The sequence below is a fragment of the Halichoeres trimaculatus genome, unplaced genomic scaffold (assembly GCF_033239565.1).
Source record: "Halichoeres trimaculatus isolate MK-OKI-2021-1 unplaced genomic scaffold, fHalTri1.1 fHalTri1_scaffold_5, whole genome shotgun sequence".
Classification (NCBI taxonomy): Eukaryota; Metazoa; Chordata; class Actinopteri; order Labriformes; family Labridae; genus Halichoeres; species Halichoeres trimaculatus.
Genome location: NW_027437183.1, coordinates 8,097,325 through 8,366,481, shown reverse-complemented (window position 1 = coordinate 8,366,481; position 269,157 = coordinate 8,097,325). Strand labels below are relative to the sequence as shown.

The 269,157-nt window shown below is 40.3% G+C and overlaps 10 protein-coding genes across 14 annotated transcripts in view; 4 read left to right on the top strand and 6 right to left on the bottom strand.

Annotated features, from left to right (window-relative positions):
* Positions 1-8,958: 8,958 nt before the first annotated feature.
* phf19 (PHD finger protein 19) lies at positions 8,959-17,149 on the bottom strand. Of its 2 annotated transcripts, none has more exons than XM_074671293.1 (14): positions 16,827-17,149; positions 15,502-15,685; positions 15,335-15,416; positions 15,081-15,179; positions 14,740-14,834; positions 14,387-14,535; positions 14,210-14,305; positions 13,935-14,124; positions 13,711-13,778; positions 12,940-13,080; positions 12,733-12,793; positions 12,532-12,617; positions 12,365-12,454; positions 8,959-12,280 (listed from the first exon to the last, which is right to left on the bottom strand). In XM_074671293.1, the coding sequence occupies exons 2-14, from the start codon at positions 15,682-15,684 to the stop codon at positions 11,935-11,937; spliced, it is 1,686 nt and encodes a 561-aa protein (XP_074527394.1). In that variant the 5' UTR covers position 15,685; positions 16,827-17,149; the 3' UTR covers positions 8,959-11,934. The 2 variants fall into 2 exon arrangements, with proteins under 2 accessions (XP_074527394.1, XP_074527395.1); XM_074671294.1 differs by having other exon boundaries at positions 12,365-12,451.
* A 556-nt stretch (positions 17,150-17,705) lies between these two features.
* On the bottom strand, positions 17,706-29,773 carry LOC141790411 (fibrinogen C domain-containing protein 1-like). The gene is made up of 9 exons (XM_074670253.1): positions 29,641-29,773; positions 25,324-25,402; positions 21,585-21,700; positions 21,034-21,409; positions 20,740-20,872; positions 20,457-20,593; positions 20,254-20,350; positions 19,522-19,701; positions 17,706-19,446 (listed from the first exon to the last, which is right to left on the bottom strand). Exons 2-9 carry the CDS (start codon positions 25,399-25,401, stop codon positions 19,157-19,159), a joined length of 1,407 nt encoding a protein of 468 aa, XP_074526354.1. The 5' UTR covers position 25,402; positions 29,641-29,773; the 3' UTR covers positions 17,706-19,156.
* Positions 29,774-33,738: 3,965 nt separating this feature from the next.
* On the top strand, positions 33,739-67,099 carry LOC141790096 (regulator of G-protein signaling 3-like). 2 transcript variants are annotated; one of them, XM_074669733.1, is made up of 27 exons: positions 33,739-33,974; positions 36,620-36,832; positions 36,908-37,175; positions 37,256-37,481; positions 37,565-37,615; positions 37,962-38,020; positions 38,312-38,406; positions 39,170-39,223; positions 39,611-39,671; positions 41,308-41,431; positions 44,216-44,511; positions 57,587-57,668; positions 57,885-57,990; positions 58,234-58,330; positions 58,568-58,834; positions 59,560-59,599; positions 59,692-59,960; positions 60,056-60,139; positions 60,870-60,981; positions 61,072-61,241; positions 62,601-63,168; positions 63,245-63,468; positions 63,711-63,757; positions 63,918-64,016; positions 65,605-65,666; positions 65,774-65,940; positions 66,033-67,099. In XM_074669733.1, the coding sequence occupies exons 1-27, from the start codon at positions 33,946-33,948 to the stop codon at positions 66,261-66,263; spliced, it is 4,101 nt and encodes a 1,366-aa protein (XP_074525834.1). In that variant the 5' UTR covers positions 33,739-33,945; the 3' UTR covers positions 66,264-67,099. The 2 variants fall into 2 exon arrangements, with proteins under 2 accessions (XP_074525834.1, XP_074525833.1); XM_074669732.1 differs by having other exon boundaries at positions 44,213-44,511.
* A 675-nt stretch (positions 67,100-67,774) lies between these two features.
* LOC141790098 (myosin light polypeptide 6-like) lies at positions 67,775-68,368 on the bottom strand. Its single transcript, XM_074669736.1, has one exon. The coding sequence runs from the start codon at positions 68,366-68,368 to the stop codon at positions 67,775-67,777; it is 594 nt and encodes a 197-aa protein (XP_074525837.1).
* Positions 68,369-70,744: 2,376 nt separating this feature from the next.
* LOC141790046 (uncharacterized) lies at positions 70,745-77,070 on the bottom strand. The gene is made up of 8 exons (XM_074669681.1): positions 76,935-77,070; positions 74,430-75,198; positions 73,752-73,886; positions 73,420-73,592; positions 73,209-73,337; positions 72,541-72,732; positions 70,926-71,010; positions 70,745-70,806 (listed from the first exon to the last, which is right to left on the bottom strand). Exons 1-8 carry the CDS (start codon positions 76,995-76,997, stop codon positions 70,745-70,747), a joined length of 1,608 nt encoding a protein of 535 aa, XP_074525782.1. The 5' UTR covers positions 76,998-77,070.
* A 2,941-nt stretch (positions 77,071-80,011) lies between these two features.
* Positions 80,012-86,201, top strand: LOC141790097 (uncharacterized). Its single transcript, XM_074669734.1, has 4 exons — positions 80,012-80,158; positions 82,859-83,273; positions 83,392-83,589; positions 84,743-86,201. The coding sequence occupies exons 2-4, from the start codon at positions 82,923-82,925 to the stop codon at positions 84,974-84,976; spliced, it is 783 nt and encodes a 260-aa protein (XP_074525835.1). The 5' UTR covers positions 80,012-80,158; positions 82,859-82,922; the 3' UTR covers positions 84,977-86,201.
* Positions 86,202-86,876: 675 nt separating this feature from the next.
* On the top strand, positions 86,877-93,056 carry LOC141791137 (transcription termination factor 1-like). The gene is made up of 11 exons (XM_074671389.1): positions 86,877-87,029; positions 88,718-89,811; positions 89,967-90,091; positions 90,377-90,562; positions 90,656-90,734; positions 90,932-91,056; positions 91,240-91,435; positions 91,721-91,816; positions 91,984-92,049; positions 92,352-92,437; positions 92,612-93,056. Exons 2-11 carry the CDS (start codon positions 88,733-88,735, stop codon positions 92,785-92,787), a joined length of 2,214 nt encoding a protein of 737 aa, XP_074527490.1. The 5' UTR covers positions 86,877-87,029; positions 88,718-88,732; the 3' UTR covers positions 92,788-93,056.
* A 2,394-nt stretch (positions 93,057-95,450) lies between these two features.
* endog (endonuclease G) lies at positions 95,451-97,871 on the bottom strand. The gene is made up of 6 exons (XM_074670682.1): positions 97,644-97,871; positions 96,909-97,102; positions 96,676-96,817; positions 96,408-96,517; positions 96,242-96,323; positions 95,451-96,143 (listed from the first exon to the last, which is right to left on the bottom strand). The coding sequence occupies exons 1-6, from the start codon at positions 97,812-97,814 to the stop codon at positions 95,946-95,948; spliced, it is 897 nt and encodes a 298-aa protein (XP_074526783.1). The 5' UTR covers positions 97,815-97,871; the 3' UTR covers positions 95,451-95,945.
* An 8,668-nt stretch (positions 97,872-106,539) lies between these two features.
* npffr2a (neuropeptide FF receptor 2a) lies at positions 106,540-231,836 on the top strand. Of its 3 annotated transcripts, XM_074670009.1 has the most exons (6): positions 106,540-106,665; positions 107,569-107,680; positions 149,057-149,172; positions 175,753-176,087; positions 203,542-203,641; positions 216,408-231,836. In XM_074670009.1, exons 4-6 carry the CDS (start codon positions 175,760-175,762, stop codon positions 217,258-217,260), a joined length of 1,281 nt encoding a protein of 426 aa, XP_074526110.1. In that variant the 5' UTR covers positions 106,540-106,665; positions 107,569-107,680; positions 149,057-149,172; positions 175,753-175,759; the 3' UTR covers positions 217,261-231,836. The 3 variants fall into 3 exon arrangements, with proteins under 3 accessions (XP_074526110.1, XP_074526112.1, XP_074526111.1); XM_074670011.1 differs by lacking the exon at positions 107,569-107,680; XM_074670010.1 differs by lacking the exons at positions 106,540-106,665; positions 107,569-107,680; positions 149,057-149,172 and adding an exon at positions 158,558-158,770.
* Positions 231,837-266,514: 34,678 nt separating this feature from the next.
* The window catches only part of adamts3 (ADAM metallopeptidase with thrombospondin type 1 motif, 3), a 214,831-nt gene continuing 212,188 nt past the window's right edge, over positions 266,515-269,157 (bottom strand). The window contains exon 22 of the mRNA XM_074671066.1: positions 266,515-269,157. This exon is cut by the window's right edge and continues 1,567 nt beyond it. The gene's annotated coding sequence lies outside the window, so the exon portion shown is untranslated.

The window sequence follows — 269,157 nt, the reverse complement described above, 5'->3', positions numbered from 1 at the left end:
CAGATTGTTGTTTGAATGCATCTATCTGAGTGACGGGGGATTATTTTCAGCCGTCTGTTGCTTAAAACAACTTCCCATCAGAAGAGTAGCTCATGAGGTCAAAATGTTCTTGGCAGGTGTTGCTCTGTTGGGATTGGCTGATTGCCTTGTCAGAGGCGGGGCTTATCATTGAACTGTTGAGGCTGTTTTGCAAAAGACTGCTATAAGCTTTCTTTGCAATTCATTGTGTCACGTCCTTCTGTCACTTTTTTAAACAATGACTTTAGACACACTGTAAATCTTTTTTGTCTCATATTTGCAGCAAACGCTTTTTGTCTTGTGCACACTCAAAGAAGAGCATCTACCAAATTAAATTGCTGCATCGACCTCTACGAAAAGTTCAGCGAGAAGTCTGCGTGGGCGGTTGTGTGAAAACAGGAGGTCAAAGTAAGAGGGCGTGAAGGTGGTTTTATGAAACAGCCACTAGTGTGATCTTCAAGTGCGTAATTGTTTTCTGCTCAGTAGTTTGTTCTGATCCAATCATGTCTTCATACTGTGAGTACCTGCATTTATATCTGGCATTAATTAATACCGAGGCATAAAAACATATTATGAGAGCATCAAACTCTGTTTATCATTCATAATATGACATTTAAGCCACATGTTTGACTTCATTCAATTCATCCTGTGAGAGGCATGTGTGAATAACGTCTTTGAAAATACTACGGAGCTGTGTGTTTTGCAAATTCTTGAAATTTCCAAGGGTGCAAGAGTTAAAAAAAAAAGCCTTTATGTCCTTTAAGACTTTGGTTTATACATATTATGAGAGCATCAAACTCTGTTTATTTATCATAATGTGGTAATTAAGCCTCATGTTTGACTTAATTCAACGTATCCAGTGAAAGGCATGTGTGAATAATGTCTTTGAAAATTTTCAGGAGCAGTCTGTTTTGCAATTTCTTGAAATTGTCAGGAGTGCAAGAGTTAAAACAGGTTTTTGAGTCTTTAAAGACTTTGATTCAGACACATTATGTTTATCCATCATAACACAATATTTAAGCCGAATGTTTGACTTCATTCAATTCATCCTTTGAGAGGTATGTGTGAATAATGTCTATCAAAAATATCAGGAGCTGTCTGTTTTGCAATTTCTTGAAATTTCGAGGGATGCAAGAGTTAAAAAAAGGCTTTCGAGTCTTTAAAGACTTTGATTTAGACATATTAAAACAGCATCAAACTATGTTTATCCATCATAATGTTGCATTCATGCCTCGTGTTTGACCACATTCAACTCATCCAGTGAGAGGCATGTGTGAATAAAGTCTTTGAAAATTTTAAGGAGCTGTCTGTTTTGCAATTTCTTGAAATTTTCAGGGGTGCAAGAGTTAAAACTGGATTTTGAGTCTTCAAAGACTGTAATTTAGACATATTATGACAGCATCTGGTTTTTAGAAGTTAAAGTTAAAGCAGGTTTGATCAGCTGATACAGAAAGAATAAATGATAAATGCTTGTCATTGGTGCCTTAATGCAGACGTATTTCATGCCATTTCTGCACAAATCAGTGCCCACACAGGGAAACCCCAGACATAAAAGCATGCACACGCTCCTGGTCCCTTGGCTGGACACTGAGCCTGAAATTTCTCCAGCTGAAGAGCCAGTCAGAGCCAGTGGAGTCACATTTTAAAGCCTTCTCCCTGAGGCTCCATTCTGAAAGGACATGACCCATAAATGCTCCACAACAAGGGTTTGAGCAGAGAGACAGAGGATGGGACTGGGTCTAAGTCTAACAGTGAGTGAAGGAATTCTGGGTAATTGTAGTCGTAATGACTCTTTGAGTAGTTACCTGGTGTCAGTGTTGTGTAAGATGTCGGACCTCATGCTGGTTGGGCGAGGCAGTTTAGGATGAGATCTAGTCCGTCGGAGAGACTGTTTTAACCTCCGCGAGAGGAATCCCTGAAAAGATGAAGAAGGAAAGAAAAAACTGTCATTTTTGAATCACATCACACTCTGATTTTAAAGTTTCTGTGAAGGTTTTATGGAAGGGAACATTCAAGAGTGAAACTATTGATCATCCATCCATTATCCTCAGCACTTATCCTGTTCAGCTGTCACTGGGTGAGAGGTGAGCTTCACTCTGAACAGGAAGACAGTCAATCACAGGGACAGACAGCCATTTAAACAGACGCCTACGAGCAATTTAGAGGCATCAAGTGACCTAACGAACATGTCTTTGGACTGTGGGGAGAGACAGAGGGAGAGCAGGGAGGAAGAAGTCCACACAGAGAAGCTCCAGCTGGTGTTTTAGGCACTCTGGGGCCTCAGTGTGAGCCACAGCACCACTACGCTGCCTCCAGCTCATCATTACTGATTAACTGCTTGATGGTGAAGTCAAATAAAATGTCCCGTAACAATATACCATGTCATTTTTGACAAAATCATAAAAGATACCCACATATATTTTGTAAATGCTGATGGATGCATAAACCAGTGTGGAGGGAACATTTTGTTTTGTAATTTTCAGATATTATCATTGTTTATGTGTCAGACTGCTGCAGGTTTATCAGATCCACATTAACCTCCTCCTGCTGATGCTCCTCCTGCCTCCTCTCTGTCTCCTCTCTTCCAGAGGTGGTGTAGGAGGACATGGTGGAGATAAAACCTGTAAATCATCTCTGTTCGCCACCTGCAGGTGGAGCCGGTCAGCTGATTCACAGCTGACAGCAGCTGGTCTCCTGTTACCATGGAAACAGCAGGCTGATCCCAGCTGAGAGGAGATATGTCTATGTGTGTGTGAGTGTGTGCGTGGGTGTGTGTGTGGGTGTATGCTCACCGTCACTCTGGCAGTGGGTGTGTCCACCGCCGAGCTGCTGGGCATGCTCTGTCGGCGGAGTCCTCTCTCTGGAACATCTGGAAGAGACAAAGAGCATCATGGGAGTGTTTGTAGTTGATTCAGCAGCAGTCAGCGATGTTAACGCCACAGCTGTTGCCAAGGTAACTGCTGGTGACAGAGTTGCCAGGGAAACCAGCAGCTGTTGGTAGATTTGTTTTAATGATTGCTGAGTTTCAGACTAATGACAGGAAATGTCTCTGTTCCCACATCTTTCCACCAGGGATCAGCTCAATAAATTACAGCAGCGCTGTGACTAACATTAGAATTTGACCACCATTTGTGATTTTTTTTTTTTTTTCTTAAAATTTAAATGAATATCTGAACATTTTGAACATGTATTCATCCACCTGATAGCTGAGTTGTATCACAAAGTGTTTCAATGATTGTTTTACTTAATTTAACCTCAGGACAGAGAAGAACAGAGCAGGACAATAGAATGGAAAAGAATGAAGAAGAAGAGAACATAATGGAACAGAACAGTGTGTAAACAAATAAAACACATCAAACAGAACAGAACAGATTTGAAACATAAAAAATAGAATAGAATAGAAAATAATGAGTCTCTTTTTTCCAAGTCGGAAATTTACGGTGCTTGGGATAAAGGATTTCTTAAACAGACAGTTTTTGGACTCTGTAGCACCACCCTGAGCCCACTCACATTAGCAAAAAGAGGATGGGAGTTATCAGCCATAAGTCTCTGCACTTTCTTCCTGGTCCTATCAGTAAATAGCTGAGACAGACGTCTTTGTGGTTTATTTTATTTTGTCTTCTACTGATACAATCTCAAGAGTTGAAACAGTCAAAACCTCTCATCAGCAATCTCTGAAGTCCTCCTGTGTTTTGAATTTTGCTCAGTAGTGATATTTTTAGCTAATGGACCACACAAGCATTCAACGCATAACTCTTTTGTTTTATTCCTACAGCTTGTATTCCTTTGTATCTGCACATGCAACAATTCACTGAAAAAATGTAAAATGATTTTTATGCTTTATAACAAACAGTGTCTACAAAAAGAGACCAACAGATACAGCTGATGTCCCAGGAAATCCAGTTTATGTCAAGGGGAAAACAAGCCGCTAGCCTACATCCTTAAGGGCTGCAGTGAGTATTTCTGTGTGCCCAATCAGAAACTGAAAACCCTCTTCAAGTTATGACGCAACGCTGGAAGTATCCACACTAAAAAATGAGCCTGTTCATTTCTGATCAGAATTTTTTACTTTATGACTTTATGAATAAATAGAAGATGTTCCATGCAGATGTTGGTTTAAATGGGTAGCCTATTAAAATTCATAAAGTTCAGCTCTGTGCTGACAGTTGAGACAGGCATTGAGCTCTAATGAGTAGCTTTTTTCTTCTTCTGTGCAGTCCAATAATTTCATCATGTACAGTGGTGAAGTTTTATGTTACTATAGTATTTGAGACAGTTGCTTTGTTGAAATGGCCATAAATTACTTATAAAATGAATGAAAGCCCATCTATAAATTTACAGAGTCATTATGATGCTATATATACCAGAGACCTGTGCTGCTGTATCTGCTGCAAAAGGGGACAACAAACCAAATATTAAAATAAAAAGTAGATACAAAACAACAGGACTCACTCCATCTGATATTTATTTGTAATATTTAACATCTGCATGGTTCATGATCATGCTTTGGAGGCAAAAAGCCTCAATTCTTTCAGATAATTTTGGCCACTGCTGTGTTGTTGTTTTTTTACCATTACAGATTTATTAAAAAAAAAAAAAAAAGATTCCCTTGCAGGACTGAAGCAGAGGCATTTGTACCATACAGGGTTTTTACATCATGCTGTATGAATTCAAATGTAATGTGCTTATAGCAGCTAAGCGTAGAGGGCTTTTGGTCGATTTAAAAATTTAAAAATTAAGGGGGATGACACCCCTCTTATAGGGATATAAGCAGTAAAAATCATGAAGAGGAAAGCTCCAGTTATTGGTTACAGGCTAAGAGATTTTTTTTAACAAATCAAATGTTTATAACTAACTTTTAGAGAAGTTTATTGTTGAATCAGCTTGAAAACAGGCATGAAATCAGCTCTAAGAATGTCAAGAGTTAAATTTAAATATCAATAAATGTTATACTATGTCATGATTTAAAATAAATACCTGCTAAACTTTTCTAACTCATGGGATTTATTTCCTCTGTGACCGCTGACCCTCAGCTGGCTCAGCAGGTGATGCTAACCTGTCCTTGGTTAAGTAACTTCATGAGCAGAGGAGCTGTCAATCATGTTTCCATGGCAGCTGACCTCAGATGTCAGATTATGAGATTATTATCATCATTACATCAAGATTAAGCAGAGCAGCTTATCCAGTTGCAGTAGCAAACACACAAACATGACATGAAAACAAAAAAATGTGTTTTCTCCTTACCGTTCAAGTCTTCAAACTCTGCGTCAAAGTCCATGTCCATCACCTGTCCGTCAGTCTGTCTCTACCTGCCTGGGGCTGTCTGTCTATCTGAAGTCGTCTGCTGCTGTCCGTCTGTGTTTCTGTCTGTTTGCAGCTGTCTGTCTTCCTCTTCTGCAGCTGTTAAACCCCTCACGCCCTCCTTACCTTTGAGGGTGGAGCAAGGAAGTCCCGGGGTCACATGTAGAGTGTATCTGAGCAACCAGACCGTACAAGTCTCCGCCTTCTCTGCCAGTAGCAGAGGATGAACCTGCAGAGATGCAGAGGGAGAAAAGAAGAGAAAGATCAAGGAAAGATACCTTAATTGTTTTTAACAAAGTTTTTTATTATTTTGCTTCTCCTTATTTATTTTCTATTTAATGTTTTATCTTTATGTATATTGGTTTAGAGGGGTGACGGAGTGTCAGGGCAACGTGCATGCAATCTTTTTTGCACAGGACTGATAAATTCAAAGGAATTAAGTTGAAAGAAGCTGAAAAAGACAGCATAAAATGCAAAAAAAAGACACAAGAGGAAGGAGGAAAAGAAGAAAAGATACAGCAGAAGAGAAGAGAAGAGAAGAGAAGAGAAGAGAAGAGAAGAGAAGAGAAGAGAAGAGAAGAGAAGAGAAGAGAAGAGAAGAAAAGAGGAGAGAAGAGAAGACCAGAGGAACTCAAAAAAAGAAGCAGAATCACCAAAAGAAGAAGCACCAGACACACACACACACACACACACACACAGGCAGTAAAGGAAGAAGCAAAAACAGAGACAGCACAAAAAATTTGGTAAGGGGTTAAGCATGGATGAACACCAAGGACTTAATATCACAACAGGATACAAACGCAAAAAGACTGAAGAGTGGGCAAAAGAAGAAAAAGAAGCAACAAATAAGCGAAGAGGCAGAAGAAGGATCACCAGAAGGAGAAAATAATGAGCAGAAAGCAGCTGAAGAGGAGGCATAAGTAGCTGGAGAACTGAGACAGCAGAAGAAGAGGCAGAACAAAAACTAAAGCAAAGGAGTAGACACAAGAGGCAGAAGGAGCAAAAGTGAGCTAAATTTAAGCAGAGGAACAAAATCAGAAGAAGATGAGCAAGAAGACAAGTAGGAGCAACAGAAGAAATAAGTAGCCAAACAAGTTAGGAGAAGACAGTTTAATGTGAGAACCCATAGATACAGGCAGACAGCGGAGAAACAGCAGGAGAGGCAGAAAGAAAGTAGAAAAATATAACTATGGCGTGTGTGTGTGTGTGTGTGTGTGTTTTACCTCCAGATTGTTGAGCATCAGTAACTGAGAGTCTGACAGGATGCAGAACATTTTACTCCACACATCAGTCTCCGCCTTCTGACCACACGACAGCCAATGGATGGAGGCGCTCTTCAGCTCTGTGACATCATCACATCATTATATTCCAGCAGCTGCAGCACTTCAAACAAGTAAAATTATTTTGAAAAGTGCTTAATAAATACTATTAAATTTATATTTTTTAAAGGCTGAAATTGATGTATGGACCCTTTATATGATAGTAGTTGATCCCCTGTGATGACTTCCTGCTTCCTGCTGCCCTGAAGGAAACTAACAACACCACTGTGCCTCTGAATGGTTCATGTTACACTTGATGAATCAAAAGTCATTTACACTTTCTGTTTAATGCAATTACATCCCTGCATGGTCTAATCTGAATAACACTTTTGATGGGTGTAAACAAGGCCTCAGTGCTCAAACAGGACAAACAGAAGGAGCACTGGAGGTCTGGTGTCCTGCGTGAGGACACCTGGACAGTGCCCAGGTGTCTCAGTTTCTCAAACCGTGCTAACAGACTGAGCTACTGCCGCCCCCTGCAGAGACACAACTCAAGTCAAACAGGGATGCTTAATTGGTGGATCATGCACCAACTGTAGAAGCTGAGTCCTCTCTGCAGCAGCTCGCTGTTCAAATCTGGACCTCTCACACCCTCTCTCTGTCCTGTGGTTTCAGTCTCTCTTTGGCTGTCTTTTCAGGTAACTGGCCCAAATTAGATCTCCAAAAAAACAGTGGGACACACATTTGAGAGTTTGAAACCCTGAATCATTTTACAGAAACAGCTTGTTTAAAGACTCTGTGAGGGCTTTCTGTTTGGCGTTAAGTGTAGTGACACCTTTGGCCAAACCTGTTTTTTTTTTTTTAGAATAAAGACACCATTTCCCATGAGCATCATCCCCTACTGTTGTAAAGAATCGGCTCTTCATTTTATTGATAGACTCTCAAGTTTGAACAGACCACTGCAGAATAACTGCTGGCTGTGGGTTGGAATGAACATTATCAAAAAAAGCTTAAGGTTATAGTTTAGGATTTACACATTTTGGCGCTGATATTCTCATTTCAAATTGTGGATTATGATCATAAAAGTACATAAAAGTGAGACGATTTCATGATGATTGAGGGAAATATGCCGGACAAAAAGTGACTCTCTGGTCATCCTAATAAGCAGATCTTCACTATCTCTGTTTGTCAAAGGCTGTTTACCTCGTTTGCTCTCTAATGAGACATGTGATAAATGTTCACTACAGTTTAACACAGTTACAAACACTCTCATCGAGGAAGAAGAGAAGACGGAGAAGTTTTGAACTTTTGACATGTGAAGGGTCAGCCCGCTTAAGACTCGGCATGCTAACCCACAAACTAGCTGGCAGGTCCTGCAATCCGGACAGAGATTAATGGATTAACAGTCGGAGTGGATCCTAGAAAAAGACTTTTTCTGCCAGATGCCTGCATCTAACTTTAACTCTAAATGCAAGATGTGTGATTAAAAAGGAAAACCATAAGCATCTATTTAAGTTAAAGCACAACTTTTAAGTATGTCTTACTCTAATTAACTCTGTCAGAGGTTATTGTACAAGGCACAAACCTGAGAAATAGCATCAACTCACCGATCACTTGCAACCAGCCCATGTGTTGACACCTGGACAGGTGTTTCACCAGCTCGTCCATGGCAGCACGATGCTCTGTGTCAGGGAAACCAGACTGGGCTCTGAAGCAGGATTCAGGGTCAACAAGGCAACTGCAGAGTTAATCTTAGGTTTTTAGGGCTATAAAGTTCAATTCTAACCCTGGGTACATCACTCAGACATCTCAATCTGAACACAACACCTCTTTTAAAGAAACAGGTGTTCATGTTACTGTACATCTAGGATAACATGCACAGGTATGAAAGCATTGCTCACTGACCTATCGACCGTCCTGGTCCCAGAGCGGAAGGAAGAACCCAAAGACATTTTGGTGAATGTAGAGCTCGGAGCGAGCTTCTTCAGCTGTAGGTTTCTCCTTCTGCTCTACATTTACTTTGCATGTCTGTCTGACTACCTGTCTGTCTGCCTGCAGGAACCCTAAGGATGACAAGACACACCAACACTCACACCTGAACTGTCTGTTCATGTGCACCTTGTTTCTCACGTGTCGTTAATGCCTTAACGGTATTAACAGATTATCAGCTGTGGCACTCTCACTGCTTCACTCACACACATACACACGCACACTGAAATGTAAACACTTTTTTTTTACATGTTGCACACAAACACAAATACACATTAGAAACAGACAGTGGAGGTCAAAGATCAGACAACAGTTATTTTTTATTACAGAGAAAGCTGACAGCTGATTGGTCAGCTGAACAGGAAATAAGGTAAACTTACAGTCATGTGATCAAAACAACTGTCCAACAAGCCAATGGGAGGGGAGCATGGTTACCGTGACATGGATGAAGAGCTCCAGGTTTAAAGTGACAGAGTGACTGTTTAACGTCTCAGAGACTGTTAGCGCTATTAGCATTCCTCATTCAAACTAAAGGACCAGTTAGCTTTGAGCTAACCAAACAGAAGTGAAAATTTGAAACATCAACATATTAATTTTTTTTTTAGATGTTACATATTTGAATCGCAAAAGACTCCCGATCATTTATCAATTTTCTGATTGATCAGTTGGGTCAGTGAGGTTGATGTTTGCATAGATACCGAGTGTGAGCACAGAACAGAAAAACAGCTGCTCACAGGAAACACATGATTGAATTAACACAAGAAAACCCTGGACTTTGTGAAGCTCCGGCGGAATTTATGTTCTTTTTTTAAAGTTGTCTCTTAACAGCATCAATTTTAAAACTGACCACACTGTAAAACACAGAGAGCCAAATCCACAGTCATCAGCATAAAACTTTTTAGTGATGTCTAACTAGGCTTTGTTGCTTTGATTCTTTTTAAGTGCTTCCAATGTTTGACATCAACATCTTTGTCTGTTATTTGGAATCATGTAAATAGTCTCTGATTGTCAAAGAATGGTGTGTTGTTCCTTTACAAGAGACTTTTTTTTAAAGATATCATCTTGGCCAAGTGTGACTTCTAAAAGCTTTTGAACTTGAATTTCTCATGTCCTTTTTTAAACTTTTTGTTACCCATGTTTTTTTAATTTGGCTTTTGTTGCATTTTTGTTTGAATGGATTAATGAGTGATTTTAAATAATTATTTTTCTTGTTTTTGTTTTGTTGTGTAGAACCCAGGAAGACTAGCAACCACTATGTGGAAACTAATTGGGATCCAAACAGAATAAATGGAAACATTTGTTTATTATTTTTAGCCTTCATCTTTTACATTATATCTGATATGTTTTTATAACTAGGCAAATTCTACTACCATATTTATTTTCAGGTATTTTATCTTGGTTATTTTATGGTTGCTGTGTTTGTGAGTTTTGTTTATCTCAAGGATAATAAAGACAAAGTTTGTCTAATCTTTTACATTTGTGTATTGGTCATACAAAAGAACATGTTACAGTAATTTAAAAAAAAGTTTTCATCTTATTAATCAATAGGTGCAAAGACTTTAGACTCAAGATGTGAGCATCTGTAAAAATCTAGTTCAACTTTTCAAAGTGTGTGTGGATTTGTCTTGTTTTACAGAGTGATGTTTCATGGCCTCATATTGGCCCTCAGCCCAGGGACTGGGCACCTCACAGGTCCGTCTGATTGTCTGAGTTTGTTTTCAGTTTTTTTTTTTTCTGTTAAGGAGACAAGGTTGAGTTAAAACCAAATCACACCGGAGCATCAAGGGTAACCAACACTGACTCACTGATCTTGTCACCAACTGTGAGGTCAGGACAGGTATTAATGCTGTTAGGGAACACCTGTAGCAGAGTCACTGACTGGGAGAAGAACCTGTTGAACTGTTGGAGATCAGAGCATTTGTTTCCTAACATGCGGCTGAAGGTCTCAGCCTGCTTTACATGAAGTGCTTTAGATTTAGTTGGTTGATTCATTGAAATCTGCTGGTGAAAAACCCAGCGGTGAAGAAGAGCGCTGTTTGACAGCTAGTGGGGGCTACAGGGAACTACAGGAGCCTCTGACTGTTTAACATTCAGAGAGGAAATGTGTTTGGTTTTACATTTATCAGAAACAAACTCCAACTAATGTCAGTATGATAATAAACGGAGCTCAATACTATCGTAACATTCATATAACACTACTAAATGAGAGCATGTATGGCAATGTTTGTTTGCGTGTGTGCGTGTGTGTGCGTGTGTGTGCGTGTGTGTGTGCTGGTCTTTGGCTGTATTAAAACATTTGCTCTCACTAAACACTGATTTTGAAGGTTTGTGAACAGCTTGATCCTCAAACTCCACCTCATCTGTCCAGCTATCTCTTGGACAAATGTTGTGGGACTTTTGTGGGGCAGGTTACAGGTGTAATTTGTCGATACAAATACTTTTGGTAAAACTTCAGAGTGAATTTTAGGGGGTAATTTACAATATGTCTGACTAAATACTGACAGGTCAACTCCTGGACGACAAGAGTAACAGTTGTTGTGAGGGATATGAAAATAAGGGGACAGGCTAAACAGAGAGAACATATCTTCCAAAAATTTTGGAGACACATGAGGAAATTGTTTCTGGGAATGTTCTGCCAGGGGCTTAAGGTTCTTGGGTATTCCGGATGAAAAACACCTACTGTGAGACAATTTTTGTAGGGTAAATGGAAATACATTTTAGTTATTTAATTATTTTGTGGGGACACACAAAAGGTAAGGGTTTGTGGTAACAAATATAATACGTTCTTTGGAGGGGACAAAATTAGGACAGGAATTTGGTGTGACAAAGGAATTAAGGTACCTCTGGAAAATACTTAATACACTTTTTGTGGGTTTAATGCCAGATAATGTGGGGAATTAAAAAGGACAGAGTGCCAAGGGGAAATTTAGAAGAGGCAAGATATCAGTGGGGCATATTTAGATATGTTGCTACAGTATATTAAAAATATATAGGGGAATTAATCTGTGGACAAAGTACTGGGATAAACAGTACAAATACTCAATATAGAAAGAACTAGATTGCTTTAGGGACACTTGTAAAGTAAAATATTCTGATGGGAACATGCTAAGAAGATATAAGGATATGTGGAAAAGGTGTGAGGGGGCAATAAGAGAAGATAATTTTTAAAAATGTGATCTTTTTGGCTTCTAAAACTGTAAAATCATAAACTTGCATTAAAACTTGGATTTTTCAGGAAATGGAATGCCTGACTAGTTGCTCGGTCAGAAGGGTCTGAGTATCAATGATTACTTCAGAGTGACCAGGTTCTAATTGAAATGGGAGTGGAGGAAGAGGAGTCAAAGCTTCACAGCATCTTGTTCACGTTTCAATAAGGTGTAGTCCCCTCCCACTCCAGCAGATACTGCACCGTCCCCTGTGGAGTAACACGCCGAGCCAACACCTGGTACCTTTCCCCGTTAGTCAGTCTGCCTGCTACTCCAAAATATGAGGAGATAGATGAGTGGAGGTGGGAGGAGTCAGATGGAATCTGGGAGGGATCAGATAAGAAGTGGGAGGAGTCTGTTGCCAGGTGAGAATGGTTTGTAACTTCTTGGTCCTCCAGCATTGCAGATTGCTCCTCCTCGACCAGTTCCTCCCCTGCCTCGCTGCGGTTGGCCCAATGGCTGTAACTGTTGCTAGGCAATTTCCGCTTCCTGCTCCCGACCCTCCTCCTAAAGAAAAGGAGGTTGAAGGTCAGAGAAACAAACACACGCTACCCAGATTGTTTACAAGATATCGAAGGGTTAGTTACTAACCTGAAGTGATAAGAGGCGCTGGTGGTGGCAGAGCCTGAGGTGGAGGCATCAGTGGAGTCCTGATCAATACTGACGGTCCTACTGGAACTACTGGGAAGAACACGATGAGGACTGTCACATGATGATCGTTTGAAAATAGATGATACGTCAACTGATCCCTGCCTCACCTTTTGAGGCTCTGCAGTTCGTCCAGAGTGAAGTCAAAGATGTTTGCCATGTGGTGGTTGGATGTCCAGGTGCAGGACAGCTCATTCTAAAAACACAAACAAATATTAACACATACCAACAATGAAAATTAATGAGACGCTACATGACTGGATTGCAAAGCTCCATGGGTTAAAAGATGAGAAAGATGAGGCCCTTCTTACATTTGGAATAGCATCTTCTAGTAGCCACTTGGACTTCCTCTTCTTCCTCTCAGCTGAGGTGCTGAACACACAAAAACACACATTTTCGTTTTAATCTCAGGTGCTCAAGCTGTAGTTTAAAGGTGAAACTGACCTCCTACCTGGGTTAAGCACTGGAAACAGACTTAAAATTCAAGCCCAGTTTAGAAATGCTGAGAAATGCAATACCTGACCACGCCTTTCTTACGTCCCCGTCCTCCATCGTTCTGAGCACGCTCAGGAAAGAGCTTAGAAGGGGGGTTAGGAGGGACTCTAGTCCTCAGACGAAAGATACATTTCCTCTTTTTGATCTCCTTTCCACACAAAAACCTGGACACACACAAAAAAAGGTTTTCAACATGATCCAAAGTGATGACTGGCTGCTTCGCTGTGGTAATTCTTATTGAAATAACTTACGGTACTGATGTAAATTATACAAAAGCAGACTCCTGAACACTCTCTAGCTTCTTAACAGTTGCGTCTCAGCTAAGAGACATTTTAGTAAGATGCTGTGTGTCAGTTTGTTCCATCAACAAAGTGTACTTCCTTTTTTCCAACTGAAAAGTGAGTCATGTCCTGTACAAAGGTCTAATCAATAGTTTTAGGAGCTTGCTTTACAGTGATTTAACAAGATGAGCTATGCCAGCGAAAGCTTTTGTCACAGACTTACACCATCATGGCGTCATGAATTAGTACCTGTTCAAGCTTCATCGCAAGGCGAGCAATCAGGATTGTATTTTTACAGATGGGAGACTTAAATAAAAAAACCTTCCTTTTTATCAATTTTATACAAAAGAATCTCACCGTGCTAAACTATTCTACCTGGGGTTTACTTTTGAGTTACAAAGAGCGTAAATAAAGCTGATAATACTAAAAGCAACACAAAGTAGTCATATAGCTTCTGTTAGGTTCCAAACTGATCCTGTGTGGAGATGCTTCAAGTGAAAACAAGTGTCTTACTTGCTCTTGTATTTGTTTAGAGAGTCCAGCAGGTACTGCCCCCTCTCTGATGGGGGCGTATTAGCAAGCTTAAAGAAGAACAAACAAAAACAAACAAATTATAAATAAACACATTTCAAAATCAGAGTCAGCGTTCATTACAAGAAACTAGTCCACTGAAATCTGGCAAAGATGTCATTTTAATTCAATCTGGGTTTGGTTCAGCCAGGTTAGTCTTGGCGTACCTTCCCGAGCTGTAAGTGGTCCCAGTTTGTTGACACAAAAGCCATGATCTCATCCAGCTCAAAGTATTTCTTCTTGCTGCTGACTGACAGATTGTAGAGGACCAGATGAACCAGATCCACCCATCGCAGAGGCAGACGTTTAACATACTCTGATCCTTTATTGCACACTGCACACAGGAAGAGGTAAAACCTGGGGAGAAGAAGAAAGATCATTATGACACAAAAAAACAAGGAAAAAAAGAAGTATAAAAAGAGGGGAAGTGGTGCTTTGGTACCTGTCCCCAAACAACATGGACTCCTGCAGACACTGTGCGCAGGCTTCATGGAACCACTGCTGACACCTAAAACACTGCAGCATCTTCAGGTACCATCTAAACACACATTAAATGCTTCACATTAGAGACGAACTGACAGTAAATATCATAGAGTTTTTAATAATCAGTCATTCTTACTCTCCAGGCCCTCCACAGTAACAGTAACATTGCTGCTGGTTTGTGCGATGTTGGGAGTCCCAGTCCAGAGAGTCCAGGTCGTACTGTAACACCTGCTTCATTGCTGAGAGAGCTTTGGCTATCGGGCCTTTTTTAAGAGCGCCACCTTTCTGCAAGAGGGAGGACAGATAGTCAAGGAGAGCGCTGGTGCTTTAGTGAATGAACCAAAACTCTCTAGTCTGTTTCCAGAAATAAAGTGTGCACCAGTCTCTGTGCTGAGAACAAAAAGCATCAGCTCTGATGTCAAAGACAACCATCACACAACCTGCAACTTTCTGAGGTTTGAGTGAGAATGTGTAGGTGTGTTCTTATACCCTGACAGCCAGAGCGAAGACACAGCGTCTACAGAACCAGGGACTGAGGCTGCTGCTTCCATCTACTGGAGGAACATGACACTGCTGATGGAAACCTGGCAGAGAGGGACAGATGGGTATAGATGCATTTAGTGATACACACAGCCAAGCTAAAGCTTTAAGTAGTTCTTATGAAGTTTTTTTTTAAATCAAAGACCGAAGCTTTTTTATTTAATATTTAAAACCCCTGAAGTCGCAGATAAAGGATCAGATCATTGCATAACACAATAAGTGTACTGTCACAAAGAAAACTAAGTGCAACAGGTATGAAGTAGAATCAACAAGACATCTGTCTCACTCACCGATCCCACACTTCCCACATATAAGAATCTGGTTGTTTTCAGAGTTTAGCTCCGCCTCCCGACACACAGAGCAACGAGGCTCTTCACCTGGCACTCCAGCTGCCAAAGGATTTGGTAAAAGATTGTGACTGATAGTGAGTGTTACATAAGACAATGACAGATGTATTAATGTTAATAAACATAAATATCCACCTGTCTCCTTCTCTAAGTTTCATTACTATTTGTCAGCTTCTGTCCACTTTTCTGTCTCTTACCGTGTTGGATGTCCTTCCAAAGGACCCAGAACTTTGAGTTGTCTTCAAATGTGACAAAGCAGCTCTGCCTTGGGGGACTCACCTGTTCACAAATCACAACACGGACATTTGGATTAACCAATCAAAAGACATAATAGGTTGTGTCTTTGTATCTGTGTGCACTTTACCCTTTGGATCTTGCCGAGGTAGTAGAGTCCATCTGACCAATGGCAGAGGACAAACTGTCCAACACTCAAACTTGACTCCACACACTCCCCATCATCCAGTACCCTTCCCTTCCGACAGGCCCCGCCTCCTGGGGACACCTGAGGCTCCAGATCACAGAAGGGCTCATACAGGTCCTCATACATCCTGCAGGAAGACAGAAACATGGTATCAGACCAAAAGAAGAGCAAACTATTTCCATGGTGTTATCTCATACACAGTCAAAAATGCTAATTTAAGTGCTTGCATGAAAAGTTGGAAGAACTCCTTGAAGTCAAAGTTTTAATGTGATTTTGGGTTGTGAAGCTGATGAGCATTGCAATTTTGATCATTTCCTGACATTGCGTCAGAAATGGTCACTTTAGCAGAGTGCAAGTAGCTGCTGTTCACTTAAAAAATCCTGTCTCCTGATGTAGCATGCTGGTCCTGAAGCTGGTCATGGCAAATGGACAGGAGGGACAGTTACGTAAATCTGGAAAGAGTTTCTTGTGCAGACTTCAATCTGAAGCAAACTGATGTAACTTTTTTTCTGAATGGATTATATGATGTGCTGGTTAGCAGAATCTAGGCCAACAATTCAGCGGATGTAGATCAGATCTGCATTCAATCCGTTACATGACTCGCATCATAGATTCAGCTTCAAATTACATACATATTAATACAAATACACTCTGAGTAGCAGCTCACAGATGGGTATATGGTTTTATCCCCACAAAGCATTCTTGAAGAATGTCCCCTTGTAGTGTCCAGCAAGTATATGTACCTTCATATTACTGTTTAAAGCCTGAAACCAGATAGACGCACCCTCCCTCTGTCACACTCAGGTTGTGGCCGTGGCTGTGATTCATTCCTGTACTGTCAGGGGCTTTTTTTGACATGAGAGCATGCGCAGTGCATCCTATCAGCAGAACCGAGACAAGCGTACCGTTAACTGATTAACCACTAACTAACCACTGTTAAGCTTCCCTCAATGACCTGACCCAGGTCATAATCATACGGCACAAAAAGTTACGTTAACTACAATTAAAAATAAAAGGATAAACCACTTCACAAGCAAGCAACCTGTCCCGCCCACATCAACACCGTGTTACCACTAAGTGCTGCGTAACGGCTCCGGTAACTTAACTGTTATAACGGTTTATAACGGAAAGCATCAAAGTGTGACATGGCACGGGTCGGTATTCGCTGTACAATGATATCACTGAATGAACCGCATATGGTCTGGCTTCCTTTAGTTAAAACTGCGGATTAGAGGCTGGTGATGTTGCAGAAAAAGGAGTTGTCTTACCTCTCTATTCCGGCCTGTGTCCACCTGTCCTCCGAACCACAGACACAGTCGGGCGGTTGCTCTTCTAACACAAGCTGGACTCAAACGGGACAGACACACACACAGTCTGCGTTTCTGTTACTTCAGTTTATACCTGCCGTTGTCCTGTCTTACTGTCTTCGTCCTGTAACCCTGTCTCTGTCCTGTCAGTTTCTACCGTATCCTTTCTCCCTGTCTCGGGTTTCGTGGCGCTAAACTTCAAACTTCATCCGTCGCCATTTTTTCAGTTTTCCCGCGAATCAGAAGAGGAGGCATTCCGTTATTTGCATAAGCCCAACGTCACTTGCGTCTACAACAGCGTCATGACGTCAAGAAAACCATGCTGAACTGCATTGATTTGAATCAAACTCCGATCACTGTTTTCTTGAATGATTCTGAATGTATTTTATACAGTTTATATTTTGTCATACATTTTTGCTGATTATCTTTTAAATATATTTTTTAAAAGCATGGATTCTACGCTGTATGAACAGAGTACTATTATACCTGAAGTGAGACATGAATACAATCAAATTAAATATCTTTACATGAGAAACATACATGCCTGTTGCATCAGACCTTCTTATTTGACATGGAAACTTTTACATACACAGATACAAATTAAGTAAAGGTAATCACCAATTCAACATCAGAATGTAAGCTAATACACCTACAATTATATTCTTACTATGATAAGACATTTACTGTAACAGGTGGAGAATAAAAAAGGGCAGAACTGAAGTTCAAAAAGTCTTTAATGAAACATCAGCTCTACATTCACATCAACTTTGAGATCAGTATGAAAAGTTATTGATCCAAACACACAAACATCCAAAATAGAATAAAATAATACATGACCCTGCTCTCTAAAATTGAGATAAAATGACAGTTCAGTAAACCCAGTTTCTGCATCGAAACAGATCATACATGACTGGTGAGATTAAATGCTTGGAGGATGTTAAAATTTGTCATTGGATTATTTATTGTTATTCTTCCACTTAATTTGTAGGTTGCTTCCCAGAATGTGTGGGTTTCCTCAATCCAAAATGTGAAGGTTTAGTCTTGGCCACGTGTCTTTGTATTTAAAAAAGGAAAAGAAAAAGGGAAAGGCTTTACTCTGTGACCTCTTTTTCTAACTTTGATTAATGACTTAAAGTACAAAGTAGACTAAACAGTGTTTTTTAATGTTTCATTACTAATCCTGCTGGATTGGTAAAGCAGCACTGTGGGGGCAGTGCAGCAGTGGTTAGTACTGGTGCCTTACAGCCAAAAGGTTCCTGATTTGATTCCAGGCTAATGTACCCTAGTGTTTGCACGCAAGTCTCTGTGTGGGATAGAATGGTCCTTATTTCTGTAACATGAGTTTACTTGGGCTCAAGCACTGATGACTCAGAATTTGACTCCAGCACTGACTACATTTGGACAGTCCTGAGGAGGATCTGTATCAATTTTGGTTAAATTTTTTTTAAAGCTAACTGTAGCCTTTTAGGTGACTCAACCACTGCCTCTAAGATGTTTGGTTTGTTGAACATCTGATCAAAAATGAGCAGGTTGTAAGTATTTTTTAGGTTAGCAAAATCAAAAAGTTTGATAAAAATAATTCAGAATGTTATGTTCACAAATAAAGTTTGTTTTCTTCACAACCAAGTCCCACACAGCCAGAAAAAGTTTATACAGTCAACAGTTTGGATTGAGACTGCGGTTCTTCCAAGAAATCCATTCATAATGGATTCTGTGATGGGAGTGACTCAGACTCGGGATTTGGTGACTCAGATAAAACTCTGCTTGTTGAGTCAGTAAATTTTGAATTGAGTTTATTCTTAACTCTGTGTAGCAATGGGCAAAAAAATGTATTAATTGGTTAATGCCATAGTCCAATGGGTTGATAGGTTCAAGTTTTCTGATTTTGTTTTACAAAATGCAGAGACTGGTCAATAAATAGTTTTAAAAAACAAATGTAATTAAATAACAATAAATAACTCTCAAATAAACACACAGTTTGACTGGGCATATTGTCTAAGAAGGCATTTTTCATTACATCTCAACTTTAAGATACAAAGAACCAATCACTTTTTAACAGAACACACACAAAAAATGTTTCATTTCCTGAAGTTGCTGCTGAGATATGTACAGGAGACAAAGGTCAAGGGTCAACCAAGTAAGGGCAGGGGAAAACAAAGGGCTGAAAAGTGGGTCAGGGTTTAAGGGCTGAGGTAAGGGCAAGGGGTCAGGTTTAGGTCATGGTTTATGGGCATCAGTACATTTCAAGGGTTGTTTTATGGTAGGGCAGGGTTTAAAGAGAGGGGATCAGGTCAGGCTTCAAGTTTAGGACCAGATGGTAAAGAGTCTGATTTAGTGTTTGGTCGAATCTTCATCTCAGTGAACCTGAGTGAGTACTGCCAGCCCGTCCAGCTGGACCACTCCACACCATCAGCGTACGAGGCGTGGCCTCCACTCAGATACTGCCCGTTCAGGTTGGATGTGTGGCAGTTACGGTACCACCATGCCCCCTGGTAGTATGCCGCACAGTTGTTCTCTGACTGGTCCTGGTCACGGTCTTTGGTGGTGAAGCGCATACCAGAGTGCTTCAAGAGTGAGTCACCTGAAGGACAGAAGAGTAATTACTGTGAAGTTCTGAGCAGTGCTGCAGTGATACACCATGTTGTGTTATTCTCACCTGCAGTCCCTGAGTACTCGTCTACAATCAGTGGATATCCATCCTCTTCGGGGTTCACTGAGTCTCGACCAACAGAGAAATCCCCATATTGTGCAAATGCAGTAGCGTTATCAAAGTCAGCCATGTCGATTCGCAACTCGTAACCCCCTGACCTGGTGAGGGAGTAGATCCTCTGAAGACCTGGGTACAGATGGACATGGAGAGACAGACAGGGAGCAACAGGTAGCTGTCATTCAGAGATTCTCTTGAGTTAAGTTGAGGAACAATTCAGTCTTGGTCTCAAGAGAACTGATCATTTTAGCTGTAGAAATGCAAGATTGAACTCACATAGAAACTTGCCCGCAGTATAAGGAATAGTTAGTAGTTTGTAAAGTCTGATTTTTTTCCTTTTTGTTTGTGGCTAAGGTAGCATCAAAGTTCAAAGTCTTTGAACCTAGTCTAATTGGTCTGCAACTAAAGAAGACCCCAAACTCTGATATTAAACTCCTACTTGGCTCATTAACTCAAAAACTTTTTTTCTTTTTTTTCTTTTAGAAAACATTGTTTTGCAACCAGTCAACCTCTTTTGGCTATTAGAAATAATGCAGGTATATGTCACTCCAGCATTTAACCACAATTGTTTTAAATTGTACAGTTATTTATAGCCTGTGTTTAACTGGCATGCGAGTAGCACCGTATATACAGTGTAATAGTGTGTGCATTAGTTTATGTGTGTGAATTTGTATGACAGACCTAGCCAGTGTTCTCCTGTAGTCTTGCCAAAACCATCTCTATAGGCATCCCAGCCTCTGAAAAAGTTCACTGAGCCGTCCTCCCTCCTCTGGATCACCTGCACACACACCAACCACAGATACACAGATACATAAGATGTGTTTTATAAAATAAATGAGGTTATATAAGGAAGTTTGTGTCTGATGATTTCATGTGTCACATACCGTCCAGCCTCCTCCATCAGTCGTCATGTCACAGAAAACCATAAAGCCATCTGGGTCATGAGTTGGAAACACAGAGTAAACTCCGTCCTGGGTGCTGCCGGATGCCAGGACATCGCTGCAGTCCCTGGGTCTGACAGCTGAGAGACAAACATATCAATACAGATGAGCACAGTGTGCTGTCTGTGTGGCTGTCACTGTCTAATAAACCATGGTAGTGTCTTTGATAGTGTTACTAGAGTAAATCATGTGTTACTCTTGTGTGTTACGGTGTAGAGTGAGTTACCTTTGTATTTACTGTCCCTCTGCATGTCACTGTTGAGTCTCCGTAGACTCTCTGTCTCCCTCTGGAGGTTGAGCAGGGAATCACTGAATCCTGCAGCCAGTTTCAGGACACCTGAGTGGCTGTCAGACAACACCTGTGTAGGTAAGAGAGGAAGACATGAGGCTTATAACTCATACAGCTGTGATGTTTCATTAAACCATATTACAAGTTATCCATTTTTCTGAAATCAACAAATCCTTAAAGACATTACATGCTGCAGATATTTTTTTGTACTGTTCAAATACTGGACTGAACCTGTATGATGCGGCTTTGCTCGCTCTGCAGTCCATCCAGCCTTTGGTCTAGAACACCTTGACCCCTCTTCAGCGAATCAGTTTCAAGTCTCAGATTGTGGGCGTGGCCTGATAGCACTTTCAGGTCCTCTGAAAGCTTCTGGAACAATCCTGTACTGGGCCATTCCTCTGTTTTGTGACTGGACAGCGCCCGCAGCAGAGAGCCCTGGAGGGCCTCCCAGCGCAAGAAGTTGGCGCTGTAGTCTGGACAGTTAGGGTCCAGGAAGATGCTGATTGGTTCGCCGTCTGTGACACGGGAGACGGTCACCAGTGCCCCAGAGTCTTTGGAATTGGTTGAGATCACAGGTGAGGAGGAGGAGGAGGCCCCACCTCTGTTACTGTGATAATAGTGAGAGGACGACAGGTTAGGGTATACATGAGACAGAAGATAAAGACAGATTGCTGGACAAACTAGCAGTCAGGTAGACAGGTCAGCCAGGCTAACAAAATACCGACACAGATACAGAGAGACAGGTGACTGAAATAGTCAGATAGGCTGACAGGTGTGTTTACCTGTTGACAAAGGGCAGAGGATACTGGTTCACATACAGGATGGTTACTGTTGCTGTGACAAGAGCTGCCACGATGAGCAACACGCCGATGGACCACGACAGGAGGTTGCAGCATTTCTAAACCCACACACAAACATTTTGATTAACATATATTTGTTTCAGTTTTCACATTGTACAAGTGTTTTTATGAGTACAGTACTAATCTGTTAAAGTGTGTTTTTTCGATAACAGAGCAGGAAAAGCCACATTCATATTCCCTAAAAATCAAGAAAGTATTCAAAAACTCCACTCCAAGAACTGCTTTGAAATGTATTCTGAAATGTATGCAGACCACTAAAGTATCAAAAATAATAATAATAATTCACTATTACACGTTCAAAAAAAACAAAAACAAAACAGTGCTGTACTAAAAAGTGAATAAACCCTTTGAGTGCTGTTTGATTGATAAGACTATTCTGTTCAGGCACATGACCAGCAGAGGGGGCCAGTACAAGGAGAAAAAGATGGCACTGGTGGGGGCTACACGGCTGCACACAAACTGCACATTTCTGATGTCTTGTGTCCCAAAACACATTGTGTCCTATCAGACAGTGACTTTAGGGGGACATTACTGTGAACATGACCCGGTTCACTGGTTTTGAAGGGAGGCAGAATGTGACCTAGTTTAAAGCAGAATTTAATGTTAAAATTGAAATCCTGTTGATTTATACTATTATACACTTACATTTATTGGCTTATTGTAACCAGTTTGTATGCTCAGTACATTTTTTTAATCTATTACAAAGCAGCATATCGACTCAGTCTTTGTTCTAATCTTAATCTGTTTAGTGATGGCATCTGTTGGATAAACATAGAAAAAGAATAGGTAGAAAATTTGAAATATTAAACTACAGTACAATTATGCTGATACTACTTAACCTATTTCCAACAGGTAATTATTTTCAAAGATTTAACAGAAGTTATTTTTTATTGTATGTATCAACATGCACTTCACTGCAGACCCTCTGAAACCTGACTGTATGGTGGGGTTAAGGGTGAGGCTTGTGGGGTAACAGCCCCCTGCAGAGAAAATCACATCTCTGTGTGTTTAATCTGTAGATCCTCAGTGATGTCAGTGAAGGCGACAGCTGCTGCAGATTAGAGACACTTTGATCTGACAGTTTAACTCCAGATTAACACGAATTAACTCTCTGTGGGTCTGTCAGTCTGTAGGTCTATCAGCCTATCTGTCTGCATCCAAGGGGTCAGATCCAGGCACGAACTTGATCGGAGACCGTGGAAAAATTGGTGATAAAGCATTTAAAATGCAGCAGAAGATAAAGTGAAGCGTTAAGGGGTCAGGTAGGAGCACATATAATAACAAAAACTTAAGGAAAACCAAATTTTCAGATAACAAAAGTGCTGTTTTCATGTATTAATTTGTTAAAGGTTAAAGTCTACTCATCCCAGATTTAGTGGTAGGGGGTGACGGTAAGGCGTGGTGGGCCTCTTCATCCCCATGTCATTTAGCTGATCACTCAGCAGGGTGTCTCACAGCTCAGAGGCCAGGTGGCTCATGAGAGTTGGACCACCTTTCTCAACCGTTTGTAATGAGATGTGTCCCTCAATAGTGTTGTCTCGAGGAAGCAAAAGAAAGAAGGGAATGAAAAAAAATGGATGTTTGTTTCGTCAGACTAAGCCTTTGAATGAGAGACACCTTCGCAAAAATCTCCATCCAACCAGCTAGATCTTTTCTAATCTTAACTCTTTGGGACAAAAATGCAATAAGCAAAAACAACCAAAAACAGCACTATTCATACTCCAGCTCAAGTTGTACAGCTTTCACACAGGCAGTGTGGTATGCTTCAGGTGAGCGCCACGTGTTGAAGACTAAAGCTACTGTCACTACAGAGAAGGCTTGAAGACCGTCTTTAGACAAAGCCAAGGATAAAGTAAAAGCCCTTCACACATGAAGACACACACACGAAGGCTTTTTCCTTCATCCCTGGCCCTGACGAGATTCCCTGAGTGTAGCTCTCATGGATACCCTTTACAGGCTAAAACCTGGAGTATCTGGACTGACCATCTTTACACTTGACTTTGGAAGAGAAACAAGTTTAAACTGTGATTGAAAACCATTTTTGCTAGAGTCTAATTGTAGTGCTGGAGACTACTTTGACTATCTGGGAACAGGAAAGAAATGGACCCCTTTGTGAGCTTGTCCCAACCAAAAAGCTGAATTCAAAGTTGATGTTAGTTTAAAATCAACTTCTCGCATTGCTTTGATTTGTAGTTTGTCCTTTTACTTTTAGAAGTGCTCTTACATGCCACCGTGTCCAATTTTCTATTCCCCATGAAAAAAAAAGAAATGAATGAAGCAGATTCAGACCCTTTGACCAAGGTGGGTCACCAAGGTCAAAGGGTCTGACGACGCAAGGCTGCTATTTTTTTGAAATGGTTTATGTTTCATTCAATATGATTCTGTTGAATGAAATTTTCTTTTGACCCATGAAAATGTTCAGCTAATAAAATCATTTTGTGTTCTGTGAAATGTTTTAATCAGTGACCTTCTGGGCCATTCTACCAATGGGGCATTTGCCCCCTCTGCACAAAGGATCCTCTAAAGAGCTGAAAAGAGGATTATTATTCACAATTTTAAGAACATGTGAAATTTCTATGACCATAAAGACTTAAATGAGCTCCTTTCCATTTATGAGATTGTGTTGACCCTTGAAGCCCAACCAAGCTTTCAATATCAGAATGGTATCAGAGTTTGGTAAGTTGTAATACGCACTGCATCATTTTTTAAGCTGTGCTATTTAGTTTATCTTCCATTTAGAAAATGCTTTTACACGTTAAAATGACTGTGCCCTAGACCAAGAACAAAGATTTGGATCTGCTTTCATCCAGTATTGGCACATCCTTTGTGAGCGACAGCCTAATTCTTCAAGCTTTTGGTGTGACCAGGTGATCAGATTGGATAACAAGTAGAGGTTTCCAACAAAGACCTCCTGTTTAGAAAGCTTCTCGTATTAACTGCCAGACTGAAATCTTGAGAAGGAGGCTAAGAGTTTATTAAAAAATAATGACAATGAAATTCTTATCAAACATCCTCCAGTTGGTTCTAAGATTACGTTACAACCTCAAAACCTTTCGTTTCCACGTGGCACAGGAAAGTACATCAAACCAAGACACGTCAAACAACAAAGGTTATGATACAAAATCTCTTGATTGTTGGAGATGATGTTGATAAGATGATGGTAGGAGATGGTATGATGGGGTGAAGTGTGAAAGGTTAATGTTTGGGGATTCTGCAATGGTTTTATGGGGGAACTGATGAGCAGGGTTGTATGGTTATTGCTTGATGATAATGGTGTAGCTGTTGTTGGAGTTGGAGTTGTTGGGGGGATGATTGGGAGGTGCATGGAGGAATAAAGATGGCTGATGTTGGATTGGTGGTATGAGATGTTGAGATGATATTGAGGAGGTGATATCTGGAACATATGGGTTGTGATAAGGAAGGATAGAAGAGAGAAGGTTGGGGAGATGGAGTTTGTTGATAGGATGTCATTTGGAAGATGGTGGAGAAGTGTATGTGAAGCAATGGCAGGTGTTGGTGCAGTGTTAGTGGGTGATTACTGGGCTGGTTTAGTGGCAGTGAGGGTTGGGAAATGGTGGAGGGTTAGTGGTGAAGCCAAGAACTCAGACTAGGATTGACCTAGCGTGCAAACTAACAGATTAACAGCAAACATGCCATGTACCTTGTGCTTGCCCGGTCTTTTGCCATCCAGCTCTGAGCTGCTGTTGTTCATAATGGTCCATCTGTCGTTCATCATCATCCTGAAATGAAAACACACTCAGGTCATTGCTTCTTCCAGACTGTGACAATTTCATACCTGTAGAAACACAGAGAGGTGTAGGTCATTTGTTCAAATGTCAGATGGGATATTAGGATGTTAGGTCCACATGTTACTGGTATTCAGCCACCTGCTGAGTCCCAATTCAGGAGCTGCATCCTTCAAAGGCTGCATGTCAAGACTGATTGGATTCATGGCTGGCCCATTTTAATGGCTTCATTATGGGTTAAACAAACTGCACCCTACATTTCCCAGGTGACTAAAGGAGCATTTAGAACATTCACCATGTTGCAGCTTATCTGGAGTCCATTTTGCACCAAGCCAAATGGTAAACTCTGCACCTCTAGAAACCTTTGGAGGAACCCCACAACCTTTCAGAGACCTCTGTGATTCAACTCTGGACCAATGACCAATGACTGTAACTCCAGAACCTACTAACCTACTTTGACTTCCAGTGACTTTTCAAAGACCTAAATTAATTACAACCATCTGGATGAGCTGGAGCTTTTTCAACCTCCTAAAGAGACTCTAAAATTTTGGTGGCATCCTACAGCTCTTAATGGGACCCCTTTTTGATATCAGAGACTCAGTAAGATCAGCCTATTAGACTGTTGCTATGAAAACTTGTTGCTGAATTGTTTGTTAAAGGCTTGTTGGCAAGGCCTGTCATTAAAGACTTGCTAAGGACATATTAAAGACTGTGTTTTGGCACAGTCCTGTTTCAATGCTTATTTGTGAAAGCCTGTTGGAAATGACCTCATGTTAACTTTGAGCTTAAAAGCTTCTTGGTAAATATTGAATGAGACGCCTTCAAAATCCTTGGTGAGGAATTTCTGAGAAAGCATCATTATTATGGTCCTCTAGACAAAGACTTGTTGCGTAAGACCTCCTTGTTAAAGTTACAGAATGAAGTATTTAGCAGAAATTAAACATTGCATGCTTTCATATGTTGTAATCAACTGAAAATAAAAGATTTTTTGTTTTTGTTAACTCAAGGCTGGCTTGTATGTCAGTGCTGAATCAATGGTGTACCCTTTGCTGTAGGCCTGTGTAGCCCTTTGTGGATGCAGAACCGATACATGTGGCCTGACATGCTATGAACTACTTCTACACATCCATACTGTCCAAACAGTCCAAAACACAGAATAGACAAACTAGAAAGCAATTTTTTTTTTTTTTTTTTAGTATTTAGTGAATGGCCCCCAAAAATCCACCTGTTTGACATTGAAGAAAGAGACGTCAGAGGCGGTTGCAATTGGGAAAATTTGTACTGAAGAAGATTCTTAGGTAATGAGCTCTCTGGTGTCACAGATAACAACATATCAGATCATAGACTGTAAAAAAGTGGACGTCCACTTGCTCGACTCAAAGTGAGGTCTCCACAAAAACTGCTCCCCCTGGTGGCTGGCTGCAGCATAGGTTAAAAATCTGTCTTTCCAGCCATTCCAGATGGGCTGTGGTCAAGCTTTAAAAAATCAATACTTCTCATAGAAATGCTTCTCCGATTGTTGTGGTGATTTGAAGATATCATTTGAAGATCATTCAAGTCCTTTTTTTCTGAAAAGTTTTGTTTTCATCAGTTGTATGAGTTTAAAAACTAGGTTTTACGTCAAGTTTAACAATGATTGACAGCTGCCATTCTCGTGTATTTTTTGGGGGGATTGTAAAATATGTCTGGAGGTAGAGTCAAGAAGTGATTAGACTCTTGAAAGAAAAAAATATATATATTTTTGTCACCCAGCTCCACGCAGATTCTCACAGAATCCCTCACAGTCTACTGCGCAAACTCTGGCTACACAACTGCTACAATGGCGACGCCTGTGATGGGGGTTTTTTGGCTTCAAACCAGTACAATGATAAATGGTGGAGCCACACTCTCCACTCTATATACAGTCTATGTATCAGATCTATACTGACCACTTCCATCTAAGTCACAGTGTTTAGGGATCCCAAACAATACAGTTATCATGTCAGAAGTACAAACGCATGGTTTAAGCACAACAATGTCTGACTAGTTACCAGAACAGAATATAAGAGTGGAGGGCAAAACTTAGCATGAATTAGCAAGGTATGTTAAAACATGTTGTCTCGCTCTGTCATGTTTCACATAACCACGTGCTCTCTGCTTTACCCGTCACTGAAAAACACCACAGTATGGGAGTGTGGCTTACTACAAAGCAGGATTTATACCTGGCTGTAAGGTCACGTCAGGGTAAACTCTGGAACACCTGAGGTTTGTTTACATTTACCCAGGATGTGTAGTTGCTAACACTGGACATCCAATTTGCTCCAAATCATGGTGTATTCCATATAAAAGCTTGACACAAATATAAGCACTCTGAACAATTAACTGTCTTGATCCCACAGTCCATGAGCAGCTTGTGGAAATTGCGGAGACTTAACACCATGTAGAATAATTAACATGTTGGCTTGAATATAGGACAATCCAGATTATAAGACGACGGTATCTTTACAAGATCGCAACTGAGTGAAGAGGAAATATTGCTCTAATGAAAACTGTTTTAGATGTTTAAGCAAACACATTAAATGTCGGATCTGATTTGGCAATTGTATTCACCATTTTTTTCTGTCTTTTCTCCCCTGGTGCAGTAAGTATTCAGCAACATTTGACCTCAAACATGAGGGTTATGACTATTTTAAATAATACTTATAAGTTACAAATCCCTGACTATAAAACAATCCCAGTTTTAACAGATGTTTGTAGGAATAAAAACCTTCTCATCTTTGACAACACAGCATTTAATACAAGTGGCACTTGCTGTGATTTTACTGGCACGTTACTTCTACAGAAATAAAGTTTGCTTTCTGGTCATATTTATATCTAACCAAGTCTGAAACAGAAGAAGAGGCAGCTTAGCCTCACTATAACACCATAAGACATAGAATAAACCCAAGCAGCTCATTTCCATGTAAATATTCAGCTACGTGTACCCGTGCCCTGATGAAGGGTCAGCGATATCATAAGCCTCAACTTACACAATTTCATTTTTTTTGCCAGCTGTCCTGCTCACATTTGGCAGCTGCAGCTATGTTGCTTTTAGCCTGGATTTGTCAAAATATGCCACCCCGAGGCCAATCTCCATGTCTGGGATGCTGTTACTCAGATTTTCTTATACATCTGTGCTCATGGCTGGAGGAAGAAAACCCTGAATGTTTCTGTGGAGGTGATAGAAAAGTCACTGGATGTGATTTTTTTTTTTTTTTAGAGAAGTAAGTGGAAGAGAAACAGGATAAACAGGCTAAACATGTTCAAGACTTGGCAGGACCTGTTGTTAAAGACTTGCTAATGACTTGTTAATTCTTTGTGTCGACTTGTAAGGTAAAGCTGAGCAGCTGTTCAGAGGGTGTTTAATGTCCATTTCTGTCACAACCACTTAAGAGTGACTGGTTGTCACTCAGTGTGTCTTTAAACCCCCTGATGTCACAGAAAACAGAGTCAAAACATGAAAAGCAGCTTTATCTTATTATGAAGCACTGACAACAAGGTGCACTCTTGCCACGTTTAACTCTAACCCTTTAACCCAGGCATCAGCCTTTGACCTCAGGTTAGGAGTTCAAAACATCAGAGCAAACACAGAGAAGAGACAAGGAGATGAATCACTGATTATATCTCCTGAAACATCCTTAACATTTAAGTTTTTCCTCTACTCTGTTGGAGGAAGTTGGGGCAAGAAAAAGTCAACAAAACAACATGGCAACATAAACAATCATATCCGAGAAATATAATGCAAATTGATAAGCTTTTGCTTTTATATTCCACCTTAAGAATTGTACTTGAAGCTGGAAATCTCTCCAGAGATGAGATTTAGTTCATAAAGCTGCAAAAATGTTTGGACAAATTTAGAGGCAGCAGGTTTATTATGTCGCTGTTCTGGAGCTTGAATAATATAAAAGATGTCTGGACACTTGAACTATTTCAAGAACAAAGTCTCACTTTCAATAAGAAGTCAGGAACAGGCTTTGAAGTGCATTGAAATATCATCTAAATTCCATTTAAAGCAATGAAGTCCCAAACAAGAAGTTTTGGTTTGTGACTAAGCTTGCAGTTTGAAGTTTAAAGTTTTAGTTTGTGGATTTTTTTAGGTTAAGACAGAAACAAAATCATGAAAATGGAGTCTTTACTTAAGCCTCTCATGTTTAACTGAGAACTAACTGGTATAAAGCTCACAGATTTCGCATATCAACGACAGACCCTCTTACCTTTCTATCCTCAGGCTCCAGTTAGTGATGAAAAAGTCCAAAATTCAAGTGTTTGTACGTCTACACATGCATCCTGTGATCAGATGGTCACCAAAACAGAAACAGATTCTCAGAGAGACGGAGACCATCTGCTGGGTCGCCGGGAGAGATAGAGAGAGACAGAGAGACAGAGAGAGACGCGTGATGCTGTGATAATCTGATCAGTTTACTGCAGATTTACTGCAGTCTGTCACACTCACAAACAAGATTTCTGACAACACACTCTAACATCACATTTAAACAAATAAACAGAGCACTAACAATATGTTTGATACACATCAACAGCATTCAAAACCCTTTTTAATGAAACATGGACACTGCACTGTTAAAAGTTATTCACACACAGGAGCACCATGAAAAAATTATGTTTCTCCAACATCTCATTTCCAGGCGTTCCTCAGCACCCTGATCCTACTAAAATTAGCTTACACTGCAAAATCTTAATCCAGAGAATTTGGGAAAGAGAATACCAGTTTCTGGATTTTGAAAGAGGACTAGAAGCTCATTTTTTATCTGAGCTACGATTTCAGCAGCTCAACAGTTGAGGGTCTCCTTTTTTCTTCTTCTTTTTTTGGTTGAAATGTCTGGACTGTTTTCCACCTGGTCTCTTCTACTACTGAGCTGACTGAATGTGGTTTACTGCTGAACTAAGGTCTACGCTTCAAAAGGTTTTAGTCTGGATGGCAGCGTATGTTGCCCCCTAAACCAGTAATTATGTATGTGAAGAATCAGTGGTTCCTTCCAAGATTTGTAAGGTATCAATGCCAGAGGTACCCTGTATCATCATACCATCACGGATGCTTTCTACTTTTTTTATTTATTTATTTATTAAAAAAAAATTTTTTTAATGAAAACTAAATACATACTAAAATTAATACTAAAAATAAATATAGATAAGAAAATTAACAAGACAATAAATAAAAAAATAAAAAATAAATGAATAATAAAAAAATATATATAAATAAAGTGAATGGGTCTGCTTTTCTATCTTTTTTTGTTTTTGAAATATATTATTATTGATTTTTTTTTTCAAACATTGCCCAACTTTTTCAGTGTTTTGTTGACCCTGTCCCAACACATTAGAAACATTTTGCTGGCATCAAATTTATCTATATGGCACAATTCATTCATAAGGTAACACACAGTACTTTACAAAAATAAGACAGTTGATTACATTTTAAAAAATGAAATAGAATATACATAAATATATAAATCAGTACAGAAACAGTAAAAAGCAAAGAAAACTACTACTACTAAGATAGAGTGAAAATTTTAACAAATGATAGAAATGAAAGATAAGCATATATTTCACACGCAACTATGAGACATTTTATTATTTCACACAGTGCCCTAGCTACTTTAAAATTAGGGTTTTGTAAATGTCTTATTTCAAGGTCTCTGTTAGCCATCCGCCATCAGAATCACCCCAGTTTTCCCGCCCCATAAGTAAAACGAAGGTTTACTGGCTTTACTTTTATGATGATGTCACATTAATAATCTGGGGAAATACTCCTGGATTTCCTGCTCTGACTGGGCTAAACCTTCAACTCTGCTGCCAAATGAGAGAAAATGTGCCTCAAATCCTGTTGCACAAGGTTTGGTGGTGATATAACATTCAGCATGGAAACCAGAGATGTACACAGTTTCCAGATTAAACTTGTCCCAGATGTGATCAGAGGAGCCCTGCTTTTCTCCAGGACATGTAGGACAATTTTAGAGCTGCAGCTTTAGACTTCAAGTGGATAGGTTTTTTGTTAGTTTTGTTTAAATTTAGCATAAATAAAAAGAAAAAGCACTTGAAGTAAATGCTAGATGAAGTACTCTATATGTGCTTGAGTGGACTCTCAGGGTGGTGGTTTCTCTTTGATCACTCTGAGCACTTAACATCCCCGGTTTGAACTGGACTGTTGGCGAATCTCTCATGCAGCACAGCCCATTTCACCATGCTTTCCTTCCCCTAGAGGAATGAACATTTCTGCTGGGTTAATTGGTCTCTCTGCTTCAATCTTTGCTGACCCCTCCAAGCCACTTCAACAAACACCCCTCCCCTCCTCCTCCTCACTCCCTCTGTCTGCTGATTTTCAAGAGAGCATGGTTAGAAGAGCTTTGGACCGTCCACTATCGCTAAACCTAACTGCCTGTATGTTCAGCTTTAACGACTCGTGTGTTGTTGCAGCTTTTCTAGCATGACTGAAAACAAATTGGACGATAAACCTAGATATATTCTGCTGTCCCCTCTTACATGTGTCGCTCTGTAAATGTCACTGTCCTGTTTGATTTTCTCTAAACTGGCAGGAACCCTGAACCTTAAATTCTCCCTTATTGGACAGCAGTTTGGGTTGTTGCTGTAGAAACAGCCCCCCTCCTTTCTCTCTGTTAATGACAAACACATGTGGACCTCAAGTAACGTCAACAACACAGGAAACTCAGCCTGGATTTTCAAAGTAAAGTCAAGAAAAGGGTTGATCGTTAAATTCCAGTCATGCACTTCAGGTTAGGACTGACTTCTGCTTTCAAAATGAAAATCTGACAAGCATTTGAAGAGGCTGTGATGTCTCCTTGAGTCTAAATGATAAATGGACTCTCTGTGGTTTTCTTACCACTCAAAGCACTTTCACATTACATGTCACATACACACATCCACACATCCACACACAGACGTCACAGCCACTCAGGAGCAAATTTCAGTGATGTGTCTCGCCTGACCCCAACCTCCTGACTCATGAGAAATTCAGAAATGAGCGTCTGTGATTCTGAGCCACAGCTGCTCTTAAGTCATCTCGAAGATTATGTTTAGCTTTTTTTCTTGTGAAGAACACTCAAAGTGCTGGCTTAAGTTTGTCCATTTTAACATCAAGAAAGAGTGAAAAAACTAAATTATTCAGCTTCAAACAATGAGTTCTTCGGGTCGTGAACAAGCATCAACAGCACTTCATAACTTTTGTTGAGAGAGCTGTACCATTAACTTTTATTCCTCAGCTGTAGGCAACTGTATAAAAACCAAGTCAATTCTATTCTTCTCCTCTCTCCGAAGCTTTTTTAATTCAGTCTCTGAAATATGTATCTAAAACTAGTGTGAGGAGGTTTTGCTGGTTTTGGCTGACAGACTGATGCCCCTTAATGACCCATAATAGTTGAAAAAATTCTCAGAAACAACCATGACAATGTCTATATTTTACTTTTTAAAGCTCGCAACAGCTGAATGTGAAAGTGTCGGATCAGACTAGAACAGGGGTGGTCAACCTGCGGCTAGCGAGCCACATGCGGCTCTTTGCCTTTCGGTGTGTGGCTCTTTGATCCAGTTATTATTATTATTATGAGCAGTGGTGTACCAATCAATCAAAATTATCTGTATATTGATGTTGTGATCAGTATTGATCAATACTTGGGTGATGAGATTGATACTTAAGTTTCAGTTTCTTTTCCCTACATTGCACATGTGCTTATAGCTATCTAGATAGATAGATGGATGGATGAAACTTTGTCTCTTCTGCAGTAAAAACAAAAATTTGGCTTTGACATTGCTCTTGGTACGAATTGAAACACGCTTAAAAACGCAATATATGTCACTTCAAAATTCGGAAATCTTTTGATTTTCACCTTATGTCCTTTCGTTTATGTGTGAGAGGAAGTTTGTGTGTGATGTGGCTCTTTGTAGTACCACAGTAATTTTTTGGCTCTTGCTCTCTGACTGGTTTGCCACCCCTGGACTAGAGGATCAACAGCATGCTAAAGAAAAAACCTTTCCATCATTTATTGGCACTGTTTGTAAAATTGAAGACACAATTCTTAAATTTGATCCCAAAGGAATACAAATTATCCACAAAGTTGATGATTGGCAAAGTGAACTGTTAAGACATGACCCACCCATGCGAGGAGACAGAGGGCACAGATGTGATGTGTCTTTACAAAGTTTGGAAAAATGACATTTCTCTCTTGTATTACCTTATTCTACTGAGAATTATTTATCTTCACATTTAAGAGAAAACTTTCGTTTCAGATATACTGGGCTTTTATGTTGAAAGAGCCAACAGGAAGCAGCCTGGCTTATGTGTTTGAACTGGACCAGGTGAAAATGTGCTCCAGGTTTGAATTTTTTCCTCCAGAGGGAAAGTTTGAAGAAACACAAACTGAGTTTGAGGAAGAGAGGTAAAGGAGAAGCCGTTAGTCAGACTTAGTTAGTTTGTTAGTTAGTAAGTTAGATGTCTCTTTGAGTTAGTTAGTAAGTGGGTTAGTTGGTTAGCTTTTTACTCAGGTGGGATTTCAATGGATGTGCCTCCATACAGCAGGAAAAGGTGAGATTGAACTTTCATTCAATTAAACTTTCGGAATCAAAGTGAACTTTATTGTACTTTAGGTGTAATTAAATCTCATACAACTGTTTTAAAAAACAACACTTAGCAAACAGTACAAAGAAATCAGATAAAAACACCCAAAGTGACACCAACAGTGACAAAAACGTAATTTGAATGGCAGCTAAAGAGGTTTCACTGAAGGGAGTTTGTATGAAAAACTGACTCCAAAAGAAACTGTTTCATTACAAGTTGTTTGTTTGTTTGTTTTTTTTTTTACCAGTTTTGGGGCGCAAGAAACTGGATTTAGAACAGACTTTAAAAGGAAAAGTGCTGATAGAAACTTGTTTTTTTATGTGAAGGAACCAAATTTGCTGAGCAAGCTTCCTCCAGAATTTTTACCTGGGTTTTAACTTTGTGTCATGATGAAGAGTTGGAGTATTTTATGAATATGGAGACACAATGAAGAGAAATATAAAGAGTTTTTATTGTTCTAGCACAACAGTGAGCCGGCATGTCTACTGCTGTCAGCTCAAATCAAGGAGCTCACGCTGATGTTTCCTGCTTTTGCTGGTTCATTAAGATTTTAGAGACCTGCAGAGCTGAATGTTTTCACAGTTTTGTGAAGACTATAATGAGATTTATCTGTAAAAATCAATTAAGTACAAGACTCTATCATCTAGAAGTCAAACAGACTGCTTAATATGCTGATAACATCAGAATATGAATGTACAGCTGCTTGTTTAGTTTTAATGTTTAAACACATCTGATGGGTTTTGATTAAATGCTGATGAAACCATCAGAAATGTGAGAAGTGTCCCCTGGGATACAGGTTGGCGTGTGTGCTCAGGGGCGATGTGTGTGTATATGTGTGTATGCATGAGTGTGTTAATCTGTTAATCCCCCTCATTAACTTCAATCAGGGTGATGGGCTGCAGCTTCACTTCCTGTTTCGGCTCATTTCTCCATCACATTTCATTCACAGTCTGAATTCTGATGCTGTTTCTTCTCAGAAGCTTTAAACTGTGAAGTAGATCATTCATTATTTCTATTTTTCTTTCATTCTTCCTGTTTTGAGTAAGCGAACTGAATATTAGATTGAGCAGGCTAGCATACACTTCCCAGCCTGCTTTGCATTTAGACGCTATGGTGTGTCTCTGAACTGTCCTCCCGACAGAAAAAAAAAATCACAGAAAGATAAGAAACAAAATAAAGAAACAAGTAGATTATTAGATATTTAAAAAATAAAATCTTAATATTTTAATAGAAAACAAACACTTACACTGCTGCCAATATTTTTCTTGTTTGTCTTGCTTGATTTTTACAGATCATAAAACAGACTAGAGGCACAATCTCTTCCTCTTTTTGACCAACTATGGCCAACAGTCAATCGTCAGAGGTCAAACAAACTGTAAATAGAAAGCAAGGCACAGTCACCAAAGAGATGGAAGATACCACATTTAACCACAAGGGGGTGCAAATTTATGTAACAACAACAACAACAACAACAACAACAACAACAACAACAACAACAACAACAACAACAACAACAACAACAACAACAACAATAATAATAATAATAATAATAATAATAATAATAATAATAATTCAGATTTGTTTAGCCCTTTTTTAAAAGATACTTAAAGACGCTTCACAAAAAAGATAAAAAAATATGAAAAAACATGGAGAAGAGAGACTATCTTGATGGTATGTAAACATAAACTTCCTCACAGAAGCTTTTAATTAGGAGTCTCTCAGAAAACAGGAGGAAAATAAAAACAAAAGACATAAAAAGTCATTATTATGGGATAAAAGTTTAATATATACATTTAGAAAATAAGGATATAAATAGTTACATACATTCAATTAAATCATAAATAGTAAAAAAAATAATATTTCACATATTTTGGAGGTAAAGAAGACCAATATTGTCTTTTTTTAGTTAAGGAAAGGCAAAGTAATTTTTTTTAGTGTAGTTAAAAACAAGCATTGTTAACCAAAGTGCTGTAAAAGTTAAAAACAATGTCATTAAAAATGTAAAATGAAGGTTAAAAAGAAAACCCCTAACACATAATATGAAACCTAAAATATGACACGGCAGCACAGGCACAATAAAAAGAGGCAAATAAAAGCTTTTTATTCCATAGTTTTGTCTTTTTCTTCATTTTTTCAATTATTAGTATTTTTTTTTAAACTGACCTGATTTTTTCCAGTTTAATTTACTCTTTTAAAAATTTACTCAGCTAAGTCTTCAAATCTTTCTGGTAGAGACTTTCTTACTGTGACTTAATGTGGGACATTGTTCATTTTAAAATGTCACAAATTCTACGCTAAAGAAACACTTCAGAATGAAAACAAATGTGGTGAATTAAAACATTATTGTTATCTGATGAAAAGACCTCATATAAAGTTTTAGCTCTTTTGTCTTTAAATGGTGTAAACAACTCAGCACAATAAAAGCTACTCCACCTTCTTCAAGTCAATCTAGAAATTTGACGGAGGATGAAAATGGTTTGCTCTTAATCATTGTAACATACTGATAATTTTAACACTCCCCAACACAGTAACAGAATTGTCTTGTCAGTTTATGGCGCCCCCTTATGGTCTCATCAGTGGTTTTAACCTGCTGTCCTATGATTTTTTGATAGGCCCTCTGGTGGAGTTGTCCTCCAGCTGCACCAGGAGGCCCAGTGTCAGCCTCCAGCCTGTAAGAGGAGATGCAAGAAGGAAGAGGAGGAAGAGGAGATGAAGAGAAGGAGGAGGAAGAGGAGGACAGGAGGAGGCTGTGACGAGAACACAGACCCAGCAGAACTTCTGCCGAGGAACATGAGGACACAGAACCTCACAAGAGATCACAGACGGTAACTCTTCATCTTCATCATCATTATGGGTGTGATTACTGATCAGTTTCTGATGGTAGATTTTGTGTTTCTCAGGTTATCACAGTCTGGAATCAGAACCAGGACCAAGATCAGGACTGGATCTGGATTCAGGTCTGGAGTAGTGATCCAGTCATGCAGACCTGAAGTCAAAGTGGCTCACATTAGGAAGACCAGGATCAAGACTACAGTGCAGGCTGCAGACCTTAGAGGAGGGTCGGGCCTGGATAAAGGTTTTATATACAAGGACCAGGATGATCCAGGATCCACTGAGACCCATTTAAAGCTGAGGAGACCAACTCATGTCCCAGATTGTGACTCTGAGGTCAGTAAGAGAAACTGGATGGATACGACTTAACACACAGAGCACACACTGTTTGAGTTCATTCTTTCTCCCTGTCTCAGGCCAAGTCCAGGTCTACATCAGGTTCAATCAAAACCGCAAGTCTAGGCTCGGATCAATCCTCAAAGACCAAGACCACCAGCAGCAGGAGGTTTGAGGGAGTCCCAGGTCCAAAACCCTGCAGAGGAGAGGGGGTACAGGAAAAGATTAGGACCAAGTCTGAGGGAGGGGCCGAGGCCAGGATCAGAAAGAGGAGGAAGATCCACCCGTCTGTTTTTCGAGGAAGAGGTGAGATTTCAGTAAAAAGAGAAAGATGTGGATGTTGAATATATAAATAATTATTATTCATCCTCTTTTCTCTGTGTGTACAGGTCAGCTGCAGCTGTCAATTACCCAGGAGGCGGGACAGCTCATCATTCATAGTAAGTGACGAAGCAGCCAATCAGAACAGAGCTTTCATATTTCACATTAAGAATGCTGACAGCAAGTTTTCAAATTCAGGGATTTATTGATTTTTTTCATACAGAACAGTAAACAGAACTCTGGGCATGGGCACTCAACAGACTGCATATTAAACACAGTATTAGGTTGTAGTTCCGCAGGCAGCCAGCAGGGCGCACTAGAGTCCCATCATGTTTCCAGAATTCAATTCAGAGTCGTTCAAGCCTTCTTATGGACAGTCATCACCTGAGCAGAGTTTGTTAGCGGTCTGTAACGACAGGTTGAGTGGCAGCTGAATGTTTTTGTTTTTGTTTTGTGTCCCTGCAGTTCATGGAGCCAGGGGGCTGATGGGAAAATCTCAGAGATCATGTGACTCCTATGTCAAGGTAAACAAAGGGTGGTGTCGTAAAAATGATAAGAATGAGTTTGATTACTTTATTAAAGGTAATTCATTTTAGGTTAGTTTTACTCTACACTATTCTTATTTATTGTTTTTATGCTAATCTGAGCTAACAGTCTATGGCTAATTCACATTTGTAGACCCTTCTTGTTATGTGGAAACCTGTGCAGCCTGAAGAATAGCCCAATCACCTTACAAGAAATGATGATGGTCAAGTACTTTTCAGTAGTGTCAGTTCTGTAATGCATAAAAAGTGTTTCTATGTTTGTGTTTGTAGCTGGTGGTGAACTCTGACCTCAACTGCAGAATTAGGATGAAAACGCCAACAGTCCTCGGCAACAAGAACCCGGCATACAACCATCGCTTTAAACTGTAAGATAGACAGACAGACAGATGTTTCTGTAACTAAACCACCAAAAAAAAGTAAATTGATGCTTCAGCTACTTGTAAGGAAACACTAAATTCAAGTAAATTCAATTTCTCTCACACAAAGAAATCAACCTAATCATTATGCAGAGTAAAACTGATATGCAACAATCCCTCCAAAACTCACCTATTACCATGAAATTAACAGAAGAAATCAGTTGATAGAGCTACAGACTCACACTTAATAAATCTAACATGGTTGGAATGAGATCATGTCTCTTTAAGACAAATTAATTTCAGCCCCAAACATTTCTGTGCCTAATTACACCTAATTAAGAATGCCTTTTTGCATATTAAGGTCAAATACCATTTTGGGTATGCAGCAGAACTCAGCAACAGCTCAAATGCCCTTTCTGTGTTCCCTTAAAATTAAAACATACATACAAGAAATAAACATAACAGATAAAAAGTAAGCCCAAACATGGGTTTTAATTGTAAAATTTGGACTTTGTAAAAGGCATGTATGATAAGCAGCTGGTTTTAGGCAGTTCATTATTCTCCACCCAATTAGTAGATTCAGAATTTAAGCAGAAGCCAACATTTTGGTCACAGGATCAACAGGAAGTGATTAGAGCTGTCTGACCTCCTCTGTGGGTCTGTCTGTATTTTGCTGTTGAGAAAAAATAACTGTTGTTAAAGTTTTGATCAGTCAGAATCAAGTATTTTGCATTTCTGTGTTAAAAGTTTTCTGCGTCTGCATGTGTTTCAGGTGTATTAGTGATGACCTCATCAGGAGCAGGTTGTTGATTTCAGTGTGCGGCAGGTAAGTGATGATATGAGAATCCTGTGTTAATTTAAAGCTCAGATTCATATCCTCACAGGATTAACCCAAGCTGAGTTAGCTGTTGAGGCATGTTCTCTGACTCATAGGTTGTGGAGGGGGTGGGGTTTATAGCTGTGGGGAAGAGTTTTTGGCTTCTTTTTTGGGGAATTGTTATTTTTTTTTAGCTTATACCAAACTTTTTTGTTGACATATTGTCAGAGTCCAACCACCTTACAGGAATCACTCCTCCAAGTTAAACATGAGTTAACTATTTGACTCTAGAGGCTGAAAATGATGGGATTTGTAGTTGAGCATACCTAATAAACCTGTCAACCTGTTGGTCTTTAATTACCCTTTGCATTGATTTTTCTCTGTCCATCTCTTCAGGTCCAGTCAGCTGATTGGCTGTATGAGTTTTGGGATTGGCTCCCTGGTCTCCTCTTCAGAGGTCAGTTTAAACCGTAGACTGTATTAAACAGTGTGTGGCATTACCCATTGGTTTCTTACGGTGGCTGGGAGGTGTCAGCTGATTTGCAAAAGCAACATCATGGATGCCATATCCACAACACAACAGGAGTACAGCCACAACAAAAGTTAAGAGGACAGATGTCCTAATGGACACAAAAAAGTTGTGAAAGTAAATGAATGATTTCTTAAACTTTTCTTTATTTTTCTTTTTTTTTATGTACCTTCAGCTGTGATAAATATAGCTCTGCTATATTGATGCTAACGTTATGACATGAATTATTTATACAGCTAAATCTAAGATGTTGTAAATAAAGAAATATAAGTACTATGAACAATACCATGAAGTGACACTCCTATGAAGCTATAATTATCATAGCTGAAGTTAATCATTTACTTACTTTCACAACTTTTCTGTGTCCGTTAAGATAACTAATCTCTTATTTGCACTTACATTATGCTGAGGCTTCTGCAAATTGTCTGACACCCACTGGCCACCGTAGTTCCTGAAGAAGTGCTAGACAACTCATTGATGGTGTCTCCATGTTGGAAATGCTGGCGTAATATGATTTTCTGTAAACCCAGGTAATGGGGTGGGCTTTTACTTTCCTTGCAAACAGCTACAACAGCACACCTGTCAGTCATCTCAGTCATACCCCTGATTGTTTAAGTTTATGCTAACTTCAGTCTTTATATTATCTTAATGCACAGAGATCAGTTCGTCTCTACTGTAAAAAAAGGAGTTATAATTTCAAAGCGAAGAGGTTTTCTTTTGGAAGAAGCCTCAAGTGGACGTTTGAAGAACTGCACTTTTTTTTTTTTCTCCTTTTAGCTCAGAGATTCCAGCTTGGTTTAAACATATCAACAGCTGATGATTCCTCATTTTCTGACTGGTTAACGGGAGGATGTTATATTTGGGTCAACTGAACAGTTACTGTGTCCCTACCTTAATAATCACCAAGAGATCAATTACTTGCAAGCCAGTCAATTAATAGTACACAAAGCTGGACTAAGCAGAGTTGTTTGTGTCTTGTGCAAAAGGAATAACATGGAAAAATAAAAAAGCAAACAAACAAGAAAGATACACATATTTATTTAATTTCTGTTTATCAAGAATGATCATCACCAATATTGTGGATGAACAAGGTGCTCAGCTCCTACTTGAAGGATCAATAATGTTGATCTGGATCGTCTGTCCACAGCATCTCTTTGAAATGTGAACACGGCGAGTGCAGGAGCTGCTCATTAATGATTTATAAAAAGAAACAGACAAAAAGGAGGCCAGATAGAGTAAGGATGCTTCAGGGATGGAGCGTTGGTATATTCCAGGAAAGATTTTCTATAAGGCTTAATATGCAGTGGGCTTCAAAGAGCTATGCTGTGCAGTTGGAAATTAATTAAATGAAGGTAATGGATGCTCTGTATAGTAGTATTGCAAGCTTTGCTTGGCTGATAATTTCATGAAAAGCTGATGCAACTCTCCCTTTGGAGGTTTTTTTTGTATACAACATAGAAACTGACAGCTGCTGGACAAGGTCTTGTTTTTCTGCTATATAATGAAAAAGATGTAAAAGCTCATAAACACTTTAATAAGAATATTGCATCTTTTATTCCAACAGTCTGTCAGTGGTTGGTTCTACCTGCTGGGGGAAGAGTTTGGGCGGAGCAAACACCTGAGAGTGACATCACAACGAAGCAAACCAATGAGGGGCCAAGAGAATGAGAACGTGCCAACATACTGCAGTAAGTTACAGTTATTAGGTCACGCTACTCTGTTAGAGGCTGGAATTTTCAAATTTGGAGTCATTACATTACTGACCGCTGTGTTAGGAATACCTGACAGCAAACATGGAAGGTTTCTTCAGTCCAGCAAAAAAACAGCATGGTTGCTGTTTACAGATGGAGGAGTTATTCTCTGATGTTTGTGACTTTCCGTGTCGTTATCTGACTGTTTAATCAATGAGAGATGCTAGTAAATACTAGAATAGTGGCTTAGGTAATGTATCTGATGTGTTTGATAGTTTAAGGACATACTCATTAAATGCAGACTTTTTCAGTAAGACTAGGTTGTTATGTGTGGACAGCAAACAGTGATGAGTTCATATTACAAATTCTATCTGAGCATTAAGTTGATGAGTAAAATTTAAGACATAGTGTTTCTAGCATCAAAAAACATTATTTACTCATGTAGGGGTGGGAGGAAAAAATGGAAAATCATTACATTGGGACAATATCAAAATCGGAATTCTTTGGCTAAAAGCTTTTTTTTTTTCAAATTTAAATTCTTCATGTCACTCTTTGTCTATAAACTGGATTGGAAAAAAAGTTACCACTTTTCTCCAGCAGAGGGTGAAATGTTTCTCTCTGACTCACATGATGTGCATTTTATGTGAAAATGTGGCTCCTGATATAGTCTGTAGACATTGTAATCATCATTTAACTTTTTCACATGGTCTGGTTTTAAAAAGCAAACTCAAAATTGTAAATATCGAAGAATCGCAATTTAAATCGAATTGGCACCCCAAAAATCACAATAGAATCAAATCACGAGAATAACATATCGTCCCAGCCCTATAACTTACAATGTTGATTAAGAATGTGATGTTCAGTTGAAAGGTAAAGCACAAAATTCTTGCCTAATTGTCAGATTGGTTTTTGGGCTGGTGTTAACATGCATTTTTAAATCAGAAACTACTCCATTATTGTAGCAAAAAGCATCTGTGAAAATGAAATGTAATAGAATAAAAAAATAGAGGCTATTGACTAGTTTTAACGTGATGAAATTATATCATTAAGTTTGTAGAATAGCTCTTAGAAATGCTAATGCTAACATGATACGTATTTTAATGAGGAATAGTAGCTAGCATTAGTACTTAAAATCATTTAAATGCCAGTACCAAAATGTAAAGACACATTGCTCAAAGCCTGACAGTTAGTTTGTAAATTCCAGCGAGTAACAGCAAAATGTAAAAGTGCTAATGCTAACATGATGTATATTTTATTGAGGAATAGTGGCTACAAGCAGAGCCATCAGTTATATATATTTCAGTACCCCCCCCCCCAAAAAAAAAAAAAAAAAAACCCTAAAAGCTTTGTAAGTGACATCAAATTACAGAAGTGCTAACGCAAACATCATATTCCAACAGGGAGCAGCAGGTGTTAGCACTGATAAAAGCTAACATGACACGTGCTCCAATGGGAAAAAGGAGATAGTAGAGTCGCTTGTGGGTAGTCTAGCGTCTTTCACCAGCAGCCGGTAGCAGAGCTTACGCTCACATGGAGTCATCTATAAATAAACCGCCATTTGCAGGACTAGCAGATACGCGATACATATTAATGTGAGAAGAAACTGTGTCACTCAGGATTAACCTGGGATTATTTGTGAAACTGACTTTATTCCTAATCTTTTATGAAACAATGGCTTCCATTATTTAAAAGTCGGCACATGTCAAACTGATGAGATATTGATCGGCGAGTCAAACTGAGCTGCAGGATTGATCGGTGAGTTAACGTGATCTAATGATGCAGGAAGTTGGGGACATGTTCAGCTACAGACACACATGGGCTAACATGTTTGCTTTATAAGCTTTGACAGAATCCCGGAGGACTCACACACTCTCACACACACACAAACGCACAGGCACACACTGCATCCCATATGTGAAAGTATATGTTTTTTTCTATTTTTAGTGTGATGGGGGAGTGCGGGTCCAGTGAACACTAGTAGATATAGATTTAACCTGACTCCTGCTCTCTTACTCTCTTACTCTCTCCCCGGGGGTCCACAGGGTAACCATGGTGATGAGAAGCTGCCCAGTAACCATGTGACCCTCACAATACCTCTGTCCTTATATCTCTAGACCACCCCCTCCCTCCCTCTCTCCTGACTCCATCTATCTCCATTTACCCCTCCCAGCAGAGCTCTCTCTTTCCCCCCGCGCTCTCGCTGACATCACACTGAGATCTGACACTCGGACGATCATAAAGAGAGAAACAGACGGGACAAAAGACGCACAGAAGATAAAGACCCAGACGACTTCTTTCTTTGATTTTGTTTGTTGGCTGTCTGTGCAGCTGGAGTTCTTGTGGGATCAGAAGTGCTGTCAGGGCTCTCATCAGTGCATCGAGCGTCAGGGCAGCAGTTCGTGTACTTGAGATTTCACTCCATCAGCAGGGACACTTGGGACCAAGGATACAGGCTGTCCTCTGAGGACTCTCCTGCTTTAAATAGAAATGGTTTCTGGTCAGTATAGCATATATAACAGCAGTGTGGAGCATCAGACTCAGAGATAAGATGGACAGACGTCAGGTGTAAGATCTGCAGGTTGTTGGGTCAGATACCTTCTCAGATCAGTCATACTTAAGCTTTTTCCTCAGCTGCAGGTTAACTTGTGATTCAAAACCAGCCTTCTCTGTGATCTGGTTCAGCGTAGTCTCCTCAAGCAGTCAGGATGTTTTGGAAGAACACAGCCTGGTCTTGGGATGACTCTGCAGGTGATGATGACGGTGGTTATTTACTCGCAGCAGACCTCAGGAAGACACCGGACTCAGCTCCAGATGCCGACCTGAACCGCATCACTACCACCACCACCACGACAACCACCGTCACCAGCCTTTCAAACTCCACCATCACCACCACCACCACCACTGCAGCCACTGGACTGAAAGACCTGACGAACTACAGCCTTGACCCTACCAATGCCAACTACAGCTCTGGGCCAGTCAACGCCAACGCAAACTATAGCAGCTACGTGTCCACTGTGTATGGAAACACCAACCAACGGCAAACCATGAGAGACAGCAGCAGCATCCAGAGACTGACGGTAAGTCCACCTTTATCTCAACACAAACTCAAAACAGATCCCTTCATAGGGAGTCTCTGAATAGATCAGTCTTATCTTGGGATTCACCAAACATTATACCTGTTTGAAGTCATAGAGTTATCCATTTTCAATCTGAATCTCACCTGTCTTGTCAAATATCGAGTTTTGACTTGTGAGTTAAGACTGTTACATTTGGCATTGAAGCGAGACATCACCGTCCTTACTTGTGAATTGACCAGAGATGGGACTGTCTTTTTTTTTTTTTTTAAGTCAGACGTGTCGACACCAAATATTATACACAATATTGACATTTCACACAAAATAACAGAATCAAGAGTCATGTTTTGAAAAATGACTGAAAGGCATAGGCAGACTGCTTATTAAGGCCTATCCTATGTTATCAACTTTGTAGGCTACCAACCTCCAGAAAAGCAAAGAAGCAACAACACAGATAATTAATCACACTTCAAAGCTTAAAAAATAGCTTTACTAACCATTTTCCTAAAAAACAAAAAAGAATTAGAATTTTGTACAATAAATTTGCAAACACCTCTGAGATTATACGGTCTGTCTTGAATTGAAAGGAACCTTTGCATTGAGTCAGGGAGCATTTTCGATTTTGCTCTGAACATAAATTGCATTTTTTCATAATAAAACAGACCAGAAAATTCCATAACATGAGAATTTAGAAGCATTGGCTCCATGTGAGCATAGTAGTCAGTCTTATTGCTAATAAGTAAAGCTTGTTTTTGCAGTTTTATTATTGAATTTATGGTGGTTTCAAAGGTGAATCCACACAATTCAGCACAGTAAGACATAAAGGGAACAATCAATTTGTAGTAAATTAAATGCAAGGCCTTGGAATTCAATAATTTTTAGATTTATACAGGATTGCAAGTGATTTTGAGATTTTCCCTTTAATGTATTCAATGTGTTGTTTCCATGTTAGGTTGTGATCAATGACAACCCGAAGGGATTTAGTCCCAAATACTCTTTCAATGTCAACATTGCAGATTTTTAATTTAGCATTACAATCATGACTGTCATTTAGATTCCCCAAAACCATAAATTGTGTTTCCTTAGAGATAATTTATTGACATCAAACCAAGTTTTGAGATTTTTCAGCTCCATTTCTACACAAGACAAATTGGTATTATCTGCAAATGTTACATATCTTAAAAAATCTGTTACATTGCAGATGTCATTGATGTAAAGAATAAACAGAAAGAAAATAAACAGTGGACACTATGATTTTGGCTTGATTCACTTAGCTACATGTCTTGACTTGTGAATTTCTGTACTAAACACAATTGTGATAGGAAAACATTAATGTAAGAACACAATTAATATCCATCGAGTTTCTAGGCAAAACTTGTCCCAAAGAAGAAAAAAAAGTTCCCTTAAGTGTGAGAAGTTTATTAACTCTAACTAAAGGCTATTTGCTTTACCTCATTTCCTAACTCTGTGGTCCCACACTCAGGGCTTGGTGGACCGGTAATTTGTTGATCTCTTTCTGGGTTGGACCTTAGGTATGAGTTGAAACTCACAGCTCTGCCTTGGGATAGGTCATTTGAAATTTTTTGGTTTTGGTTGATATATAAGACCTAAATCCTACTTATATGAATACAAATGACTAAGAATTATGTTTGAAAGTTGCTTTATAATCCTGGAGGGACACGTTTGGACTTGATTTGAGGCTTGCAATGACCTGCGACTTGGTGAAATGACTTGATTGTACTTCTGGACTTTCAGGACAATATTGCTCTAAAACAGAACATCTCCCCCTGTTTGCATGATTCATGAGAGGAAAAAAGGAAAACAGGAACATAATCTAACTATCCCTTTAACATGCGAGCATCATGAGTAACCATTCAGGGAAGAGACAAGATGATCAGAAACACTCTGTGAGCGTTTTACTCTTTTTCTTTAAAGACTCATCAAACATTCACATGTGATGAATTATAGAGTGAAGCTGCTTTTGCTCTTCACACACTATACATACACGACACACACACTCTGCACTGCTGTGTTTGTGAGGGCTCTTACTGCTGGAACCTTGATGTGACCCTAAAATCTAACCCTACCTCCATCCCTCCATCAGTCCACATAACAAAATACTGTTTATAGGTGAGGTAAATACTGGGCTCCAGTAACGTTAAGAGTTGTGGTTTCTCTATTAGTATCACCTGACATCAGACCTGTCAGTTTCAGGTAAATCACAAAAAATGACTTCTTTCTTTTTGGGTTCACATCATTGAAATAAGTAAAAAAATGAAACCTCTGTGACTTACTATTTACAGTGAAACTGAGACTCATTAAGGCATTTTGAAGTCATTCTTTACAAACCACTAGCTTCACTTCAGCCCTAAACCTTCATCTACATCTCGAACCACTCGACTCTAAGTGCTGAACTTTAACCCTGAACTGATTTTGAACCTGAGCATAAACCTTCAAAGCAAAATAATGTTCATTTCATGAATTATGGCTCCATGTGGAGGAAAAACACTATCCAAGCTTTTATCACACCTCGCCTGGACTCCTGTTAGCGCTCTATATGAGGTCAGTCAGTCCTCACTCACACGTCTACAGAGCATGCAAAAAGCTAGGCTCATGTAAAAAGAAGCACATCACCTTCGTCTCCGCCTCCTTGCATTAGCTCGTTTTGATTTTAAGACACATTTTATACATTATTACCTGTTCTAAGTCATTCTGTGGCTCCTTCTTTTTGTGGAAACTGCTAACTTTCACATCAGATGTGCTGTTTTAATACATTTTTCAAAGCACATTTAAGTACATCATTCTGCTTCAATCGTGAGTTTCTGTCTTTGTGCATTGCTGTATTTAGCCTCTGTCTGTGAAGCTCTTTAGAGTGTTCATACTGATCCTAATGTGCTATACAGATAATTATGCATGACTTTGACAGGAAACGTAATCTGCTCTCAGGCTTGGATACCTGTCTTTAATGAGTGGCTAACTCGACTACCTTCTTTCATTATGATGCAAACCAAGAGCTTGTCCCACTAATCTTGTCACCTCAAAATGCCACTGAGGTACAGGAACCGTATTATTGTTGCACATAATTTTTTCTAGTTAAACTGCTCGTATAAAATTCAAAGCTCTTCTTCTGGCTTATAAAACATTGACAAGTATAGCTCCTGCCTACCTGGAGTCCCTCATCCAGGTATACACTCCTTCGCGCCCACTACGCTCTGCTTGTGAAAGACGCCTGGTGCTCCCAGCCCAGCACGGCTCCAAATCACTAGCCAGACTCTTCTACTTGTTGTGCCCAAACAGTGGAATGAATCACCAAAATCTATACGATCCACAGCGTCCCTTTTTACTTTAAGAGATGTCTGAAGACTCATCTGTTCAAGGAACACTTGAGCACTTAGGCCCCATTTACACAACAACGTTTCCTCTGAAAATGCTAAAACGCAGTGAAAAAAATCGGCGTTTATGCAGAAACGCTGAGGGACTGAAAACGCTGTAGTAAGCATGCCAGGCCTATAGTCGGCGATATAACTGTCTTGTCTAGAAGCCGTAGTAGAAGTAGAGTTAAGCCGGTCGTCTGGTGTATTGGGGAATACTATGTTCAAAAGTGGAGTAACAGATGCACATTTTGTATAAAGACAGTCAGCAGATTCAGCAGATTGAACAGCACAAGCACAACATGGTAGTTTGCAACGATCGTAACAACGGTATTGTCGTCCTGTTGTATACACTCGTGCGAAGCAGAGCTTGACGTCATCATTTCCACTGAAAACACCGGCATATTGTCGTGTTTACACGACAGTGGTGTCGGCAGCTTTACAGTAAAATCCCACTCTGGAGGGCGTTTTCAAAAGTTTAAGTTTTAGGTCGGCGAGGCTGAAACACAACAAAACTTTTGCATTTCACCCGATAACAGTTGTCTTGTAAACTGCCCCTTGACCTGACTCTTCTCTTTGTCCTCGGGGGTAGAATGAGTCAGAAGGTCTCAGACTCGGCTCTTTGTGAATTTTCAGCACTAATCACTGAATTTTGCTAGAGTTTGAAGTATATTGTTGCAGCAATTGATTGTGGTTAGTTGGCTACATTATTCTAATTATTTAAAAATAAGTTGAAACTTAATGGCAGTACCTGCAGCCAAATAACTTGTCGCACTTTGTTGCACTAACCAGGTTTTCCTTCTGTCTAAATTCTTGCTTGTGTTGAATGTCACTTTGCACAAAAGCGTCTGCTAAATGAACTGTAGAACTGTAGAAACTTATATTTTCCTTTCTTTATGTTTTCATCTTACAATTTCATTCGTTCTATACACTGTCTTTTACTTCTGTAATTCTGCAAGTTTCCCTGCTGTTGTTGGATGAAAAGAGGATTATTTTATATTACACAAAAGAGCCTTCAAATCTTTCCATAATCTCTCATCAGGAGGAAATAACTTGCAAGTATTACAAGCCCTTCACTGATCTCTGGATTATGTGACACAGATGAATAGAGAGAGTCATTTTCTGTGTTTTTATGTAACATCAGATGTCAAATTTAAATGCATCAGTGGATATATTGGTCAGGTTTGTTTAATTTTTTTGATATAACCTTTATCTGAACACGAGGAAGTCCCGTTGAGATTACAAATCTGTTTCGCAAGAGAGACCTGGTTGAGGTAGCCGCCGAACTAAGTCACAGACACATGAAAAAGCAACACAATCAGCTGTGCTCACAATTTGGTTTCGAAAATGGAGAAGAATAGTTTGTTTTCTCACGTTCACACTTGTTGTTCAGTCAGAGTCTTAGTGAAAACAGCTTTAGAAATTAGTCACTTTGCAGCTTTCTCAGCATCTCTTTGTGCTTTCTTGTTTCTCCTTCTGGGTCATTCTTCGCTTTGAGCTTTCTGACGACATTACGTAATCTAAGGAAAGCTTGTTGTTCATTCATAAACACAAATACATGTTGGAGGTCACTTTCGAATGTGTTTATTGTCAGAGGTAAAATATAAACATCATTAGGCCGTTGTCAGTGAGCTCTCAAGGGAAACCACAAGCATGACGTCCAGATTAAACCTGCAGCAGTTATTAACCCTTCAGGGTTCCTCTAATCCAGATTTTGACCCTGCTCCTGGGAAGGACTTGTCCCCCTGATTCTGAATGACAGCGTTCACACGGGGGAGGGGGAGTGTGTGTCTGTGTGTGCATGTGTGTTCAGGAAGTGTGTATCTTATCGCAGGGATACATCCAGTGTTTTTGTGAGTCTGAGTGAGTGTGTGTGTTTCCTGCTATTCTTCTACTGCTGGTTCCCACACACACACACACATGTACGATCACACACACTGCTCTCTAGTATCCAGAACATTGCTGATACTCTCACCCAGAGGTTCACCTGGATCTACTTCTGTTTGTCTTGACTGGACTTTGTTTACTCTGATACTGACTCAGATGCTGCTGAGCCCTGAAACTTCTCTTCTCAAGTTCAGTTCAACCTTTCATGTATTTGTAGATCTGGACTTAGAGTAGACCTGGATTTGGCTGTATAATTCTGGATTTGACTGAACCTGGACGTGGGTAGGTCCCTCTCCTGGTTGTGGTTGGGCCCTGTTGGAGGAGCAGATGGAGCAGCTGACCTGCAGGATTTGAGCGAACGAGCAGAGCTGCTGTCATGCACACGATCCACCGTCTGTGTCAAGAGTGCATCGGACAAAACCTGCCTCAGGTCTGGATCTGTTTGTTCATATGAACCAGGAACAGATTGTCTAATGGTGATGTTTGTTCTGAGCTGTAATAGCCGAGATGGTGAGCTTCATCATCCTAAGACTGTGAGTGTGTGTCGGTCTGTTTACCTAAAGTCCCTCTTTATGTATCAGTACTGAGACGTCTTAAAAGCAGTTTGTTTTTCAACCAGTAAAGATGATTTAGTTCTGCGTGGCTCTCTTTATCAGGGGATTTGCTTCAGCTCTGCATTCAATCAATCAGACTGTATTTGTGCAGCGCTTTTCAAACATCAAAAACGTAGCTCAAAGTGTTTTTCATGGACACAAAATCAATAAAAACAATCAGCACCCTCAGTCTGCTGCTCATGCATGGAGATAAAAAGCCTGTTATCAACAAAGACCTTGACAAAGCAAGACCTAACAAGGCAAGAAAACACCATCCAACCAATAGTACTTCTTTTTGTTGCAGATTAAAAAACAAAACAAAAACAAAATTGGGGCACTGATTGAAAAAAAAAAGAAAATAAATAAATCGATTTAAAATAAATAAATAAATAAATAAATAAATAAATAAATAATAATAATAATAATAATAATGATTTATTATTAGTAGCACACTTTTCAATTTTTGTAAAATTTCAAGTGCTACAAAAAATATTTTTTCAAATGCTGAAACAGAAAAGGAAAACAATGTTAAAAACACGTAAGAAATCGTTTAAACATGTAGCAGTCTTTAAGAAATCTAAAAATTAAAAAAAAGAACACAAAGACAGAAACTGCAAATTCTCGTACTCGGTCAAAATCCAAGAGAAAAAAAGGATTAGATGTGGTTTAAAGTTGGGGACATTCTGATATGAGTCTATAAATAAAACAGCAACAGCACAGAATCACAAAGTTAGAACTCGGGTTAGCGAATTGTTTGGCTTCGGCAGAAAAGATCTGGCAATTTTTGAATGGGCACAACCCACATCCTCAGCTCTGCTGCTTATCCCACAAATTCATGTTCCTAAAAAATTTGGTTTTATAGTAAAGACAAACAGTCTAAAATGTGATTAAATGTATTGCTTAGAAGTATTGTTTCAACATAAAAAATGATCTACAAACACAAATTACCTTACTTTTTTTTTTTTGCTAACTTTATAATCACAATGATTACATCCAATCATCCATAAAGATAAAAATATTCAAAGATATTTAAAAGTATTCATGAAATAAAAGCTAATCTGCCAAAAAACATAAAAACAAAACAAATAACAAATAACAAATAAAAAAAAACAAGAAAAAAAAACAAACAAAATACGGAGAAACACTGAACGAAAGTAGACTAGTAGTTGTTAAGGAGCTACCTAATCCCGAAGTTAAAAGAAAACACTTTCTCTAAATGTTTTACCAATCCTTAGCATCCTCTTCATCTCTTTTCTCAAGTGTATTAGACGTGCGACACACCCCCTGGATTTGTTGGTCATTTCATTCAGCCCAAAGGCCTCTGACTGTTGACTAATGTCATGACTGTAGAGATGCTCCTTGTGTAAGAGTGGGCAGAGAAGTGAGCAGGTTTGGAGGTGGATTAGTCACTTTTTATCCTTTTGCCTCTATGTACATCCCTGGGTAAAATTTAAGGTTGAGAAACTTGGGACTGCTTGGTTTTCATGACAGATGTGACTCATAACAAGTGTAGCTGGGAGTTCAGATGTATATTTTCAGTGCCTGCATCTTGAGGAGACACAGCTTAGAATCAAGAAGAAATTATGGATTTAAAACATGTTTATTTCTACTGTAAAGATATTTTGGCATGGTTGATAATGAGGTATCCTGGGTATTTGGAGACAATCTCTTGAACATTTTAAAATCTTATTTTTTTTGTCTTTTTTAGAGGTTTAGTGTGTAGAAATGGGAATATCTTTGGCGGTCAGTTCTTCATTGAAGCACTCTCTTACTAACCGCTCCTAATTGTGTAGTGGTGGCCTTTAAGGCTTCTGTGATGCATGTCAAACATGATCCTCCTTTATCAAGTGTTTACAATGGATGGAAAAAAGGTCTTTCAATACAAATTCTTTTGAAAATAACAAAAATCGGTATATAAGGATTTTTGTTTGGCAATTTCAAAATTAGGATTCTTCTATTTATTTTTGTCAAATTCAAATTCTTCATTACAGTCTTTGTTTATAAACTGGATTAGAAAAAAAAAATACCACTTTTCTCCAGCACAGGGTGAAATGTTTCTCTCTGACTCACGTGATGTGCATTTATGAGAAAATATGGCTCCTGATATAGTCTGTAGACCATCATCATTTAACATTTTCACATGGTCTGGTGTTGAAAAAGCAAACTAAAAATCGCAAAAATTGTAAATATCGAAGACTTGCAATTTAAATTGGATCGGCACCCAAAATTGAATCGGAAGAATAGAAAATTGCCCCAGCCCTGATATTTAGGTGATTACTCATTTAAGTACACTACTGAATACAGTATTCTAAATCTAACACATTTATTGAGATGAATGCTATTGAATGAAATTACACACTGAACCTTCAAAACTCAGTTTCACTGCCTGTGATAGACATGAAATTCTCACAAAAAGTTGCCCCAATTAATGAGAAAGAAATCCCCAAATACATTTTTTAAATCTTTGAACAGATTAAAAGTTTTTATGCTGTTTGGTGTGAAAGTTTTGTGATCTGGAACATCAAACTCACAACCCATGAGGGAACAAAACAGCAGGAAACCAGCGTCTCCTCTGATTGGTCGCACAGTGTGATGTCACTGCGGACTGTTTGTCCATTCCCGGAAAAGTCCCTCCATTTGTGTGTGTGTGTGTAGTAAGTGTGTGTGTGTTTTTCCAGTCCAGCAGGTCAGATAAATGTTTCATGTCTTCATGTTTATTACAGCTGCACTTCACATATGTCGGTGTGTGTTTGTGACAGGTCGCTCAATAATTTACACGCAGATTAAAACTGAATGATTTCACTGAAAAATGCATCTGACAGCTGAGAGAGATAGAGACGGAGAGAGAAAGTGTGTGTGTGTGTACGTGTGTGTGTGTTACAGTGTGTGTATTTGAACAGGCGGAGTTCCCCCGTGTTGTCCATCGCTACACAAACTCTAAGCTGTTCAAACAGAATCTGACTCCTGAAGTTTAACTCTTCAGAATCATGTTGATCCAAAAACTGTCACCTGACTGACTCGACCTGAACGTGGGCAGGAAACTGAACCAGGAACAGTAACAGACCAGGACTGAGTCAGGAACAGGAAGCTTTAAGAGGAGATGGAAGTAGAACAGAGCTGGGAAAACTGAAGCTGGATGATAAATGTGTGAAAGCAGGAAGGTGAATGAAGATGTAAAAAAAATGAAATGAGGCAGGGAAACTTAAGTTAGGGGATCAACCAGAAAGGGATCAGGATTTTTAAGAAGGGCTCGAATAAACCTAGAAACTAGGGCCTGGGGGTTTAAGTGGGAATGGGTTGAACAAGAACAAGTGACTGAACTTGGGGAAACTAAAATTTGACCAAAGACTTTCCCAAGCTTGTGAAACTCATCTGAACACAAAACTAACACAGGAAATGTGAAAGAATTAAAATGAATTAATACTTATAACAAACAAGGATTAGGAAACCACAAGAGGACAGTAAAACTGAATCTACAAGATACTGAACCAGTACTTGGACACCAAAGAGGGTCAAGAATTAGAGGTTTGTAGAATCAATCAGAACCATGAACCAGGTTCAAGTCTTTGGATCAGGACCAGGAAACTGATAGAAAGCAGGGAACAGAGCTAAGGAAGAGGAAGCTAACCAGACCAGGAAAACCAAGCTATGACTCAGAGGCTGCATCAGAACTAGGACATTGCAAAGTGACTTGGAAAGTGAACTTTGATCAAGAAAATGGAAAGTGGAAATCTAAAACAGGACATGGAAACAGAAAAAAAACAGGACAGTGAAAAGGGTCCAGAACCACTCTATCCAAACAACTTAACTAAGGATGGGAACAGGAGTCTGTAGTGGGGCAAGACTCTAAACCTTGGTTGAGAAACCAAATTAGAACAAAGAATATCAGAATATGAGGAGGGCTAGGAACAGAAAACAGAAACCAGAGCTGGAGGAATGAACCAGAACTGGTAACCTGAACTGAAGCAAGAGAACTAACCTTGGAGCAAGAAACCACTCTTAGGCCCTGTTTACACGACAACGTTTCATCTGAAAATGCTGAAATGCAGTGGAAAAAATCTGCTCTTACACGGAAACGCTGTAGTAAGAATGCCAGACCTGCAGGTGGTGCTGTAACTGTCTTGTCCAGAAGCAGCTTTTGGGATATCTCCACTGAAGTAGAGTTGAGCTGATCATCTGGTGTATTGGGGAATACTAAGTCCAGAAGTGGAGCAACAGATGCATATTTTTATGAAGACAGTCAGCAGACTGAGCAGCACAAGCACAGCATGGTAGTTTGCGACGATCGTAAAAACGGTACTGTCGTTCTGTTGTATGCACTCGTGCGAAGCAGAGCGTGACGTCATCGTTTCTACCAAAAACGCCAGCTTACTGTTTACATGGTGTTGGCAGCGTTTCAGAACAATCCCACTCTGGAGGTCATTTTCAAACATTTGTGTTTTAGGTCGTGTAAATGGCCCCATAAAGTTTTCTGGAAGTTTCCTGAGCTCTGACCCCAAAAGCACTCGGCAAAAAGGCAAAGATCACAAAACTGGCAGACAAAACCACAAGGACACTATCCATAACTTGATCTACCAATGGCAACTAAGCTGAATTCTTGAAGGCGTTACACTTTTCCTCCAAAAGGCTACTTCAGCTCCAAACAGACTGGTGAACAGAGCTGGAAAATATATAAGCCTCCAAGGGCATGGTCACACTGGCTGTCCGTACCGTGCCTGAGCACGTTTAAACCCTAAAGACGGGTTTGTTTGGCCAAAGTGGCTGCAAGTCTATCTTACTCAGGGGCGGCACACACTCCCCTCTTGCACGCTGCAGAGAGGTTTGAGCAACAGTTTAGTGTTGGCGGGCCATGTTGGACCAAAATGACTAAGCATAAGCCAAAGTCAGTAAAATTATAGCGTGTTCTCTGTGTCTCATTGGGCTTACTCTGATGAGACCATGCTACTTGTAAACAAATGCTTTGTGGTGATGTAGGTGGGCCATGGGGGGGCCTAAGGTCTGGTTCATATCGGGGTAGTGGGACTTCGGGCTGTACTTGCCAGTGAGGGACGGCACTGTGGGGGGAATTAGTGCTTGAGTACAGCACAGTTGAACCGGCCAGAGTGACTGCACCCTAAGGGTGGTCAGTATGCTAATGCTGTCACATTGGGTTGTTAGCTGAGTCATTGACCTAGTTCCAGGAAGTAGTTGGAGTCTTTAGTTATCTGTGGTTGTTGCAAGCGCAGTTGTTAACCTAGTTCCCGAGACTCATTGGGGTCACATGATCCTCGATGTGATCTTAGCCTTACCTGCTAAGAATTCATAACTGCATCATTCTTAAGAGATAAGTTGTTTCTGGGATCACAACCTCTTTTAAGGAAAGGGACTGTAGTGAAGAAGCCTTTCAGAGGAGAGTTGAAATGTCTCCAAGATTTCTACCAAGTCCATTTGGCTTCATTGGATCAAGCTAGGAATAACCACGACATGGAAGACCTAGAACCTTAAAAGACAACAGGGACTGACAATGCTAGTTTGTCTTTCTGACAGTGCTAAGTGTAAATGGATGGATGAGCTCCTGGCTTTGGTCTGGCCCTGGTGACTTTTCCCGATTATCTGTTCGTATCACTTTGGCAAACTTCTTGCAGAGAGTTTCCCTATGAAGGGCTGGAAAGAAAGTCTGTTAAATAATTGGATTAAAAAAATCTGTATGTACGCATTCACACTAGGGATGCACCGATACGGATCCTGGTATGGGGTATCGGTGTATCGGTGCTCCTCAAAGCTGGATCGGTATCGGTGGGAAAGGGGCCGATCCAGGCAAACAGCTCCATGCCTTTTTTTCACTGGTGCTCTTGGCTACTTGATTTAAAATTTTACCTTTTATGCACTTTTTTTGCTGCATTACCAGTCTACAGGGTATAAAATTTTACATTTGAATAGCATTTCTGTACATTCTGAAGCATTGCTTTTACCAAAATAGTGCTAAACATTTGAATTTTCTATAGTTTAAATAAATGTTTACTTCACTTTTTCCATCTACTCAATTTTTTGCCTTTTACCCAAAACATTACCAGTCTTATCCCACAGTAGGGCATGCAGGTTATTATTTGACACTGTTGGCGGATCAGTATCGGTATGGACTGATACCCAAAGCCAAGGCATCGGTATTGGAACCAGAAAAGTTGGGTTGGTGCAATCCTACTACCATGCCATTACGTATTGCACTCAGGTTGTTGCAAAGCTATTTAATAAATGGCTTGAAATTGAGAATGTTTTGTTTGTTTTACTATGTTGCCTATTGTATCCGTATGGAACAGGTATCGGCAGAATTAAACTTAGATAGATCGGATTGGATCGGAATGTAAAAAAGTGTATCAGCCCATCTCTAATTCACATACACACACAGATGACCTGGGAAGTTTTAGAAGTTTTTTGCACAAGAGAAATTAAGGAATCATGAAACAGAATAAGGGCCAGAAAAGGGATCCAGAAACAGCAGAAGGGAACCTGGACAGGACATCCAAACTGTGATGAGTTCCTGTGACAGGAAGCTACATCAGGGCTAGGAAAGCATAAAAGAAAACCTGGATCTAGAAATGGACACTAGACCAGGATTAAGATTCTGAGCTAAACCTGTAAAACTGAACAGAGACTCAAAGACTGAACCAGTTTCACGTCTGTTTGCGGTCCTCTCTGTCCTGATGAGCGGTGATGTCATTGTGAGCCAGCAGAGGTGTTTTCCGGTTCATCGCTGTGTTGACATGAGAGCCGTACTGATTCACAGTGAAACACAAACACTGGGAGTCTCATACCTCTTCAAACAGACCCCCGCCTCCTCCCCGTACCTCAGGAGTTTAATATCATCCTGTCAGTCTGAACTCAGGGACATTTAACTTCCTTTGTGCAGAGAAAACTCTCAGGGTGAGTCGACCTTTCCTCCGCTCCGTGGCTGTTTACACAGTCATGGAAACAGCTCAGAGACCCAGACCCAGACAGACCTTCATGCTAGACCTGACAGAAACATCCCTGCTCTGTCAACATGACTGAAAAGCAGCAGAGTCCTGACACACTACCCCCTACAGGTTGTGAGCTGCACTACAACACAAAGAGAGATCAGCAGATGAACTTTTTAGATGAAGTTCAACTATCAGGAGTTAAACTAATCTTTTCATAATTTATTTCACAGTGTGTGTACTTTTACAGGTGTGTTTCTCTAGTATGAGCTGATGGTTTGTTTCGCTTCTGCAGGTGAACATCCATCGAGGAAAAGATGGTTTTGGATTCACAATCTGCTCTGACTGTCCAGTCAGAGTCCAAGCCGTCGATCCTGGTGAGAAATATCACACACAAGCACTACAAAAAACAAATTTGGTGCACACACACGCTTTGAAACACAGTCAAACACATTTGAAAAACAGGACGCAGAAAAGCCAATCTGAAACACTCCCATCAGACAGCCGTGCTCACAAAAGATAAATAAAAAGCAGTCATTTGATCTTTACTCTCTCTGATGTCTTGTCTCATTTCATGTGTTGTATGTCTGTAGGAAGTCCAGCTCATCAGTCTGGTCTCCGTCAGGGAGACTCAGTCCTGCAGCTGAACGGACTTCCTGTAGAAACCTGGAAGTGTGCCGACGTGGCCCACGCCATCAGGTATCCTGCCCCTTCAAAGTCAGACTCAGTTCCTGTCCAGACTTTGGTTTACTTTTTGATTTTACTTTGAACACTGCACCAACTTGGCTGAATTGTACTGTGGAAACCCTTAGGAAAAAATATTTTAGTTTATCACATGAACATCAGTTCTGTCTCTTTATGAACCAGTAAACATCTTAAAGCCCAATATTGTGTTAATGTGTCTGTTCATCACTCCATTCTCTACTGTCTGTGTGTGTTCAGGAGTTGTCCGTCTCAAATCTCCATGGTGGTGTGGAGAGGTTTGCCTGAGCTCAGGTCCGGCTGTGACGCACTGCTCCACCAACCAGCACACAACAATGTGAATCTGACTTATGCTTTAAACGAGTTCATTAACGTTAATTCATGTGTTTCATCTTGAGTTAAGCTCTTCATCAGTTTAGATACTTTTTACAAAGTTGATACCATGACTTTCTAATTCACTGAACTGTCAGTGTGTATCTTCACGTTCCTGCTGTGGTGTAACTCAGTTGAATCAGTGCAGCTAGGAGGTTTGACGCTAAGCTAACATTAGCATGTCCTCCTCTCTGTCTTCCAGACATCTGGCAGGAAGCTGCTCTCTCACCCAGCTCACAGTAAACACGGCCGCAGACGAGGACAGGGGTCAGGGGTCAGGTCCAGTTTTGGGGCTCTGGGTTCCTTATGGAGGGATAGGAAGGAGAACCGGGAGGAAGAGGAGGAAGAGGAGGTGGAACAGGAGATGACTGAGTACTCACCTCACACTACCACACTCAAAGGAACCCGCGTGACATCATCAAATGGGGACAACTACATCATTCTATCACCTGTGAATCAAGGAGCACAGGTGAGTCTGAGGAATGAGGATCGGGTTTTCCTTCGACCTGCACATCCTGAACCAGAACCTTTCACTAGAGCCAGAACCTTTCACTGGGATAAGAACCGGAACCATTCACTAGTACAAAGACCTTGCACTACCAACAGAAATTTTCACCAGCCCCAGAACCTTTCACTAGAACCAGAATCTTTATCAGTGCCATAGATTAAAGCCAGACTATTTTATCTGAACCAGAACCTTTTGACTTGAGCCAGGCTCATTCACTACGAAGTGAACCTTTTTCCAAACCAGTACCTTTCATTAGAACCAGAACCTCTGACTAAACCCAGAACTGTTCATCGTAACCAAGCTTGTTCAAAAGAACCCCAACCTTTCAGTAGAACCAGAACAATTCACCAGATCTAGAAACTTCTATTTGAACCCCAACCTTTCAGTAGAACCAGAACTTATAAAAACTCAAAAGCCAACAAGACCATCAAACAGTGTTAACGTTTCTGTATTGTTTTGATTTGTTGAGCCTGATTGGCTCTGTGGAGAAGTCGTCGGATGATGTGATTGACAGGGCCAGGACTATTAGCAGAAAAAAACTTTACACATACAAGATAAGATCAGCCAAAAGGGGGACATGTATAAATTTATCCACAGGGGGCGCCAACATTGTCGTAAAAAAATAAATAAAAGTTTCTTATCAAAGTTTTAACAATGATGACATCATGAAACTTTTTCTGTTCCAGCTGCTGCAGCCCGTTTACCATGACAGGAATGGAACGATTGGTACGTTGTCTCCACTACATGTTGACCCTCTGCCCTCAGTATTATCTGTTTATGGACGACACACTGATGTTTCCTGTGCTATTGTACATTAGGGCGCCTGTACCAGACTCACCCCAGCAGAGGTCACGCTCAGAGCCTCCTCCACGACCCTCGGTCTGGGACGTCGAGGCGACCTTATGCTGGCTGCAACTCCACGCTGCCGCCGCCCCAAACATCCACCACCTCCTCTGTAACTGCCCCTCCCAGTAGCTACGGCAACTACCAGAACTGCACCATCGTCCAATCACATCTGCCCTGCTCCACATACGGAACCTACGTCACCCTGGCACCCAAAACGCTCATATTCCCCATCTTTGTCCAGGTCAGAACATCAAACATAGTCCTTAACACATCTCAGAACACACAGAACCCCAAACCTTAACGTAAGCTTTTATGTGCCGTTGTTTCTGTTCTCAGCCTCTGGATCTGTGCAGCCCTGACAGAACCCTGCTGATGGCAGAGGAGATGGTGCTGCACCAGAACGACCTGCTGCCCACTAAGGTACCTGTACTTAAATTATAGACCACAATTTTACTGACAATGCTACTACAGAAACCAGGGAACCGAACGTGCACCGCAAACTACACTGCAACTTAAAACTGAGACAAATGAAAGGATTAGTTTTACAAATGACTGTGAGTAAAAAATGTTATTTTTAGTGGAAAACATTTTGCTATCAAACTGATACTGCCGCTGAGGTATCCAGTATTGTAAAACACTCTGTAAATACTGATTTTGGAGCAGACATACTTACATTTCTGGTAAGGTCATCAGTCTGTGGGCACTCCTTCCTGCTCTTTATTGATTGTTTCTACAGCAGATTATTGTACACATTTTTCCCTCAAGAGAGGAAAAAGATCCCGATTCTGAAGGACTCGACGACCTCCAAGGGCTGAACCAGGATCAGTTTCACATTAATGGATTTTTACTGCTGACACACACATTTACAAACACACACTAGTGTCTGATTCTTGGAATCTGCGGTGATTCAGTTTCATGTTTTGAAGAAGAAATGAGGCAGGATCTGGAGGGACAAAGAGACATCTATCTGTGGTCAGTTAGGGGTTAACACTAGAAGAGGTCAGAAGTCAAAGTGGCATCATATCCGGACTTAGATGCATCACAGCATTGGACACATTTTTTTTTTTTACATTCTAGACCTGATTAAAAAAATATTTCTAGAAAAAAAACTGATATTTTTTCTCTCAATGTGTGCATTTGTGTGTCTCAGGTGACAGTACTGATCTACAGTGACCTCCTGCTCTTCACAAGAGAGGATGAAGCCGGGCGCTGCAACGTCCTACAGAGTCCAGTGTACCTGAACACACTACAGCTACGGGAGGGTACGCACACAACACACAAAGAGAGAGTTTAAGCGTTCACAATATTTATGAGGTTTAAAACTGTGTGGTGTGTGTGTCGTGTGTCTTCAGTGCCCTCAGAGCCGCTCCAGATCTACTTCCTGCAGAGCTCTCAGGGCTGCTGGCGTTGTCTCTTCAGCCTGGAGGCGTTCAGCATCGAGCAGAAGGTCAGAGTCAGCCTCTGCCTCCACGACAACATTCAGCTCCAGATGATCGCCACGGATGCAGGGCGCCCCCACCAGGTACTGCAAAGACTCCTGTAGACTCTAAACTCTGACAGGAAAGTGCATTGTTGGGCAAATTACTTCAAAAAAGTAACTTTTGAAAAACCTTGAGTTTTGCAAAAGAGGTCAGTTTTTCAGCCAGTTTTGCTCAGGGCATAATTTTCACATGTACGTTCCTGAATTTACATCTAAGGTGTTGAACCGGTGTTTGTTTACTTCCATCCTGAAAATGACATTAATGTAGTGCCTGTAGGCCTACTCCCGTCCTGAAAACACCAGTTTTAACCCCATGGGTCGCTCGACACTTGTACATTATAAATTTGCAGCTCCTGTCCTGCATCTGGCTGATTGGCCAGGTCGGATAGACCTGCCAATAGTCTTGATATAGGAGGGACAATACCTACTCGTAATTTCCACCGATTAACCCCTTATTTTTGAGTATGGTTCTCTTATCTCTAATATTTTTTCAAGTCAAAACAAGTCGGCTACTTGTGCTTAACATTCAAATCTCAAAAGGCATCCACCCCTCTCCCTCAAGTTGGTTTGATCCAAAGACGTTGCAGGAGATCCTCTCTGACTGCAGGTTACACAGACACACACAGGTAGCTGTGTGATATTTGTTGCTGAAAAGTTGACTTTAGCACCAGCTCTTTGTTAAAAGACGTGTCAACATGATTGTTCTCATCATTACTTGTGTGTCTGAGGCTTTTCCCCACATTTTATTTGCTGCTCCTCTCTTGGGCCTGGCTATGCGAGCCAGGTCAGATACATATTAATGCGCCTCATTTCTCTGTCTGTGTTTTAACATTTGAAATAGTGATTTATTAGATTAGCTGTTACTGAAAAAAGTAATGGCGTTACTAAACCAACACTGGAAAAGTGAGATATGAGTGTCAAAGTATGAGTGCCATAGAGCAGGAATTCCCAAAATATGGGTGCTGGGGACTAGTGACCCCCCTCCCCTACCTGCTTTTTGAATACACTAATAGGCCAAATCAAAAACAGATGAAACAAAGAGAGATATTTGATGTCTCCTTCAGAGGCTCCTCTTTTTTGCTTTATATGAAATTTTAGATAAGAACAAAATGAGCACAAATCTAAAACTCAAGGCCTTCATATTCTACATCTTTGTCTGGATTTCAATTGGAGCATCTCCAACAAAAGAAAAAAACAAAACAAAAAATTATTCTTGCATGTGTTGACACCTTCCTCTTGACCATTTTTCTTGATCTGATTTGAAGTTTTTGATCATAATCCAGTTGTTAGGGTTAAAATGCAGATTACAGACCTGAAACAGATTTCCAGCTTTAGTTATTTTTTCTCCAGCAGGTGGCGTCAAAGTGCAGTGATTAATCTTCTTGTCCCTCCTCTCCTCAGCTTTCAGATCTCCCCTCAGACTTTGGCCTCCTCTCCCTCACCCAATCTGATCTCCTCTACCGCCCGTCATCTCCGTACTCCTCTGATCCTCCCCTCCTGAACTTCTCCTCCCCCTCCTACTGTGACCCCCTTAGACCTCCCTCCCCCTCTCCTTACCCCACCAGCCCTGCCTTCACCTCCTCCACTCCTCCTCCTGCTCCCTTCTCCTCCCTCTCCCCGTACGCCACCCTCATGTCACACCCTCCCAGAACCTACACCTCCCCATCTCAGCCCCTCCCACCACCCCCCAAATCCTCCTCCAAGCTGAGGAGTCCAGTCTGGAAGGAGAGAGGAAGAGCAGAGGAGGAGGAGAGGAGAAAGAAGAGGCGAGAGGAGGAGGAGGAAGAGGAGCGACAGCAGGGGGAGGGGGAGAGTGCGTCTGAGACGTCTGAGAATGTGGGAGGAAGGGGGTCCTTACTCAGCCCACTCCACCTCAACCTGAAGGAGAATGAAGAAGTGGAGAGTGATGATGATGAGGAGCAGGGAGGAGGAGGTGCTGAGGAGTTTATCTCCGCCCACAGACCTGCAGGTAAGTCTCTTCTGCAGCTTTCATGAGGACATTTTGAAGTGTCAGCTAAAATCAATCTTTTTGATTTCTCCTCCAGCCCTGCGTCGCTCCCTCTCTGAGGGGTCTCTAATGCAGGAGCCTCGGTCGCCGCGCTTCCTGTCTGACAGCACCATCCATCGACTCACCCGCCCAGGGACCTTAGACCTCGACCTCGCCACAGGCCCCGCCCCAAGGCGCCCCTCCATCCAGATGCTGAGGAAACAGCTGACTAAAGAGGGAGGGTCTCTACACCACATGATGCTGCTGCTCAACGGCCCAAAGGTAAAGAAAGATCCAGACAGAACCAGAACTGACCATTAAGGACCAGACTTGACCAGAAAACAACAGTAGAGACCAGCATAGACGTAGAAAAATTTCCTTACTGCAGGACAGGAGAACATGGGAACGATACAGACCAGTTACAAACATTAGAGTGAAGAACATACATGAACAAACCATAAGAGAGCAGAGTAAAGGAGACTTCTGGAGATGAACAAAGGCTCACAGTTCTTCTATTCTTACAGGATACAGAGCTCAGAAACCTCCAGCTGCGAAAGAAGACAAAGAATCTGTGAGTACACGCAAGCATCCATAGATACTCGACAAATCATGTGCTGTAATGAGAGTTGAAGAAAACTTTAAAGTGTTGAGTGATTTCTTGTGACAGCCTGTAGCCATCAATCACAGGCTTTACCTACTGTAACTCTGACTTATCCTTGGTGTCTCTGTAGAGCTGCTGATGTCCGCAACCGGCTGCCCTTTTTACGGCGAAGGAAAAACAGTGGCAGCTTCCAAGGAAACAGTTTGGAGAAAGCCCTGAGAAACACCAGGTAAGAGCCTATTCAACCCCCAACATCAATGCTGAATCCAGTCCTCGTTCAAACCTGAATTCTTCATCAGAGTCCAAACCAAAAATCAGATGCAGAAAAGGGGAAGTAGGTTATATGGCTGTGTTTGGTTCCTTAAGGTTCCCTTTGGTTCCTGTAGTTCCCAGCAGGTTGTGACTGAGTCTTGCAACTGCCACTTAATTCTGGATGGTGCAAACAGTGTTCTGACTAATTTTGTCTGCTTTTTATACACTTTCAAGTGGCTCGAGGTAGTTGTTTTTGATTTTATATTCTGTTGGGATCATTTCACATAAATGTACCCTGATATTGTGAGGGATACAACAATATGGTCAAAAAAGCATACCACAACCTAACACTTCTTTTTTCCCACCTGAAACCATTTACTGAACAGTCAAAACTATTCAGTAACTTTTCAACTTTTCACTTTTTGTGAAAAAAAGTCACCAATCAACAAGTTGGGTGCTACCTTTTTTTTTTTTTTTTTTTTTTTTTTTGCCATGGCTGCGTTTGTTAAGCTCTCTTGTTTAGTTAGCTTGCTTCCACGTTGGCTACAGTGCAGGGACGGAGCTAGGATTTCAATTTTGGGCGGGCCTTAAATTACAAAAGTTTAAATTACAGAATTGGTTGCTTTTGGATCCTTTGATATTTGATACAATTTTAGTGCATCAGACAGCAATGGCTCTCAGTGGTATTGGTCAAAGAGTAGTGCTCTAATGCACCAATGGGCTGCACCGGCCCAACTTTCCATGTATTACAGGCTGTAGGAGCAGCAGCATTAACAACAGTTAAATAGAAGACAAAAATCTACAGTGTGTCTCAAAATCATTCTCTAGTCTTACTGGTATAACATAAGGGTGAATGAGTCATCACTTTTTCACCAACAAGCTGGAAGATTGACAAACTTGTCCCATTTTATAAAGACAGGGCATCCAGTTATAGCAAAACGAACATAAAGTGAAAAAAATATTATAATGTTCCCCTTTTAATAGATTCTAAAAAACAAAATAAAGACAAAATAGTTTTTTCAAAGTTTGGGGTGGACCTACCAGAAAGTGGGTGGGCCTGGGATCATTGAGCCCACCCATGGTGCCGCCTCTGCTGCAGTCTACAGGTCAATGCTCTGTCATCTTTTGGGCTTCACCCATTTCATGATTTATGAAATCATAAATTTAGAACAATATTCACAATTTCAAGTTCCTCTAATCATTGTCTGCATTGATCAGGGGGAAAGGAAAAGTCACTCTTGACCTGCTCTTAACACACCATATACCACAGGAGAATCTTGCAAGCCAATCCGAAGAGTCATATCATGCTCCGTTTTGTCAGAAATGGGGTAATCAAGGCTCTCTGCTTTAAACCATTTCTCACCAGTCCCTGTTGGTGTTTACTTTCAGTTTTACTCAGTGCATTTCCTTAATTCAAGCTAATGAGAACAAGCTCAAGACATTTTCAATCCATTTCAACCCAAAGTGGCTTTTACCCAAAAGGTTTCAGCGTGATCGAACAGTCTCTACTGGCTTTTTTTGGCCCTCCTGGATCCAGTGTGACTGAGGGTTTGTTTGTTTTTCAGACCGTCTACAAAGGAAGTTCTGAGGTGGGCAGAAAGTCTAGAAGCTCTGCTGAACAACCAGTGTAAGATGTATTATTTATTCTAATTTGTGTTCAATCAATAATTCGTGAGGGGGGAAAAGTCTACAACAATCAGCTGACGATTGCTTCCCTTTCTTCTCATTGGTCAGACGGCCTGGCAGTCTTCCGTCATTTCCTGAGGTCAGAGTTCAGCGAGGAAAACTTGGATTTCTGGTTGGCTGTGGAGAAATTTAAAAGGACGCGACCTCCCAGCAAGATGGCCATCAGAGCTTCAAAAATCTACGATGAGTTCATATCTACGAAAGCAGCAAGACAGGTACCTGTCTGTCTGTTTTTCTGCCCAAGTCTTCTAATTTGTTGAGTGTTTGGACTGCTCTAACGTCTTCACTTTTCTGTGTTCCTCTTGAGGTCAATGTGGACTCGTCTGTGAGAGAGTCCACTGATCAAACGTTGCGCCTGGGAGTTAACCCTGACTGTTTCCAGCTGGCCCAGGATCAGATTTTTGGTCTGATGGAGACCGACAGTTACCCACGATTCCTGAGGTCGCACCTCTACGCCCAGCTGGCCAATCAGGGCGTACATACGACAGAGTCAGTACATCGAGGTGGAGCTGGACCGGTACCTGTCAGCCAACAGTGAATGAAGAAGAGACGTCAGGCTGAGGAGAAACTGAACTAAGGAGACTGAGAGGTTTTATTCAAAGCATCTGTTGGATTACTGTCATTTTTTAAACCTTTTTTATCTTAACATAAAAAGTTGAAGGTGAAATAACATAAAGCAGAAAATTATATCATCACATGCTCTGTTTCTAGTCTAGAAACTTGATAAGTGTGCTATGATGTCAGGGTTTAGCTTCAAGGTTTGTGGTGAAATGCAGCTCCAACATTCACTTTCCCCAGAAGATGACCTCTAATAACCCTGATGACCTCTTACTCTTTGTCATGCACCATCAGGACAACATTTGCTCTGGTTCATGATCAAACATCCACAGGTGATCCAGCCTTTCCTGGGCTGTGAGTTTACAGCTAACTCGCTAATAGTAGCATGCTAACATGCTGTTGGTAAGGAGACCTAGCATTAGCATGATCTTAATGAGCATATCACCATGTTCAGAGCTGCCTGATTAACACTGATTAGATTAGAGAAACATGAGGCAGTAAAACTGCTCCTTTTAATTCACATTTTAAATGTAAACATTAAGACAGAATAACCGCAGAGGAACACATCTTTTGTCTTATATAAAGACATAAAAATATTTGTTTACTGTTTTCAGATTCTTTTTAGACAAAGTATAAAGTGTTAAATTTTAACTGCAGTAACTGAACTAAATGTGTTTTACTAGAAGAGTAGACTGGATGCTGTTAATGAGGGTAAATGAAAAGTGAAAGAAAGATTTATGAGCTCTCCTGTAAGATTAAAAGAATGAAACATTGAAATCTGCTGGAAAGGAAGTTTTACATTAAACAATGATGTTGCTGGAGTTTGTTTGGCTGTGTCTTTTTCTTCTTTACTTCTGTTTTCCACCTCCCTGACACTTTGCTGTCACCTACTGGCCACTTTTTTTTTTTTTTAATCAATGTGTGATTTTTGTGTTCTTGCATCATGTAACCATAACACTCCAAAATTGGATGCTGCATTGTTTTTCAGCTGTTCCTTATCTTTTTTCCTTTCGCATTTTTAATCAACAAACTCACATTTTTTATTAGCACTGACAGTCACTGACAACTAAAACCCTTGTAGGACTCCCAAAACTCTGCTTAGTGGGCTTTGTATTCAAGGTAAACTACAGTGTCTCATCAATCTAAAGTCTAGTAATTAAAAATTTTCACAAACCTTTAATTAATGCAACTTGATACACCATTAATAAAATGCGATAAATGTCTTTCTTTTGGTTTTTGGTCTTTGGTTATTAAATCAATGTAGACATATCACATACACCAGCAACTGATAAACCTACAGATACATCCTGAACCTACATACTTCATGAAGACACTCAGCATCCTGGGAAAGAAAAAGTCATAAAAAGGACTGAAGCTGTTTAATAGTCTGAAAGTGGAAACAGTTACAGTTTGATGGTTTTTATGTTTAAAACAGCAGAATCATTTTAAAGAACCTCAGTCCATCAGAGGAAGATCTAGTGTCCATTGTCTCTACCCCGCCAGGATGTGTTTGACAAACTCGGTGTAGTTGATGTGTCCGTTTGCATCCTCCTGCCCCACCATCAGCTGGTCCACCTGGCTCTCCGTCATCTTCTCTCCCAGTGTGGAGAGGACGTGACGGAGCTCGGCCCCCATCACGGTACCGTTGCCCTCCTTATCAAACACCCTCAGACCCTCCACAAAGTCCTCGAAGGTGCCCTGCTCTTTGGAGCGCGCCACATGCTGCAGCATGGGCAGGAAGCTGTCGAAGTCCAGCAGGCTGCTGTGCATCACCTCCGCCTTCGGCCTCCCCAGCAGCTTCAGCACCTCGTCGTTGGTGGGGTTGTGTCCAAGCGCTCTCATGACGTCCCCACACTGGGCGTAGGTGATCTTCATCTCCCCTGTGGGTGTCTCGTCGAACAGTGTGAAGGCGTCTTTGAATTCCTCGATCTGGTCTGGGGTGAACTCCACCACGATGCTCTTCAGGTCCACCTCAGGAGGCTTGGGCTCAGGCTCTGCAGGTTTGACAGGAGCAGGAGCCTCCTCCTTCTTCGCCTCTGGCTTCTTTGCCTCGGGCTTCTTGGGTTCAACTTTCTTTGGAGCCATGGTGCAGAGAGGACAGAGGGAGATGGAGGTGCTGGGGTTTTATAGCAACCAGAAGGGGAACAATCAAGGGGGGAAAGAATGATAACGAGGACAGGGAGAAAGGAGAAGAGACGACCAAAGATGGAAGAGAACTGGAATAGAAACACTCAGAGAGAAGATAAGAACTAGGACTAGACCGGCTTGAACCAGAGCCAGAGTCTGTTCATCTCCGGTTCAGGGGCCTGAGCTGTTCCTGAGAAAATCTCAATCCTCACTTTGTTGAAATGTTGAGTAAAATGTCAAAATTAAAACTCTGATATGGAAATTCAAATCTTTTTCATAACCAACAAAAATCTCCCAGAGGAGCTTTGAGTAAAGTATAATGTTTGGTTGATGGTTTGTTATGGGATATAGAATCCCGAACAGGGTGTGACAGTAGTATTACCTGGATTTAAAGTTAATAATCATCATGGGTTCATCAGAGGGTTTCATTAGTTTTGACCAATTGAAGATCGGTAAAAAGGGCAGTTGAATAAAATACTGTAGAATAACTAGAGACATCTTATCCTGGATGCCATGACTTTAAAACCAAATATATTTTAAAACCAGCGTGTTTAGACGCCATACAATCCCATTTGCATGATGAAAGCAAAAGAGACAGCAGTCGATTGTAGTTTAGAGCAGGAGTTCTCAAACTTTTATAGACCACAGACCCCTTTCAAGTGTGACATTTTCCCAAGGGCCCCCTCATTATGGTAACATAGATAATTGATACTATTAAAACTACGTAAAAATGAACTATGAAGTACTTTACAAAGAATTAGGCTATAATTTTACTTTCCAAAAAAATTATTTTTTGAACTTTGAGAGAATGTTGGCTCCAAGGTATTTTATTTTATACTATTGTGCACTATGACGTGGTGGACATGTCACCATCATATCAGAATTGATCCCATGGTACAAAACTACACTGGGCGGAGGTTCAGGCAAAACATTGCTGAGTTTATTGGTGCAAGAGATCCCAGTTAGTTGATATGCTTTGCCAGTGATACAGTACACTTTTACAATCAGTTTTGAATTATTCCACAGACCCTCAAGCTATGGTTTGCAGACCCCTGGGCATCCTGGGACCCTACTTTGAGAATCAGTGGTTTAGAGCAGTGGTCCCCAACCCCTGGGCCGCGGACCAATGCCGGTCTGTGCATCAACTGGTACTGGGCCACACATAAAAAATACTCAACGGAAAATGTTTCAGTTTGATGTATCTGAACCATGTTTTATTTTGAAAAATGACCAGAATTTCTCCGTCATACCCGTCTATGACTCATTCTTGACACCAAATCTCCAAGCTAGCAAAATGGACAAACAAACATCTTTAGAAAGATTCTTTAGGCAGGGTAAAAGAGCCAGTGGGTAGACAGAATGGTGCAAAAAAGGTTGGGGACCACTGGTTTAGAGGATTTCAATCAAAAATTCAGTCAGCCCTGGTTTTACTTTAACACTATAGGACAGTTAACTGATGAAATTTCAGCTTTACAACAATGTCTTAGTCATTAAAGCTGAGAATTACTGTCCTGACATTAGGTCAGAATTTAAAATGAGCCATTGCATACTGGTGGAACAAATCTGAGAACATGTACTCTTGAGGTTTTGAATGTAATTATAATCCCTCGAAAAGGTTTTAACTCCTGCCACTGAGAGACTAAGTGTGCTCAAAATTCTGAGACTCTGGTTATTTCTTTTATATAGTTTTGTTACTCAAGTGTCTTCATTTTTTGGTGTTCATGACACACTGTCTCATAACTGTCAGCCTGTCAATCTGCGTGTCTCTTCAGTCTATTTCCATCTCTGTGTCTCCTGCTGTGCTGTCAGATAAGCCTTCATTAACATTCTCCTCTGTGATAAGGGCACTGATGCTCCATGATGCTCGACTCTTTAAATAACAGAGCTGATAGAGAGCAGAGCAGCACACAGAGAGGGGAAGGACTGCTCACACTGAGCTGTGATAACTTATGATATACCTCATGAATGAACGTGTGTGGGTTTAATGCTTTATTATGTACACCTGTTATCACACACAACTGTTTACATCACATTTAATGCATGACACAATCCATCTTTGAGCTTCATCTTTCATCATGACTTTGTAACAGTAACGCTTTGCTCTTATAGTTTCACTTTACCTGAAAATCCTACAACCAGTTTCTGTCTGGACCATGACACAACACAGACAAAAACACACCGTGACGCCACTCCTTACATAAGACAGGGTGTAAAAATTCAAAGACAGAAAACACTGAACATCAGATATAATCATCATCCAATGAAAACACTGCTGGGGGTTAATGCTGATCTCTGATTGGTTCACACAGTTTTGAGATAAAGCTCACGTTATTTTTAGTTGGTGGTAGAGGTGACAGGAGGAACTGCATTGCTGCATTCTGGGATATCAGCAGGATCTGAAAGCACAGAAAAACATCAATCAGTGCCTTTTTATCAGTACAATCAGTAATCAGCTAAATGTGATAAAATTAATCTTTATTTAGGTCTAATTATTATTGATCTAATTACTAAATACCGGATGACTCCTTCTGAGGCATTTTCTTTCTGATGACTGAACTCAGATCAGCAAACACCTGATCCTCATCTCGGTCTCCATCCACCTGAGCACACAAAAATATCACATTATTCATGCTGCACGTTGAATATGTATCAGCAAGTGAGTCACAGAGTCAAAAGGTGAAGGTATGTTGTCAGCAGGTAGGCATACCTGCATCATCAAGCAACATGTTACTGCACCTGTGTCATAGCCTAGGCAGGTGTATCTGGTTCAGAGGGTGTTGCTGTGTGGGTGGGTAGATGTACTATTGGTAAGTGTAGCTGTACAAGCAAACAGGTGATACTGTATCAGAAGGTATAACCCAATTAGGATGTACCTAAATCTTTGGGTACAGGTGTGTTAAATGTTAGTGTAACTGTACCTGTGTCTAACAGGAGCGTGCACTGCAAAAAACTGAAATGTTATCAAGTGTTTTTGTCTTATTGCAGTAGAAAATGTATTTTTAGACTCAATATGAGCCACATTCACCTTACCAGTCCAAAACAAATGTCTTGTTTAAAGGGTTTTTTTTTTAAACAAAAATGAGGTCTGAATTGCTTGGAACAAGTTCGAAAAAATATGCCAATGAAACTAGGGAAAAGTTGCTTGTATCAAGACATTCTAGTTTCAAGCAAATTTTCAAACAAATTTGTCTTGTTCCATTGGCCACTTTTTAATTTTTGTTACAAGGAATTTAGACCTCACTTTTGTATCAAATAACATGAAACACCAAGAATATCTAGAAGCCAGGGGGCAAGCCAAGGGGCAAGCCAGGGGGCAAGCCAGGGGGCAAGCACCCAGAGCCAGGGGGCAAGCACCCAGAGCCAGGGGGCAAGCACCCAGAGCCAAAGGGCAATCCGAGAGCCAAGCATCCAGAGCCAGGGGGCAAGCGGAGGGGTTAAGCAACAAGAGCCATGGGGCAAGCCAGGAGACAAGCACCGAGTGCCAAGCATCAAGAGCCGGGGGGGCAACCACCAAGAGCCAGGGGGAAGACACCAAGAACAAGAGGGCAAACCAAGGGGAAAGCACCAAGAGCCAGTAGGCAAGCCAGTGGGCAAGCACCCAGAGCCAGGCATGTATTGAGAGCGAGGTCTGCACTGAGAGCGAAAGTTTCTGTACCACCGTTCATGGGGTTAAACTTTGGAAAAGACTGTGTGCAGAACCTGAGCAAATTTCAAATTTAGGTTTGTTCAATATTAAGCCTAAAGATATGATTTTCCAGAAGTACATCAGTGGATAAATATCACAAGGTTTTAGCTTGTTTTCAATTATAAGTTGTATATCCATTGTACATGTTTAAAAATTTTTTGTAAACAAAAGACTGTTATAACCTAATATAACACATTTCAAAGGAGTAAGATTAGATAAGTTGATACTTTTTTCTACTCCTTTTCGCTCATGTAGACTGAGAAACTCAATTCGTGATTATCTTGTTCTGTTTTCATTTTTTTCTGATTAACATTTTTTTGTATTACTCACTGTTCAACTTGTCATCTACATGAATGAAATAAAGTCATTCATTCATTATGAGACAATTTTTACTTAAAACAAGACAAAATTACTCAATAAGATTTCATTTTTTTGCAGTGTGTACCTGGCTCAGCAGCTTCAGCTGTTTGTAGTATCTTCTCACAGAGATGATGTCTCTCTGAAATGTGTCCAGGCGTTTCCGGAAGGCGTGGCTACTGTCCCCTAACAGACCCAGCTCTGTGGCTCGGCGTTGCAGGCGACAGCGCAGCGTCTCATTGGAGCAGAGCAGGAGCATCACTGAGTCAGGAGAGCCAATCTGAACACAGAGAGGGCAGGAATTTATATCTAAGTGATTACCAGTAGCTGTTGTTTTAGTCTGCTCTGTGCTCCATGAGCACTCTCTGCTGGGCCCTTGAAGACATGGGAGGTGAAGCCCACACTGTGGTCACAGTCTGCTCTATCCTCTTCCATGTGGGCTCTTCTAAAATGTATTCAATTATTTCTTGTTAATCCTCAATATAAATATTTAACTTTGTCCATATTGATGACATTGCAGACTCTTAGAGCCTTTTAACAAATCTACATTTTTAACCAGCTGATGCCTGAGCTACTCCTTCCTTTGTGGTCTTGAACTTGTTACCACTGAGGCAGTTTACGACACACCTAACAGGATGTCAACATTTGACCAAAAGCTGAAATCATGCGCCACAGAGAAACTCTGTCTCAGTCTTTATTCATCCTTAAACTCCACACTCCAGCTCTGATGAACAGTAGACTCAGATTGGTTAATACCTGTTCTTGGAAGCTAAGAGCCTGGTGAACATCTCGAGGGAACCCATCCACAATAAACCCCTTGGCCTCCTGCTGACCAATCATCTGTCGCCTGAGCTCTGAGATCGTCTCCTCCTGCAGGCAAACAGTCTAGAGTCACAGCAACCTGTTAAAGTAGGATTTCAGCAAGAATGCTTAGTGATGGTTTAGGTTAAGTGTTTTTGACTCTGACCTGTGGTCCCAGCTCTCCATGACACATCATTTGAGAAATAACATCCCACTTCTTGCTTGGAGAGGCTTGGCTGAGCAGCTGCCTCCTGAGGAGGTCGTTTAGTGAGATCACTTTGAGGTTGAAGCCCCGAGCTAGCCGACCTGCTTGAGTGCCTTTTCCACTTCCTGGGCCTCCTAACAGAGCAAAAGAAGTTGAGTAAGTTACCGTGCACAGTCTGGGAAACATGTTGTGCAGCTTAACTGAATTTCTATCTGTATATGATCAAATCGTTTATCATATTGGGAGATCTAGCTCATTCTGGTTGTGATGTTATCTTTGTTGGTTTCACTTACCGATAATAAAAATAATGATTGGGCGGGGCCTCTTATGAGGTTTGATGCTGACTTCCTGCAGAAGTCCAGAGCTTTCTGTCATGTCAGAGTCTGAGTCTATGGAGAGCTGAGATCGGGCTGGGGAAGGGGGAAGACCTGGAAGAGCACAGTGGAGAGATGGATCAAATCTTTGATAATCTGTTTCTCAAAAAACTTTGAAAACCAACTAAATAACAACTGAACTCTTTAGGATGCAATCTTCTTTGATAGTTTGTCCAGTAGGCAATAGTTCCTTTGTCTCGCATTTCAAGGGTTCGCAGATAACCCCCCCAAAATCTGAACAGCCTGAGAAACAAACTCCAATAGACCAAACAACTGGACCTTCACACTTTGTAAACAGAACTCTAAGGGACACTTTGCTCCAATGACAAATTCTCAGAGAACAAACGTTCTTGTAAACATACCAAATGGTATTTGAAATTTCTTTGAAAACTGTAGAGACCTGAAGCTTTTATAGAAAATCTTGTAACCTTTGTGAAAATCACACTTCTGGAGGACGGGAATCCAGCTGGACTAAGCTCTAACTAAAAACATCTTGAAGACAACTTCTAAAGACCTCTAGGTGAACCCCTATTTAAATGAAATGAAACAAAACCTTAAAGAACAACTTGAGTCAAATCTGTGAGTCCTGTACCTTACCTCCTGTGATGACTGTTTCTGGTTCCTCCTTTCTCTCATTGAAGATTGCTGGGGCGATCACTTCTGTTCCAGACTGAGCTTGGTGGAGAACCAAGGGAAGTTGTTGAGAAGTTATTTGTGGAGGTCCTATCACAGTCTGACCATCAATGAGAGAAACCTGGGCTTTCAATGGGGGTAGGACTGTTATTTTGGGCTTCATGGGGGGAGTTTGGGGCCCAGAAGATGAGGGTAAGGCTGCTGTGGTTGTTGTGGTTATTGGAGGTATTATCTGAAGTTTAGGAGCTGATGTTGGTGACCTAGGTGGTGTTGTTTGCAACAGCGGTGATATAGTTTGGCATTTTGGGATTGCTGGTTGGGAGAAAAGAGCTGATGTTTGGGGTAATGGGGTTACTTTGCTGGGTTTTATTGGAGATACTGATGCTGTTCTGGGGATTATCATTAGTGATGGACTAATCCGAGAAGTTGTTTGCGGTATTTGTGGTATTATAGAAGGTAGAGGTGTCGTCCTGGGTGTAACAGATGCTGTCCTGGGAAGTACAGATGTTGTTTTTGGGGGTACAGATGCTCTCCTGGTGGATTTAGTTGTTGCCTTAGTGGGAACATATGTTGTCCTAGAGGGTCCATGACTTAGCTGCTGTCCTCCCAGGTGGATAAAGGTGTCCCAGGTAACAGCCTCAGGACCTCCAAGTTGAGTGGTTGTGATCAGGCAGCTGTGCAGGAAGCTGATTGGGTCTTCAGGATGGTGATACAGAAGACCTGTTAACAAACTCTAAGACACAGATAAGAATAACATGAAATAAGACACTGAAAGGGAAAGAGATAAATCAGTGCCCCTGTAGTTAAGACAATCAACTGTGCTGATTGTCTTAAATCTTGTCTACCAACTAAAGAGCTTCTTGAACTTAAATATTTATACCCATGATTTTATCTTATTTTATTTTATTTCATTGGATTTGAGTTGATATCCTATGGTTTCTACAGTGCAGTACAATACAATCAGTATGATAAGGTGTGATACAATATGATACTAAATGTTTTGGTACCATGGGATATGTGATGGTGTAGAGTAGAAGATACAAAAGGACACATCACAAGGTAGAAAGATACAATACAATACGACACAATACGACACGATATGATACAACACTACACAACATGACAGGACACGACAGGACACGACAGGACACGACAGGACACGACAGGACACGACAGGACACGATAGGACACGACAGGACACGACAGGACACGACATGACAGGACACGGTACGACACGGTACGGTAGGATGATATGACACAGTGTGGTGCAATGTGATGCATTGTATTGTGCATTACAGTAAGATAAGATCATACCATACCATACCAAACGTTGCAAAACAATATGATAAAATACAAAAGGATACAATATGGTGCAATATGATAGTATACAGTCAATGGTGATATGTGGATGCGATGCTGTACAATACTGATGGTAAGATACTTTCTGGTTTAATTTCGTAAGGTATGGAACAATGCAGTACAGTCATAGTCTGTATAATAAATGGACGTAGTCTCCATGACGTCACCCTTCAATGCAATAGAATACTATACGATATGATACACAATAATTTGATGATATACTCAAATAACCTTTGAAGTAACTGATAAATGAAAACGCATGGCAATTCATATGTTAAGAGAGAGGCACAAACCAATAACATTCAAATAGTACTATCCCTGTCTGACTGACCTAAAAAACTCGCATTAAAACTGTAGATTTTCAGTCTGCTGTATTAATCAGAGTTAACAGCTGATGACTTGATGAGATGCTTATCTTTCTCCCTCTCTTTTTGGCTCTGTAGGTCTCTTGTCCCAGCCACTTCTGTGGTCTCAAGCACTGCTACCTTAGAAACCAACCGCTCATTGTGTCCGTGTGTTAGAAGAACTCTTACGATGAACTGTAAGCTTTAATCTGTGCAAATAACAGCCTCACTGAGCTCATCTGTTTCTGTGGACCTGCTGCTGTTTCATTCAAGTCCGTTTCTTTAAGATGATCACTTGAAATATGACATTGAATAACAACAATGTCTAGACTTTAAGTTTAAGAAAATTCACTGTTTTCAAATTTTCATCACTTTCAAAGTTAACGAGTAAGTACTGTGATCACATTTGTTGGTACATGACAAATAAAGACTGATAATTCCACAACCAGAAAAAAAACACAGTCCCAAAAATACAAGCGCCTTGTTGACTGAAGGGACATCTCATCCTATGTTTTTTTTTTAATCTTCTATCTCTTGTAGAAAATGACAAAACCAACAATTCAAGAGGAAAATTTGTCTTAGAAGCTTTGCTAATGCTTTTCCAAGAGATGAAAGTCTGTAAATACCAGATTTACGGCCAAGATTTGGACATTAAATATTAAAATGTCAATAGCAACTAGAAAAAAATCTTTGTACTGATTACTTAAAACATTAATTAATAGAGAGTGAAGTTAGAAACATTAAAGAAAGGAGAAAATAATCTCACCTCGAGCAGCTGAGGGAGGTGATGGTGAGACAGGTAGTCCTTCACTTCTTTGCTGTTCAACATCTTATCATTGATCTGTTTCAGTTCTTTCTTTATTCTGCCCACTTTTCTATCTATCTATCTATCTATCTATCTATCTATCTATCTATCTATCTATCTATCTATCTATCTATCTATCTATCTATCTATCTATCCTTATGTCCTTGGAGCAGCTTTTCTGCGACAGCATCTGAATGATTGACAGCAGCATCAGGTGGCATGAGCCGTTCCCTTAGTAACACCTGTGTTTATTCTTAATGTCTCCGGCTAACTGGGCTAACGAGCTGCTTGGACACATGAGCATCATTGTGACATCATCACAGTGACACACAGTGGGAGAGCCAAAGATTTCAGACATGAGTACAGGCTGAACTAAAGATAGCCAAAGATTACAGTTTTTCTCTGTTGCTCTGGTACATTTCTTGAATCATCAATAGCCATTTGCAAAATAGTAAGTAAAGTCTCGAAAACAGATTGTGCAAATAACAAAACACCATGGATTACCAGCAAAAGCCAGTCTCTTTCTTAAAATTCTTAGTTAATCTCTCCAAAGTAAATTTCTGTGTCAGTGAGCATGTCAGGGCATCAGAATGAGAAATCATTGTGTCATTGTGTATTACATATCACAGCAGTAGTTTAAAGTTTGTGACTGACCTCATCATTGTGATACAGAAAGGAGAAGAAAACAAATATATAACATAAAACAAGAACAAAAAACAAAGTAGAAACAGTCTCTTTAGGGAAAACTGTTTGTGCATTGCTGTTAGGATTACAGTGCTGTGCAGTCTTCCTACACCTCCATATGTTCCTGTATGTTGGGCCACAAATTCTCATCCACATCACAACTAATATCTTCTTGGTCCACAAAAAGTCTGAATGATTAAGGACACAGTTGTTCTCCCAGCCTTTGGCTGCATCCATCAACCAGCCATTGTAAGCCTATGATTGAGAACATGGTCCTTAAGTGTGATAGATCTTTGTTGTCCTTTACAGGAAATTTGTGGCCACTGTCCTGTTCCTGAAATGCACCTCTGAGCTTTTTCAAAAAAATGGTTGATCATTGGTCGATCTGATGCTTTACACGTTTTCCATTTGTTAGAGAAAGTTACGATTGACCTGGTAGCAATTTACCAATCCAGACAGATTTAGAAAAAAAAGTCTAACGGAAAGATGCTTGACATGTTGAGATAACTTATTCACCTTTTATTTTTGCATATGACGACTTTTGAGATGAACTTGTGAACTTATGAATAAATGCTGTGTGTGTGTGTGTGTGTGTGTGTGTGTGTGTGTGTGTGTGTGTGTGTGTGTGTGTGTGTGTGTGTGTGTGTGTGTGTGTGTGTGTGAGTGTGTGTGTGGGGTATTAAACAGAGACCCATGATAATCAATTTTTATCAACATGACATAAGCAATTGATAAAGTGGGATACAGCAGAGCATTGCACATAACCATTTGCATTTATGTCCCAAAGCATTTGCAGCTTGTTTAAAGAAATGAGAAACTGTTTTGATCTGAGAAATGAACCATAGCAACTGAGAAAAACTGTAAAAACCCAACAGCTGATGAAACAAACAACCTTAGGTATCTCATAGATTTCTACCTCCTTACATAAGTGAACCTCTGCCCTCTTGGGGTTGCTGAGGATCTTCCAAGATGGACTTTGTCATTTGAATGTCTCTTGCTCAAGAGACATGGCCAAGGTCATTCAAGTCAATACCAACTATCTTCCTGGATAGTTGAACAACATTTCTTAGCCTGTTTTTGTTAACAATGCTGAGGTAACCAAACCAGCAGATCATCACAAAAGTTGAAATCGTTTCATTAAAAGATGAATAGAACATTTTCAGAAGAGGTTTGTCAACACTTGAAGTCCTTATCTAGCTCAAGAAGATCAGTCTTTAGTTGCGTTTCCACCAAGTGGACTGGTTCGGATCGGCCCGGTGACGAGCCGTCCCCCTTTTTGGGACCCTTTTATATGGGTGCCAGACTGAACTGATCTGCTCTGGGAAGGTGGAGCTACAACACTGCAGACCGTTGATTGGTCAAAAGAATCGTCACTTACCCTGACAGTGGCTGCATTTCTCCTGGCGGCACACAGACTTTTCTGAAACAAAGCTTGATTGCACTTTGTTTCAAAGAGCTACATGCTAATCACAGAGAGGACAAAATGCTGCATGTCTTCCATTCATGCTCTTTGTTTACTGTGTCATGTTTTTCTTCTTCGTTGGATTTAATAGTGGGGTAAACTGTGTAGCGCTGTGGCTTCCGGCATCCGGCTTACAGCTGCCTACCACGATAGGGCACAGTTTTGCTGTGGAAACGCAAACGGGATCAGACTTAACTGTACCAAACCGTGCCCAACTCTACTGAACCAAATTGGACTGCTTTCTCTCATTAGCCCACTTCCCTATGTTTTTCTATGGACTCCTTCCTCTCTACCATAAAATTTGAGAGATTCGGGGGAGGTAGAGTGAACAGGTGGCTTGTTAGACTCACTTTACTTGCATGTGAGTAGAAAGAACTAACAACTTAAAAGAAAAACCCAGACAAAATCAGACTTTTTTGAATATGTACCTATTGGTTATGAACCTGGTAAAAAATAAATATGTTTACTCCTCTGTCTGTTGTAACTTTTTGTCAGACTTTTGTAACTTCCCTAATTACAAGTGTGTGTGTTTTGCTGTAGTTGTTTTTGTGTTTAATGTGTGTGTGTGTGTGTGTGTGTGTGTGTGTGTGTGTGTGTGTGTGTGTGTGTGTGTGTGTGTGTGTGTGTGTGTGTGTGTTTGAGGCCCACAGCACCAGAGCAGCATTCTCTGGGTTCGACTGAATGGATCTTAACAATGCAGGAATGTATGTGTGCGTGTCTCTGTGTGTTGTTGTGTGTGTGTGTATGTGTGTCGTCTGTGTGTGTGTGTCTTTTGGAGGCAGGATTTGGAAGCCTCTCTTTAGTTGTTATAGCAACCGTGATGTAAGCCCAGAGGGGGAGTTTGCCCTCTCTCTCCCTCTTTCATTGTGTCGGTGTGTGTATGTGTGTGTTTGTGTGTTATAGTGCATACGTGTATGCAGCAGCCGATGACCAGATTTCAAACTGTGGGACGAAGGAACCAGAGGAAGGGAAAGCTGAAACAGAAGATAAAAGAAGAGGAAACGTCTACGAGAAGTTGAGGAAACTTTCTGATGTTGAGGTGAAGTAGCTTGGACACAAGATTTATTCAAACATTGGATTTGTCATTGATTAAAAGAGCAACCAGCAAAAAGAGGTTTGAATCGATTTTATTTTGATGTCTATCTTGTTTCTATGCCAGACAGTATCAAAACTTTGAAAATACAGACTTTTCAATGATGGTTTGCTGTAATTTGGTTTGATTTAGACTATCTGGACTTCTGCTGGTGTGGCCACTCTGTAACTTTGCATAATTTCCTCTAACAACCACTAGATGAGGCTGGAGACTCTTAATTTACTGAACAAACCTTTAAAAGACGTGAACGCAGTGACACTGTTTATTAAGGCATTTGTGTGTGTGTGTGTGTGTGTGTGTGTGTGTGTGTGTGTGTGTGTGTGTGTGTGTGTGTGTGTGTGTGTCAGTCAGTGTGTGGCTGTCTTTTGTGTTGTAAATGTGATTAGACACTCTGTGGTTTGTGTTGTTGTTGACCTACTTCTGCTGAAGCTGAATGAAAGCAGACCGGAGCTGGTCTACTTTAAGCTGGACTGTTTAAAACCAGAGAGCTTTGGAAATTATTTGGGGTATTTTCTGCAGTTCTTTTTAATTTGGTTGAGGTATCTTTCTGGAGGATATGATGAATTCTGATGGAAAACAATTTCAACTTGTCAGAGGGCTGAAAATGGAGGTCACAGCAAATATACATTTCCTGATTTGCTGGATAAACTTGCATGACAATATGTAACCCCAATATTGTCTTGACAGATATTTTAGGACAATATTCTGCATCACATTGACAGGATATTGTGCCATTAGGATGTAATGGACATGCTTAGAAAAACAGCTTATTAATATTGAGATGCTGTCATGTCTTTTTTGTGGATAAAATTGAAGCAGATCTTCAAAGCCGGGGCTCCGTCTTAAATGACTGCTAAACTTTGAAATCTCTTTAAGCTTAAGTCCAATATTCCAAATTGCACTAAGTGTAGAATCAAAAAATCAAGAATCATGAGCCAGCAAAGTGGCACCCCCAGAAATCAAAGTATGCGTTTTCAATTATGTAAACGACCTTTAAGACAACCCTCCTCTCTTTAACAGTTTTTCATTGGCTGTTTGTAAAGATATAAATATATTTATATGAATTTATTTTTTAGTAATTAAAGGTCATACCCTACATATGTCTCGGTCCAATAAACGTGAGGTACACACACAAAGGACAGTCCTGGACACCCCCAACCAAGAGCAATACATCTCAAAGCGTGGGTCTCACTTGCTTTAGGGGCACACCTTGCTGCTGTAAGAGCACAGCTGCAGGTGGTTAAAGGCCATTCATATGAGGAATTTCACTGTGCCACTACACACGAAGTACCCCACGAAAAGGCAAAGAGGTTTCCAGAGACCTTTGCAGACACAGAGGCCATGTCCAAATGTAACCAGGTATTTTCAAAAATGAATACCCCCCCCCCTCGTTAGTTTTTAAAAATACTTTTGCCCACACAGCAGTGGGCAAATCCGCCGATAAGTGCGGCTTGAGGCATGCCAAACCCATACTTGAACCTGTGCCAGCCAATCAGAATTAGCCCCTGTCATTCAGCTGTGACGTTTGGGAACTGAGAACTACAGTGGCTGGTGGGTGTCTGACGATTTGCAAAAGCTACAACACAAATACAAATGCCACAACACAATGGGAGTACAGCCACAACAAAAGTTAAAAGAAGTGACTTACCCAAACGTAAGCAGAAAAGTTCTAAAAGTAAGTAAATGATTTACTTCATCTAAGATAAATAAAGCTTCGTAAGGGTAGTCACCTTTTGGTATCCTTTATAGTACCTATATTTCTTCATTTACATTAGTATTTGAGCTATATTTATCAAAGCTTAAGTTGTAGAAGAAAACAATCATTAACTTACTTTCATAACTTTTCTGTGTCCGTTAGGATACCCGTACTTTTAACTTACGTTAAGGCTGTACTTCCATTGTGTTTGGCTTTTGCGTTCGTGTTGTGGTGTTTGCGTTTGTGTAGTGGCTTTTGCATTTACATTGTGGTGTTTATATTCGGGTTGTTGCGTTAGCATTGGTGTTGTTGCTTTTGCAAAGTGGCTGACACCTTTAGGCCACTGTAGAAAACTCTGTTTACAGGGGTCCACACTAAACCACAAAACTGGAGTTTTTAGTGACTCAAAGCTGCGGTTTCGTGTGGATGACAGGTCTAAACGTATGAAAATATATGCCTTTTCCCAAATATCTGACTACGTGTGGACATGGCCAGAGTTTTCTGAAACTTGTGCCGACAAACTACTTCCATTTCTAATCTAAGATACGTATATATAATATATGTGAGTACTAGCAAGCAATAAATATATATATAGTTAAAAAAACATTGTATTTGTGTAATCTGTATAAGAAAACGTGTTCAAGTACTATCAGCAAAAAGTACTTTCAACAAGAGGAAATCATACATAAGCAAAATTTCTTTCATCAATACTGCAGTACTAACAGCTACTAAACAAACCTAATTGTAAAAATTCATACAGTTCTAAAAGCGATTGTTTCACACCACCACGTTTCAGTTCATTGAATTGGCTGAACAAACTCTATGCTTAGTATATCCAACCAGATGGCAGACTTTTCATATGTCCAGAGAATGCAGTTCTTGTAGTTGCCCAGACTCTTTCCGAAAGTAGAATTCTGTCTCACCTGTGGTCACTTGTCTATTTTTTCTAGGTTAAGTGCCTCTCACTGATGAAAACAAGGGGTTTAGCCCTGCCAACACCTCCACAGCTTCATCATGGCTGACAAAAAACTCTCAGGTGTACCCTCTCCCTCCCTGTCTTCACCTTCTCATCAGAATGGGACAATCGTGGTGACATCATCAAAAAGCTCTCCACACCCCCACCATAATGGCAGCTTGGAGACTACAACAGGGTACCCGAGTCCTAGAAACACCAGGGCAGCACCCCAGTCCCAGTCAACACCCAGTGGCAGAACTTCGGCCTCAAGCTCACCCCTTAGGACCCTTGTTGGTCTTATTACTCCTACATCTAGTCCAAATCCTGGAGGCAGCTCTACAAGACCCAGGGGTCAGAGTCTTAGCTCTGCTCTGAGCTCCAGGACAAGAGCTTCATCTTCCAAGAGTAAGGTAACTATAACCTTCTACTGCTAGTGCTAAATGCTTGACTAGATCAAAAGTTTTCCTGTTTCCTAGTGTCCCAGGCATGTTTTATAACCCATGATTGATCCTTACATTGTTGCTGTAGCGTAGGAGCAGTCAACAGGAGGAGCCTGAGGCCTTGTTAGACTTGATCCTGGAGTGCCAGGGTCAGAGACTGGATGACCAGAGAGCCAGTGTCAGCTTGCTGCCTGATCCAGGAGCAGTTGCCCCATGTGGGGCCTGCAGCTCGGATCAGCCTGCACTACCCAGTCTGGACTTCTATTACATGCTCATACATTATCAGGTACCAGCCAGGATGTCATTGTATCTATTTTAGGGAAACTTCCTTGGTTATTTGGCTTTGGTGTCAGGCAAATGAAACTACTTTTGTTTCCATCTTTAAGTTGCCTTTCTGGTGTTTCCCAGTACTGATCAGTTCAACACAGCAAAAAGGAAAGAATGTACGATGTTTTAACGGACCACAAGGAAGGAACAGGCTTTATGCGTTACCCGCTAGCAAAAGCAAGGGATGGGCATGTTTGGTACAAGACAGGGACAGGGTACAAATGCTATTTGAACACAGGAAGGTACAGGGCTAAGTTCGTGTTTGACTCGCTTCAAAATGATCAGGGTAAAGGACCAAATAGGATTCAAGTTTAACTAGGTCCAAATTAGAAGCGAGTTCTTGTTTGAAGTGGGTAAAGGGGCAAGGATCAGTTTTACAAGAAGAGCAGCAGGTCTAGTTTTTTATCAGGCCTACCAAATTCTTGGTCCCTTCAGATATACTTTCCGGACATCTGAAAGGACTAGGTAGGGGTATCAATAGGCATTAAATTTTGGAAGGAAACAAAAATTAATGGTTGTTTTAAAGCGAATATGCAGGTTGCAGGTTTGAACATGTCACAAGAAAGAACAGGAGAAAATTGATTGGTAAGATTGTCTGGGAAGGTGTTAAACAGAAAATTGAATGCAAACCAAAAAAAAAAAAAAGTAGTCTGAACTGGATATTCGAGTGCACACAATATGGGTATGAATAGGCTTTATTGGACTGGATACAAGAAATAAAAGGGGCAAAATTTGGCTAAGGTAGGAATGGGGTAGGTTTACAGTAAGAAACAGAAAAATGGTATGTAAGTACCAAACAAGGTGACTGAGTTAACAGGGTAAATGAAAGAATGGGGTCCAGGTCCAGGGAATATGATACAAGAAAGAACAAAAGCACAGTTTTAAAAATGACAGAGGGAAGAAGAGGGTATGGGTGAGGTAGAGGGTATAGAACTTTAATGCAAGAACTTCTGGGAAAAATAGCAGTCAGGCAAGAGTGCCACAAGGAAACATTTTTCAGAGAAGAGCAGGGTATAAGGTTGTCGGTCTTTAAAAATCTACAAACATTTCAGGGACTTCACTAGCCAGTTTCTCCTCCATTTCTGCATGTCTCACCATCTGTCCCTTTTCAGTCTGACAGGATGGAGGACCAGAGGTGCTCCCTCCCTGATCTGGATGATGTAGTTGGTGGAGTTCCTGAAGGTCAGGATGATTTCTTCAGTTTAATTCAAAGAGTTCAGTCCAGGAGAATGGACGAGCAGAGAGCCTCCATGATGGTAACACAGACAGAGGACGACCTACACACCAGTACTGCTGGCTCCTCTCCCCGTCATCGTCATCATCATCATCATCATCATCCTCAATGATGAACATCAGAACCTTAAGGGTTTTGGGAGACTGGCAGGGACAATGTTTGACTGGGTACAAGGTCCTGCATCATTTCTGTGTTTCGGATGTATGGGGAAGTGTTCACGTCTTGTTTTTTGATGGACATTTCAAATGTTTTGGGCTGTTGTTTTAACCCATCCACCTGCGGGATTCAGACTGGAACCCACTGTTGTTGATGAGGAAACATCAACCACTCGTCTAATGTAAACAGCAATAAAAGACCCAAATCGAAGAAACAGCACAGGGCCAGATCTTGGACTGGCAAAATGGCCCTGAATGACTGTATGATTTGGTGCTTGTTTTGGTGTTCCTGACTTTGGTAGTTAAATGTTCCTCCAGTGTTGTCATGAACTGACAGTTGTTTAATATTGATGTAACAACAAATTTAAAATATTTCATTTATGATCCTTACTAATGTTTTGGGTATAAAGAAAATGTATAGGCCTCACTTTAACAACTTAAGGCTCCTGTGAGGAGGTTTTAGCTGGTCATGTAACACTGTAATTAATACCGCTGCTTTTTTAAATGACAATAAAAGTCATAAAGATGTTCAATGCCCTTGTGCCCCATGTGCAATAAAAGGGGAAGTAGAAATTTATCTATGAAGTTTCTAGATGACCGTGATGCAACCACATCGATCACATAAAAACTGTTTTTCTTGTTCTCGTAACCACTGAATCATAAATACAATGTAAGCCATCATCAAATTTCATTTAAGGCCCAGTCTGATTCGTGTCTGTGACAAACTAGGTTTACAAAGAATTGATGAAATTGGATCCATATTGATACAAGTCCTGTAGTGAGTCCTCACAGTTAAGGATTTTAACATTACTTGATATAAACATGTTTGCATTTGATTTCCCAGAAAACTCAGTCATATTTTAATTTCACTCTCACTAACTGATTAGGAGCAGGAAGAGTTAATGAATGAGACCTTTACTCCAATTAATTCACAGAAAAAACCTCTGGATCACGTCTGGGGTGAATTGACAAATTAATTTGAAATGAAAAGAAACAATGATAAAATACAGCAGTTGAATGAACAGACAATTGAATTAGCAATTGAGAGAAAATACAAAACAGTGATGATGCTATTGACTTAGAAGTCATCAGACTTTCCTCTGTTAAAAATAGTGTGTTGGGGCACAGACGGCCTAGCAGTCTGGGTTGTGCCTAATGAGGTTTGCTGGAGTGGGTGCCTGGGTTGGAATCCAGTATGCGGCCTGTTTTCCGCATGTCACTCCCCATTTCAACCTGTTTCCAACTCGATCAATTGTCCTATTCTCTCCAAATAAAGGCTTGAAAAGAAATCTAAAAAAACGCCCAGAGTCTGAGGTACATTCATGTCTATTTCACTTCTGAAAATAAGCTAGCTTTTCTTCCTCACATTAAACTGAAACAACATAGAAGTGATAGCGATTCACTTTTGCTTTGTCACTGTTAGTCTCAGGCATTTTCTTTTCAATTTGTCCGTCCTTCTGGACCCTCATTTCTCATACAGTGATCTGTTTATCAATCACTTCATGAATTAACTATATTTTCGTATCATATCCAACATTTTAAACTCTCTTACCTGTCTTGTTAGTCTGTTGTAACCATACACTGGTTGTAACTCTTGCCCCGTGGTTTTCCCGCCTAAAACACCATGACATCAAGCCAACCGCTGCTGTGTGATGAAAAATAGCCTATAAAAATACAATATGATGGGTCGAGACTGATTTATACAAAAAAACTCGCAGATATCACAGAACTGATTGGGGAAAAAAATGGTACAAAAGGTGTAGTTTTCAGTTTTACCCGATGGTGGAGCTAACGGGCCTCAATGTCTACATTTCAAGAGGCGCCACCACGCATGCGCATTAAAAAACCCGGAAGAAAACAAACAGCGTTGTAACCGTTTGCACGTGTGACGCTAGCGACCGGAGACTTCGTTCACCAAGTGAATTCAGAACTTTTGACCATATCTAAACGTTAGCATCTAAAATCCGATTTGGTATTCGCTCTCCGTGTTGGAATCGTTCCTTCTCACAGGTATTGGCTTCATTTGACGATATTTTTGGAGCTTGGTCCTGTCTTAAGTAGATGCTCTGTTGCTCAGGATCACGGGTCCCATCAGATCCTTTTTAGTACGTTGTCATGGGTTAGAATGGCGGATAGGGTTAGTTTCGTTTCATGTTAAACGAATTTAACTTCAAAAACAATAGATAGTGGCAGCTTGTGTAATCCTGATTCAGATTTTCCCCTATGAGTAGACAATAATGATGCTTGCAGATGTAGAGATTTAAAACGGGGTCACGATGATCAGATGTTTCATCGGGCGTAGGTTTAAAGCAGTTTCGTTATATTACAAGGGGCAACATAACAGGGGTTACAGAATCGATACCAAGATCGATCCTGCACCTCCGGGGCATTTTTTCGTCATACATTTACGAATTTATGCAACATTTTTGTGGGTTCCTTTTTATATGGAACTGTTTAAAAATGCTCTTGCATTGTAGCAATGAGCTGTGTTCACAGACATTTTTGGAAGTTAGTTTTTAAACAACTGCAGTTTTGAGTGATATGTTCACTGTGTAATATGCTCAACGAAACATGGTCCAAAAATGAGCAAGCACTTGTGTGTGAAAATGAATCCAAAAGCATTTGCTTAAACCTGTCATAACTGTTCTTTCCCATGCAAGGTTAAAATAGTTTTGGATTTGTCATTATAGTTTAGTTTTAGTTAGTTTTGACATTTTATTTTCCATTACAGTTTGGTTTTAATTAGTTTTAGAGCAGGCATTCTAGTTTTTATTTAGTTTTGATTTTTGCAACAAGGCTTAGTTTTAGTTTAGTTTTAGTTTAGATTTTAGTTTTTTCATACCTTATTAACCAGGTGCAGGATTCAAAAAGGTCAGAGTAAATATTTTGTCATTCTGTTTATTTTCAAGTCCAACATAGTGCTCACTGCTCAGTCAATGCTGATACCGAAATGTTGGCTGCTGCCTTAAACACATAAAAATAATATAAACTTAGTATAAAAAATATAAGCATCAATTATATAAAATAATGTTGACTTAAATTACATAAAAGTAATATTAACATAAATTATCAAAAAACAATATAATTTGAGCTTCAATAAATAAAAACTTAGACTCTGCAACAATAAAGGCAGACTCAAATACAATAAAAACTTGGACTCTGTAACAATTAAACTATTACAGATGCTCTAATTCATTGCTCCACTACGTTTCGTCGCAGCACAGCGCACAGCCAGTCAGTGCAGTAAACAAGCTCATCCCTCTACGCCGTTATGATGGTGCTGTACGGCACTGACAACTGCCTAAAACTGTCTAAAATTGGTTGGGAAAATGTGTCGGATTAATTTAAATCCTAAAGGCTATTAATGTTGTCAGAAACTTAAACTAAGGGAATTTTGTCTATCATTTTAGTTAGTTTCAGTTAGTTTTGTGAATACAAGATACACTTTTAGTTTACTTATTGTTTTTGTTTTCTTTTCTAGTTTTTATTAGTATTAGTTAACTGCAATGTATTTTAAATCTTAGTTTTCGTATTTAGTTTCATTTTAGTTAACTATTACAACCTTGGTCCCATGTAGCAGCTCAGCATTAGCTGTAGTCCAGATCACATTAAAACGTTTCAACTAACAGTTTCTTTATCTCTCTTACATCTATGGGAATGAAAAAATTAACTTACATTCTTCACTTTCTCTCTCGTAGCTTCCTTCTGCCATCATGAACTCCCCTGCTTCTGATGCATATATGAGCAGTAAGAAGAAGAAGAAGAAGAAACACAGGGAGCAGGAAGAGGAACAATTGCATGTTCTCCCAGACGATTCTTTGAACGATTCAGAGAAAAAAAAACAAAAGCAAATTTTGTGTGAAGAAAGTAATAACACCGAAACAGCTCACCAGCAAGGTGAAGAAGGTGACTCTGTGCTGATGGAAATTACCACTGGGAAAAAAAAGAAGAAGAAAAAGAAAACACAGGAGCAGGATGAGGAAGAGATTCAAAATGTCCCAGAAGGATCTGTGAAAGAAACAGCAGACCAGCATGCAGGAGAAACTGATTCTGGGCTCTCCTCAGGAGGTAACAGTGTGAAGAAAAAGAAGAAGAAGAGGCATATGCAAGGAGAGGAAGAGACTGATATTGTCCCGGAAGAATCTGGGGCTGAAACAAAGAAGAAAAAAATAAAGCAAACTTTGTGTGAAGAGAGTGTTGACACAGAAACAGCTAACCAGCATGGTGGAGAAGGTGACTCTGTGCTGTTGGGAATGAAGAAGAAGAAGAAGAAGAAAAAGAGAAAAGAAGAGGAAGAATTGCATGCTGAAGAGGAAGACACTGTGAATGAAGACCCTGCAGTGTTGGCTCAAACTGACAACGCAAAAAAGAAGAAAAAGAAGAAGAGAAAACTGGTAGAAGAGGAGGAAGAAATGCATGCTACAGAAGAAGACTCCACAATCAAAAGTATCACTGAAACCAACAGTGCAAAGAAGAAGAAGAGGAGAACTCAGGAACAGGAGGATGAAGAGATTCATGCTGTGGAAGAAAACTCTGTGATTGAAGAACTCATAGAAACAACCGACAACCATGCTGGAGACACAAACCCTGCAGTGTTGGCTAAAACCAACAGTGTACGGAAAAAGAAGAAGGAGAGAAAAGGGGACGTAGAGGTGGAAGAAGTGCATGCTGTAGAACACCAGAACAACACAAACTCCTCGGCTTCAGTTAGAACTCAAGTAGGTTTGAAAAGAAAACAGACTAAAGGGGCACAGAAAAGAACCGGACCGAGAGATTCACCTGCAGATGATGTGTGAGTGTTTTTCTTTTTTAATTTTCATGAGAATAAAAGGTTTTTATCATAAGATAGAAAAAAATGCTTATAAAGAACATTTCACCTTCATCTCATAAGTATTTCTGTAGGTATTTCAGAGCTTAGTTTTAACAGTGAGTGTTTTGTCTTTACAGGTTTGATTCTAAAGTGTTGGATGAGATGGAGGAGTTTCTGCCAGATATAAGAAAATTCAATGATGAAAAAATCAGTAGACTGCTCAGACTGGATCTGCCACGCTTCAGGGAGTTCAAAAAGGAAGGTAGGAATACTGCAGACAGTAAGACTGATTGATTTTTCCTCTTATCAAACATGTAAATAAAAACCCCAACAAATTGTAATATCAAAAATTGAAGTGTATCAATATACATGTGCGAAAAAGAAGTATTAAATCCTGCCTCTTTATTCCGTCATTACTGTCAGTGACTTAAATACATTCTTTAATACTTCAGCAGGTTGTTGGTGACAATAAAAACAATAATATGAAGTACAAGCTATTAAAAGAACGAATCTTCGTAAGACAAACTGCTGTTTTCTTTTTTTGCAGGCATTCCTGTGCGTAAAGGGAAGTTCACTGAAGAAGAGAACCAACAAATCAGGAAGAACATGGCAGATTTCCAGGCTCTGATAGGCATCGACTCGGTCGAAAAGGTTGTGTTTCCAGAAAGGTTCAAAGAAGAAGAGGTGGAGATCAAGAGGCTGCGGAAACACCATCACTACGTGGAGAGAATTGGTACAGACACATTTGCAATCATTGTTATTATGGGAAAAGAGTGAAGAGCAGTGATCCCACGTCGTCTCCTAATGTTTGGCTATCTCTCCCCAGCTGAAGGGATCCCACGGATATGTGATCATGTTAACACCAGAGTGAGGAAGCTATTCGATGAAAGGAACAGGATGGGGAAGTATGTTGTTAAAACCTGTGCTACTTTCACAATCAGTCTGAAGTTAAGTTAGACAAAATACCCGACAACTTGGGTTTAGTTGCGATGCTCCTTTGAAAAAAAAGTCTTCACTGTAGCGGAGATGTTTGAAGATCCTTTTACATCTTATAATCAGAGTTGTCTCATATAACAGTCATGTGGTGTCTGTCCTCTTTTAGGTTCTCAGATGAGGAGGTTCAAACTCTGGTTAAGTTACAGAACCGTCATGGTAACGACTGGAAGAGGATCTCAGAGATTATGGGCCGGAGTATCTACTCTCTAGAGAAACGCTTCTCTACCTGCAGTAAGCCCAACACTGAATTCTGTTTGGTCATGTGTAAAAAAAAAAAAAAAGATGTTGTGATCCAAATCCTTGAAGAATTGGTTTGTAGACAATAAGGACATGTTAGGAGAAAGACTGCTGTGATGTTTTAGAACATAAATTTAAGTCTTTAACCTGAGTCTGTTCCTACATGTGTCTGTCCAGCTCAAGGTCATGGTGCATGGAACGATGATGAGGTGTCCAGGTTAAAGGGGGCTTTGAAGGACCACCTGAAGGATCTGTTGCAGCAGAATCCAGAGAGTTCTGGTCTGACTAGAGACCAGCTGTGTGAAAACCTGCCTTGGACGGTGATCAGTCAGAAGGTCAAGACCAGACAGTGGTCCCAGTGTCGACTCAAGTGGTTAGTACACCTGTGAGGATGCTATTGAAGGGTGAAGTATTTTGCTCAAAGTAAAATTGAAGATGTAACCCACATTGGATCTTTTACAGCTGATACAATCCAAAGGCATAAGAAGAGGGTAAACTCATTCTTGATCAGTCTAGTTTTGAGCTTACACAGATGTGTTGCAGCTCAGTGCAGATGTTCAAATGCGTGGTTGCACAGTTGTGCAGACAGCTGCTTGCTCAAGAGCTCAACTGACAAGGTTACCAGTGTTCAGGTGTCTTAATTTTTTTGGTGTTTCAGGTTCTCCCTCCTGAAGACAAAGCTTAGTACATCTGGAAACAGCACCTTCAAGAGAGGAGCAAAAGCATGTCAGGCTAAGATCCAGCTCATTAACACGTAAGATCCCCTGAACCAGTAAAAACACTGATCCATGCTGGCTGTGGCAAAATATAACTTTGAGAGAAGTTTTGTTTTGCTATGTAAAGCTTGTAAACAAAGTTAAGCAGGGATATGACCGTTTACTTGTCCTATTACCAATAATGGTCACATTTTGTATCTTTTAGGTTGTATAACATGAATGTAGACGATCAAGCAGATGTTGACTGGCACGAGGTCGCAAAGGCTATTGGGTGAGTTCAGGTGGAAACTTTCAGATCTGTTACAAGGTTCAGTCAGCTGATTGGGACTGAATCTGCTATTCAAGAGCTTCTTTGTGGTTTATTTCATTTTTTAGATTGTCTGAGCTCACATGAGCCCTTGATAAATTCTCTGGGGACTTAAAAGGGTCTTTGTCACACTGACAGATTACTTGTTATGTCATAGAAGTAATGAGTCTATGAAGTCTTTTTTCTGTGTGCTAATGGTAATACATTTGGTAATAAATGTGCAGTCTGAGCTGCTGTACTAAAAGTAGTCCTGTGTTGTGTTCCAGTAATTCAACCCCTGTGTGTGTCCAGAAGAGTTTCCTCCGTCTGAAAAAAACAAGAGTTCCTCACTGGCCCTGTTTGTCCTTCGGAGGTTAGTCACAGAAAACTTTGTAGCTCGCAGCTCGACAAAGGTCATAGCTTTTGAAATTTTACAAGGCATCTCATCCTTTTTTGGGATTGTGCTTAGACTTATCATTCTTAATATAACACACTGATTTATCATTGCCATCCTCATTTTGACATTGCTTTTTTCTTGATTGTTCAGAGGTCGTTGACTTCCTTTATGAGGTAGTTGTTCCTGTAATGGAAGAGGAAATGCCCCGTGCAAAAAAAGAAGACGAAGAGCATCAGGGGGAGGAGCTGCAAGAAAGGATGTACCAGTTGTCTGACATCTTTGACTCACAGGATGAGGAAGAATTTGAGGATTTGGACAACAGTTAGCTAACCTCACAGCAAAAAGGATGCTGAAAGGTGTAGAGACATGATATGAGGGGTAGTTTTAAACCTTAAGCACTGCCCCTGCCACGATCTGTTCGTCAGTTACCAGCCAGAAGAAACTGGCTGTTTATAACTTGGATCACTGAATTCCAGCTGAAGGCAGTGTTTTTTTTAAATTGTTCCTTTAAGAGTATGCTTAGAATACCCAGGAAAGATGTTTTATGTTTTCCAAATTTTTATAAAGAACCACTTTTTTTTCCCCTTGTGTGTGCCTTGTTTCCTTTCTTTATACATCCATTGAAACCACCATTGAAAGCTTTACGGATCGTAGGGCTGATCCAGTGTAGTATTCAAGTCACCAATGTCACCAGTGTTTTAAAGGTAATTGAAATACTGAACAACTTATCAAACCAGTGCTCTAAAATCTCAACTCAAATTATAAATTCACAAAGCATCCGTTCACACCTCTCCACCACACCGTGTCTCTACCTCCAAATACCGACTCACCATGTGAGACTATCCAGCCCCTCTGCTTCTTCCTCATCATCACACAGGAAGAGGTGGAGGACATCATCAAGACAATGAAATCTTCCTACTGTTCTTTGAACCCTTTCCCAACAGACCTGCTGGAGGCCAACATCTCTGCCATCTCTCCTCTCATCACCAAAAAATCATAAACCATTCCCTCCTGGCTGGTCTTGTCCCATCTGTATTAAAAGCTGCTGTCATCAGACCACTTCTGAAAAAACCCTCCCTGGATCCAGAGGTTCTTTCCAACTACAGACTTATCTCCAACCTCCCATTTCTGTCAAAGGTCTTGGAAAAAACAGTTGCAGCACAACTTCAGGATCACCTCAAAGACAATAACTTGTTTGAAAATTCCAGTCCGTTTTCCGCCCTGGCCACAGCACCGAGACCGCCTTGGTCAGGGTCGCCAGTGATCTCCTGATGGCAGCAGACACCGGCTCTCCCTACCTACTCATCCTCCTCGACCTAACAGCTGCTTTTGACACGGTTGACCACGATATCCTTCTCCACCGCCTGAACCACACCATTGGACAATCAGATACTGTTCACCATTGGTTCACTTCCTACCTGACTGGCAGAACTTAGCATGTCGCCCTGGGCAAAGCTAGATCTCACACCCACAGCGTCACCTGCGGGGTCCCACAGGGCTCAGTATTGGGCCCCACCCTCTTTTCCATTTAACTGCTCCCCCTTGGAAATGTCATCAGCAAACATGGAATACCTTTCTGTTGTTATGCTGATGACACACAGCTGTACATCAGGACTACCCCAACATCTACACTGACCACCTGCTTGGAGGAGATAGACGCGTGGATGACACTCAACTTCCTACAGTTAAACAGTTCAAAAACAGAAGCCATCCTAATTGGCACACAACATCAGCTCCGCTCCTCCACCATCACCAGCATCACTTTTTCCAGCTAAAACATCCCCCTCTCTCTATCTGTCACCAACTTGGTAGTCAAAACGGACCCTCAACTCACCTTTGATACCCACATCAAACACCTCTGTAAGACATCCTTCTATCATCTCAGGAACATTGCAAAACTCCATCCAACACTCACCCTGGCAGATTCAGAGAAGCTTGTTCACACCTTTGTCTCCTCCAGGCTGGACTACTGCAACACACTCCTCATCGGGATCTCTGGCAGGAGCATCCAGAAGCTTCAGTACATCCAGAACAGCGCTGCCAGGATCCTGATCAGGGTGGGTAAGCATGAGCACATCACCTCCATCCTAAAATCCCTTCACTGGCTCCTGGTTACATACAGAATTCAGTTCAAGGTCTCCCTTCTCACCCACCAGTGCATTTATGGACACGCCCCCCTTTACCTGCAGGAACTCCTCTCCCCCCAGACCTCCTCACGTACCCTTCGCTCTGCTGCCACCAACACTCTCAGGGTCCCCAGAACTAAGCTCCACATCATGGGCGATCGGGCCTTTTCCTCTGCTGCCCCGAGGCTGTGGAACGCCCTCTCTGACCACCTGAGGGCCCCACAGACTACAGAAGATTTCAAAAGAAATCTTAAAACTTATCTCTTTAAAAAAGCATTCAGCTAGTTGTCAGTACTGGGCTCTCCATTATTCTCCTAGAAATTATTCCTTAAAAGGATTTTTAAGGTGTTTTTTTTTATTTTGTACAGTTTTTAATTGTGTCTTACTCTGTAGCACTTTGAGATTGTGAAAATTTAAAGTGCATTACAATTAAAATGTATTATTATTATTAAAGCAACAACAGTAATGACATTGTGTAAATTACTATGAATTAAGCATTTAAACTGACCCTTCTCTTTGTCCTCAGGGGCAGAATGAGTCAGACACAGCTCTTGGTGAATTTTCAGCACTCATTATTAAATGTTGCTGAAGGTTGAAGTATATCGTTGCAGCAATTAATTGTGGTTAGTTGGCTCGATTATTATACACAGGGAGGAAAATCTTCTTGCACTTAATGGCAGCACCTGCAGCTAAATAACTTGTAGCACTTTATCGCACTAGGCTTTCCCTTCTGTCCAAAGTTTTACTTGTGTTGTACATTGCTTTGGACAAAAGTGTCTGCTAAATGAAACTGTAGAATTAAAGGTAAATGACTGCTTTTTAATGTATAAAAAACTGATTACCTATCTCCAGAACAAAAAGACGTTAAGAGTAGGTAGAACATGATGACCTGTTTAATACATTCCCTGATTCTTCTTACATAAAGCTTTACATCAACAGTGATAGCATGATCTGTGTAACACCAGAGAAAACACTGAGAATTGTTCATTCATTTTTACAAACTGTCAGTTCTGCAGGAGGTATAAGTGTATTACATTAGATGTATTTAGATATTATCGTATAGATAAATGCATATATAGCATTTCTGTAATTAAAAATGATAAAATTCCAACATTTCTCCAGCAATAAATTAATATGTTTCTTTAATTCTGCACTAGAACAGGGATTTTGTGTACTCAAAGCCTGCTGTCATACAGGCTTTTCAGTCTACCACACCAAGGGATTATGGATGACTCAGTCCATCCTACGTTCATGCCTGTCATTATTATTATTTTTCTATGAGTCATGATAGTTGGTCTGATACTTGTGCTGACAATACCATTGTTCATGGAGCAACAATGCATGGTAGGTAGTGTAGTTCATCTGCTAGTGATAGCCTGCAGGGTGCTTGTCCTCTTCATGATGTTTGGGACAAACAGAAGTCCTGACGCTCTCTCGATGGTTTCTATTGGAACCAGAAAACGCTCCGGAGGAATCTTCTCATCCACTGGTTCATTTGGGAAAACATAAGACCGAAGCTCCACCCCCCTGCCGTCTGACTGCTCCAGGATCAGCACCTGAAGAGAAGCAACAGGTGAGTTTTCAGAAAGATGTACCTAGGTCACTTGATGAAAACTCATACGTGTTGGACCAGCAGCATCTGAGGTGGACTTACCTTGAAGAAATGTGTTGGTACAGCGACGTGGTTTTTCCCTATGACCTGATATCGCACGTACAATTTCCCATCAGCCTCCGGCCTAAAATACAAGCACAACAGATGTTGTCATACTGTGGCTCTTCCCAAACAACATTTGACCAAAATGAACAGAACCAGATGTTACCTGGGCAGGTAGAGTGGTCCAGTGCAGACGTAAACGTTGAGGTAACTTTTAGTCAGAGAGCGACACATTTTCTCCAGATTGTTCCAGCTTTTCTGGTTCAGGTGAGGGTTCTGAAAACAAACACAGACCATATGTGACTCTTCAGTCTGCTTCTGGGCTCATATAACATCACTGTGAATCAGACCTTGAAATGCTGAAAAATATGCAATTCTAGAGTTATTAGCTGCCAAATTCCAAACTTGGAATGAATTCTTTCTAAGGTGTCTACCTGTGGTGCTATGTTGCTCAGGTAGAAGGTGTCCTCCATGGCTTTCTGACTCCACTTGTGATTGCCTGCAGCAGCCAGGTGACCTCTGTCGAAGCCGCTCCCCCTGTAGTCAGCATTAGTTGCTCTGTGAAACATGTGCACACTGTGGGAAGGAGAAAGAGTTAAAAAGATTGAAGACTTTTCACAAAGCGAGGCCCAAAGTCTCAAGCACTGCCTGTCCTTCAAATATTTACCTGTCATCCTCTTTAAAATCGCAGTACTTTCTGTCAGATGAGCCGTTGACAACTGCAGGGTTTAGCCTCTCTATTACCCATGATGCAGTGCGGGTGCGGGGATCATATGAGGTAACGTAGGACTCTCTGGTCTTGATATTGGCCATAGAGGGAAAGCCATATTTCATCACAATTCCTGGCCCACCTTGGCTTACCTGGACAACAAAACACATCAATGACCTTCAAGTACAGGAAGATGAATGTTTAATATACAGTATCACATAATTTTGTCTTAAAGTGTTTTATTTCATTCAGCAGTAAGTACGTAAGTAAAATAAAAAGTTCACAGTTTTAGACACAACTTTTTAAGTGTTTTTGTTGGCATTTATCATAATCCTATAGTTGTATTCTACAAGTGAAACACACCTAAATGATGTTCTGTTATCAGTTTAATGAATAAATAAAAGGCTCTAAACTTTCTGTTAAGTTTGAGTCTGTGCTGCTATTTGTTCATGAGCACATGATCGTGTTGTTTGTCTTCTGCACAAACACACAAAAGGATGCAAACATGGTGCTCCAAAGTCCTTCACGATAATTATTGTTCTATTTTCTTCATTTAAAAATTAGTATAAACAAGTATAAATCAGTTTGTGTTTAATATTAACTGGAAAAATATTTCAACAGTTTTAGAAACGAAACTGAAATAAAGAATTACACAAACACATTCACGCACGCGCACACACACGCTCTTCTAACCGTTAACTCGGACGCCTGGACACTCGGTACCGGGAGAACCGGGATTCGGCTTAACAGACCGTCGTTCTCGGCTTCTTCCTGCCCGTCTCTGGAACGCACCAGGCAGGTCACCGAAGCACCAAGTCCGGCTCCGATCAGCAAGGTCGCTCCGGTCCTCCACCATCGCTTCATGCTGCCGGTGGATCAGATGTTCCCAGACACACTCTGATGACGTAGAAAAGCGCGACGAAAATCTCTTTCGATGTTACTGGAGGTTGTATGGGCGTGTCCTTTTAAGTGTAAATAAACGAAAAAAAGAGGGATAACATAAAAAAAATATAATAATAAAAAAATGAATAAGATTGAAAAACAAACAAACAGATGAATAAATTAATTTATACAATTTGTATTTACAAATAAGTTTTATAGGAATAAACCCTTAATTATGTATTAGCTTTACTCTTTCAATTTGCCTTATGTAACGAATTAAACATAAAAAGTGAAAAATAAATAAATAAATAAATAAATAAATAAATAAATAAATAAATAAAACACATGTATTTCAACGTTTTGATGACTAAATTATTTTAAACTTTTTTAAAAATATTATTTAAGCACATTCATGTTTTTTATTTAATTAAAATCGTATTCAATATGTTTTATACAGTCTAGGATTCATTACTTCAACTGTTGGAATAATTGTCTTTTGTATATGGTCCCTTCTTTAAAGTATCTGTCCATAGTTTTGTCATTACTCTATTTGAAAGATTTTTATTAATTGATGTATAATCATTCAATCTTTCTCAAACAATATGATTTGGAGAAAATACAGCAATAATGTACTGCCTTTGCAGAATATTCAGGGAAATTCTGAATGCTTTATCGATTCAACAGCTCCATCTAGTGAACAATTAGCTGTATTACAACCTACATAATCCAGGTGTGATGAAACAAACACAAATAACCTCTGGAGAGTCATGTTGAACGTGTTGTATTTGCGTTATCCCGAAACTTTTTCTCATTCTCCATTTTTCTCCGACCAACTTTTTCATACTCAGTTCCAGGAATCATTTCATTCATGCATTCATTCTTTCGTATATTCATTATATTCATTCATTCATTCGTTCGTTGCTTCAGTCCTGACTCATATATATATATATATATATATATATATATATATATATATATATATATAGATATAGAGATAGATAGATAGATAGATAGATAGATAGATAGATAGATAGATAGATAGATAGATAGACTTTATAAGAAATTCTTCTTTGACATAGCTCAGAAGACAGCATGTATAACTTTCGTAAAAACAAAGCACATTCAGACGAAAACAACACATTCAAATAGAAAAAGCAGAACTGTAGGCTTTTTGTTGTTGTTCAGGAGGGTTATGATTAAGGGGAGGAATGCTTTTCCAGGCCAGTGGAACGTGAAACCACCTGCCTAATGGCAGGAACTGGAAAGAGAAGAAACACTGCAGTTAACTGTCAGATTAACACAGATCAGAAAGTGACATAATGACTCTGAAGGCTGGATTTCATGCAAGAATAATTACAAGTAATTTTGTATTGAATCCACTAGAGGGCTCAAAAGAGCTAGCACAGAGATGGTGTGTGAGAGAAAAGGTGTGATTTTTTTTTTAAATTTTTCACACCCATTTGAAGATGTTGTAGACTGGAGTTGAAGTTTAATAAGATGAAGCTTCAAGGAGGATTTCACATTATATATGATGGTCAGAGATGTCATAATGATCAGTTGCAGAATTATCAAGGGGTTTACAGGACTATAAAGTCTGTATTAGGTTTGATGGTGGAAATATAAATCTACATAAGAAGAATTTCAGATATTCTCAGGCATAACAGCAACTTCTGTTACGTCTGACACTATAGTTAAAACACAGACATCAGCGAGTTCCCTGACTTTTTTTCAAGTGCCGTTTGAGGTTGTGAGAGAAATTTCTCAGCAACTTATTAAAGGTGGTGTACTGTGCTAACTAAATCTTCTTCATGCTGACTTGGTAGAAGCTTAGCATGCTCAAAAACATACTGCCAAATATAAGTTAATAGATAAGAGAGAATAAGCTGCAATTGAAACTGGAACATGTGATGAAGCGTCTGTGTCTGCTCAGAGGAAACAGAGTGTGAATGATCACAGAGCTGCAGCAGTGATCTGTAAACTCTGAAAAGTGTGTTTATTTTCTGACGTCATGTGGCATCACTGCTGCAAGAGTCCCGACCTATAGGGACAGACTACAGACTACACACTGTCTCACAACATTTTAGAAAGCTCTCACTCTCTATTGTTGTCATACCTTCCATTTACTTCATGCTGCTGAAGAGGTTTCCTCTCCTTGTACCTCCAAAGTGCTTTTAAATGCTTTATTTTGAGCTCCATCCTGTCTTTTTCCTTACGGTGCTCTAACTGAGGTGGTGAGAAAAATAAGCCAACTATTCTCAGCAGCGGCAGCAGAGCAGAGACTGATGGGTTTTGTTTTTTCCTTTTTAGATCTAAGGTTATACAAACACCTCAACCAAGCTTTCTGCTCCAATAACTCTTGTATTTTCTCTTTGTTTACACCACCTGAAAGGTAATAATTCTGCTCCAGCCTTTTTTTTTTCCAGTCCTTTCAGGAATTCACAATTTTCCTTTCTGAGATTGTCTCGACCTGGACTGCCCAGTGCCTCAAACCATTTTAGAGATGTTGCAAAGTTTTGACATACTTTTAAGTGAAATAGCTGAAGTTCATGAATACACCAACAAAGGTAACACCTAAGGTGAGTGTTCTCAGAAACCGTCCTAAAAATGGCCCACAGAATACAACAGTTCTTATAAAACGAGGTTTACTTGAAGATAAAGAAGTTCACCTGTGAGGTATCTCTCAGAGCAGGCAACGCTTTCAAACTCTGACTCATGCACAAGATAAGAAAAGTTTAACGTGTAGGGAAGCTTAATAAAGTTGCAGATAAACACAAATGTTGTGTTTAAAGCAGGATCCGTGCTTTACTTGTCACATTCATGTCAGACATGCACCGATAGATAGGCTGGCAGATGGATTGGTGCCAATTCCCTTAATTTGGGGGGATTGGTGATCGGCCCATGAAACTGATCTCATATACCTCTAGGAAGGTCTGACAGCCAGCCATTGTTGCTTTTTGCTCTGCGACCTAAAACTCAGGACACTTTATTGGTTGTTTAAGTTAAAACATAAAGATTTTATTGTTTTACAGGTATTGTTCAATGATTTTCAATAAAATAAGATTGGAGCATTGAAGATTTATGCTGTCAGTTATAAAAAATAGAAATCAGTATCGGCAGGTCATGCTTTTTAAAGATCGGTGATCATCCAGAAACTGTGATTGGTGCACCCCTAATTCATGTCGATTCATTGTTCCTCTGTCACATAGTGCAGGTGTAACACAGACAGGACACACATCTTTAACCATTTCAGGCTCAAATGTAGTTTTAGTAACAAAAAAAAAATCAGATATTTGATGAAAAATATCATATGGGGTAGCTATATACAATTCTGACTTTTTTTGAGAGACCTTTAGAAGTAATGCATTCTGGGATGTTGCTCTATGTATGCTGTATGTATGCTGTGTGTATGCTGCATCTCTATATATTCAGGATTCATAGTATGCAGTTTTGGTTTCAAATTAATGGAGGTTGGTAGTGAAACTTGCATGAGATTGGTGCCTTGAAAATCTGTTTCGGAGAAACCAAAGAGGCTGCCATGTTGGAAGTGATACAGCTCTGCCAATTGATGGGATAGTAGAAAACTGTTTGTTGCTAGTACACAACTAAGTTCTGCAGTGGTACTTCTGAAAAAAAAGGCTCATAAAATGTGGATGTGGAGTAATTAGGTAACTGTTGCAAATCTGCAACGTCTGCCTTGGGAGGGTAAACATGGTGCAACAGGTGTTGGGAACACAACTCCTACTGGCCAATGGACTGAACCATGACATCAAAGGAGGATTAGGTGGACAGTCACCATAAAAGCAGGCTTTAGAGGCTGTAAATCAGCTGTGTTTTTCCAGTGCTCTATCACTCTCCTATTCGTCCTTTTTCTGCTCTTCTGTCCTTATTCCTTTTTGACAGTTCAGCCCTAGAGTCCCCCAATACAGAAAAATAAACCCAGGAAATCTGAATCTTCTAGAAAAAGCACAGATCTTGCTTCTCACTGCTCAACTTTGCTGGCAGTTTTTGTTTCATCATTTGGATTATTGTTGGGAATCTTAAAGATGAATAAGGCTGCCTTATTTGAGAGGATATATTTGTACCTGTGAAACAGTTTTCTTTCTGTCTAACCTCTCACAGCACTTTGAAATAACTCACTTTCCCACTGAAAGGGAGAACAGAGTCAACAGAGGACAATCCGTAAAATCATTCATACAGACTGGATTTATCAGCTGTATCCCAAAGTAGCATGTCACTGTGGGAGCTGTGATGGAACCGCCAACCTTGTGAGTAAGAGATGACTATACCCCTGAGCCACAGCTGCACAGATAGTCAAATGATTGAAAAGGGAGATAAACTTTACTTTTCTCCCTTGAAGGAAGTTCAGTTTTTCTCTCTGAAATGAATCATGCTATTTACACACACAGACACACACACACACAGACACACACACAATGCACTGATAGAGAGTGCCTAGTAAAGGAGCTGCACCATCAGCATGCACCCTCAGCAGGTGGAGGCTGGGTGCCTTGCTCAAGGGCACCTCAGCAGTACCCAAGAAACTGTGCTGACATTTCTCCAGCTATCAGCCCAGAACCCAAACTTGATCCATGCTTGGACTTGAACCTACAACCCTCTGCTCGTCAAGCCAAGTCTCCATGGACTGAGCCACTGCCACCCCACTGTGTGAATGAGGTATTCTGTCAAGAAGTTGATGCAGCACAAATCCCTGCTTCAATTAGCTCAAAGGTATTCCTGTATTTATTCAATGACACTTACCAAACACATCCGGACCACAGTCTTTGTCACCATCCCTCTGAGGTTATCGGGTTTTGTTACTGTGAACGTGCAGACAAGAGAGAAAAGAAACATGCAGTGAAACTTGATTTACAACGCGACGAGGTAAGGTATTTATCAGTACAGTTATGTAGCGCTGTTGTTTGAAATGTGACAAGCAAATGTTGCAAGTTCTTACCGTACGTCAGTAGTCGGCTATATGTAGCGGTAGCAGTCCAGGGTTACAACGTAACTGTAGGCTATGACATGACGTAACTGTGACGACAAACAAACTGTCAGTCCGTACAGTAGTTGAGTAGCCGTACATATGTAGTGCTATTGAGAGCCCGATGCTGTGAGCCGTATCTGTAATGTGTAATGTCTAACGTAACCTCACTCTTCATTTTAATGATAGACTCTCAAGTTTGAACAGACCACTGCAGAATAACTGCTGACTGTGGGTTGGATTGAACATTAGCACATACAGTTTACCCCCTTTAGCTCGGGCTGTATCAGTCTCCCGTTTAGCTTTCTTCTGCTCTTCTGTCCTTTTTCTGTCCGACAGTTAGACCCCAGTGTCCACCATCCCTACAAAATTAATCACAGAAATCATTTTTAGCAGAGAAAAACACAAATCTCTCTTCTCACTTCTAAACTTCATCAGTTGGCGTGGTGTCGTCATAGAGACTTGGACTTGGCGGTCCAGTCTTTCTCAACCCAATCAGCAAGCTATGAAGAAGCTACGAATAAGCATTTAGAAATAACCTACATTGGCACTGATAATCTCATTTTAAAGTGTGGATTACGATCAGGCATATATCTAGAAAGGAGAGTTTTTAGAGCTCACTTTCAAACTCCCCACAGCCCCTTCAAAATCAATTTGGTAAAACTTTATATCGGGCTTTCCAGGAGGATGTCAGGTTGTTTTGTGACTCTTCAGTCAAATAAAAAGAGGACATAACTACAAGTGACAGATTTGTCGCTGAAGGGAAGGAAAAGTTGAAATGCTGAAAAGATTAAAGAGACGGATCTGATGGATGTGACAGCAGGATTACTCCCACCGAAGAACACATGAGGAAGTTTGTTTTGACATTCAGCTCACAAAGAAACCAACAGAGGTTTTCCTTTGCCTTCAGACAGAATGCACAGGTACATCTGAGAAATCTACAGAGAGACATCCCATCATATCAGAAACAACAAGAACACGCTGAGATCACACGCTGAGAAGATTCACATATATACACACTGGTTCATACTTCTCTGTCAGCTGCAAAGATTCATCTATATGACACTATCAAAAATGTGTTTTCTTTACTTTGTGACTTCTTCAGGTATTTTATCTTTACTTTAAAAGTGAAATAACTCAACACCTTGTGATCATAAAGGAGGGCTAATATTCCACATTTAACTTATTTTTCAAGTGTTTTAATTATGTTAATCTTTTGAAAGAGGAACATCTTTGAGCTCTCAAACAAACTTCTTTTTCTCTCTGATGACTTCTGAGACTGTTGCCGGGGGCGTCTTGAAGGTAAGCCAGATTGTGCGTGATGGTGTGGAAAGAGTTATAAAAAAAAGAGTGAGACGGAAAGGTGAAAAGGTGAAAGAAGAGAAAGAAAAAGTAATACAAAGCTAAATATGATACGGCTTATCTGCTCCAGTGGATCGGGCAGCAGCTACAAACACTTGGATAATAGGCGGTAGAAATACTTTCCCGATGGTTCAGTCGTAATGATTCTGCGTTTTGAAAGCAGCTTTTCCTCCTTTATCCTCCCTGAGTCTGTCACTGTAAACAACCTGCAACACACAATCCCCTGCTCCTTTTGTAAAGCTTCACCAGCAGTAGCCTACAGAAATATTACCTTATTACAGAGTGAAAGCACCAAGAGCAGCAGGCAGCTAATGAACCTCATTAAAGTCGTCTGTACTATGAACATCAGAACACTTGTGTTGTCTTTCTTTTTCTCCCGTTTACTCTATTAGAAGATACTTTTGTGCTCCTCCACATTATCTTATTTATCTTATTACAATAATTCCGGGAAAATTGGTTTTGCAGGATTCTAATAGCTATTAATTTCATCCTCTTCTGAAGTCTGAGACGTTTCCTCTTTGTTGTTCGTTGAAGAGATACTTGCATGTAATGATGTCAATGTGTTTGGCATGAAACAGACATAATGCACTGCAAAAACTGGAATCTCATTGAGTGATTTTGTCTTATTTTCAGACGAAACTGTTTTTTCAGACTTGATATGAGCCACTTTCATCTGGTCAGTCCAGAAAAATGTCTTAATTTCAAGTAATTTAAAGACAAAATTGAGTTTTTAATTGTTTGTAACAAGTAAAAAATAATCTGCCAGTGGAACAAGAGAAAAGTTAAGACATATTTCTAGTTTTAAGCAAATTTTGGAGCAAATTTTTCTTGTGTCATTGGCAGATTTTTTTTACTGGTTACAAGGAATTAAGACCTTTTTTGTCCTTCAAAGGTCCCATATCATGCTCCTTTTGTGCAGTTTAATACGAATCATTGATTTCATGAAATGGTAGTAACATGTTTTGGTCCAAAAAGCCAATAAATCAAGCACAGCAGCATTGTTTCCAGGCTCTCATAGCCCCTCTGTTCAGAACGGTCTGATTTAGTGGGCGTGACCTTCATATGTAAATGACCCACTCTTCCGCATCACTGAGAGCGGCGCCACGAGCTCTGAGTGCACAATGTTTAGAAAACAGCGAAGCTCATTTACCGTAACATTACAGGCTAAAACAACAGGCTAACCGCAGCTAAAGTTAGCATCCTGAAACTAACACAGAGACAGGGGGGACACTGAGGAAAAGCTCTTACATCTGCTCCACAGCACACAGCATTTAAAATACTCACATTTCCAGGGTCCCAGGTTTGCTGGTGGATGGTTGGTAATGCGCCTGGATTCAGGACCAGTCTATTCACTAGCCCTCTGTTGTACTGTCCAAAGTTGGAAAAGCAGTTGGCCGTGAAGTGACTAGCAGACACATGCACAGTTTTACTGAGTGTAGCTGGCACATTTCCTTGATAAATGAACTCTAGCCACTTAGTCTTGTCTTCCTCTGAGATGGGAAGCTTGAGCATGGAACTATGTGGCTGTTAACAGCCAAAAACAGAACAGCTCTTCAGCTTTGGCATTCTGAACAGCATCGGAGAGGGGAGTGCGTGTGGGGGGTATCTGCTCCAGTGGACCAATCAGGTCAGACTTGCTCCTGATTGGTCAGAAAAGAGAATCACTGATGTCGGCAAACCCCGGAAATTCCAAACAGCTTGTTTTAGGTCAGGATTTTACATTCATAAGCACTACTAAGTACAGGTTTTGTCATGATATATCACATTTTGTGGGCTGGGAGGAAAGCCAAAGACCCACAAATTTCACTAAAATACTCAACAAAGTGATTTTTGCGTAATATGGGACCTTTAAGTTTTTACTTAAAATAAGACAAAAACACTTGATAAGATTTCAGTTTTTTACTGTGTGCCAAAGTAGTGTTGAACGCACATGAAATGTAATGGATGAAACATTTGCTTTTTTGTCCTTATTGAGCAACAGAACCAATTACAGCATTTTATCTCTCATGCAGCTGAACGGTGTAACCTCTGACTGCGGTGACAATAGCTACAGAGATGGATATTGCTTGGCAAGGATGATCTGAGGAAGATAATGAATTTTTCTTGTAATGTATCTGGTTATAATTCCCTGTTTTATTTTGAAGATTTACTTCATATTTTGTGTCACTCATCATTTTCTGATTTATAATTCTGGACAGTTTTTTTTAATCCATCCATTTTTCTTTTTTTGTGTGGTTTATTGTCCTTATTTGCTCTGGGCCTGTTTTATTTTGGAGTTTTCTCCTCCATCTCCCTTCTCTGTGCGCTCCACTCTGATTAGTTTCACCTGTGTCTTGTGTCACACCTGTGTTTGATCACCTTCTGTGTGTTTGGTTCCTCTGCTTCCCTTTAGTCTTTATTGTGCTCCCTGTGATTTTTTTCTGGGTTACTTTTTTTGGATTAATGTCTCTCATGTTCCTGCGGTGGATGTTTGAATTTGGACTCTGTCAGGTAAGAGTTTGTTTAAATATTTTGCCCTTTTTGGTTATCTGTAGAGTCATCTACTTGTGTCAAATTAAATCAGGAAGTCCTCCCTTTTACCTCAAAATAAAGTGGTAGGAAAAAGTTCTTGGACATCACAGTCACAGCCAAAATACTAAAAAAAATCTATAAAAGCCATTAAAAACTTAAATTTATTTTATTTATTTAACCTTTATTTAACCAGGTAAAAGACCCATTGAGGTCAAGACCTCTTTTACAAGGGCGACCTGGCCAAGAGAGGCAGCAACACATGTCACAGTAGACAAAACAGAGTACAGGAATATAGATTAGAATACACACAATAAAATGCAGGAGTTGTCATAAGAAACAATTTAAGAACACAGGCACTGTTGAGTGAATTCACGTTGTCGGTTTCTCAGGGTAGAGCGGAAAACTTCCAAAGAAACAAGTTCAGTCAGTTTCAGTTCAGATTGGAGGGCATTCCAAGAAGAAGGAGCAGAGTAACGAAAAGCTTTTTTTCCTGTTTCAGTTAGTAAACGTGGAACAGAAAGATACAAGATGTCATTTGACCGTAAAGCATAATGGCTTTCATTTCTCCTAAGAAAAGTGCTTAAATAGCATGGACCCAGGCCAAGAAGAGATTTATAAACCAGAGTCATCCAGTGTGTATATCGCCGTTAATCCAAAGAGGGCATGCCAGCTTTAGCATACAGTTCACAGAATAGATTGATTCCATCAAAGTACATCATAAATTTTGAGTACTGGGTCATTTAGGTACTAGTGAACCACTGATAAAGGTCGTGCTTCAATTATAAAATGCAATTTTTGTTGCCGTGCGTCGTGTCTATATAAAGTCAGCACATTCGTATGTTCTTTGGAGATGATATGGCTAAAACAAGAAACCTAATGCAGGAAACTCACCTGAAGATACAGATTCTCAGCCAGGAAGGGTGCAGCTGCTGCCAGATAGACAACATCTTGGAAGACAAACCCAGATCTGGGTTGTATAGCGGCACATGATTGGGTAAGTTGTCTTTATTAGGGCATATTCAGACCTGGACTGTTTGGTCCACTTTAAACGGACCAGGGTTCGTTTCCCACGCTGATACGGATGCCGCTGATGCCTTTTGGGCCTATAAAGCCACCGTAACCTAACCGTCTTTGGTTCATACCTAATCCTCCGTCTTCTGTTTAGTCACGCTGTTGCTAGCACGTTGTGGGTCAGGACATGCAGAGCATAGCGTCTCCTTGCTGCGCACATTCGTCTCCGCTGTTCCAAAATTTGAAACTCTGTTGTTAAGCCTTCTTTGAAGGAGCTGCTCTTGAAACGGAAAATGATTTTGCATCTCTAATAAGAGCACAAACACACGTTTACCTCCATTTCCGGGTCTGTATTCTGTGTGCCGCCCTTTGTCAGTGCTGTCCAATGAGAGCACTGATCGTCACACACGTGGATGTGTTTACAGAATATAGTCCACTTGCAAAAAGTACAATCTGAATACGAACCGCACCAAACAAAAAAAATAAAGTAAGACCAAAATAAAGTGGACCAAAGGACTTTTCTGGTCTGAATACAGCCTTAGTCTCTAAATGCCTCTGCTTCCCCTACTGTGGTCTGTTGAGGGTATTCACTTTACAAACTTCACTTTTAAAGATTCCTCTGCTTTATTCTTAATTGTTTGTGGCTTTGACTGTCCTGCCTTTAAAGGTTGATTTTGCTGAAATTTTACAAAACACAACATTCAAACTAGGCTCCTCCTTCTTGGGTCAGTGCCAGCAGTAGCACACACCCACAGCCTCCAACTGAAGCTACATGACCACACCCACTAGCTCAGCAACCACATATAGCGTTGCATCTCTATGTAGGAGAGACTCAAGAGCCGTGCACCTGACTTGGCATGTTAGCACAAGCTAATCACAGGTATTTGACACATACCTGGTTTGCAGAAAGTCAACTCGCACTGCTCTTCATCTCAAGCTGCTGCGAGTGAAAGTCAAGCCAAGCTTCACGCTCATTTCGTAAAAGTCTTTATCTGCTTGTATTTCACTTTGGTTGTATTTTTCTTGTTCTGTGCTACATCCTCTATCGTAGCCATTTTGGATAGCTTCTTCTACTCGCAATTATCAACATGCAAAGCCACTTGCTTGACAGTTTGATATCTCTTCTTCATCTTATAGTTTTTGTTTTGTGGTGGAACAGATATTTATAAAGGGTGCTAAATCAGGACTGCAGACAGGCCAGTTTAGCACACCAAATTTTACAACATCATAGACTCTTCTACTTCAGAGCCATGATGTTGTATTCTTTTAAATGTTGGCTGCTCTACTGAAGAAGCTGGTGGTATTAAGCTCCTGTAATGGGGGGTGGTGGGCAGCCAAGGATTACGTTCTCAGGAAGTAGAGTCTACTGGACTTTTTTGATTGTGGTGTTTTAGGTCCAGGACAGGTCCTTGGATGTGGTTGCCTTTGGCATTGTCAGGACCATAGATTTGGGGTTCAGAGCAGGGATTAAAATCCCAGAAGACATTTAGTGACCAGCTGTTCCAACCACAACCACTGACCTGTTCACTGACCAAAACAAAGATGGCAGCCTCCTATTAGCACTCTCAGCTAACAGATATGATCATGTTGCATCAGATTTGTTGTTCAATCATGACAGATTGTCTTTTTTTTTGATAGACAGAGTCTGAGTAGTCTCTTCTCTGAGGAACTGAAAATCCTCTGGATGTTATAGAAACAAATTTAATTCCATTTTTAGAAAACATTATATAAACAAAACCCTTTTATATTAGAAGTGAATGCTCCGGCCTCTAAGGGTATATAGGGTTCGAATGGTTTGCAAACCATCAAAATCGTATTTCATAAAATTTTACACAGTGTCTAACCGTTTCTGAGTTGTAGTTTGAGTTATTTGAAGCTTAAGATAGGGATACAATGCCACGATTGACCGCTTGTGACAGATGTGTCTCTTGTGTCGAGCAGGAAAAACAACAGTAGCATCACAAGAGTTATTAAACTTCTCCATGACTTAAAGTAGTGGCTTCAAAGTGACAGAAAAATCAGTTTCGCTCTAGACTCGACTGACCTGAGGGGATTCTTGACATCTAATCCATAAGTTTGTAGTGTTTCATTCAGCACAGGCGCCACTTTGCAGATGGTGGGTCGTGTAGTGAAGACGACATGTCGATATATCATGAGCCCCGTGGATGATATTTTTTGTTTTCTGCATTGTTTACCAGCAAGTTGCAAAAATTGCACATGGCACACACGGCAGCCTTTCTTCACACATGGAATCAGAATCAGGAGTTGTGTTTGGGTGTTTTCTAGACGTCAAACTTTGGTCAATGGATAAGCTGCAGGCAAACAGTGCGTACGCAAAAATTTGTGCTTCAATTGTGCGTACGAATGTTTGATACAAAGTATTTAATCAGTATTTTTGTACTTAACTCTCTCAGAAAATGTAATCACAGACTTTTACCTGAAAGAATGAAATATTAACGCTATTTCCAGCAAAAGAAAAACAGAACAATCACAACAAACTGTGAATTGACAAAATACATTAAATAACCATGGAACAGATGCATATTCAACTTAATGATATATATGTAATATTGAATCTTAAATAAAATTCTTAGTTTTGCAGTACCAAATATCACAATATAAATTTCAAAATGTCACAATTTTGATGTTTACTGTGTTGTTGGGTATCATAAATGCAGCGTCTGAGTGAAACTGAGTAAAACAACCGCACACACACATGACTTCACTGTTGCCTTCTTCTTATTTATTTGCAAATCAATAATCATTTATGTTTTTAATACCCATTGCGATTTACCACACAGCACCCAGGAGAGCCTGCTGGTTACTGATAACCAAAATTGACTGGTGCGCACGTGTCGTGAATCTGACGGTGCCTTCTTTTGCCTAAACACGAAACTTTGCACAGAGTACAGACAGTTCCTGCATTAATCAGTGAATGAGGTCCAATGTGTCATTTTTCTTATGACTGTACAGTGACATATTGAGAAAAAAGCCTTCTGACTAACTGCATCCCAGCCTCAAACATCGTGAGCATCAAGTCAGGGGAAAATTACCGCCCTGGGAGTACCACACTTAATGGAGCCAGAGATGAGAGTTATTTGTTAAATCACATGCACTTACATTCAGTAAGAAGTCTATAGGTATGAATTATAGTTAACAAAGGATCACTTTAAAGGGTTTAAAGGGTTTCAGGTATACATTATGGAAGATTGCATTCTCACTTTGTGTCAAAGCCTGCTGAAGATAGGGATAAACCACTCTGAGTACAAGTTGAAACCACTTCACTTTCAACACAGGAAATCTAGTTTTGCCAGTCTTTACATGACAGATATTTTCATATAAATTCACTAAAAGAAACAGAGATACTTCTTGACGACTGTCTCAAAAAGACCCAAAAGCTCACCTCAAGTTAAAACAATACGACTCTTTCATGAGTTTTGGCTCTCAATGAAAAAAACAAAAAATCTAAGCCACGCTGGAGGAACTACAGAAGATCTACTGGAGTTTTAAAATCAACAAAAAAAGATAAGAACTCAATAAAACAAGAAGAGAGATGTGATCATTTAATCTGTGAAATGTGTCTTTTGTTGGTAAGTAGTAGGAAAGCTGAAAACTTTTAATTTCAATTATTTTAATCTTTTGTGATTTGAAATTTATTTCTATTTGATACATTTTTCTTACCTTTTCATTTTTTTTATGTATTTGCTGTATTTTACTCATATTTATGTTTTCGTAGAGCACTTTGCTAACCTGTTTTCTAAAAGAACAATCTGAATAAAAATTATTTCGTTATCATTCTTATAATTTATTTTGGAATTATGATAACTGGGCTTTAAAGCTATGGTCTATGATTTGGAAGCAGGGTAATTACTAATAACACCGTTTATGAGGTCTTAATGGTCTGATGGTCAGATATACGCAATCTAAAAGGCAAAAAGAACGAAAAAAAAATCCATTCAGTATTTCAACTGCAAAACGGCATAATAATTGACCAATCTGAACTGCTGTTCTCCTTATTTCGGGTTTGTGTGCGAGTCCATCCAATCCCCTGTCTCAGTACCATCCTGCCCATGGTCCCACCTCATCCTTCTCCACTACCCCTCTCACGTCAGCTAGCTGCTCGGCTACTGAAGCGTCATAAAGCCAGAGAAGACCGAAACCAGAAAGCTTTTACTCACCTCTGGATCATCTGTCAGTCAGCTCTAACAGCTGTTTGTGCGTCTGCACATGTGCGCTGTAATAACTCTGATAAAACATAAACACATGGATCACTTTACCGTAAAAATCCGTCATTGTTACATCATTTATGAATTATTTAGCCTTTATCTAGAGTGCATCTGATTGTGAACTCTGAAACTTATTAATATAACCTGGTTTATTGTGTCTCAGGAAGATAGATCCTCTGTGCCTGTCCTCAGCTCCGTCTTTTCTCTCATCAAACTCTGTTGTGTTTGTAAAGTTTCATGTAGAGAAGTCTGAGCCGCTGCAGCGTCCAATCAGAGAGTGATATTCCATATGGGGGTGTGTTTGGCAGTGAAAAGACTTCCGCAAAGCCAGCTCTTGATTTTCCTCGATCATAGCACAATTATCGCTTTGGCACAGCCTTCAAAATGGTGACTGAGAAAGTACTTCCGGTGCCATGGAGGAGGCAGGAAATTATTGCTTTGAGACGCACCCCAGTTGATCTTCTGTAGTTCCTCCAGCGTGGCTTTTGGGTCTTTTTGTGACAATCATTGTCAAAAAGTACCTCTGTTTATTTTAGTGAGTTTATACAAAAATATGTGTTGTGTAAAGACTGGATTTCCTGTGTTGAAAGTGAAGTGGTTTCAACTTTTTCCTTCTAACCTTCTGTAAGCTTTGACAGGAAAACTAAGAGTGAATGCAATTTTCCATAATGTACACCTGAAACCATTTAAGTTGATCTTTTTTAAAATATAAATTCATACCTATAGACTTCTTACTAAATGTAAATGCATATAATTTCACAAAGGTCAACTTTATTTCCAGCTCCATTAAGTGTGGTACTCTCAGAGCAGTAATTTCCCCTGACTTTACGCTCACAATGTTTGAGACTCAGATGCTGTTAGTCAGAAGACTTTTAAAGAAACTTTTCAAGATAGCATCCTGTCTGCTTTTGCTCACTGTACTCCTCTTCCTACAAACACCAAAGCCTGCAGATATGTAATAAATCATGACTTCTAACTCACAAATTACAACACTTCCCTTCCTAAAACCCAGAGCTCAGAGCAGAGGCTTTAATCTGTAAACAGAGATTAACCAGAGCACAGCCTTCCTCACACATCCTCCTGACTCTGCTACAAACTGCCTCCTCTGGCCCTAAACTGCTAATTACCCCAAAGCTGGATTTCGATGAAATCTGACTCGGCTAATCAGATTAGAGCTACTCTTCCCCAGAGACACATTGCATAAGCATCTGGTGTGTTCAGGTGAATGTTAGTGCGGTGGAGGAGGGTTGTGTGATCTGTTTGAGCAGAGAGCAGATGTTTTTACAGTTTGTGTGCTCACCTGTAAAGAAATCTCTTTGTTCTCCTGACACTTAGTCTGCGTCACAGGTCTCAGGCAGCACACGAGCCCTGTTTCCTCCTCCTGTTGTGCTGTTACCGTTCCAACTGTGTGGGAGCACGTCATAAAAGCATGCATGGTTTGATGAGCAAATACAACCACTCATCTTATGCAGCGAACCGAGCTGGAGCTCCAGAGGTGAAGAGAGAAAAATGTCAACACTTTCTTGACTCTGGTGCTGCCTCCTGTGATTACAGGTCAAAGTGCAAACAGGAAGAAGGACAGAAACAACCCCCTGCATATGCACTGTACAGTGTCTTCCTCCTCCCCCTCGTTCTGAAATTATTTTTCATTAAGCTCTTTGTGAGGGAAACGCTACCAACCAATCAGAGCATGATAAATGATGGCTACATACAAAGCAGGCAATTCAAACCTTTATTTAGTCTCGAAAAAGACAGAGGTTACCCTCCTTTTCAGTGTCGTTGAGGCATGTCCAAAGTCAGGCCAGGGGGCCAACTATGGCCCAAGATCCGTTTTTGTAGGATCCCCAGCTTTCATCTGTTTTTATATCATGCCCAGTCCCCAAACAAAAGCAAAGTAGATCTAATAACATCTTACTAATCTAAATTTGGACTGTGCAAAGGCTACTTGTATAAAGCTTAAGCTCTGTATATTCTGCAGAAACTCAAAACATATTTGGGGCTAAAAAAATGTTGTTTGCTGGCCAAAATATTCAGAGTATAAAAACCAATCCTGATAAAACCCAGATCCTGATCCTGCCCTTAAAGCATCCTGACATATTTTCCCCCATATCGCCCCCTGATGGAGAACATGTTCCTTGGTGAGAAGCAGAGTTTGCTGATGTTCACTATTGGCTGTGTAATTAGTGGATGTAGTCTCCCCAATGTCACCTGTCTGTTTCTGAAATGGATTTTTGAAGCAGATCAGCTATCGCTGCCGTAGGAAGTGATGGGGGTCTGGAGTGCAGCTATAGGGCGTCCATCAGTCACATGAGCTGAGCTGTGCCTCCGATTGGGCCAGCTCGCCCGTACAGTGTGCGGATAGTGTAATTAACAATTAAGACAGGAGACGTTTTTTGAACCAGGCTATAGAGACACAGCCTGGGAGAGACACCTGAGGCACAGGTGAAACCAGGCAACAAAGTTTTGAGGGAAAAAATCAAAACTCAGTTTAGAAAATCAAAGTCCAAATTCTGTACTGGCACACAATGTATAGAAGTGATTTCAAAGGATATTAAGATCAGGGCCCACATGCATGACAAGCCATTAGCGGGGAAAATGGACCGTTTGTACTAGTGGTGAAAAAAATGTTGATGAGTGCTATGCATGAGCCAGGTTAACGGGCCAAAAGAGTGTTAAATTTAATGGAGGCTTATCCGACTATTACAGACGCCAACAGCAGGATTACAGTGCCTGTTTGGCTGTTTAAAGGCAGACATCATGCAATGTGTTACCGTTTGAGACGAAACATAGAAAGACAGTGGACAATCCTTTGGAAAGGTGGCAATGTGTAGCCATACAGGAAATTTAGATTTAGGAGACACACGTTTTCAGTGAACAGATGAGATAAGGGAGGCAATCAGGGTCTCAAATTGGCAAAGCTAACTGCCGTCAGTTTAACAAATTTGATTTGGTTCCCCTGAATTATGACATAATCTGCACCTGCGTCTTTTTCACAGTGTAATTAGTTAACTGGCCGATTATTTGAAGGTGCATGCGGCTAACCCTGCAGCTCAACGGGTCGTTCTACAACAGAAAGTTAGGACTAACGGTCCCATTTGTTTAACGACTGAACGTGATTACAGGTCCAGGAGTTTTCTCAACAGGTCAAGTCTTTTTAAACACACACATTTACTGATAGACCCCCATGCTTTGCAAAGTTCATGACGCAAATCCTGGTGACCCTTTTCTTTGCAGTGAGGTGAAATGCTTTCACATTTAAGAGGTGTAGATGTCTCATCATCTACCGGCACTTTAATCCTCTAAGCAGAGATGTGAATGTTTATAACAGCTCCAAAATGCTAAAAAAAAACACGGGTAATGACTCATCAGTGAAAGTTAAATTTTGCCATTAGTTTTGTCAACAGTAATGACTAATTGTTGCACCTTGATAATTAGAGAAGATAATTACTACTGCTGCAAAAACAAACTCTGGGACTCTACACTGCAAACCTTGGGATGTTTAGAAGGTTCATGCAAGTACTGAGCGGCATCATTTTTGACAAGTCTGGATTTACTTAAATCAGATATAATAAGTGAACCATAAAAGTGACTTTCAGTGAGTTTTTCCGATAGTGGGCTGAGCATCTTCAGATCTTTGGGTTTCTGAGTAAAACATCATTACAAACCTGTGAACTCATCCTGTTGGAAAGCTTGATGTACTTTTCCATTACATTTCAGATCACTGGGAGTAAATTAAGTCTGAGCTGCAGGAGACTACAGCCTTGAAAAATCTTGTGTTCAGTAACAACCCCCCTTTTTTTTTTCTTTTACATGTGGGTGGCTGTCTGTCACTGGTCTTTTCAGAGTCAGTCAAAGATCATCTGTGTTTGGAAGACCTTAATTTGTTTTTTGTTTGAGAGGTGCTTTTGAAATAAATTTGCTTCCTCTGAGAAAAAAGGTAGAAATATGTCTTTTCATCTTGTGAAAGAACACATCCATTAGCATCATTCATTTAGTTTCATGAAAAGATGACGCCAAAATAAAAATTTGAGTGATCAGGGGTTGACTCAAAACCCATTAATGTCAAGGCAATCTGGGCAGTTAGCATATGACTGATGTATTTTATTGCTCCTGAACTTTTTTAGTTTCACACCCACAGCTCTAAGTGAAATCAGCAAGATGAAAGTACAATGAGGAAAATAAGTATTGAACGCGTCAACTTTTTTCTCATTACATTTATTTCCAAAGATGCAATTCAAAAGAAATTTCTACCAGACATTGGTATTAACTCAAATAATCCACAGATGAAAAGAAATCACAATGTTTACGTCCATAAATAATGATTATGTGGAATAAAGTATGATAACACAGGAAAAAAGTATTGAACACACCATGGAAAGGCTGTGTACTTTGGCAAGGAAATGCACCATACCACCTGAAATCTGTCAGTAATTATTACTTGAACTTCCAATTAGTGCAAACCAACATCAGCTGGGCTAGAGCAAATTGATGGTCCTATAAAAAAAGGTCATTTTTCCACCAAGCAGTTAAATACGACACACCTCATGATGGGTAAAAGCAAAGAGCTCTCTGATTACATTAGCAACCTGATTGTTGCTCAGCATCAGAATGGAACTGGTTACAGACTTATATCAAAGCACCTGAATATTCCAGTCAGCACCGTTGGGGCCATTATTCGCAAGTGGAAGAAGCACCACCTTACCATCAACAGGCCACGCACAGGAGCTCCTTGCAAGATTTCTGACCAGGGAGTCAGAAAGATAGTCAGAAGAGTACTCAACGAGCCAAGGACCACCCTGAAAGTTGGAGGCAGCAGGTACAATTGTTACAGAGAAAACAATAGGCAATGCACTCAACCGCTATGGTCTCTGTGGACGCTCAGCCCACAAGACTCCATTCCTCAAGAAAAGGCATGTTGAAGCTGGTTTAAAGTTTGTTAAACAGCATTTTGACAAGTCTGTAGAATACTGGAAGAATGTTGTCTGGTCAGATGAGACCAAAATTGAACTTTTCGGCTGTCACACTACATGCCATGTTTGGAGGAGAAATGGCTCTGCACATCACCCAAAGAATACGATACCAACAGTGAAGTTTGGAGGTGAAAGCATCATGGCATGGGGTTGTTTCTCATCTCATGATATTGGCAAACTTCATATAACTGACTGACCAATGAATGGAGACATGTATGGAGAAATTCTTGATATGAATCTGCTGCCATCCACCAGGATGATGAAGATGAGACGTGGCTGGACCTTCCAGCAGGACAACCATCCAAAGCACACTGCAAAGTTGACTCTCACATTGTTTCAAAAAAAGAAAATCAATCTGTTAGAACGGCCTGGTCAATCACCTGAGTTAAATCCGATAAAACATTTGTGGAAAGAACTAAAGAAAAGGGTTCACCAGAAGGCACTAAAGAATATTCAAGATTTAAAGACAATCTGTGCAGAGGAATGGGCCAAAATCACACCTGAGCAGTGTGGGCCATTAGTTAAAACATACAAGAAGCTTCTGGAAGCTGTCATTGCAAACAAAGGCTTCTCCACTAAGTATTAGATGAGTCTCAGCTAGTGTGTTCAATACTTTTTTCCTGTGTTATCGTACTTGAATCCACAAAATCATTATTTATGGACCTGAATGTTGTGATTCCTTTTCATGTGTGAATTATTTGAGTTAATACCAATGTCTGGTAGAAATTTCTTTTGAATTGCATCTTTGGAAATAAATGTGATGAGAAAAAGTTAACGAGTTCAATACTTAATTTTCCCCACTGTGTAATCTGTGTATGCAGTCAAAGACGGAAGATATAAGTTATTTAGCAGCCATTAGAGCAGAGGATTATGAGCATTAAATCCCAAATTACGGGGTGAAAAAAAAAGTTATTTTGGTTTCTGGATACAGCCAAGAACTAAACCGGCTCTGAACTTTGAATACTTACTCCGAATCAGACATTAGCAGCAAAAGCTGACATTTATTTTTCTCAGAATTTCCCTCTGCAGAGTTTTTACTGCTCCTGAGCTGATAAATGTCAATACTTCCAACCGAGTGTTGACTTTTAAGGATGTCTGAAGAGCCGGTCATGGTGTTAGAGGAGCCCAGAGAGGTAATAACGTCCCTGCCTTGGGATAACCTCCATTTTCTCCCATAAGAAATATCAACACCATGAACCAGCACCTTTTTCAATTCCCCTCGGATTAAGTTTTAATTTCAGTGCCATTTACCGGCCAAAAAATCCATTCCATTCAGTTTACCACCACATGCTTTTCTCCTGATACTTTCAAACGTGTGCTGGTACCATTATGGACAATTTCATCAGAGTCCTTTTGGTTTAGGGAGCTGTTCATCCATGCTATGTGTTCATCATCCATTCCAGACTGTTATTGAAATTCTTGCAGGTTGAACACGATTTTTCTCGCTAAAGAAAGAAACCAAATAATTAGCTCAACCTTGAGTGAAACGCTGTGTTTCTATTTGGTAGATGTCTGGCATTGGTTCTCCTTTCACAGTGAATTCATCTGAGGGTTAATGTAGTGTGTAATAAGGACAGTTAATAACTCATCAAGACAAAAACCACAAGCAGAAGTTAATTAGCGAGGGATTCATCACTACAATACAGTGCTTTTAATCATTTAGCAATAATGCAGTGATTTATAATGAAAGTCTGTGCTTTGTTTCTTCCATGTTGGGAAATGAAGTGCATTTTGATCCACTGTGACAAACTGATCTGCTGCTCTTCTCCTGTAATCAGCAGGTCATCATGTCTCCCTTAGTCAAACTCTGAACAGAAATCTGTGCTGTTGATTCACTGCAGCTTACTTTTCTCTGTAGCTGCTACAGCTGTCAATTTCCTTTATGTGGAGTCTTCATTGTTACTCTCCTTCTCTTGTTTCACACCTGTAATCTTTTTTTTAATTATATACTGCGCTTGGTCATTTGGTTTTTACACCAATCAGTCATAACATTATGACCACTGACAGGTGCACTGAATAACGCTGATTTTCTTTTCACTGGCACCTGTCAGTGTGTGGGATGTGTTAGGCATCAAGCAAACATTCAGCACTTTGGTAAACTGGGTTGTTTTCAAGATGTTCTTTAAAAATTAAGTGGATTGGATTTGGTGGGAGGTTGATTTGCCATATACGTGGGGGGAAACTGGGCAAAGCAAAGGATGTGTATGACTTTGATAAGGCCAGACTTCCAAGGCTAGACCAGTGGTTCCCGAAGTGGAGGGCTGCAAAACACTGATAGGGGTGTCCTACAATGCCTTCCATAATCAAAAAACTAGCATATTCAATCCATTATTGTAAAAACACAACAAAGTTGGGGTTTCATTTGACATAACACCATACAAACAGACAATGTTTGAGCTGTTGTTTTAGATTTCTTTGTTGCCACAAGGTTTGACAAGAGACCAAGCCAGGATAACAATAGTGGGGTTAAATTGGGATACACAATTTGAGCATGAGCTTTGTATCATTCAGCTAAATTAAGCATGTTTTATAAGTTCATGTTTTGTTCTGGTGTTGCTTGGGTTGTTTGATGAGTCAATATGTGGCTTGGCTTTCTATTGTGTCTTTGTGTTGTTGTTTGTTACTTTCTAGTTGGGAAATTTATGTTGGTTTCTTATTAGTACAATTTCCTCTAGAGTGTTACAGTGTGTCCACTTTAACACATATGAAGAAATGAGAGGAATATCATGTTGTCTCAAAACAAAATCACAGAGTTCTGCACAACTCAAATTCAGCATATAGAAATTGGGATGCATTTCATATATAGGAATACACACCTGATCAAAATTTATAGACCAGATAAAAAATTGCTCTAATTCACATTTCATATTGTTGGATCTTAAGAGGGTTCTAAGTAGTGTTTCAAAAAAAAAAAAAAAAAAAAGACTCAAATAAAAAACAAACATAAATACTCAAATAAATAAACAAATAAATAAATAAATACTCAAATAAAATTAATAAAATAAATAAATAAATAAACAAACAGAAATGGTAGTGAGACAAAATAAATTTGTGAACAGTAATTAAACTGAAACAGGCTGTTGACCAGCTGATTAAAAGTTTGAGACCACAGCTCTTAAAAAAAACCAAAACTTCCCTAAAATAAAAATAAAAATTTCAAAACAGGACTCAGTAATGAGGAGCTTCACCATTCTTGTTGATCACTTGAAAAATTCTTTCGGCATGTTTGATGTGAGTGTTTCCAGGTGGCTGGTGGGAATGTTGGTGCCCAGACAGGTAATGCTGTGGCATTAAAAAAGACAAGGCCTTGGAGGACTTTTTTTTGTTCTTCAAGTTCTTCTCTCACAGATACTCTGTGATAGTTACTGGGCTGCAGTTGGCACCAGTAACAGCCTTATTTGGTGTTGAGGATCATCCTGTGACAGCCGAATCTTTCAGTTCAGCACCGGTGAAACTTTTTTGGGTCTTGACTTCCACTTGACTTTTTGTAATTTTATTTTTTTATAATCTATATAACTATTTTGGCTTGTATGCACTTAATGGCCATCTGCACTCTTACCACTTGACTTTTTGGTTCCATAGCCCTCAAGATCTTTGAAAAAAATCAAAATGGCTGTGTTACTGCGTCGAACCTCAGCAGCTATCAAGCGTAGGGAAAGGCCTTGTGCTTACGGAGCTCAGTAATCCTGCCACATTCAAAGAGAGAAAGCTTTTTAGCCATTGCAATCAGGAGGTCATGACAGAGGGAAAACCTGACAAAAAATTCAATTGAATCCACATTCTTGCAGAGATTTTGTCTTTTAAAGGCTGAGGTCTGAAACTTTAGATCAGCAAACTCAATTTTTTGCCCCTGTCTCACTCCGGTTTCTTCTTCTTTTTGTATTTTAAATCTCCACTTAAAATATTCCTAATATCCCACAGTGTAAAATGTAAATTTGTGCATTTTTTTAACTGGCCATGAATTTTTGATCAGGTGTGGATGAATGACATCATAAAAAGGATGATGGCTCCAAACGAGTCCAGGAAAAATATCCATCAAATAATTTATTTTTTTAATATTTCTCACTGTTGGGGATGCATCAGATGAGGGAATAAGATGCATTTTACTATTTCCCTCCTGGTCCAGGCTTTTATCTATATTCACTCATCCATTCATATCAAAAGGATGTGAGGGAAGTGAAAGCACTTTGATGGAGCAGCTGAGTTGTTACATTACACATACTGTGCTGCTGAAAAGTACACCACTGATACAGTACTATATACTTGAAGAGATAAGTATAAAGAGAGCAAACCAACCCTGAGGCTTTTAACTGTGAGTGTATCAGTGCAGATGCTTTGTGAAAGCTTTCACACACGCTGCTTTGACAGGATCACGGTGTGTTTATCTGTATGAGAGATCGAATGTTTTGCAGAAACATCAGCCAGGCAACAGATGCTCATGCTGTTTAAATATCTATCTTATAGAAAAACAGCACTGATATTTTTCCATTTTCTTTTCTTTGAGGAACATTTAAATGTGTTCAGGGGCATGTAGGGCAAACAAATCATGTTTAAGAATTGTGGAAATCCAGAAAAAAAAGACTTTGACTGGCTTTCAGAGAGGATCTGTGTCGGAGAAATGGTTCGAACGTGTTACATGTGGGATTGTTTCTTCTTGCCAGTTACCGGGTTGAAACAGATGGTTGTTCTTCAGGGTCATTAATTAATATGGCAGGGTGTCACTTTCTTCAAATACCAGCTATTGTGCCACACATCATGTGTGCTCTAAATGGAGACTCTGCGCCAAGACTACAGACCCAGGTGGAAACACGACAGGTCCATAAACAAAACCCAGATAGTTGCAGAAAGCATCACTCTATCTCAGTGTGGAAAAGTTATTGTTATCAGTGACAGTCTTTCTTTGGATTAAATATGATGCACCAGTAAAAAGCAATAGTAAATCACAGACTGACAGACAAAAAGATGTATGACATAACAGCTGCCCAAAACTTGAGGCCGAAACAATCGAGTCCCTGAGATCGTCTCGTTATTGCAGATTTTTACTATCTATGCTTGCAGCACCATGATATGATTCTTAAAGAGGAGGTATTCTGCTTTTCCATTTATTTTTTTACATGGATAAGATGCAACAATGCTGGATGGTCATACTAAACATTTAAATTTGCAAGCCTCTACATTTTCATATGTTGTAGAAATCCCTGACTCTGTAAACTGATCAGAAAGTTCAGTTCCAAAAATAGCACAAGAGCTTGCTAAATGATGAGGTTTGGATGGGGAGGCCTCAAAACACCAAGGTCTACCTTCAGCTGACAGGCCTGCAGAGGGCTGACCAATCAGAGGGAAGGGGGTTTGTAGAGCAAGGAGCCTTAAAGAGACGGAAGCCAAAATGAAACATTTGGAACAGAGGCAGAAAATGGTTTTTATGAAACATCAGTGTGAGAAAAATTGGGATCTTTAAATTTTCTTTCATTTTCTTTTTTTTTTTTTAAGCTGTAATTATGTTAAGCTATATCAGTATATTGTTTAGAAGAAGTCTCTGAAGGACACTTAAATGTCCCATATTATGCAAAAATCACTTTATTAAGTCTTTTAGTGAAATTTGTGGGTCTTTGGATTTCCTCCCAGCCCACAAAGTGTGATATGTAATGACAAAACCTGTACTTAGTAGTGCTTGTGAATGTAAAATCCTGACCTAAAATGAGCTGTTTGGATTTCGGGTATTTGCCGACGTCAGTGATTCCCTTTTTTGACCAATCAGGAGCAAGTCTGACCTGATTAGTCCACTGGAGCAGATACCACCTCACCCCCTCCCCGCCCACTCCCCTCCCTGCTGCTGGAGAAGTTGAAGAGCCATCACTGCTCTGTTTTTGGCCGTAAACAGCCACATAGTTCCATGCTCAAGCTTCCCATCTTGGAAGAAGACAAGACTAAGTGGCTGGAGTTCAAGGAAGTTTGCCAGCTACACTTGGTAAAACTGTGCATGTGTGTGCTAGTCACTTCACGGTCGGCTGCTTTTCCAACTTTGGACAGTACAACAGAGGGCTAGCGAATAGACTGGTCCTGAATCCGGGTGCATTACCAACCATCCACCAACAAACCTCGGACCCTGGAAATGTGAGTATTTTAAATGTTGTGTGCTGTGGAGCAGATGTAAGAGCTTTTCCTCAGTGTCCCCCCTGTCTCTGTGTTAGCTTCAGGATGCTAACTTTAGCTGCGGTTAGCCTGTTGTTTTAGCCTGTAATGTTACGATAAATGAGCTTCGCTGGTTTCTAAACATTGTGCACTCGGAGCTTGTGGCACTGCTCCCAGTGACATGGAAGAGCGGCGCGGTATCAGCGGTGGCTCATTTACATATGAAGGTCACGCCCACTAAATCAGAGCGTTCTGAACAGAGGGGCTATGAGAGCCTGGAAACAATGCTGCTGTGCTTAATTTATTGGCTTTTGGCTACGTCCATATACCACTTATTAGTTTTTCGGTCAGTTTGCTTTTTCTTCTTCTTTTTTTTTTTTTTTTTATCTTTCGTAGAGTTTCTTAATCTTCTCACAGCATCTCTTTGCTATGCAGTGGATACCATCTGTGGCAAGCTTTCAGGAAAACACTTCATAGATTTTAATATTACCTTTTGCTGAGTCCAAATTGTGTAAAAATGCATAAATGTGAATAAATACGTAAAAATATTACAAATCAAAATTGAATACTGAGAAAATCATGAATCATTGATATAAATGTTGCACAATGTCTTATCAAAACCTGGACTATCTTGTCAGTCCATTTGTTTTTTCTACATTTTTAAGCTCATCACTCACATCTCTCTTGTGCCAGGAGAATTATTAAAGTGTTTCCTTTAGTTTTGTTTCTGGGGAATAAAGCAGTTCTAAGTTTCTGTGATGTTAAAAAAAAAGGCCTGCTGAGCTCACAAGATTAGGTTCCTGGAGGTATGAAAGTTCCTGATGCCTAAAAAACGTCAACCCGAGTTTGGTAACCAACTTAAAAAAAAAACATGTAGGTGTGATTATTGGCATGTCTGGATTTAGACTTTTCTGATGGAGTTGGGCCTCCATGTGAACAACTGTGCTTAACGACATTAATGTTGAGTCCTGGTTAGGTCTTGTCTGTCATTTTACCCTTACAGTCCCAAAATACCCTGGCCGGATTTGAACCCATACCAGATAAAAAAGTGATTGTTCTGTTTCTTTAAAACCAAAGAAGGAATAAATCTTCATCTTCAGAGATGAGACAAAAGAAATGCAGAAGGAGAGGTGTAAACTGAAAAGGCAGGTTTGTACACGGGAGGAAACTGCTCACTGAGATGAGAAAACTAAATGATTGATTCAGGAAGGGAGAGTGAAGAGAGCTGGCAAACACGAGAGAGGGCCTGGGTGAGAAATTCAAGAGAACGGGTGCAAGAAACAGTCAGCAGAAAAAAACAAGCTGTTATCCACTTTCTGCCTGGCAGAGATGAAACAGTCTGTTTTATCTGAGAAAAAGACAGACACCATCACCAAAAATAAGCAGCAAAACCCTGACAACCCTTTCCTCTGAGCTCCACACCGAGTATCAGACAGAGGTGGATCAGATTCTTTGAGTGACTCTCAGTCGGTCGGCTCTTACAGGCTGACTGTTATCCCGTATTTAGCGCAGACTGTGACATCAGAGGTCTAAATCCTCACTGTTTGAAATACGGCACAGAAGTAAACGCATTTGTTTTTCTCTCCATTCCTAAACCAGCACAGACGATGAGATTTAAAGATGAAGGCACTCAATTCCAAACAGGATGTGGCACAGATTATCATGAGCAGAAGGAGGATAATGTGACCTGTTTGATCCGAAGTGATCTGATGGTGCAGGAGATATAAAAGAATTACAAGACTTGAAGCTTTGCAGTGGGGGAAATAAACAAACAGGAACCAAAGTGTTTTGAGTTTTTTCTAAGAGTTGAGTTCAGTTTCTGCACATGAGCTCATGTTTGCACAATCATATGAGACCTGAGCAAAGTGAGTACAGACGACAAGAGAAGAGAGTTTTTCTGCTCGTATGAGACGATGAAGCCAGTGATTAAGCCGTTACAGAGCACCACGTTTAATGACACAAAGTGCTCCGGGTTATTATCTTTGCATGATCTGTCTCTGGGAAAGAAAAGTGCAGATTGTTTTTTAAGAGAAGTCAGCACAAATCTGTAGCATTAATAAAAAAGATCTGTTTCCTTTCTGTTTTTTTTTTTTTTTTGAGAGGGATAGAAAAACCTGAGATCTTATTCCCCTACACAAGTCATACCATTCAAAGCCTTTATTACTTTGAAGTCCTGCTGCCATAAACCAATCCATGAATGGAGACATTTAAGTCATTGACCTTTTAGAGCGATACTTCCTCTTCTCTTTTGAAGTGGATGGTCTTGGTGGAAGCTATAGGTGATGATCCTGGCATTTAGCCTGAGAACAATCATATAGAGCACACGCTGTCCTGTGATTGTTCCAGCTCTTCACAGAGCAGAGTGTGAGGGAATGGCCTCAGTGCCATGGTGAGACCAGGATCCAGCTCTTACCCTCTGATAGTCAAGGATTGAGCAAACCATTGGCTCTTTACCCGGATGTGTTAGAGACCTGACCCTGAAACCCCAAAACAGTAATAGTCATACTAAATCAATACACCTAACCTGTTCCACTCCAAAAAATCCAAAAGAGCAAAAAATAAAATATAAACATCAGTGGATGAATCTTTCTGATAGCAGAGTAACATTCTGTCCTGCAATCCAGGCAACAACAGCCGAGCCACTGTTTTACTTTTACAAGCAAGGATCACTCCATCAACAGGATCAACAGGATGATATCTGACAATGATTTATTAATTTAATCTGAACTGTGACTGAAGTCACCCCATCCACCCACCTGAAAGGAAGCAGGACAGCATGTAAGAAAAAAAACAAAAGTAGAAGGGAGACAAAGGAAGGATGAATAGAAAAGAAAAACATAAGGAAAGAAAGGTGGAAAGAAAAGGGGTAAGAAGAAAAGAATTAAAAAAGAAATGAACTAAAGAAGAACAGAATAGAGACAGAAAGGAAGGAAAGAAGAACAAACAGAAGGTAGGATGCACCAAAGGAGGAGAGGTAGGAAAGAAGAAAGTGAAGAAGGAAGCAAGGAAGAAGGAAAAACAGAAAGGAAGGAAGGAAAAAAGGAAGAGAGGATGGAAAGAAGTGAGTGATGAAGGAAGGAAGGAAGGAAGGAAGGAAGGAAGGAAGGAAGGAAGGAAGGAAGGAAGGAAGGAAGGAAGGAAAAAAAGCAAAGAAGGAAGGAGGGCAAATAACAAAAAAGGAAAGGGAGAAGGAAGAAAGGCAGTAAAGGAAGATGAAAGAGAGAAGGAAGGAAGAAAGGAAAGAGGCAAGAAAGGAAAGAGGGAAGAAAGGAAAAAGAATGGAAAGAACAAAGAGAGGAAGAAAAAGTAGGAAAACAAAAAAGGAAAGAAGGAAGGAAGGAAAGATAGGGGGAAAGGAATAACAGGAGGAAGCAAGGAAAGAAAACAGGTTGAAAAGAAGAAAAGAAAATGAAAGATAAAAAGGCAGGAAGGACAAAAAGAAATGAGGATGGACTAAAAGAAAAAAGAAAGGAAAGAAGGATGGATGGTGGACAGAAAAGAAGGGAGGCAGAAGGAAAGAACAACAAAAGAGGGAAATAAAGATAGCGTGAAAGTGAAGAAATGAAAGAAAGGAGGAGTGACAAAAAAGAACAAAGGAATAAAGAAATGAAGGAAAGAAAGAATAAAGGAAAAGGGATGGAGGAACGTGAGAACTAAGGAGGACGGAGAGAGGTTTGTACTGGTGGTCCTGCTCCTCTTGGTATTCACTGCAGAGAGAGCGCTGCTTAAAACTGACGTCAAGGAGTGTGTTGTAGTTTTCTTTCATAAATCAGTGTCGTTATGTGATGAAGTGTCTAAACAACAGTATTTGATCTGTACTTACACATGACCATGAAAGCAGCCTGCTAAAAACCTGCACGTCTCCACACCAACGCTTTCTGGACTTTACTGATTGAAGATCCAACATCTTTTTCTCACATGCTCATAACTGTGCATTGATTTACTCCGAGGCCATGTGATAAAAACTCTTAAACATTCACTCTAAAGACAAATACACCAGCCTTCAGAAATCAATAGAAAAACATGGCGGGTGTAACAACAAAAGCAGCACATCAAATCAACCCGCTGTGATTTTAAAAATCATCACACCCAGAGAAGCCCAGGACTCTGAGCTGTTTTTCTACAGACAGCTTAAGAAGCTTTGGCCAAACACCATTTCAGCTGAGTCTAACACACAGCAGTTTTTTCATGAGCAACAACAAATCTCACAAAATATGAAGCTGTTCTAAACATTGCATGTTTGGAAAACTAGGCCTGAGAGATGAGCTCAGAAAAACAATGTAATCTTTTTAGAGGCAGCCAGATTTCTCTTTTCTGCACAGTCAACGGCGCCAAAGTCTGTGCGGCGCTGTGAGACGGCCTTGGCCATGATGAGCTGGCAGAGTGGGCGCACCTGGAGCTACTGCTGAAGGAGGTTCAGGAAACCTGCCAGTGATGTTAAACAGCATAGACACAAAGTTTACTTCTCCTCCTTTGTGCTGGAGATCAAACACGCTTCTTTAATGCTTTGGAAAGACCCGAGAAGAGGATGCTTGAATGGCTTTTACGATGTGTAGAGATGTAAATATTTACTACCAACAAAGTGAGCAGTGGGCTGACAGACTCTCTATCATTTCTCAGCCTGGTAATTGATTCGAGTCTGGAGGAAGTGCAGGCTTCACCCTTTAAGATCTTCCAGCCTCAAGCAGCAGTTTCATGATGATACCACCTCGATCGGGCACGCAGCATTGTCGTACATAAAGATGATATTTGGCCTGTGTTGCTCATGCAGGAGTGTGATGACTGCATTAGTGATGTTACTCAGGTAATATCAGCCTGTCACTGTGTTCGGACTGTCACACCATCATATCCAAACACTCATCAGATGACGACAGCAGCTGATGCACAGCCCTCTCCTTGACGTCATGAAGAGCACACATGAACTAATACAGGCATTCTTTAAAAAGCAGACCCTCATCCTCCACAGTCCCATGTTTGAATGTACTCATTTGTCCCTGCTCAGGATGCAAATCAGAAGATCTATAAAGAGATTTTCTGATGAAACATTGCTGACAAGAGCAGTATCTGGGTGATACTCACCCAGCATGTTAATAATCATCCCTGACTTACTTCCAATCTCAAGCAGTCAAATGGGGTTTTGTTCCCAGAGTTTGGAGAGGTGTTAAATGAGTTCACATTAAGGCTGAAACTTGAAGTAATTGTTAATATCACTGACATGAGAGGGTCTTTATGTGTACACTCTAGGATAGTTGTTCCTAAAGTTAGGGTCATGAAACGCTGATGGGTAAAGCCTTTAAAAATCAACAACTGTTTGAAAACTGTCATTGCAGATTTCAAACATTATCTTAAAATACAAATAAAAAAAAGTATTGAAATGTATACAAAACCATGCAAACAGAACAATTTTGAGTTGTTTTTTCACATTTCTTTGTTTGTTGGATTGCAACAAACTCAAGACCCATTGATATCATCAAGGACATGGTTTTTACAAAGTTTTGGCAAAATGACTCTTAAAATGCATTGTACAAGGTTCCATCAAGAAGCACCTATTTTTTTGTTAATATGAATGAATTAATTGTTTGACAGCACTACTTAAAACAAAATTCAAGTCAATTGCAGTATTTAATTAGATAGATTCTATCTATTTAGCCTCTATTAGGCCCAAAGAAAATGTGTGATCAATCATGATTAATCACAGAATAGACATGTGATTAACCCGATTATTTTTATTCATCACTTGACAACACTATTTTTTTGACTCTTTGTTTTTGTCTATTTTCCAATTAGCCCATGTCCATGGCAGGGGTTGCAGGTCTCAACCAACACTATTTTTGGAAGTTTGCAGTATGAAAAGTTTGGGAATCCCTGGTCTTGTCTATAATCAGAGAAATTTGTGATCAAAACCTAAAATCTCTCCTGAGATCTAAAAAGGCCTGTAAATCCTCTTTGGCCCAAACAATATCTTGGTATATATGGAAGAATGGATTGAACTTTTAATTTTTAAACTGTTTTTAACTTTTAAAACTTTTAACCTGTGGAGTGCTTTGAGCTTTTAAAGTTGTAAATGCACCATATAAATAAAGTTGACATTGACATTATTTCTAGTGTGTGAAAATCACTGTGTAATCACATAGATATACAGTTTGTTAAAAACTATTTTGATAGCTTCAAAATCAACATTAGCTCAGGTACCCTTGCACGGAGGCTGCCAGATGTGTCCTTTTATAGCTCACCAACAGCACCTGAAGCCCAGATAAACCTAGCATGGAAAGTAAGTAAGATAAGGTTTAATAGATTGTTTCTTTGTTGTAACAATGCTTCTTGGCAATATTATTTAATCTCATACTGTTGTGAAGTCTGTTATGTCTCTTTTAAACAGAGCCACATTTGTAAGGAACATGCATTTGTGGGATGAGCAGCAGAGCTGAGTGTGTGGGTTGCACCAATGAAAAATTTGTCGATTCCTCTCTGCCAATAGACTCTGGTTTTGAGCTCATGGTACCCCTGGGGATAGCTGACACTTTAAGCTTGTGTTCCACAAAAACAGTTACTGCATGGCTTTGAATGAACCCAAATGCCATCCACAAAGTGAAGACCAAGCTCTGTATAATGAGAGATATCAGTGACTGGATGCAAAGTAGGCGTCCTAAAATGACCCCTGAAGAAGACCGTTTAGTTCACCCTGTCAACTCTCAACTTGCTTGAAGATGGCCCCCCAGCCCACGCAAAATTTCAGGGAAATAGTCTGTTTCATTTGTGCTGGTTTGTGCTGTAAATATTGTCGTTTGTGCTGCTACAGACCTCACACTAAACTTTCCACTGCTCGATCCCCCCTCAATGTTTCTTTGAGCAAAATCTGATCAGCCAGTGATCACACATCACATCAACACACGGAGACAGACTGAGCTGCCTCGTGGCTCTCAAATCCTCAGGCAAGGACTCATCGGTCATTTCAAAAGTCTTTTCTACAAACAGCGTCGACGTGACCGTATCTTCCGGACTCCATCAGGGAACAAACTCTGAAGCGCCTGGCTTCAGAAATTCCTCACTCAAACTGAGAGGGTGTTACATAACATTTTGTTTGCTTGATTTAAGACTGGCAGTTTCATTATTTTAATTCTGATGTTGGTGTTTGTAGCAGCAGTTTCTCCAATGAGGAAAAAAAGACAACCCCCCCCCCGCTGCTTATTATTGTGTTGAATCTGAGCTGCTCTTTGAAGAGGACTGATATATCCTTCTCCTCTGGAGGGGATCAAAGGTGAGGGGAGCTAGAGGAAGTTATGATGTATTCAGGTGCCTCTGCTTTTTATTTATTAATTGGCCTCTTGGGTTCAAAGTTTCCATATCAAAGGTTCCCAGCAGCTCAGGATAAGAGTCACTCCCTGATTCCTGAGCCTGTGTGTTACATTATGAGGGACGCAGCGATAGTATCTCTGCTTCAAACATCCTGTAAGCTGCTCAGCTGAAGCACAGTCCTACCTCTGCTTTCAAAGAGGCTCACTGTGTTATTACACCCACATCAGCATCCAATTATTGTGAGTTTCTTTCTTTTCCATCACACATTCTCCAACCAGGGAAAAGTGACAATCTACCATCATTTCTCTGACTGTAGCAATCTGTGCTGAGTCTAATTCACTGAAGTATTAAAACTAAAATCACATTTCACTAAGTTTTCTTGTCACGATCATCGAGGTTCTTGAAAGCAGTCTTGGCTTTTATAACAGCTCCATCGTCTCTCATCGTGAACCCCCTGCTACTTCACTTTGGGGATGTAATGATCATTGTACACTCAAGGAAAAAAGAAACGCAAAATTTTAATTTTCAAAAATTCCTACGAAATTCGGGTGCATTTGGAAAAATGGCTTAGCACTCTGAATTAGGCTGAAGACAGGTGAACAAATTTCTTGGTTCCGCTTGACTGATTGTGAGGACAATAAAGAGTGCATTTTAGGATAATAAATACACAAACTCATGTTTGAAACTCAGAGTTGAGTTTTACCACTGGTTAACTGTGCTCAAAAGGGCACCAGAATGAAGCCAAAACCACACTTCTTTACGATGCCACAGTTGTCGCAACCAGAGGTGGATCGAGCCACTGGCATGCTCCAAGCTGGACGGGGTTGCCTTTCTGTTGCCAGGGTGTTTGGAGTCCACCGCTTTACAATTAATCGTCTTGCTGAACGATACCACGCCACTGGTTCCTCTAACAACCGCCCTCGTACTGGTCGCCCCCTTGTAACAACCGCTGCACATGACCGCGCCAACCGGCCAACACCATTGGAACACACCACAGGCCAGTGTTGGCCAGAACCATCCGTAATCCCCTCTGTGCTGGTGGTATCCGACCATATCGGCCATATGTTGGATCAGTACTTACCCCCTAACATCGCCGAGCTTGGGTCGAATGGTTCACTGCACATCGTGGTTGGACTTTTCAGAGGTGGTCCCAAGTCGTGTTCAGCGACGAGAAAAGGATTCAGTGCTTCAGAGCAGATGGCTGAGATTGGGTAGAAAAGAAGACGTCGGGAGAGGTATGCTGAACCTTGTGTGCGCCAAGTGAACCGGTGGGGTGGTCCCAGTGTCATGGTTTGGGCAGCCATACCGGCAAATCACCGCACAGACTTGGTTTTCATTGAAGGAAACCTCAGTGGTCTCCGTTATAGGGGTGAGATCCCGAGGCCTGTGGTGCTACCTTTTCTTGACCAAGTTGGGGCGGGAGCTCTGTTCCAGCAGACAATGCACGTCCCCGTGTGGCCTGTGTGCGCACCAACTTCTTGGAGGAGAATGACGCCCATATCCTGCCTTGGTCAGCCATCAGTCCGGACCTAAATCCCGTTGAAAATGTCTTGGATCTGCACAGTTTGTGTGTTCGCAGATGTGAACATCTTCCCGAAACTCAGCAGCAGCTGAGGGTGGCACTGGTGGGAGAATGGGCGGCGATTCCACAGGATCAACTCAGACACTACTGCCGATCCATGAGACAACAAATAACTGCTGACCACGATGCCAACGGGGGTCATGTGAACTATTGACAGTATAATGCAATTCCTGAGTGTTGTGGGGTTTTTTCCTTAAGTGTAGATGCTAATTGGTGCACACTCCTCACAATTTCTGTCTCCATTTCTCTGTTTTCTTTGATTGTTTAACAAGAGGTGGCTGAAGTTGAGGGAAATACATTTATTCTCTTTTAATCATGTCATTTTGCCCCTGTCAACAGCCAGTGTCCTCCTACTCATGGCTGCACTTTGTGTCAAACAAAATTAAATAACCATCAAAGTGCAGCTACTTTGAGCTACCACCTACAGGCTGAGACTGATGTCAGTGGGTAACTACTTTACAAAATCTGTGAGTTGTGCTGACAGGGAAACAGTTTTTGAAGGCTCACTCTAAATAACACTGGAGCTTGGTTTTGAGGAACACCAGCTTGGAGTTTCCCTATCCAGATCAGTCAGACCTGGCTGATTCTTGAAGCAGACAGCTACTGACCACAGAGGAAGGGCCCAGGCTCACAGGAGCTATCAATCAGGCTATTGACTGGCAGCCCTTTGAGGTACCAGAAGCTCAAACAAGAGCCAACAGCAACAGCTCTGCATCCTCAGTTCGACTTCTTATCCCACAAATGCATATTCCTCACAAATGTGGCACCATCATCTCAAATCAAACACTGCCACTTTGAACTCACTGGAAATGACATTTGCATGTGTTTTAACTGCTATTCACTGATTGCAACCATCATTCATCGTTTGACTCATTCCTTCCTTTTTTCCTTTTTCTGTACTCTCAGTGTTAAAGTACTTTTGCACCCAAAATAATAAGTGTAAGTGCAGAAGTAAACAATTTGGGACAGTCTTTGATTTGAATTACCATTCGAGTAGAGACATGGATCACATTTTTATCACTTGAGCCAGGGGTCTGCATCTTTGACTTCAGCTTACTTAGAGTCAAGTCATTCCAGGGCCGCAAAATCCACTTTATCTTCACAATTAACACTTTAAAGTTATAGAATTCTATACATATTTAAAAATCTAGTCCAAACAAGATTTTTTTTTAAATTTATGAATTTGTATATGTGATATCTTAGTTTTTTATTCTTAATAAATTTACAAAAACAGAAACTTCAAAATTTTGCAAAACTTCTTGAATTAAAAAAAATAAAAATAAAAATAAAAACAAAACAGTTTTCAAAAATTCCCATTAAAAAATTGCCAAAAAATTGTAAAAAAAAAAAAATTGTAAAATAAATAATCAAATTAATTAATTAATTAATTGCATAAATTGCAGACATTAGTTTGATTACATAAATTGACAATATCCCTCAATTCATCATATTTAGTTGTTTGCTAATGTCTAATCTGGCACAATGGCAGTAAAATGAATCCATCCCTTTAAAATTAAAATCTGCATTTTCTTCCAGATTTGTCTTTTTGTTGATTTAGTTATCTTACCTGGGGTGTTTCACTTGAGGTTAACCTCAGGTGTACTGGAAGCTGGTGGGCTGTTGATGTTGTAGGAGGTGTAATAGAGCAGTGGCAGGCTTTATTGACAGATGTGATGCATAATCTAAGTTCAACAAAATGTTAAGGAATGATTTTATTTAGTGTAAATATCTCCAACCATCAAGAAAAAAAACAACAACTTTATTCTTTATCTTGTAGCAGTGGCAACAAGGAGCCACTGCTAAGGAGTCAAAGAGCTGCAGGTTGAAGACCCTTGTCCAAACTAAAAACATTTTAAACTTGCAGTGATTGATCACAATCAGGAAAGATCAGCTGTTTGACAGCCCTGCTTTTCACTTCTCTGTTTCCATCATATTCAACATTTATATGATACACCTGTGCTTGCTTCAAACATTAACAGTCAACATGTGTCGTACATTTAAACCGTCACTAACAGAAGATTCATCAACAGCTCTAGCTCTGCTGTGGAAGTCGCCTTGTGTTTGGCCTTTGGCTCGAGCTCATGCTGAAGTTGTTGGTTGCCTAATCCTCGGGCTGTTCTTCTATTTTCTCTGTGGAGGCTTAAACTGTTAAATAATGACAGTGGAGGATTTAAAAGTTTGAAAAAGGACATATGGGGGTGGAAAGTTTTCAGAAAAAGGCTTCTCCTCCTTATCAGCTATTTTCCAGAACCTCTGAACTTTGTAATAATAAAGAGACTCAAAAACCTTATTTATGATGCATTTAGCCTTGAATGACTGGCATATTGAAATGAATGCTCTGATGAACAGACTGTAGTTTGAACTCAGTGCTGTATTTTGCATATTTCTGTTTAGCACAGCAGGCTTAGTCTGGCAGAAAATGTAAATTTTTCTGGCAGATGGCATCGTGACAATATTAGAGGAGTTTCTCTCATGTGGTTGTTTATTTATTCTTTTTAAGCTTCACTCTGACGGCGAGAGCCCAGGAGCAGCTCAAAGTTGCTGTCAGAAGGTAGTCAGACTTCTCTTTTTATAGAGAATGTCTTTTCTCATACTCTTCACTATTCTCAAGAAACACAAGGAAAAGAGAAAACCCCTGAATTCATCCCACTGGAAGCTGATGTATGGTACGCCTTTGTGTTGGCAAACTCTATGTGTGCAATTTTAAAGACTCATCCCTATATTGTGTACTGTAGTGTTGCACTGAATGACGTGCTCTTAAAAACAGCCCATGCATCTTCTTTTGAATACGTCTCGTGCGTACATGGTGCTGCTGTCAGGGGTTGGACTTGAATGAGCTCAGGAGGCTCAGTGCCACGGCTCAGGGAGGGGCGCTGTATTCAAACCTGTTGTTTTTGGTCCTGTCAAAGGATCTGTTGATGAGAAGTATACAATAACACCTGAATCATGCTTTGAACAATAGGATTCTTCATGTCTGTTTGCAGCTTGGCGACACAAAAATACACATAAAGCTGCAGCACAAATCCTCCCCCACAAAAGCAGTTGCTATACCCTCTTACTTAAGGCTCTTTTGATGTTGTTTTGAATTGACTCTACCTTTTTTGAGCTATTTTTTCTAAAAGGAAACTTTGATGGAGACACTTTAGTTTTTATTTTTCCACTGCATATATAATTTAAAGAATACTGTTAACAGCCCCTGCTCAATATTCATGTCTACATGATTATTCTGTGGTGTTTGACACGATGGACTGATTCCACATTATTGCCACCTACTTACCTGACTCGATTCTGTCTCCATTCCTGCTCCTCTCGGGAGCAGAAAGATATTCAAAGGCACCCTTTTTTTTTTTTTTTATCAATGTTGAGATCAAAACTAATTTTGAAACATATTTCAGAGGCTACAGCAAGATAGATGTTGAATAGTATTCTGTTTGTACGCTCAGTTTCATTTTGTTTTGAAAGCCTGTTATGTAGCTCCACATTGTGTTGAGAAATATATCCCATCGCTTTTCCTATACATTAGTGCTCAATGTAAACAAAAGCTGCCCTGGTTTGCTGTTTGTGCTGCTCTGTTCTTTTTCTGGCAGAGACCCTGAACTATGCTTCAACAACAGCTGTATAGAAAAGGTATATCTTTGTGCTGATGGTCTTTTGTTGTTTTCTATTCAAAGCAAATCCATGTTTGCTGTTCAACTTTTAATAACAAATAGCCGTCAACCTCCTGTAGTTACTTATAAAGCTTGTTGTGAAACAGAAACTACCAGAGAGAGGACTGACAACTTCTCACCGCTGATGGAAATTCTTCTAGCCTTCAAACCTCTAAAACCTGTCAGTACACTGGTTTTTCTTTTCACAATTTCAACATTTCCTAAACAGTTCTGTCAAATCTATCAAAAGACTTGGTGTCAGACATCACACCTACACGCTGCATTTCTCTGATGTGGTGCTGGCAGATACACTGGTTGGACCCTCTATGCCTTCAGAACTGCCTTAATCCTTGGTGGCATAGATTCAACAAGGTACTGGAAACATTCCTCAGAGAGTTTGGTCCATATTGACTTGATAGCATCACACAGTTGCTGCAGATTTGTCGGCTGAACATCCATGATGACAATCTCCCGCTCCACCACATCCCAAAGGTGCTCTATTGGATTGAGATCTGGGGACTGTGGAGGCCATTTGAGTACAGGGAACTCATTTTCATGTTGAAGAAACCAGTCTGAGATGATTCCAGCTTTATGACATGGAGCGTTATCCTGCTGGAAGTCTCCATCAGAAGATGGGTACACTGTGCTCATAAAGGGATGGACATGGTCAGCAACAATACTCAGGTAGGCTGTGGACTTTAAACCATGCTCAGTTGGTACTAAGGGGCCCAAAGTGAGCCAAGAAAATATCCCCCACACCATTACACCAGCAGCAGCAGCCTGAACCGTTGATACAAGGCAGGATGGATCCATGCTTTCATGTTGTTGACACCAAATTCTGACCCTACCATCTGAATGTGGAGCAGAAATCCAGACTCATCAGACCAGGCAACGTTTTTCCAATCTTCTATTGTCCAGTTTTGGTGTTGCTGTGTGAATTGTAGCCTCAGTTTCCTGTTCTTAGCTGACAGGAGGGTCACCTGGTGTGGTCTTCTTCTGCTGCTGTAGTCCATCTGCCTCAAGGTTTGATGTGTTGTGCGTTCAGAGATGCTCTTCTGCAGACCTCGGTTGTAACCAGTGGTTACTTAAGTTACTACTGCCTTTTAATCAGCTCCAACCAGTCTGTCCATTCTCCTCTGAAAACAAGGCAATAAGTCCCACAGAACTGCAGCTCACTGGATATTTTCTCTTTTTGGGACCATTCTCTGCAAACCCTTGAGATGGTTGTGCGAGAAAATCTGAGTAGATCAGCAGTTTCTGAAATACTCAGACCAGCAACCATGCCACATTCAAAGTCCCTTAAATCCCCTTTCCCATTCTGATGTTTGGTTTGAACTGCAGCAGATCGTCTTGACCATGTCTACATGCCCAAGTGCACTGAGTTGCTGCCATATGATGTTTGTGTCAACAAACATTTGGACAGGTGTGCCTTAGAAAGTGGCTGGTGAAAACCCCAAATTTTCCAGTTTGTCAATGAAATCCAAGCAGTTATAGTCCAATGAATGGCTTTAAATTGTACAACTGTAAGGGGTGAAATGCCAGAGGTTAGATAAAGGTAAGGCTACCCAAAACTGAAAAATGCTGTGCATTTCGGGGTTATGCAAAAAGGTCCTGTAACAACTGAAAACTGCTGTGCAGCAGTGTCCCATCTTTTCCTGATTACTTCCAACCATCTCTGAAAAGCTTACTACAGCAGAGAGTAGTGTGTGGCAGTGAAAATGGTGAATAAGAGGAAAATAAAGGAGAAAAAGACAGAGCAGCTCATTTGCAAAAAGTGGAGATTTTTCTTTTGACTCTGGAGTATGACTGTGCAAAGTTATGATTCTGAATACAAGCTTTCTCACTAAACAAAATTCTGTGTCCCAAATCACATTCTTTTGCACTTAGATGCTGGAAGAACATAATGCACTTTGAATTCTCAGCTGGCGCTATCACAACAATCAGAGGTTTTTTGAGCGTGGAACGGTGGACACTCCTCATCTAGAGGAAGGGGTGGGAACGGACCCAGCGATTTTGCCGATTCAATCAGTAAAAGCAGAAGAACACTTGTGAACAGTCGTAAAATGCTCTTGTAGTTCCCGGTAAGTGCAAAGTTGCAGTGTTTGATTTGGGACAACACTACCCTGCTCGACTTAGTGCACTGTTCCAGTAAATGCAGAGCGTACACAGTGCATTTCACATAGGTGTGCTTACAGAAGTGCACGATTTGGAGCACAGCAACAGATTTGTCTTGAACGTGTGAATTAAAAGTGGTGAGAAATGGGGTTGAATCGTGTGTGTGCCTTAGCAGAAACAGACAGAGCCCAAAATCTGTGATGCTGATGAACCTGTTGCCTCGAGAGAACAGGCTTCCAGGAGGTGAGAGGCAGATGTGTCAGCTTGTCAGCTGGAATCTGCCGAACTCGACTCTGATGTCTGTGCCAACTAGGATCCAGGTTTTATTCCTGCCATGCTCCCTACTGTGCAGCTACCCAACATCTCCATCTCTGCTCTGCTCTTAGATTAACCTTGCTTCACACTGTCTAAACTGTTCATGAATCAAACTGTTCAGTTGAAAACTTAACTAAAAAGTTGATACAGCTGGTTAAATAGTTAGTAAATTACATCTGCAGATGATTCACTCAGGTATGCATCAGGACAAACACACAATCCCCAGCCCTGAGCTGTTTATTCACACATCCAAGGCAAATTTCATTAAACAAGCAAGCTGGTACCAGAATCCTGAATCCAAAATATTTTGATTTAGCACGATTTCAAAGTCAAATACTTTGTGTACATTCTGACTCAATGTTTGCCGGAGTTCCAGCTGTCGCCAAATCAGAGCAGAAGAAAAGCCCAGACAGCCGGCGTCACTTATGAACTCTGCCAAGAGACTTCAGCGTCTGCTTTCAAACTTTGTTCAGAGAGATTTGATGGTGCAGAAGACCTTAATCATCAAGGATTTGTTTTTAATGCCACAACAAGCGTGGCAGCATATGGTCATTTCTTTATCATCTGTGTCCTCATGATCCGTGCCAAAGATGGCAGACAGCATATTGGAAATGCTGGTTGGGTTTCTTGAGGCTTTGGAAGAAGTCTCAACTGAACATTACAGAAACTTTAAAGATAAAAAAAGTGTTATTGTTTTTAGGAAAGCTTAGCATGTTTTTTTTGGATACCCTAACTAGTAAACAGCAGTGAAGTGCAGTTTTTGAGGTTGTAACAATGACACAATAAACTGTGGGGCATGGGCAGAACACTTTGGGGACTGATGGTGATGTTTATAGACAAGAAGCTGCATTTTTTAGTCATGCATGTCCAACTCCACATTTGACTAGTACCATTTTGAGCTGGGATTACAGAGGATAGAGCCATCGGCTCACAGCAAGCTTGATTCCTTGGATGGGAAGGAGACTTCCAGTGAGTGGTTCGCTGGTTCCCTCTCTGCATGTGTGGTTTCTCTCTCAGGACTCTGGCTGTGACTTTGGAGATGAGTGGTTGACTCCTTTTACATGTGAGCCCTGTGATTGTCTGGCAATCTGCACAGGGTGTACCCCCCACATTGCATCCAAAGGCAGCAGAGACAGGCTCACCTTTGTGCCTAAAAGGATATAGCAGTAAAGGTAATGGATGGATGGTCTTGGATTGGACTGACATTTTGACGTGTAAAAGAAAGGATGGGAAAGGATATTTGAAAGCTCCTGATATTCCAATTACAATAGTAAAAGATACTCATTAGAAATACAATTTTATTGCATTGAAACGGTGTGTTGCATTATTGTGATACATTTTTTTTTATTTTAGTGGTTAATTTGGTGTCAAAATAATACTGTTGATAATACCATTTATCATCAATGACTGTGGGACAATATATTGTCCAACAAAATCTGTTATCGGCCCAGGCCTGTTATCAATACATCATACAGACATTTCATTATAACAAGAAAAAGTTCACTACGGTATTGAAAACTAGTACCATTCATGGTTTTAGAGAAAACAGCAAAACTTTAACTAAAAAATTTTAAAAACAAAACTAAACAAAAACCCAAAAACCTTTGAAATTCTTCCTTAGTGACATGAAAAGTCATTTCAGCGCAAAAGTGCAAAAGTGCAAAAGTGCAAAAGTGTAACTAATAAGTTACCACAACTGGTGCCTCACTCTTTGGCCATTTTATGGATTCAAAAGTGGCAAACATGCACTTTCTCTTTTCACATCCTTTATTTTCAAAACATTTGACATGAGAGGAGAGGAGAGGAGAGGAGAGGAGAGAAGAGAAGAGGAGGGAAGAAGAGGAGAGGAAAGGAGAGGAGTGGAGAGGAGAGGAGAGGAGAGGAGAGGAGAGGAGAGGAGAGGAGAGGAGAGGAGAGGAGAGGAGAGGAGAGGAGAGGAGAGGAGAGGAGAGGTGTGATCCAGTTTGTACTAGCTTCCCTAACACTGAACCAAATTTGCACCCAGTTGGATAAAGAAGGCGCCATTACCTGATATTTTCTATTAGAGAAAGCTCATATGGTGCTCAAAGCACAAATTTGTTTTAATAAAAACTTATTGAAGGCATTTAGAATTAAAACCGATGAGAAAACCGGCGTCTAATGAGTGTGACATGAGTCAACAACACCAGCAGGGAACACCCAGAGCAGCTAGAGGTTTCTCATCTAACTCTTTATAACGATAAAGCAAAATATATTCTCACTTATCCAGCATGTTGTGTACTTTTCGAGTTCCATTTCCACAAAATATGATGAAAACTCTGTTTGCTCTGCCCAGAAACCGTCCTGCTGAGGACATCCACTTCAAACTGTGAGCACAGCCTCTATTTTATTCCCTCCGTCCTTTGGGGAGAAGAAGCTGCTGCAGCTTTTTTTCTTTCACCAGACCCTTTCTTGGTTTCAGCCTGAACCACAAAAAAAGGCTTTGTTTCCTTTTCCAGTTAAAATAAAGTGTTAGGTGAAAGCAAAGTGAGCCCTTCCTGTTGACCACCTGCATGAAACCTGTGATACCATCTGTGTGCAGCCCCCTATGAGACAGCTCACTCTGCTAAGATTAATGTTGCTGAAGAGGAAAAAAAAATCTGTGCATCCCTGGTTGTGTCTCCTCATAGGTGTGGATGCTGTTGTTTGTTGTGAATGTGTTTCATGTGTCACTACACTGCAGATAATTTCCCACAGACGTTAATGTTTTCTCTTCTATTCACCGGCTCGTTTCATAGAAGCAATTTGTATTCCTGCTTACATGCAGGAGACAAATGGCAGCACAGCCAACGTCTCAAATGATTGTTGCTCAAAAATTGATGCAGATTAATTTAAGCCTTACAAGGCTGCTGCATGCCTTTACACAGGCTGCGAACAAGGCATTAGATTTGATTTATGAAACTCCCAAGCAGGAGCAGATGATTATATGTTGCTGTAGCTGCATGCCTGAGTAGAAAATGAGCACCCAGTTGTAATGTCTGGCAAATTTAAATGTCATATCAGTGCTATTTATTCCTTTACAGAAGCAGTGCCCTTATTAAAGCTAGAAACTAAATCCTTCTCCCATAACTGTGAATAACTTGGTGAACTGGAAAGCCTGCCTGTGTTGTTGACTCGCATACCACGCAACACTGAGCAACAAAAACACACACAAAACATCCACCAGCATTTAAAGTTCACAACTCAAAAGAATCCACTTCCCAAGTTTTTCTTTCCTGTGTGTGAACTTTAACGGTTTGGGAAATCCACGAGCATCAGAGTACTAGTGCTGACACCGTGCAGCCACACGCTGGGGGATTTTCAGACTCGATCCACAGACGGTTGGCGCTGCAGGGTGATGCCGCCGCTGCAGTTAGCACATCCTGTGTGCTCCGTCACCAGAGACAAACATCCCGCTGCGTTTACACGACTTCAAAGGGGAAACCGTCTGACAGAGGCTTCCCTTTTCATCCCACCCTGAGGCAACTTGCTTTTAAACTTCCCCATTGTTTATGTGAGATAGAGCTGGATGTCTGTTTCAGATGACAAATTATGATGTTGTGAAATAAAAACCTTTAAATTGGTACTCTGCATCAATTAACAGCATCCTCTGCTTCGCCAGAAGGAATAATTAATCTCAGTGGGACTACAAAAACAGTAAAGAGGGAATAAATAAAACTTTATTAAAGCATTTCAGAGTAATTAGTGGAACAATTTCTCCCACTGCTCCCTTGTAAAAATATAAACCAGTTTGTTGGTTCTTGAACAGTGGTAAAGAAACACATACTGTACAAAAAGTGAGAGTTTAAAGGTGCAGTAAGCAGGAAAGTTTTACAATCTGGAAACTGATGGTGAGAAATCTCTTAGCATTCCCAGTTCTTATGTACTATACCTTTAAGTTTGATAGCCCTTTAAAAGGTGATACTTAGGGTGTAGTTACACCATAGACTGTAAAAAATAAGAAATAAAAAAAAATGGACGTCATCTTGCTCAGCTCGAAGTGAGGTCTCCACAAAAACTGCTCCCCCTGGTGGCTGGCTGCAGTATAGGTCAAAAAAATCCAGCTCTCCAGTCATTCCAGATGAGCTGTGGTCAAACTTTAGAAAAATAATACACCTCGTATAATTGTATCTCACGTCTGATTGTTGTGGTGATTTGAAGATATTTGGCTGTCTTGTATTCAAGTCCTCTTCTTTTCAGAAAAGTTTCATTTCATTAGTTATCCGAGGTTAAAAACAAGGTTTTACGTCACGTTTAATTATGATTTGACAGCTGCTGTTATTGTGTAATTTTTTCAGGGATTGTAAAATATATCAAGAGGGAAGGTCAAAAAGTGATTAGACTTCCGCGAGGAAATATATATATATATATTTTTGTCCCCCGGCTCCTCTCAGATTTTCCCAGGATCCCTCATAGTCCCTACTGTGCAGACTCTGCCTGCAATTGCTGCCAATGGCTGCGCCTGTGACGGGGTATTTTGGCTTCAAAACCGTTGTTTTAAGGCATTTCAATAAGGAACTTTATTTCTTCACAGCTCCACGGGGAGCCCACAACTCATTTTCTTTAATTCTTCTTAGGTCTTCTCTTCTTCTGCCGTCGTTGATTCTTCTACTCCTTCTTCTTCTACTGTTTTGACTGTACAGTTGTCAACCGGGCTCATTACTGCCCCCATCACTACAGTGTGAGCCACAGTTATGAGTCAGTTGTGCCGGTTGCTGGGGCGTTTGTGTTCTCATAATATTTCAATGTCTTATTTTTCTTGAGTATTCTTGACTTTTCTATAACTTTCTTTTTTCTATAACTTTTTACGACTTCCTCTGACAACCCTTTGGTAATAAAAAAAGGTATGGTTTTCCTTTTTTATATAAAGGTGAATCATGTGGTGAATCAAAAATTGTAGACAAATGCCTTAGACCTCTCAAAGCAGATCAGGATTCACCCTTCTCTTTCTTTGAACTATAAAAGTAAGTGCTGCTGTAAAATGAGCTATCATCTCATTCTAGGTCATTGATTTGATCCTTATCCCTGTGCTGCTGTATGAATCACATTTTTCCTGGAAGTTAACTTTGCTTTTACACATTTAAATAAGGAACTCTGGTCAACTCATATTGTTTTAATTGGGCTAAAGAAATTACTCTGATTCACTTTAATCATTTTTTGACTCATCTTTATCAAAACGTTGTTTGAATGGGGTCCTTCAGACTCTCCAGTCAGACATCTGTCTAATCAATGCAGCACAAATTATGTTGAAAACATTTGCTGTAGTTGACAGAAATGTAATTAACAGATTCAAAAGAATATGCATGCACAAAGATAATTAGAGTAGCTCATTAACCCTGGTCTGAGAACAATAACGTAATCAAATAAGCGTTTACATAAATGAGATAGGAACAGCTTCTTTTTCATTTGTGCAACTTTGAAGTCAACTAGTTTTTCTGAAGTGGGTGGTCATCACTCAGTCATCCTGACGCCCAGAAAAGGTCAAACTGACTTCCTGCTCTATATAAAGTCACTTCGAGCCTCCCCTGTTGTTCCTCCTTGGTCGTATTAGTGGCTTTTACCCGCAGCTATAACTGAGTTAATGAGCTGTCCTGCTGACCACTGAGACGTGACCTCCACTCCTATAAAGAAATCATTACCTTCAAAGACATGGGGGAAAAAACACGGACAAAGACCTGTTATTCAAAAGCTAATTGGATTATACAAACCTTATTACAACAACAAACCGCGCTGATTACACAAAAACCACTGGTGGAGCTGTGAGTCTGGAAAAGAAATATTGACAACTGAAGTGGATAATATAAAGTGTGATATACAGTTCAGCCTCACAAGTATTACCATTCGGTCATTTAATGCAGTGTTTCCCAAAGTATCATACATGTTACAACTTGCTAGAGCTGCAACTAATTATCATTTTGATAATTCAATAATCTGCCATTTATTTATTTATTTATTTTTTGATTAAAAACATACATCTTGTTGCTTCAATAACCTTTATTAAGAGCTATTATTTTTCATAATTACAGTGACTACATAGTAAAATCGTGCACTAAGTCCCTCATGGTTTGTTGTTTTCTTTTAGAATGAGGAAGAAAATGGACCTGAAAATCTGTATAACTACATTACTGATATATTATACCATAATTCTTAAAATGCTACTGTTAAACGTATCCTAAAAACTCACTTACTCTGCCTTTTTTTTTTTTTTTAACATTTTTACATTTTTAGCTCAATATTTATTGTCTGATACTTTTTTTTTTATTTTTATTTTAAAGAAATAATATTTTGTATTATTTGCTTATATATTAGGATATAGTTCTTATCTTTATCAATTTAATTATTTTTTGGCTTAATTTAATTCTTATAATATACTTTTACTTGCTTTAAATAGTGTCTTACTCTTTTAGTGTCTTACTTAGATGTCTCTTAATGTTATTGCTGTGCCTTTTCTTGTATCTGTTATAATTTTTTTATTTTAATTGAGCTTCTGTGGTGTGCATCAGTCTCCAAAGCCTCTTGACATCCTACCAATCATTCATTACAATTACAGCGGCATACTACTTAGTAGTATTATTGTCATCATTAATGCACATGTGTGTGTATTTAGGTATGTATATATGGATGTATGTGTGTGTATATATGTATGCTTATATGTGTGTACGTGTATTTATGTATGTATGCAATTTGACTTTGTATGAAATGTGCTATATACATAAATTTTGGTTGATTGGTTGATTGATTGATTGAACTGGCCACTATTTAAATACTTAAGTACTTCCGTTTACTCATCATCCTCTGTGTCTAAATGCATAATTCTGGCTCTCTACTTTATCTAATGTCACTACCAAGCGGCAACCTCTGGTCTAAGAATATGAGACAATGCTGAAGTGCTCAAATCTGCTGTTTCTTGAGTGTTTGCTTGAGGCTGGCTCCGGAAGTAGCGGAAGTCACATACACACCAAGCTAAAAAAAAAAAAGCCATTTTCAAAGCAGGAATTAACCTTCTTACAGCCTGGTTCAAAAAATGTCTCCTGTCTGAGTCGCTAATTTTACTACCGGTACCCACTGTATAGGGGTTGAATTTTTTTCTAACTTGGCCATTCAGAGGATATTAAAGGGCAACTCTGTTTTTTTGACACCTGGACCTTATTAATAGGTGTGTGCATGCTCATATACTCACTGAGACAAACATCGTGCAGCTCGGAGTCCTTCAGAAGTTATTTAGATCCAACCGATTTTAGCCGCACTTAGCGGGGGCCACGGCAAGAGAGCTTCAGCGGGGGACATAATCTCTGCAAAATTGCTCATTTCAGCTATATTTTTTCATCCATCGCCAGTGTTATCACAAACACACTCCTCTTCTATTGCCATAGGCGAACACTGTCCACAAGCGCACCACCAGTTCGCATTGAGTCGTGGACGTGCTCCTGTTTGTTGTTCTCGAGCCAGCTCTTCGTCTCTCTCCCTGCATCCTTCTTTCATGGAGCTCCTTGTCCATGTACTCAGGCTCGAACCGATAAGGACAACCGTCAAACTTGAAGTTTTAGTCTGAAGACGTGGACAAGCTGACTTTATGATAACACTGGCGATGGATGAAAAAATGTAGCTGAAATGAGCGATTTTGCAGACATTATGTCCCGTGCTGAAGCTCCCTTGCCGTGGCCCCCGCTAAGTGCGGCTAAAATCGGTTGGATCTAAATAACTTCTGAAGGACTCTGAGCTGCACGATGTTTGTCTGAGTGAGTATATGAGCATGCACACACCTATAAATAAGGTCCAGGTGTCAAAAAAACAGAGTTGTCCTTTAAGATCGCAAGCTCCCCCAATGAGAGGCACAGCTGAGGGTCACATGACCGATAGGCGCCCTGTGGTGTTCCATAAAGTTGATGCACAGTTTGTTTTAACACACTTTCTAGCTTTACCTTCCACCCTGTTATGCTAATGTTTACATGTTCTACTACTCAGGGAAGAATGTAATAATCACGTGACTCAATGCATTGGTAATGAAATTCACTGTCAACACTTTTATGAATCATTTTTTGTATATTTGATTTATTTGTGTTGCAGCTTTTTTCCTCTTTTGTATTCACTCAAGAGAAAAGTTGAGAACGGACCTTGATGTCAGTTTCTGTTCACAGAAGCTGAGTCTCTTCAGGGGCTGCCGTAAATGCATTCTGGGTTATTGGTTAAGCTTTACGCACAAACACATTTAGTCTCCATCAGCCTAATATTTGTTTTAAGTGTTTAGAGAATCAGCCTTGAAACGCTGATTAGTCTGGAAACAACAAATAGCTTCAAAGAAAACTTTCAAGTAGGTTTCGCAGAAGCACTGTCAAAAGACATCAAGGAGAAATCAGACTGGAGTCTTCAAAATATAAAATGAATGCCAAAAAAAACCTTTAAAGGAGAAAAAAAGAGGAAGGCAATATGAAGAAGTCCCTCCTCAAACTTTCAAACTTTATCAGACTCTATGGAGGAGGGAGCACTTCAGACTTGTCAAAGACAGATTCAGAGGGACTTCATCCTCAACACCTGCTCAAAGCCAGCTGGCTGGCATTCAGCCCCTCTGGCTGTCCCTCTCTGCTCCGTCCACATCAGCTCAGACAGACCATTTCAGACAAAAGAGCAAAAGTCTGAGTCTCATCCTGCAGCTGTTCGGCCGGACTGTTTGATACCCCAGACAGCTGGGGCCTAAATCTTTTACCACTCCTGGCTTAAACAGGTAGAGAGTGTCTCCATGCATCTCTTAAGGGAGAAACTAATTAAAAATCAATGAAGAAACAAGTGGGAGGATGCACGATGAGAGAAATGGAATCCAGCCAATATCACATATCTGCCCTGGCTAACACTGAACCTGCCATTTATGATTCAAAGTTCACAGAAAACTTAAAGAAACAAACAAACTGATCACATGTATAGATCCAGTTTTGAATCGAGCTGTGAACAGTTTGAACGTTGATGCTCTTTACCGTGGGAAAAAACAACAACTCTGCAGCCACCAACACTCCCGTCAGTGGGCAGTTCTTCTGCGTTAGCGTGGGTTTCAATCAAACGTGGAGACCAGGTGCAGTGGAGACCAGTGTTTATAATTCAGTGGGAGGGATGGTTTGTGTGGTGACAGCCTCTCCTGTGTGTTTCCTTCAGCCTGATTCGCTCCAGCAGCCTCTTGATCTCTGAATAACATCAAACCGTTTTTCACCGTCCAGCACCAAAAGCAACTTGTAGCATAAGCATGGATGATGGTGACAGAGTTTGAGCTATCTGTTGCACACCTGGACACAGTGACAGAATTTCTTTCAGAACTGTCTCATGCTTGGTGTCATAGATTTCACAAGCTATTGAAAACATTCCTCAGATAAACTTTATACTGACATAGCATCACAAAATTGCTCTTGTTCCACCAAGGGATGGGTACCTTTTACATTTGAGTACAGATGGGTACCAATGCCCAGTACCTGGTAATCAGTATCTGTACTCAACGGCACCAATTTTCAGTACTTTTGCGTGTGTTTATGTGGTTATAAATATTAGTTTTTTTAATGATAAAATCTCAAAGGTTTTTAATTTAACATTTTATTCTTCAAAGTATAACCTTCCAATGCTGTGTTCATGTCTAGCATGGAAAATCAACTTCTCTTCCATTCCCTCACAGTCACAATGGTGCATTCAGGTACCTAAACATGGTGCTGTTTGATTTTACGTGAATTGGTACTTGGTATTACAGATGGAATTTGGTCAGTACCTCCAAAAGCTAGAGGTGGGAAAACTGGGAATTTTGGTATTGATCGGATACCAAGTAAATACAGGGCAAGTAACGCCAATACTGATACTGATACCGATACTCATACCATTACTGATACTGATGCTTTTTGATATTTAAGGTTGATGTATCATCAAACTGCAGACCTTTTTTGTGATTTTTTCTTTTATTCTGTGAAAACCTAGGACAGAATTTGGGCAATGTTTACAAGTTACTACATAATACTTTAGTGTCATGATACAAAATTATGATGAGAAACAATAGAACAGTAACAAAACAACTTTTACCCAAAACATCATTATGTGTGAAATTCTTTTCTTAAGAAAATAAAGTGCAAAAAAATTATTATCTTAAAGTAAAACACTATAGGTAAAGTAACATTAGATATCAATACCAACATTGGTATCAATATTATCGATATTTGGATATCACCCACCTCTAATAAAAGTTCCTAATTTAGTAACCAACCCTAGTTAAACCACATCCCAAAGGAGCTCTGTTGGATTGAGATCTGGTGATCTTGTTGGTGATCTGGATTGAATCTCTACCAGATCCAAACCCAGTTTGTTTCTCTTCATCGTTCATTTTGGCGTCATTAAACCAGGCACAAGGATCAGTTTTATAACTGTTTGACTTCCCTTCTGCAGTTGAAGATGCTTCTGAAGCTTTTACCCTTTTCTTCACAGAGAACACGCAAGACAAACCTGTTCAGACCGCCCTCCCTTAGGTAACTGCGACACCAGAATTACTTTTTAAACTCTACTCCGGTGTGACACAACCAGAACTTTACAGAGCTTCCAAAGCCAGCCGCAATTTTCTCTGACAGGTCAACATCAGAGAGTAACTCAGAGGAGGGCTGCTGTGACCTAAACCCTGTTACATCATGTGTGGGTGTCCTGAGACATACTCAAACCTTTTGAAAGTTTATTCAGCTTTTACAACTCTAAATTAAACAGAACTTATTACAAAGGTAATGCAAGGTTATCACAGTGTTTGAAACAACCTTCCTTTTGATTGCAGCTTAAAAACTGGAAGCTGTTTCGGCAAGAGCGCTTTGTTTCCCACCCCCAACAAAAAGTAAAGAAGTTAACAGAAAGATAAAACATGAGGAAGGACGAGGCAAAATGAGGATAAATTGTTTTCTCTTCTGCTTTTATTCTTTCATACAAAAGTTTTTGGTCTTAATTTGAATGTGTCAGTTTTAAGTTTTAAAGTTCTAACAATTTTGATTACTCGAAGTGCAAACGAGGAGTGAGGCCTCTTGATGATGAGCAAAGAAAAATGAAAAATTAATGTTCTCTTTCCTTCTTTAACTTTAGTTTCAGTTTGAGGAAGACGCCAGAGCTGGATGTTTGGAGGCTGAAACAGAGCGATGAGGTCACCACATCCATCTCAATGATCAGGTGGCTGAGTGGGACTTCCCAGTTCGTTTCAGGTAAGCTGTCCATGTGAGTTTAGGAATAAGGTAAACAGGATTTACATATAACAGAAGCTTAGACACCAGGGCCCTGTTCTACGAAGCAGGATTACTGCCTAGCGAGGTAGCTTTGAGGATAGGTTCAGGATTCCCTGTTCTACGACACGGGATCACTCCTCAGCGAGGCGAGTCTCCATGGTAACGTACGCTGAACGGCTAACCTGCTCCGGGGCAGGTTAGGTTCCAGATTGAACTCGCGGACTATAAAAACCCCGCCCACTGACCAATGAGCCCTCACGAAAAAATGGCTTGTCCGTTCCTAGAGGATCCCATGGACATCGGAGCCCGACCCACTCTCTTTTTCGGATGACCACCTTTATGAAAGTTACCGGTTTTCCAGGGAGGGGTTGGTAGTAGGCTACATGATACTTTCTACAGGTAGTTAAAGGGAATGAAGAACTCTCAATGCCGTAATAAGATCTTCAATGCCAACACTGCTGTTCCATGACAATATTTTATTGCCCGTATTAAAATTGTGACAGGAATTCATGTTGGGCTCGTGTGGGCTACATGTCTCACAAAAATGTAAACACAATAGGAATGAACAAATGAATACATTCATCTGAGAAATCAATTAGGTATGTTGCATGTTACAGTAAAAGTACATGGTGAATAGTGCAATTTCAGTATGATAATGGCACAATAGATTTTTGTTTTAGCACTACACCACTACACTTACACATTTAGACTGTCAGCAATTTTCTGCCAGCACTCCTTCCGTGCTTTAGCAGCGGCGACGGTGCTACTTTTAAGGTTAATTACATGTTTCACCTCGTCATACTTCCTCAAGATCACCTCCTGCTCCTCCTGAGTGAAGTATGCGCTCCTTCTCTCTCCGGCCTGCTCTGACGCTCCAGACTGCTTCATGTTCGCGATTGGTCAGATGCAGTGGGCTCCGCCTTATATGAGTGCACGCGCTCATTGCCTAGCTGGATCCACTTATGAGGTTGATAACCAGCGTCGTAAAACCGTGTAGCGAAACCGCCAGCTACCACGCTCAGTTCAGCGAGGTAGCTCCAAGGCTATCTCACTAGACCGAACTTGCTTCGTAGAGCAGGGCCCAGCTGACTGACAACACTGTTGTTTCTGGTATCAAAAACAGCTTTTTTTGTAAATGTTAGTTCTCTGCATCTGAGGTAGGGTTATAATTTCCCTGGAAAATATGAATCAATTTCTGGCAAGTAGAGGAAATGTCCCTTTAATGACCCTACGACTGCTGGCAAAGATCAGCAGCAAGAAGCAATATCTGTCATTTTTCTAGAAGAAAATGATATTTTGGAATTATTTTGTAGGAGTAGTCTGCTCACCTTCTGGACACTAAACCATGCTACTAACTGAGTTTACAAACTTTTGCTTATTGTCATGTTTCAAACAATCTCCTTGCGTAGCTACAAATACATACATTACCTCCAATAAAAGTTATCTTGAACAAAGAATAGCAGAGTAAAAAAGATCTGCTCTCCAAAACAAATGCACGCTTTGTCAAGCAGCACATGTTTAAGGGAGCGGTCACACTGGCCTTCCAAACCGCGCTGTGCTCAAGCACAGTTGCCCCCCCGCAGCGCTATTCCCTCACTGGAGAGTACTGCCAGTGGTCACAACTAGGGATGGGTACCAAATTAGGTACTTTTATAGGTAACGGGTACGGATTCATATAAAATGAAAAGGTAAAATGTTTAGGTACCTTGTGACTGTGAGGGACTAGAAGGGTAGGCGATTTTCTATGCTGGACACAAACACAGCATTGCAAGGTTGTGTATTGAAGAATAAATATTTTGAATTAAAGAAAAAATATTTTAAATTGAAGAAAAAAATATGTTAAACTGAAAAAATGAGATTCTTTTATTTAACAAATTGATATTTCTTACCACATAAACACCAAAAATTACTAAAAATTGGTACCGTTGAGAACTGTTACTGATTTCCAGGTACCAGGCATTGGTACCATATCGTTTCAAATGTGAAAGGTACCCATCCCTGGTCATAGTACTCAAATATGAGCTAGACTTTAGGGGGTATCACACTCACGCATGATGAAAAAAAAAAATCTCACGTGACATTTGTTTACAACTTTGGACCTCAAGAGACTTTTGCCTTGTGAACACAAACGAACCAAGTGACAACCACTACATTTGTATAATTTTTGCCCCTGAATTGGAAAAAGGCAACGAGCCACAGGTGTGAATACACCCTTAGAGTTTTTGGCTTATGGTTAGTCGTTTTGGTCAGACACAGCCCTCTAACACCCCTGTTACTGTTTAAAATGATTGGCGAGAGGTGCACTCGTGACAATATGTCTGGGTTCATAAGTGCTGTTTGCGTGCCTATGCTCATGCATGAAGTGACCTGTGCTGAAGACCACCTCTCTGAAGTGTCCAAAAACAGAGAAGTGAATTGTGCTTGAGGACGGTACGGTTGAGGTCACACTGGCCTACCAAGCTGGGCTTCAGGGTTGATGGTGTTCATGGGAAACAGAGTCTTCATCCTTAAAAATCACTACCAATCTAGTCAAAAGTGTCATTATAATCAATGCCAGAAGTATAGTACTCACAGAGCGTTTAAAAGATAATCTGACATGTAAAGAAAAATAAGTAAACAGCACTTCATCCCACCAAATGGTGTGAAAACCTCTTTCCAGCGTTGCTGAAAGAACAGATCCATGAATTGAGGCTCTGCAGCCAGAGCCGCTTTGGCAGCGTGAGAATGAATTCTGGATGAGACAGAAAAGACCATGTTTAAAGATGAAATGAAGCTAACAGACTGCTGGGAGAAGGACAGGTTGGATTACAGGAAAGCTCGGCTAGATTCTTTCACAGTGACAGCTTCACATGGAGATAAGTTTAACCACACCTGTTCACGCCAGTGTTCCCAAAACTCTGCAAACTTTGTCCAAACACTGTATCAGGTACATCTACCAGGAGGACTAGGTTTGGGTTGGGGCTTTAAAAATGTAGGCTGATCTTAGCACAACTCTCTGCTTTGCATTTACTGTACTGGCTCCAGCTTCTTCACTCGCTTTGTTTCCTGATTGGTCGTTGTTCACAAAGTGTGTATGGCTGTCCTCGTGGAGGAAACCTGGTTGTGAATGTTAGATTAGATTGGATGAATATTCATGACTTCAAATCAGCACAAGCACAATCTTTTTCTGAGCAGCAGGAGTCGACGAAAACTCACTCCACACATCTCACATCACAAAATATCAGGTGGGATAAACTTCCAAAAATTGGACATCCGCTTTCTTTTGTTGGACGAAAGAAAGATCTATCTTATACTCACACTTCTGAAAGACAATTCCCTGTTAATACCCTGGTTTTAACGATCAGGCCCATGTTAGTAACATGTGTTTGACAGCTAAGGCAGCAGTGCACATTAACCGGCCTTTTTTTCTGACAGGAGCAGGTGGATCTCCTGCAATTATGTGTGACATGTTACAGCCTGTCAGATGTCTTATTATTTCATGACACATGCACATGTTCTCTAATTACAATGATATTAAGTCCCCTGGTATCTAAAATTGGCGTGACATTTACCGTACTGAAGCACTTCTGTTCTTTCAACACTGAAAAGTACCAAAGTCTGGCGTTTAGCTCCTCATAGGAACTCGCGCTGTACCTAAGGAGTTAGACGTTTTGATTTCAGCTCTCAGACTATTTTTCTTCCTCTTCCAAGAGAAGGTACTGTTTCTTTTTTCTTTTTTAAATCCCTGACAGTTTCCTGGTGATTCTGCTTGCAGTGAGCAGATTTGCTTTTGGCGTGCTGCGAGGAAGCTCCGAGATAAACGCCAAGTCCATGTTCCTGTAATATGTGCCCATTAAAGCACTCCGCAGCAGGAGTTCACTCCAATTTGTTCCCCTCTCAATCAGGAAAACAAACCTCACAACTTCACTCCCAGGATCTAGCTCTGACGCACCGCCAACCTGACAGCAGTGTTCAGGTTGAGTGTAAATGAGGTGGTATGTAAAGATGAAGCTTCAAACACATCAGTCTGTGGGGCCATGAGCTACTTCAAAGTTGCAACTCAGGTAAGAATCTGAAGGCTTGGATGTCGATGCTAAGACGTGGCTTCAATGCAAAATGAGCCCACAGACAGAGAAATGTGAAAGCCCAAGAGCCTGGAGTAATGAGGGACTGAATGGAGATTAAAGTCGATTGAACCTAATGTGAACTATCAATCAGCGTCAACAGCAGGGGGAGCCCAGAGGACTCACTGGGACACTTTTTAATCCTTAAAAGAATGAAAAAGTCTTCAAATGTATAGGCTTAAAAATGTACAAATACAGAAAGATAACCAATTCTTTGTTTCTTAATCATACTCTCCAGGGCCCGTATACACGTCCAGTCATTAAACAAAAGCCCCGTTTCCACCAAGCAGTCTGGTTTAGATCAGTACGGTTTGGAACAGTTTGGCTCGGTTAAGCTTGGTCCTGTTTGCGTTTCCACAGCTGACTGTGCCCCCTCATGATAGGTGGTGTGTAAGCTGGATGACGCCATAGCAGCACGACACATTGTACCCCGCAAAAAGACATCCAGCAATTCTTCTTCTTTGTGAATTTAATGTGGCTCTTTATTACAAAGCGCGACTGCAATTACTGCAAATCTTCCCACATCCTCTTCCTTGCTCATTTCAACCAAAGACTGTAAAAAAAAAAATGGTGTCATCTTGCTCAGCTCAAAGTGAGGTCGCCACAAAAACTGCTCCCCCTGGTGACTGGCTGCAGTATAAGTCAAAAAATCAGACTCTCCAGTCATTCCAGATGGGCTGTGGTCAAATTTTTTTAAAAAAGCTGAAATGTTTCACACTTCTGATTGTTGTGGGGATTTTGAAGACTTCATTTGGCTGCCTTGTATTTATGTCCTTGTTTTTCTGAAGAGTAGTTTTCAGTAGTTATAAGAGGTTAAAAACAAAATTTGATGTCACATTCGACGATGATTGACAGCTGCTGTTCTTGCAAATTTTTTTCAGGGACTGTAAAATATGTCGAGAGGTAGAGTCAAGAAGTGATAAGACTCTCGAAAGAAAAAAAAAATACTATTTTTGTCACCCGGCTCCACTCATATTCTCCCAGAATCCCTCAGGGTCTCTACTGTGCAGACTTTGGCTGCACAACTGCTTCAATGGCAGCACCTGTAACGGGGGTATTTTGGCTTCAAAACCGTAAAATGATAAATTGCTGAACCCCACTGTCTACTCTTTATACAGTCTATGATTTTAATCCCTAATGCTAACAGTTGTTTGGGTTCTTATCATAGACTGTATAAAACATGGACGTAGTCTTGCCGACGCCACCTGTCTGTTTCTGAAACGGAAAATGAAGCACATTGGCTACAGTGGCCATTATGGTAGTGGCAAGGGCTTCGCCTACAGCCCGAGGGCGCCTGTCGGTCACGTGACCCTCAGCTGTGCCTCTTATTGGGAGAGAAAAATTCACCCCCCGTACAGTGGGTGCTGGAAGTAAAATTAGCGACTCAGACAGGAGACGTTTTTTTAACCTGGCTGTAAATAGGTTAATTTCTGCTTTGAAAACAGCTTCTTTTGGCTTGGTGTGTATGTGACTTCCGCTACTTCCAGAGCCAGCCTCAAGCGAACACACGAGAAAAAGCAGATTTTAGCACTTCCACATTGTCTCATATCCCCACACTGGAGATTGCCGCTTGGTTCTTATGTATTTCAGGTTTTATGTTTGTCAGGTTTATGTGTCTATTTTTCCTCAAAAGTCAAAGCATTTTGTAAACTCTTGTTTTAAAAGATTGTAGAACTGTTTTTGTTAAGTTTCCAAATACTGTTTTCCAACATACATGGAAAGGAATTTCCTACTTATTAAAGAATATAAAGGCACACATTTTGTCCCCTTTATGTGACACAGAAAGCTCGAGATCTGTTATAGAGAATCAAGGAAGACAGAGGAGAGATGAGTCAGATTGGGATGAAGCAAGCCTGCTGTGAAGGTTTAATGATGCGTTCCATTTACCTCAGCTGAGAAAGGCGCCAGAGCAGAGTGGACTGTGCTCCTGTTGTTAACATCGTTAGCCAATTTCAGCAAATGACAGCACTCTGAGGGAAAGTTGTAATCATAACAATCATGTGTTCTTACAAATATTCTTGGGTCTGACTGCGTAAGGATCTGTGAGTGTAAGAATTTTAAACTGGGTTCTATAAGGGACGAGGAGCCAGAAGTGATTGAAATTTCGAGGTGATGTGTGAACATTTGTTTGTCCTTGTTAAAACTCTGGCTGCTGCATTCTGTGCTTATTGTTAGCGAGTGAAGGCGGACACGCTGAGGAATAAAAACAGAGAATGACAGTAGCATATTCATCCATTCATTCATCTTCTACCACTTATCCAGAGTCTATCCCATCTGTCTCCAGGCGAGGGGCGGGGTACACCCTGGACTGGTCACCAGTCAATCACTGACAGAGAGACAGACAACCTTTTATGCACACTCTCACACCTACAGGTGACAAGGAACCACTAATTAACCTGATGAGCCTGTCTTTGGACTGTTGGAAAAATAACAGTTGTAGATACAGGATGAAATGTGTATAAACTTCTCAAGATAAGGTGTCTGGTGTTTTTTAAAGATTCTATGTGGAGGATCTGTTTTGATTGCACTCCCTCCCTCCCGCCACCTTCTGGCCTGGAGTCTCACGCACACTGTGGTAAATTACTTTTAATGAGGTGTGTGTTTGTTTAGGGATTAAAAGGGTGCAATGCGCTGAGGTAAGGTATTTATGAGTACAGTTATGTAGCGCTACAGTTTGAAAAAGTGACATCAGGGAAATGTTGTAGTAGCCAGCTTTATATAGTGCCATTAGAAGCCCTGTGCTCCAATGTATCTTAAAGCTAATGTGACAACAAGTAGTTTAGCAGCCGTTGGCATTTAGCGCAGCTGACAGCCCGGTGCTCTGAGACATGTCTGTAATGTGTAACATTAGTAAATACTGGTTAGCTATGTCCTGCTAGTCATCTGTCAAGCAAAGCTAACGTAACCTCAATTTTCATTTTATTGATAGACTCTCAAGTTTGAACAGACCACTGCAGAACAACTGCTGACTGTGGGTTGGAGTGGACATTAGCACAAACAGTTTAGCCCCTGTGTTATAGAGTGATACAGCCTGAGCTAAAGGCTAATTAGCCTTGAGCTATGGCTGTATCATTCTCCTGTTTAGCTCTCTTCTGCTCTTCTGCCCTTTTTTTTTGTCTGACAGTTAGGCTCCAGTATCCACCATTACTATAAAGTTAGTCAGAGAAATTGTTTTCAAGCAGAAAAACACAGATCTATCTTCTCAATACTAAACTTCGTCAGTTAGCGTGGTGTTGTCATAGAGACTTGGACGTGCCGTAAATCAATCTGGTCCTGCTTGATCTGATCAGGGAGCTAAGAAGTAGCAAGTTCAAAATAAGCTGTGACCTGTGATACTGTTGCTGATGTTCTCATTTTACAGAGTGAATTACAAACAGGTGTTTATCTAGAAGGAACATTTTTTTAGAGATCACTTTAGCCCCGTTTCCACTGAGTGGTTCAGTTCCGTTCGTCTTGGCACAGCAAGCATTTTACGGTGTTCCCACTGACTACTCCCAGGAGAGATCCCCAAATAAGCATCCCACTTTTTGGGACCCTTCTGAATGGGTGCCAGACTAAACCGATCCGATCTCGGAAGGTGGAGCTACAACACTGCAGACCGTTGATTGGTCGAAAGAATCGTCACTTACCATGCAATGGTGGCTGTTCTATTTCTCCTTGCAGCACACAGTCTTCTCTGAAACAAAGCTTGATTGCACTTTGTAACAAAAAGCCACATGCTAATCACAAAGAAGACAAAATACTGGATGTCTTCCATTGTTGATTTTTGTTTACTGTGTCATGTTTTTCTTCTTCGTTGCATTTCTTCGCGGGGTACACTGTGTTGCGCTGCTATGGTGTCACGCTATTAACAGATCTGGCTTTCGGCATCCGGCTTACGCGCCGCCTACCGCAAGAAGGCACACTTTGCTGTGGAGACACAAATGCGACCAGGCTTACCCGTACTAAACCGTGCCAAAACGTATTTAACCGAACCGGACTGCTTGGTTGAAACAAGGCTTTAGAAACTTCTCACAGCCTCTTTAAACGAATGTAAGATGACTGACTGTCAAAGAGTGAGTTTTGCTCAAATACAGCTCCTTGATTGAAAAACCCACTTCAAAATTGGTAAAAAGAATAAATCAATGAGCAACAAGACACTTGAGTCTGTAGTCGATCGATTGAGAGGACTAACAGTTGTCTCAGGAAGAATAGTTTGAACTTTTGAAGATGTACATTGAGAAAGGATTGAAAGGGATGTTGAACAAGTTTTTGTTTGCCTTCTGGCAGCAGAGGTGAAGTGATAGACATAAGAATACGACATAGAAAGTTTTGTAGATATAGATGTGAAGCAGTGATGTGATTCATGTCAGTTACAGGTGAACTAAGCTTGACTGAGTATAACAGTCCCTCCCAGATGGAGCTAAAGTCAGCTGACTTTCAAACCTCACCTCACTGGCCCTCCTTTCGTCATTCACCTTTTTATTGGAGCTTGAAATCATCTGTAGTGTTTTTCTTTCTTTCCTTTTTAAATCTGCACTGGAGAGGACAGCTGCAGCAGCTATCCACGCTCAGCTCTGAACCAGACACACATCTGTTCAGTGATTCAAACACTTTGCCTCTGAGGCATTATACAGCAATGACGTTTATCAGTCAATCTTAAATGATGTTAAAGTCAGTCATCAAGATAAGCATGATTGATATTTGTAGACATTATCATTTAATGCAAATTATTCATCTGAATTAACCTCTGCTTCCTGAGCTGACAGATTGACGTTTAAGTTGCCATTTATATTAATTACAACACCTATTTCTGCCTCTTAAAATAGTTGGCAGGAATAATAATAATAAAAAAAAAAACTCCTTAATCAATGATGTAAAGTAATTTGATGTCTTGTTTACGGGTTAAATTGTATGTTAAAGGGTGACAACGTGATTAACATCCAGCCTCATGTGCTGGATAACATCAGCCCAAATCCTCTTTAATTGAATTCAGCCATTCAGAAAAACTCAGCATCAACGAGGCACAAACCATCTGCGACCTGCTGTCCTACCATCACTATCATCATCACCGTCACATCTGCCTTTTTAAAAAAAAAAAAAAAAAAATCGTCGACTTGACATTTCAGAGACAGCAGCTGCGGGAGATCAGCGGGACTATCACTCCACCATTAGCCCGCTCATCCTGCTCTCATCCCTCCCCCTCCGCCCCTCGACGTCACCGCATCAAATACGCTCAGCCCCGGCTGGAAACGCTCCACTCGCGCTCCGAGCGGCAGCCTGAGCGCATCTCTGATCCACATGAAGCGCGTCCCAGCGACGCACATGAAGCCGGGCTCGAAATGCACATAAACGGGGACGGAGCGTCACGCGTCATTTTTTCCCCATGATTGTCTGCAGTTTACCTCACCCCCTGATTTACGCATGCCATCTTCAGAGGAAAGCGCTTTTTTGACTCTTTTTCTTGTTATCAGTCTGAATTGAAGTAAACCAAGGTAAGAGAAGTTTTTTGGCATTGTTAACCACTTAAAAGTGCAATTGAAAGCTCTAGGAGATACTTGTCTGCAGCATACGTCAAAATTAATCAGGGTTAAAAATGGTGAAGAGGGTTATTAAAGTTTGAATCCCCTTCTTTTAATTAATCTGGTCAGGAAGTCTTTCATTGCGCCTTGTTCTCCATCCCATTTCTCACCGCTTTGTTGCGCAGACCGCCACTCGGGCACAGACACCTCTTTGTCCAGGAGTGTTCAGTCATGCATGGTTTTGCGTGGACTTGGCTTTTGAAGTTTTCATCCCGATCACAGGCGCGCAATCTGACGTACAAGCTCCCAGCTGAGGAGGACAATCAGATGCCAAATTGTCTTGACGGCGTCATGTGACGCGTAAAAACTGCTGTACGCGCGTAATCTTGGCACACAATGCTCATCCATGTGTTCCTCAGCTGCCTGTGTCCGTTTTATTTGGGGGGGAGAGAAGAGCTCATGGTCCTCTCTGCTGAGGGGAGAGGTATATTGTGCATGCTGCACACTCAGGGCTGGGGGCAGAATCTGGGAGCATGATGCATAGGATTAAGTTCTATGGTGCTTATTTTGAGCTATTTTGGTTGTGATTTATTTGTACATGCAAAACGCCTGAGGTTTTCTCCACAGGGCTGCCCTGACTGTCCCCCAATTAAAGCATCCCTTTAGAGATGCTTCAAATTGGAGGCAAAGTGCTTGTTTTTTTTTCTTTTTTAAGATATGCTCTCCTCTGTTGCAGTGTGACTGAATTTTTCATTTGAGGATTCAATATTCAAACTGCTTTATTTATCTCATAAGAGCAATTTGGTTTTGCAGTCTACCCATTGAACAGCATTACAAACTGTCTATGCGAGCATTCAGACACATTAGTGAGAGCAGATATGTGGTTTGAGGACTGAAATATGAGATCATTTCCTCAACACAACTCCAGAATGAACAAACATTTATCAGCCTGATAGCAGAAAAAAAGAAGAGGCTGAATATTTCTTTCCTCAGGGAGGTGAAGATTTCAGCATCCTGATGGTGTTCAAGAGAATTCAAAAGAGAAAGTGGTCAAAATGATTGAAAATTATGTATGACTTTGACCTTCTGGGCCACCATCTTTCTGGATTCAAACACATAATCTGGTCACTTCTCTCTGCAGTCTGGTGCAAAGACTTTAGAGGTGAAAACAGAGTGAAAAAAGGAGGAAGATTAAAGTCGTGCGAGGATGCCAGTCCTGAAACTTCCCCTCTGTTGTCCTCCCCTTTCTCTCATCTTGAGTGGAGATAATGCTCAGGGAGGCAGGTGAGGGATCACTCCTGTTATAAGGTGTCTTAAAGGGTCAGTTTAACAGATTTATGGGATTAATCCAGTGATAGCTCAGGCTGAACCACAGAAATTGTTTTGTTTTTTCTTCCAACTCCAGGACATCTGATTGTGTTGGCTTCGAGCCTCTGTTTAGCTTCCTGAGCTGGTATCAGAGAGTGGAGTGTGCTGTGATTGCATGAGGGGGAGTGTAGCAGAATGGGAAGCTTGGATTTGACAGAGCTGGGGTCCGAAGGGACGCCTCTCAAGCTCATTCACAGAGAAGCTAACTTGATTGAGACTGTAAATGAACACTCATTTAATTTGTTTAGGTTTTTATGAGGATTTAATTAGCTTAAATCTGCATCCACTCACCTAAAAAGACATTCGCAGTATTTTGCATCGCATGGATTTTGTGGATTATTGAGATTCCTGTTAAGAGATTTTCAGTTTGGGCTGATTTTGGCGCCCCCTGTGGACAAAGAAGTGCGTCTAATCTTCAAAATTATTTGTTTGGAGCATGTGTACGTTGCATTTTTTAACAGTTTTTTTTCTATTTGTGACAAACATACACTCTTTATAGTGTGCAGAAAATCAGTCCACCCTGTGGCTGATGATTTAGGCATTTATAAAAACATGAAAGACATAATTATACTGTTATTGAGAGTCTGGTTTGCTTGAATTGTTTATAAAGACACAGCAGGATTAATTTCAGTAAAAGAAAAAAAAAAACCCCACAGCTTTATAAAGTTAACGGAGAATAAAACTTCCTGCAACACAATATCTGAAAATAACCCTGATCTGATGTGTTGCACTTTGCCGTCACTCTATAACAATCACATCTGTTTCAACAGATGTCATCAAACATATATCTTATTCAAGCTCTATGGAGTCAGAACACTGACACTGACAGTAAGATTTGGTATTGAAAAAGAAACTTGGCATTGTAGAAAAGTTGAACTGAATCTAAAAATTGGCATTGTAAATTGTTGGATTGGAATATGGACTTTAAAAAAGCACTATTTGAGGATTTTTTTTTACGTTCTGATGTGTTTTTTTATGCAAATATTTAGTTGTGTTTTTACACTCTTTTTTTTTTTTTTCTTTTTTTTGAGCATCAGCTGCAATTGTCTTTTTTTCAGTTTCAACTTACTGGCAGTGTTTTGACCATAGACTGTAATAAAAAATGTATGTCATCTTGCTCGGCTCGAAGTGAGGTCTCCACAACAGCTGCTCCCCCTGGTGGCTGGCTGCAGTATAGGTCAAAAAATTTGTCTCTCCAGCCATTCCAGATGAGCTGTGGTCAAACTTAAAGAAATGAATACTCCTCGTAGAAATGTTTCTCACATCTGATTGTTGTGGTGATTTGAAGATATCATTTGGCTGCCTTGTATTCGAGTGCTCTTTTTTTCTGAAAAATCTTGTTTTCATAAGTTATAAGAGGTTAAAAACGAGGTTTTACGTCACGTTTAACGATGATTGACAGCTGCCACACTTGTGTATTTTCTCCGGGGATTGTAAATTATGTCAGGAGGTAGAGTCAAGAAGCGATTGGACAGGGGAAAGAAAAAAAAGGATTATTATTTTTGTCACCCTCACAGTCTCTACTGCGCAGACTCTGGCTGCACAACTGCCTTAATGGCTGCGCCTGTGACCAAGGATTTTTGGCTTCAAAACCGTTCAATGATAAATGGCAGAGCCACGCTGTCCACTCTATATACAGTCTATGGTTTTGACATAGAGGGAAAGAGTGGGGGTTGGGGGCGGGGCTTGGAGCGTGAGAACACGCTTCCAGGTTACCAGCAACTTGATTCCCCTCTGGCAGTGATTGTACACTGGACAGTGATGTATGAAAGTTCACCTCGAACTCCCAAACCACCAGTAAGTCTGTTTCTCTGGGTCGGGCGAGGACACTATTTTCTATGCTGTCGTCCTGCTGTCGTTCCTCTCTGCTATGTGCTGCTCGGTGTCTGTCCTGTAGTTACACACACCAGTCTCCAATGAGCTGATAAGGGCGGATACTCCAGGGCCAGTTGGAAAAGTCATTACATACACACACTTCATAAAACACTGCATGCAATAAAAAAGTAAAAGACTGACCCTGTCACGCATAAAGACCCTGAAGACGGTTGTTTAAGCTCCTGTATGGCAGCTCCTACCACTGTCAGTCGTGCCTGTGGCTGTTGAGGAGCTGACTGTACCTGGTTTACTACCGCTAGACATCAGGTCAGGTTATGTTGACTTTTTTCTCATCATTTCAATGATATTTAATTTTTGATGGAACAGCGTCAAGATTAAAGTCAGAATGACGAGGATAGAGTTGGGATGTCTAGAATAAAGTTGGAAAAAAAATGAGGTTAAAGTTGAAATGACGTGAAAACCTGGAAATCTGTTCTTGCGCTCCAAGCCCTGCCCCCAATCCACACCTCTCCCCTTCATGTCCAAACACTGCCAGTAAGTTGAAAATGATAAAAAGAGAACTGAAACTGGAAACTAGTGACGAGTGTAAAAACAAATCTGAATATTGGCATTGAAAAACACACCATAACATGAAAAAATCCTCCTTTTTCTACAATGCCAAAATGCCAAAATTCTTTTTCAATACCAAATCTTACTGTCAGTGTTCTGACTCCATACAGCTCTGATTCTAGGATCTTAAAACTCCATCAAACTGAGGTACCCTACTCTTCCACAGCTCAGCCAGTGAATGGTAGATTTATGTTTTAAACCACCAGCTGAGTATGTTTTGCCCATCAGCGTGGAATAAACCTCTGGGAGCACCACAGCCCCTCTACAGGATGCTAATGATTTCCAGTAAGCCCCCAGACTGACCACAGTAATCTACACTTTGAGGGAGAACCACGGTTCACCACAAAACATTGACTCAAACTGGCTGTGATCGAGCTCTAACCACCTCACCGACTGTGCTGAATGGATGCTTCTCTGGACAAAATCATGTCATTACAAAAACAGAGGCAGTGGATGAAAGAGAAGCTTCATTGTGTTGGCGGAGGAAACAAAACACTGAGCTTATGGATGAAAAATAGAAACACAGGCGAAAGAGGCAATACAGGCATTGACAATGAATCCACAGAGAGTATTTGACGCTTTATATTTCCCCATCTTTCCTTTTTGTATAGTCCAGTGGTTTTATTATATTCTCTATCTTGCCCTACACATCTCAAACCACCTAGGAGCCATTCTGTATTGGCCTTAAAAGGACAATTCTGTTATTTTAATGAGGTTTCACAAGCAAGTTGTCAATATTAAGCGTATTAACAACAGGGGATCCCGGTCAGCTCGGCTCCTGAGAACAAAGGCTAGACTATTAAACAGAATCAGCTCTGCCACGCGACTTAGACACTGATGTTGGTCTGAGTGTACACTCTGTTTAGATATTTTCCAGAAAACACTGGATGCTTGGGTCTGCAGGCTTAAATTTAACCAAATAAAGAAATACAGATGACGCTAAGAGTGACAGCATAGTGTTTAAAAACACACCCCAGTGAACCAGAGTCTACAAAGGAAGAAAGAGACTCAACAGACCTGGAAGAATAGCCCCCTAACTGATGTCAGTATTTTTTCCAGTCTAATGATAGATCCACTGCTATGGCGTCACGCTATTGTGTTATTGATGCGGCTGTTGGCATCAGGCTTACCACCTGCCAGGAGGGGGCATGGTTAGTTGTGGAAACGCAAATAGCACCAAGCTTAAAGCTGTGGTCTACGATCTGAAACCCAGTTTGGCTGATGAGACACGTTTGAAAAACGCAGCCTCACTCACCCCTCACCTCCGTGTTCCAATGTCCCACCCCCCAACTCGTATTGCCCTTCTTCTCCTCCTAACAACACGCCCCCTCCCACAGAGCAAGAAGCCGGCCGGCAGACAATGTAACAAACAAGACAGTCATCCTCCTTGTAACACACAGTGGTAGCTTTTTCAATTGGACCGGCGCGATCAAAACCATGAATTAGCCGGCGAAGCAGGTCTGGCGTTGCCACTGCCAGCTAATCAGAGCAGAGCTGACTTTGGGCGAGGCTTTACCTTTCTCGGCGTGTCTTCACCAGCTCAATTTACAATGCTAAAGATGTGTGGCTAACTTATGCTAAAATCTATTGACAGAGCCGACCCGTTCCGACCAGCAGCGTTCAGTCATTAGCCAGTATAGGCACAGACTAACCAGAGTTATTCAGCTGACATCTCCCACTGTAGTAAACAAAGTCATTACCTGTTCAACAGAAACTCTGCTGTCTCAGCGTCAGTCTCCAGTCCCGAATCCCTCTGCAGCTTTTTCCACCGTACATTTCTCCAATATTCAGTCTCTGTTAGCACCTGTATTGCTCATAATTCTTCCTTGCTTCAGCCTTTTCCTTGAAACTTTTTCGTTTTCTTCCCTTCCCTGTGGAGGGTAACAGTAACAGCTTCCTGGTTTTGGTCTTCTCTGGCTCCATGACGCTTCAGTAGCTGAGCAGCTAGCTGACGTGAGAGGGGTAGTGGGGAAGGACGAGGGAGACAGGGGATTGGATGGGCTCACAGACCAATCCGAACCGTGCATGGCATGCGCGGTTCGGATTGGTCAACTAGTATGCAGCTTTGCAGCGGATATACTGAATGGATTTTTTTCGTTCTGTTTGGTCTTTATATTGTGTAGATTGGACCATAGGACCATAACAGCCCTATAAACGGTGTTAGTAAGATGTACAAAGCTTCCAAATCGTACACCATAGCTTTAACCAAGCCAACCCGTACCAAACCGTACTGATCTAAACCAGGCTGCTGGGTGGAAATGGGGCTTAAGACACCTCTGGAGACACATCCAGTGTCATTTGTCTGTGACCATCAAGAGCTCCCTGCCTCAATGAATGCCAGAAGCTGAAGCATAAACTGAGAAAAACACAGTCTTATCAAAGTCTTTATCTAAAAATCAAAGTCTTCAGACTAATTTTTCTGCTCTGTATTTTTTACACAGTGCGTGAGCTGCTAAAGGGAGGGGCTGAGCTGTGATAACAAACTAGACATGCAATTTTGGGGGATCAGTGATCAGCAATCAGAGATCTGTGATGGGCCCATTCTTACATATGAAACTGATCTTATATACCTCTGGGAAGGTCTGACAGCCAGCCTTTGTTGTTTTTTGCTCCAAGACCTAAAGCTCAGGACAGTGTCAGATTTTATTGGTTGTTTAAGTTTAAACATGAAGATTTTATTGTTTTACAGGTATTGTTCAATGATTTTCAATAAAATAAGATTGGACCATTGAAGGTATATGCTGTCAGTTATCAGCCCAAATCGGTATCGGCAGGTCAGGCTTTTTAAAGATGAAAAAGTGATCAGTGATTGGCCAGAAAATTGTGATAGGTGCACCACTATAGCAAACTGTACAGACAAAACTATGGAAAACTGTTGATCTTTTGCGTTAGGTTCATCAAATAATGTCAAACTGAAATGAAAAAAAAAAACACACACACACACACACCATGCCCTTTGACTGACAACCCTGGACCCAGTTTTCTGATCAATTCACTGCATGTGGAAGAAGATGCATTGTGACAGAGAATAGTGGAAAAGTGGAAAAGTGAAGTGCTGACAGATCTGTGCTAAAAACACGTTTTTAGTATTTAGGATGAAGGTTTTTCTTTTTGTTTTATGAGTAAGGGGTTAAGCTTTTCGGCACCCCTGTGGATAATACACTCACTGTTGACAAGTACCTTACACAAACCCACTTCAAAATACAAAACTACCTCTTTAAATTGTATGATAAGTTGGATAAAAGGGGCTGTGCTGAATTTATTATTATTCCGTTGTGCAGCCGTAACCTGGAATGGCACAGTGGCCTTCACAGATATTCTTACTAAGAACCTTTAGAAACACAAATTAATCAAATCTTCCTAAAATCCAGACAATTTATAGACAGAAGACATCTGGAATTATGAAATTTACTCTCTTTCAAGGTTTATTACACGATCAGAGTGATGTGATTTGAACTCAAGATGAGAAAAATTGATCAAGTTGGTTTAAGCCCACCAAATATTATTCATCACATCTAGAAAGAATCGGGTCCAGAGGAATGTTTTAGACCTTCCACATCATTGAGAACACACAATTCATGTTTTATGATCGCATTACTCCATTATTCAACTGGAATGACTGATTCACGAGCTTCAAACAGAGGCAGCAAACCAGTTTGGACATGTTTGTGTAATGTCAAGCTTAGAAACATGCATCACATCAAAAATAATTACATCCGCATTCCCCTTAGTTTGTAGAAAGGTCACCAGGACACATCTACATCTCTACATCTCTATGAATAAGTCATTAAATTTCCAGAGTTGCTTTCACATTAAAGAGCTCTCTGGATCCATATAGTCCCAGTTCCATCAATTAGCCACTGGTATACCAATTATTACGCCTTTCATGTTGTATTCACCCCTATTTCTTATTCATCCCCATTCAAATGCAAGAACAGCACGAAGCCGGGTGTGCTGTTTTACCAGCTGTGAGGATTGTACCAGAATAATACCAGAATAAAGGTTCGTTAGCTGGACCAAGGCAGGATCATCTTACAGCTGTGATTGTTAGCTCAACATGTTTTCAATGTGAGGTTTGCTCATGCTCCCACTGACTCGTTAGCAGCCAACCATGATTACACACAGAAGTAATCAAGTGTGATCAACTGCATTTAAATCCACAACGGCCCTGATCAACACACTCTTCACTTATTTCGCTGCTGGGTTCAATCACAGCTGCCGATTTGATGTTGACTTAGAGAGAATATCTACTTGATTAAGTGTGCACCTCAAGAACAGTTGGTATGCACGCCAGGGCTCATTTTGCCATCCACCTGTTGACAACAATGATTCTGATGTGTCTCAAGATTGGTCATTGAAAACTGAAGACAAGAGAGACAAAATGCAATTTTTATGAGAGCTGCAGAGAATCAGTTAGAGAATCCTGAGTCTGTTTTTAACTGCTTTGTTGGAGCTGGTAGATGAGCACCAGTAGGACAAAACCAGGATTAAGTGATTTTACAAAGAAGATCTGCTCTTCATTCATTGTTTCACAGAAAAAAAAGACAGTGGGTGATAGTTCTCGTGGGATATAGAGTCTTCATCCTTGAAAAACACTGCTAATTCAGGATAGTCCTCAAAGCAGGAACAGATATTTTTGACTTTAAGTTTGCATAATTTGCCAGAAGAAATTGGCCTTGACTTGGGGATAAAAAAAAAGTTGCTTCGCAGGTCCTCTTAGTTTGATGAACTTATTTTTTTGGGGGGGTGAAAAGTCACTCTTACCAGAGTAGATAATAAAAACAGCGGTAGAATGCTTAAAAATAAAAAAAAATAAAAAAAAATGGACGTCATCTTGTTCAGCTGGTGAGATGGCCATAAAACCTGCTCCCCCTGGTGGCTGGCTGCAGAATAGGTCAAAACATCTAGCTCCCCAGCCATTCCTGATGGGCTCACATCTGATTGTTGTGGTTATTTGAAGATATTATATGTCTGTCTTGTTTTCAATTCCTCTTTTTTTCTGAATAGTTTCTTTTTTATTAATTATATGAGGTTAAAAATGAAGCTCTACGTCACGTTTGATGATGATTGACAGCTGCCGTGCTTGTGTATTTTTTTTTTCTGGGACTGTAAAATATGTCAGGATGGAGAGCCAAGACAAGATTAGACTCTTGACAGAATAAAATATTTTTTATTTTTGTCACCCAGCTTCACTCAGTTTCTTTGTAGCCTCTACTGAGCAAATGGCTGCTATTGGCGGCGCTTGTGACAGGGGTATTTTGGCTTCAAAACCTTATAATGGTAAATGGCGTAGCCATGCTGTCTACTCTATATACAGACCCTTTCTTTTACAGTTCGGCTCAGTGGTTGACTTGATCCTGTGGCCAAATGACAGTGTCCTTGAGCAAGACACTGGAACTCGAACTGCTTAAGCTTGTGCAAATGTATATAAATGAGGTTAGCTAACACTGAAGGTCCCTTATTGGAGCAGCCCCTGAGTGCCATCAGTGTGTGAATGATATGTGAATGTGACTTGCAGTTCTAAGCACACTAAGTGGAAAGACTGAAAAACCTCTGATACGTGCAAGTCCATTTACCACTTGACTGGCCTGCAGTCAGTTACCCCCCATATGGTTCGTGCTGTAGTTATCATCTTTGATTTTGTAAAATTCACAGATCTGTGTTGAATTGAGCACTTTGAAATGGTGCACTGCAAGGTTTTGTGACGTGGTTTCTTGTGAGCATTACTCCAAATAGCTGCGCCTATATGCTTAGCTTGTAAGTGGCTGCTGAAGCTCAAACTGCTTTGCCTGTATTTCAATTCTGTTTGACACAAAGTACAATCTACTTTTGGCTCACCAATTAGTATTATGCCAGTTGCAAGTACACCCCTTAGAATGAATGTTTTGTGAATGTGTGTGACATACAGCCAATCAGATGCAGAGGCAGAGGTGCTGGTGGTGTTCAGATAGAGACGCAATTAGCTATGAGTGCACGGCATCATTCTAGGAATGATCCAATTTATTTTAACCACATAGATAATTTAAGTTAACTCTATGAAACCACATCACCCATGGTTCAACACACCACTTTACATTTGTCATGTCACAATGACACCTTATAGCGCTGTTGGGGAGCTGGAAGAACCAGCTTTTGCTAATTGGAACCAGAAGTCCAATCACTTTTGTCAGCAGGGCCCCCTGGGAGTTCGACAAAGTGAAGTTTGCCACTCAAAAGCACAATGGTGTCATTTTTTCTTCTACTGTAGCAGCAGGAAGATTTCCTGCTGTTTTGGTCAAAAGACTCACCCTGCGATTAGGAATGTACCGTTAAGAGACTACTTTGCAAGAACTTGTGATCTAGATTGTGCTTTTTATTTCAACTACATGTCAGATCAGTGTAAGAGGCTTTAATTATTTCACGCATACTGTGGGGAAATCTGACTGCTTGTCATGTGTAGAAAAAACTCTAGTGACGGAAACCCATTAAAGCAAACTCTGACACCAAGACAAGCTTTTCACGCAGGGCTTCTTCTTAATACGACATGTATGGATTCAGGGACATACAACTGGAAGAGTCATTTGACTTTTTTGAATAGAAACAGACACTGATTACAGTCTGCTATGAAAGGAATGTAGTTTATGATAAATAGACTGCACTTTTGTGGCTCCAGTAACATTTTTCAGCCACTTACAGAGTAGCTCTTCACTCTCTTCCATTTACTCACAGTCGCACTGACAGCTGAGTATGCTAACCATCTAATCTGGATGTAATCTAACTCATTCACACACTGATGGCTGTACTTTCTGAAACCACTTCAGTTTCATTACCTTGCATTATGCCAGATCACACCATCTCAGGCTGTGCGGATGAGCTGTTTTGTCCCTGAGCTGAGGAAAACTCCATAAGTAGTTCAGCTTGTGCTGCAAACAGTTTCAGATCAAATGATTACGATTCTCAGTTTTCTGTCAATCCACTGATGTACTTCACTGTTGATTGTTTGTTGTCTTACTAGCTGCGTTTTAATGACCTTTTCCCAAAATAAAAGCAGTACTTGTGAAGTTTTGATAAATTGCACCTTGCCTGTGTTTCCTTTACGACTAGTGCACAATGATTCAGGAACACATGTGTTTTTATTCAATGGTCACTGTCAGCCATGACCAAGCCAACCTGAAACAGGCAGAAACAACATCTCCAGCTTGCCTGCTCTCTTGCTCACACACATACACCTCCATCCCTCCTGCTGCACTCTGACCTGCTCACAGCCTTCCTGATGCTTTTACTGGTGGTCAGAAACAAGAACATCAGCACTGCTTGTTTGTCTGTAAACAGCATAACTCAAAAAGTAACAGATCTTGATGGAATTTTCAGGAAATGTTTAAAATGGGATAAGAAAGAAGTGATTAAATTTTGGAGGTGATCCTGATCACCGTCTGGATCTAGGATTTTTTCAAAGGATTCTTTATCATTGTGAGATAGGGCTGTATGATCCAGATCCTGGTGATATTCCAGATTCTAAGATACAGACTATGAAATATGTACAGGGTCATCATAATTTTCAACACTGTCAGGTAACAAATTATCGTACAAACCTGCAACTAACACCAAATTGTAGCAGACAGTCTGCTAAAAGGGAGTATAACATTAAAGTCGGACTAAAGTGTTGGTGACAATCACAATATGCTTGGAGGAGATTTGCGCTCTCTGAGTGCTTTTCTAGTTTAAATTGTGATATTTAGGTTTTGCGCAGTTCTAGGTGTTATTGAAACATAAGTACTGTTGTCCATACCATAGCAATGCAAATTATACCCTCTTAAAGCCTCTTTATTTCCGTATTAAATGAAGTCACATTTGTAAGAAACATGTATTTGTGGGATGAGCAGCAGAGCTGAGTTTGTGGGTTGCACCCATTTAAAATTTGCCAAAACTTCACTGCCAATGACAAACAACTTATTCTGCCACTGGCTCTTATTCGGTAGGGTTTGGTGGAGTGATTATTGAAGATTATTGAATCCTGAGGAAAAAAGACACATTTGTGTATTAATAACTTCTTCATTTAACTAACAGAAGAACCAAACACTGTCCCAACAGCCTGGCACATCCCCTTCATGTTGGCATCCCATTCTTTAATCAACATTTGTCACAAGTCAACCAGCGTGGTTGTGTTGGTCACTCTGGCACCAACAGCACGCCTGAACTGACTGTGAATGCTCCATGTCAAAGCTTTGATTCATTCAATAATGTGGTCATTTGTTAACAAGCACTAGATCAACATGACTGGGCAAAACAATACTGTTTATAGCTGAATATACCAATATACTATAATCTAATATAGTATACTTCTTCTATACTAACACTGTTTTTTAGGAGTGATGCTCTTTCTGTCCCTTAGGCCGGACACTCACTGAACAGCTTTTAGATCCTGCTTTTAAAATCATTAACACTCCACGTGAGGACAGTTTAGACCTGTTTTTTAACATGACAATTCTTGAATCACACACCATTACATGTGCATCTGTTGCTCCACTTCTGCTCTTAGCATTCCCCAATACACCAGATGATCAGACCAACTCTGGACAAGACAGTTATAGCACCACCTACAGGCCCGGCATGCTTACTACAGCATTTTCAGTTCCTCAGCATTTCCGCAGATTTTTTTCTCTTTGTTTTTGCGTTATGGGCTAAAACGCTGTCATGAAGACTGGGCCTAAGACCTTTTTTTTCCCCCACAGACAATTAGACCCAATACTCCCACAGCATAGAAATCATCACAATCTCAGTTATTCAAAGAAAATATACGGTAAGCTGATTAAAAAGGGTTTCAGCTGAAGCAGAGCTTAAAGATGCTAAATACTTGTTTTCCTTTTTCTAAAGTCAGATAAACAAAACCAGATTTTGGAAGAAAATCTTAGAAATGTGGGAACATAAAGCTGTAGGAACATAGGCACAGCAAAACAACCAGAGTTGACTTATTATAATAGGACTGGCTGACATCTATAGATTTATGTCAGCTTTGAGCTTTGTGCCAACTCAAAACATCCCACATATTGAAAGATTGATGAGTTAGTCTCGGCTCCTTCTGATGGATTTTTCAAAGTGAAAGTCAACATTGTGTTTTCAAATCAAACTGTCAGAGGATCAGGCCTTGAGAAATCAATCAGCTGTTTTTTTTTTTTTTTTTCCATCAACTCTAGACGGGCCAAAAGTATCACCTCATCTTGTTTGAGGATCTGTCATTGACTTCAGTATTCCTTCCTTGTGTAACTCAAGTCTCCTCTTAAAGGAAAACCCCTTTCTTCTCCTCTTCCTCCTTTACACCTACATTTATAGAGCATGAAAGTGCCCTCTCTGGGGGCTGTTCAAAGCAGTCTTCAGGGAAATTTAGAAAATTGGAAGCTTTAGAAGATGAAGGAAAGCATGCACTCAAATATCATGGAGTAAAGGAACACACTGAACATCAGAGTGATGCGGAGGCAGGCAGAGCAAAGCCTCATTTCAACGGTTTGTCAGTCATTTCTGATTCTCATCTCTACAGCATAAAGGCTGAACCCAGAGTAATGCATCTTTTCCCTGAAGTTAGTTTACTGTCAAATCAGGCTCTAAGGAACTGTCTGGTCTGAGATCTGTAACTCTCTGGCAGCAGCTGTCGTCTGGCAGACTGATAATTAACTTTTACACTGTTTCCAGAACAATGTTTCATATTGTCTTGGATTTAATTGAGTCTCAGCTCTTGACATGTTACATGTCAAGAGCTGAGACTTTCTCCAGTGGACTCACAAAGTCATTAGGATTAATTATGCACACTGCACTGTGTGCATAAATAGAAACCGTGGGGGTGATTTTTTTTTTTCCAGAGAATGTCATACATGTCCTGGGAGAAATCACTGACTGTTACATGAACAGAGTTTGACCTCCTTTTCAGTTGTTTGGCTCTCTGTTGTTAAGAAGTAATACATCCTTACTTCCTTTTAAATACTGTTTTTTTTATGTCTGTTTTTTTTCTCCTCATCTTTGTGTTTTTGTGGTGGCTTTGTTATGAATAAAACATGGCTGCCAGTTCCTGTATCTCTGGGATATAAGAATAGAGATCATGTTAGATTTTTGGTTTACTGGTGGTTTAAAATTTCTAATTTGGTTTATTGAATGTCCAAGAACATGCAACAGGACTTTGAAAATTCACAATTCCAAACAAGCTGTTGAAATTTTCTCTAGAGAGGACACTATGCAATTAAAGAACTTTTTTTGTTCCTTTTTTTTGTTTTGTTTTGTTTTGTTTTTGTTTTAAGTACAGCACGAGAACATATGAGTGTTCGAGATCTGTGCATTATAAGTATATCATTTAAGATTTGTAATCCATATGCACAGATTTGCAAACTGCAGTCAATTGACACATGGCCTTTATATTAGGGGTGTAAATCACCAGCTTCATGACGATACGATACGATATCGATTCTTTGGACAACGATATGATATTTGTCGATATCACAAAGTCTGTCACGATACGATACGATACGATACGATACGATACAATTCAGGTGCCTTCGATCGATTTAAGACGATATTATGTCCTCACTGAACACAATCAGCAACATTTCACCTGAGGCAAGAAAGAAATACAAAACAATTTTGATAGTTTTATTACTGAAATGTGGAACGATGTGCTGACCTTTGGGTCTGACAGTTTGTAGAGGATTATAGCCATCTGTATGATCTAATTATGTTTTAAAATTAAAACTGGTTAAATTCAGGTAAGGTGCTTTTTTGCCCCCACAATTACAATATGGGTCTTACTGTTATACTGTAATGTTTGATTATTATATCAAGTAATGATGCAACACTATAATTAAAAATTACTGATGACATAAACTTTATTATTGACCTCCAACATTTGACCATTTTCTATCAAACCAAAAATGTGAAGCTTTGATTTTAATTAAACCCAAACATTTCTATTGTTCAAAATTAGAACTATCAACTTAACGAACTTAACATTTTTTTTTTTTTTTTTTACTGTGATGCCTGATAATCACAGTTTGTATGTCAGTGTGATCAGACTTTGTTTCACTGTGTAATAGTCGATGTGGAGGAGGAATGACACTGAGCTCTCACCATTTTATTTTTTAACTATATGAAATTTCATGAATCAGTGCGCTAAAAAATCAAATTATGAGATAACTCACTGCAGTCGTGTGATGATGCACTCCTGTCATGTGTGCAGCATGCATCCTCTGCAGTCAGGTCGACCGTATCTTACCCGGATACAGGAGAGCTATTTTATGATTGGCCGATATGTCGGGCTCCCGTTTAGCTCTGTGATGCTAACAGCGTCTTGCTACACGTTCGCCTACAGCGGTGTGACTCAGTGGGCGCTAAACAGTACATTTTACAGCAGGAGGCGTGGCGTGTAAGGCTCAAATGTGTGTCTCATTCGCTGAGTGCGTGAGGCTCGAGAGGAAACTTCAGAACGACTCGCGGAACGGACATGCGTGTCCGGTCGGGATTTCAAGATAAAGGCGTACATTAAAGACCACGATGATGATCGATGTTTAGACTTTCCATCGATGTGATTGGATCATTGCTTAACCAATCGATGTATCGATGTATATCGATGGATCATTACACCCCTACTTTATATATTTATTTATTTATTTTTTGTTCCTTCACCTGGCACTTGTAATGTCCCAGAAACTGCAGTGAAGCTAGCAATGCATCGCGTCCTGGTGTTTACTCTTCGTTTCTCCCAAACATGAAATCAATACTTTGCGGTTTGAACTCCGACAGCCTTCAGTTTTTATTTGAAGTTCCAAAAATGTTTCATGTGAATACTGGACTTCTGATGCCCATTTTGGTTTGAGGAAATTCCTGGTTGACCTGCATCAGATGGCCAGAGAGTGGCAGTGTGGGTAGTAACTTACCAATGTCTACTGAAGGAAGAGAAGTAATCATTCCATCGAAACCCCTGCATTAAGCAGAAAACAGATTTTAAATTAGCCACCCACTGCTCAGTGACCAGTGAGCATGAAAGGGTTAAATGGGTTTCAAATTGCACCAGTATTGAGGGAAAAATCCGAATACATGTTTATCTACCAAATTGTCAAATTTGGTAGACCGCGCTGCACGAAATTGACACTGTGCAGGGTGCGCCAGGCTTGCGCCCCCTGCGCTGCGCCACGAAATTAGAGCCCAATCTGTGCAGAAGAATGGGCCAAAGTCACACCTGAGCAGTGTTGGCGATTAGTTAAAACAAACAAGAGGCGTCTGCAAGCTTTAATTGCAGACAAAGGCTTCTCCACTAAGTATTAGATGAGTCTCAGTTACCATGTTCAATACTTTTTTCCTGTGTTATCGTACTTAATTGCACAATCATTATTTATGGACCTGGATGTTGTGATTTCTTTTCATGCATGGATTATCTGAGTGAATACCAATGAAGAAATTTAGTTTGAATTGCATCTTTGGAAATAAATGTGATGAGAAAAAAGTTGATGCATTCAATACTTATCTTCCCCACCGTGGATTGTTTACAAAGGTGGTCTCTGTTTGGCCCTAATATCTGTTCTTCATCAAATTTGTAGTCACACACATATAAGAGGGTGAAATTGAACGGCTTGTAAATGAAGTGTTTTTTGCTTTGTGTGTCAGGATAAGGGTTTATTTTTGGCTGCAGTTAATCTAGCGTACAGATCTAGTCTCTGTTGGTTTAATGGACCAAGAGGAGGACTCATCATTTAGTAATGGTTGATCAATATCTCAATCCTGATGAATGCTAACATGTCAAAACTGTTTAACTGAGTCATTCATCATCCTCTGATCATCCATTTCAGAGTTGACAGAGCATGTCTGTGTTTTATTTGGTCCGAACATCAGAAGGAGATTACGATTATGATTTCAGACATTTCATTTCCCAATATCTTGGGACAGAGTCTCTCTTTAATATTTCATAATTGTGTTATATATTTTTAGAACATTTATACTAGACAAAGTTTTATCTTTCACCAGAATGCAAGAACATCGATACATTAAAGTTTTCAGGAGAGGGTACAGACTAAAAAATGTTTAACTGTGAGATAAGGAGAAATGTTTTCAGTCCCCTGCACAATTTTGATTATACACACTTTTTAAAACCACAGCAGATATTAAGCTGGCTGTTTTTGTGTTCACAGGTTTAAAATGAACGAAGAACTGGAGAACAACTCGACTCAACTGTACGACAACTGGACGTTTAACAGCTCCTCCCAGGAGCCCATCGTACCCAGGAACAACATCACATATGTTGGATTTTACCTTCACCAGCCGTCCACAGCAGCCATCTTCATCGTTTCCTACCTGCTTATCTTCCTGGTGTGCATGGTGGGAAATGGCGTGGTGTGTTTCATCGTGCTGAGGAGCAGAAACATGCGTACAGTCACCAATCTGTTCATTCTCAACCTGGCTGTGAGTGACCTGCTGGTTGGGATTTTCTGCATGCCAACAACACTCCTCGACAACATAATCACAGGTGAGCAGAATAATAGTAACAAGCTGTCTTCATTGTTGTCCTGTGTGAAGAGAATTGTGATAGTCGAGCTGGATAAATGATGAGAGCTGCGGCTCCGAGGGTTAAATCTCTGCATCTTTTGCTCAGTGTGAAGTGTGTCCTGCTGTGCATGATCTCCTTAAGTGGAGCCCACTTGACTTTGGCCATCACATGTAATTTTATCTTGTGCCAGTCGCAGGTCAAATTTTCTGTGTTGAACATGCAACTTCATGACAGCTCATGGCTCACTGGCTGTAACTCAATCTCCAAAACGTCTGGAGAAATTTCTCCGAAATGTCAGGAAATTTCTATCCAGAGGGATGAATCTTTATGATGTCGACTGTCCCCTGACTTTTCCTCATGTGCCACCATCAGACTAGTGATGTGGTTTTTCAAAGAGTCACCTTGATTCCCTGGGCCTGTGCTATAAATCCATATTCGCTGTTTGTGTAATAACGTCAAGGTTAACTCCTAAAACCAGACAGAAGCCTTACAGTTGCATTCTGGACCAGTTAAAGGTGACATAGAGAGATCATGGATGATACCAGTTATAAAATATATAATACCCCCCTTTAGCAGCCGTTGTTTCGCTTCTTGGTTCTCCCTACCAACATGTTTTACAAAAATACACAAGAGCAGCAGCTGTCAATCAACATTAAACATGATGTAAAGCCTCATTTTAACCTCTAATAACAAATAAAAAAAAAACTTTTCAGGAAAAAAAGAGGACTTGAATACAAGGCAGCCAAATAATATCTTCAAATCACCACAACAACCGGATGTAAGAAATATTTCTACAAGGTGTATTAATTTTTAATTTCAAGTTTGACCACAGTCCATCTGGAATGAAGGGGGATGGATTTCTTGACCCATACCGTAAGTCAGCCACCAGGGGGAGCAGTTTTTTGTGGCGACCTCTCTCTTTGAGCCAAGCAAGATGACTTCCATTTTTTATTCAGTCTATGAAATGAGCTCATCACTTTGGTTTTAATGTTGGCCGGATTTGATGGACTTGTATCTTAAGTGAATGAAACTGGAATGGACAGTTTTCTTAATTTCACAATCCAAAACTGCTTCTAAAACTCGTAAGCAGTGGCGATTGCTCTAAGACTGCAAGGGAAGCTCAGCTTCCCCTAAAATGTCCCCAAAAAAGTGGTGATATTTACTGCTGTGTGTACATTTCATTGACAATATGTGAGCTAGAATTCCTTCATCTTTTGTTCAGAATCAGCTACCAATCACAGGTAACTGGCTCGACCTTCTCATTCATCCCCCGCAGCGTCTTCTGACTTCAGCAGGGAAGCATAGAGTGGGTTGTTCCACTGTGGAAACTGGATGGTCATTGGATAAACACTGGGCTTTGTCCTGCCCATTGGACGCTGAGCGTCTCTGGGGGTCTATGAGGCAGTGGGCTGGCCTGGACGCTGGGCTTCTGCATGATGATTGGATGATCTGTCTGAGGCCAAATCCCTTTTTGATTGACAGTGAAATGAGCCAGTCAGCGATCCTTAAGTATAACCCTCCACTGGAGCACCTTCTGAGTTGTTCTGGACTGATCAGGAGGCTTTATCGATCCCCAGCAAGTTTACCTTTCTTAAAAACGAGTGTTGAGAGAACACTGGTAAAATCCCAGGGAAAAACATCTGGTTAGTACGATAGGGTCACAGATTATTTCTTGAAAAGGAACAGGGGGCAGAATTTACGTTTAAATAAATAAACAAATTAACGATGTAGGCCAGAAAAAAAACGAGCTTCCCCTTTTTGACTGACCAGCAACTGCCACTGCTCTTAAGGTGGGTGTGACGTAAGCAGACAGGAAAAACATATGAAATTTCAATCAGAGGAATGTATGAGTAAGGTTAGCTGAAGATTTCTGATTTGAAAAGAAAACTTTCAACCAACCATCATATAATATCGTGATGCTATGAGGAGGATCTGTTTTAATCGCATTCCCTCGCCACCTTGTGGCCTGGAGTCCTTGCACACTGTCGTAAATTACTTTTGACGAAGGGCGTGTTTGTTTTGGAATTAAATGGATTGGATCAAAACAAACTTTCGTTGTTCAAGACAACTTTTTACGGGATACAACTCGCCGAGGTAAGGGACTCATCAGTACAGTTATATAGCGCTACGATTTGAAACGTGACATCAAGCAAACGTTGTAGCAGCCGACTCTATGTTAGCAACATTGTCAGCCTGGTGTTCTGACGTATCTGTAGGCTAATGTGACAACAAGTAAACACTGTCAGTTTGTAAGTAGTTTAGTTGCTGTTTGTATTTAGTGCAGCTGGCAACCCACTGCTCTAAGACATGACTGTAATGTGATACAGCCCGAGCTGTGATGAATCTTGATGAAGATCTCTCACAGTAGCAAAAATTCACGTTGCAATGTTGTAGAAATGTAATACTTAATCCTTCTGAATCTGTTCCTTCTCAGCCGTAAATGGAGGTTGGTGGTCTTTTAGTGCTCTCTTTAAAGTCTTATTTCAAGGATATTTTGGTTTCACCGGCTAAACTCTAAATTACTCACATAGCTCCATGCTTCTGCAGTGTTTTGTTTGTTCATTCTTTTCCTTTGTGATATTTTTGTATCCCCTTTTAGATCATTTTTGGAGCCTCTACAAAAGCAGTCTGACAGTTTCACCACCTTTTGTACAGCTGATAATAAAATGAACATTCTCCCATTGTTGCTACCCTGAGGTCTCAATTAGCTCTAAGTGAAAAAAACAGAAAGAGATTCGTGTGGAGGTGTTGTACTCTCACTGTACAGACAGAACATTTTGTTTTCTTGTGTGTGCTAAAGCGTTACAGCTTCTCGTGGCTGCTGGTCGTTCTAATCCTTAGTTTAATATTTGTTCCTAACCCTTCTCAGTGACATTATTGAATTTACTCCAGGCCTGCCTCTGTTTGTTGGATTAATTAGGTGAACATTTAGGCCATCCCACGCAGTAGAAAAGGCTCAGAGGATTTGACAGAGTGTGTTTTTTTAAGGGCGGGAGTTTTTCCAGCCTGCATGCCTTAAACCAAAGTATTTTAGAAACCCTGTCTGTTGAGTTTGACAGCTGGCTCCCTGACACAATTCCCACATAAGCGGTACTTACGGCGAGTGTTTGCAGCTCAGAGTTCAGGGTGCCTGAAGTAGCTGCAGAGCTGTCCTGAGGGACAGCTTTATTTTCTTGCTTTAAAATGAAACTAAAATAAAACAAAGCAAAAAGATGATATTTTAAAGTGTGCATGGTTGAATGGTCTCTGAAATAAAGCAGTGAGGATGACTTGTGTAGACTGGAGCAGAGTGAATAACCTACAAATCTGCTGTAAATGACTGAGACTGTGGATCATTGAAGTCACTTTATTCACCCACAGAGAATATTTAAGAGTAGTTAGGATGTTTAAATAAGTAATTAAAGGCTCTGTGAGGACTGTTTGTTTGAGTTTATTGGTGGTGAAAACTTTAACTGGAAACTGGACTCTGTTTCCCATGAGCACCATCATCAACTGTAATCAAAATGCGGCTACTTACAAGGCGTGTTCGTTTTGGAAGCAAATAATGGCAACCGGATCTTTTTTTCTTTGTTCAAGACACAAGTTATTTTCTTTCTCTTCATTTTATTGATAGACTCTCAAATTTGAACAGACTGCTGCAGAATAACTGCTGCATGTGGGTTGGCATGGACATTATCACAAACAGCTTCACCCGTGTTTTAGCCCGTGCTCCATCTCTCTCATGTTTAGCTTACTCCTGCTCTGACCTTCTTTTTCTTTTTGTCGGTCCAGCTCCAGTCCTGTGCTGTAAAAGTATGTGTGCTCTCCAGGCAAAGTCCAATCCAACCACAGATACTGAGAAATAGTATTTAGAAGTAAAAAATGTTGGTGCTGGTAATCTCATTACAAACCCTGGATGGCAGACTGGGCTAGGATTTTGATAACAATTGATTCCTCCTCAGTCAGTGTTGCCAACTTAGCAACTTTGACGCTGTTTTTAGCAACTTTCTGGACCCCCCAGCGAGAAAATTAGAGAAAAGCGACTAGCAACAAATCTAGCGACTTTATAGATGGTTGAAGGCTCCAAGATCACAGGAGAAAAGTTTTTAAAAAATGCTGTTTTCTCTCTTTCCTCGTTCATGCATAGCCGGTTGTACACTAGTATCACTTTTTAAGTCCTTACAGCTCCTTTAAACATTATTATTTTGTCTTTTGATGAGCGCTGATCTACATAATTGATCATTATTGTCTAAATCAGGATTATATCAGACCCTGACAGAGTTAAAGGGACTGCAGCTGGCAGTGTGTTTTAAATGATTAAATCCCAGTGACAATGACGTAAACCCTGAATTAATTCCTCAGACATTACGAACAGATTGGACTCCAAAATTAAACATGATAAGAACTTATTAGTTTAGCTGCAGATTATCTCATTTAAAAGTTATCAGAAGTTGGAGATTAATTCCTGTGGAAGACAACAGCTATCTTTAGCAGGTTTGAACAGCTGTGAGAAACATCTGCTGCAAAGTGAACTTCATAAATCGATTGCCAAATTTTAGAATTAAAGTGTCCTATCTGAATAAAACTCAAAACAGATCTTGACAGACTAAAACTGTCTTTATAAGAATGTGGAATACCAGTATTTTTTTTACTGGATTGCAGCATGAATACAAGAAACACATTTTTTTTAGGGAGAAGTATTTTATTTTTTACCAGAAGAAGAAGATAATCAGTCATAGGTGAAAAACATGGGTCACATGGTTAAAAAAATCATTGCTACCTCTCACCTGCTGGAGGAGAAATTTCCTGTTCCCTCCCCTCATGTTCTGTTGGAATGTTACCAGGGGTCTAAGGTCAGGAAAAAGTCAGGATGGATTTTTTTTATTTTAATATTTATCTATCCACCTTTGGGCAGCACTGCGCAGCGCCCACCATGTGTGGTCAGTTATTTTCCAGACCAGTCCGTGCTGTGGACTTGCAGCCTATTCTGTGGTATGACCTTCGATTGGGCTGAGGAGCACAAACTCAGCAGTGGACACAAAGCACAGGTGAATCTTCACCTTTGGCTACACATACACAAAATTGGAGGATATTTCCCAGGAGGGGGGAAGGGAAGTTCAGCACATCAATATTGAGACTTTATCCAACTTGAAGAAACTTATTCGAAATTACTGCCAATTCCTGTGGGAGTGGTGTATGCTGGGAAAGTCTTTGCCACAGAGTGAAAGAAAAAGACAGAAAAACTTAAGCTCGGTTTCTTTTCGCTCAATCTAAAGTGCACTTTATAAAGTTGTTGAATTTCAAGCAGCAGATTAGTGGCATGCCTCATTCAGTCCTTCAGGGAACAGTGATTATACACTCACCTGTCACACTCTGTGTCTCGTTTTACCCTGTTTACTTGCAGAGATGACCCCACAGCTAGACTGAAAATATCCGGCCTTGGCACAGCACAGGCTGTGATGTCTGGCTTATCAACCCCCTGCTGTGCCCGGAGACCGAGTCACATCCTTTGCTGTCACATTTGAGCGTTAAAAGTACAAGATCGCTGTGGAACAAATGGTCTTTGATCACAGTGGTTATAAAGAGCCTGAGATGAAGCCATGGTCCATGTGGTGGCTCCCCGCTGGGCATCTGTTCATCCTTATAGGAGACAGGCTCTGAGTATATTTATACAATGCCTTTTTAACAAGGTTGGCAAAGCAAACAAAACAGTTACAAACTCCTACAGAGAATCATAGTGATACCAACAGACTGTGAGGGATTTTGAGTAGTCTAGCATAAAATATCTAAGCAGGCTTTCGTACGTACATTTCCTGCTGTTTACCTTCCATGGGAAACAGGCTCAGCTGTTGATGAAGAAGAACCAAAAAGAACCCAAAAATGCAACCAAATCCACTGGGTAATCTCAATTTTTAGATTAGTTATTTAAAGCATTGCTGTGCTGTTGCACCATCATGACTTCGAGGAAGGAAACCGCCTGTGTATGTTTATTATTTTAATCTTAAAAGGCTTTGGGATATTGAAATAGTCTCTCTTATATATATTTTCCTGTTAATATTTTACATTTTAGAATAAATTTTATCAGCCTTGAAATGTGTTTTTCAAAATGCTGTTTTCTCAGTATTTGTGGTGGTGTCAGAGTTTCCCTGGAGAACAAGAATCCATTTATAGCGTAGAGACTCGAAGACCCTTTGACGGGACTTAAGGCTGGCACACATTACAGGATTCTTCAAACCTTCACACATTTAGAAACCTTACACTTGATGATAATAAAAGACAGATCGCACAGGATCTTTCTCTTCTGATGTTGTATTGTGTGGTCTGCACTCTGGGGGACACCACATACACACATCAATATTCTAAATCTCACTTAGTAAATTGTGACTTCGTTGTAAACTAACATGACAGATGAACAGGAGAAAGCAATGATGGATGTTTTTGGCCTCTTAAATTAAAAAAAACACACAAAAATAAAAATGATTACGGAAAAAGTTGTGGAGACAGCAGGAATGTGGGCTGTATGCATTACAACATGAGCTGGAGGAGAGTAAAGTTGTCACAAGTATTACAGCTAGATTTCTAACCTCCTCTCCTGTCAGTCAGCTGAGTTAGCTGTCAATCTGAGGCCCTGCGAGCAGCTCTGACCAGACAAAATCACACTAAACACACCCCACACCACACGGAAATCACACACAATGTAATTTGGAAACATCAGACAGTCGGGCTTTTGCTGGATTTGATCGTTGGGGGGAGATTGGGACATAAATCAGCCCAGTTATCCCTTAGTATGTACCGGCTTTAAGCTGGATGAAAAGTTTAACAATAAGTAACAAGTTCTGTTATTTTTGTTGAAGAAAGTTTTTTTCACATTCGTAGACACTGATGCTGGACCAGTGATTCCAACATTACAACTTTGTTGCTATTTCAAGTGACTTTTCAGACTTTTGGATATTGATCTCACACCACTCATGCAAACATAAGAGAGATCATTTGTAGTTTTTGACGTATTAACTATGTTTTTAATCTCTGTTTTTTCTCTTTAACACTTTTGCATGTCTGGTTTTCTTCTCTCTTTAAGTGTCCATGACATGCAAAAGAAAAATTATTCAATCTAGGCAATGACATCATTTAGCAACTTCTAGAAAAGCCAACAGCACCTTTACATACTGAGTTGGCAACCCTGGAGCTGGACTTGTAAAAAGAAAAAAGACAAAACACAGGAGGGCAGAAAAAAGCTAAATATTTTTCAAAACACAGGTTAAGATGTTTGTGACTTCAGTGTACAGTTACTGTGAGATACTTCTGATTACTCACAAAGGTCCAGGGATCCCTGGATAATGTGGCAGTGTTTGTGCTTTCTGGGAGTTCCAGTTTGACTCCATCTCTGTCTCATACAGGCTTGTTTATGCCACACTTTTGTTCCCTTGTAAAGGGAGAAATATACAAGCCATGAGGAATCAGAAATATGCACTCATTGTGACAGCTCGATTACCGTGTGCCACAGGAAACAAAAAAGTGACTGACCTGATAACACCAATAGCCATCGCGGAAATGCTTTCAATTGATCCTTATGACGGACAAACAGGCTTTGAAATACTAGAATAAAATTTGTAGCTGAAACTTCTGGTTAGAGATTAACAGTCTGTTTCTTTAAAAGAGGGCTGTTCTCTGCAGCTGGATGGGCTCATCCTGTCTGCTCCCACCAATTCCTTCTTCCCCTGATTAACTTGCAGCTATAATTGACCATAATATGTTGCGGTAATTAAAGTTTTCGAGGTACAAGGTGCGGGGCAGCACAAACTCTACATATCTTGATTATTTTGGCATTTTCTCATTATAAACTGTATATTTAATTTCTGTCCAGAAGAAAATTCCCCAGCAGACATAATAATGTCCAGCCTTCTACTGATTACACCCACACTGTCTCAGGTGTTAGTGCTGTTGGGAAGTAAAACAGCTGTTAGATTCTCCATGTTGAACAGAGCAGGCTTCAGAGTTTCAGGTTCAGGTTTTGACTGCCTGATAATGTAATGTTTCATGTGAGCTGGGAAGCATCAGTTTAAAGGAGTCCTCAACCACATATAGGCGAGCAAACTGACAGCACTGTTGACACACGCCCCAGGGATTTATACAGTTGACGATGGTCAACCAGTCCAACACTAATCATTACTTATTTACTGATTAAATAGCGTTAATCTTCCTTTAATGTGCAGTTTCTGTCACTACCAAACAAACCTTGACTACATGGTTGCAAAAACAAAATTAGTTGCATGTATGATGCAGTTTGTAACTTAAGGGAGCTGCCACCAACTAGAGACTGCAACTCTGTAAAAAGTGAAATCAGCTTATGGATCATTACTGTGTAAGATTTTAATGATTTTGATAGCTTAGTGTTTCTCTGCAGCACCATCCTCATGTCCAAATATGTTGGTTAGTTCATGAGTGCCACACAGAGAAGCTGTCCTGTTCCTTCTGAATAAAGACAAAAAGCCTCAAAATACAATAGAGCCTTTAGTCCGAATCTCAAAAGTTTAAAAAAATAAAAATAAGACAGTGTAAAATCCCTCCTGTATGGTGTGCAGATAGACAAATAAGCATTTCATACCCAAACTGTATGTTGTTTTTTTTAACCAGGCTGTAAACATGAGTACTTTTGCTGTAAAGATTAGCTCTTTTGAATGGGTGTGGATGTGGTTTCCTGTACTTCTGCATACGGCCTCAAGTGGACACTTGATGAACTGCAGTTTTTAACACTTTCAAATGGGATTCACATTTTAAGACCAGTAGTTGCTTCTTCAGGGCTATGCAATGTAACGATGGAGTCTGCAAGCTGACTTATTGATATAGTGGAAAGCATCATGACAGCAACCTACCAATGCATGAGCCATTCATCCATCGCTTACATCCGTTCCTGCCAACACCCCCATTTTCTGCGGCAGTCTCATGCTTTTTCCCACGTTCTTCCACTGAGCCCCTGGTTTGTAATTTCCTCCTAGTTACTCCAGGTTTTTCATGTTGATGCTAATTAATCGCTAGTTTGTAAGCACTGTGTTGGATGCATGCTGCCTGACCTGGCAACCCAATTTGGAAGTGACCAGCTTGAGCAAATTTCAGTATAGAACATGAAGGTAAAAAGGCAAAAGTATGTCCTGCTACGGTGTGGTTTTGCAGAATCATAACCTTTGGTTAATACTGAAGTCTACATTACCAAGTTTGAGGCTTCAAACTTCAGGAGTCATTAGCTGTTTTTTGTCAAGTGAAATAAACAAACACACATGCACACGGAGTAGCTGAGTCAATTGGGAGAAAATAGACTTGACTTTTAAAACAAAGGGGCAAAAAATCAATTTACTCTAGAACTGCAGCCTTTCTTATCATAAATAGTTTTATTCATTTGACATTTTGTTGCTTTTGTTCAATCAATGCTTTAAGTTGTAGGTCAAATTCTGTCACAGCATGAACTTTATTACAATGTCTGAGTGATGTGAATGATTGATGTTTCTCAAGTCCTTTGTCTGGGAAGTAAATTAAAATGCATTCAAATTCCTTAAAATGGTGTGTCGATGTTCTTTTAATTCGGCTAATTCATCGACTCAATCAACACAGCATGTGTCAGTCTGAAGTCCCCGGGGTGCCAGAGCCTGTCAGTGCAGAAACTGTCAAACAGAAATCAAAGAGGCGCATCCCACATTTTCCACAGCTCTGGCTCTTCTGTGCTCCGGAAAAAACAAGTTACACAAATATTATGTTATTTTTTCATGATTGCTATTACATGATGCAATGTACTAATACTAATGGAAACCTTTTAAAGTTAGATTTTAGAGCAGAACCATTAGTGCTGGAAATGTTCAGATGAATCTTAACGATAGGAAAAACAATTTAAGTGCTCTTCTCTCCATTTTCCTCCATTTTCCTTTCTGTGTTTCCATTTCTGACAAAGAAGAACTCGATGTAAAATTGTTCAGAAAGAAAATGTAAAGCAGACATCAGAGAGCTGACCCAAAGAACAAAAGCATCTCTGCATGAAAGCATGTGAAAGTCTTACTTTGATGATGTTCATCTCTTGATAGCTCTAAGATTGAAGCTCAAGCAGCAGGTGGCATCCAACAAAAGCATCTGCTAAATCACAGTGATGTAATGTTATGCAACACACAGCATGGAAACAGCCAACCTGCTCCCATCCCTGCGTCATCAGATTGCACCACTTTGTCAGGTACATGGTGTTTTTACTTTAACCAGCTGTTCTTAACCTCTTTCTGCCAGAAAGCTTTGAGAACATGTGGATAACTTCATTAAAAAGCCAGGGTTGATCAGGTTCAGATCACAGGAAGGTAACAAGAAGTGACTGCAGGCTACTCAGAAGGATTAAGGTCAGTTTGATCTGCCTCAGAGCTGAAAAGAAGAAGAAGAACCTGCAGCGGGTAAAGAGGAGTTTGAATGTCTGTAAGCAGAACGCTGGGTGTCCACCCTGGAAGCTGTTTGCTAAAGTTTGTATTTTAAGTCCCCAACAGAATTTTTTATTCAAAGAAACAACTGAAACCCCCAAAAAGTGTTTTATTGAAAACAGTTCCTTGTAAACACTGTCAGTGACTCTTGTCGTACTATTAGTGAATGATGTTTAGAGTTCTCAATTTGAGTCTATCCACCCATCTTCTGCTGCTTATCTGGGTCTGAGCATAGACTGTATATAGAGTGGACAGTGTGGCTTCACCATTGTACCATTGTACGGTTTTGAACCCAAAATTCCCCCGTCACAGGCGCAGCCATTGGTAGCAATTGCAGCCAGAGTCTGCGCAGTAGAGACTGTGAGGGATTCTGGCAGAATCTGAGTGGAGCAGGGTGACAAAAACATCGTTATTTTTATCTTCTTGTGAGAGTCTAATCACTTCTTGACTCTACCTTCTGACATATTTTACTATCCCTGAAGAAAATAAACAAGAACGGCAGCTGTCAATCATCCTTTAACGTGACGTAAAATCTCTGATGAAAACAAAACTTTTAAGAAAAAAGAGGACTTAAATACAAAGCAGCCAAATAATACCTTCAAATCACCTCAACAATCGGATGTGAGAAACATTTCTATGAGGTGTATTCATTTTTCAAAGTTTGACCACAGCCCATCTGGAATGACTGGAGAGCCAGATTTTTTTTACCTATACTGCAGCCAGCCACCAGGGGGAGCAGTTCTTGTGGCAACCTCACTTCAATCTGAACAAGATGACGTCCATTATTTTACTTTCTATGGGTCTCAGTTGCAGGGTCAACAATATGACCAGTGGCCCATGCAACTCAGACTCTTCCACCAGCTCTTCTGTGGAGATACTGATGCATTCCATGGCCAGACAAACATGTCCTGGGTTTCCCCCGGAGCCTCCTCCCAGATAAACATCTGGGTGGGAAACATCTCACCAGAAAGGCTTCAGGGAGTCATCCTCACAAGATGCCCAAGCTGCCTCATCTGACTTCTCTGGATGCAGAGAGACCCTCTCTTAGGTGTCCGAGCGCCCTACCCTGTGGAGAAAGGTCACACAATCATTTCAGCCACTTGTACACACTACCCACAGCTGGTGACCACAAGTGAGTGTTGAGCGTACATTGACCGGTGAATTGCCTTCTGGTTCAACTCCCTCTTTACCACAGCAGACCTGTGTAGCATCTGCATCACTGCTGAAACCACCCGATCCATCTGTCAATCTCCTGTTCAATTCTCCCTTCACCTGTGAACAAGACTCAGCGATACCTAAACTCCTCCATTTTTGGCAAAGACTCCCTCGCGACCCAAAATGGACCGTCCATCTTTCTCCGGGTGAAAACCAAGGCCTCAGACTTAGAGGTGCTGACCCAGATCCTTTTTGTGAACGTGTTCTTTTAATCACTACCCACACCTGCTGTTCAGTTTGAATCCCTCTTCAATAATAACAGTTATAGTTGTGCACATTGCTCCTATTCATTTTTGGCTTACAGTTTTTCTTCTGCTGCTCAGGGATGAAAGTAAATGACTGTAATTTGTTAATCAAAAATAATAATGTGCTTTACTTCTTTCTGCTTTTTTGTATAACAGCACATTTGAGAATTCATGGACAACAACAATTATTATAGTTTAGCATTAAATGTATAATTTGGATTAAAGAGGTTGCACATCCTAGGTGATTCATCATTACAGACACGTAAAAACTGTTTTGGTCGTCATCTTAACTGTTAATTTAGGGCAATGGTGGCAAACACCTTTACACTGGTTGGTAGACTGATAGCTTTGTTAAGCACTGAATGTCTCACAGAGGAGGAAAAAGGAGCTGGATCTACCATGTGTCTCCCTCTCTCATTATGGGCAGTGTGAGATTTCTAGTAAATGAGCAGACATGAGTCCAGCAGTGTTTGGGGAATGTGGAATGGTGTCATTTACTGAGACGTGGTTGCATCAAAATAATACCAGCTGTACTGTCACTGTCCACAGCTTTAAAAAGGTTTAAGCTGACTGGAAATCAGATCTTTAGCTCTGGCTGTTAAACTCTTGTATGTCACACTAGAAGCTGTTGACATCCACTCTTTGAATACCTGACAACTGCGTTTTAAGTTCTTTTTTTCTGTTAATGTTCTCGGTTTATTGTGTATATAAGGGCAACTGTGATATAGGGACCAAGTATTTCTGATTCTGATTCTGCAGACAACATGATGTTTCATATGTCAAATTAGGTCCTGGTCACAGTCAGGACAGCTTTATGATGGCTATCTTTTCTTAAGGTTATTTCAGGCTGTTTTGCCTTTATTTGATGTGACAGATTGAGCAGGACAAGAAATTTGAAGGGAGATAGAGAGAAAGATGAGCAAATACTCACACAAAATACTGTGAGGACTAAAAATCAATCCTGCGATCAGAGGAAAGAGCACTGCAGCCTCTGTGTTTGTAGTGAAGGCTCTACCAACTCAGCCAAACTGGCTCCCTACGCCGAAACTTCCTGTGATTGACGTTATACTACCGCAGTTACCTGCAAACCAAGACAGAGATCACAGTTTAAACTAGTGTTAAGTCTGATAGGAAATTCTGATTCAGTCTTAGTCTTTTGAAAAACACAGAATTTAGTTTTAGTCATATTTTTGTCATTCAGAAACAGAATACTTTATTGATCCCTGAGGGGAAATTTCATTTCAGTTATAGCCCTTCCAAGACACATAAGAAAACAGGGATACAGGAATGGGATAAAACCAGGAGCCGCCAGCTGCCCAGCACCCCTTTGTAATAGATCTGAAATAAAAACATTGGAAGAAGAGAGGGAAAAAAAGTCAATTCCAGACTATTCCCAACAGGGGGCGTAGTTTGAGATAGAATAAAAACACCTCAGCATATAAGCACTTGATAGCAACAAACAAAAACTTGAAGACTTGCATAAATGTCACTTGACAGCCATGGAGGGGCGCGCATGCAGCCTTACTCGGGCATGTACACATCAACCCTCTGCAACTGTAACAGAGCCAAAGAAGGCGTTGAGTCCAGGGTTGTTTGTGTGCCATGTGACTTCATGTGTAGGTATGCTTAAGCCCACAGACTTCATCCCCGCCCAGACACAACAATGTCACTGCCGTCTGATGATGCCAGGGCCACGGCTGCCGTGTAGACGGCCTCGAAGAGTCCTAGACCAGAGGCAAGCCCACGGGAGGAAGGTGCAAGAGGGGTAGAGCATCTGTCTGCATACCATCCAGGAGAGCAGAGCGTTATCAGCCTACAAGGCCAACCTGGAGGAGCCGAAAAAGAGACAAAAATTGTTTGGGTCAGGCCGACTTTCTGTAATTTTCCGGCTGGGTTCTTACTGGTCATCTCTGTGGCGCCTCCAAATGGCCTAATCTGGTGGCCCATAACAGCCGAGCCGAGCTGGCAACTTCTCAAAGTTGTTATCCATCCTATTCTACCTCCAATTAAGTTTGCATATCGCTTGGGTATGAATGTTAACAGCCCTCCACAATCCCTGGATGAGGTGCAGCTTGTTGAAAATCTGAAATGTTTCAGTCTTAGTCTTGTTTTAGTCGACTAAATACCATAAGAGTTTTAGTCTTAGTCAAGTTTCAGTCAACTAAATATTAGCAGATTTAAGTCAGATACAATGTAAATAACCTAAATGTTGTGAACACATCCTGGAAACTGTGCAAAGTTCTGCAAACTCCTATTAGTTCTCCTCCTGTGTTACTGCTGCTGCTGCTGCTGCTGCTGCTGCTGAGGGGCTACAGACAAAGACGTTTACGTTATGTGGCGTCACATCATTTAGCGTTATGTTGTAATGATACATGAACTTGGACTGTGGTTTGCAGCAGTGTTATATTTTTTCTTACACCTTGCTTTTCCCATTTCATCCTCTTCATTCTGAGTTTCTTTTTCATCCCGCAGCTCGTCTTGATTAAAAACTATCTAAGTTTGGCACACGTGGGGTCTGGTGCTTTTCTTCTGTTATTTCTTGCCTTTTCAGCGCCACGCTTGCTCTTCTTACTGTCTGTATTTTTGTGTTTGTACCATAGACTGTGTAATAATAAAGGTTTGTACTGGTTCTCATGGTCTGACAAGCACTGCTGTGCTTTCGCGTGCTCAGACGTGTTGTCAAGGTAACGGGCGGCTGTTTATGAGGAAAACAAAGAGCAGTTGAGCAGGCAGCTCAGGGACAGTGATATCAGATTCTGTGATACATTTTAACCCTCTGCCACTACTTTCATAACTTTTTAGTCTCGCCATTTTTTGTTGACAAAGTGTCCCTCCATAACATTTCATCACAGTCTTTGTCATCATGCCTGACTTTTTATTCAGTTTTTATTCAATTTTAATCTGTGAAAAAGGTTCGTTGACAGGTAGTTTTCATATTTGTCTTTGTTGATGAAATTTACACTGGTTTAAAGAAATGTGAACAACAACATGAGAACTGTGGATTTTCAACCTCCTGGGCTCCAAATTCACTGCAGTATTCTCTTTGTCCATCCATGCATGTGATGTGATGTGTCCTCCTGGAGGTGCAGAGGGCAGTAAGAAGCCCAAAGATCATACCAGTTGAATTGTATCCAACAAATATAGAAGAGCTCAGGTTTTTCTGACAGCTGATGATTTGTACGGAGTGAGTGAGAGCAGAGAGGGACCATCCTGGGAGGGAGAACACAAAGTCGAGGAGTATAAGAAAATAAAAAATAAATGCATGAACGGTGCTCTTCAGCTGCCAGAAACACAACAGTCAGGGGAGTGTCTCCCGATGGAGTAGAGTGGGAGTAACAGAGAAAGTGATGCCTTGAAGAAAGTTAAAGCAGGCCACAGTGTGAAAAAGAGATACACGGAGCTGGAGAGCGGAAAGAGAAGGAGGTAAAAAGCTTGTTGGTGTCACAGAGACTGGACTGAGTGGGCTGCAGCTTTAAGCTCTTAGACAATCAGAAACAGAGCAAAGATCAACACTTGTCTGTCACTATCTTGACGATGAAGCCTTTAGATGATAGCCTGGTGATGTGCTGGACACTGATGACATTTGGTCAGGGCAGAAATGAAAGTGATGCTTACTGTACGGAGGTCAAGTGCTGGTTCAAATAAAGATGCAATGACTTCACTTTCTTTGATGTAGTGACTTCTCAGAGGACACAAACATCCTCTGGACATTTTAACTGATTTCAGTGACATGTGTATCCTCCTGCCTCTGCGTGTTTGTGTCATGAATGAAAGCTCAGATTGGTTGCAGAGAATTTTATGCCTCTTTCTCTCTTATTCTCATGATGCAAAGCCTCTAGTTGACCTCTGGATGCTCTGATAAGAGTCTAACAAGCAGCCTGCCATTGTGTCTGAAAGAAAGCTTATATTTAATCCTCCATTGGGATGTTTGCATCACAAAGTGCACTGAACGGCACGCCTATTGGTGCATTAGTTTGTGATCCATGTAGAGGAAGCATTATGTTGAGGAGATAACAGCAGAAATCTCCACCAAAATCATCCATTTATCTGTTCAACATGTGTGTTTTTTAGCAAAGGAAACTGGAAATGTGACTGCATCGTACACTGCACAAATTCTTCAGCACAGACTAACAGAGGTCCTTATATTTCCATCATATTTACAAGTGTCTGTGTTAATGCAGAGTTTTTGATTCAGCCAGATGTGTCTCTTTCATGAAAACACTTTGACTGAGTTTTGTAATCTGAACAGTATTTATTTTAATATCTGCAGTAACTCACTGGGAAAAGTCTTTTTTGATATATACAGGGTTGGCCAGAAAGATTTACCCATTGTTTTTTCTGCACTATCCAAAAATGCCTGCAGACAAACATAACAAATAATGAACACAGTTTCTATACTAAATCCTCTGTCACTAAAAAAAAGTTTAACATCTCACTATGGCCGCCCTTTGCCTTCATCATAGACTGGAGACGACCTGGCACTGTCTCTGCATCAAGTTTTGACCATGACTTTATCAGAGCTGTCTTCAAAGCCGTGACACTGCTGTGAGATGCTCTGAGACCTCCCTCTCCAGGATAGACCAGATCACAAAGTCCATTGGATTGATGTCTGGACTTGAGGGAGGCCACATGTTCTTGTCCCAGAAGACAGGAAAGTGCTGCTTGCACCAGGCCTGTGTGACATCGGATGTGTGAGCTGGTGCACCATCTTGTGTGAAGACAAACTGGTTTCCAAACACGTTGGTACACCAAGGCAACACTTTTTCTTCAAGCATTTGAAGGTTCACCTGGCTGTTCACTTTTTACACCCTCCTAAATGCAGACCAAAGGAGACTCCACTCTGGATCTCCTGCAGCATCATTTTCCCCCTGTCTAGCCGTTTTTTTTTTTCTGAGAAGCGGCTGAAATCAGTTGTTTTTGTTGCATTTTTAGTGCTTTCAGTCTGAGATCCTGTTTTTAAGGATTCTTCTCAGTGAAGTTCTTGAGATGTTCACTTCCTTTGCTGTTGCCCTCATGCTCCTGCGAGGATTCCTTTGGATTCTCTTCCTCACCATCTCAACAACCCTTTTGGTCCGGACTGAACGTTTTCTTCCAGAGATTGGCTTGCTGATGGTATTGCCAGTCTCCTTGTAAAGTTTCATGACATTGTAGACAGTCTTGTGACAAACATCTGCTTTTTCATGATTTGCATTGTTGTCAGTCCAGCCTCCTTCAAGGCCACAATCTGGTCGCGCTTACCCTTCGATGCCAGACTCGACAATCATCAGGAGTAAACAAATGAACTCAGGAACATCAAAAGCTTTGCCCTTAAAGAGAAACTATCCAAAATTTTAAGTTTCTAGGACAAAATCTAAGCAAACAAAACTGTGAATTACGATGGGTAAATCTTTCTGGCCCACTCTGTAAACAATGTACAAAATACAAAGGCTTGTAGGGGAAAATACAGTTATGTGACTGTAAAGGAAGATGCAGTTATTATGAATACTGGGACCTGACCTATTGCTGTAGTTTGTGCCTGTCATATTTAAAGGCAAAGGGAAAACAAAACAGAGATGGAGACATACAGGAGGTGTAGACCATGATGAGCAGTTACTGTGGCCGGTTGAACCTGAGTTGATTGAGGAAGTACAGCCTCTGCTTTGTTTTTTTCCTGATGTGGTCCCTGTGGGAGGTATATTTTGCTGATACCGTTCTGATACCAACACCTTTCTCTGATAAACTTGTACTCTGTTGGGTGACTCTGTTGTAAATGACGAATCATATTTGTTGTATTAAACTGAGCCCTGCAGGTACCTCCTTGAGGAACACTCACTTTACAAATGTTGTAAGATGCTGTTTTACTACCATTGCTTTCCAAAGAGAAGTAGTCCCACACAGCAGACATGTTTGCAACAGCAGCCGTAAAGCGTGACAGTGCTGAAAACATGCCCCGATACCATAATGAAATCCAATGCAGTCCAATCCTTGAAAAATAGCCATATCTGGCACAGATTCCGATCAATGTATCGAATCGGGACCTCCCTAGTTTGCATGAAGCATATATAAAGTTGACTGCAGCTCAGTGCACAGCCTCCAAAGCAGCTCAAATGGTCTTAAACAAATCTTCATCACTTTGTTTTTTTTTTTTTTTGGTAAAGAACAGGACACCTCTGACGACTGTTGCATGAATGGGAGCAGCTGTGTCTCATTAGTAGAGTTGGTCTACTATTTGTTGGGTCAGGGGTTTGATCCCAAGTCCTGCTGTCCATCTGTTGAAGTCTCCTTGGGTAGGACACTTAACCCCTAACTGCCCCTGGAGTTGTACCATCTGTTTATGAAAAGGATCGGGCAGAACTGAAGGGCACTTTATGTACAGTAGCAGCCTCTGCCGTGAGTGTACGAATGTGGTGTGCATGGGTGAATGTGAAAATTGACCCCAAGTTTAAGGATATCCTCCTTATGTGAAGCTGCTTCTAGCGGCCAGAAGACCAGAGAAGGAGATTGTACATACAAAGCATATAATAGCTATAAACACTGGAGGAGTTTTAAGCTTAAAACAAACTGCATCTTTAAGAAACCCTCTGGCAGCTCAGCTTTCAGTCCAGTCTTGATCTTTTCTTTGTGAAAGAAGAGCATCAAAGAAACACTAATCCCTTTTCTTTGATTATGTTTTTGATTGTGTGTTTCTGTCAGTTTCAATCACAGGATTGGTTTGTTTTGGAGTTGGAAAGAGCATTTCTGATTACAAATTTGACTGATTGTAAAAACCTTTAGAATAATCAGAGGAGTTGCTGTCAAATGCAAATATTTGTGAGGTTATTTGCCTGACTGAAAGTGAGATAAATCAAAATCTGGATGCTGATAACTCAAATCATCTACTCAAGAAGTAAGTGTTGATTGCGACAAAAGTATAAGAAACTTTTTTTTTCTTTCTACTAAAAGAATATTTAGCTATTTTTAATATATTTTACTAATACTGATACAAAAAAATGTGCTCATGGCTGTCCTTTACTGATGGACAGTAAATGATGGTTTAAAGATCCAGGAAGGCCACAGATCACCCTGTACGATGGAATTGAGGGTTCACAGATAAGGTTAAGCTTCTGCCTTATACTTAGTGATATGTTATCAATTATACACTTTTCTGTTTACTAATGCACAAAGGCTCTTAATTGAAAGTGTGAGTGCTTGACATTTACAGCCTGTGAAACAGAGACTGGTGACTGCAAGATCAGAGAAAAAAAGATATTGTAGTGTAGTGTAGTGTAGTGATACTTCAGTGTCTGAAAACAGACACTGAAAAGAGACACCACCCGATGATGATTATACCTACATTCTTATGAAAAAACACTGGTTACGTTTAAAAGTTGAGATCAGTATTCAGGTTTGTGAAAAATTCGGAATAACCCTTTAACATGTGCTAGCAAAGTGGGTATTTGTTTTCACATGGTATCCTGATCAAAACAGCGACACATGGACAACATCTTGATGCATGGAGAACATTGTGACGCAATGCGTGTCATTTCCACATCTTCTTACTGTATCCATAGCAACAGCAGCAGCAACAAAAACAACACCAGCAGCATGGCAGATTTCCTGTACTCAAAAAACCAATATTCAGATATTGCAGAACACAAATTAATGTTCCTTTCGATGGGGATAGCCTGATAGGCTTATACATGACCAAATATTTGGGCTAGAAATGGAGTAGCCCAGAGGTGATTTTCGGGTTTTTAGAAACTAGGATATAAGCACATTTTGGTTTTTCAAAAGGGTTATTGGTGTTAACATGGCTGTGTGAAACCAGGTTATTGCTTATAGCTATTTCGAATATGAAAGGGTTTCTGACTGCATTTGAATATAGCCACTGTTATGGACCACATATGGGTTTTAAGATAGACAGACAGGGTCCAGATTTCGTGAACCGTCAAAGGTCATGTTGTCAGGGGAGCATAACTGAACCCAGAGACTCCGTAAGTGAACTTTCTTGCAGGGCTGCAATGACAAATCGATGAAATTGATAAAAATTGATTAGTAAAAGCGTCAACAATGTTTTTCCATAATCGATGCACTGTGCTGTGTCATAACTGTATAAGTTTCTCTTCAGTTTATTTGTCTCCTTCCTTTTTGTCAGATTACTTAGCGGTTGGCAATTAGCTGAAGGTGCACTACCGCCACCTACTTGACTGGAGTGTAGATTACCTGGGCTGGGGGCTGTATGCGTCACATGTAAACAGATCAGCGTGGGGGAGGATAAGCCGAGCTGGCAGGTGAGGGAAACTAGTAAATACGCAAATAATGGCAGAGCCGAAGCCGTTTGTCCAAAAAAAAGTCCAGAGTTTGGGAGTATTTGACACTGAGTAAAAACACAGCGTGTTATTGACAAAAATGACCTTGGATGGCACGGCAGGATGATCCAGCACTTAAAAAGCAAACATGTTGTGCTCATCAATGACGGGAGGGAAGGAGCTCAACAGCGAGGTGAGAAGCTAAAAAATCCCACATTCACTCCTTTTATATGTTGTGAAATGGATGGTATGTATTTCAGGACTCGTTCAGTCTTTTTACTAAATCGTCACCCCGTTTGAAAACCTCAAGGAGTTCATTAAACCAACGTTAGCATTAGCGTTAGCTGCTACACATAGTGGTAGGGCAGAGGGGGTGTACTGTTTGACCTGCAGGTGAAAAGATTGAGGACACATTTTTATTTATTTGCCTTTTTGGCCCACTTAGTTCTTAATCTGACAACATAACAATATATCTTCTGAGATTTTGCCCATACTGATGATTCTTTAAGTGACAATACATTCATATCACTTATTATACTTTATAAATGTAGCATCTGGTCGGTTTAACTATGTTCAAATATGTTGTTTCTTTGTACATATCTTTCATTAAACGTGAATTTAATCGTCAGAGCAATCGATTACTAAAATAATCAATAGTTGCAGCCCTACATTCTTGACACATAATTAATAAATTGGTCATCAACTGAGAACTTGGATGTTTCCTCCTCATCCTTCCCCATCAAAGATTGCATGGAAATGGGGAAATGGAGTTAGATTGGATTTTCTGTTGAATGTAGGTTAAGAAAATGTGAAGTTTTGGCCATTTCCAAGACAGAAAATCAACTCCTAGCTTGCTTTTAAAACATTTCTAGCAGCTGATTAATCTCCTCTGTCTTATAACTGGATTCAGTATGAGTCAAACACCTCAGTCGTTATTGTTTCTGAACAAAACAGACAAGGGATCATTATGTGGGTTGTGATACCAGACAGGCGTTTGGTAGGCAGCTCATGATCCAGAGCCTTAGGTCAAAGTAATTACCATTTCCCACCTACTCTGGGGATGACATTTCAGTAAAGGAACCGAGCTGCTGCGATTGTTAGTGCAGGTTTCAGTTTTGACAGGAGGCTGCTTGAATTCCTACAGAATTATTCAGACTAATGAACACACAGTGATCATTTGGAAATTGGAGAAATTAAAGGCAATTAGGTTATAATGACTTTTTAAATGGCTTGTTGTCCGTTAATCATTCCAGTTAATACAACAAAGACAAAGACTCTCCAACCCTTGGTTAATCACATATAAACAAGAGACACCTGAGGCTGCCATGCTGCCTTTCTTTTTATAACCTCTTACTTTGGGATCTCATCGTAATGTTTCTTCATTTTTGAAACCAGTAATTTATCATACTCTGATGAGAGAGTAGATCCAAACATACACACATACATGTCTCTGGTTGATTTATCGCTGTCGTATCATTAAGTGTTGTGCTCTTTAGAAAAAGGAAAAATTAAACAAGCAATCAACACCATAAATGCATGCAATCAGCTGAGAGACACAGTCCTTTTTATATCTGTTAGGCCCCTTGCTGGCCGTCACAATCAGAACAAGAGATACTCTATGACTCTATGACAGGGAAATCTTATGGACAACAAACAACAGGAACTTATAAAGAGAAATGAGACAAATGTTGAGTAGGTGTTTGATACTCACAAGCACACCTGAAACAGTACACTGTAACAAGGAGAGACAATTAGAAAGGAAACAAATGCCGAATATTGGGATCATTCGACATTTTTAGCTTGACTCTGACACTAAAGCCCCATTTCCACCAAGCAGTCCGGTTTAGATCACTACGGTTTGGTACGGGTTGGCTCGGTTCAGACTGATCCTGTTTGCATTATCACAGCCAACCGTGCCCCCTCATGGTAGGCGCCATATTAAGATGGAAGCCGATAGCCACATCAGTTGCATAATCGCGTCACGCAATCGCAGTGCAACACAGTGTACCCCGCTAAAAAATCTAACAAACAAAGAGCAACAATGGAAGAAATCCAGCATTTCACCTTGTTTGTGATTTCCATGTGGCTCTGTGTTACAACACACAATTAAGTTTTGTTTCAGAAAAGGCTATGAGCTGCGAGGAAAATTACAGCTGCTGTCGCACACAAAATAACGATTCTTTCCACCAATCAAGGGACTGCAGTGTTGTAGCTCCACCTTCCAGGATTGGTTTGGTTTAGTCTTGCGCGTCTACGGAAGGGTCCCAAAAAGTGGGACAGTTAGTCTCAGTTATTTGGGGATTTGTCCTGGGATTGGTCAGTGGAAATGCCATAAAATGCATGCTATGCCGAGACGAACTGAAATGAACTGCTTGGTGGAAATGAGGCTTAAGAAGCTAAGAATCTGTGTCCTCTTATTGTCTGTTTTAAGCTCCAGCCCCTAAAGTACCGAGCCTCTGATATCTCATTGACTGGGCTGTTTCCTCTGCTTTGCTTGTCAGGTCATAGAGGTTGAGTTTAATGCACCCACTTTTCATTTAGATTACATAAATATCAAAGCAAGACTTGCAAATCACATTGGGAAAAATGCTGACTCATAGTTTGAAATGACTCCAATCTCCATCTGAAAAACTTTGAAATGATGTTTCTACATTTCAGCCTCTTGGCCATCTGTAATCTGATTGGACATGCTCTGAAAAGAAGCAGTGACCTGGTTTAAAGCCTGAATGAGTGGAATATAAATGTAGGTTGGAGAGGGGTGTGGATTCCCAGTGAGGTGCCGCCATATGATCCTGAGTCTTGACTGCTCTGCTTATTCCAAACGGCTTCCACTTCCCTTACAGTTAGGAAGAAGTGAAGACAAAAGGACAGATTTAAACAGCATACTCTTACCAGTTTTTGTAACATTTCATTTTTGGAGTCTTTACCAACACATCTTGAAATCAGAGAACACTTTAAGCCAGGGTTCTCCAGTGTTTTTCAGACTAAGCACCACCTTACTGATAGAGAGACATAGCAGGGACCCCCTTATATTTGGATATGTGTATAATTGCTCAATTAACCAAAAATGTCACAGATCCCCTGTTGAAGACTTTAGCTCTAAGCAGTCAAGATTAGGCACAATTGATTTAACATGGCTAAACCATAGACTGTTTTAAACATGGACATAGCATCTGCGATGTCACCTGTCTGTTTCTGAAACCGTGAAATGAAGCCAATCCGCAGATGCAGCCACATTTGATATGTGAGTTTTGCTTTGAACAGCTACAGGGCGCCCAGCAGTCAAGTGACCTGAGCTATGTCTCTGATTGGACAGTCAAACAATCCTAATAACATCTAAACCGCCAAGTTAAAACAAAATTCACCCACCGTACTGTGTGTGTGCCAATAGTGAAATCAGCGTTTCAGATCCAAGCCGTTTTTTGAACCATGCTGTAAATATGCTTTTTAGTATCGTAGAAGTCAGTTTATTAAAGCTTGGCGTGTACGTGCCTTCCGGTCTGCAGTCAGCCTCAAGCAGATTCTCGATGAACAGCAACTTTTAGCACTTCAGCATAGGCTTCATTTTTACTAACCGGATGTTGACCCTTGGGCTAAACACAGCAATTGCACAGTCAACTGATAGATTTGACTACCAGTAGCACCAGAAGTCTTCTCTCCTCTTCTTGGGTTATCATCTAGAGGCCCTTGCGTTTGTTTCTCTTTGCTCTTATCCCCACTGTATAGATCAAATTACTTCCAAAATGTGATGTAATCATTGGTGCTTGTTTACATCAGGGTGGTAGAGCTTTGTAGCGTCATAGCACATGGCTTTAACCAGAGGTAACAAAGAGTAAGAACAACATTGCCAACTGGCTAAAGATCATAATGTTTAATAGTTAAGTCAACAAAATTCCTCTCCAGTAATGTAACAAGATAATCAGGCACCAACATCCCACAGCATGTTCTTTTCAGGTGTTACAACATCATCAATGAGTCTACAACATGATGGCAGGGCAGATTGAAGAGTTATATGCTTACAAAATGAATGAAGGCATTTGTGCAACAAGATTTCTTGAAACTGTTTTTTTAATAAAAAATGCCTTTCAACCTGGAGTGCGGTTTAATTCATGTGGTTCAAGAAACTGAAGTTAAAATATTTAAAAAGGTAAAATCGAAACGGTAGAGGACATGGTTAGCTGCTCACTTCTTCAGAGCTGTAGTTTAACAGTTTCTTTCACAGGGTTATTTCTAAATATATGAAAACCAAGCAGAGACGGATTTGATGAAATTACCAGACTTATTTCTTGCTAACTTTGAACCCTCCCTCAGAGACTGAGGAAGCTTTTTCTAACTCACACTTTCACAGACTGAGGATTAAAGTTTGTGCCTGTTCATTCAGTCTCTTGAGAACAAGTTTAAAGCTCAAAAGTTTCCCCCTTAACTCGACAGGTCTCCCACGCTGCAACATCATAGCTCTCTGATTTACTTCCTAATTTAATCATTCTTGCAACAACCGCTGCAAGAAAGCTTTAAACCCTCAAACAGCCTTTATTTAAAGAATGCATAAGACTTAATCATATGTTTCTGAGGCTGCGGATTGAACAGAAATGATGATAACTAAAGCTGTGAAAAGTACTGAACATGCCGGTTGCAGCCGCGCTCACACTGTGGTGTTATGTTTGTCGGGGTATGGTGTATGCTAGTGAGTGGCAAATTACAGGTTGTATAACTCGCTGCTACTGCAGTTTCTTTACAAGAGAAAGAACAGTCATAAAGGCGCTCAACTTTAATTGGTATTTACATGTACCTGCATTTCAAAAGTCTGAAATAACGTTTCCTCAGTCAAACCAGAAGAAACTTGTCTCCTGCTATGTTAAGGAGCACTGTGAAGCCCTTGAGAAGAGATGAGAGGAATCTTTGGAGCAGCCTTTTGCTTCTTATGCTTCTTTCTGTTAGGAATCAAATCTTAGAAAGTTTAAAGCTGTTTAGGATCCTATATTTTTAAATTGCCAAACAATGTGTATTTGATGCTGAAAATCCAACTCTGATGAGCGACCAGTTAGGCAACACCCATCAACCTCTATAAATATCATGTTGCTGCACTAGGATCGTAAAAAGATCCTTTTTTTTTTTTTTTTTTTTACTTTTTGAGTATTTTAAGCCCTAAAAAAATACTACTTCTTGTATCATGATGAACAACATCACCACAGCTTTAGCTTCAGCTGCAGAAAAAAAGACAGTAAAACCAGATTGCACCTATATTTTTTTTGACCAAGGGGCAACATTAAAGTTGCTTTTAACTGACAAACTTCTTGAGGCTGGCTGCAGAAACCACACACCAAGCAAAAAAACAAAAACAAAACAATAACAACAAAAAAAAGCCTCTTTCGGATATTAAAGAACCATTTACAGCCTGGTTCAAAAAACAGCTTGGATCTGAATCCTGAATTTCAGCACTACCGGCACACACTGTACAGGAGGTGAACTTTTTTTGAACTCAATGGTTTGGATTTTAATTTGAATTGATTGATTTGATCAGGACATTGCTGTTTTGTTCACAACAAAGGATGAATCCAATGTGCTGCACAGAGAGTTTATAGCAAGTGCTAATTTCCAACTCTTGTCCCTAGTTGGGCCTTTAAGTAACGAGATCATAAAATTTGCATTTACCAGCAATAAAATGACAAAAAAAAAATTAAATAAATGAATAATTACAGGATAACATTAAAATAAAAAAACACATCAACCTGAAAAACAGCAAATTCTCTGTTCAAACAGGATATTAATGACATGTCAGACTAAAGCCTGGACCACAGGTATTTGGATATTTTTTTGATCGGATATCTTTGACCTTGTATAAAAAATTAAAAAAACCTCTGTCCACACCACAGAAACATCTCTGTCTATACAAAGAGGCAAAACTGGAAATAAAAGCCTTTGAAGCCTGCAATGCTACGCCTGGCAGATAAGTGGCAGGTTAGCAAAATGTGAAAACCATAGAAGAAGAATGTTATTAGCATGCACAGTTAAAAACAGGAATAAGAAACAGTCGATGGAGTGAGGAGATGGCAAAAAAAAAAAACCAAATACAAAAACACTACATTTATTTGTAAAACTGTAAAGAGGGCAAAAAGTGCAAAGAACACAGAAATAGCATGGTAAATGTCAGCCATTGTTATTGTTGGCAACCCTTACTACAGTGATTTGTTGCTAGGCGCTTTACGTCATGGCGTGGTGTTGGTGCATGTTGTTAAACGAAGCTGCAGCTCAGTTTAACCCGGCTACACAGATCTACTTAACTGGATAAATTTATTATTTCTTCACTTTTTTTATCTGTTTAAATCTTTGTTTATGTGGATGAAATCGCCATATTTGTGTGGATGAAAGGCCCAATTGAACAGAAAATGTGCGTTCAGGAATATATCCATATTCGTGTGGTCCAGGCCTAAGAATGGTTACAGCTCTGTTTGCTTTCAGCTAGCACTTGACCTTAACAGTGAAAGACTTTAAATCTGTGATTTAAGTCGGTATTGAAATCCAAAGTTTTCCCCCTGTAAAGAGAAGACTGACTATCCAAATGTTGGTCTATGATATTATGATCACAAGTGTGTCTAATCAGAGGCACAGCTCACATGTTTGACGGGTCTGATGCCCAATAGTTGTTATTAAGGAGGCTTAAAGTCGCCTCTGGAGTCAGCATTTCAAGTGTCGCTCATGCCATGACTGGCTCAATTACTCTGTAGGGACAGACAGGTAACGTCATGGGGACTATTTTGTTACAGAGCCTGAATGCCTGCTGAATCAGGGCCAAAAATCATCAACTCATTTTGATCCAGATTTTACTGCATGGAACTCTGAGACATTCAGTATTCTGAGTCTTGTTTGCAGTCATTCAATGGGTTAAGTGGTTAAATGATAGGTATTAAAAACAGGTATTTGTATCATCTGCATATGAGTGAAGCTCACAGTTTAGCTGTGGATGATAGCAGACACACACAGTCACACACACAGTTTGCAGAGTGTGTTTATGTTACATCAGGCACTCTTAGACACCCACTCTGTCAGCACCTCTGCCTCTCCTCACCCAAAGCTCTGATTAAGTTCTTCTCAGAAAGCAGTTTCAGCCCCTCAGGACTTGACACGTCATATTCTGGTGAATCCCTCCAGCTGTTTACTCTAACAAGTCTAAGAGTGTGAGTCAGTTTTCTGTAGTGAGTCTAAACTCACACATGAGCTGCTGTTTTGTCTTAGCTTGTTGTTCTGGCTGTGAATGTGCTGAATGCATCTCTCCTGTCAACAGGATGGCCTTTTGGAAGCCTGGTCTGCAAAATGAGCGGCATGGTACAGGGGATCTCTGTGTCAGCATCCGTCTTCACTCTGGTGGCTATCGCTGTTGACAGGTACGGTGTCAAGTTTTAACGATACATTTCCTTTTCTTCCCCACAGTGCCTTTTACTCTCGAGCTGTGCTTTGAAAAAGTGCATCAGAGGGAACACAAAAAGAGATGCTACGGAGGTTGTTATTTTCTACAATGGCTGCACAATCCTTTTTAATTTGGTTCAAGGTTCTAAGCTTGAGATTCTGTGTTATTGTAGCTGTCGTCTCTGACCTTTTCACCCATTTTAAACAGTCTGTGAATGTGAATTAAAGACAAAGCGGAAAATTCATAGAGACAGAAATACCACTTCAATCAAAACAAATTCACACTGAGATTATTTCTCTGCTTTAACCTGACAAGCGTTCTGTTTGAAATCAAGTCATCTCTCTCACTGGAAATGAACTGCTTCACAGAAATCCAGTTTTCGTTTCTTAAACTTCAAATTTAAGGACATCCACAGCAGGGGTGTTCCATATTATATCGTGTCTGCATTAGATGATATAAATTTGTAATCTTGCGATATTTACAGTGCAGAGGCGCAATGACGTATGACTCTCCCTGCTGTGTACAAACATAGACTGTATATAGAGTGGACAGTGTGGCTCTGCCATTTACCATTGTACGGTTTTAAAGCCAAAATACCCCCATCACAGGCGCAGCCCTTGTAGCAGTTATAGTTATAGCTGCTATAGTCTGCACAGTAGAGATGATGATGGATTCTGGGAGAATCTGAGTGGAGCTGGGCGAAAAAAATAATTATAATTTTTTTTCTTTCAAGAGTTTAATCACTTCTTGACTCTACCTCCTGACATATTTTACAATCCCTGAAAAAAATACACGAGAACGGCATCTATCAATCATCATTAAACGTAACGTAAAGCCTCATTTTTAGCCTCGTATAACCAATGAAAACAAAACTTTTTAGAAAAAAGAGGACGTGGGAAACATTTCTATGAGGTGTATTAATTTTTCAAAGTTTGACCACAGCCCATCTGGAATGACTGGAAAGCTGGATTTTTTTAACCGATAATGCAGCCAGCCACCAGGGGAAGCAGTTTCTGTGGAGATCTCACGCAGAGTCGAGCAAGCGGATGTCCATTTTTTTTTACAGTCTATGTGTACAAAACAACAAATCACAGCAACTTCATCCTCACATGAGGATTTAGAGCCTGAAAGAGGAGCTACCTCAGTGATGTGGAGATGGTTTTGCTGACCAAAGATCAGACATACAGCAAAACACATTCAATGCAAAATGTGCAGGAGAACTGTTAGCGCAAAGGGTGGCAACACCAAAAACATGTTCCACCACCTAAAGCTGAAACACAAGGCCAAGTACAACCAGGCTATGAAGACACGTGAGGAGGACGGGAAAGCTACGTTACTATCAATGGATTTTTTGCCTCAACGACGAACGTACTTTCATGGTAATTAATAAGCATGTTAAGCTCATCTGGCCCTCTTAAAACTTCCGCACCTTCTGTCCATTCCTTCTCCTTTCTGTTGGTGTCACTACAGAAAGAATGTGTTGTGTCTTGGAGAGTTAAGAAGTTTTTCACCTGCAAGATTAACTTTTACTCCTCCAAAACGTCAGATTTCCTCTGGATCTGACTTACTATGTTTACATTTCAAGCTTGTGTAGTAGTAGTAAATGATTGGAAAAGTGGCTTCCATACTGTGTGTGCAATAAAATGCTGTTATTAAGAAGCAGCAACCAATAATAATGATTTGTTTTTGTTTTTTTCCCCCATATCATCATAAATATAATCACAAATTTCCTTAAAATGTCGTGATATCTGAACCTCAAACTCCTCCCGGGGATGCAGTCAGCAGTGTGTGAATGTGATGAGAATGAAAGAATCATATGCGTGGGATTAATGCACTGTGACTTCTTGGGAAAACTAGAAAAGTGCTGTGTTAGTACAAGCTAATCACCACGTCCAGATGTCAAACCCTCTGGAGCCTGATGAGCATAAAAAAACTTACTTTTATTCTCCTTTGTCTAAACTGTAGCGTCTGCTTTGTACTGTGAGTTATATCGAAATAACGACGATAAAATTATTTGCTTGTAATGCAGGATTTTGCAGTCATGTTAATATTCCCTCTTTGTAAAGTCAAATGCTAGTTTAGTGGAAGTATTTTCTTTCTACACTTAATGAGCAGAGAAATCCAGACCTGAGACAGGCCTCAACTCTGACAATGTTCAAAGCCCGGCTGAAAACAGTTCTGTTCAGCATAGCATACAACAACTGAAAGTATTTCATCTGCACTCTCCTCTTCTAATTTAATTAATCATTTTTAATGTTTTATGATGTGATTTTATGCAATGATTTATTTTGCCTATTGTGATTTTATCTTATGTTAGCTGTAAAGCACTTTGAATTGCCTTGTGTATGAATTGTGCTCTACAAATAAACTTGCCTTGCCTTGCCTTGCCTTCCTGCTCTGCTTGCTAATAGAGATCGAGCATGTGAAGGGAGGTTAATTTTTTAAACTCTCTGCTGGAGAAGACACGGCTTAAAGGGCTTCACTGAAATATTTAGGATTTAGCCATTGCAGATAATTCAGATTGGAACCAAATACTATTCAGTAGATTAACAATATATACTACCTCCCTGTGTGGCCTTGTATTTGATCATTATATTTTATACAAGGTGCTTATCTATTCCGAGTTCATGAAGTATTCATTGGTTGTGCCTTGAGAAGTTCTCTCTATTTTCTTAACACAATGAAGTTGAACACTCTTCCTATCAATTACCAAAGATGATGCTGCAATATTCAAAGTGAAATATATGAAAAAGATCAATGAAGTTCTAACCTTTATCTTCAAAGTCTACCTTTATGTACACCTTTTCTTCTGTTTTGTGTTGAAGATTGTTAAGTTGGGACCCAAAATGACAACAAGACTGAGGAGGCTTAAACAGGTTTTATTCATAGGGACAGTGTGAGGGAGAGGGGGAAATACCAGGTCCAAGGGCAGAGAGAAGATCCAAATTTACATGGAGCCTTATAATCTGATTAGAACTGGTTTAGAAGCCCAAAACAAATAATCACCTTTGTTAGGCCGAAATTGAATGGATTTTCATTTACTTGCACAGAGGCAGAATATATCTTTTCTTAAACTGATCAAAGTGAAGTTCTGTCTTGTAAACTGTTTAACGGGAAAGTTGTCAGGCTGGGTTCTGTCTGAGCATGCTCTGTCTTGACTTGCATGCAAAATACAAGTTCAACTTGTTTGTACAGCCAACTTAGGGACTTTCAGACTCCTCTGGCAACTTATTTATGTATTCATCTATTTTTGTAAAACAGAAAGTGACTAGAGACAAATACAGTGACTTTTTTGGAGATTGGAGACTCTGATGCAACAGCACTATCAATCCTCCTCGGGCACAGCAGTGACTCCCAGCTCGTGCATTGTGCATGTCTCTGTCAGGTACTCTGGCCAGTCCCAAGTCTTCATAAAGAAGGGAGGGTTGATCATTTGATTTTAAAATAAAAGCAAAATGGTACAATGTCATTCCTCTATCTTACGTCAGTGCCAATTGCACATAGTTAACTGATATAAGTCAGGCAATAACGTTATTTATCGACTTTTAAAGGCCCCATATTGTGCAAAAATCACTTAAGTCTTTTAGTTAAAATTGAGGGTCTTTGGCTTTCCTCCCAGCCCACAAAATGTGATATTTAATGACAAAACCTGCACTTAGTAGTGCTTGTGAATGTAAAATCCTGATCTAAAATGGGCTGTTTGGAATTTTCGGGATTTGCCGGCGTCAGCGATTCCCTGTTTTGACCAATCAGAAGCAAGTCTGACCTGATTGGTCCACTGGAGCAGATACTCCACCCCACCCTCCTGCCCACTTCCGTCCCTGCTGTTTTTTGCTATAAACAGCCATATAGTTCCATGCACAAGCTTCTGTTCTCAGAAGAAGACAAGTCTAAGTGGCTAGAGTTCATTTATCAAGGAAATGTGCCAGCTACACTCAGTAAAACTGTGCATGTGTGTGCTAGTCACTTCACGGCTGACTGCTTTTCCAACTTTGGACAGTACAACAGAGGGCTAGAGAATAGACTGGTCCTGAATCCAGGTGCATTACCAACCATCATCTAACAAACCTCGAACCCTGGAAACGTGAGTATTTTAAATGCTGTGTGCTGTGGAGCAGATGTAAAAGCTTTTCCTCAGTGTCCCCCCTGTCTCTTTGTTAGCTTCAGGATGCTAACTTTAGCTGCAGTTAGACTGTTGTTTTAGCCCGTAATGTTACGGTAAACGAGCTTGGCTGTTTTCTAAACATTGTGCACTTGGAGCTCGTGGCGCCGCTCTCAGTGACGCTGAAGAGCAGGGCGGTATCAGAGGTGGCTCATTTACATATGAAGACTACGCCCACTAAATCAGAGCGTTCTGAACAGAGGGACTATGAGAGCCTGGAAACAATGCTGCTGTGCTTGATTTATTGGCTTTTTGGACCAAAACATGTTACTACTATTTCATGAAGACATCAATGATCATTAAACTGCAGAAAAGGAGCATAATTTGGGACCTTTAACTTCTTGGACAGCCAAAGTCCAATTTCATTCAAAACAAAGACCCAATATAAAGTCAGGATAATGAGTCTCATCTCATTTAACCCACTATGAGAACATCACTTCAGGTGCTGTTTTCTTGAATATGCAGTTTTTTTAAAATGATCATTATTTCTAGCATGTCCCCTTTTACCTTTACCTTGACCATCGTATTTGTTGTTACATCAGGAGTTGGACAATCTCATGTTGTTCCTGCACAAGCTCAGATATTTCCTAATGAGCCTCAAATGGCTGAAGCTTCACTTTGTGCTCCTGTTTGGGAAAGTTATTGTGAGCCACAACTGAATGTGGACAAAGTCTGTGCCCGTGTTTCCACTCATGCAAAGATAAGTGGGTCGAGTGAGTTCGCTGTGACTCAAATTCAGATCCACAACGTGTGTGTGCGTGTGTGTGTGTGTGTGTGTGTGTGTGTGTGTGTGTGTGTGTGTGTGTGTGATGCTGCCGTGCAGTCTTGTAGTGATTTCATGTTTGTTTGCTCCAGAAAATAGACAAAATATTTTATTGACATGCAACTAGTGGAACAAATTAGCATGCTTGTGCAGTTTCCCCATTTCTTTTTTTAACAAGTGCCCTCTTGATGAGACTAAATGGGTGATTTCTCTTTATTGAGATGACAACAGTTGAATGTTAATCCTGCACAGAAACACACAGGAAGAGGCTGCAGGGTCTCACAGTGGGGAGAGGACAGTATGTGGACCGTAGACTCCAGTGAACAGACTCCTGCAGAGAAGTCAAAGCCATTAGAAAGAAAGGGCAGAGCTGGTACTTGAACATTGCCCTGTCCTCAGACAGCAGATCAACTGTGACGTTGCTCTGTCTCCATCAGTTATCACCACGGGCTGCCAGCGCCTCCGGAAAGGACAGATGGAGTTTAAAATGCTTTGACATCCAATAGCTAAAGTCACCTCACATATCTATCAGACATGATGAGAATTAGATTTGTACCATCGCTCCCTCCTCTGCAGTTTGAGCGGGTGTATTAATGCCAAAAATAAAACAGGTCAGATCACTCTGGCAACTGCACATCTTCATTTCACCGAGGTGCTGTCCAACCCGGCGAAGTGACATCTTCGGTTATAGTTCATAAAAGCCACTGTGGAGCTGAACAAAAGATTCATTGGTGCATTTATTCTTTGTTGTTGTTTTGGGCCTAGTATCAGGGGAACTGCTTATTATTTTTTACATTTAGGTCTTTCATCCACACAAAACCGCAGCTTTGCGTCACTAAATAAAGTGTTTTCTGAAAACTCCAGCCAAAGTGAAGATTTTGGAATAATCAAGCATAGCGTTGGGTGCAGATCAGTTGATTGCTCAGCTGACTCCCATGTCCGCTTCCTATTGGAAAATAGCATTCAGAGCGGGCTATCTAGCCCAGCCTCTTTCCTGCTTCCTATGATGGCCTTTTGCAACCCACCTCCACCCCAACTCCTTCTGTCAATGTATTCATGTCGATTACTCTGCTCTGTCTGGGTTTTTATTTTTGTTGCTGCGCTCCCCGCTTATGCCTTTCACGATGGCTCGTGATGGGTAGAAACATGTGCTCTTCCTGCCTCAGGCTTTCCACGCAAGCCTGTGGAAGAGCAGGGAGTCCCAGAACAGAACCATACTGCCAAATGAAACTGTGCAAGTTGATAAAGATATTTTGACAAAGTGGTCCTGACTGAACTCCTGTTTTGTGGTTTCAGGTAGACGGGGCTGCTATGAATATGAGCCAATGGACTGATTGGCTGCCTGACGGGGGGAGGTGCAACTAACTACCGACAAAGGGTGTATTTTTTTTATGGGACTGGAGCACAGCTATATAATAGCCCCTGATCAGTCATCTTTTATGAGCCTGATGCTGTGAATGTGTCAATCATTGGCTCATTTTTTCAAGCCGAAGCACACTGATTGCTGTCATCTTCATGGTTTGGACAGCAGAATGGTCAGTGTACAACTCAGACTGGCAAAGGCTCTGTCACCAGAGCTCGTCTCCTTCCAAGTGTATACAAATACATCTGCCATGTGACTATGCACAATCAGCTGACCAGCTAGCTTAAAGCTATGGTCTACAATCTGAAACCCAGTTTGGCTAATGAAACACATTTGAAAAATGCGTCCCCCCCCCACTCACCCCTCCCCTCCGTGTTCCAAAATCCCGCCCCTCAGCTCGCATCGCCCAGTGGCCAGCTACAGGTGGTATCTTTTTTTCAATTGGACCAGCGCAATCAAGACCATATATATTCGCGGGGGGAAAGCAGGTCTGGCATTGCCACTTCCAGCTGATCAGGGCAGAGCCGACAGTGGGCAAGGCTTTACCTTTCTCGGCGTGTCTTCACCAGCTCAGTTTACAATGCTAAAGATGTGTGGCTAACTTATGCTAAAATCTATTGACAGAGCCGACCCGTTCCGACCAGCAGCGTTCAGTCATTAGCCAGTATAGGCTCAGACTAACCAGAGTTAGTCAGCTGACATCTCCCACTGTAGTAAACAAAGTCATTACCTGTTCAACACAAACTCAGCTGTCTCAGCGTCAGTCTTCAGTCCCAAATCCCTCTGCAGCTTTTTCCTGCGGTTGTACATTTCTCCAATATTCAGTCTCCATTGGCACCTGTGTCACCCATATTTCTTCCTTACTATCTTTTTCCTCAAAACTTTTTTGTTTTCTTCCCTTTGCTGTGGAGGGTAACAGTAACAGCTTCCTGATTTAGGTCTTCTCTGGCTCCATGACCCCTCACTAGCCGAGCAGCTAGCTGACGTGAGAGGGGTAATGGGGAAGGACGAGGTGGGACCATGGGCGGGACGGTGGGCAGCAGGGGAGACAGGGGATTGGATGGACTCACATACAAACCTGAAATGAGGGGAACGGCAGTTTGGATTGGTCAATTATTAAGCCGTTTAGCAGCTGATGTACTGAATGGATTTTTTAATTCTTTTTGATTTTTATTATAAGGGGTTCAGACCATAATGGCCTCATAAACAGTGTTGTTAATAATTATTAAGCTTCCAAATTGTGGACCATAGCTTTAATTTGGTGTCATTTTTGCTGAATGGCTTTTGTTGTTGTCTTACTGCGTTCTGCTGATATGGCAGTGCGGTGCTGCTAATACTTTTTTTTGTTATCCATACATCACTGACCTTATTTACATGATCTACCCAGGTCTTTGGCCTGTGGTGAAAAACGCAGACAAACAATGGGCCACCAGAGCTGCTGATATGGCAGTGCGGTGCTGCTAATACTTCTTTTTGTTATCCATACATCACTGACCTTATTTACATGATCTACCCAGGTCTTTGGCCTGTGGTGAAAAACGCAGACAAACAATGGGCCACCAGAGCTACGTAGTTCCTGGGAATGCTGGTCAATCCTGAAAGATGGAAAAACTGATTCCTGACCTGTAAAATTTGTTCCTGTGAATTTTGTTTCACAAAATTAATTTGTTGATCTTTCTCCAAATCCTCCATCAACAGAGACTGGAATAGGCTTACACCAAAACCTTTCAGCTGTTGCTCTAATTGGATGTGAATAGTTTCTGTTAGTGGTACCTTAATTTAAACCAGTCCCCAGGGGAGAGGCTTTGCTCTGCAGTGAGATTAAAAAACAAAACAAAAAAAGATTTGCCCAGAGGGGGCCTGTGTGGCACGTCATACATGTCTCCTGAACTGCAGGGATAGGGGTACTTCAAAACATATCGAAGCCATCCCAGAAGGGCCAGTGTTTGAAGGAAAGGTCATCTCACGCTTCTGTTTGTAGCTGCTGATCTCAGACTCCCTGCTCCAGGCTTTGACCGTCACTGGCTGCTGGGGGAAATATGCAGTTCATCATAAACACCCAGAAGTATGATGAACTTCTGTGTTCAAGACTCTCTTTCATGACCATTTAACTGTTGTTCTTATCATGACACATATATTAAATTATCTACTTAGTCCATATTTTTCACCTCTAGTCTTTGAAAGGTTTCTCTAGAGGGATCATGAGACGAGCAGACTGAAAGACGAGTGATAAGAACTGATCATGGGAGCAGAAATGCTGTTGACCACCACTGTCTGTAGTCTCCATCTTAATCAATTTGTAATTTGATTTTGGAGAGCCGGTGGGAGGATTCAGGGAGTCAATTGCTGTGATCAAAAATGCAAATCAATATCCTTACTTAGGCCTCTCTCTGTTGTTCTTCTATGAAGGAAATACAGAATCACTTCACTTACTTTTTCATTGTTTATGTACAAAGCTGCATCAAGTCTCTTCAAAGAAATCCCATTCTGAACTTCTGGATTATAGAATAACTGCTGCATGTGTGTTAAAAGGAACATTATCACAAACAGTTAAGCCCCTGTTTTAGCCTTTAGCCTGTGATTTATCACACTCCTGTTTATCTTTCTTCTGCTCTTCTGTCATTTTTCTGTCTGACAGTCTAGCTCCAGTGCCCAACAATACAACAAAACTTATCCAAGAATACTTTCAGCAGATAAAACACAGATCTCCCTTCTCACACCGAAGCTTTGTCTACGGTCCTGGTGTTGTCACAGACACTTCAACGTGACATGAATCAATCCAGTCCTGTCTGACCCAATCAGAAAGCTGAGTAGTAGCATTTAGGAATAACCTGCAGTAGTGCTAATAATCTCATTTTAAGGTGTGAATTGCAATCAGACGTGTATTAAGAAGGGAGTCTTTTTCAAGATTAGTTACGCCCGGTTTCCACCAATCAGTTCAGTTCAGTTCGTCTCAGTGCAGCATGCATTTTGTGGGTTTTCTACTGGATAATCCTGGGATAGATCCCCCAAAAAACAGGACAAAATGTCTCACTTTGTGAGACCCTTTGGTTTGGGGAGCCAGACCAAAACAATCTAATTGAAGAAGATGGAGCTTCAACACTGCAGACTGTTGATGGTCAAAAGGATTGTCACTTACCGTGCAACAGCGGCTGTTTTTCTCTTATGTACATACATATACTGTATACATATATAAACTTGTTCTGAACTAGTTATTCTTTATACCATCATTTTAAAATCTTGTTTTTAAATTGTTTTGTGATGTTTTATTGTCCTGTACTACTTCAATTATTCAGTAGTTCATTCCTATGTTATTGTTTTTTTGTTGTTCGTTTGTTTTTTAGGTTGATTTAGTTTCCTTTCTTGAGTGTTTACGTGTTTCCTCATTAATGTCTTTTGATAGTGGCGCCTCAGTTCGTCAGTGGCACTGTTTTTGATTAACATATTCTTTACTAGGTAAACGCACCAAGGGGGGTTATTGTATGCTTACTTAATCTATTTCATTTTTTTTTTTAGTATTGTGTTCCTCATGTAGTGTGTATGAAAAATGCTTTGACAACTAAGTCTGATTGATTGAAATGTGGCAGATACAACTGCAGCTCACTATGAAGGTAAATGGGTACAGCTGTGATAATTATTCTGCATTGTTTGAAATGTCCTTGCTGTGAAAACCACTCTACACTAAAAAGGAGTATGAAGCTCATAAAACAAAGTTGGTATTCTTCTATACAAAGGGAACAAAAGAAATGTGTGTTATGAAAAGCAGGAACAGCTATTGTGAGGATTTCCAATTCTAAAGTTGAAGCTAATTTTGGCGTGTTTGTTATTTCGCAAATAGTAGGAGTTTTTTATTTTGATTGCGCTTCCTGGGCTCCTTTGTTTCCTTTTAGCAGTTCCTCTAAGAAATGAAACAGTCTTCATTTATTCCTATGTGATTACAAGTTCTTGTTTTCTTCACACTGATTCCGGTGAGAAATCGCTCTGTGGGGAGACCAACATGTTCAAACCTGAATAAAGCTGAAATCACACATATGTTGCAGCTTTACATGAATAACTGTTGATAAATGTCAGATAACTGCCACAATGTGCTTTTCTAATGCCACCTTTACACTTAAAGACTTTGAGATATCTGTTAAGAGTTAATCAATTGTTACTGCCTCCATGGAGAGCCTCCTGTCATCCTTGTCATTGTCAGCGGCCTCTTAAGACCTCTGACCCATATCCTCCAAGCCTGGTGCTGCTCGTTACACTGTAAACCCCAAAGTTCAAATTACTCAATAGGATTAAGCTCTGAAAACTTAAAATTTGTTTGTAAGTTTAGTTTATTTAAATGTCTGAGTTTTCAGTGTTGAAACTTGGGGTTTCTGAGTAGATTTAACTTTCGTTACTGTTTAAGTAAACAAAACTGAAAATCATTCATTTCTGTGACTGCGTTTTGTAACCGTGAGTGTGGAGGGGATGCAGTGGATATGAGACCCTGCTGTACTTCTACACATGCAGCAGTGGGGCAGGTTGTTGCCCCACATGACACAGATTGTTTGTCTGTGCGTCACAGCATGGACCAGCTGTCTGTGCTCTACGTGGTGTGGACTGGCTGTCTGTGTCAAAAATAAAAAATATATCTTTTTACATTTTAAAAATTGGCCTAAATAGCATGAAAGTCCAGTCTAAAATGTCCTTTCTTAATATATTAACTGTTAGGCTTTCATTGCAAAGTCAATAGGTACAAGACCACGCGCCATGGAGCACAGACCACCAGTCAGTGCCATGGGGCTCAAACAACCTGTGCCCCCTGAAGAACAATATTTCGATGTACAGCAGGTTTCATATCTACTGCTTTCCCTCTCAGTTTTGAGTAAGGTCAACTTGTGTTTTACAGTGATATTTAACATTACTTATTATTACTTATTTTAATTTGTAACAAATGAGCATTACGTTTATTTGATAAAAGACATTCAGTAGGATGATTTTCCATAATAATCATAGCTACTTAAGATGTTGAGTTAATTTAACTCAAGTTGCATATTTCATTAATTAGTTTTTTTTAGGGTTACAGGTTTACAAGCATTTTTCAAGTAAACTCAACTTATCTGAGTTTACAGTGTATTATCAGACACAACACAGGAACAAAAGAGAGGAGGACCAAGTCGCAGATAAAATTATATATTTTATTAAACCAAACTCAAAAAAACAAAGTCCAAACCAAAAACCTTATGGGAAGAAACAAACAAAAAAAAACACTAGGACGAAACCAAGAGGGACAGGAGACATAGGACACGAGGCACAACATAGGGAGACAGCTTCAATAAACCAACAGAAAACAAAGGAAACACAGACACTTTATACACAGGGGAGTGATCAACACGGGTGTGAAACAAGACACGGGTGAAACACGAGGATCAATCAACAAGAAGGGAAACACAAAGAGAACCAAATCAAACACAGGGAAACTCAAGACAAAGACTAAGGCTACGTTTACACACGCCAAAAACGTTGAAATCAGATAATATTTCATTGCGTTGTGGCCTTGCGTTTAGATGACACTGTGTTGTGTTTTGTCTGAAAACCGAAACTTTTGAAAACTCTCTCCAGAGTGGAGAGTTTTTATAACGCTCCTCCATCCAGCTTCGTATAAACACAGAGTGTTTCACGTTAAATGCTGAAGTTACCGGTCCAGTTGGTGGCGGTAATGCGCCTCAAGGTTGGATTGCCAACCGTCTCACACTATAAAACGGCAGAAAAAGAAAGAACAACCACAACAATGATGGCTGATTTCCGAGTAGCATATATATACACATATATCTACATCACCAACTACTGGCCTGGCATGGCCACTACATCGTTGTGACTTGTCCTCTTGGAGTCGTATGGACATGGATCGTTTTCACGCCGTCCTTATGTAAACGCAGGTGGCTTTTGGAAACGCAAAGGAAGAATCTTTGCAGGAGTCTCTGTGTAAACGTGGCCTAAGAACATTAAAGACACAGAAACACTAAAGATAACCACAAAGAGATTACATAGAAACTCAAGAAAATCCAGAAATACACAAACCAAAAACCCAAACCATGACATGTATGATGGTTTGTGGAAATTCAGTCTGGTGTCAACACAGAGTGGTTATTTCTCAACACTGGCTGTATGTTTTGGTGTTGGTGTGTGCCTGCCTGTACTCCAGCAGCCCACTGTAGAAGCCATGTGTATCTGCTTCAGAGAGCTCTGAAGTGCCAGGAAAAAAACAGACAAAGGCCTGTGAACCACTTCATGAAGCTTCTATTAAAGCTGCGACACAGCAGGAGCTCCGTGTGTATCTGAAAGCTCTTTCAGTGCCCTATATGGCTTTAATGATAACATGATCACCATAATTTAAACATTCTCTGCTGTCACTGAACGTCCTCTTTTCATGCAATGTCTGCATGCATTTCCCTCATCCAGTCTTTCTTCTTATCCCCCCACAGATTCAGATGCATCGTCTACCCGTTCAAGCAGAAGCTGACCATATCCACAGCCACCCTGATAATAGTGATTATCTGGGTCCTAGCTATTTCCATCATGTGTCCCTCTGGGGTGATGCTGCAAGTGACGAAGGAGCAAACCATCCGAGTGTTACTGGGCTACGACAACAAGACCACTCCTTTCTACTGGTGCAGAGAGAACTGGCCCAACCAGGAGATGAGGAAGATTTACACCACCGTCCTGTTTGCCAACATCTACCTTGCTCCACTTTCTCTCATTGTGATCATGTATGCCCGGATCGGCATTACGCTTTTCAAAACGGCAGTTCCAACAGGGGGGAAACCGGGCCACGACAACCGCCACTCTGTGTCCAAGAAGAAGCAGAGGGTGATTAAAATGCTGCTAATAGTGGCTCTGCTGTTCATCCTTTCCTGGCTGCCTCTGTGGACCCTCATGATGCTGAGCGACTATGCCAGCTTAACTGAGCAGCAGTACAGAATAATCAATATTTACATTTACCCTTTCGCCCACTGGCTGGCTTTCTTCAACAGCAGCGTCAATCCTATCATCTACGGTTTCTTCAATGAGAATTTCCGCAGAGGATTCCAAGCTGTGTTCAAGTTCAGCCTGTGCACGGCGGACGGCCAGCGGAGGAAAACATACTCGCACAGGCTGCAGGGGAACTCTGTGCTACCGGCTAACAACGCACAGACCTCTCTGGAACCCATTTCTCTCAACAGCCTGGATAAGAACACTTCCAGGCGGCTCAATCATGTCACTGAACAGGACTTGGTCATGGAGGACCTGGAGAAGGGCTCTGGCAGTAGCGGGGGTGTGACGGCAGTGTCCATTTGAGACGCAGAGACATTCTTCTAGGTGATAAGCAAAGGTGGTCAGTGCAAGAAAATGTCCCTCCTCATCCAAACTTAAATCCAACATTTCGAAATGAGTTCTGCCATCATTTATTTTTTTACAGTGAAATTTAACACCCTAAAAAGGTGTGAAGCAGTAATTGATCCTTTATTCAAACACTTTCACGGCTTGCTTTTTATGCTACCAATTTGGAACAAAAAGGACATTTTTCTTGCAATCCGTTGCTTGTCACCTCTGAGGGATACATTGTACTTGCACATATTGTGCCATTTTTAAAATAAGAGCAGGTTGTTCCCAGGTAGGCTGAAATGACACCACTATAAGGTTCCTGTCCTGAGTGACATACCGAAAAAAAAAATCTGTAAAAATGTACAAAGAGGCATCAAAACCCCATTTTCTTTGTTGTTTGCAAAGCAGACTTCAGTCTTAACTTTGGTAAATGTCCTTGCGGATTGGGAAAAATATAAGAACAAATTAGTCACCGCTAATGGAAGTCTTTCTACCACTTTCAAACCCTGAACAGAAAAGTCATCATCTAATTAGTGAAGCAGAATCACTTCATTGACATAAGTGTTAAAGTTCGAATCAAAAGACTTGTATAATAAAAACAGAGAATGAGAACAAACATTCATGTTCCTGTGACCAGGGTCATACCGCGCAGTGGTTTGTACACCCACAAGTGAATTATTCAGAGACCCTGAGCACAAGCCAAGGTTTTTTTTTTGTTTGGTGACACTCACAGCAGTCTGAGCAGAACTACAGAGAAAGAACACATCCTCTGACGAAAGCATGATACAACCAGTATTCAATTAAAGCTAATTACCCTTAGTAAAGTTTCTGAATGAAAGGATGTAGCTCAGACTCTCAAAGGTAAGAGGCCTGAAAAGCACTGGTTAATGACTGTACAGCCTTGAGTGACGAAGTTAATTCAGGGGTCTTTAAGTAAATAAGCAAATACCAGCCCCTTAGATATAATCTGAAGTAGAGTGAAGTGGTTAGCTTGTGGGCCTGTCTATACATAGTGTGAAACCCGGACGTGGTCTCAGGAAGGAGGTGAAAGATCGGATAAAGCAGCAACCTTCAGTGTTAGAAATGACAACAAGAGCAAAAAACTGCAGTTTCTCGAGTGTCCACTAGAGGCTGACTCCAAAAGTACAGGAAACCCATTAGAACTTGTGTTAAAATAGTTTAGTCAAAGAAGCCTATTTCTCCATTTCTTCACACTGTTCAAAGAGCAAACTTTTTTGAATAGCTTGGTTAAGGGAGCCGACCCATTTGTTTCTGATACAGAGTTTGAAGCCCATCATCAACGGGGCCATGCTGAAAATGCTGAATGTCGCAAGGGAGTCCAGCTGCAGACCTCCACTCTGAGCCAACTCCCTGCTCCTCCACAGTAAGAAGGAAATATGTCATAATAGTAAAACATTTAGAAATAAAAGTTGCCTTTAGAATTATATTGGGTAGACACGTCAGTTTTCTGCACTTTGATTACATTGGTTAGCTTTATATACTTACATATTAAAAATGAAAGTATAAAAAATGCACAGTGTTTCCCCTACCAGATTTAGAGGTGGGCGCCTTTTCCTGAGAGCTGAGTTAATTTTATTTTTCATATACCTCCAGATCGCAGCAGAATGACCTCTCTCATAAATCAGGTCTGGACTTTGTTTTTGTAGTTTTTTTTTTAACTTAACAGACTTTTTTAATTTGTCTACTTTACATGACCGCATGTATTTTGTGCATCATCAGAACTGCATTAGCCCTCGTGCTCCTTCACGCTCAGTGAAGTTCTGCCCCGCTGCGTTCACAGACACACAAACACAAAAAAGGCTGTAAACCTAGGGAAAACTCTGAATAATACAATATAAGCTGGTGGTGCTTTTCCTCAAGAGACAACTGTTTCCTTTGTGCATCATTACAAGGATTTGAATTGAGTCGCGTCAGTTCCACGATGGAGGTGGCTTCCAGTTCTCAGTGGAGGAGCCGCAAAACAGCTGAGAGTAGAGGTCTGCAGCTAGACCCCTTTCAAATGTTGATGAACTCTACCTGGCTAGATTTGGGTTTGGGTGAGGTAACAAGGTGGGCTATAAGGTGAAAGCCTAGCCAAAAGTGCAGTTTCATGTGGACAACAGGCCTAAATGTAAAAATAATATGTGCGGTTTCCCAAATACCTGGCTATGTATGGACATGGTCTCAGTCTGTGGTAGGAATACAGAAATGAAAGGAAAACCTGACTTGTCCTTTATATATTTCCACAAGAGGAAACCCTGTGCGATCCTTTAGAAAGCTTAGTTGGAAAAATAAAAAACCCAAAAGCTAGGTAAGATAAACAACTTTAAACACAAGCTTACACTTGGAAAAATGTCATAACATGGGGACAAAATGTGTTGGGATGTGTCTGAAGCTGTTCTTTTGTGTTTGATATTCATGTGTTTTTATTCTGGCAGTGCAACTGCATGAACCTCATCTGTAGCTGGAACCATTTTTAGGTCCTGATTTATCCCGCTGTGGCCCTGGAAGGTAAAATTATTCTACTAAATCACATATGATGTTCTGATTGGCACCACCGCATTTCCAATCACCAAGAAACAGCCGTCATTTTATGGGGGGAAAAGCAACACAACACTATTTCAGTCCCTGCAAAACAGTTTTTTTTTTTTTTTTTTTTTACAGGGGTTGGGAGTGAGCTGGAGAAATGAAGTCTTTGACTGAAAAACAGACCCAGGGAGGGGTTAAAGAGAGGAGTGAAGCCTGTTCTGTGTCCATTAAGGAATATGACATATTCTTTTTTTTTTTTTTTTCTCAAATGAATTAGATCTTGATTTGATTGTGGGCTAAAGTCAGATTTTTTTTTATTATAAATCTGGTGAAAGATGCTTTCCAGGGACTGAATTCAGTAAACACAGCAACACAGGTGATCCATGCTTCTTTGACTTCTTTAAATATCTTGAAGAATCTTTTTTGTGAAAGAAAAAAATATTTGAACTACCCAGCGTTTTCTGAAATCTGCTATGCCAACTTTTACTTAAACAGTTCAAAGGATGCCAATTTTTATATGAATTCATTCATGGATATCTCATGAGCCTGTTCAGAATGTGCAATGTCGACGCAATCAAGATAACTTTAACTGTTGTCTTAGTTTTTCTCTTTATGAGCAGTCTTGTGAAGGTTACTTTTTCAGAAAAAGGAAAACAGAAAGGCCTTCAATGGCCATGTATCGTTGTCTTTGTGTACCTGAGTCTGAAGCCAGTGATAATGTGAATCTGTCTTTGTGAAGTGGTTATTAAGAACATACTTGCTGGGTCCTGTACCAGACATCCTTTGGTTCTTGGTATTTTACATACCTTATTTCTACGCTGATGATACCTGTGTAAGTTTTTAAAGGGGTGTATTTTTGTATTTGAACAGAAAAGATGTAAAACTGTACAAAATTTGAGCTTGTCAACTGGAACAACACTTTCATATACAAACACATAAGTGACTTTCACAAAAATCTATAAAACAAGAAGCAAAGTGCAGCAATATTTGAGGTTAATCCCACGTTACAGCAGAACTCATCAGCTATATAAAACCTTTCTTTCCTTCCCTTGGGGCGTGTTGCATTCAGAGGGAAATGTTTTGTCAGTAGGTGAACCAGCAGCATAGATTTGTTGCTCTTAATTGAACACAGGCACCCAGAGAGAGCAGGATAAATGAACAGTGTCACTTCGCTGACACTGAAGCTGAAAGAAGGAAACAAAGCACCAACGTTCAGGGCCAATCCTGTTTTTCAATCCATGTAGTGATGAGAAGTAAGAGGTTGTTGCTTTTGAAGAGTCCTGTTTTATGAAGAGTGAAGTGTCTCAGGGATACAGAAGTGCAAGGCAGTCACAAGTGTCAAAAGTTGAAGCTGCTTCTTTCTTAATAGTCTAGATTTTACACTACTGGATGATAAACTAGTCTAAAGTTAAGAAAAGACTCAAAGTTGAGCATTATTTATTCAACACAACTGAACACAGGATCTTCATGTACTCTCAAGCTAGGCCCTGTTTACACGACAACGTTTCATCCAAAAACTCTAAAACACAGTGAAAAAAAAAACTGTTTACACAGAAACGCTGAGAGACTGAAAACTGTAGTAAGCAAGCCAGGCCTGTAGGTGGTGCTATAACTTAAAAGAGTTGTGCCGATCATCTGGTGTATTGTGAATGCTAAGTGCTGAAGTGGAGCAACAGAAGCACATTTTGTTTAAAGACACTCAGCAGATTCAGCAGATTGAGCAGCACAAGCACATCACAGTAGTCCGCAACGATCGTAACAACAGTACTGTTGAACACATTTGCACGAAGCAAAGTGTGGTGTCAGCGTTTCCACCAAGTGGCAATCTCTGATCTAAGAATCGAAGTACTAAAATCTGCTGTTCCTTGAGTGTCTGCTTGAGGCTGTCTCCAAAAGTACTGGAAGTCAAATATACACCAAGCCAAAAAAAAGAAGTCGTTTTCACAGCAGACATTCACCTATTTACAGCCTGCTTCAAAAAACGCCTCCTGTCGGAGTCGCTAATTCTTCTATCGGCACACACTGCACGGAAGGGGGAAATTTTCTTCTAACTCAGCCGTTCAGATGATATTTAGGTTGTGAGCTTGCCCAATCAGAGGCACATCCCAGGTCACATGACCGACAGTGGCCATTTTCCGTTTCAGGAAAAAGGCAGTTGACGTCAAGGAGACTATGGCTGTTTTCGAATTTGCATACTATACTAGCAGTGCCTACTGATTCGACCAAAATGTAGTATGCAGTATGCAGTATGCAGTATGCAGTATGCAGTATGCGAACAAATGTCAGAGTTGTAGTATGAGAAAAACACCTGGATGACGTACTGAATCGGGAAAAATCCACAGTATGCATCGGACCAGTCTTCTTCGCCTACTGTTACCCACAATGCAACGCGCCTGGTCCCATATCAGAAGTGAAAATGGCAGAGAGCGGAGCAACAACAACCGGAGTAGCAGAGGAATATAAATGTAAGAGCCGTTTCTTTTGTATCTTTAAATCCTCATCATCTCCACCACTGAAAGTTAATATATAATGCTCTCTCTGGCAATATATTTGCAGATAAGTTACTCGTTGTTTGTTTATTTTGTACATTTTCAATGAAGTTTTTTGGGGGAAAAAAAAGTCAGCCGTAGCCAACTTCCTTTTTCTTCGAACTGAAGACTAGCGTAGCATACTACAAAATTAAACCAACTGAACAGTCATACTACACACTGCTTATGAAAGTAGTATGTAGTCGGCAGTGCCGACTACATACTACTTTAATAAGCAGTATGTAGTAGGCGAATTTGAAAACAGCCAAACTCTATGTTTTATACAGTCTATGGTCTCCACTGTAGACTCCAGCTTCTTGTTTACATGGCAACAGTGTCAGCAGCGTTTCAGAAAAATTCCACTCTGGCGACTGTTTTCAAAAGTTTGTATTTTAGGTCCAGAACGTCATTTCAGTGTAAACACGAGGCTGAAATGCAACATTTCTTGCGTTTCACCCTAAAACTGTTGTTGTGTAAACGGCCCCTCAGTTTGCTGCGCGTGGCCAACATTAGCAGAACTAGCACCACCAGCCTTCAGTAATCCCTGCAGGTTAACATTCACACACCTATGTTTTATATAATACACTTTCAACCTGTCATACAACACGCCATCTGTCCCCCCTGCTTGATTGCACCAGGATATAAGCATCTTGGCAGCTGAGAGCTACGGGTCAGAGCCTGTGATGGGTGTGCTGCAAGCTAATCACGGCATACAACCAGCATTTCCAGACTCCAGTAATAAAAGCATGAAAAGTAGGTTTGATTAGTGAGAAAGCCTGGTGCCAAGTCATGATGGTAATGCTTAACCATTTAGTCGACTGAACGCACAGCTCCCTGCCGTCAGGTGTTTGATCTGTCATCACAGTTAACACAAACATGACTGGAATAGAAATCTTTTTATTGTCATAGTAACATTAAATTGTAATGGTTTCAACATATAGGAATACTTTGGTGACATTTGCAAAAGCTCCCTGAAAACAACTGTCTCATGGGCTGACAACATGCAACACTAAAAGTGAGGTACCATTATTTCATTGCACTTTTATTTTGACTCCACACTCTGATTAACTGTATCTTCTTATCATCTTATCTGTCATCAGTTTGTGCTTCAGCTGCTGGGAAACTAAACTCCAAATCCTCAGGAATCAGTGCCAAATCTGACAAAAAAAAAAAACCTCAAGTAAGTTAAAGTAACAACAAGGCAGCAATATGGTGCCTCTTAAAAACAAAGTGCGAACATAATCATGCATTTCAAACAGAAGGATGGATTAGTTTATGCTGTTTATATGCTACCTTCCCTGAAAATCCACAATGTGCCATTTACAGCCTGTTTTATGAATAAGTACGTATGGAGCCAAGGCTTGTTGATAGCAAGTGAATGAGCCACAAATGATGTGAAAAAAGGCTTTCAGACTGCAGAGAAAAGCACAGACAGATTTCATTATAGAGCACTTACATCCAGAAAAGCACTATGGTTGGAGTTTATTAAATGAGATAAATAATGCGGTAGATGTGACCCTGTCTGCAGCGACTGACAGCCTCTATTGACAAGCATTTCATATAACTCCACTTTATATAAACTAAATTATCCCTGTATAGAAACAGAAGGACCTTTTGTGTACTGTCTTGTAGTTTTGAAGTGTGTGGCTAAAATTTTGACAGTACAGAGACGATCTTCACTCTTTTTTTTTTTTTTGGCTGTAATTTCCCCAATCCAAAGAGCAGAGATACAAACTAATTAAGATTCAGTGTATTTTGCATGTTGTTGGTTCCTAATTCCTCAGAGATTGTCTCAGTTTATCTTTCAGTCATTTTGTCTTCAGCTCAGCTGCTTGGAAATATCTGCTGGTGAAAGTAGCATTTACACAACACATTCAGACTTGATACTGATTTTATTATCTGCCAGGCAAATAAATCTAAATGAGAACGACTGAGGGAGGAATTGAGCTTCCTCTCAACCTGCCCTCTATCAGCACGCCTGAGGATGGAGGGCAGGAGGGGGCTGCACAGAGGATTACACCATCTCACAGCCCAGCTTTTTTCTTTCCACCAAACTGCAGACATTACAACTCGTTATGCTGAGTTCGTGCAGAGTCAGACTGCTTTGGCAAAAATAAACCCAGGGTGCTAAAATACTGAGGCATGAGTCAGACACTCAGGTCATGGACCCTGTGGACACACAGACGTGCGTATTGGCCTAAACAGTAACAGATTGGTTGCAGCAGCTGTGATGGGGCCAGATCACGACCAAGTCAGACGCTTGAATGAGGCACAGTCATTAGTGAGTGAGGGCCAACTTAGCTGAGTAATGAGAGCACTTCAGATGTCGGCGTTTTAATTGTACAAGTTGTTGAGAGAAATTGTGCACAGCCAATGAGAAGAAAGCATCAGGTTCTGCCTGAATAATGGCCAACACTTGACACCAGTAATCACTCTGTATTCTCGACAAGTCTTTCAATTATATTATCTCAATCATCCAGAGCAACTATTCACAAAAGCAACTGAAAAAAGTCGAAGAGATGATCATTTCTTTCACTCAGCTAAATATACTCTACTCCTTTTTAAAGGGACTGTGAGAACTAACCAGAAAAGTTAATGTTTTCAGGGATAAAGACTCTGTTTCCCCTATCACCTACTATCATGAGGACGCAACTCTTACCAAGGTGTGCGTGTATTTTAAAATAAATGAATGTAATGTATTTACTTGTAGTTATTGCTTGTAACGTGACAACAATCAAACTTTGTAAACTCAGTTTGTAGTTTAGCATCCAGAAGGTGAGCAGACTTAATATTTAGTGTTCCTCACAGCCTGGTGCTCATTTACCGACTCCAACCTCACCAAGCAGAGCTAACATAACCTGGCTCTTCATTTTAGTGAGTTTGTTTTAGCCAATGCTATAACTCTCCTGTTTAGATTTCTTCAAATCTTCTGTTATTTTTCTTTTTGACATTTCAGCTCCAGTGTCCACCATAGGAGAATAGAGTGGAGTCAAGAGGGTACAAATACAAAAAGGACATTGATGTATACAGGAAAATATTTTGTATCTAAGGTGGAAAACTGGATTTACAAAAGAAAGTAAACTCCTTTTTATTCCTGTTCCTGTAGAAAAACAAGAAAGGTCCAAAAGAGTTTTGGAAAACACGGATTCAAGCAGCATATGTCCTTAAGTGCAATGCTTTTTAACTTTTCCAGGGTTGATCCATTACGGCTGCTAGATTTGAAGAGTTCTTGAGTTCTTTGTGTAATTCATGATACACAATTCATGACAGTCGCAACTTAACATGTAATACAATGGCAGAATTTGGCCCAAGTGGAGGAGTTCAAGTATCTCGGGGTTTTGTTCACGAGTGAGGGAGAAAAGGAGTGAGAGATTGACAGACGGATCAGGGCAGTGTTGGCAGTGATGTGGGCACTATACCAATCTATTGTGGTGAAGAGAGAGTTGAGCCAGAAGGTGAGGCTCTCAATTTACCGATCAATCTACGTTCCAACCCTCACCTATGGCCACGAGTTGTGGGTTGTAACTGAAAGAACAAGATCGCGGATACAAGCGGATGAAATGGACTCAGCCTTAGAGATAGTGTGCCTAGCTCGTACATCCGCGAGAGGCTAGGAGTAGAGCCTCTGCTCCTCCGCATTAAGAGTAGCCAGATGAGGTGGTTCGGGCATCTGGTGAGGATGCCTCCTGGACGCCTTCCTGGGGAGGTGTTTCGGGCACATCCAACAGGGAGGAGACCCCGGGGTAGACCCAAGCGGCAACCTCCGGTCTAAGAATATGAGACAATGCGGAAGTGCTAAAATCTGCTGTTTCTCGAGTGTTCGCTTGAGGTTGGCTCCAGAAAGTACCGGAAGTCACATACACACCAAGCCAACAAAAGCCATTTTCAAAGCAGAAATTAACCTATTTACAGCCTGGTTCAAAAAACGGCTCTTATCTGAGTCGCTAATTTTAATACCAACACCCAATGTGCGGGGGGTGAATTTTTTTCTAACTCGGCCGTTCAGACGATATTAAAATCGCAAGCTCCCTCAATAAGAGGCACAGCTGAGGGTCAAGTGACCGACAGGCGCCCTATGGCTGCACGCGAAGCCCTTGCCACTACCAATATGGCGGCTTTGGCTGATGTGCTTCATTTTCTGTTTCAGTAACAGACGGGTGACTTCGGCGAGACTTCGTCCATGTTTTATTCAGTCTATGGGTAGACCCAGGACAGCTTGAAGAAATTATATCTCTAGACTGGCCTGGGAATCCCCCCAGAGGAGCTGGTGGCAGTGGCCGGGGACATGGGTCATTGGTCTTCACTGATGGCACTGCTCCCCCTGCAACCCAGACCCAGACCCGGATAAGTGATGGAAAACGAATGAACGAACAATGGCAGAATAATTTAATTGACATTAGGAGGGAACACATTAGGATGTAACCCCCTGAAGTGAAACACAGTCAGACTTCCAATGTTTATGTATCCATCACAAAGCCTGACCTCCCTGGTGAAAAAGTTTTAGGATATGTTTCCGATAAGTGAATGCACAAAGGATGTTTGACCATTGTTTTGACCCTGGTTTAGTTTTGAGCTGGCTCACGTTGAGGGCTATGAACTCCATATATGGAGACATCCTCTCAGGATTCTCTGGACAAGTGGCCATCTGGGAGCGTTACTCATTTACTTTGCGTAAAATTAGATGCAGTTCCTATAGGATGCCGCACATGCTGAGTGCATCTCTGTGTGTTATTTTCAACTCTACAATTACAAGCCATTCTGTTAAATTACTGTTTAACCAGATTCGCTTCCTAAAATATAGTTGGATGAGCTTTGGGAAAATTGGCAGTGGAGCGCGTGAAGTCAGTAATTTGGACTAAATTGGGACAAATTAGCAGGAATGTAATCATCATTGTGATCAGGTAGCAGAGACAAACTGTCAGTTTGTCTGTCGTAAAGTGCAGAGTATTGTCTGGATTTTGTTTCCAAAAGGCGTCTGTAAACTTGAAAACAGCGTCAGTTTTGGCACTGATTTCCAAATAGTTGCAGGAAAATATGATCAGCTATCTTACTCCGACTTTTATTCTCAACACATCATGAAACATAATAACAAAAAAGCAAAAGTTGTCTTAATGTCTTTTTTTAGTTTAACAATTACTAACATTTTCCTCTGCCCAAAGAAGTCAGGGGTATCAGCAGTTATTTTCTTTTGCTTTCATGACATTTGGCACTCACACGATGCCATGTGTGAAACTCCAGTATTGAATGTAATAAATTTGTACTTTCTGGTGCCTGTTGTGGAAAAAAAAGAGAAAATAAATCTTATGTTATTTTGTACTTTTCTGTTAAATATGGATAAATAACTGTGAAACATTTTGTTTGGGGAACTCTTTGTGAAGTCTGCATGTGAATATTTTGTGTATCAGCATGTTTGTTTGTTGTGTCGGCACCTACATGTCCCTGAATAATGTTAAAGACTGATTTTAAAAAGTTTCTTTATAGGGACACAGAAGCTGATGGTGGTTTTATACGGAGGTTGAGAAAGCAGGTTTTTATATACAGTTTGAAGAAAATGGTGTCCTTTTGATTTGTGAAGGGCTATTTCATCACATTATCTATTACCTCCGTGATTGTCTGCACAAAGTATCGCTGCAAGGTTCATAGACAAGGTTCTGAGTTTAGGAGAAGCTTGTGGTGTTAAGATTATTTTCTTTGTACATAATGTGATGTGATTTAATAGAGAAAAGAAATGAGAAGTTAATTATAAGAAGATTAAGAATGATGGAAACTGCTGTGCCTGTGGGAAAAGCAGACTCCCACGCTGAAATATAACTTCACACTGACAGGACGGTGCAAAGAGTGGGTTCAGTGACAACATTATCAAACATGGACTGCTGCTAGTTTTGCCCGAGAGAGCAAATGAACTGAGCATGAAAAGAAGCACACAGAACACACACTTCAATTACGCCTTTGGTGGGACTCATAGAGAAAAAACAGGACCTCTTTGAGCACAGCAGGGGGTGTTGGTGGCAGCGTGTTGTTCAGACGTTACTGAGACCGTATCGTGTGAAAAAAAGTGTTAAAGAATCATGAGCTTTAAGGCTTCACACGCACACAAGGTAACACAGCAACCGTCAGGACTTCATAATTCACAGTTTATCTCCTCTTGTGTGTTGTTACAAAATAAACGACAGGGCTCAAGCTTAACAGTCATCCTGACCTGACAGCTGTCTTTGTGCGACGTTTCCTGCTACAACTTAGACCTAAAAAAATGTGACACCTAAGACTTGTAAGAGAGTAAAAAATCAGTTTATGTATTTTACACCTTTCCAGCAATTTTTCTAAATGACTTTGCATCAATAAGACTCTCAAATAATCACATTCTGTTTTGTTTGCATACTACACATTGGTTCAGCTTTCCTAAAAACCAGGGTTATGGTCCAACATGTCACAAAAACTGTCTTTGTAAGAAATTTGAGAAATATTTGAGGAAACCCACAATGAAATAGAGAGGAGTTGTTCCTTGTGAAGCTCATTATCACCAATGTTCTCACTGATGAATAGAAATAGTTCAGAGTAACCAAAGAAATGGGTAGTCTATTTTAAAATCAACTATTTTTACAGTCTTACTTCAGTTCGTTTGCTGTGCACCAATACGAGTCAGAGAAAAATAAAGTTTGAGTAAGTTTTGATGGTTTAAGCAGTTGGATATATCTTACCCACAACTGTAGTTGAAAGTGGGCAACCAGGGCCACTAATATACAGATGTAAAGTGCAAAGAGGTATTTCATTGTTTGAAGTATTTTAACTGGAAAGTGGTTCTTGCAGAACGGAGTGGTCATTGACTAGATAGCAAAGAGCATTCCAAGAAAACAGGAATATACGATTTATATAATCAACCTTTTAAAGTGCTAAAATATTTCTTAATTTAAAACTCAAGCCACCTTTAGAGGTGTATGATGGTCTGTTCATACTGCACCACGAATGATGCTACTTCAGGCTAAGACCACAGGATTACAGATCCACAGCAATGAAACGTGGAGCTGATATAGATACTGCACCACAAATCTCTGAGACAATGGTTCTCAACTGGTCTCAACCTGGGAAAAAACGCACAAAAAAAAAATCTTGTGCTTTATTTCGAAAGAGGATTTGTTTGTGTCCCGGAAGCCACTATTCAGGCTCCTTAAAGAGGCTGTGAGGAGTTTGAAAGTGAGCTGGAAAAAGGCTCCCTTCTAGATATATGCCTGATTGTGATCCACACTTTAAGATGAGATTATCAGCGCCAATGTAAGTCGTTTTGAAATGCCACTTTGTAGCTTCTGCATAACTTCTGATGGGGTCGAGCATGACTACATCTCTCGATTGATCGCTATGACAACACCATGCAACAGGGCTATGTAACTGAACCAATAAATACCTTACCTTGTCCAATTATATTAGGGAAAATTTGTCTTGTACAAAGAAAATCAGTTTCAAAACAAAGACACACCTGGTTAAAAGTCCTGTATTTCTGGGCCAGAAGGTGGCGAGGCAGTCCAATTAAAACAGATCCTTCTCGCATCTTTAGCAGTAGGTGACAATAATGCATTGTAATGCTAATTGACATTCACCAATTTCCAGATTAGAAGAACAGAAGAGAATTTTGTTTTTTATGGGCTAATACTGCAAGTTTAAAGATGACATAAGATATGGATTTTAAAATAAATATATCCCTTGCTAGCATATGCAATATTGCGCCCCTGCTGGTTGTGTTGGAACTTCTTTTTTTTGTCGTTACCATAATGGTACATCTCAGGTTCAAACTTTACCATCAAATTAATTTGAGAAGTTGAGCATTTTCTTTTCGGTCACAGCCTGTCATTAAGAGAATGATGTTGGGTCCCAAAGCCAGACCATTTGAGAACCACTGCTCTAAGAAATGCCCATAATGCCAGAAACATAATGTGTCTTAAAGATAACTGTGATTTATATTCCAGGTTTTAATGTAATTTAGAGCAGGAGTGAAATGTGATGATAGATGAATGGATAAACGATGATGTAACATAATGTTAGATACAAAACAGTCTCTACCGATACGTAGCAGATATTTTTATAGTCGAGGCCATGCGTCATGTAAAAGATGATTTAATGTAGATGTGGTGTTTAAAAAAACATTATAGTACACTTAACTTGTCAGGGAGCTCATCCTGAACATGTTTAACACTTACTGGTTCATGCAGATTATTTAAAACAAGTGAAACACTAAATGATTCACATCATGTTACACAACCTGGAGAGAAAACTGTGAGTGAAGCATTTGCTTTGGAAATGTTAACTTTTCTAAAACACTTTCTCCCAACAATGGTATAATCTGTACTCAAATAATCTGAATCCAGACAAATGTTCAACAAAAACCAGTGAATTGTAGAAGCTATTGCTGTTTTTCTCGGTAGATGTTGACTGGAGAAACATGATGCTCTGTGATGATAAAACATGTTGAAGACTGATAGGAGAAGGCCATCCTGTAATGTTGCTTATTTTTAATTAAAAAGTGTTTTTTCCAGCCATGATCTGTGAAAAGTGAAATCTTCTGTGTGAAATAATTAATCTTGTTGTGTTCGAATTGAACTGTTCTTTGTTTTTTTCATTTAAGAACACAAGTGTGTTTTCTTCTCAGTAGGGCCGTGGCTTAAATAATTCATTGTTCAGAGTCTTATTTCTTGTCTCTGTTTGTTAATGTGTGGTTTAGTTTAGCAGAGTTGTACTCAAAAGAATTCCTGAAATGAAAGTTTATTCCACTAACAAACTACACAACCTGTGATTTACTGAACAGCCCTCTTGACGCCTTTATCCCTCTTTTAAAATATCAAAAAGCTGCTTTTCTTGATGTTACATAGAAGATAAGATTTGTGGCTCAAGGCTGGTGCTGTTGATGATGATAGACTGGTTTTCTGCTCTTCATCTCATGGGAACTATTTTCCTGAGTGTCCTTGTTCCAGGCCGATGTAACATCTATTGAAAGAGGACCATGAACATAATCCCTTTTCCTGCTCCTCTCAAGTGCTAAATTCATCTAAATTCACAACAGAGGTTGGACCATGTTCCTCATGCAAGTGGTTTGGTTTCATTTTCGCTATTTTCTGTGACTCCTAGTCTATTTCCCCAAGGACCCTCATGCAGCAAAGGTTTATTTATGTCTTTGAAGACACACCATGCACAGGAGTGTGTTTTGACTTCTGAGGAGTAACAGCATCATTGCACACGTGACATCTCCCAAGTCCCACATCTTTTTCTTAAGTCCAGACCATTATCACACCTTTGCTCATTATGTAACACATTTTTTTTCACGTAAAATTACGAGAAAAGGATCAAATGGTCCTTCTACATGTTTCTGTCTTGCTTTTGTATGCAGAGAAAATAAACAGTGCCCAGACTGTGGGAGGGGACTCATTGTGTTCTTGTGAGCAGCAGAATGTGAAACTGTTCATCAGCTGAGCTATTGGTCTTGAATCATGAACAATAAAGTGCTGAAACCGGGCTCTGGCTCTAGTGATTGATTAGATCTGTATAAAGAGGAACAATGAGCGAGTGAAACACATTGTTATTTTTTAATTATTCAGTCTGATTTATTAGCAACAAGCCTTTAGAGGCAGCTGGGAACTGGAGGAATCATTGAACGCTCCTCAGTTCTTTGAAGCCATAACGCCTCAGAGGGCTCTGAGATCTTTACCGTCCGTTTAAAGCGATTTAAAGCCACCGGCTTAGTTTACTAAAGGGAAGTTTTATAGAATTTTATGTGGAAAGTTATATGGATCTGTAGCTTTTTAAGTATTCTCTCCAGGAGACCAAAAATAACAACAGGCAGTGACAAAAACAGGATGTGGTTGGGTACAGCGCTACGACATAGAATGGCGAAGACATCCATAAACTATTTGCAGAACAGTAATACAATTCCACCATTTTACCTGAGTTTCTTTTTTAGGTCTGAGAGTATATTTATCTTTAAATGTAAGCCTCTCCTGCTGTTATTCTATAGACAAAAACCTGCAATTGAATTAAATGTTGATAGCTGTTTAACTCACTAATACATGAAATATAAAACCCTGTGTCGAGATTTTTTCCTTAATGTTTTTTTTATTCTTCTTTGGGAGTTACAACAAATTTTAAATATTTTTCAAATATTTGATTCTTTTCAAGGTAGCGTCTGCAGGACTTTCCCAAAAAGAATAAAATGTCAACTTTTACAGAAATAATCCTTCTCAGTTGTCTCCCATGGGCCTCTATGCATGTGTGTCAGTGTCTGTGTCTGCCTCAAACCCTCTCCTCTGCCTGTATGTTGGTGTTTTGGTTGTATCGGGATGTTTCTGGGCAAAGAGTAAGTGTGGTTCAGTCAATCACAATGCGCCAATTGTGCAAGTGACTTTGCATATAGATAACAGCGAGTGGCTCGACTTTCACACACTTCTGGGCCCTTGGGGAGCAGCAGGTGAAGAGTGATGCCAGTTAGCTTTCTGCTGACCAGGTATGAGTCAAATACCTGTGATCAGCTTGTGCTAACATGCCAATTCAGGTGCAAGGCTCTGAGTCTTTCCCATGTAGAAATGCAATGCTGAAGGTGGTTGCTTGGCTGGTGAGTGTGATTACGTAGCTTCAGTTGGTGGCTGTGAGTGTGTGCTACCGCTGGCACTGATCCAGGGAGGATTGTGATGGAGAAGAGAGTTGCAGCTGCTTTAGAAAGGAAACTCTTCTGAAAGAGACACAAGCTGAATAGGGCAGCTGCTCTACAGAGGTCAAACTTAAATCCCTGTTGAAAACATCTGAACCAAAGCTCTCATGACTCATCTCATTTTTAAATTTCAATAAAACCCTGTCAATGTGTATCCACAGGGCACTTAAAAACACTGAGTGGTATTTTATTTTGCTCTTTAGCCGATACGTTTACTAGAAATGGAAGGACACAAGCTGCTTTAATAGTCTCATAAAAGAAACAGAGAGTGCAATAGCAGCAGTGCAATTCCAGCTTTTCGAACAAAATACAGTTTTTTTCCTTGAGGCATTAGACGAGGGAACGTTTGACTACCCAGGTCCATCTGTTTGACAAACAGACAAAAGTACAGAGAGGTTTTATTGTTACACTTGGTTAGACTTTAGCACCCTTCCTTTCCTATCACATCAAACAGACTTTAAAGGCCTCATTATGTAACTTCATAAAAACACAGATGTGAAAAAAAGCAGGGGAAGAGGTCTCTGTGTGGGAGAAACTGGTTTAAAAGCAAATTTCAGATTGAAATGCTTTCTTTCTAACCCCACCAACAGATATGGTGGCCTTCAGGGACAAAAAACCTGCTGATGCATAATTAGTATTCTTTATTAGTCAAACCTTTTCTATCAATACGGTTGTTTTTTATTTAACAACATCCACTCTCTTCCTCCACTGCTTTTGACTGGTGCATTTCAGGCAGCCACTAACTAACATTAGAAGCCACCACCAGTTTGTTTATCCTGTGGTACTGTAGAAAATAGTTTTGATGACTAGATAATTGAACTCTAATTTAGAAGTGTAGCAGTGAGCCAAATAGAAGCAGAGTGCTCTTTTGCTGTGCAGCAGAGTCTGTGAGAGGAGAGAGAAAGTGAAGTGATTGCTGACACCTGTGGCCTGAGTGTGAGTGGAGTACAAACAGGAGAATCATGAAACAGCAAGGGAAGCAGTTGTTCCCATTTCAACCAAAAAAAGAAGGAGTTTGCCAAAGACACTACCTGTGTGGGAAGCTAACCCCATTGTATATGGTATTTGCTTTTTTTTCGCCTTTTTTTCCTCTGGTGAAGCTGCTTTTGGACTTTTCTGAGATCTGGTGCCATTTTGAACTCCTGAAATTAAAGTCTACCACTTCACCCCTGAAAACTGATTAACCAGGACTCTCAGCTCTCATCTCTAGCCTGTGGTTCCTGTGCTGGATGGCTGCTGGCTCCTTCAAACTGTAAGTGCCCTTACTTTCTCTCTATCTCACACACTCATAACCCAACATCCTTTAAAGTACAGCCTTTTTCTTTTAGAGCTTATCTCGGTTAGAGCTCTGTGCTGTGGGATATCGACTAGTTCGGAGTATTTCATTTGTTCTGGATATAAGTTGAGACTGATGCTGGTTTTGTCCTCAAATGCTGCTCTATTGATTTTTCCCTGTGGCTCTAAAATGGCAAACTGTGTTTCACCCTGACCTGATTAACTTCAGCACACACTTAAAATTGGCATCATGTGACAAGATCTAACTGAGGCTACAGCAGCTTTAAGTGTCAAACACATTAAATCAGTACCTCTCTCAAGTTAAGTAACTTCAAAAGCTGTAACCCTGATTGAATAAAAACTACTTCACATGGCTTCAATTAATGGCTCATAATACTTCTCCGCCTATGAAAGCATTCATTAGCCTCATTATCAAGCAGAGAGGTTTTTGCTGATGAGGTGTTGGGATGGAGTCAGAGTGAGAGCGGTGGTACAGAATGATACAGAGGAAAGTCTATTGAATATCAAACAAAGACAAATTACATAATTGCAACTTGTCTGCTACTTAAAGAGGGGGTATTCTGCTTTCCCACCCTGAATGTGTGCAGATTATTAAACCAATACATATTCATTTGTTGTAGATATCTGATCGATACTGATCAAAAGCTCTGTTCCACAATTAGCACAAGATCTTTATGATCCCTAATTCAAGCATAAACTGTGAGCACCGGGCTGTGCAGCAGCATTGGTTTTTGAGGGCACGCCAATTCATACTAGATGGGTCTCTGAAGCGCCACACAGCACCGCACAGGGCAGTTCTCAAAGCGTCTGGATAACTAAGATCACAGCATAGAGGCTTGACAAAAAGAGTGAGACATTTTGAGTTTCCCACCAGGATTAATAAAGTAAAACTTATCTTTGTTTTCCACAGGTTAATGAAACCAAATTTATGTCTGAACCTGAGGTTACACTTTATTAGAATGAAATCAAAAGCTGCAGCATGAAATATTCATAGCTTTCTAACTTCACAAATCACAACTTCTCTAAAGACAGTGGCTGCGTTCACTTTTTAACAAAACTGGAAGGCTGTGTCCATCACATAAATTTTACATCTCCCCTTTAACAAACGACCTAACAAACAAAACAAAAGCTGTAGCACTTTTGTTTGTTGTTTTGATTTGCATGAGGATATATCGTATTGAAAGCAGGAAATGGAAAAGGAAAGGAAATGTGTCATCACTCACACTACCCACGAGCCGATTAGCGGCTGCTCTCACTAACTGCCACAACCATCAGCTGACTGCCCTCAGTGATGGCTGCTGTGTTTGTACAGAGAACACACTATCATTAGACCCAACGTTCAATCGCCTGTCATCTGCAAAGGTCAGTCTGTGGGCTATCATTTCAGCCCATGAGACGTTTCACACAGGCAGTGTTTGATTTCAGAGATCTGTCAGATTTAATGGTAAAATGAGCTGAACTGAGCAACTACCCGATTTATTGGTATGATATTTTCATGGCAACAAAGAGGATTTATTGTTAATCATATACAAGACAAATCTATACACATCCTCATATTATGAGGCTGACTGTGAGCCTGACCTCATTGTCCCAGAGCTTTCTCTTTAATGCAGCCTGTTCCTGTGTACAAGCGAACACAAGTGCGTGTGTGTGTGTGTGTGGGCAGATTGATCAAACGGGAGGTGTCGGTCAACATGAAAGCAGAGCTTACACATGCTCCCTGGAGCTCCCTCTAACATCCCAACCTCCGTCACAAAGAGTTTTTTTCCTCATAGCCTGTGACTTAGCTGTTTAAATTCCTGACAGCGGGTTTTTGTTTGTGTGTAGACTTAGTTGATAATTTTCCTCTTATTGGGTTCTCCTCTTTGGCTCTAGATTGAGTTTGATTTAGCCTGAGTCTTTTGGTTGAAAGTGTGTTATCAAGGGGAGGTTGTTTTCAGTTCAGAGATTTGTTTCTTACAGTGGCCTCACTTCATCCTGAGAGAGTACTTTACTGTTAATTTCACACTAAACCATTTCTATATGTATAATTTTTTATTCTGTGTGTGGAGTAAAATCATTTATACACCACACAAGAGAAGAAAATGGACCGTTAGTTTGTACTAATGGCCAAAGAAATAAATGGATTAGTGGTGCGCATGAGCCAGGTTAATAGGCCAAAAAAAGGTATACCCCATCATTACAGGCGTAAATGCCAGGATTACTGCACTTATTCAGCTGTTTAAAGGCAGACATCGCCCAATGCTTTGTCGTTTGAGAGGAAATATGCAATGGCAGTGGACAATCCTTAGAAAAGGTGGTGATGTGTAGCCATACAGCGAATTTAGATTTAGGAGACACAGCATTTTTTCAGTCAACAGATGAGATAAGGGAGACAATGGGAGTCTCAAACCGATGAGGCTCGCTGCCGTCAGTTTTAAAAGTTTGATTCGCTCTTTGCTTTAATACGTCTGGGTCCTTCCGAGATGTGTGTTGTGAAATGTTGGTGTTGTTAGGAGTTATTCATTTAAGTACTTGGGCATTGCTGTGGTACTTGTTCCTCAAAGCAGCTTTCATATTACTGATTTTATTGTTGAGGTTTTCTACTGTGAGTCGGAAACACCATAAACATTTACTCTGTTCAAATTCGCCAAACTTTCTCTTTCTTTTTGTTTACCTGATTGACTCACTGATATCAGCTGTTTGTTCATGCGTATTCTTGTAATAAAATGTCAGTTTCTTCTGCTAAAAAACATTTTCTTGATCTTCCCTGTTAGATTTATTGCCGTTTATGAGTGGTAGACGTGCAGTTTAAATTTGTTTGATGGGGTTTTCCAGGAGATTCCCCTTAATTATGACGGAATTTGCACGTGCATCTCTTTCATGGTGTAATTAGTTAACTGGATGAGTATTTGCAGTTGTGCATGTGGCTAACGTTGCAGCCAAACGGGCCATTTCTAACAGAACGTTAGAACTAACGGTCCTGTTTGTTTAACGACTGAACGCTCATACGGACCCTGGACAATTGTTCAGGAGTATTGTGGTCCAGAAGAGTGTTTCCATCCTGACCAAGGCCTGAAATTATTTGTTTATATGAGGGGGAATAATGCCTTAAAGTTCCATCAGTCCATCTTATGTTTGTAGTTACACATTGTTACACATATTCAAGGCAAGATAAGGAGTCTAAAAGCCCATTCATACTCCCTTTGCATATGCAAATGTATCTGTCCATTTCAAACACTGTTACCATCACTGCTCATGTAACAGGTACAAGAAATTCATTGAAGGGATTTTTTTTTTTCTTATAGTACATATATATTTTTTTGTACTGTACATTAATTTTACCAAAATCCTTAATGTTTTCTGTTGTCATTTTTTTGTTATTGGAAGTACAGTGTTGGATTGTGATATGGCGCCCTCTAGCGACCGTTAGTGGATATATCGGTTCAAATCCTATCTCTCGTCTGTCTGCACTGAACATGATTGAGAGAGGTACGTACTTATTGTAGCGCGATCCCAAAGACTAATTTCTAAGTTTCAAAAGTGATTTAAGTGCACACAGCTTTTAAGTAAGTTAGAAAATTGTTATTCAAGGGTACAGTGTAATTTTCAGTCGTGTTTTTAGCTGTAAATGTGAATGTGGAGAGCTTGAAAAACTAGCTTAAACACTCGTTAGCCGAAATGTTAAGTAGCTGTTTTGCGCCATTTTACCTTTGTGAATGTATGTTTAAGCTAGCTTTTTTCATGTTAGGTGTGCTTTATGAAGACAGGAAGCCTGACAGCAGTTTATTTGCTCTTTCTGAATTCACTGCAGGTATGTGTAAATGTGTTTTACTTCCAATATCACGTTCATTAAGTGTGTTTTCTTTTCACTTAGGATTCATTAGATTGTGATTGTATGCAGTATGCAGTATAGCCAGGGCTCTCAAGTGTCACGCATTGAGCATGACAGTTAATCTTTTGGGTCTTTTGTCACGCACTCCCGCCACACATTGTATTTGTCACGCTGAAAAAAAAAATGTCCACAGAGAGACTTCAGACTTGACTTGGACTCGTGAGCAATCATTATGACCTCTCTTTTCCCGGTGTATAAACATTAGGAAAACTATGAAATGTCTGATCAGCTATGGTGCAACATAGACATGACGCGCGTCATGTGCCACGATCCGCTCTGTGGACTATTGGCTCGATATTTTCCATTTAAGGTGTGGCTGTTACTGTTGTTGTCTGACAGTAATGTCACTTAACAGTGCAGCCAATGTACGTGTGAATATCTGACTTTAATACCTCCCGAAACGCTCTGCGTCTTTGGGGGCAGCGCCCTGTGTGCTGGTGAGCGTAAAGACGCAGACAGAAAACTCCATCTCCGAGCTACTGTTTTTAGTCACTCGCTAAAATGATAAATTCAACCTGAGGTATCCTGCATCACGTATTGTTCATACCGGGATGAAGACAGTTTAATTTTTAACGTTCGCCTTTTTTTCTGTAAAAGTTACGAGAAGAAGTCCAGGCCACATCAGAGGTGATTTCTTTATCATAAATTAAAAAAAGATAAAGCAACTGAAATTCCAAGTTGAAAAAAAAGAACATTTACAGCGACTGGCTCCTGATTATGGTCTCAGTGGGTTTTTTTATGATCTTTTATAAACTAACTAAAAACTGTGAAAGTTTAGAGAGGATGTCCAGGGCACGTGAAAGGTGATTTAGTATCAACAAATTAAAAAATGAGAAAGCTACTGAAATTTTAACCTGAAAAATAGTCTTTTTAAGGCTTTTTAGTTGTCTTTTTTTTAAATGTGATGCATTGGTTGCAAACATATTATGAAATGTTTAGTTTTGTCACGTGTTCAAAACCCAGACTAATGGTAAACATGTAATTAACTGTCAGAGACAGATTCATTCATTTTTTATTTTATTTCATTGCCATAATTTTGTTGTAGTTTTCTGTTAAAGTCAGTCTGCACTGAACATGATTGAGAGAGGCGTGCTTTATGACACAGGATGCCTGACAGCAGTTTATTTGCTCGTTTTGAATTCACTGCAGAAATAAACCTGAGTTTGCCAAGATTTATTGGTTTCCAGTGGCTCTGTACATACGACTAGAACACAACGCAGAGTGGCTGGGACCTGCAGGCTGTCCCAGTTACACTCACATACGTCCATACTTTATTCCAAAAAAACATGGCATCTGTGGAGGAGCTATTAATAATGTACAACTTGCATAAAAGACAAAAACAGAGGCAGCGTTGTAGCAGGTGGTGGTTGGTGAGACAGTGAAATACATCACAAAAGTTCTGCCACTGTTATTTCTTCTTTGTGTCTCACTAAAGCTTTGTATCAGGCAGTGACGGTAATGTTGACTGTAAATGGTCAAGCTTCAGATCCAAACACACTGGCCAAAATATGAAAAGGACTGTTCTAAATTGAATGTACTATGTAGCTTTGAAATACAGTCTCAGTGGTTCGACAGCAGCTGAAGTGGTGGATTCTTCTCTGCCTCTTGCCGTTGTAACATCAAATTGTCCTCATTCAGCTCTCCTTCATCTCTGAGCTTTTAAGATAAACAAATTTCACATCTGTTAACCCTGCTGCTATCAGCTCCTACGCTCTCTTTGTAGTGGCCTGTGGAAAATTTTGTATCATTATTCTCACATAAAGACCTTCACTACAGAGACATTTTTATGGCCACTTAAAAGTTTTTACTGACAGCATCGCAAAAAGGCAACACATTTCAACTCCAAAATTACTTAGAATGTCAATAAAGATACTTAAAAGTTCCTCATTCTCCTGTAAGCTTTTATTCTGAGAGGCCACTAAGGGAAAGAAGAAGAAGCAGCTTGTTTTGCTCATGTTGTTTCAATCGTTTGATATGGCGTCATGCCTCTTCGAGTTTGTACATCTGAAAACAGCGAAATCCTTCAAACAGACAAATTGCAGATGAGACACTAAAAAAAACATGTGACGAGACACTTTTGATTAGAAATGACTCCACTGACACATTTCACACCTTTCTTTTCCACGCTGTCAAATGGCACGTGCTTGTTCTCAGAGACATTTCACACTGATGACCTGACACTAACGACCCACACACAGAGCTGCTGTCTTTCACCATCCATGTGCTCAAGGTTGAGCGTGGTGATGTGACAAGCTTATAGTGTGCTGTGCTTTTTCCTAACGGCAAGCCAAAATTGGGTCTGAGCTTCATGAACCTGAACATGAAAAGCCGATAGAGTGTTTGAAAAATAGATGAATACATGAATAACAGAACTACCGTCTCACAGCCTGAGAAAGGATAATGGTTTGGTTCATTCTGGTGCTCAAGGCAGTGCTACATCCCCAGAGCCACGCTGCCAAGCTGCACAACAGGATTTAGAGTGAGTTTCATTCCAGTTACATTATTTGTGTGACTGATGAGTTGGTCTGAATTACAGAAGAGGTCAATTAGCAGAGCTGCTGACAGCTACTCTGCAGTTTTTCTTGCTTAGCACACATTAAACAAAGCAAAGCAGCAAGGAAGCACACATATAATTGGCAGTTTCCAGGCTTTAATTGTAGTGCCTGTGCAGTTAACAAAGGAGAAAATGTGAGAGTCAGTCGCTTGCTTTGCTGAGCACCGGCACATTCCCAAGCCAGAACTCTTCAGTCAATGTGACCACAGCCAATTAGGTAGCAAGAAAAATAGTATTTGCATTAATAGCACAACTGTCAACCCTCTGTTTTGATGCTGCATGCACAAACTCGCAGTGCTAAGATGGAGGAGAGCTGCAGCCAGGACTCACTTCACTGTTGGCAGCGCTTAAAGGGCAACTCTGGTTTTTTTACACCTGGACCTTATCTATAGGTGTGTGCATGCTCATATACTCACTCAGACAAACATCGTGCAGCTCGGAGTCCTTCAGAAGTTATTTAGATCCAGCTGATTTTAGCCGCACTTAGCGGGGGCCACGGCAAGGGATCTTCAGCGTGGGACATAATCTCTGCAAAATCGCTCATTTCGGCTATATTCTTTCATCCATCACCAGTGTTATCACAAAGTCAGCTCGTCTACCGTCTTCAGACTACGACTTCGAGTTTGACGGTTGTCCTTACCGGTTTGAGCCTGAGTACACGGACGAGGAGCTCCATGAAAGAAGGATGCAGAGGGAGAGAGACGAAGAGCTGGCTCGAGAACAACAAACAGGAGCACGTCCACGATGGTAAACTGGTGGTGCGCTTGAGGACAGTGTTCGCTTATGGCAACAGAAGAGGAGCGTGTTTGTGACAACGATGGATAGCGATGGATGGAAAATATAGCCGAAATGAGCGATTTTGCAGAGATTATGTCCCGCGCTGAAGCTCCCTTGCCGTGGCCCCCGCTAAGTGCGGCTAAAATCAGCTGGATCTAAATAACTTCTGAAGGACTCAAAGCTGCACCATGTTTGTCTGAGTGAGTGTATGAGCATGCACACACCTATAAATAAGGTCCAGGTGTCAAAAAAACGGAGATGCCCTTTAAGGAGCTGGAGCTGCTGAGCATGCTGGATGTGCACATGTCACTCAGCCATGCCTGGAGACACTGCACTCAGATACACAACCAATGAGTCTGTGGCATAACTATGTCCTGACAAAGGTCACATCTTTTTTCCTTTTGAGAGTCTTAGTAGAACTTTTCATAACAGAAAGAAGAAGATAATGACTTGTTGTGGGGGTTTTGAGGAATTAAGCAACAACTTCATTCAAGCTTGAGGGCTGGTATGGAAATGAAGGCAAACTTGTTATTACTTTTGAGGACTTGCTAAACTAATTGGAATGAAGGTTAACTGAAACTTATTCAGAAGCCTGCAGGCAATGATCCCACCTAAGAGGCCTCTGTTGGAGTCAAATGCTCTTTTTCGGTTTAAATTGTTTAAAACTGAGCGAAACAACCAGAAAATGTTCAAATGTCAGCCTTGACAAAAACTTTTATTCCTTCTTTTTAATTCCAAACTCCAATTTATCGGTCATGGACTTTCTGTTTGGCATTTATTGTAGCAACATCTTCAGTCAGAGTTTTTCTGCGATAAAGACTCAGATTCCCATGAGCACTATAACCAGGACTTGACATTAACACCTGCCAACCTGCCAGATGCGGGTGGATTTTGGCTGTTGCGTGTAACACTGCCACTTTGGCGGGTTGAATTATTTAATTGTAGTTTTCTGAATCAGTATCTGAAATACTAAAGCTGTTGCAATATGAGACTACGACACTACAACTCCCATGAGCACTGCCTGTACACAATGTTTAGTCATTTATCTATTTGCCAAGTCTTTTGCTGACATAACTGCTGACAGGTGCTCAGACTTCATCTCCAGCCTCTGGCTTGGACACTGTGACAGCTCGCAGTGTTCAGCCCCTGATAATGTGATTTAAAAGTACACTTGCATCTTTTTCGCTCTTCATTGTCAATACATTCCAGGATTTGAGTCAAAAACTAGGGTCAAAACTCCCGTAACTTTTTAAAAGTGAGGACATTTATCGGATGGAGCTCACACTGCACCAATTGATCGACCAACCGAGGAGCTGTAGGAATAATATTTTAACCTCCTATTATAAACTTGTCAAAGATATATGTATAAAGTTCACTCCTGAAATACTGTAAACAAACCAAATCATTCTTAAAAAAATGCAATGCAAAGTCCAGTGTGACTTATATCTGTTGTTTTCCTCTTCATGACGCATTTTCTGACTGATACGACTTTAAAAAAAAGCATGATTACACTACAGTGTTTATGTAGTCTTTATTTGAGTGTGCTCAGGGGTCATTTATATCTAAAAAGTTGTAAACTTTCACATATCATCATTGGCTTTGATTACATCGAACATAATTATCGAACAACAACAAAATTGTTGGTAGTGAAAATACTGAGTGGCTAGTAACTCTGGGAAACCACTAGCCACAGTGGCTGGTGAGCAAAAAGTTAATGTCAAGCCCTGATTATAACCCATTTTGTAAGGGTTGTCTCAATTTGTTTTTTGAAGCAAATGAACAAAGAGCAGATCTTTTTAACTGTACTTTTCTTTGTTCGTGACCAAATTTTTTCAGGATGTAGAGCAATGAGGTCATGTATTTACTTGTAGTTGTGTAGAGCTATTGTTTAAAAAGTGACAGCGATCAAACTTTTTAAAATCAGTTTGTTGCGTTAAGTGTCCAGAAGGTGAGAAGACTCTGTTTAGTGTAACTCTCAGCCTCATGCTCTGAGACGTGTCTGTAACATTTTAACTTTGAATTCATACTTTACCTGTGAGCTTTTTGTAGAGCAGCATGGACTCTTTGGTAGGCTAGTCCTGTATGCCAAAGTGGAGCCTGTCGTTCTGGGCAAGACTATAAATGCAGTGGTATAACTGGCTGCCAGAAGTCTTCAGAAAGCTTGTGAGCCACGTCCTATAAGCACCACCCACTCCCGAGCTGTTTCATGCCCACTTTAGTCAGCGCTCATGTTTTCTACTGAGTGCCAGAAGCGTATTTTCACTCTGCTAAAGATATGCGCCATCAAAGAAAGTGAGCAGGTCAAGTGGAAGTCAGACTTGAGAACATCATGATGCATCCAAATAAGTTCAAAATACATCACAGCAAACCGACTGCTGACTCTTGATCACATCAGTAAGATAGAATTATTTATGATAAAGAAAACAGACTTCTACAAAAAAGCCACAAATCTTAATGAGTGTCAACCACAGCAGGACTTGAAGAGGTTAACTTTGTAAGTATAACAGGACAATATGATTATAAAAAAGAAACTTTTAGGGAGGGGTTCATACAAAGTGCAATTAAAACATTCATTTGAGTTGACTTCATGTAAAATCACTGAGGAGATGCAAATAGACCAAAATTCCTGTCTGGCAATGCTAACGATGCAATTTGGTCAGCATGAATTCAAACCCATGAATGAGGCAAATGAAATGCATGAAGGTGATAATTTGTGCTTGGTATGAACCCTAGGGCTGCAGCTAACTATTATTTTAGTAATTGTTTTTTATATTTACAATTAATTGATGAATCACGAAAAAAAAGGAACATGAATGACATGACTGCATTGTGACTTAGAGAATCAACAGTATGAGCAAAATAACAGATCATTTATTATGTCATCAGAGTAAGAACTTAATGGAACAAAAAGGCAAATAAATAAAAGTGTACCCTCAATCTTTTCACCTGCAGGTCAAACAGAACACGACCTCTGCCCTACCACTATCTGTAGCAGCTAACGCTAATGCTAACATTGGTTTAATGAACTCCGTGAGGTTTTAAAAGGGGGTGACGATTTAATAAAAGACTAAACTAGTCCTCAAAGGCATACCATGCATTTCACAACATATAAAAGGAGTGTATGTTGGATTTCGTAGCTCCTCACCTCGCTGTTAAGCTTCCCGCTTGTCATCGATGAGCCCAAAATGTTTGCGTTTTGAGTGCTGGATCATTGCAATTTTACTGCTGTGCCGTGCTAGGTCATTTTTGCAAATGAGCTTTTACTCAGCTTGAAATTCTCCCAAACTCTGGAATTTTTTTGAGGAACGGCATTCTCCTGTCTGCCTTTATTACCGTGTTTACTTGTTTCCCTCACCTGCCGGCTCGGCTCTTCCTCCGCCATGCCGATCTGTTTACATGTGATGCATGCAGCCCATAGACTGTAAAAAATAAGGACGTCATGTTGCTCGGCTAGGAGTGAGGTCGCCATAAGAACTGCTCCTCTTGGTGGCAGGCTGCAGTATCGGTAAAAAAATCTGACCTTCCAGTCATTCCAATGGGCTGTGGTCAAACTTGAAAAAATTAATACACCTCGTAGAAATGTTTCTCACGTCTGATTGTTTTGGTGATTGGAAGATATCATTTGGCTGCCTTGTATACAAGTCCTGTTTTTTCTGAAAAGTTTCCTTTTCATTAGTTATAAGAGGTTAAAAACAAGGTTTTTCGTCACTTGAAATGATGATTGGCAGCTGCCGTCCTTGTTTACTTTTTTGGGGATTGTAAAATATGTCGGGAGGTAGAGTCAAGAAGTGATTAGACTCTCGAAAGAAAAAATATATTTATTATTCTATTTTTGTCGCCTAGCTTCATTCAGCTTCTCCCATAATCACTCACAGTCTCTCCTGTGCAGACTCTGGCTCCAAACTGCTACCAATGGCTGGGCCTGTGTCTACGGTATTTTGGCTTCAAAACCGTACAATGATAAATGGCAGAGCCACGCTGTCCAATCTATATACAGTCTATGATATAGCCCTAGCGATAATGCACCTTCAGCTAGTTGCCATTGGCAACAAAGAGTAAGAACATAAGTTGAAGACAAACTAATACAGAAATGATGCAGTTCAGTGCTTCAGTTATGGGAAAATGTTTTGACACTTTTACTAATCGATTTTTATCGAGACAATGATGCAGCCCTAATGAACCCCCCGCATGAATTACAACAACAAAAAATCATTAGTTTATCCGTATGTTGTTTTCTGTTTACGTTATTATCATGTATTTCTGATACTCCTGCTCAGTCTTCATGAGTTCCTACATGGTGTTTGTCATATAAATGTTAGCTGAAATAGTAATGTCTCAAAACCAGCTGCTTTGAGTCTTGGTCCACTGCAACGATTTAGAAATGTGTTCAGATTGTAAAAACTGTTCTGTTCTCAGAGCAAAGGACTAAAAAAACTTTGAAACACTGTGTTTATCAGCAGTTGACACACAGGATTGTCTGCGTTAGCAAACACAGTGAGGATGCACATGGGGATAGATGTGCTATTTGTAGATTTTATATGGTAGTTTGTCATTCTTACACAGCAGGTCCGTGACATCTGGAGCAGACTGTCAGTGCAGTCTGTTTCTCCTAAAACTGTAGTTATTATTTTTGCTCTGTGGTCCTCTAAATCCTCCTCATACCTCTCAGATCCTGCTGCACAAATTTTCATCAAGGTAAAGTGGTTAAGAAAAACATTATGTGGCAACCTTTAGAACTTGTTTACTTCATCGCTCAAACTCTGTAGTTTTCCACATTTATTACTTTCAGCGTGAATCAAACTCTACAACAAGGCAGAAATAAAACCTGCACAAAGCTGACAAAAGCTGTTTTTTTTTCACTTCACAAAAACCAATCAATTTATCAGCCTGCCTTTGTACTTAAGATTATTGAAGAGTAACCCTCATTTACAAAAGCTGTTGATTAAGATAATAGAGGGGGTTAAAGTAGCTTAGCATGCGTCACACTTTTCATCATTCTGTCAAAGATCTGTTTTGTGTTTTTGTTTCCATTTCACAATCTGAGGACAGGCTACACGATCCACGGATATGAGCCATAAATACTCTCATCTATGAGGTGTCTTTTATCCTTCAGTTTTGTTTTTTTTTCTACAAAAGAAAATGAATCATCGCTGTTTAAAAGGGAAATCTCTGATCTGGACCTGATCCAGCAATCTGGCTCATCCCACAGGCTACTGTACAAGTTTGATCCCACAAGAAGCTCAATTTAGCCACAGATTCATCTCTGTATAATTATCTGCTCCTGCATCTTTATCTCAACAGTTAACTGTGCACACATTGTCCTTGAGCCAATATTAAAAGCTTCCCTCAAATATTCAGCAAACAATAATTAGCTGCCTGTGAGATTATATCGTGCAGACGTGAAGCCACAGCAAGCTTACAGTGAGGCGAGCGGGTACATGAAGACCCCGTTATCCTCGCTGACAGAGACAAACAGATTACAGTGTACCTCCACACATCACAGGTTAAAACACTTTCTGTACATATAATTACTGATGTGGTGCAGGGGGTGCTGTGTGTCAGGTATGATCATAAGGTGCCATAGAAGTTTGTTCATATGTGCATATATCACCAGAACATGATTCATATACAGGAATAAAAGTTCATACAGCCTAGTGGCACTCGGTTTCAGCTTTTGAAAAAATGTGAAAATAAAACTTAAATTTTGGCCAAAAAAGTTCTATTCCTGTAGCCTATCATTAAACTGTAATCAGCAAGTGAAGAAGATTCAAAAGAATAAACTGCTGCTAAGTGATAACAGATATATTTGTTGGTTTGCCTGTTTTAGGAACTCCCTGCCCTTCCACATGCCCTCGTAGAATGCCGATGTTTGAGATAGTAAGAGCACACCTCTCTCTTTTATGTTCATACATGAAAAGATAAAGTAGGGAGTGCAGCAGTGAAGACTATCAAGAATGACAAAACATGTGACACTGATAAAATCAGACACAGCATAAAGGGAGGAGCTAGAGAGGAGGTGGGTTGCTAACAGAAGCAGCACTAGAAGGCAGACTAAAGCAGTTTAAATAGAAAGTCATATTTGCTATTTGCTAATTGTTAGCTGAACTTGACTTTATGGCGTGCCTGGACTAATGTTATTCTCTAAAGCAGCTTTATTCAATTGGTGGCCCGTGGGCCACATGAGGCCCGAAAGCAGCTGGCAAGTGATTGGATCTGGGTCTTGAGAGAAAAACATCTTTTTACTAAAAAAAGTTCTTACAAAAATTCCAACATCATTACAAATATTAAGTGAAACACCTAGCAACTAACCCACAATGCACTCATTAAGCTCATGTCATTGGTGTGTTTGAAAAGTTAACATTAGCAGTCCTACACAGGTGAAAATAGTGCAACAAGTGTGTTGCAGATGGGGATGGGTACCGAATAAGGTACTTATATAGATACTGACCAAATACTGTCTGTAGCACTGAGTACCAATTAAAATCAAATGGTGCCATGTTTAGGTGCTTAAACGCATCATTGTGACTGTAAGGATGTTGAGAAGTAGGTGATTTTCCATGCTGGACATGAACACAGCACTGCAAGTTTATGTATTGCTAAATAGATATGTTAAATCAAAAACTTTGAGATTTTATTATTAAACAAATTCATATTTACTACGCACACAAAAGAACAGAGAAGTGTTATCACTGAGAGCTGATACTGAGGTAAGGTACCCATTCCTAGTTGCAGTACTGAAAGATGAAGACACCACACTGACAAACATGTCTGGTTTAGAACAATCTTCTCTGAGGGATCACATGAGGGGGCGTCTAAAATTCAGAGTTTGACTGCATCTCACAACCATAGACTGTATATAGAGTGGACAGCATGGCTCCGCCATTTATCATTGTACGGTTTCGAAGCCAAAATACCGTCGTCTCAGGCGCCACCATTGTAGCAGTTTGGAGCCAGATTCTGTGCAGTGGAGACGATGAGGGATTCTGGGAGAATCTGAGTGGAGCTGAGTGACAAAAATAATATATATTTTTTTTCTTTTGAGAGTCTAATCACTTCCTGACTCTCCCTCCCGACATATTTTACAATACCCCCAAAAAATACACGAGAACGGCAGCTGTCAATCATCGTTAAATGTTTTTAACCTTGTATAACTAATGGAAAAGAAACTTCTCAGAAAAAGAGGACTTGAATACAAGGCAGCCAAATAATATCTTCAAATCTCCACAACAATCAGATGTGAGAAACAATTCTACGAGGTGCAATAATTTTTTAAAGTTTGACCATAGCCCATCTGGAATGGCTGGAAAGCCGTACTTTTAAACCTATACTGCAGCCAGTCACCAGGGGGAGCAATTTTTGTGGATACCTCACTTCGAGCCGAGCAAGTGGACGTCCATTTTTTTTATAGTCTATGTTTACAACAGCTGTACCAGAATAGAGCAGACTTGCATATCTCAGGAGAACCACAGCAGCTTAACTTTGCTGATAGATATGTGCGGCCCACCTCACCTGCTTAGTCTGAAAATTCAGCCTGACCACATTTTTAATTGAATAGCCTTGCTCTAAAGGACATAATTGAACACTCTATAGTAGTAAATGTCAAGCGGTTTTAAAGGTCACTGACAAAACCCCTTCCAGTCATCATGCAAACTTTGTAGTCTTACAATGACATTTAGGTTTGAAGTAGCTATTAGTCAGATTGTATCCCCACTGAATCGTCCTTTTAAATCTCTTTCTGATAATTATGATTCGAAACAAGTATTGTTAAATGACATAACTATATACGCCAATTGTCATAAAGGCCACATTGACATTTTTTCCTTTTTTAAAAAAAATTTTGTCCTTAAGAGTTGGAAAACATGCTGGATTGCTCATACCCGCTTCTTTCAGTAACCGTTTCAAGTTTACTCCCAACATACTGGATGATATATATATATATTTTTTTAATTGGTTGTTTTTCTTTACAGAGGATTTTTCTCACTGGCCCATGGTTGAGGAGTTAAGGTAACTCTCATTGTTGGCTACTTTTATTGATATTGATTACTGATGGTTCCCCAGTCAGTGGCTTGACTGGTATCCTGACACGCGCCCACTTTCGTTCATAAAGAACTATTTCATTACCTATTGGTCTGCAATTGATTTTTTTACTTTTTATGACAGATGCAAGTTTTTTGATTCAACATCCTTATTTCTAATTTGACGGTTTAAACCAAAACAAAATATCAAAAGCTTAAGTAAGGTCACAAGAACTCTCTTTTTTGTTGTTGTTGCATGATTCTTACATCAAGCCTGAACAGAGTCCACCCCTGGACTGGCTACCCTTGATGATTCAGACTCCACCTTTGACCAACCATTTGCCAGACAGGTGTAGATGAATTTATAAATTAACATAAACAACCCGTATACTTTTTAATAGTGGCACCTGTTTGGTCAAACTGCCAAACATGTATTCAACCTTAATTCTTCTACATTTTTTTTTCCAGAGCTGACTCAGAATGGAAAGCTATTCTTCCAAAACCCCAAAAAATCCTTCACAAAGGCACCACACAATCATCACTTCACCTTGTCAGTCTCTGCTTTTAGCCACCTTGACCTGCTCTGACCAGCCCTGCAGGTGAAAATCAATCAACAATCATGTGGCAATTTTTACCCGTGTTTTGTTTTCTCACTGATGTGTTAAAGTTTGTCTCATAGTATTCCAACTGTTTTGTTCAGATGTTGTTCATTATAGTGTGCAAAATCAGCTGGAGTGGCTGCTTGGTGGAATGAACTCTGTGTTCAAACATCCAGTCAAACTGTGGATACACACTTATGCCAAAGAAGCTTAGCAACTTGCCATCAACATGTGGCATAAACATGCTCAGGGAACAGGAGAATAACAGGCTGTTATGTCTCCAGATGTTCCCAGTGATATAAATAAGCTTTTAATGGATGCATTTATATTTTGACCTTCAGAGCCAATGATGTTCATGCTTTATCTCACGCTCCGCTTATTGATCGCCACCATCCCTCATTTAGCTGCTCTCACTTCCTTGGTTCTCGCACTGGTGTCATTTTTTCACCTCTAATTGCTGTGTATGGTGCTTTAGCAGTGACCTTGTAAACATGTGGATTATTATGTTTATAAAGACCATTCCTAATGCACTGACTGTCAGACAGGTAGCTCTCATGGACGGCACTGAATGAATCAAAGTTTCTAATCTGCAAAGTTCATGTAGCTGGGGAGGGAAACATTTTAAATTTTTGTTTTCAAGTTGTTGCATGTAGCTTAGCATTATCTGGGACTAATACTGCCCTTTATAACCAATTTAGACCAAAGCCTTGCAGAGGCATAATGAGAAATTTGCAAGTCTTCACGGAAACATAAATGATAATGTATGGCATGTTTTATGTAATGACTTTGTTTCTAAGTGCATTTTGTTTGATTTCTGTGTTGAGACGTTAAATTATGTGGACAGCTGTGCAGTGCATATGAGTGTTTTGTGGATGCACAGTAAGTGCTCCTGCAGTGCACATAAAGTACAGCTGTGTGTGAGTCAGACTGCCCCAGATGCCCAAGGTGCTGTCACAGGGCTGGACACGCAATGAACATGCATTTGTTAGCATTTTTTAGACACAGTGAGTGACATAGGCTTAGCGGAAAATATAGGAAATTTAAGTTTGGTGATGCTGCTTCTTGGCAATAAATCTTTCTCTGTTGTAAAACCTATTTATTTCTCCTAGAAATGGAGCCACATTAGTAAGGAAGCTGCATTTATAGGATGAGCAGCAGAGCTGAGGGTGTTGGTCTTTGCAAATACAGAACTGCTTCTTCCGATGTTGACTGGTTTGTTGTTGTTTGGAGGATTTAATGACTAAAAACAAAAGTCAACAGCAGAATGAGCTGTTTTAGCTTTGGTTACAAAAACAAATGGCACCAGAAAGAGCTACACATCTGCATAGAAGCTGCACATTGCTGAACACAGTGGAAGTCTTTCATAGCTCCCCATGAACAGACAATAGAAAAAGCTGCCTAGCAGAGAAAACAGGCAAACTGCAGCAAACATGGGGAATTAAAAAGCTCTCAACTTTTTTTTTAGAATGGGGCAGTTATGATAAACGGACAACCCTTTTCAGACTTACCAGTCGCCCTGAAACTCTTAGCACTACATGTCTACATCACCTCATCTCTAAAATTTCATAAAAATTTCAAATGCCTTGCAGGGCATGATTTACTATCTATTCAAACGCTCTCACACTCACAAAAATGATTAATGATGTATGGAAAAAGCCCAGAGTTTTAATCTGTCAATATGTGACGCGTGCATTCAGTGACTGCAGATGAGAAGCTGAGCGAATAGGGTCTAAAAAAATGGAGGTCATCTTGCTCAGCTCGGAGTGAGGTGGCCACAAAAACTGCTCCCTCTGGTGGCTGGCTGCAGTACAGGTCAAAAAATCCATCTCCCCAGTCATTCCAGATAGGCTGTGGTCAAACTTAAAAAAATTAATACACCTTGTAGAAATGTTTCTCACGTCTGATTGTTGTGGCGATTTGAAGATATCATTTGGCTGTCTTGTATTCAAGTCTTCTTTTTTTTCCCCTAAAATGTTTCATTTTCATTAGTTATATGAGGTTAAAAACGAGGCTTTAATGATTGACAGCTGACGTTCTTGTATATTTTTTTCAGGGATTGTGAAATATGTCGGGAGGTTGAGTCAAGAAGTGATTCGACTCTCGAAAGAAAAAAAGTAATTATTATTTTTGTTACCCTGCTCCACTCTGATTCTCCCAGAATCCCTCACAGTCTCTACTGCGCTTTACACTGTCCACTCTTTACACAGTCTATGGGTGTGACCTGCAGGAGCCTGATAGGAGCAACAGAAGAAGTAGAGGAGAAAACTTGACTTAAATGATAAATTCAATTTATTTCCCATCTTTATCAGAGCCATCATAATTTGGGCACTGCCCTCAATTTATAAGGAGTAAACCAGGCATTCTCAGACTGATATCACCTGTTTTTTGTTTTTTGTTTTTTTTCAGACAGAACATCAGATAAAAAAGGCCCCACAACTAATCAGTTAGAGGTCATGGATGATAAACTGGAGCTTATAAGATAGAACAGTCGATGAAAAAGATAACTGTTACCTAATCCAACAACTGCAGCAGGTTCAGATGAGGTTGTGAGAACTTTGCTCAGCTTTGCTCAGGAAGAGTAATAGCCTGTGAGTAGAGACCATTAAAACAGGAACACAACATTCCTTACCCTGACAGCTGTCTAAAGATCATCACAGAGCAGAAAAGAGGAGATTACACAGAGCTGTTAAAGAACAAGCCGACACAAAGTCCTGAAGCTGATGCCACCGAGGTCACATCTTACTGCTTTCCTTTAGGATATAATCATTACAACACTTTTTCACCCAGCAATCACACTTTGTGACAGGGGATACGTTTTCTTGACATCTGGTGGGTCGTTATCTGGAACATGTTTATAATTGGAAATATAAAAAGAGCACTCAGGCCATGTCAAAATTAGAAGAGTGCAAGAGTTCAGCAAAAAGTGAAACATTAATCATTTAAAGCTGAGGCAGCGTGTGCAGCTTCATGGTTAGTCGGCGGTTGAAGGAAATTCCTCTCACAAGATGAGTATAAACTGTGCTTGTATAAAATTATTGAATGTGTAAGTCATAAACCAGTAAGTTTAACATGAACCAGAACATAGTGATGGTCTGTTGGTTAAAAAAATGCAAAGTGTTAAGTGTTGTTGTTAATTGTCATTTTACATCACATATAGATTGCTCTGTGTCTATGTCACATGACACATGAATTAACAAGAATCATATGGTCTATTTTACAAAAAAAAAAGGAACATACCGTAAAGATCCTGATGATTTTTTTTGGTTGTCATATCGTCATCCTTAAGAGTCACTTCGTCCTTCTTTACACTTTCTTGACAGAGAAGCTACAACTTCTGGGTGACGATGATCAGGGAAATAAAATAATAAAATCAAAATCAGCCTGTGGCTTGTAATTCAACTTCTCTTATTTGATCCACACTCACCAGCCACTTTATTAGTTACACCTTGCTAGTACCGGGTTGGACCCCCTTTCCCCTTCAGAACTGCCTTAATCCTTGGATCCTCAGAGAGTTTGGTCCATATTGACTTGATAGCATCACACAGTTGCTGCAGATTTGTCAGCTGAACATCCATGATGAGAATCTCCCGTTCCACCACATCCCAAAGGTGCTCTGTTGGATTGAGATCTGGGGACTGTGGAGGCCATTTGAGTACAGGGAACTCATTGTCATGTTGAAGAAACCAGTCTGAGATGATTCCAGCTTTGTGACATGGAGCGTTATCCTGCTGGAAGTAGCCATCAGAAGATGGGTACATGATGCAAAGAGATGCTAAAAACTATGAGCCTGATTAGAGTGTGCGCCTATTGTACAGAGGCTACACATTCTGTCCCTCTTTAGCAATAAAGTAAAAAATGCCAGAAAAATAACTTTAAAAATCAAACATATATATCCACTCACCAGCCTCTTTATTAGGTCAGGTTGAACTCACAAATCTTCAAGGCACAGATTCAACAAAGAGCTGGAAACATTTCTCAAAGATTTTGCTTCTCAGTGATACGATAGCATCATTTGTGGGCTGAACATCCTGATGAGAGTCTCTCATTCCACCACATCCCAAATGAGCTCTGCTGGACTAAGATCTGGTGACTGTCGAGGCCGTTGGAGGAAACGGAACTCATTGAAACCAGTTTGAGCTTTGTGACATGGAGCGTTATCCTGCTGGAAGTAGCCATCAGAAGATGGGTACACTGTGCTCATAAAGGGATGGACATGGTCAGCAACAATACTCAGGTAGGCTGTGGACTTTAAACCATGCTCAGTTGGTACTAAGGGGCCCAAAGTGAGCCAAGAAAATATCCCCCACACTATTACACCAGCAGCAGCAGCCTGAACCATTGATACAAAGTTGGTCCCTTCAAAATGCATAACAAGCTTTGGTTCATGATCCCTCACCATGCCGACCTACGTCAAATCCATGGACCCTGGGGAGCACAACAGCCTTAATCCTGTTCATTTGGCCACCACAACCCAGCATGATTCATTGACAGCAAGCAAATGGAACTGAAGGTATTACAGAGGAGTATTGTTTAGGTATGCACCGTCATGTTTCAGATTTCTATATGTGATCCTTGTTATGAGGATCTGTCGCCTTCCTTCTTTAAGAAAAATGTGCTGAATGAAAGCAGCAGTGTGTAAGAGGATTGGCTCTGACTGGTGTTTGGATCAAACATCAATGCATCACTGAACTTCTCCATAACACTGCAACAACACAGCACACACAGCTGGGTTAATATCACAGATTAAAGAGAAGCAACATGCTGCAGGGGACTCTATCTCTCTTCCTGTGTGTGAGTGTGAGTGTGTGGGTTGACAGTGAGGCTGAATTAATAAACTGGGTGGATGAGAAGCAGCAGTGGCAGCATCTCTAGCTTTGTGAGGTCAGAGCGGCCACACATGTGGCGCCTCTTAATCAGCAGACAGTCCAGTGTGGACTGAGTCATTCAGGTCTGGAGCTGTTTACCTTCTCACAGTCAGCGTCCGAGCTTTAAGAGACACAGTATAACAATCCATACAAGACAAGACAGGTGACACATTTTAATGAACAAAAGTTCAGTCTGAAAGACTGTGTGCTCACCAAGGGAATGGGTTTTTGTTGCTACAGCTAGAACTTTATTTAGGTGTGGTGTTTGGCTGCCAATTTTGTGCCTTGTGTGAGTTGCTGCGGCGTTGGGAGGGAACTGCTTTGGGCTTGTGCACAGTCGCACAGTTTAGTTAAACAGTATCCAGCAGTTAACCTTGCAGAGCAAATGGACCTGCCTGATTCAGTTTCTGAAATCCTGCAGATCCATCTTGCCAGGCTCAATCGACCAATGAATTCACTCAGGGCAGCAGGCGGGGCAGCGGACGTGACGAGCAGACGTGACCTCAGAAGACTTAAGTACTTGTCAGCGTTCCTTTGATTCTTAAACTAACTTTACAAAAACGACAGCAGTCGGCAGACGCCATTATCACAGCTGTTTCTCGTGTTCCTGTAGTAGTTCGTCTATTGTTTCTCAGTGGTGCACATAAGCTACGTCATACAGTGGCTTGATGTGGATTGGTCTGTGGTGAGTGAGTCAATCAGAACAGTCGTCCAGTCACCAGCTGCTGATTTTTTGAAGGTCCTGCCTCTGAAAACAAATCTGAAGAGCTGCTGCCCAGATGGATTAGTGAAATGTCAATGGTTTAGTTTCCTTTTGTAGTGAAGGGCATTTTAATACACTTCAGTGTGTCGGAAAAACGGCAAAAACCTTCCCACAGGGTTTGAAACAAAAATGTGTCACAGGTTTGATGACTTCTATAAAGAAAACCATTTAAGATCCTGACATCATTTCTGTGTGGGTGACTTCCTGCCTCAGAGTGAATGAGCCCCTCTCCCACACTAATTTAGACTGCCACGCTCAGAGCCAAAAGGACCTGTCAGTCATTTCTCTGAGCTGAGAAAAGGACAAACAGTCATCAGTCAAAAAATAATTTCTCAGCACACAAAACCTTCATTGTTGGGTGAAAAAGAGAAAAAGAAGGAGAAAAAGAAAAGAATTCCCTCACTCGTATTCAAAGTGGAGCCATCTTTTGGGTTCATTCAGTTCTCATTTGGCTAAGCTCGTACAAACGGCAACGCTGTCACGCAAATTGACAGGTTCACACATTGAGCCCAGCTGGCAGTCTGCCACTGGGGCCTTCTGCTGCTCCTGCTGCACGTGCCGCAAACAATTTATCTTTTTCCCAGGCGAGCTGAAACAAAGTGACCACAGCAACCATGGAACGACTAGAACATGTTGCATTTGTATGTTTCTAAGGATGTGGCTCCCCTGGAAGAAGAGTATCACAGCCAGGGGTGAGGAAATGTAATGAGGAGGATGAAGACGAGTTCTAGGAATAGAGCAGTCAGATGCTTAGTCAGGTGAAGTCACACTCGTGTACAAAATGGTTCCTGGGTCACAGCACCTTTCCCTTCATATGTGAGCACTTCCTGTCCTCTGCATTGTGTGTCAGTCCACTTGTGAAAAGCAACACCTCATGACAGACCATGGTAAGCGTGGAGGAACCCTTGAACTTGTACCAGGCGCTCCTCAGCTGAAACAGTCTTTGCTATAATTGTGCATAACATCCTACTATCTATGACCCTTTCACCACTTACTCCACATGTTATTTCCAACAGAGGCCGCCGTTATTTTTATAATTATGAAGGATCCTTATAGCTGAGTAGCTGCTTATAATGTTCATGCTTTTTACCAGAAGCAACCTCCGGCTGTGAGAAATCAAGCTCATTTCTCTCACACCTTATAGGGGGTATGTTTTTTTTTTTTATCACTCAGGAGTTTAGAAGCAATTAGGATTTTGAGTTTTCAACACTGTAACTGTTAGCATGGAGGTTTCTCCTCAGCCTATTTACCTTACCGTTTAGCATTTTCCATATGGCATCTGATGACAATAGGCTTCAGAACTCTGCCTCAGATACAGATGGATGATGTCATAGGGGCTATGTCCATGTATTAAGTCAGCGCTCCCCAACCTTTTTTAGCCCCGCAGAACGGTTTAATGTCAGACAATATTTTCATGAACCAGCTATTCTTCTGTCTCCTCACTGGTTCCTTTACTCGGCCCAAAGAAACTTTCCAAAGATGTTTGTTTTTTGTTTTTTTTTCAAGCTTGGGGGTTTGATGTCAAGAATAGACTGGTATGTTGGAAAGAATAAGGGCATTTTTCAAAATAAAACACCATTCAGAATCAGATGATAAATCAAACTGAAATAATGTAAGTTGAGTATTTTTTTTGTGTGGCCCAGTCCAATTGACCCACAGACCGGTACCAGTCCACGGCCCGGGGATTGCGGACCACTGTATTAAGTAGTCTTTGGTGATGTCATACATCTATTGAACTTTCCCCCCGGTGGATAAGAAAAGCTTCTTGCTTCTGCACACCGTAGGAAAATTTCCTGACTATATATGAACTATTTGTTCAACTGGATACGCTTGATGACAAAACCGGATTTGTTTTATTTTGAGAGCCACAGGGTGTTTTTGAGAGGTGCATGATTTCATGTCCTTCATGCTCTGGTATCTGGCAAAATTAGGAGCCTTGTGTATCTGATGCAGAAGGCAGCAACCCACCAGAACCATAAACTGTAAAAAAAACAAAACAATGGACGTCATCTCAATAGGCCCGGAGTGAGGTTACCACAAAAACTGCTCCCCCTGGTGGCTGGCAGCAGTATAGGTCAAAAAATCAGTCTCTCCAGTCATTCCAGATGGGCTGTGGTCAAACTTTAGAAAATTAATACACCTTGTAGAAATGTTTCTTGCACCTGATTGTTGTGGTGATGTGAAGATATCATTGGGCTTTATTCAAGTTGTCTTTTTTTCTGGTAAGTTTAATTTATGTTAGTTAGAAGAGGTCTGGGCTAGATGATTAGGATATTACTCAAACTCAGGTGTAAAGGGAGCAAAATGTTGCAGGTTTAAACACTTGGTACAGCTTTAATACCAATATCTGAACTTCTACATGAATAAATTTAAAGAGAAAACATTTTGGCTTAATTTAAAAGTAGGTGAATCAAGATTAAAATGTTTTTGTTGGCTTAAACTAAACTAAAATTTTGAAGGTAAAAAAAAAAATAAATAAAAAACACATACATGAACCCAAATATTCTGCATGCATTCGATTTTTCATGCTCTGGTTCAGCGCCCCACAGGGTAAGTTGTGCAGCAGTATGCTTTGTGTAGTCAGAAGTCTCTGCAATTGAAAATGTTCAGCAGACAGAGCAGTTTTCAGAGATGCAGTGGAGAGGATTTCTTAGAAACACTTATGAATCACCTCCTGTGGGTTCTTCCCACCTTTGCTCCTGCACCATTAACATTTCACAGATGACACTCGAGGCTTGTGTACCCAATGACACACGTTTCCATTTGCATAAATTAGCAATAATTAGCACCACCGATATAATCTGCAGCTGTAATTATAACAAAGAAACCCTGGAGCACAGAGATCATGTAGCCCTCTCTGGGTGTATCTAACACGCCGATCCGACAGCAAACCAGAGACTTGAAAGCTTCTGGTGTCGACTCTTTAGGAAGTCAAAATGCCATCGACGGTGGAGTCAAATTTCAGCTCAGGCTCGTGGCTCTAACATGTTACGTCACAGTGAGCTCTGCCAGAGGAGCCAGCCAAGTGCAAAGTAGTTTATGGTGTGTCAGCTCAGAGGATCAGCCCTCATCAGTCATGCTTCAAGGCGGCTGGCTCAGTGTCAGGAGCCTGCCGCAAGAAAACACAATAATAGAAAGTCAGGGGCTGCTGGTTGCCTGCTTAAATCCCTCTCTATTTTTTTTTTTCAAACATGCAACACAGAGCTTCCCAGTTACAACTATTTGTTCACTCAACATGATATATAAGTGAAAATTAAGGAAGCCAAATACCAATAAAACAAAGGAAAAGAACAAAAGAAGAAAAAACATTGTAATAAAACAGTAAAAGTTTAAAAATTAAAAACTAATCTGGGACCTTTAATTGAAAGTCACCCTAACAATTACTCAGCCAATTTTGGATATGTTCTGCTAGTTGTCTGTTTTTTGCCTTATACATGATGATTGCAGTTTGATATGATATGATGTCAGTACATTTTAATAACTTTGATTTTGCATACGATGCACACTAAGCAGGAAAGAACAGATAAAGGAGGAAAGCAGCTTTTGCACATTTAAACTATCCTTTGGTCCAGTCAGCCTCCTGTCAGACTAATTAACTTTCACCTGCTTGTTATCAGAGTGGACGTGCTCTCAGACTCCAACCCACCGCCCTCGTGTCTCCTGCGTTTTCATGTTGCACGGTGACTCTGGCAGGAACAGTCAGCGGATGCGCTAGCAGTGTGTCATCCTCCCTTTCTCCCTGCTGCTGTGTTTACGCTGCCTCTGTCTCGGCTCATTCCTCAGGAGAGCTCAGAGGCTTACAAGCTCTGATGTCTCCAGTCGTGGCTCCTCGCTTTTTCTGGAACTTTATTATTATCTGTGGGGACGTCTTTGAAGGGATGCTCATGTCTCCTCAGAGTCCTAAGAAATGCACCGCAGGCTGAGCAGAATAAGAATGATGGCTGAGATTCTTGATTATCTTTGTTCTTTATCTCATAATCGTGCCGCTAAATCCCACTGAGCTGGTAGATTCTGGTTTGGGAGGATAACACCGCAGATATACTCTGTGTCCCTGGGTTCATGAACATTGTATTATTATGGTGGGCGTTGGTAATGTTTTCTTATAAGTGTGCAGTATAAGTAATTTACTGAACTGTCAGAGTATATTATATGAGAGATACCCTCAGCTCTCCAGTGCACGAACAAACTCAGCTATTTGTAGTTGTTGTCAGAATTTAATGAGTAGAATCAGGATTCTGCTGTGAAAACAAATCACCCGTAAGTACAGCAGAGGAAGAACAAAGTGCAAATATATCTACGGTTAATGTTTATACACTCAGCTGTTTTTAACATTAATGTGGAGAAAGATGCGACATATGCTGCACAGTGTGAAGGGTTAATGAAAGGTGAACAGGTGGTTTTGTTTGTTAGAAGCTGACTGGAGGAGAAAAGAGCTGGGTTTTAGTTTTCCCCTGAAGAGTTCCTGATTAAAAACAGCTCTTGATGTTTTTATTCCTCTGGTGGTGCTTTATTTTTTTTTTACCTGCTCATGGTTCTCAGCCTCTTCTTCTTCTTCTTCTTCTTCTTTTTATTTGAATGGAGCCTTTCAAGACCAGCAAGGACACCTTACAATATAAAAGAAATACAAAAGTAAAAGTGGAAAACAGTGTAAAAACTACTTTGAAAACAATGGTGAATAACAGATAGACGTAGGGAATGAATCAAACTGAGTGGGCACAGTTAAACCGATGTGTTTTGAGGTGTTTTTAATGAATTGTCATCCTCATCAGTTTATCATTTTTAATTTCAAAAGCTCTTAGTGAGTCTGATTAATAAGTTCAACGTCCTTCCTTTTTCTTGTTCGCTATGATGGCCTTAAGCTGCAAATTAAAACAACGAGAGGGGCGTCATGACTGGAGAAAAAAATTACATTAAAAAAGAAGCAAAACACGGTAAAAACGGTTTATCCCGTTCTCCTTTTTGTCTTCATTTTTGATGTTCTGTTCTCTCTTTTTTTGTTGCTTTTTCTTTGTTGTTGTGCTTTCTTCTTGTTTCCCCTTCTTTTTTTTGGCTGTTTCTTTTTTGTTCTCACCTTCAGTTCTTTGATGTGCTTATATTCCTTTCATTTTTGTTGTGTTTTCTTTTCTCTTGTTTTAATGTTCTTTTCCGGCCCATTTATGTTTGTTAATTGGGTTTTTTGTTCAAAAAGTTTTTTAAAAAAAAGCAAAAAAACAAGTGGTTATTTGATTTTTGTTTTAAAACTCAAAAATAAAAATTGAAAAACAGATTGATTTTCCATTTCTGTTTCTAAAAACAGAAAATAAAATACCAGAAGACAGACACACAAAACAATGCTGTTTTTCCATTTGTACAAATGAAGGTTGCCTTTCAAAGTAAGAGCGGTAGTCAGGATGGTGCTGTGTAGGACTGAAGATAATTGGTGCTGCTGTTTAACACCAAAGAGTGTATGTGTGCATGCAGGCACGCGAGTGTGGTAATGTGAAGAAGAAATCTTTTCCAACTTAAACTGGCATTTTCTATGCCCATTCACCATAAAAATAAATAGATAGGTGACGAAAACATGTGTTTGTATTACATGAATCTTAACACAGACAATTACCAAAATATAGCAAAACGTCACGTTTACTGGCAGCCTGAGTATCTTATTTCATTAAACTTGTAGAGATTATGTTAAGCTATGAGATAATAGCTTTTAATATAATTGAATATAATAGCGAATAGATAATTTTAGATAAAAAACAAGAGTTAATTTTAACTGTTTTTAGTTTTTATGTATATTTCACCGATTTATTTGACAGTGACCCCACTCTATATCAAGCAGACTACATGGGTCCAAGGGTTCGTAGGGTCTTTATAGGGATCAAGATGAAAAGCTGTTTTTGTTTGGGGGTCACCCATGCTTAAGCCTACACAGCACCGTCCTGACTGGCACTCTTATTATGAAAGGCAACTTCCGGTTGCATAATATAAAAAAACAGGCTGTTTTTTGTTTCTGTCTACTGACATTTTATTTCATGTTTTTAGAAATATGGCACAAAAATCAACTGGTTATTCAATTTTACTTTCTGAATTTGAAAACAAAAATCAACTAATCACTAGTTTTTTTTTCTTCTGATATCATTTTCTGATTCATTTTTGAATCTGACCATATCAAATTCAACTACCAAAACATCCACGGACCTTTCCCTTTTTCTGTGCTTCTTTTTTTGTTGTTGTTTTTTTTCATTTTCTCTTTCTTGTATTGTCTTTTTCTTTATTGTTGTTTTCTTTTTTGTTGTGTCTTTCTTTTTTTTACTGTTTTCTTTTTCTGTTATTCAAATTTCTGTTGTTGTGTTTGCTTTGATGTTGGCGTGTTTACTTTTGATGGGACTTTTTGTTGTTGCTGTTTTTCTCTTCAGAACTCCTCTTGACCTCTCATCACTCTCATCATTCTTATCCATTCATAATCCTGCTCAATAACCAGCTAACGACTTGAAAATGTCTTGAAATAAGTGTTTTGTGTCAGTTTGACTTGATTTGTGATCACATACAGTAGTAAAGATAAAAAACAGTTCCTCTGATCGTACAGTCTGTGGCTCCAACACACCAGAGGACCTCATCCATTCTGCAGCATGACTTAACATCAAACTAATCGTTCCAATTGATAATGAAAATCATTAGCACCCTAATGTAAAGGTTAAAAACTGCAGTGATTTGCACTTCTGTACAGACCTCATTTTACATCTCTGGAGGCTGCAGCTTGAGCCAAGCTCTCAGAGTCTGATCAGAGATGGAATAAAAACCACGTTTAGATTAAAAACTCTTTATTGAAACTTTGAAATGTTATCCAGCAATCTGAGTTGTGATTAAAGCATCAAAGGTCAACCTCATTTTGTAGAACACAGTTACACAGGAAAGTGAAAATGATTTTAATCATAACAAACATGATTGCACCCTTTGTTTGCTTTTAATAATAGAAGTTAGAAGATTTTCTTTCCTGCACCTGAGGAAAACACGATGCTCCAGTGACATTTACAGCTGCATTAAAGTTCAGACGGAAGAGATGAAACTAGAATCACACAATCTTTTATGAACTTTGAGACTGAAATGTGTTGCCTGCTGTTACAGTTATCTTCATGCAGCTGATGTAAAGTCTCAGCAGCATCCTTAGAGCTGTCCCCAGGATGACTGAGAGGACTTTATGAGGATTCTGGGAAATAACACGTTACATCATACAGAAATGAAATGCCTTGAAATTATGGAGTGTTGTCATGATGTACATCCGTTTTTTTTTCATTTCACAATCAATGAGTCACTCAGAAATAGAGACATCCTCCTTAGCAGGTAACACACATCAGCTTTTAAAAGTGCCGCACTGAAGAGTCACGATTCAACTCGAACAAAAAGAAGCACTCTCTCAGAGACTGTCGATGTAAAAACCTTGTTCAGTGTTCAGTGAGTTATTAACTCTGACATTTTCACACAGCTGGATGTTAAGGACTTCCTGTTGCTGACCTCCATGACAAAACTGTCAAAATTAAAGCCACGGTGTGCTTTTGACTTTCTCATTTTTGACATTTATGGGATCAAACATTCAATTTCCCAAAATAATCAGTTAAGAGCTTCATTAAGTCCTGGACTGGAGGGAAGAATTAGCTCACGTCTCTCCACAGCCAAAGTCAGCCCTTGCTACTGCCTGCGTACAAAAATCAAAAGTCTAAAAGCAGCAGGGTAGAAGACTCCTTTCAGGCACCAGGAAGTGTTCCCTGACAAGGGCACTGACTTATGCAAGGAGGCATGAATTTTACAATAGAACAGAGCTTTATTGTCATTATTACAATGATAACGAAATTGAAGTCACAGCAGCAATCAAGAAAACAAAAGTAAGAAAGTGTATAGAAAGTGCAAAAAGGTCCATAAGAAAATAGATGATGACAGCTTGTCCATCATTGTCCAGTTCAGCCAGCCTCCACCTCCACAGGGTCCAGGACTGAGCTTCTTCAGCAGTCTGTTCAGTCTCTGTCTCCTGGATCCTGTCTGCTCACAGCAGGTGGAGTTGGTGTCTGATATTAGCTCCATTAGCCATGTCTATGAATAGCATGATGCTACTCTGCCCTCTGGTATTCCCTCTGTTGCTGGGTTAGCACAGCTAGCTTATCCATCTTATTAGAGATAGATCTTACGTTCCCAATAACAATGGATGGAAGGACAGGTCCATGTCGTCACTTCTCAGCTCACACCTGAGAACCAGCACGTCGTCCTCACCACCTCCTCCTCACCTTGTGGGGAAACATCAGGCCTTGCACCAGTTAGCATAAACATGCTACTGGCTGCTAACAGCTGATTTTACATGTTAACAATGCAGCCACGGTTACATGTAGGATCTCCAGACAAACACAAGAGAAAAAGTAGCAAAAATATCACTGAAGCCACAAAAAGTTTGGTGTCCATGACCAACAAATGAGTCATACAAAGCAATGATCCACTTCAAATACAAAGATTACAAAAAGAGACTAAAAAATTACAAGAAATAGACAAAGAAGAGAGAGCTGCTGCAAAAAGCAATTTTACACAATTATTATTATTATTATCATTATTATTATTATTATTATTATTATTAAGTATATTTTATGCAATGCTAGCATTTTATGAGCCCGAATTAGAATAAATAACATTTATTTTGTTTATTTGTTTGTATTAAAATTACACATTAACAGGCTACAACTTTAACAAAAATAAAACTAGACTAAAATAAAGCTTTTTGCTAATCACTAAAAGCAGAATATATCTGAACAGAGCTGTAGTGCACTGAAAACAGTACTATACAAGCTTTTTTGGCAATATTTTTAATCAATTTAAAAAATGGTGCAGCTTTCAATGTGAATGCTGCATGTGAACTTTGGGAACCATTGCTTTAAGGTCTCAAAACTCAGAAGTCTGCAGCAACATTCATTCACTGCATTCACAGTGAAAATTAAGCCATTAGTTTGGAAACCTGCCACTGCCATGAGGGTTTTCTGGAGCCAGCAATAAGAGAAGTGAGATGTTTACTAAGTGATACCGCTCATCAGTCTGTTCTAAGAAACTCATTAGCTGGTAAATTAATGAGTAAACCCTTGTTTTTCTTACGTGGTTGATGGGGAGGTTCTGTGTTAACTGCTGGCTGCATTTGTTTACAGACCAGACTGAAAAAGCTAGAAAAAAAAAACAGCTCATGTGGAAATAGTAAATTTAGTGCTGATTCACTTTCTCTAATCTCATTTGGACGCTGTCTAAAAATGTAGCAGACACCCACTGAAGGAGTCATTCAGGAGGAATATCTCTTAATCATGTTCACCTGTTCAACTGCTTGTTGATGCAAGTTTCTAATCAGCCAATCATATGGCAGCAACTCAGTGCATTTGGTTTTGTAGACATGTTGAAGACGAGCTGCAGAAAATGGACCTAAAAGAGAAAATATCCAGTGAGCGGCAGTTCTGTGGGAGGAAATGCCTTGTTGATGCCAGAGGTCAGAGGAGAATGGGCAGACTGGTTGGAGCTGATAGAAAGGCAACAGTAACTCAAATAACCACTGGTTACAACCACCGAGGTCTGCAGAAGAGCATCTCTGAACACACAACACGTCCAACCTTGAGGCAGATGGGCTACATCAGCAGAAGACCACATCGGGTGACCCTCCTGTCAGCTAAGAACAGGAAACTGAGGCTACAATTCACACAGCAACACCAAAACTGGACAATAGAAGATTGGAAAAACATTGCCTGGTCTGATGAGTCTGGATTTCTGCTCCACATCCGGATGTTAGGGTCAGAATTTGGCGTCAACAACATGAAAGCATGGATCCATCCTGCCTTGTATCAACGGTTCAAGCTGCTGCTGCTGGTGTAATGGTGTGGGGGATATTTTCTTGGCTCACTTTGGGCCCCTTAGTACCAACTGAGCATGGTTTAAAGTCCACAGCCTACCTGAGTATTGTTGCTGACCATGTCCATCCCTTTATGAGCACAGTGTACCCATCTTCTGATGGCTACTTCCAGCTCCATGTCACAAAGCTCAAGCCATCTCAAACTGGTTTCAATGAGTTCCGTTTCCTCCAACGGCCTCGACAGTCACCAGATCTTAGTCCAGCAGAGCTCATTTGGGATGTGGTGGAATGAGAGACTCTCATCAGGATGTTCAGCCCACAAATGATGCTATCGTATCATTGAGAAGCAACATCTTTGAGAAATGTTTCCAGCTCTTTGTTGAATCTGTGCCTTGAAGATTTGGGAGTTCAACCTGACCTAAAAAGATGCTGGTGAGTGGATATATATGTTTGATTTTTAAAGTTATTTTTCTGGCATTTTTGACTTTATTGCTAAAGAGAGACAGAATGTGAAGCCTCTGTACAATAGGTGCACACTCTAACCAGGCTCATAGTTTTTAGCATCTCTTTGCATCAATCTCTGCACTTTAAAATGACTCCCCTTAGGCTCAAAACTGACCTTTGACCCTGGGATCATTCACTATTTTTACTGGCCTAATCTACAGACAGACCTCTCAGCTCTTAGAGGAACTGGTGGTACAATGCTTCACAAACCAAACTCATCTTAAATCTATTATGCATGATTATGATAAACCAGAATTAGCAATGCTAAACTTTTTCATGCAAATACATAAAATAACTGATGCAAAGCCCCATCAGAGGCAGGACGACTGTAAACAAGCCAGAAGCAGGAAATCAAAGTAGTTCATTATATCTTTTATTGCTATGTGCTCCCCATTACAACAAACAGCATCAGTAGTGTACACTTCAATCTACACAAATACATAGAAAAGCAAATAGAGCAGAGAGTGACTGACAGTCGTGACAATCAATATACTTGGATGCACAGAAAGCTCAGGGGTATGGATACAGTACATGGAGAATCCTATGCAGTAATATCTGTCTGAGGCTCAGGGATTGTCAATGTTACATCTACGTCTAACCTAGTTATCATTACAAGCTCTGCATAACATTAGCAGCAATGCTGTAAAGGCAGCGGGTAGAAAAACTGGGGAGGAAATTGTCAAATGATCAGACAATTCTGACGACTACAAAGAGCATTAAAAGAACGGCTCTACTCTATCGCTGTCTGGTCAGTACATCCGGCTGTGATGTAACAGCTCTGTTAACAACTTCTACAAAACAGCTGTGAAAAGACAGCTTTCTGACAAACATCTCCAAAACGAGCACGTATATTTACATCTAATTGTTTGCAAAAAACAATGTCATCTCTAGTCTAACAAGTTTCTCAAGAAGAAGAAATCCACGCAGAGTTTGACGACGTGGATAAAAAGGTTTCATACATGGGATCAGTCTTTAACGGAGTATCTGACGCAGCTTATTGACCAGCTGGCACTGTGCAGACTGTAAAAACAAAGCAGAACCCTTTAACTTTCAATAAATACTTATGTACTCAATGCTATATACATGTTCTATACATTGGCACACAGGAGTGAGTGTGAATAGTTGCGAGCTACTTCTTACTGAAAACACAGAAACTGTGTCTTTGCTATTGCAGTCAGATGCATGGTGGTTGTGAGGAAATCCTTTAAAAGAAAAATAAATACCTTTAACCCCCTGAACCTTCTTCCACCATAAAACAAAAGTTTAGGATACACTTTGGGAAAAAATGTACAGACACTTTTCAGCACGGCTTGGTTCCTGTTCAAAGCTTCATTAAGTGAGATTTTAGAATTAAAAAAGGTTTTAAATGACTTTAGGATATGTGAAAAAGATGCTGCAAGCCCAGTGAGGGTTCAATTCCACTTCTGCAGCACTACGTAGATAACAGCACCTTGGTTTGGCTCTTTTCATTTCTCAAAGACAAAAATAACTGAGTGTATGTTGAGTAGCACCAAACAGCTGAGAGCAGAATAAATAAGAAGCTGGTGATGTACGTTAAATATATAGCACCTGAAGGAGAGACACTTCCCTTGGAATTTGGTTAAAATCAAAATTAAAAAGTTGACTTAGTGGGAAGATATTTGCTCTGTTTCTGTGAAATTTGTACAAATGCAACTGTTGGCTTACTAGATTTGCAGTAGCAGAGTGAGTTTAAGTTATTTTTAGTTATTGGGGATGTTTTCTGCCCTCTAGTGGTCAAAAATGTCCACAATTTAATTAAAAGCTCCAGTGAGGAACATTTCCTGTTTGTGTTGACTTTGGTGCCCCCTGTGGTCAAAGTGGTACTGCTTATATCCTCGCTGGTTCTGAGTTTCAGCGTTTTTGTCAAAAATCATATTTTTTTTGTTTTTTTAACTCATTTGCTGCCACTGTCGTCTATAGATATCAATTAGACATCTGCAGACACTTACTGTAAAAGTAAATTGTGTTTTTCAGCTTGTCAATCAATATGCTCATAAACTACTATAGGTGAGAGCGGTGTGCATTTTGGATGAGAGCTCAGTGTGGATATGAGGAGAAGATGTGAGATGACAGAGACGTAGTGAGACACCGCAAGTCAGAAAAGTTCGGGCAGCTCACGCTCCAACTGAGGATGTGTCGCGGTAGTTCAGGGAGAAAGAGCGGCACTGATCAGGAGAGAAGACTACAGAGATCATGGAGAGGATCAAAATATGGCGCGCCTGAGCTAAACACGACCAAAAAAAGTATTTTTTTGTCTGTTTCTTGGACCAAAAACAAGAAGAGACACATAAAAGAGGAGAGTCTACTCTTGTTAGTTTTGATGTTTACATAGTCATAGAAAATTACTTGAAAGATTGTTCAAGATGCTGGCAGCCAATGAGTTAATAGAGTAAAACACATCTCTCACTGCAAATATTTGATGTGGAAAAGTTTTAAAACAGGCTGGTTTAATAATGTGATGTTACACCTACCCCCTCATACTGGTTTTTGGGTTTTGTATATCATGAAGTGGGGTCACTCTTTTTCAGACTTTGTTATAGCACCAGTGGAAAAATCCTTAGAGAGCTTTAAACTGAAGAAGAGTCAACAGTGCGTGGTGTGAGGAATTACAAATCCAGTTCCCTTTTTTGACTTAATGAGATTAACATTTGTGGACATAAAGATAACTTCTATCATATGTTGATAGATGTTCCTTTCAGGCAGATGTTGACTTCTATATCTGCCTTCAAAAGACTAGTTTGATTCTGATTCTCTAAAAGTTGGTGCATAAGATTGTTACCACTTTAATTTCTCTTTACAGTCCACACTGGTTGGAGAGTTGGGCTGTTTTTGAAAAACAGTTCAGGGTGATCTCAAGTGACTAATTTCCTGGTTGGTTAGATGGAGATTCAAAGTTCCATTATGGTCTCAATGCCAACCCAAACAAAGAGTTTCCTCCTTAAAGTCCCATATTTGACCCACTGTAATAATATCAAAGTGGTAACAATCTTTTGATCCAACTTCCAGAAAGTCAG

Excerpts from the sequence above, each read along its gene's own strand:
- phf19 (XM_074671293.1), bottom strand. The coding sequence starts at position 15,684 with ATGTATGAGGACCTGTATGAGCCCTTCTGTGATCTGGAGCCTCAGGTG. Across the intron at positions 12,618-12,732 it reads TAGAAGATGCTATTCCAAAT|AATGAGCTGTCCTGCACCTG; the intron begins GTAAGAAGGGCC and ends TTGTGTTTTTAG. Across the intron at positions 12,281-12,364 it reads AGCGCCTCTTATCACTTCAG|GAGGAGGGTCGGGAGCAGGA; the intron begins GTTAGTAACTAA and ends CCTTTTCTTTAG.
- LOC141790411 (XM_074670253.1), bottom strand. The coding sequence starts at position 25,401 with ATGATGATGAACGACAGATGGACCATTATGAACAACAGCAGCTCAGAG. Across the intron at positions 19,702-20,253 it reads TACAGGAGAACACTGGCTAG|GTCTTCAGAGGATCTACTCC; the intron begins GTCTGTCATACA and ends ATCTGTACCCAG. Across the intron at positions 19,447-19,521 it reads CGAGTACTCAGGGACTGCAG|GTGACTCACTCTTGAAGCAC; the intron begins GTGAGAATAACA and ends TCTGTCCTTCAG.
- LOC141790096 (XM_074669732.1), top strand. The coding sequence starts at position 33,946 with ATGGATGTGCCTCCATACAGCAGGAAAAG. Across the intron at positions 33,975-36,619 it reads CCTCCATACAGCAGGAAAAG|GCCCTCTGGTGGAGTTGTCC; the intron begins GTGAGATTGAAC and ends ATTTTTTGATAG. Across the intron at positions 36,833-36,907 it reads CTCACAAGAGATCACAGACG|GTTATCACAGTCTGGAATCA; the intron begins GTAACTCTTCAT and ends TGTGTTTCTCAG.
- LOC141790098 (XM_074669736.1), bottom strand. The coding sequence starts at position 68,368 with ATGGCTCCAAAGAAAGTTGAACCCAAGAAGCCCGAGGCAAAGAAGCCA.
- LOC141790046 (XM_074669681.1), bottom strand. The coding sequence starts at position 76,997 with ATGTTGAACAGCAAAGAAGTGAAGGACTACCTGTCTCACCATCACCTC. Across the intron at positions 73,338-73,419 it reads ATGGAGAGCTGGGACCACAG|ACTGTTTGCCTGCAGGAGGA; the intron begins GTCAGAGTCAAA and ends CTGTGACTCTAG. Across the intron at positions 71,011-72,540 it reads AGCTGAAGCTGCTGAGCCAG|GTGGATGGAGACCGAGATGA; the intron begins GTACACACTGCA and ends TTGTGTGCTCAG.
- LOC141790097 (XM_074669734.1), top strand. The coding sequence starts at position 82,923 with ATGGCTGACAAAAAACTCTCAGGTGTACCCTCTCCCTCCCTGTCTTCA. Across the intron at positions 83,274-83,391 it reads CTTCATCTTCCAAGAGTAAG|CGTAGGAGCAGTCAACAGGA; the intron begins GTAACTATAACC and ends TTGTTGCTGTAG. Across the intron at positions 83,590-84,742 it reads ACATGCTCATACATTATCAG|TCTGACAGGATGGAGGACCA; the intron begins GTACCAGCCAGG and ends GTCCCTTTTCAG.
- LOC141791137 (XM_074671389.1), top strand. The coding sequence starts at position 88,733 with ATGAACTCCCCTGCTTCTGATGCATATATGAGCAGTAAGAAGAAGAAG. Across the intron at positions 90,092-90,376 it reads CAGGGAGTTCAAAAAGGAAG|GCATTCCTGTGCGTAAAGGG; the intron begins GTAGGAATACTG and ends CTTTTTTTGCAG. Across the intron at positions 92,050-92,351 it reads GAGGTCGCAAAGGCTATTGG|TAATTCAACCCCTGTGTGTG; the intron begins GTGAGTTCAGGT and ends GTTGTGTTCCAG.
- endog (XM_074670682.1), bottom strand. The coding sequence starts at position 97,814 with ATGAAGCGATGGTGGAGGACCGGAGCGACCTTGCTGATCGGAGCCGGA. Across the intron at positions 97,103-97,643 it reads TCCAGGCGTCCGAGTTAACG|GTAAGCCAAGGTGGGCCAGG; the intron begins GTTAGAAGAGCG and ends TTTGTTGTCCAG. Across the intron at positions 96,518-96,675 it reads TGAGCAACATAGCACCACAG|AACCCTCACCTGAACCAGAA; the intron begins GTAGACACCTTA and ends GTTTGTTTTCAG.
- npffr2a (XM_074670011.1), top strand. The coding sequence starts at position 175,760 with ATGAACGAAGAACTGGAGAACAACTCGACTCAACTGTACGACAACTGG. Across the intron at positions 176,088-203,541 it reads CCTCGACAACATAATCACAG|GATGGCCTTTTGGAAGCCTG; the intron begins GTGAGCAGAATA and ends TCCTGTCAACAG. Across the intron at positions 203,642-216,407 it reads GTGGCTATCGCTGTTGACAG|ATTCAGATGCATCGTCTACC; the intron begins GTACGGTGTCAA and ends ATCCCCCCACAG.